General features: G+C 31.6%; 7 protein-coding genes across 12 annotated transcripts; 4 read left to right on the forward strand and 3 right to left on the reverse strand.

The window, feature by feature from the left end:
• Nucleotides 1-24,031: 24,031 nt before the first annotated feature.
• Nucleotides 24,032-47,824, forward strand: LOC134725584 (protein FAM234B-like). The gene is made up of 16 exons (XM_063589527.1): nt 24,032-24,192; nt 28,148-28,597; nt 29,788-29,928; nt 30,464-30,655; nt 30,940-31,082; nt 31,843-32,023; nt 32,846-32,999; nt 33,389-33,553; nt 34,199-34,292; nt 36,097-36,291; nt 36,707-36,745; nt 37,237-37,305; nt 37,582-37,657; nt 38,443-38,589; nt 40,057-40,137; nt 41,815-47,824. The coding sequence occupies exons 1-16, from the start codon at nt 24,171-24,173 to the stop codon at nt 42,117-42,119; spliced, it is 2,454 nt and encodes an 817-aa protein (XP_063445597.1). The 5' UTR covers nt 24,032-24,170; the 3' UTR covers nt 42,120-47,824.
• Nucleotides 47,825-49,713: 1,889 nt separating this feature from the next.
• Nucleotides 49,714-52,117, reverse strand: LOC134725586 (uncharacterized). Its single transcript, XM_063589529.1, has 2 exons — nt 51,941-52,117; nt 49,714-50,861 (listed from the first exon to the last, which is right to left on the reverse strand). The coding sequence occupies exons 1-2, from the start codon at nt 52,078-52,080 to the stop codon at nt 50,567-50,569; spliced, it is 435 nt and encodes a 144-aa protein (XP_063445599.1). The 5' UTR covers nt 52,081-52,117; the 3' UTR covers nt 49,714-50,566.
• Nucleotides 52,118-52,298: 181 nt separating this feature from the next.
• Nucleotides 52,299-77,977, forward strand: LOC134725585 (tetraspanin-5-like). Its single transcript, XM_063589528.1, has 8 exons — nt 52,299-52,553; nt 57,655-57,849; nt 67,573-67,647; nt 68,338-68,436; nt 69,700-69,819; nt 70,862-70,912; nt 71,629-71,745; nt 72,607-77,977. The coding sequence occupies exons 1-8, from the start codon at nt 52,446-52,448 to the stop codon at nt 72,691-72,693; spliced, it is 852 nt and encodes a 283-aa protein (XP_063445598.1). The 5' UTR covers nt 52,299-52,445; the 3' UTR covers nt 72,694-77,977.
• A 4,498-nt stretch (nt 77,978-82,475) lies between these two features.
• Nucleotides 82,476-96,736, forward strand: LOC134725587 (glutamate dehydrogenase, mitochondrial-like). Its single transcript, XM_063589530.1, has 12 exons — nt 82,476-83,022; nt 84,993-85,193; nt 85,582-85,668; nt 87,126-87,214; nt 89,085-89,183; nt 89,739-89,876; nt 90,481-90,618; nt 91,342-91,422; nt 91,928-92,051; nt 92,618-92,709; nt 93,472-93,534; nt 94,037-96,736. Exons 1-12 carry the CDS (start codon nt 82,626-82,628, stop codon nt 94,154-94,156), a joined length of 1,629 nt encoding a protein of 542 aa, XP_063445600.1. The 5' UTR covers nt 82,476-82,625; the 3' UTR covers nt 94,157-96,736.
• A 3,223-nt stretch (nt 96,737-99,959) lies between these two features.
• On the reverse strand, nt 99,960-110,230 carry LOC134725589 (large ribosomal subunit protein uL1-like). The gene is made up of 9 exons (XM_063589538.1): nt 110,070-110,230; nt 107,110-107,365; nt 106,520-106,715; nt 105,620-105,709; nt 104,880-104,951; nt 104,318-104,438; nt 102,806-102,918; nt 102,038-102,122; nt 99,960-100,534 (listed from the first exon to the last, which is right to left on the reverse strand). Exons 1-9 carry the CDS (start codon nt 110,083-110,085, stop codon nt 100,377-100,379), a joined length of 1,107 nt encoding a protein of 368 aa, XP_063445608.1. The 5' UTR covers nt 110,086-110,230; the 3' UTR covers nt 99,960-100,376.
• Nucleotides 110,231-110,259: 29 nt separating this feature from the next.
• LOC134725588 (CCR4-NOT transcription complex subunit 6-like) lies at nt 110,260-193,289 on the forward strand. Of its 6 annotated transcripts, XM_063589535.1 has the most exons (13): nt 110,260-110,370; nt 115,112-115,243; nt 118,004-118,267; nt 118,679-118,777; nt 122,150-122,164; nt 145,296-145,325; nt 167,242-167,310; nt 171,431-171,588; nt 179,217-179,371; nt 181,458-181,609; nt 185,541-185,765; nt 188,667-188,841; nt 189,690-193,289. In XM_063589535.1, exons 2-13 carry the CDS (start codon nt 115,120-115,122, stop codon nt 189,913-189,915), a joined length of 1,692 nt encoding a protein of 563 aa, XP_063445605.1. In that variant the 5' UTR covers nt 110,260-110,370; nt 115,112-115,119; the 3' UTR covers nt 189,916-193,289. The 6 variants fall into 6 exon arrangements, with proteins under 6 accessions (XP_063445605.1, XP_063445606.1, XP_063445607.1 ...); XM_063589536.1 differs by lacking the exon at nt 145,296-145,325; XM_063589537.1 differs by lacking the exons at nt 122,150-122,164; nt 145,296-145,325.
• Nucleotides 193,290-225,033: 31,744 nt separating this feature from the next.
• LOC134725590 (uncharacterized) lies at nt 225,034-236,360 on the reverse strand. Its single transcript, XM_063589539.1, has 6 exons — nt 236,178-236,360; nt 234,601-234,661; nt 233,915-233,986; nt 233,056-233,192; nt 232,127-232,229; nt 225,034-231,349 (listed from the first exon to the last, which is right to left on the reverse strand). The coding sequence occupies exons 1-6, from the start codon at nt 236,263-236,265 to the stop codon at nt 231,244-231,246; spliced, it is 567 nt and encodes a 188-aa protein (XP_063445609.1). The 5' UTR covers nt 236,266-236,360; the 3' UTR covers nt 225,034-231,243.
• Nucleotides 236,361-240,386: the final 4,026 nt, after the last annotated feature.

The raw sequence follows: 240,386 nt of genomic DNA on the forward strand, positions 1-240,386 counted from the left end.
GTTAGTGTAGGTTTGATTTATTTGTTTTTTGAATAATAAGGTCCTCATTTTCATGTCGAAATTGCTGCATGTTTTCAATTTCGGGGCTTTTATTGCTCACTGTGTATGCTTTCGGATTGTCTAATTGTTGAGTAGCTCTATGGGGACATATAATTGCTTACCAGTTCATCATATGAACCCTTTTGTGTACCTACTTGATTGACAATCAAACCTTATTTCCCTGAAGATTTTCTATTTCATATCTAACATCTGCTTTTAATCATACTCACTTATTCAGTTCGAGACAAGTTTAAGAAAAAGAACATACCCCATAAGCTCGAAATGCCGTATATCATAGTATACCTAAAACAAAAAGGTAAGTGACAGATTAATACACTCTGGTTCAATATAAAACATTACATCGGAAACTGATATGTTGTCACACTGATCCGTTTATTGCACACTGATAACTTATATATAATGTCTTCCATTCCTTAAGAATAAACGGTTTTGTCTTTAATATGATAATTAAAAACTGATATAATAGATGCCAGTATGGATCCTATTATTACACAACATCTATATTTCTGTGCTGGTTATGACTTTTAAGATTATATTGTTCGCGGGTTACTGTCTTTATTGTAACTAGTGATGTTGGTGTTATTGTGCTTTAGCATTACGTTTGCCGCTGCAATTAAATATTCATTTGTTCAACCAATATTGTATTTCTTAATGCCAGCCCACAGGCACTTGTCTCAGAACTGAGGGGCACTGTGTTGTCCGATCTATGCGTCCTTCCATCTCCTATCAGGTTAACGTTATCGCCATGAAGTCTTGGTCAAATCAATTTGAAACGTGGTTCCTTGGTTCATTGTGATGTTTTCTTCTTACTTTGTGTGCCTTAAAGGATTTCGGAGTCCCTGACAAGTTATCTAACACATATGAATGCGCTTTACAATTGTTTAGATATGAGCATTGTATCTGTATTTTACCATAAGATTGTTGAAATAAAACTTAAATATTACCTCCCTTCGAAATCAAACATCTTTATTACTTATTCGTAAGTTTAAAAAACATGTTATGGATTTTCCATATGATATGGTTTGTTTGGGTTCGAATTCTAATTTTGTTCGGTCAAGGAAAATATTACATACTTAGTCATAAGCATAGCATGATCATGGCTTGGTAGTCCAGGTGATGTGTTTATCCAAGTAGAGAAGTTACTTAGAGCTGTTTGAGAGTTTACTTGGCCATATGAGTTCACAATTGCTTCTGTCCACGGTGAGTCGCCAATAGTCTGAAAAGGAGAGGTAATGCTAATAAAAAAAAGTGGGAAATAAAATTCCAAAAACCATCATGTTCACAAAAATAATTCAGTACGAATACGTATGTTTCGTGTATAACACGTATTATGAAACAAAGGTAAGACTTCAACTCTGACCTGATTTAGGATTTCAAGTCTGATTATAATATTAATTCTTCCAATCTTTGTGAAATATATTTATTTTTTATTTTAATCATAATGATAGTAATGGCAGTCTTTAGAAGTCACATATTCTGTATGCTTATGTCTCTGGGTTTTTGTGTTAAGAATGTGTTGATCCTGCAAGTCAGTGGAATATGTCCAATATATTTCTTGCTTGCTTATATTTTGACAATTTAGCGCTTGCCTTATGAGATGAGAATTAACACCTCTTGGTGTTTCTTTTAATAAACTTGTATAGGTTGCTGGGTAAATAGTATCTAAAGTGCACAGTTATCTCATATTTTTCAGGTTATTACTTTTAAGAAAGACTCTAAGAGTCTATTTATGAACGTATTTTAATTATAAAACATTCACAGAGCTATATAATAGGCCATTTTGTTTATATTCACTCAGTATGTATTCTTTTGTTACCTACCTGTGTAATGATAATAGCCGACAACTTCATGTTTATGGTATAGTCCATTGTCTGAATATTCTTGTAAATTGCATCCATCTATTAAGGTATTAAATATTTCATAATCTTCATTTATAACTGTTAACTTGATCCAAAAATGATAATAAAAAGTAAAAATCATCAATGAGCAAAACTTATCAAAAGCAATTATGTGTCGCTTGTTTATTGGAAGATGCATTGCTAAGCTGTTGATAAAGCAAAAACAAATTACTCAAAAGATTTCTCTTCATCCTTTTGTTATCAGTTCCGTGAATCGAACATAATACATGAACGAATAAAATGGCTTTTAATCTGTGACCTTGAAATCATTCTACGATTATGGTTGGGGTAGTGTTTCTCTGTCTTCAGTTTTCGGAAAATAAATCCACATTCCTTATCTTAAATAATAAATTTGAGCTAAACTACAAATTGTCTTCTTCTATTGTTTGTTATAGACAGTCTTAAAAGCTTTCAAGCACGATTTGTAACAATATCTTGTATCTAAATGTATTTTCAGGACATTTCCCTTCGACAAATATACACTACAACATTCAATCAAAACAAATTTGTTGTAAAACTAAAGATGTAAATGGTACGATAAACATCCTCACAAAAAAGGGCATGCATGTGGTCAACGTTGTTATCAAAATATATGAAAATATTAGTAAAACACAATTGTAAAGTTATTATGACATACTATTATTACTGTTAACTTGATCCAAAAATGAAAATAAAAAGTAAAAATCATCAATGAGCTTTTAACCCCGCCACATTATTTATATATGTGCCTGTCCCAAGTCAGGAGCCTGTAATTCAGTGGTTGTCGTTTGTTTATGTGTTACATATTTGTTTTTCGTTTTTTTTTTACATAAATAAGGCCGTTAGTTTTCTCGTTTGAATTGTTTAACATTGTCTTATCGGGGCCTTTTATAGCTAACTATATGCGGTATGGGTTTTGCTTATTGTTGAAGGCCGTAAGATGACCTATAATTGTTAATGTTTGGGTCATTTTGATCTTCTGTGGATAGTTGTCATTGGTAATCATACCCCATCTTCTTTTTTTATAGTAATTGCTGTATTGATTTTGTTTTCTTTATATGTTATTAAGAAGGACTATCATCAAATATTAAAAACTTTATCACTTAAGTAAATACTTTTTTAGAATTTCAGGGCTATTATAAACCATTTGTGAACCCACGCCTATGTCTCGACATCTTACCCCATTTAGTTGAAAAGAATAATACTGCTTTACTGCTTCAATCGCATCTTCTTCTTTTTCTTCATCTGTTGTCTTCGTACTTTTTAATTTCCAGCTTAGAAAACAAAAATATATTTTTTCAGGAAAAAAAAACCGAGAATAGACCAATTTTAAATTCCGGCTTGCCATTTATTTCATTATAATTTAATTTTGGATGTAACGCGTCTTCTGATTGGCTGACGTTATTTTGTTATGAGGCCATAGACATAATTTAGTCATGTGACCGTGACGTCATCAACGTCTTTTCATGGTTTTCTACGGTTTAAAATGGAATTTAAGAAATGACTGTAATATTTTTTCTGTCTTTTCAAAATAACATAAAAAGATTATGTGGTGCACACTGTTAAAAAAACCCGCTATGCACGTTATTCATTGTGCACCAATGTTATTTCTTCATAGACAGAAAAAATGTTACAGGCATTCCTTAAATAGTATGAGAAGGTTTTGTCCGAACGTTCGTTCACCTTATTCTTTTATGTTTGAACTTTTTCTTGGATGGACATTTAACGTTAGTCGTAAAGATCGTAAGGGTTGCTGATAATATTACACAATCATTTCGAATAAACAAACAGAAAGAGCATTTTGTGGAAAAAGAATAACGGTTAAAACATTTGTGTTTATAATACATAAAGAGACTAAATGTACTCAGTTGACAGCTCGTTTTTTTTTCACGTTCGAGTTATGTCATTGACACAGTCGTTAATATACATAATGTTCATTTCTTGATATTTTTTGTAATCTATTGGTATTGAAAAAGAAAGATTGGGGTTTACGTTAATGAGACAGCAAGTTTTCGACACCAATGATAAGAAAAAATCTAATATTTGTTTACGGTCTATTCATAGAAATAAAATAATAACATCTTATCACTTTTTTAACACTCCCCGTTACGTTTTGTCAGATTGGAATAATCAAACACACACTTCAATGTGCAGTTTAACTCAGTTTAAATGGAGTCAGAATCTGATGTTAAAAATATAGTAGCAAAATGGATTGAAATTTGGCTTTTGTTATCAATTCCTGGACAATATCATAGGTTCACAGTTTTATAAGTATCAATTATTACTTTATAAATTTTTTTAACCATTTAAAAAAAAACTCTAGTCTTAATTAAAAAACAAAATCAGTTTTATAAACACTTTTTATTCATCTTATAAGTGATGTGTTTCCCTCGATTTTAATGTGTAATCAAGATTTGTTTCCTCTCAATCAATTGCCTTTAAAACAGCGGTATGCTACTCTTGTCTTTGTCGACACCAAGCAATAAATTCCAGTAATATTGGTCTCTTGATCTTGCAGTGGGATGTGAGTGTATGTTCTGTGTTTAAAGACATTGTTACTACTGTAAGATAAGGTATAGTAAAAAAAGCCTTGTTCTTTTGCTTTTCTTTTATCACATTAATTGAATATAAAATACCAATATAGTATACATATATATATATATATTAAGAAGATAATTATGCCTCATATGAACAAAAAGACTGTCATCAGAAACATAACTTGAAAGGAAAAGTGATTGTGTTTTCAACATACCTTCAAAACTTAATATTATATTTTTTTTGTAAATTCACAACTTTGATAAGAATGGTTATACGTAACAACTAAGACATCAAAGCTAAAAATCAAAAGAAATGTATTCAAATAAGCTCACTTACTAGTTAAATATACTGTAATCTGTGACGATAAGTAATTCAATATTGTGTTCATCCGTTGCCCTTTTTCTTCTCTTTGAAGACTTCTTATTTAGAAATGTTTGACTATGATCTAAAATTATAATTTAATGTAAAATTTTCAAATTGAAATATTTAGATCTAGTCTACAAATATTTGTAACTAACTCTTCGGTGCGTGTGCTATCTTATATCTACTGCGAGATCAGTTACACTGAATTGTAAAAGGCAGTACAAAAAACCTTTCCTAAGTAATGCTATAAATGGATAACCCTCAAGCAGTCCAAATAACTCGATTGTATGGCAGGTCAGATTACAAACTATTCGTTATTGCAATTGAGCTTATTGAGTATTTGAATTCTTCTTTAACATCCCAATTTGAATGTTTGATACAGGTATCAGAATAATCAAGTTTCGAGAAAAAGCTTCAAAAAAAGAAAAATGAAATGATTTAATAAATATTGGATTGTATTTTTAATTGGGTAAATATTAACCAAGCAAGAATACCATGCTCTCACTATTACATTTCACGTTCAGTGGATCATGAAGTATGGGTAACATTTTTTAGTTAGCATACATATTTCAACAGGGTACTTCAGTACATGTTTAATGTGTTATAAGGAAATATGACCGAAAACAAACCATGTTTAACATATTATTATGGACTTTCCGAATTGATTTTCCTCTGGGTTCAGTATTTTTGTGATTTTACTTTTTACCCCCACCATATGCTGTATGTATGTGCCTGTCACAAGCCAGGAGCCAGTGGTTGTCGTTTGTATATATGTTAGTTACATATCGTTTTTTTTGTACATATGTTAGACCGTTATTTTTTTCGTTTGAATTGTTTAACATTTGTCATTTCAAAGCATTTTATAGCTGACTATGCGGTATTGGCAGTTCTAATTGTTGACGGTTACATATAGTTGTAAACTGCTGTGCCATTTGGTCTCTTGTGGAGGGTTGTCTCATTGGATATTATACCAAGTCTTCTCTTTTTTATATAACAAAATCTTTAACCTGATACTAGACGGGAGGACGGACGAAAGGAGAGGCAGACCGGGAAAACAACGATCCTCTACATTCGTAGGTGGGACCTATAATCTATAATTTATTCAATACATGTGATAATAATATGCAGATAACAACATACGGTTGTGAATAACTTCATCAAATATTTCCTCTGTTGCTTGTTTATAAATCTCAAAAGTCATATTTCTGCTAACTGCAATATCTTCATCTTTGGTATCCACAGACTGCATTATATATCGTTCACTTTCCTCTTGGAATACTCCTATCTTTAAAATTGGCGAACAAAAAAAAACAATGCACGTTTACAGAATACAGACTTTCAAATGCAATTATCTTCTTGTTTATTACGATTTACGTTTTTCGTCGACAAAGTATCTTAAGAATCATTAAATAATTTTTAAAAAGACAATTTGATTGAAAATTGAAAATGAAATATTTTAAAACCATTTTGTTGAAGAAAAAAATAATGTAACACATTCAAACATACCATGGAGTTTCCGCTTTCTTGGTCATTTTGTAACATTAGCACTGCAGATTGTTTAATATCTTGATAGAAGGCATAGTGCTAAAACCAAAAAATATTAATAATTGAAAACCAATTGTTCAAAGAACCATTGATGGTCTTTCCACCAGTAAGGATTTTTTTATATGAAAATATTAAAATTTGGTTTCAAATGTCAGTTATAGCGTCAAATGACAGCTTGTTGAACGCTGATTCTAAAAATTTATGGTTTCTATGGAAAAGATATAGATAAGGGAGATAATTGTTTACTTCCTGTTCAAATGATGTTATTTCCGGTATAGTTTGATAGTTTAATTGACACTGATTCCACTGAAAAATATATGGTTCTACATACTTTTACATTAATAAGAACACAAAATAGCTATCTCCGGTAAACAAAAGGTCACTTCCGGTTGGCTTTTACAAGTTCACATTGCTTGCAACCTATCGCAAAAAGTCCTATGTCTTTATCATGTATACATATGAAGTAAAAGCAAAGGTCAAAATCTAGAACGTTAATTTTGTCTATGACCTTGAGCTCAATTTCAAGGTTAACAACCAAGGACCTAAAATCAAAAGACCCCAGGCCTTTACTTTATATTGTTAATGAGTTATATTACCATACAACTAATATAAGATATAAAAGGGGGGAAAAGTCGCATCAAATATTTACATACCCTTTAAACTTAAATTTAGGTGTTACGCCGTGTCGCAACACACATTGTGTGAAAATATTTTGTCGATATCTTATATGATTTCTGAAAATAAGAGATAACAAACCAAAATCATATTTTTGAACATGACCTTGACCTTTGACCTTGACCTCATTTTCATTTTTTGGGACCAAGGATCTCAAATCAAAAGACCCTAGGCCTCTATCACTTATGGTTTTCCAGTAACAAATTTATTTCATTTTTTTCAATACAAAAGGGGAAATAACTCTCGTATGGAGTCTTCGTAAAGCTTCGGTGAAAATGAAACGTAACATTCTGAGGATATAACGAGCAATTTGGAAAAATTAATTTGTCGCTTTCTTTTACGGTTGCGGAGGAGATCTGATAACAAGAAAAACAGTGTTTGGGGAGATAACTCTTACAAAGAAAAGTGTACGGTTAAACAGGGTCAGTTTCAAAAGCGTATAGACTGTATGATATCATATACAAAAAAACTAAGCAACATCTTTTGAAACATTTTTACACCGCAAGAAAAAAATAAGTCGGAAGAAAAAAAAATTAATCAGAACAAATTTAATAGGTTTCTTACCTAATCGTTCCCCACCAAATAGCATTAAATTGGTGCAAATGTAAACGAAATTCATGATTTCTTCTGAATTAAGGAAGCCAATTAGTGCTTTATTTGGCCTTTAAATATTTTTTATTCGAGTGCCACTGATGAGTCTTTTGTAGACGAAACGAGCGTCTGCTTTAAATTCAAAATTTTAATCCTGGTACATATGATGAGTTTATTGCCATTTGATTAGGGAATTTCCGTTTTGAATTTTCTCTGAGTTTAGTTAGTTTTTGATTTTACACCCACTGGGTCGATGCCACTGTTGGTGAAATGTTTGTTCCCCAAGGGTATCCCAAGCCAAGAAGTAAGCACTTCTGTGTTGACATGGTTTATTATTTTTATGGTCATAATTATAAATTAGCTGTTCACAAAAGTTTTAATTTTTTTTAAATACTAAGGCTTTTCTACCACAGGAATAGTTAACCTTAAGAGCTGTATATGTCAAAACGTTTGGGAATTTTTGGTGTTTCTCCTTTAGAGCGTTACAGCATTTACTTCGTACCTAAAATAGCTGCGACCTTTCTTCTTGTTGTGGTAACGTAAAATAAACATTTGAGATAGCTCAATGTTTACTTATGTCAAAGAGCAACGGATAAACGAATATTTTGTCTCATTTCTGAGGAAAATTTACTTACTCCTTGATTCTGAGATTTCATTTGCTTCAGCTTCGAATTCTTTAGGCTCAAAACTGGCACTGATTCTATGTCAAATTTGTCATTTCTCTGGAATTTCAACTCTAATGTACTGTTTAAAGTTGATAACTTCATCCCATATGAGCTTGGATTACCCATATCACCAGTGGTTTTGGCATTTTTACCAAGGGAAACCTCTACCTCTACCTCGGTCGTTTCTGAAAGAAAATATGGACAAATATTTTAAATTTTTATTATTCAAAGTTTTTATAATCTTGTATTGATTACCAATTCTTAATACTGAGTACGTAAAATGTTTTGAAAAGATAATACTAAATAGTAATCATCGAAGCACATGAAAAAGGAACTAGTCTGCATGCATCGCTAAGATTCCAGCATACTTAGGTTTGAATAGATGTTTGTTGAAATCTTTAGGTGGAATTTTTTAAAAGAAGATAACCCAAAAGCATTTTGGCTGAGTTGATTTAAAAGTACTTTTCAATAGTGTCTTATACAAGCACACACACTAAAGAAGTGTTTTGTAACTCTTTCTTGCAATAGCCGAGTTGTTAAAGTCTCGCAGAATCGAAAGTGTCAACGAGTGCTACTTTTGGAGAGTAAGAATTGATTTATCTTCCGAAGCACCCGAGTTCAACACGTTTTTTTTATCGGTTTGTGTTGTACATTCTTTTTTTTTTGTATTTAGTGATGTGTGGATTGCACTGTTTCTTTGTCAGTTTTCATCACATCATGATGTTTCTTCATCTTGCACTTTTTAATGGTCCCTATATCAGGGAATGACATTGATAATGGAAATGGGGACTGAATCGAAGAAACAACAACCCCACCAAAGAGCAAAATATGTTCGTTGATGGAATGATGCATAGGTGCAGAACATTCTGTCCCTACGTATCCAACATTCCCGATCGTCATCCCAGTTCATCCACTATGAACTTTGTTTAAGGGCCACAAAATAAGAAATCCAGACAGTCGTGCCATTGATTCCTATAAGGAAAATATTTTAGTATGGATGAGTTTTCTCAGCATACAATTTTGAATTCAAAGTATCCAAGAAGTTTTCAAAGCATTTAACGCCAAGAAGTAGGACCATGGTAGTATCTACAAGTATTTCCTTGGAATCATTATACAAACCAATCCACCAAAGTTTGTTCAAAAGAAGCCAAAAAATGTCCACTGAATTGAAGAATGTGAATGAAATGTGGCATCAATAAGCGTTAAATGATGAAAAATTAAAAAAAAACAATACCATTGTTACTAAAGTTGAACAATTATTGCGAAAAAGGAATCAACAGAAAAATAAAAAATAGTCAAATTTAAAGAAATGATTTTATTTCATGCTTTTTTTTAAATAATAAACTAGTAAAAACACTTGTAAAGACTTTTAAACGTTTCAAGATTTTGTTTTCTTTATGATAAAGTTTTTCCAATTTAAGCAAATGATATCTTAGAGAATATCAAAATATACTTTAGATGGTTTAGTAATGAATTTAATTGTTAATATATTTTTATTTACCTTGATATTCTAGAGGGGTGTCTTTTTGTATCCTTAACAAACTCTCCACAGGTCCAACGATAAGACAAAGCAATAATATAATGTAAGATTTAGTGCACATCTTTGAATTAACGGGTATAAAGTTTGTTATGAATAAGGTCTCTTTATATATACATTGATCCTTGCCACCGTAGCTATGGTAAAAAAAACTTCCTGATTCAGTTTGAATTGTTTGGAAATTTTACCAAACTAGGTTTACCTAGAATTCGATGTCAGATCGGGTATTCATTTTATTTTGTCACTATGTTATCTTTTAAATTAGTACAACAATTGTGTATTTGTCTTTTATTGCCAAAAAAGTTAGAACCTTGGCTCATTATCTGTTTTACTCACAGAATAAAAATCAGAAAGTTGGTAAATAGTTATATCCTTTCAAATTCCTGGACTTTATTTTTCTGAAAGATGATTAAGCCCATCTTGTTATTGTACTTTCAACTTGTTTAAGGGTTGACAATTGGTGAGTGACATTTTCCACCCACAAGTGCTAATTGAGGTCGGGCCAATTTCCCCAGTAATTTTTTCACAAAAAGTGTTGAGACTGGCTAGAGGCAGACAGGCTATATTAAACAAGCAACAGACATGTCATATAAGAGCGACATTACCACTCGTAGACTTTGGGTGATTTAAAAAAAATATAGTACGTCCTCGTGAAACCTGCAAGGTGCGTTGTTTCTATAAAACAAAAATGAGATTGCCAATGATACAATTGTTTACTAGAGACACAGAAATTACCAACGTATGAGTTATTTTGGATCCTCAATGCTCTTCAACTTTGTATTTGTTTGGTTTATAACTATTTTGATATGAGCGTCACTGATGAGTCTTATGTAGACGAAACGCGCGTCTGGCGTACTAAATTATAATCCTGGTACCTTTGATAACTATAATCAAACCATGTATTCAGCTACAAAGGGAGCTTTTTGTTCTGCATGATTATTAGTTGTTTGTTTGTATTAATGCGGCCAATTTGACGAGACAAGTCATTTCCATACTATTTGTACAGTACTCTGTTGGTGCTGCACCACTATTTAAGGTTCAGGAACGCTCACATACATGTTAAACACATGAAACATTTAGTATTCATCTGTTCAAACCCAGGATCGTGTAGTTTTGTGGCCGTGTGAAGTTGCTGTTTGTCATATTATTTTTTCTTTTATTGTTCCTTCATAAATTCGGCTGCTGTTCTTTCAGTCGATTTTCTTTACATTTTGGTGATGTTGTGTCTTAGGTTATGCGACAATAAGGTATGAATTTCTCTGTGATGCAGGCCGTACAGTGATTTTAGTTGCTATATTCATTTGGACTATGTTAAATAGTTGTCATTTGCAGTCATATCTCTTACTCCACCATATTTTATGCTGTGTCATTTTGACCATGTCATGTCTTGTTTTTTGCTGATTCTTCCATCTTTTTCTATTTTTTTTAGTTCAAACGAATTTATTTACAGTGGATTGGGAAACAAGTTTTGCAACTTATATTAATCCCTTTTCACTTCGCGGATGCGAAAGCTGCCTTGTAGCGGCGTTAGCCTGTCCTTTCTCGAAATCTACAAGGGTGTCTTTAACGTGCAAGAGATATGGCTATCTCTTAACACGGGTCAGCCATTTATCGTCCCCTTCCGACGAACTATCATCGTTTCCTCAAGACCATACTCGAAAATGGTGTCAAGGGAGAGCCGAAAAGTTCAGTCCCTGAAATTTTCATCCAAGACGGGAACCGAACCAGGAACCTTTGTGTTAGTAGTCCAATGCACTAACCACTACACCACGACTCATTTTTTCTGGAAGGCTTGTGTTTATAGTAACGATCTGTTTAATTGTATTTAGTATTTCTGGTGATTACTTAACATTTTCTTTTATTAAACATGCCTTATTTGTGGTGTTTTGAATAAATAGGAATAACTGCAATATGAAACACACCTTTTTATATTCTTGATAAATAAACTCATCATAGATACCAGGACTAAATTTTAAATATACGCCAGACGCGCGTTTCGTCTACAAAAGACTCATCAGTGACGCTCGAATCCAAAAAGTTAAAAAGGCCAAATAAAGTACGAAGTTGAAGAGCATTTAGGACCAAAATTCCTACAAGTTTTGCCAAATACAGCTAAGGTAATCTATGCCTGAGGTAGAAAAGCCTTAGTATTTCAACAAATTCAATAATTTGTAAACAGTAAATTTTAATAAACAAGAGTGCACACGCTGAAATGTCTCGCCTTCTTTACTTATCATAGATATAAAAATATGTTGATAGACCAAATATAAAGCTTTATTACAACTCTCACATAAACTCAACATTAAAAAAGAAAACAAAACATTGATCAATGAACCATGAAATTGAGGTCAAGGTCAGATGAACCATGCCAGGCTGAAATGTACAGCTAACAATTCTTCAATACAAAAAATATAGTTGACTTATTGCTTATAAATTCAGAAAAACAGACCAAAACACAAGAACTTAACACTGAACAATAAGCTGTGAAAATGAGGTCAAGGTCAAATAAAACCTGCGTAACAGACAAATAGATCATAAATCATTTCCATACACTAAATATAGTTGACCTAATGCATAAAGTATTAGAAAAATAGACCAAAACTCAAAAATTTTACTTTGACCACTGAACCATGAAAATGAGGTCAAGGTCAGATGAAACCTGTCAGCTAGACATGTACACCTTACAATCATTCCATATACCAAATATAGTAGACCTATTGCATATAGTATAAGAAAAACAGACCAAAGCACAAAAACTTAACTATAACCACTGAACCATGAAAATGAGGTCGAGGCCAGATGACACCTGCCAGTTGGACATGTACACCTTACAGTCCTTCCATACACCAAATATACTAGACCGATTGCTTATAGTATCTGAGATATGGACTTGACCACCAAAACTTAACCTTGTTCACTGATCCATGAAATGAGGTCGAGGTCAAGTGAAAACTGTCTGACGGGCATGAGGACCTTGCAAGGTACGCACATACCAAATATAGTTATCCAATTACTTATAATAAGAGAGAATTTAACATTACAAAAAATCTTAACTTTTTTTTCAAGTAGTCACTGAACCATGAAAATGAGGTCAAGGACATTGGACATGTGACTGACGGAAAGTTCGTAACATGAAGCATCTATATACAAAGTATGAAGCATCCAGATCTTCTACCTTCTAAAATATAAAGCTTTTAAGAAGTGAGCTAACACCGCCGCCGGAACACTATCCCTATGTCGAGCTTTCTGCAACAAAAGTTGCAGGCTCGACAATAAAACCATATCAATGACATTTCATGTCAGCACAAAAAGTGCTGACTACTGGACTTGAACATCCTTAAAATATAATTGCACAGTTATCATTACTTATGAATAACCATTAATATTAGAATAATTACGTAAGTAGTATATTTGATATGTTACAAAAATCCCTACATAGATTGAATCTCATTCAGGTTGCATTTGCATATTTACGAATAACATTTAGGTTCACGTAGTACCTATAAATCCACAGAATGACAAAATCAATATTGAAATTGTTTTGATTATCAATAAAGCAATTGTGAAAAACACTGGATCCTTACCAGTTATTTAACTTATTGAACGATTCGTATTCAAATACTAGATTGACATTGTTATACAAAAAGATATGAAATACAAATTATGGTTATCGAACGATATTGATTTAAAACAAAATATTTAAAATTTGATTCTTAAGATAAAATTGTTTTATATCATGTATGAATACAATTCTGGTTAAACTATAGAATGGCAGAATAGCTTCCTGGTTCCATTGAAGACAACATATTTGTATAACAGTGCAATTTTAAAAATTATTTGGACTTACAAAAAGGGCATTCTACAACATACACACTTAGGAGAGAAACATTTGAGTGCTAGGATGTGTAATCGTTTTGCATTAGCTAATATTTCTGTTGCAATAAAACTTTATTTAAAAATATTCTAATTTTACTATTGTCTTCCTAATTCCAGCCTTTTTATCGAATGAACTTTTCATTCCAGGCTTTTATGATATACTTACGATATTAGTTTTACTCACTTTTGGGAGCAGAACCGGCTCCTTACGAACTCCAGCGTACGAAAAACGTTTACAGTCCAAAATGCATACCGTAATGTATCGATTCTGACTCTTAGTTCGTTAGTTTTCATCTTTCGAAATGGAAATACCAATGATAAACAGTTTGCATGACATGGACATAAGAATCTCATAAAATGATGTCTGTCTTGCCGAGGCGAATCTGGTCATGACTATGCTTCACAGACATCGTCTTACTGAGAGAGAAAAAATTAAGACATCAATTGTAATAAATAGAATTTGTTAAATGAACATTTTTATTAAGAAAGCATAAGCATGTCATTCAGAAATGGGGGCCATGTCTTAAATTGAGAAAATAATATGTTATTCACGACACAGATTGAGAAGGTTCAAATTGTCAAATAGTCATGGTTTATGAAATTTTGTTAACTTGATGAAAAAAAGTTACCTTTCTATTGTGTTAAGTGTTCATTTTGTTTATTTGATATGAGATGATAATGAAAAATTAAAATATGAGGAAATAATTCAATCATTTATTCGTTCTTTCGTTTGTGTGTTCTTTCGTTCAATCGCTCGTTTATGCGTTCGTTCGTTTGTTCGTCAGAATTAAATTTAAGAATAGACAACCCTAGTCAATTATTAATGGAGAACCAGAACCCCGCTCGTGCGGGTGCACTCGAAATAAGTTACCTCATCAATCAGAAGAGGCGATCATTTATGAAAGTTCAGATGAGGATACTTCAGTAATTGCAGATGGAATGTTGCCCGGCTTGCTCTGGAAATGTCTATTATATTATTTAAAAGCCATCACTCATTATGAAAAGGAAAAATACACCACTTTTGATACATTGAGGAAAGCTTTGATGTTTGCCAAGATGATCATGATTACTAGATTGGATAAACTTGAATAAAGCGGAAATCAACATCAGCAAATCAACACACACGGGCTTTTTTAGTGGGTTAGACGAGGATTTACTGTCAATGGCGATTAACCTTTTTTATATAGGATAGCGATCGCCATTGACCGTAAAACCTCGTCTGACCCACTAAACAAACCCCTGTGATCAACATAAGCAATAAGAACAGCAACCTAGTCCGTCAATACGGTGTATCATGGTTGAAATAGATGTTATACTGGTAACCAGAGCACACACGAGCCAAGTAGAACTATTTATTGCAGACGCTGTGGAGAGGAAAGTCACAAGGTTAGCGAATGTGTGATTAATATGCCAGACCAAAATAAGGTTTTAAACACCAACCAGTCTACTTCACGGGGCGGGTCGTGGACGAGAGTCCCTTCGGAACATCATAAAATAAAAATACCTGCTGGCCTTTGTGGAACACCAACAGAAGCCAAAGAAAGAATTGAAGGGATTGAAAACAAACAGCTCTCCTAGATACTAGATTAACTAACAATAAGTACCAATTCCTATCAGCAGTATTTATCAAACTTACCCATGAAACAACTTGATCAACTTTTAAAGATTGAATGTGCAGATGGAAAAGCTCTACCATACATTGGATACATAGAGACAGAGTTGATTATACTAGAATTACATCAGGATATACCATGTATATAACTTATCGTACCGGACAGCGTTTACAATAACAACGTATCACTCTTGTTAGGAACTAACACCCTTAGTCACAGCATTGAACTTTGTAAAGAACAACATGAACGCAAGTCTATTTGATTAGCCAGGCTTACAACACACACCATGGTACACCTCGTTTAAATGTATAACATTACGGAAAAAAGAATTAAACAGGATGATGACATATTAGCTGTAATCAAAAGCGCCGAGACAAAAACTATCCACCCAACAGCAACATACGAATACCAGGTTACGTCGACAAAGGATTACATCAATGTATTCGTAGATAGTAGATGTGTTTGTGTTCTGATAAATTGTTCCTTTTGACATTGTTATACGATGATGACTGATGTACCAATGTTTAGACTATTTTGTTTATTGTGTCTGTTTGTTTAACGCATCTATGTAAATAAACGGAACTTGACGAGACTGTCATTAAAGTGAGAGGGTTAGCGCTATAGAACCAGGTTTTCTACATTTGAAAATGCCTGTACCAAGTTAGGAACATGACAATTCTTGTCCATTCGTTTTTGTTGCGTTTTGTTATTTGATTTTTCCATGTGATTATGGACTTTCCGAATTGATTTTCCTCTAAGTTCAGTATTTTTGTGATTTTACTTCTTACCATACATCAGCGGCCATAGTACAATAAACTTCACATTCTGTCATGCCATCAGTTTTAGATATCACTTCATTTTTAGTAAAGTATCATCATGGAATTTACAACTTTATAGATGTCAACATCAGTAACGTAACTACTAGAACCGTCACAATTCCACCTACATGCATCATTAATTGCTGAAATACAACCTGTAACTATATAAGATCAGCCATGAAAGGATATAGATGACTTCACAACACCATTGTTAGATCAAGTTAAGATTGCTGAGCATTACTTGTCAACTGATGAACTACAGAGAGGAGAAGTTTTTATTACATCTTGTCGTGATATCTTCTCAAAAAGCAACATTGATGTTGGCCACACTCACAGGGTTAAACACCGAATAGATCTTGATGATTCAACACCATTTAAATAACGCTACAGAAGGATTTCGTAATTTATGTATGAGGAAATAACATCCACCAACTGCTTAGAGCTAGTATCATTAGGAAGTTACTTAGTCCATACTCATGAGACTATGTGTGGATTTTCGCTTCCAACATTAAGAAGAAAAAGATGCCTACGCTTTGCCTCGCATAGAAGATACTCGCACCTGCAAAGTGGAAAGGGATTAATATAAGTTGAAAAACTTGTTTCCCAATCCACTATAAATAAATATGTTTAAACTAAACTATAGAAGATATATTGCATTGTTTGGGAGGAAACAGATACTTTACAGTCATCGACATGATATCATCAGATTGAGATATTAGAAGAACACAAGGACACGGGTGTCATTCGGTTTATCGAGAGAAATGAGCGTGAAAGAATATCTAACGGCGGTCTAGTATTGAGCGACGATCGTGAAAGCTCTGGTAACGGATCGTGAAAGACATTTAATGGAAATTCTAGGTCAGAATCTTTTAAAAAATCGCTTAATTTTCAAAACGCGGAACAAATCCGAAAAAAAAAATATGTCTGTCAAAATGGTTTAACTTCCCAAACATTACTGTGAAAAAAGAAAGAGAAAATATGCAGTACTTTATGAAAAAACACAAAAGGCGCAATGCATATCTATGAAATTAATTACAAATAACAAGCTTTTTGTTACTATAATGGTCATGTTTCAGTTCATCGTGATATATTTGAAATTTAATCTTTGGTGTATCTGATAGTACAGTAAATTTAAGGTATGTTCTTCTCTTAAAAGCATAAATTTGTATATGAAAACCTTGAATTTGATGAATATCCATCAAACTTGATCGTGAAAGATCAGGCAACGCATTATTTTGATCGTGAAAGATAATGCGTGGCCAGAATTATTACTAGTAATCAGAAATCAGTATTTCTTTTACCATTTGATAAACCTGCAACTGGTTGAAGCCTGTAGATATATATTTTGATAAGGATGAACATTAAAGCTATTTTTTTTATTCAACGCTTTACCTCGAAAGTTAAAAGAACAACAACTTAAACATCTCTAAATAAGTTTGAAAGATTCAGCTCTAGGAATCGGTCAAGTGCAATTCAACCAGACTGACACTATTTACTAATAGCCAATAATATGGATATGCAACGTTTAAACCAAAATAATATCCATCAAACAAAAAATTACAGCAAAACAGCATCTTTCATGAGTAATATGAGATTGAACGATAACCAACATTTTGTGCAACAATACTTTCTTAAGTTCTGTATATACAACGCAGATGTGGATTGATTTAACTATAATTTTATTATACTACAGACTATAGAATACCAGATCGCAAATGCTGTAATGTCTCGTCTGCTTTACTTATGATAGTTAATTTTATTGAACGTCTATAATATCAAGGGTTTTACTAGAAGTGTCAAATGCGCTTAATGCGCTTAATGTATTTTTGTCCGTCTGATGAATTAAGCCTTTTCAATTGATTTTTATAGTTCGTTCTTATGTTGTACAGTTATACCACTGTCCCAGATTCGGGGGAGGGCTGGGATCCCGCTAACGTGTCTAACCCCGCCACATTGTTAATGTATATGTCTGTCCAAAGTCAGGAGCCTGTAATTCAGTGGTTGTTGATTGTTTATGCGTTACATATTTGGTTTTCGTTCATTTTTTTTATATACAAATAAGGCCGTTAGTTTTCTCGTTTGAATTATTTTACATTATCACTATGGGGGCCTTTTATAGCTGACTATGCGGTATGGGCTTTGCTCATTGTTGAAGGCCGTTCGGTGACCTATAGTTGTTAATGTCTGTGTCTCATTGGTCTCTTGTGGATAGTTGTCTCTTTGGCAATCATACCACATTTTTTTTTAAATTATTATTGTCAATGGTTAATAAAAAGAGTGCAAGGTCAGATGAACCGTGACATACAGATCTCTACAAATATCCCGTAGACCAAATAAATGTGTTACGATCCTTACAGCGCCTTAGACACTGACAAAATATAAAAGTTATGCTTGGCCAATTAATTCGAAACATAAGGTCAAAAGTATATGAACCCTGACCGACAGCGAGACATAGACATCTTACTATCATTCAATATATCAAATACATTTGACGTCATTATGGTCATTTATGAAACATGCAAACAGACATGTACACTTTACACGAAATACCATGGCGCTATAGCATACAGGTACAGTAGAGATCACTTCTAACCTCTCATTAGCACTGTCAGAATATCTGTCATAAAACTATTATAGCCTGTCCTAGAACAGTTCTACCTAGAACAGTTCTACCCTAGAACTGTTCTAAGTAGAACTGTCAGAATCAGTTCTATGCAGAACTGACTAAATCAGTTCTAGATAGAACTGTCAGGACCAGTTCTAGGGTAGAACTGTCTAAATCAGTTCTAGGGTAGAACTGTCTAAATCAGTTCTAGGTTGAACTGTCCAAATCAGTTCTAAGCGTAGAACTGTCAGCAGAACTGACTAAATCAGTCAGGACTGTAGAACAGTTCTAAATGACGTAACTGCAGTAAGGGCACTTTAGAATTTAGAAGAAATAAATCACTTCCAATTACTTTGCTATCTAATATCAGATTTTCTATATTTTTTAATGAATAGATATAACTTTACATGTACAAATATCTAAGTCGATGGAAGATTATCCAACTCATCGAAAGGTGGGGAGAATCGGAGACGGTAAGGGCTTGAATTATTCGAGTTATATTTTACCCAAGCCTTTATATTAAGTTCTTAAAACTTATAAATCAACTCTAGCATGTCTAGCTGTAGAATTTATAGATCAATGTAGCCGTAGAATTTATAAATTAATTCTGGCCGTAGAATTTATAAAAACTGTTCTAGAGTAGAACTGTTAGGATCAGTTTTAGGTAGAACTGTCCAAATCAGTTCTAGGTAGAACTGTCCAAATCAGTTCTAGGTAGAACTGTCCAAATCAGTTCTAGGTAGAGCTGACCAAATCAGTTCTAGTTAGAACAGTTCTAACCTAGAACTAACTAAAAGTTGTCTGGCTGACACTTCTACGTACTGTTCTAGAACAGTTCTCCTGACAGATTTAATGAGAGGTTAGAAGTGATCTCCACTGTATATATCCAACGGCTAGACAAAATAAAACGAGCATTGCCGAATGATGTATGACAATGGGTTCAATGTCAGTTGAAACCTTGCAGAAGTCGAAAATGTACACCTCACAATCATAACAACAGACACTTGTCCTAAAGCTTAACGAATCCGCGATACGGACTTGACCACAAAAATGAATCTTCATCCATGAAATAAGGCAAATTCGGGGTCAGGTGAATCCTCTCTAGCGGACATGTAGTTTATAGGATCCAATATACCAAATGTGGGTATCCTATAACTCGTGATAAGTGAGTACTTCACATGACAATAAAAAGCTTCATCCTACAATCATCCAATTATTTTACATTTCATTTTCTGAAAATATTTATACTTTGAAAAGCTAAACCTATTGAGGATGTTGAACTATATAGCTTTTCTCAATACCAATAACAAATATTAACTATGATATAATTGAAGACTAATTTGAACGTCTTTGTAGCATCGGATCTTTCGCGATCCTTTTCACGATCTTCAAAAATACGGTACGTGATCTTTCACGATCCAAAAAAATCCATTTTTGTGTAAATAGTTCTTTATTTACCAAGTTTCAGATTATGTTTATGCAAAATAACTATAAGAACCATTTGATTAATTCAAATAGAATGCCCTTATTCGTATTAAACTAGGTTTTCTAGTCGAATTTGTGAAAAAAATCATGTTTGTTTACATTTTTTATGTCATTGAAATGTCGAGAAGCAATCTGTCTTTTGTTGTTTTGTAATAACTATGTACTTTTAAAACTCGATATTCTCACATACTAATCATAATGTTGAACCATTTTGACAGACAGTTTTATTTTGTCGTAATTTTGTCTGTGTAATTAATTAAATTATAATATGTATTGACTTTTCATATGTCTTCTCGATTAAATGTCTTTCACGATCCGTTACCAGAACTTTCACGATCGTCGCTCAATACTTGACCGCCGTTAGATATTCTTTCACGCTCATTTCTCTCGATAAACCGAATGACACCCGTGAAGGAGAGGAAAGCCTTTTCAGTTGTTCATTATGATTATATGAGTATAACCGCATGCCATTCGTTCTCACCAAAGTCTCCAGCAAGCTACTGACGGTTGATGAAAGACTATCTCTGTGATTTACACATGAACATCTGCTTCTTATTTATAGATGATGTCATATTTTTTTCAAAGACATATAACAACCCGCTTACATATGTATAGACCACCGCAAAGTTAGATTCAACAGGACACAGATGGTTATCATCGTTAGCTGGGTCATCCTTGACGTGATCGCACTAGCTCTTTAGTGCGCGACATATTGTACTGTCCATCTATATCTAAAGACAGACGAGTGGATACAACATTGCGACCTGTGTCTAAAAAGAAAGAAAAAACTGAAGAACATCACTTCGAAGCAACCTTCTCATTAACTAATATTCCTGGATTTTCTTAATTTGGAACCATAAATGGGAGGAATACAGAATATCCTATTGTGAAACAGACCATTTCTCTCGCTATGTGTAAGCAGTGCCTATATATACAAGGAATTCGACCAAACAGCTAGAACAACAGCTGTAGCATTGGTGAATATCTTTGTTGTTCATTATGGAATATCAAGAAGACTATACTCAAACCAAGGTGCAAATTTTGAAAGTAAGGTGATAAAGGAGCTATTGCAAATCTTGGGAACGCAGAAATCCAGAACAACTTTATATCATCCTATGGGATATGGAATGACCGAGCGATTCCACTAGGTAACCGCGTACTTGTCAAGATTGTAGCATATGATGGTAAACACAAGATAGCTGACAGATGGCAGGAGGATGCGCATTTCACCATCATAGATCAACCAAATTTGGAGCTAGCTGTATTTACTGTGCAGAAGGAGAGTTGTGAAGGCAGGAACAGCACTTTGCATAGAAACCTTCTACTCCAAAAGTGGCTTGGTACTTTAATGGCTTCGTTGTGTCAAGAAAAATATCCTTTGTTTGACTAAAATTTAATAAATGTTCATTTATATTTGGCTGATGAACAATTATCTAAAATATTCAATAAAAAGAATTTTTTTAAAGATCTTTCTCTTATATATTCAAGCAATTGCCAACAAAATTAATTATGAATTTTGTCCTGTCAAATTTGTGACTTTATGTCCTGTGACTTTATGTCCTGTGACTTTTTGTCCGTTTACTACGATAACAGATAATTGAGTTGAAAAATTACGAAAACCGATGGAAAAGAACAATAATTTTCATATGACGTTCTTCTTTAGCTTTAAATACAAAACTTCCAATTGAACAACAACGGATATCAAAATGGACAGTTTTTGTTGGTGTTGCACGCTAGCAAATGAAATAAAAACATTCTAAAAGTAAGTTTAAATATTTGCTTACGATCAGTATTAAGATATTGACAAATATAATGCCTATCCAAGTTAAAATGAGCATAGGGTATGGTCAAAAGCATGGTAAAAAGCTTCTTAGAGCTTGTGTTGTTTATTTGTACTTTCATGCCGAATCCAAATAAAGTTTTCTTATGGCATGAAAGAATTATTTCTAAATCAATACATAAATTAATAAATAATTCTTTCATGCCATGTTCTATGCTCATTTCTTCTTCTTCTATATAATTCAGCACTCCATCAACATACTGATGATAACGTGCCGGGCATTGATTTTACTATTTTAACTCCCGTGCGAGCGTGGGATCTAATTTTTATTTACAGTGAATAGTATACAAAAAATGAAAATGAAAATTTCAACATAATTTCTTTTTCTTCTGTTTTTGTACTATACATTTTGGTTAAAACTATATACATTTTGGTTAAAACTATATACATTGTAGAATATATTAGATGTTTAGATGTTTATTGAGAAAAGATATTGGAATCTGTTCTCGGAAGCTTTCAAGAGTAGTACATTGAACTGCAGCTACTGGGAGAAGGTTCCATTGTAAGATTGTTCTTGGGAAGAATGAGTACTTTATGAGTCTTTAGTGGTTTGTTTGGGTCGGGAAGAATAGATATGAGAATGTTGTCATGTCCTTGTATCAGATTGTGTAAGTAGGTCTATCGGATATATGGCAACAAGATGATGTATAATTTTGTAGAGGAAAATTATGCAGGTTCTAATTCGCCCTTTCTCAAGTGTTGCCCAATTTAGTGTTTGTAGCATTTCAGTGACTGAGCTGGTGTTATGGTATCTGTTGCATGTGTACCTTGCTGCTCTGCGCTGGACCATCTCAAGTTGGTGTGTTTGCCACGGTGATTTGGTATGTGGGTCCCAGACGCAGCTGCTGTATTATAGCTTTGGTCTTACTAGTGCATTTGTATGCTTTTGTTTTAACTGTTTTTGAATTATCTTTTATATTTCTTTAAATAAAATTCAGCTTTTGTGTGGCTGCAGCTGTGATATTGTTTACATGTTTGTTCCATTTTAGATCAGTTTGTTTAGTTATTCCCAGATATTTTGTGGATGTTTCTTTTGTAGTACATGTTGGTGGAGAGTATAGTCAAATTTTAATGGGTTTTTCTTGGTTTTTATCTGAAGGACTGAACACTTGTCTGGATGGAATGACATGAGCCAGTCCTTTTCCCATTTTGCTGCCGATATGAGATCTTCTTGCAGTTTTGGGTCTCACTAATTAGCGACAAGAAGCGTTTTTTGTGTGTCTTCTTTGTTTCGTATTGTTTTATAAATTATGCTATCATCTGCAAATAATCTGAGGGTACTGTATTTGATGTATTCGTTAAAGACATTAATATATACAAGGAACATGATCGGACCCAAAGCTGTACATTGGTGAACACCAGATGTTACGTTAGTTTAAACAATATTTTATTTCAAAAAGTGCACAAAATATAATTATACAATATGAAATACAGGGATTCGGAAACAAGATGTTACGTTAATTTTGTCGGACTGAACACCATCAATAATGACTGTTTGTGTGTGGGATGTGAGAAAATCTTCTGTCCATTTTAGAGTCACGGTTGTGATCAATGTCCTAATGTTTCAGTTTGTAGAGAAGTCTTTTGTGAGGAACTTTGTCAAAGGCTTTGGTAAAGTTCATCAAAATTATTTCAGTTTGGATGTTATTGTTGTTCTTTTTTGCTAGTTCTTGGATGAAGGATGGATACTAGTTCCCCCCCCCCCCCCCCCCCCCTCGAAAACCGTGTTGAACATAGGTAGGCATTACATTTAATACTGAGAGTTTGCGAGGTATTAAATGTTGACAAATATAATGCCTATCCATGTTAAAATGAGCATAGAGCATTGCATGATAGAATTATTTCGATTCTGATAGGAACTTTTGAAAAGGGGCGAAAAATTATTAGGGCGAACGGACCAAGATTTACGACATTGGGTTATCGTTCATAACCTCCTTCGTTTGGGTGGAGGTAATATAACACAAATACAACAAGTAGTAAAACTATTTAACTTCCCAGTGGTTTTAATGTTTCAATTTTGGCTACCTCAACGTAAACTGTACCAGTCTTTATTTAATCAACATTTTCCAGTATTGTAATAGTATGGGAAACGCTCTGAAAAAAGGTAATTTACTTTGATTTATTATCAATTCACAGTCAAATAATTCATGTAATTTTTATACATGTAAAATGTAATATTTGACTGTTTGTTTGTATATAAGGATTTGTATCCTTGGTATACATGTATTTTAATATGGTTTTGTCGATTTTTTAGAAGATTTATAATCAGCTCTTTATATACAGTTTTGGAAAGATCCTCATAATCATGTCGCCTTATCAGGTCAGGAATAACTAGTTCAAATAATTATGACGTCTAGCAAGGCTATTTAAATTTTTTCTGGGACGCCTTCCTAAAAGGCGTCCCAGAAAGAAAAAAAGATAGCCTTGCCAGACGTCATAATTATTTGGACAAAGGAATAACCACCAATTGGTAGATTATACCTCAATTGACGTATAATCCACCAATTGACGTATGATGGTATAGACCAATTGGTGTATAATTCTTAGATATATGATAATTCTTTGTTTTTCAAAACAAATTATTCTACCAACATGGAGCATTGTTTTCTTAAAACCATATTATGGTATGAAAACTTGTCAAATATTCCTAGTTTAGTATAGTGACATAACATATTGCATTTATAATCAATAATTGTATTTGCAGTTTCTTCTATTGTTATGTTGTCAATTCTTGATTAGCAAATTTACCTGTAAATTAATCACCTGTCAATGGACATCATTACTGTCTGCAGTCATGTGATCATGAGTACAACTCATCAAGTGAATGGAGCTCTTTGTTAATACTTGACTTTTATTATCAAAAGTCAATCATGGTCAATAGTACAAATGTTTCAACAAAAGAATTGTTGTACTCATGCATTCTCAAGAGATGCAACAGGCTTTGACAAAACTAAAACTTTTGGAGGACTCAATAAGGGTCATAAAATAGGTTGCAAGATGCAAAATCATGCTCCTATCTCACACTAGCATTTTATTACCAAAAAAATTGCATTATACAATGTACGTCAAATGGTCTATACCAATATACCTCAGTTGGTGGATTATACATCAATGAGGTATAATCCACCAATTGATGGTTATTCCTGACCTGCTTATACCTGATCATAATCAGGTCACCTTAGACCTTAATTCAGCGGAATAGACATATTTACACTTGCATAAATGCATGCAAATCTGCCATTACCTACAATCACCAGCTTTACATATACTTTGACATCATAATTTTAAAATTTTGACGTCACAATTAAAAAGTTATTGTTGTTTGACGTCAGCAGGTTATTCAAAGTTTAAAGATTTACCGTTTAAATTTTAAAGAATTTGTTCAAGTATGTATTGAAACCTTGCAATAGGTTAATTTGTTGACAAATAACTATTGCCAATCAATAAATCACATATTCAAAACAGTGATTAACTGGAAACCACAAAGTTTACCAAAACAAGTGAACTACATGTACATGTAGTCAAGCTGGAGTTTGCCGACTTGAGACAAGTACTGTACAGCCAATGTAATTACTTGCTGTTTGAATACTTTACAATACTTTATGCGCCACCAATTCAATGTGATATCAGTGCTGGCTAACGAAAACTGCTGATCTAAATTAAAGATCGTCTTTTTAAAAAAATTGATGAAAAACAGTGACAAATCTATTTTGACTACAGAAAAAGGAAAATCAGCAACAAATTAAATACTCTGTGTGACTTAACCATTTCATTTCCTCAGAGACTTGCCAAGAAACCATGTCAAACAAAAAGACCAATACATGACCTACTCACTCAGGGTTGCCTGAACACAGCTGTAATTTTAATTATTTGTGTCTGATTATTGCTACATGTATATAATGATCATGAAATGTAATGTAAATAACTATTTTCCGTTTGAATGGTTTTACACTAGTAATTTTGGGGCCCTTTATAGCTTGTTGTTTGGTGTGAGCCAAGGCTCCCTGTAGAAGACCATACATTGACCTATAATGGTTTACTTTTTTTTTAAATTGTTAGTTGGATGGAGCGTTGTCTCATTGGCACTCACACCACATCTTCCTATATCTATGTATATACAATGTATATCTACATTTTGTACATGTATACTTTTAAACGAGAAGACCTCATTTTGTGTGTTGCTCTTCCTTCTGCAATAAACTAATCATCATGCCTTTGTGTAAAAAAAAACCAAATGTACACAATGTACATGTACCATGCATAGTCAGATTTGTCATCCATTCTTATGATTATTCTGTTATGGTTATTTTGGGAGAAAAACAAAAATAAAGGCGGGCATCCAGATATTGTTACTGTCATCAGACCGACTTTTAAATTGGACATGACTACTGGTATCAACTTTAATACACAGATTTTCATAAATACTCCGGGACAGAACAACTATTTTCACGTTTATCTGCATGCATACTTCTGAATTCATTTTGAAAAAAACATGAATAAGCTTCAATTAATATTAGTATTAATCTTTAAAAATCTTGTTGTTAAAACAGTTAAACATTTGATCCTCAGATAACACTTAAATCAGTTATGTTATTTGACACATATCTAGCTGTTCGTTGATTTTCGGCAATATCAAAGAAAAACCAGCATGTGTCAAAACAATGTTCAATAACTCTTTTGTTTGCGATGATATTTCTTTAAATTTGAAATTTATGCATCTATTTACCATAACATGAAAAGAAATTACATGTAACAGCACCTCATCTTGTCCTTAGTGTCATATCATGAGTTCTTAGTGCACTACTATTTGTAAGGACCCCTTAGCAGTGTTTAGACGCAACCCTGATCTTGACATCCATTTGGTACATGTACATGTTTGTGTAGTTCATCACTTTCTGTCATGTTATTAAGGTCTTTTTCTCAGATACTGATTGTATATATAAAGCAATGCAGTAAACCTCAACTCTATTTGGTGTACTGAATTATTGTTACATGTATGTGTATATGTCAATCTGACATGGTTCATCTGACCTCTTTTTAAGGTTCAGTGGTCAGCATTTAGTTTTAAGTGTTATAATTGCCAATGAGACACTATCAACCAAAGTCTGACTTATATTTGTATGTAGATTTAGGCAGATATAAATGATCTGCCTTCAACAATGACCAAGTTAAACCATTCCATTGACCTAGCCATGACAATATGTTTAACAATTTAAAAAAAAGAATAAATGGCCTGACTTATTATAAATCAATAAGAGTAAAACAAATAAGGTAGACTGCACTGCAGCCAGTAACAAGTACTGACTTACATGTTCTTGACTTAAGACAGGCTCTTTTTCTGATTCTAAAACATTAATTAGCAATAGGTTATTTACATGTATATTTGAGGTATAGTCTTGAGTCTCTTTACCTTATTTATATTACCGTGAATCTTGATCATGAAGTGTTAAGTTTTGGACATCTGTAATACATGTATTACAGTAATCTTTAAGACACTCGTCATACAATTCATTCATGATCAGGCCTTGTGTTCAACAACATTTTAAGAACCCTTCAATTAATATCATACACATTTGATTGCTTGCATGGATAAGTTTTTTATAAAGTTTCATATGTCTGATATTCTTAAAGTTTTAAATAGCTTATATCACAAAATAAATCAAGATAATGTCAAACCAGATTTTTTCAAGAAGTTCCTATCAATCACTGAAGAAAAATTCTCTGAAGATTAAGACATGGTAGAGGGAAACTGCACCTTCCTTGTTGGAAGTTTTAAAAACAGATTAAATAAAATAAAAAGTTTTTCCTGCCTGCCTACCCTTTAATATTTTCTTGTGTTAGGGGAAACCAGCTTTAAAGTTTCAAAGGCCTGAATAAAGTTTTTGAACAAGAGCCCTATAAAGCCTGTGCTGTGATTATATCAATGAATGATGGCTTTTCATTGTATTTATTTAGTATCTTGAGTATATAAATTAAAAATGTAGTACATGTTTAAACAAATGACCTGAGTTTGACCTGAGTTTTTCACATTTTGCATTTAAGAATGAATTTTTTTTCAGGAAATTATTCTTATGAATTGGATCAATATTCCAAAGTTCCTTTAACATCTCTGAGTGATGACTCTGATGATGAGGATGTAATTTATGGACATAAAGTGGACAATGGGAAAATAGAACTTCAACTGATTCCTCCACAAAATGGGAAACCACCCAAACACCAACCAAAAGTTATACAGCCAGATCCTAAAAACTGGACTGTATTTTGTTGGGTGACTTGTATATTGATAACATGTATAGTAATAGCAGCAGTTGGAGCACTTAAATTATCAGCTTATAATAATACTGACCATCAAAATGTTAATTCAACTGGAATCTTGAACAACCATACAAACAATGTGATATCTCCTCAGCAATCTAAACCTAGCATAATATCTGTGATTAAACCACCAATAAAAGGAAATATAAAACATCCAAATGGCAAAGATTGGAAGAAAAAAATGGAAAATTATGGTATGTTAAAAAGCAGTATTGAATTTAAGAGTTAGCTATCACTCCTTTTCATCATTTAAAAAAAATCCTTTTTTTGTAGTTTTTACTTTTATGTTATTTCCCTGTATGATTTTGGACTTAATTTCTTAATGAAGGTGTGTGTTTATTTTTTCTCAGGAAAGTTGTGAATCAATATATGTTTTGTTAGTACCTATTAAAAATTCCTGATTACTTATTAATTTGGTTAGAAAAAAATTTAATTTGGTTAGAAAAAAAAATCAAGATTTAGTGGTCAAAAATTTAAAGCAGATTTAAAACAAATTCAACTTTTTTTTAGCCACTTCTATGTTTTATTCATACTTAAAAGTACAACACTTCTTTTTTGTATAAAATAATTATGTATTGGTTATACATGTAGTCATGTACATGAACCACATGTAAAAGTATTTCAGACAATGACAATCAACATGATCAAGCTGTAATACTATTTTTATAGGGTACTTGATCGTTTAAGAATAAACATTAATGATTTTAAGAAAATCCATTTAAACATCTACTAGAAGACTTTATTTGCATATCTTAGTAGTACATTGTTGTTCAATAAAGAGTGGTTTCATACATGTATGTGTCATTTTGATCTTAACCATTTTTCAAACATGCTCTTCATTGCAGGTGTTGATTTTTTCCGTTTATCAATAAGTTATTAATGTACCGGTACATGTACAAAATGTAGATTGCTTATAAAAACTTTTTAATTAAAAAAAAATAGTAAACAATCATGGTTTAAATAAATACTTTTACAAACAAAATCAACATTAAGATATCAGAAGAATCCACAACATTTTTAGTGAGACTTAAAATTGTAAATGTGTTATATAATATTTATAGCTCCCAAAAGATATCTGAAAGATGTTGATGTTATCTTTTTCCTTGTTTTAAAAATTCCAATAGGGAACATACATTTTTTGTATTTTACATTATTGTAGTAATAAACCAACGTTTCTACCACTGGCCTTTTTCAGTTTCGTTATTTTTCTTCTCAACTACATGGCTGACATTTTTACTTTTACAATCATAAAGATGATATAGATCTATTAGATATAATTCCTATATTTTTTTTTTGGTAAGAATGTTCATATATGATATTACCAAAGAAAGCAGTTCATTTTTCACAGTTGTTTTATAATGAATTTTGAATAATATTTTTTTAGGGTCTGAATCCTGTGTTAGACTTATAGACGTTGATAATGATGGTGTGTTAGACATTATATTTGGTGCATCACTATCAGAGAATATTGGCGAAGGTTTACAAAAACTACATACATCTGCTGAGGAAATTTGTAAAATGAAACGTAAGTTCAGTTTACATCAGTTCTTTATCTAGTTGTTTGGAATCTACATGTTCTTAACTTCTATGCATTCAACTGTAGCATCTTTTTATAAATGAATCAAATAAAATACAAATAAGAAATTTGGTAAAGTCCTTGGGAACAGGAATATTAGAACTCAATTTGAATTAGAAAAGATGATGGGCAACCTATATCCAGCTATTGTGTAAGATTCAAGTTCACTAGAATACAGATTCAATGAGGTTAAATTATTCACTTGCAAGTGAATAATTCGTAAGCAATGTTTTTCAGATTATTATGACAAAATGGGACCAAACAAGCTGATGAAAGCAAATTATTATTTTACTTTTTCACTTTCATAAGGGATTGAACAAAAAATATTTTTTTGATGTATTTATGAAATATGCATTAAATCTTTGTTTTTAAATTATGTTTTAATGCACATTATGAATTTTTTTATTAATGCTTTTATATTTTTTGAATCATTAATCAGATCAAGGTTTACAATTTGTTTTTTTCTTTCTTTCCAATTTAACAGATATGTCTTACCCCTGCCTAGGACATTTGTTTGCTATAAGAGGTACTGACGGTGAAGTTTTATGGAAAACATTTACTAAATCAGCAGTTATATTTATAAATTGTGAAGATTTTGATGTGAACAAGGATGGGCAGAAAGACTGCATAGTTACTGGAAGGCGGGCAACTCTTCAGGCAGTAAACCCAAAGAATGGTATGTTTGAGTATCTTTTTATAATGTTTTGGTACAAGAATGTAATTTATTTTATTTACTATGATTGTTTTTATGATTGTTTTTTAAACAAAATATGAATAAAAGGATTTTCAACATGTTCTAGGATAAATTAGTACTTGTACTACAATTTGATATCTTAATTTAAGTGATTTATGCATATGAGACCTGCACCTGCCATTGTAAAGTAAATTTGAAAATAACAGATCACAGTAAGAAAAGTAGAAAATTATAGCATATCAAAGTTCACATTTGTTAAATTTCAGGGAAAATATTATGGCTTGGTGATAATAATTTGATAAAACCAACATGGAATACTTACCAAGTACTGGCTTTACCTGACTTTGATCAGGACGGGGTACCAGAAGTATTGGTTACCAATGGAGGGGACCCAGATAAAGATCCAGAGGTAAAATATGTTTCTTGATCAATTAAGTTTCTCAGATGATGATGAATAGGTTGTCTATATTTGGTCAATATATATTTATGGCAAGTTCAACATGTCTGTCTGATGAAATATCTGACCTGACTTAATTTGCCAGGACTGTGGCTCATATTAAAATAAGTTTTCATAGGTTTATTTTTTAGTTGACCTTGTTTTTATTAGAACCATTTATTTCTTAACGTTATCTTATTTAAGTGGTACATTGGTTCAGATTTATAAGGTTTCATGTTAAGTCAGCTTCTCACTATTTTTATTAAAAGTTTGACTATTTTTTTTATAAAAAAGATAGATTTATTTGAAAGGTTACATTTTTGTGTGGCAAGGGTCAACTGACATAAAGTTTATTTTCATGTTTGAAATTATAAGGTATTAATAGGTAAATTATATTTGGTCTGTAGAATAAATCTTTGATGAACCTGATTATACACTTTGCTTCTAAATATGAATAAAAGGACATGTGGAATATATGTGTCAACAAGAAAGCAATACAATGTCAAAAACAAACAAAAATCATAAAGTTGTGTTACATTATTGTAATATCTCTTAACAAACAGCTTTTTTATATTTGTATTGAATATCTAAAACAATTTAAAAAATGTAAAAGCCAATGAAATTCTAAAAATGTTTGTAGTTCTGCAATCTTAGTAAAATTAACTATGACTTTTTTTTTGTGGATAAGTTATTGTCACAAATACATTTTCAAACCAAGAATTGTTTTATATAGGAACATAATCGTCATTCCGGCCGACTCCTTGTTCTGTCTGGTGCTACTGGGAAAGTTTTTGGCATCAGGTATTTAGCTGCACCAAATAAAAAAGAGATCTACATGTCACCAGTTATGTATACAACTACTAAAGATGGCTCCCAGTATATTTTATTTGGCACTGGTGGAGAAACTATACCAGGTAATTTACTCAATTAATTCTATGGAAAACATCTTGTTTGGAGATTCCTATGATTTCATTAGAAAAACAAATCACATGGTAATTCTTGTAAGGTAAAGGGTTTAAAGAGAATCAAATCTTTGTTTTACTACATGTACCACCCTAAACATGTATACTCATATTGTAACCAAAATAAAACAACATTGTAAAGATGATATTTTTTCATGTTGGCATAACAATGTACTGTGATTTTCTCAATGTTGCAGCAAACCTCTTACACAGTCAAATACACTCTGGCAGCATTAAATGGGTCACTGTTACATTTTTTATCCTATGGCCAGGTCATCTGAAATGTTATCTTAGCTAATGATTGATACATATTTTAGCAGTTTCAATAGCTTTTGTAAAAGCATTTGAAACATTGATAATTTAAATTCTAAAGTAGGTTCAAAATATAATGAGAATAAATCTTGTTTTAGATAATAAACATTTTTTCGAGTTGACAGATGTAAAAATAAGGAGATTTGGTATAATTGACAATGAGAAACTATCCATTGTTTTCAAATATAGTGGAGCTAAGGAATTACAGGCAACCTTACAACCTTCAATAATGAGAAAAAAACATACTGTATAGTCAGCTTGTCTTTAAAAATGAAAAGCAATTTTAACAAGGAAACCAACATTCTTATTTATAACAAAACATGTATGAACAATTAAATATGACAGACATGAACCAATGAAAACCACTGTACTACAAAATTTGTACAGACATGCTCGTGTCCTACATTATAAAACATTATTTTGTCCTTGGGATAGAACTAATTAGAATGTTTGTTATTTCAGGAGATCTTCTTATGATATCTGTACCAGATTTGTACCATTATGTAACAGATACAGACCATAATTCTGTAGTACCAGGAATAAACGGAGAAAGTAGTTATGACTATTGGCAGAGTCGTATAAAAGATGATGTCACTGGATTAATCACAGTTGTTAGGTCAGACTTAATGGACTTTTCAATTTCATTCATATCTCACGTAAATAGTTAATTAGAAATTTTTTCTAGGATCAGCTAATACTAGTACTTTTAAAATTATTTAAGACTGCCATAACATCAAGAAACTCTTTCAAAACCCTAAAGTATATTGACCAAACATTGACAGCAAAGATTCTTAAAATAAATAAAAGATCATTAAAGGTATCAACATTTTGTTGCTATTTACACAGATTTACATTTTTCTCAAAATAAATTTTGAGTTACCAGTAGGTAATAATTGCATTGGTATAAAATGCCAAGTAGTATATATGTACTATTACGGATTGTTTCACCACTTACTCCTTATGTACAGTACAGGAAATGAACTTTTGTATATTTTTATATTTCAGAGGTAAAAACAAAGGATACATGGTCCCTCCTGTCATTGCAGATGTGAACAAAGATGGTGTAGATGATATTTTAGCATCAGGTTATGATGGTACAATAACTCTCATTGATGGACAAGATCTCACTGTGATGTGGTCAGCTCACTTTCCTGGGATGGAGTCTTATACGTAATTATTCAACATGACTATGTCTTGTAACATTTTCTAAGTCAAGACAATGATACTGTAGATAAGCTTTGATAATTGAAAATGCGTAGATGGCAACCTCGAAAGCCACATTAAAATAGATTTATCGCTGTTTTGTGTATTTTTCCTTTTATTCTTTTTTTGTGATAATTTTTCATATCATGCTACAGGCTTGAGATAGAAAAAATGTCATAAGAAACTACGGGCACATGTGCCATTGTCAATGTAAACATCAATGTCATCAAAGACAAAATAACAGAATTTGATAATCTTTCAAACTTAAGGATCTTTCCTCTGTCACATTTGAACTCAGGGTTATCTCCCTTCCATGAGATTGTAGCTGAGAAACACCCTTGCGTTTGAAAAACAATCTATAACCTATAAATATCCTTTTTTCTTCATGCAATTTGTTTTGTACTATTAAACAGAACATTTTCTTGTAAATTTATAATTTATAGTTTAGAAAAGATAAGGTAATTTCCCAACTGAAGAATATGAAATGAATGCTTTATTTGTTTAATAATCTTGATGCCATCAGTGGACAATGTACTGCTTAAGCATAACTCACAGAAGTTTAGCTTTCTACTAAATTTTATTTGATATGGTATTCTCTTATTATATTTACAGATCACCTTCCCCTGGATATTTTAATGATGATGAAACGTTAGATTTTATAGTTCATTGGAGCGTAGGTGCTTGGCCTCAGTACACACTTACACAGGTAATAATTACTTAGTAATAGCTCACTCATTTAGTTCTCACCATTTTCAAAAGAATATTTTGATTTGAGAGTCAACGATTATAACAATGTTATAATTTCTTTTGTTTAAAGTTAAAAACAAGTCTCGGTTATTGTATAGAAAGGTATATACTATGAAAATTAGAGGGCGGGGCTTTGCCCCAAGCTTTTATTTTCATAGTATATACCTTTCTATACATTATCCAATTTAGCACATATTTACAATTTGCGTAATCCTGTAATTAGTCTATTGGTTTGTTTTGGCTGACTAGCTGTAGCTCATTTACATAGTTTTGTAAATCTACTCACTATCATCATTGTAAGATATTGACTTCAGAATGAAAGATTGTAGTTGCTGGTGTAAGTATGTTTATTGGTATTTTACTATACATGGTATATTTCAAAACATATAGCTAGTTCGCAGTGGCAGATCCCAATGCAAAAGATGGTGGTGGAAAAGGTTTATTTGGGGGATGTTCAATGCTTTGACTAAGAACATACATTTGAACCCATCCCCTTCATTTTGGGTTGGAACCCCTTTAAAAATGAATGGATCTGCCCCTGTGGTATGTACCCATAAGTAATCTAGTGAATAATTTACATGTATGAAAAATCTGTCACTGGACATTAAGCGTCCATTCATGACGAAATATATCAAATTTCTTCTATTTCCCTTTACAAGGTTTCATGGTTCACGCTATTTTTGTGTACAAAGTAATTACATGGAAGATAATATAAATGATTTCAATTTTAGATGGCATTGTACTCTAATCAAGTTATAATGAACTACAATGTATATTTGTTACTCTTTATTTAATTGAAAGAAACTTTTAATTGTCAAAAACATTTTTTGATCCAAAGATTAAAGAGTGGGATGTTTAAAAATTAATTTGAAAACTAATAACAAACTATTTAGTTTAATTTGGAACACAACATTTTTTTCAAAATAGCCAGTAGCAATTTGTATTTCAATATCTTGATTACGATACAATGAAATCTTACCCTTGTGGTTATTCATGCGTAGTTACTTAGTACACGAAAAAGTATGTACTATGAAAGTTAGAAGACAAATTCAAGCATTTTGATTGGACGAAAAGTTGTAAGTATGTGCTAAATTTATTTTCAATATAGACATGCTTAAAATAGTCATTTGTAAACAGTAAAACAAAGATTTATGTCTTTCAAAATAAATGCAACACTGTTATTTCCTTCTTTTGCATTACAAGGCAAATAAATAACTGGATTTTGTTTTGATTATTACCTTTAGCACCAGACCACCCCAAACCCACCTCAGCATATAGAAAATTTTATTTCTGTTACTTCTATTACATTTTTTTTTTAATTCCTCCTTGAGTACATGTTCCCTGCAATGACCACTCTAAAATCAACCACTATTCATATCAGACACTTTTTCTTTTATTCTTTATTCCACCCCCTTCATTTGACAAAACCTGATAAAATTTTGTGTCAGATAACAGCATGAAGAAAATGTTTTCTAGTGATTTGTTGAAATTGTAGAAATCAGAGATACAATTAAATATAACAAGAAAGAAATTAATTCAGCAATTCAAAGTTATATAGATCCTAGGTGTAATGGAAATGTCAAAATAATTATGTCAGGGAATAAAATAAATATTTTAGGTAGCCATTTATTCAGATAAAAATCAATCCTTTTATCAGTTTGTTTTCAGGTATGGGAAAATACCTATTAAGATTAATTTGTTAAGCTCTATTTTATGATACATGGGTGAAAATTATAACTTTACTGAATTGTTTTCTTTTTCAGAATTATATTATAGATGGCAGAGATGGATCTAGACTACTTACTATGAACAGTTCACAATACCAGATGTCTTCTGACCTCACTCTACATACAACACAGAACAACAGAGATTTGTTTATCTTCAAAGTACGAGGTAGAGGGAGCCACATAACCATGGACAGGGAAAGTGGTTTACATGGTTTGGATAGAATAGATAAGGTAACTGTCAAATTTGACATTATAGAAGAATGAGATTTTTAAGTGAAAGTTTCACATTTGTTTGAAACAGTAGAACAAAATTCTTCTAATAACTTTTTTCTCTTCATTTCCACAAACACTTCAAACTAAAAAATGTATAAGCAAGTAATTTGGTGAAAATAAGAATATTTTTTTTTAACATAAATGAAACATAAACGTTTGAAAATGCATTTTGACATTAGACACATTTTGTTAACATCACAGAAGCACCGGATGCAGTTAGTGACTGAATGTCAGTTAAAACACACAAATATGAGTGATTGAAGTGTTCAACATTTGTGTTACGAAATAGAAAAATGTTGATTGAAAAATGAAAGGATCCATAAACAGAAGTTGTATGAAGTAATTTAGAGTGCCTTCCTATATATATTTTCAGGGACCACCTCCAGCTCATATCCTGGATGCACACCCTAAGGTAGGTTATAAAAAAATATTATACAGTAACAACAATCAAGTAAACTGATCATAGATATATCAGGACTAAAATTTTACACTTACGCCAGACACACATTTCGTCTACAAAAGACTCATCAGTGACGCTCAAAAGTGTAACTACTTACTATCAGGCCATAGCTCTGGCTTTTAAATAATCCACAATCCAAAATTGAATGGAGCAAAACTTTTGACTGTAAAGGATCTTATTGTATTTGAGATTTCAAAAATAAATGTTTGGCTTCCCAAAAATATGCCTTATTTTAAGTGATAAAGATTTTTTAAGAAACATGTGCCATCATCATTGCCATTTTATGTGCACTGAATTTGGACTTTTTGAGATGTAGTTAAAAAAAATAATTAAAAATTGCACTAATTATTTATAATAAAAGCTATTCCACATATTTTTCTCAGGCAAAATGTTAATTTCCTGTATACAAATCATTTAGGTTTTAATTTTTCTTCTCATTTTAGTCAGGAAGTAATGTTCTTGGTAATGGGGACCATGGTCCAATAGGAAATCCTCCTAAAGATCGACCAGGGGTAATGTATTTAACGTACTACTATTTTTGCATTTTTCAATATCTATTCTCATTCGTTATAAAAAAAAACCCAGGAAAATATTTTTTTTTTATATCTGTTGCATAACATGGTGTCTCTTTAGTATTAGCACTCCATGTAAAATTTTGTAGAAATTCATGGACATTAGATTTTAAGAAATATGACATTAAAACTAAACTTCAATGTAGTATAGTGTATGATATAAAACTTGGTTTTACCGTGATTGTGAACTTGTTTTATGCAACTTTATTAATACAGAGAACCAAAAGACATGGACCTGAAGAACAACAACACAGAGCCCAAGAAGAACACCACTATTTAAATGAAAAAGCGTGTAAGCAAAAACTTGTTTTCATTTATAAATGTTGAAGACGGTACTTTGAACTATAATGGTTTACTTTTATAAATTGTGACTGTGTCTCATTGGCGCTCATGCCACATCTTTCTATATCTATAATGAACATTTTAAATTTTACTGTGTCATGATTATTAGTGGTGTAAAAATTGGAATTCCTGGACAAAATATTTTGCATGATAAATTGAAAGTTTTAAAAAGGCAATGCTTAATTGAGATCATGTAACAGTAACATGTATCTTGTGCTAAAAAATTTTTTTTTTTTTAAATCAATGTAAACAGATTAAACTACAAAGTTGTTTGTACAACATTACATTAATATTCATGGTCAATATTGATTTCGAAATGACAGCTATCCTCCCAAGTAACACGGAGTAAGAAAGCTGAATATCAAGCTGAAACTTTATAAGGGAGATAATTAGGACTGTATACAGATTTTAGCTACGGGCTATTCAAGAAAAAAAATGTAGAGGGGGGGGGGGGGGGGGGTTTGGAAGTCACATTGTATTGATAATACGTGGGTGGTGGGTATCAGAGCAACTTTTCACACTATAATGCACTATTATTCTCAATTACAATTGTCTGTATAATAGCCCTAACTTCAAAACACAAATATCCTTCAAAACACAAATATCCTTCAAAATTCACAAATGTACAATTTTTCCTCAATATATAAAAGTTTTTTAACCAAGAAGATATATAATGAAACCATAGTAGTTAATTTATGAAAATAACTCTGACATGAAGGTCATTTTTCCTTTTAGTGAAATTAGTATTCAGTGATTACAGCAGTCGACACTTCCTTTGTTCTGATGATGTGGATATCAAGAGTGAAATCTTACTGATAGACAGAACAACAATAAACAATCCTTATAGGATTATAGAAACAGGAACAGAAAACTATAATTACTGTAAGTTATTATAACCCTTTTTTATGCTTTTTGATCAGTGTCAATCTGTTCTGCTCCATGTTCAAGTTTTTGGTCATGGAATTTTTTGATGAAGTTGAAGTCCAATCAAGTTTAATATGAAATGATATGATCATTTCCTAATTTTATACGCAAAATTAAGAGTTTTTACCCCAATTTCATGGTTCACTGAACATGGAAAAGGATGGTGCAAGTGGGCATCTATATTCTATGGACATGTTCTTTTTTGCTACTAGTATTAGAATTACAGCTTTCTTCTAGTACAATCTGCATTTCTTTAATTAAATACATAAAGGCATCAACTCCCATAGCTGTCACATGATATTATTTGCTAATATTTATTTGTGCTACCACATTATGGAGTTCTCAAGACAATCTTTGAAATATTCAAAATATTGTTAAAAAAGTCCTTTTCCGAAATTTAAAAACAATTGAACTTAAAATAGGAGTAAAATACAGCTTCCTTGTTGTATAAGTTAAATAATTACAAAGTAATTGTATTGCTGTTTGGTGTCAGTCTCTGTAGAGTTCTGTATTCCTTAGACCTTGATGAGTTGCTCTTTGATGAACATTTGTAGTTGTCAGCTTTATATTATTTACCACTTTACTCTGGTTTCAATTTATTTTTGTCTCACCTTGACAGAGTAAAAAATGTAGACATGTATGCTATTTCTGGCAGTAGGGGTGTTGGTCGTAGGGTCAACATTGTATTAGTTTGTGATAATGTCAGTTTATGGGGAGCCACTTGTGGTAGGTCAATGATATTTGGTATTCAGTTGTACTAGTATTGGTACATCTCATTTCTATGGATATTGTTTGGTCCTGTACCTTCAGTCATTTAGAGAGCCGTGGTGTAGTGGTAAGTGCATCAGACTACTAACACAAAGGTCCCTGGTTCGATTCCCGTTTGGGATGAAAATTTCAGGAACTCAATTTTGGGCTCTCTCTTGACACCATTTGCGAGTATGGTCTTGAGGAAACGATGATAGTCCGTCGGACGGGGACAATAAATGGCTGACCCGTGTTAAGAGAGAGCCATATCTCTTGCACGTGAAAGACACCCTTGTAGATTTCGAAAAAGAGAAGGCTAATGCCGCTACAAGGCAGCACTCGCACCCGCAAAGTGGAAAGGGATTAATATAAGTTGCAAAACTTGTTTCCCAATCCACTATAAATAAATATGTTTAAACTAGTCATTTACATACCTTTCATAACTTACATGTAAAGTATTGCAATTCTAATTTCAACAATTGTATTTAACTACCAAAATAACAAAAAGGTGAAACATATATCTTTGTTGGCATATATTCTTTTCATCTTCTTGTAAATGTGCAACGAAAGTTTTCATATTTCACATTAGAAAAAAAAACAGATATTCTAAAATGTGACTTCTGTATGAAAATTCAGAAGCTGGTTTAAAAATTCATTCCTTGTGTTGTTTTTTTACAGCTGTACCAAGACATGCTAATGAAACAGATACAGCTAATATAACTATGTGTATAGTAATCCTGCCAGATGACAGAACTACAGGTATGTGGCCCTTTTATAAAATGGCACTGGCTAGGGTTACATGGAAATGTAACAATAATAAAAATATTATTGTTACATTGGAGACTAATTGCCGAAATGCATGTTTGGGTAAGGCCCCTTTATAAATTTTGTTTCTTCTAAAGGTACTGTAAGTTCAGAAATTATTGCCTGCATTTATTATTGCTATTCTGTCATTTTACACTAAAATGTGATTTTATATTTTGCGATATTGAAAAAATCCTGTTTAATGCTTACAAAAAATTTTGAAATGCAAGTTTAAATTATTGCAATTAACTGACCTCAGATATTTTTAAGACCTTTAAAATTTTGTTGTGTATTATTGATTTTGTTAGTTGATTATTGAATATTTAAGGTCTACCATAGGTATGTTTAGGTTTCCTGATAATAAAATTGAAATATTTGAAATTATTTGAATGAATTGAAATAGGTGTTCGACATCATCAACAAATAATTGATTAACAATTATTTTACTTGATATTTTTGTCGAGCCTGCAACTTTTGTCGCAGAAAGCTCGACATAAGGATAGAGTTCTGGTGGCGGCGATGGCAGCTACGGCGGCGGTGTTAGCTCACTTCTTAAAAGCCTTATATTTTAGAAGGTGGAAGACCTGGATGCTTCATACTTTGTATGTGGGTGCCTCATGTTACGAAGTTTCCGTCAGTCACATGTCCAATGTCCTTGACCTCATTGTCACGGTTCAGTGACTACTTGAAAAAAAAGTTAATATTTTTTGTAATGTTAAATTCTCTCTTATTATAATTAATAGGATAACTATATTTGATATGTGCGTATCTTGCAAGGTCCTCATACCCGTCAGACAGTTTTCACTTGACCTTGACCTCATTTCATGGATCAGTGAACAAGGTTAAGTTTTGGTGGTCAAGTCCAAATCTCAGATACTATAAAAGCAATAGGTCTAGTATATTCGGTGTATGGAAGCATTGTAAGGTGTACATGTCCAACTGGCAGGTGTCATCTGACCTTCACATCATTTTCATGGTTCAGTGGTTATAGTTAAGTTTTTGTGTTTTGGTCTGTTTTTCTTATTCTGTATTCAATAGGTCTACTATATTTGATGTATGAAATGATTGTAAGGTGTACATGTCTAGCTGGCAGGTGTCATCTGACCTTGACCTCATTTTCATGGTTGAATGGTCAAAGTTAAGTTTTTGAGTTTTGGTCTTTTTTTCTAATACTATATGCAATATGTCAACCATATTTGGTGTATGGAAATAATTTATGATCTATATGTCAGTCGCGCAGGTTTCATTTGACCTTGACCTCATTTTCACGGTTCATTGCTTTGAATTAAGTTTTTGTGTTTTAATCTGTTTTTCTTAAACTATAAGCAATAGGTCAACTATATTTGTTGTTTGGAAGAATTGTTAGCTGTACATGTCTGCCTGTCATGGTTCATTTGACCTTGACCTCATTTTCATGGTTCAAAGGTCAATGTTTAGTTTGCTTGGTTTATGTGACAGTTGTAATAAAGTTTTATATTTAGGACTTTCAACATAATATCAATGATTAGTAAAGAAGGCGAGACATTTCAGTGTGTGCACTCTTGTTACTTTAAAATTATATATATTGATTGTTGCTTGCCTATAGTTTTAAATAAAATATTTTGCTAACATATGTATATTTTCATTATGTAGCTGCCGTAGGAGATGTGGATGGGGATGGTTTACTTGACATCGTATCTTTGGTTGGTATGAGTGGAGAAACAGTGGATAGTGGCTACAGTTATAGAAGTTCTGTGTACTGGACATATGTTAAAAAGGTCACCTTGAGTAACATCATTGCAGACAAGAGTCACAGGGTTCCAGCAACAATTAGGTCTACTGTTACCCCTAACCCACAAGATAAAGATATGGCTGATATTGATATTTTACCACTCAGTCAACAAAAGTGGACCCAGTACATGGGGTCAAAGGGCAATAGTTATTATGGGAGGAGTTAAATGAGGAAAGATACATTTCAGCTTAAATAATTTAGTAAAATTCTGCCAAGTAATTTTCTGTTTTTGTATATATAATATGAATTATGCAATTGGATGTTGAATTTAAAAAAAAAAAAGGAAAGATTAAATGTCAAAGATTTATAGATTATAATTTTGGTAAAGTAATGATTATAGTACTGTATGATTATTTACATATAAGTGTTATCTTCTATCAGCAAAATGTTCAGATTTTGGCAATTAATCAAAAGAAAAAAAACCTGGTTGTATTGTAAGGATAACATGTCAGGAAGAAAAATGTTATATTGCTTCATCTCAGTTTCACATTTAAGCGTTCAAGTAATAGAATTAAATCTTATAAACACCTCATCATAACGCTATTTGAAACTAAACATGACAGGTAAACGATATTTATCTGCAATATGTGTAGCGTTAGGTTCATTTTAGAATCAGATATTACAGAGAAATAGTAAACAGGGAAAATAAAAATATATATGCAAATATAATTATGGATCTAAAAGAATATTTATCTGATCATGATTCAAGTGATGATATGATTGGTTTTAACATGTTTTAAAAAAACATTTTATTTATTTATTTATGTTTTGTTTTGATTATTTCTGTTTTATGTGGGAATTTTATTGTTTTCTTTGTGTAGTATAGTAATTTAACTTGTTTATTTTTTATGTATATTTATTTATATTTCTATATTATAAGCTTCACTTATAACCCTTGAAATCCAAATCTCTCTGTTTAAAACATTGAGTTCTATTTACACCATTGTTGAATGTTAATGAAGTGGGATGAGATCTGTTGTTGGTTTTTTTTTTATATATATATGCATATTATTTACTTTTATAAAGTTATATCTTTTATATTATCATGGTAAATAATTAATCATAAACAGATCTGTTGAACTGTTGTGGTAGTATTCTTTAGAAGATTTTTACCTTTTCATTCAAATGACCGTCCATTCATTACCAAATTAGTCCCTACAAAGTAGCCATTCTCATTTTCCAGACGTTCTGTCTCTGTTTTTCAACTTCTTACTTACATGTATGAAATCTTAACTGTATTTAGATGAAAATCTTCTCCTCTGAAACTACTGGGCCAAATACTTCCAAACTTCATCTGAATGTTCCTTAGGGTATCTAGTTTATAAATTGTATCCGAGGCTTTGATTTATCAACAAACATGGTCGCCATTGCTAAAAATAGAACATAGGAGTCAAATGCAGATTTTGACTTATAACTCAAAAACCAAAGCATTTAGAGCAAATCTGACATGGGGTAATATTGTTTATCAGGTCAAGATCTATCTGCCCTGAAATTTTCAGATGAATCAGACAGACCGTTGTTGGGTTGCTGCCCCTGAATTGGTAATTTTAAGGAAATTTTGATGTTTTTGGTTATTATCTTGAATATTATTATAGATAGAGATAAACTGTAAACAGCAATAATGTTCAGCAAAGTAAGATTTACAAATAAGTCAACAGGACCGAAATGGTCAGTTGACCCCTTTAGGAGTTATTGCCCTTTATAGTCAATTTTTAACCATTTTTCGTAAATCTTAGTTATCTTTTACAAAAATCTTCTCCTCTGAAACTACTGGGCCAAATACTTCCAAACTTAACTGAATGTTCCTTAGGGTATCTAGTTTATAAATTGTATCTGAAGTTTTGATCTATCAACAAACATGGTCGCCATTACTAAAAATAGAACATAGGGGTCAAATGCAGTTTTTGGCTTATAACTCAAAAACCAAAGCGTTTAGAGCAAATCTGACATGGGGTTATATTGTTAATCAGGTCAAGATCTATCTGCCCTGAAATTTTCAGATGAATCAGACAACCTGTTGTTGGGTTGCTGCCCCTGAATTGATAATTTTAAGGAAATTTTGCTGTTTTTGGATATTATCTTGAATATTATTATAGATAGAGATATACTGTAAATAGCAATAATGTTCAGCAGCAAAGTAAGATTTACAAATAAGTCAACATGACCGAAATGGTCAGTTGACCCCTTTAGGAGTTATTGCCCTTTATAGTCAATTTTTAACCATTTTTCGTAAATCTTAGTTATCTTTTACAAAAATCTTCTCCTCTGAAACTACTGGGCCAAATACTTCCAAACTTTAACTGAATGTTCCTTAGGGTATTTAGTTTATAAATTGTATCTGAAGTTTTGATTTATCAACAAACATGGTCGCCATTGCTAAAAATAGAACATAGGAGTCAAATGCAGTTTTTGACTTATAGCTCAAAAACCAAAGCATTTAGAGCATATCTGACATGGGGTAATATTGTTTATCAGGTCAAGATTTATCTGCCCTGAAATTTTCAGATGAATCAGACAACCTGTTGTTGGGTTACTGCCCCTGAATTGATAATCTTAAGGAAATTTTGCTGTTTTTGGTTATTATCTTGAATATTATTATAGATAGAGATAAACTGTAAATTGAGCAATAATGTTCAGCAAAGTAAGATCTACAAATAAGTCTATCTGACCAAAGTTGTCAATTGACCCCTTAAGGAGTTATTGCCCTTTAAAGTCTTTTTTCACAATTTGTTTATCATGTTGACTTACTTTAAAAAATCTTCTCCTTTGAAACTGCTGTATCAATTTCAGCCAAACTTAGGTAAATGAATTTCATAGTATCTAGTATAAATTTTATATTTTATTTCCTTGTATGTCAAGAAACATAGCTTCTATGGCTAAAATAGAACATAGGAGAAAATGATTTTTTTTTTTGCTTTTGAAGAAAATAGGTTGATCCAAAAACATTTAAATAAATTGAAAAGCCAAAATAATCATTGATGAGAGATTTAACCAAAAGAATTAAGGTGAGCGATTCAGGCTCTTGAGAGCCTCTTGTTTTTGAAGCAATCTTTAATTTTCATATTTGGTAATAAATAATAAAACTTACTAAAATGAGTAGTATTTTGAACCCAAGAATATTAGTCATTTGTACACAAAAAGGAATAATAAGTTATAAAATTAGTGTCTTCGGTTTTGATAGCCAGTTAGAAGATGTTATTTATAAGAGTAGCCACAAAATGGGTGGCTAACAAACAATGGTAAATATTTGAAAATTCATAAAACAAGTTAATTTCATGGGATAGTATTATTAAATATTCATAAAATGAAACCATTTATTAAAGGTAATGCATTTTATCATGTAAATAAAAAAAAAATAACATTCCACAATTTATTCAAAGGAAACAATTTTTATATGATTCACATTTGTAAATATGTATTTGTATTGCATTATAATTTCTATATGTGATTATTTTTATTGTCTATGCAGATTTGAGGTTGATTCCTTTTTAGTTTACTTCACTCTTGGTCCAAACCATGAGGAACAGTGATACTGAATAATCTGTACTATACTTTTGTATTAAAGCTTTATAATTATAAAGTTCTCAGTATTGATTTTAAAATATTTATGCTTTGATTTTGAATCATATGTACATTTTGTATATGTAAATGTGTAGTGATTTGCATTTTGCTAATTTCTATTTTATTGATCTTCTATGCAAGAAACTAACTGTGATAATTATTGTGTTACAAAATTGGAGAAACCAATTTAAATTCAGTTTAAAAACTGTTTTGAATTATAAGATATAGTTGTTTTGAATTATAAGATATAGTTCAGCTAGATAGTTAAAGATATTTCCTCAATCATAGTTGCAGAACTTACAAGCTATGATTGTTAAACGATAAAAGCAATTAAAACGTTTAGAGGCAGTTTTTGATATGCCAATTCATGCCATGACATGATTAGCAACTACTTTCTCAAGTACAACGAATAACTAATATGGGGGACCCATACTATCAGTGAGACAGCAACCAAACTACATATCAGAACCAAAGAAAAAGACAGTGTGAGAAGTACTTTTACTCTCATTTTCAAACCTTCTTGTTTTTGCATTAACCATCCATCTGGCCTTGCAGTCATAAAACTTTCGAGCATGATTTTTTGTACTCAGACTCAAGAATCAACCAATCAAAATACAGGATTTCATGTTTCAAGCATGATTTTTGTACTCCAAGCACTGAGCAAAGTTTTATGACTTCAACCCAAGATAGTCATCAAAAATAATCTCTCATTATATTGACTTTAAACACATTCCATTATATTGAAATTTCCTGATTTTTTTAGCAAAATATATCTGTTAATACATACTTCATGCCAACCTTTTTCATTAACTTCTAGGAAAGAGCAATTACTCAAACTAAAAAGTTTACTTTATTACTTTTGGTTTATTATAAAATTTTATCTAAACTTATGTTTTAGGTAGAATGTTTGAAAGTCCATATGTGAAAATATTTGGTCTACAAAAAGATACTGTAAACCAACTACTTTCATGACTTGTGTGATGTTTCAATATATCAAGCTTTGACCTTCTCTGGAAGTTTACACTAAAAGTGTTAAACAAAAATTGTGAAATTTGCTACAAAAAGCTAAATGCCAAGAAGGAAGGTATGAAAATATGTTTGCTTATAGAGATAAATAGACATTGTTATATTGTACCTTCAAATTTCAAACAAGTGTACTGTAGCATAAAAAACCTTTCAACTTTAGGGAAACACTCTTTAATGATTTAGTATAATTTTTTGAGATAAAACATACATATCATGTTAACCTGTTTCATTTCTTTAATTTATTGACTATTTCATTAAAGTTTTTTTTTAATTCTTGAGATATCTTCAGATATATGACAATTTACTTTGACATACTAAAGGGGGATAATTATCTTATATTTTATGAAATATTAACCTGTACAAATAATAAAATAAGCATAATAATGATACTGGTTTTAGATATTTGAAAGTCTATAAAGAAAAATTGTGAACTGATTTTTTTGTAATCTTTCATTACTTTTAAGCATAATAATGATACTGATATTTATTATTCAGATAATTTTATGTGATAATTTTAATGAGAATTTGTGTATTGCTTTTAATGCGAAATGTTGCGTAGCTTTATATATTGAATCAAACATGATTGTTTAGTGTTATATATGTTTATTTTATAATATCTATGTCAAGAACATAAGTCTTCTCTAAGTTTGACATACCTTACATAGATTACAGTGCATGTTTCTTGACTGCAGATGTTAAAAATTGAAATATATTGTATTTCATGTATATGTACCAAGTTGTACTTTACAATTAAAATATCTATCTAAAGGTTAAGTACTTTTTGGTAGCTTTTACATGACAAAATGTGATATATTTTAGAAAAATGAAAAGTCAACAAGAAAAAGAGTAAAATTTAATTAATAAAAGCAGATTTATGCTTAAAATTCCTGTAAAAGTAAAATGTTGAAAATTTAGATTTTTGTTTTTATATATTTTTGTAAATGAAGTTAAAATTTTCATTACTTCATTTTTTCTGTGTGTGAATTTGAACCTTTACTTGTAAACATATTCCTAAATCTAATACTATTGCTGTTTATACAGGTCATTTGAAAGAATTATAAGTAAGAATACAGGTATAAGCATTGATGCTTAATTTTCAGTTGACTATGTATGTTTTTAAACTTTAATATGAAATCCATTTTAATAGCCTAATTTAACTTCGGTGGAATATGTTTCTGTTGGCTGGACCAACAAAATGTGTATTTATACACTTTAAGTTAAGATATGACTTTTTCTAATTTGTAGCTATCTATGTTTATGTTTCAATAAAATGGTCAATCAAAATGGCTTTTGATTTTTCCTATGATTTAAAATGTAATGTTGTAAGCAGCAGTGCAATTATTTTTCAGATGAGATATTTGATGTAATATAAGTCAAATGACTGATTTTTCTTAAGAATGTTTCCCGATTTCAGGTATTAAGAGTCTAAATAGGGTCAATAGATGGCTTAAGATTAAGTCTTACAAAATTGTTAAGAAGACAAGTGATCAGCTGTTGCTACACAACTTTATGTCAAAGGGTTTTAAAAAATAGACCACAACTTCATGGATCAGTGATTAAGGTTAAAGTTGTATGCATTCTATATGGTGTATGGAATGATTGTTTGGTGTACATGTCTGTCTTGCAAGTTTCATCTGACCTTGACCTCATTTTTATGGTTCATAGGTTAATGTTGATTTAATATGGTTGTTTGGTCATTTCTCAGATGATATAAGCATACAATCAACTGTATTTGGAATACATATGTATGCAATCATTATAAAGTGTATACTTCCGTCTGACAGTGGTCATCTGACTTTGACCTCATTTTCATGGTTCATTAGTCAATGTTATTTTTTGTGGTTGATCTCGATTTCAGAGACTAAGAACTATTTGTCAATTATATTTGGAGTATGGAATGATTTAATGTGTATTTCTGTACTTTTATCTTATTATATTATTTTTCATGGTTCATTGATGAAAGTTCTGTTTTCTTTCCAAGATCAAGGGGTACAATCAAAATCACGTGATGGATATACACACACCAGAAGTAACAGTCGAGCAGACCGCTTGAAAGTTAAGTAGTCGTATTTACTTGTTTATATCAATAAAATTTAATAAATAAGGTAGTGCACCGAATGACGGATACTATCTAGTTTAGAAATACACAATTATTCTTGCTGGAAAGCGTGCAGTTAATGCTAACACTTCGACACAGTTCCAAAATTTCACCAGATAACTGTGTCGAAGTGTTTGCAATAACTACACGCTTTCTAGCAAAAACAATAGTGCATTTTAAAACTACATACTATCTGACATTCGGTGTGCCAACTTATTAATCAAAATTTAATTGATATTAACAAGTAAATGCAACTGCTAACCTTTCAAGCGTTGAGTTCGACTGTAACTTCCGGTGTGTGTATATCCATCACGTGATTTTGATTGTACCCCTTGAAGATGTCTTCATCAGTTACTTTGAATGTGGAATGATTGAATGCAGGTCTTTTTGAGTGTTCTATTGACCTTGACCTAATTTTCATGATGAAATTATCAAGGTTAAGTTTTCTTTATCAATATGTCTATTTCATAGATATTATAAGCAAGAGATTGTGAATTAGAACTCACTTTTTGCAATTTTGTAATGCAATATGGCTGTCGTCAGGCTATAGATTGAATACCAGCTGCTTCCCTTTGAATTTAAAGCCAATCTAATCAAAGTTTGCAGACATAATGTATGGTAAACCTACTAGGGTGTAGTTGATTTTTGAGACCATAAATTTACTAGACTCGCTATTGTGAGTATTACACAATTTTCATGTTTAAAGCTGAAACACAGAATAGCAAGCATGGTCTGTATGAGTATATCTCTAATTCTTGTACTTCAGTGGTTGTCATTTGTTGCTGTAATGTTAATATATTTTGTTTATTGTTTTGTATATTTCTCAGATATAACTTTTCTAATTTGAATTTTTTACATTCATCATGTGGGGGCATTTTATAGCTTGCAATGCAGAATTTGTATTGCTCATTGGTGAAGGAAAATGGTGACAAGTTTCTTATGACATTTCATCTCTGGTGAAAAGTTGTCTCATAGGTAGTCATATATGATATCCATCATCTATTTTTTTCAAAGCTACTTTAATATGACTAAGAAGGCAAACAGAAAAAGTATAATTAAATTATCAAAATTCTTTCTTTCTAATGTTTATTAGAATAAATGTCTATAAAATTCAAACAATTACAAAATTCTGTAATTCAATTTGATGGTCATCAACATTAGTTACTGAATGAACCTAAAACAGTTGTTAGAAAAATATCACAGAACAAATGCATCACAGATAGATGTCATAAAATTGAGAATGGAAATGGGGAATGTGTCAAAGGGACAACAACCCGACCAAATAAAAAAACAACAGCAGAAGGTCACCAACAGGTCTTCAATGTAGCGAGAAATTCCTGCACCCGGAGCCTCCTTCAGCTGGCCCCTAAACAAATATATACTAGTTCAGTGATAATGAACACCATACTAATTTCCAAATTGTACACAAGAAACTAAAATTAAAATAATACAAGACTAACAAAGGCCAGAGGCTCCTGACTTGGGACAGGCGCAAAAATGCGGCGGGGTTAAACATGTTTGTGAGATCTCAACCCTCCCCCTATACCTCTAACCAATGTAGAAAAGTAAACGCATAACAATACGCACATTAAAATTCAGTTCAAGAGAAGTCCAAGTCTGATGTCAGAAGCATATTTCAGCAGTTTAAAATTATCCTTCAGAAAAAAAATGTAGTTTTGTGGTACATGCAAAAAACTCTATAGAATTATGTAGATACAAGTAAATTGGTTCATTTTGTTATTTAAAATTTTTGTTTTTTATGACATACAGGTAACATAAATTAATACAAAACTGCTGTAGTACGATTTTAATACTGGTTATTTTTTGTAAGATGGTCAATAAAAATATCAATCATTAAATTTGAGAAATCTATCTAATCCACATCAACTAGGAAATAATCATCAAACAAATTTAGCATGGTCTAGTCATCATAATGAATTGAGGTGCTCTAAGTATCTTTTGCCTACATATAACAATCCAGCTCCAGATGCAAGTCCTAATAAAGTCCTAAACACTGGCACATCTGGTACAACATGTTTGGCAGTCGCCCATAATAATACTGATCCAAAGTTGAATATACATGTTCCAAATACAGAATACATTATTCTATCCCTATTTGATAATGCTTGAAGATGTTTCTGGTTGTACATGTACAGTCCTAGTCCTATGTGAGCATTGAACCAAATAGAATTGGCCAATGCAATATCTTTATCACCAACCACACTGAAAATATAAATTGGTGAGAGTTAGAATTAAAATAAAACTTTTAAGCAGAGATCTGACTTCCTGTTATATAAATGCAGTCAAATTTGATTTGATTGGAATAGTTATCAATGTATATTGGGGTGGATATATATCACTTATTAAAATACATTTCAAGTCTTTCTAAAACAGGTATTTTACATTCATTTGATTATGCCTTGAATTAGGCTTCACATTTCTTTTAAAAATAGTGTTTTAGATTCTTTTATAATCATGATAATTCAACTGTGATATAATTAAGTACTTCATCTTTTTTAGATATCAATCCACATAAATAAAAGTAAATTTATTGAAGCCTTATCCAATAAATTAAAGAAAGACATCAAGTCATTGACTTTCATGAAATTGCAATCCACCATCTTTAGTCATGTTCAATGTCAAATACAAATTTCATACAACAATTTTAAAATGTTTTCGTAAATACAACCCCTATACTACCTTAAAATGATCTTTCATGGTTGGTCCTCTTGCGTTTAAATTTATATTAAACAATATATATAATACATCTCTGATCAGTTCTTAATATGTTAGTAATAAGTTCTTTTTTTGTGGTCAGCCTGTTTCTACTTTTACATCACTTTTTAAAAAAAAATGACAACAAAAACACTTTTCGTTACATAATTTCTAGGAAAATAAAATCAAAACATATTACTTCAAAAACATAAATCTGATAAATGAAAATATTTTGTTTTGAAGAAGGATAATTAGCTTATTTGAAGGAAAAAAATGCTCTTCGAAGGATTTGATTGGGATAGTTTTCAAAATATATTGCCTGATTGGTGTTCAATATTGTAGCAGCTACATATATTTACATCATGTAAATACAGCCATGTAGATTTTTGACTACTGAAGTATAGCTAGCCTAGCTACTAAATATATCTAGATAGCCATACGTTCAGTAATCAAAAATATATGTAGCCCTGTGTAGCTACTAAGATATTGAAAGCAACCCTTTACTTTTCTTAACGTCCAGTGGCAAGCATTTCATACACAAAAAGAAAGTCTATGTCTTGATCTTTTACAATCATCTTTCAACTCACTTTGAGAATTCTCTAGGGTTCATGATATTCAAAGAAAATATTTCATAGCTAACAGCTCCTGCTATAGGCAAATATTTAAAAGCAATGTCTTCTTTGGACAAGGACATTTTCGTGTCCTTGCTATCATCTGTAGTTTCCATTGCTGGTGCTCGATAAAGCGCTGAAGAGACAAAGATCCTATGTGTTTACCTGAGATTTGTGGTCTTTTGTTGTGCATTAAAGATTTTGTTTCGAAAAAGTAATAGAAAATTTGAAACATTTAGAAAATTTTGAAATTTATGTTGTGTAGTTTTCTATGTGACATTAAATTTTTCTAGTTATTAAATGGTTTCAAATTAAGATCGTCTGTTCAAGCGTCCCGAATACGACGACCAATATCACTTCCGGATAAAATGTAAATAACCAATCTGCAATGCAGCTGATGAATCTTCATCCTTTGTTTACCTTATCTTCAACCAAATAGAAACACATGGATTTGTGTTGATACTGGCTTGCATATAAAAATATGGAGCGCAACAAACAAATGGTTGTGTCAAGGAAAACTCGGAAAGATAAGACAGAAGTTAGCTGTGTTATCAAATACTTGATGTTTGGGTTCAATGTCCTATTTTGGGTAAGAATTCTTTATTCATATGTATTGTCATTCATTCAGTCTTTTATTTCATAAGATAGTAAGTTTTTGAACAATTTTCAAGTCCATTATATAATGAAATGTACATCAGCAACCAACTCAAACTATTTTTATTGTTACTCATTGACATTTTTTAACTGTTTAATGAAGTTTACTTCGAGAGCTCTACTGTGATCGTTGAGTTTGGTATATTTGGACCGTTATTGCTAGGATTTCAAAATCCTGTGGTTAAAAGTGAGACAAAAGATGCCAAACGGACATTCAAACTCTTCAAAGTTGAAAATAAACGTACAATGCCATGGTTAAAATATAGATCATGTAGATGGAAGACAAACAACAGTATTTGAAACACAACATGGAAAACTAAAGACTGAGCAACAGGAACGTAAACCTTGTCAAAAGCCAGTGTTGATCACAGACCTATGCTCTGGAAGGGTAAGCATATTCTGCTTTACACCAGAAGCTAGCTGATTTTAATGCATTTGTTAAATCAAAAAGAAATAAGTAAACAGTATTCAAACTCTTGCAAGCTTCATTATGAAATATGAAGTATAACAGTACAAATAAAAGGTTTATGGGAATGGAATATTAAACTGTGTAAAAGTTTGCAGTTACATGTAGATACCTGTAAAAAATAAAATTCTTACTAAAATGAGTTGACATAGTACATGTAGTAGTAGGTTGTAATAAATGGTACAAGTTAAATATTCATAACTTTAATTTCTCCATGGTCATGATGGTGTGCTCCCTACAGTATTTGGTGCATGTTGAATTTATTAATCAACAGATGTACATGTACTAAGTTTCATTTAGAATCTTCTATCTCCCTACCTGTATGTTCCTCATACATGTAGTTTGTATCATACATGTGTATGTCCCACTGTCATCAGAGGATTGTTAGGTCACTTAGTGTCACCTTTGTCTATTGGTTCTTACACTCAAAAATAGTTTTTCTCTAATTTTAGTGTGCCTCAACCTAATGTTTTGTAAACTTAAACACAATGCATATTACCAAAAAAAATGCAGATCAAGTTTGAAATTGCAAGCAGGAGCATAATGTCTGTGCACTGTGCACACCTTATCCTTTTATTTGATAAAAATTACATGAATGATGAACATTAATGGAGATTCATGGTTTCTTGAAGTTGAGTGACTTCCTCAGAAGTCTTTCACCAGTTTCATGAAATATCTGCATCTTTTTTATTCTTTTTAGTAAAATCTCGGGAAAGAAAGAAATCTTTTTTCAGTTAAATTAATCATTCATGTCAACCTAGGATTTTGTTCCTCTTCTGAAATGGTTCATCCGACATTTGACAAATCATAAAATAAATGATATCAGACAAGAAAATCAAGATAAAAAAACACACAATGTTTTTTGCATGTTTAGATACGTCATGTAAATGTACCAAAAAAATCCCCACATAAAACTGTTACAATATACAGTATGTGAATTCTACATAGTATTTATAAAAAATGAGATGTGGTATCATGCATGCCAACATGTTCATGAACATATACATGTACTAGTATATGAATGGAACAACTTTCCACAATGGTCAAAGGTCAAGGATGTGAATGACTATAGACATTATACATGTACATGAAGGTCACCATACAACCTTCAAAAATTTATGAGGGGGGGCAAGGGGGGTCCCAATAACAGCAAAACAGCAAATTGATTTGGCTCATAACAGATAACAAGGAATTAAAATGGACAATAACAGATAACAGTAAATGAAATATTAAAATAATTCGGTCTTTGACAAATCAGTATTTCTTATTACGGATATATAATCCTTTGTAATGCATTCAATTTTCTATGACTTTGGTTTTAGTATTAATTTATGTATCTAGAATGTGTTTAAATTACTACTCAATAAATTATAATATTTTTTATACGCTCGTTTGCGGTATACTGTTGTCCGTCTGTTGTCAACAAGTCGGACATTAACTCAAAAACTCTTTAACCAATTTGCATTAAACTTTGGGAAATTGTTTATATCTATTGACGTGAGCTCCCTTTTTTTTTTTTTTTTTTTTTTTTTTTATAAATATTTGATTTTAAGTTTCTGGGTAATGGGTTTTTATTCAATAAAATTGGTGTTTTTTTTCAGTTTTCTGATAATATCTCAAAAATGCTTTTACAAAGCAGGAACATATAGATATACTGTTCCCAGCACAAGGCAAGTAATTTTGGTGAAATGTTTATATCTCTTAACATGAAGTCACTTTCAATTTTTATGAATTTTAGATTTTACATTTCCGAGTAATCAGGTTTATTTTATTAAAAAGGAGGGATTTTCCTGTTTCCCCACATTAACACAAAAATGTTTACAGCAGTTCTCATGAAACTTTGCTGAAATGTTTATATCTATTGTTAACTCCCTTTCGAATTTTTTAAATTTTAGATTTTATGTTATTGAGTTAAGGGATTTTATTCATTAGAAAAAAGGAGATATTTTCTAGTTTTCAAAAATAACTCAAAAATGCTTTCAGCAGTTCTCATGAAACGTTGGTATATAGTATATATATATTGACTGAAGCTCCTTTTGTTGCTAATAAAAAAACAAATGACCTAAAAGAGTTTGAATATTCCGACTTTTTCTAAGGTGTGTGAATTTTTCTTAATAAGACTATGAGGCAAAGTGGTATATACATGTAGGGTAGAAAAATCAAAAGCACCAATTATAAGCATGCAATTTATCAAGTACTTTGAACGAATTTTGACACTCCAAAAGCAATTTATTCCACTATTTTCAAAGGCCTTATTTGAACAATTTTTTTATCAGCTGAGGTTTTTGATCGTACCAATTCTACTAGTAAGTAGAATACATAGTTTAGTAGGGGGAAAATGGCTTGAAACGAAATAAATCTTTGTTTGTAATGAGTTATGTGTAGCTTCCGACCCAAGTACATGGTTGGAACTTTCATTGTACAATGCATTTGGTTCTGCTTTGAAAATAATCACAGAGCTGAGTATATGTACCATATTATATAAAAGGTTAAAGTGGTTGTTTAATAGGACCTACTCCTTAATTGAGATCCTTGTCAGATATTCCTGGCCATATGTTTTCCTTTTTGTCATATTAAGAATTGTTTTAATTTAATATGTTCGTACGGGAAACAAGGAACATTATTCTCATACAAAACATTCAGATAATAAATACATATTCATAAAAAAAAATTGGAATTCATTACAAAGGATAATCATCAGATATACTTGAATTGTCCTGGACTTCACTTCTGTGATGAGTAGATAATGGAATCCTTCTCTGAATACGGGACAAACATATTAGTAGACTAGTGGTAGACCCCAATGTCCAATGATCTTCAATTTATACTGAATATTGACTGTCAAAAAAAGGCTAACATTCCAATTTTCAATAACAGTTAACAACAAATACATTATCACAATAACAGATAACAAAACAAATAAAAGCCCAATAACAGCTAACAAAGAATAAGACAATAACAGCTAACAGCAAATATATTTTCAAAATAACAGATAACAAAGAATTAAAATACCCCATAACAGCATAACAGTTAAACCCCTTGTCCCCCCTCATTTATGCTAACTGCACATAGTGTGTAAAAAGATATAAAAAATACTACAATGACGAAATGTCAAATAATTTAAAAGAGAAAACAATTGCCTGATTTTTACTAAAACAATAAATGAAACAAAATACCAGTAAATGGAGACTTAAACAAAAAACAACCAATGCTGGTTAATAAAAAGGGGCATATAGGAACAGGCAAATGTAAGATTAGATTATTGTACATGTACAATAAGATTATCATATGAAGATTTCAGGTTTGTATTTAATGAGGTTTAAGCAAGTCTTATTTTTAAATACAAAACCAGATACATATTAAACATGTACAACATTTACAAACATGGATTCAAATTTACGAACTTTTTATTCTATTTTGATGTTGTGTGTACATTTTTAGATGGTGACGTTCCCTTGTCACCATCTTATGGTGTTTATATATCTCAGCTTGTACGATTCGCTCGTGTATGTAACAACGTATTAGATTTTAGCGAGAGAAATTTATGTATTACTGAAAAATTATTACACCAGGGTTTTCGATATCACAAACTGGTCAAAACATTTACTAAATTTTATCACCGGTATAAGGAAATAATTCGTAAATATAACTCAACATGCAGACATCTTATACGTTCAGGTATTTCACATTCAAAATTTTTCTTATACGTTCAGGTATTTCACATTCAAAATTTTATGGAAATATTCTTTATAAAGCACAAAAATGTCAGTATTCTCCTCAGAAACTAACAAAACCTTTAAATAGACTTATTAAAAGAGGATATAGTTACGATACTGTTGTCAGGTCATTAAAGATTGCATATTTTGGCTTTAACATTGATTCACTGATAGGGTCTTTGCATCGTAACTAAACACATTTATTTCTAAAAAAAACAGTTGTTGGCATGACACGGGTTATGTTCTTCTCATATATTTTATGATAGTATGATACTAAACCCCTAACGGGAGGGATTGTACCTGATATTCATATGATGAAGACATAATCTTTCAATCAGTTTAATAGAGGTCTAGAGCTGGCATGTCAGTTAACTGCTAGTAGTCTGTTGTTATTTATGTATTATTGTAATTTTATTTTATTTTTTTTGTTTCATCTTTTGACATCGGACTCGGACTTCTCTTGAACTGAATTTTAATGTGCGTATTGTTATTCTTTTACTTTTTTACATTTTTAGTATGACGTCCATTATCACTGTACTATTATGCATATTTAAGGGGCCAGCTGACGGACACCTACGGGTGCGGGAATTCTCGCTACATTCAAGGCCCATTGGTTGCCTTCGGCTGTTGTTTGCTCTATGGTCGGGTGGTTGTCGCTTTGACATATTCACCATTTCCTTTCTCAATTTTACATTTTGTACATGTAGCTTGAATGAAATAATGTTCAGTAAAGTGATTATGTTGTAATACAACTGTTTATATTTGTTTTAAATATAGTCTACACTTAAAAGTACAAAAATGTATCAGTGTTCTGAAAAATGATTAAAGCAATTGTATTTTATTTGTATTTTCAGCTTGTTGGTGCAGTATGTTTGGCAATAGGATTATGGGCATGGGCAGAAAAAGATATGTTTAACAACATTGGTAAACTTACCAAAATATCATTTGATCCTGCATTGTTTTTCATCATTACGGGAGCAGTTATTTTTATTATCTGCTTTGCTGGGTGTATTGGTGCACTAAGAGAAAATACAGGACTTTTGTTATTTGTAAGTATAAATGTATTGTAAATTATACTTTTCAGGCCAAAAAAAAAAAGAATGTTTGTTTGTCCTTATCCTGCCTAACCAGAAAAAAGCTGCCTACTCAAAATATTTTAACATCCTGATGTGAAAAAGTTTTTTTTAATCTGATAGGCATTTTTGAGCACCATGAAGACTAAAAAAACATCTGAAACTTCAAATTCTCTTTTCCCCCTAAAAAGAATGAAAATGTCTACCTACCCAGGTGCGGATTCAGAGGGGGGGTTGGAACCCACCCTTTTTTTGGACGATCAATGCATTTGAATGGGGACATGTAATTGGAACCGCTCCCCCCTTTTTAAAATGGCTGGATTCGCCCCTAGCTACCTACCCATTGTCTCAACCTTTGGTAGGATTTTGGATAACCAAATTAGTTTAAAATGTGACCTGATAAATTTTATTTATTGTAAAGCACCTGCAGCTGTAGACATCTGATGGTTTATTCAGGTTACATGTACTAGTATACATGTACCTTCAAGCTGCTTTGGCTTCATTTACAATGTATGTCCTTTTTTGTTTTTGATAAGTACATGTATGACTGTGCAACTGTTACAGTTAATGGACATATTTTGATGATGTTCATTGATACATTAAGATACAAGTACATTCTGAAATGTTGGATTTTTAAATGAAAATTTATTATTGGACATATATAATCATGATAATTTAATAAGTGATTCAGTGAAACATTGGTGCAATATGATATAAATAAAAGAAATTTATGTGTTTTTTCACATTTATGGAAGATCTTTTTCCTGAAATCTTCATTGTAATTTGTTTGGTTAATCTTAATTAATACATTGTTTTAGCTTTTAAACTTTCCTCATGATTACAGTGAGATTAAAAATGGGGGTGACTCTTTATAAAATAAATTCGGCCAAATTTTTGCTGAATGGTCAGGTTTGATAATTACCTAAATTGGCCCCTGTTTCTAGTTTCTCCAATTTCAAAAGTCTTGTTGATGAAAATTTACATAACTTTAGTTCTTTTCATAATACATTGTAATACCACAAAATGAGATAACAAAAAAATCAATGAAAATGGGTAAATTAACATTATTTTTTTTGAAATATATTTTAATATTTGGTCTACATCTTCATGTTCTTTACATTTAAAATCTTGAATTTAAGTAGAAGTGCTGGTTGACTGTTACCATGCAATAGCCATTTTATAATGCCACCTGAATTGTTGTAATGCCTAAAATTGTGTCTGCTCACTTTGAATTTTGTCATCCAGCAACTTGATAGCTCTTTTTTGTATATATATGTTGATCTGAATCTGATCTTTGTCGGCATTTACATACATGGAAAATCATTTTTACTTTATTCTTGGAAAATGTTTGCAATAAAAACATTTTACCATCTAAAAAAAGACAATTAAACATACAAACTGAACATACAATCAATAATGTTTTTCAATGAAAGCATTTCTACTAGTACTGATTTATGTACTTCTATATAAAAGTTGTTGATGTAGGCCAATTGTGACTTGCTCATGATATACATGATCTTATTGGGGAATTGATAAATTCAACCTTTTGAATTGACATTTTAGTTAAATTCCCATTAAAATTTGATTATACATAAACTGTAGGTAAAATTGACAGAGATCATATGAATTAATCATTGAATCACCAAGGTGATAAATTAATGTTGTTCTTGTATTGATTTATATGGTTATTTTTAATAATTTTTTGTGTAAGTAATTATTAGTGCATTACAAAGGGCATTCAAACAAAAAATCTAGTTTTCTTTTATTAATTCTTGTTCCTTGTTCCTCTGTCCATTTCTGCAATAAAAAATGTTGTCCCACTTTCCTTAGGAACTGATAAATTCATTATTTCAATATGTTGTCAAACATATATGCAAAACTACTTAACAGAATCATTTCTTATTTGGTCACTAGCTCAGCTGTGATGAGATGTAATGTATGTGTGTGTGTTCAGATCCATCAGATGTCTATTGTAACTTTTTCTTTTTTACGACGGCAAACAGATTTTGTGGTCCTATTTTGATATCACATCGTCATTTTTGTTGTCCAAAGACATTTGGTTTCCAGACAATAACTTTAGTATGAGATAACAGAAATCTATGAAATTTGAACACAAGGTTAATGACCACAAAAAAGATGTTGGGATTGATTTTGAAGGTTATGGTCCAAACAGATTAGGAATTTAGTGGCCAAATAGGTGTCAAAACAAGCATTTTTTTTAGTTTCCAGACAATAACTTGTGGAACGTGGCATGGATCTCTCTGAAATTATACCACAAGTTTCTATACCACAAAGAGATGTTAAAATTGGCTTAGGGGGTTATGGCTCAAACCTCATATGAAATAGGGGCAAAAAAGGGGAAAAAACAGGGTTTCCTGGTAAATCGACAATTACCTAAGTACAAAACATAATTTAAAAGCAGTGTAAGGGAGGTAATTCAAACACATTGACAATATTGTGTTTAAATTAGCTCCCTTAAATTATATATAAAGAAATGTTCTATTGTTTTGAGGTGATTAGCTGTCAATTTATTTTTAGAAGAAAATATTTTAACAATTCTGATGAAAGTAATTTAATTATAGCCATTATTATGTATACATGTTATTTTCTATTTTAAGACTTTTATGATTTATTTAAATGGGTTATTATGGTTGTAAACTCTATTGGAAATTTGAACTGAGATTATGACCACATCTTGAGGGAAAGATTTTTTTTTTAAAAAAAATTGGGATGGGAGGTGGGGATAATTTGTTCTCAAGATTTCAGAAATTAAAATGAAAATTTCAAAAAAAAAAAATGTATTTGCAAATAAAAAAGGGGTGGGGTAAAAGTCACCAAGACTGTTGCCCAAGAGTAGAAAAATATCTGAACATTTTATATTGAGACTATCAAAGATTTGCTATTAATATCAAATTGTTTAAAGGACAGAAACTATTATACAAATATATATATATTGAATTGATTTTCTGCACCATGAACCATATATAATTTATTAATCTGATATTTACCCTAAATTGAATAATTCATTTAATCATTTAATTTACAAGTGTACAATTAAGTGTTGTAAGCATAGTTGTATCATAATGACCTGGATAAATTTTATAACCATTATTCAATGGCGTTATCAAATCTATTTTGCTGAACTTTTTATACGACCGCAAATTTTGAAAAAAATTTCGTCGTATATTGCTATCACGTTGTCGTCGTCGTTGTCGTTGTCGTCGTCCGAATACTTTTAGTTTTCGCACTCTAACTTTAGTTAAAGTGAATAGAAATCTATGAAATTTTAACACAAGGTTTATGACCATAAAAGGAAGGTTTGTATTGATTTTGGGAGTTTTGGTTTCAACAGTTTAGGAATTAGGGGCCAAAAAAGGGCCCAAATAAGCATTATTCTTGGTTTTCGCACTATAACTTTAGTTTAAGTTAATAGAAATCTATGAAATTTTGTCACAAGGTTGATGACCACAAAAGAAAGGTTGGGATTGATTTTGGGAGTTTTGGTTTCAACAGTTTAGGAATTAGGGGCCAAAAAAGGGCCCAAATAAGCATTATTCTTGGTTTTCGCACAATAACTTAAGTTTAAGTAAATAGAAATCAATGAAATTTAAACACAATGTTAATGACCACAAAAGGAAGATTGGTATTGATTTTGGGAGTTTAGGTCCCAACAGTTTAGGAATTAGGGGCCAAAAAGGGACCCAAATAAGCATTTTTCTTGGTTTTCGCACCATAACGTTAGTATAAGTGAATAGAAATCTATGAAATTTAAACACAAGGTTAATGACCATAAAAGGAAGGTTGGTATTGATTTTGGGAGTTTTAGTCCCAACAGTTTAGGAAAAAGGGGCCCAAAGGGTCAAAAATTAAACTTAGTAGATTCTTAACTTTTGGTCATGTTTTCAAATTGGTCTACATTAAGGTCCAAAGGGTCCAAAATTAAACTTAGTTTGATTTTGACAAAAAATGAATCAGTTGGGTTCTTTGATATGTTGAATCTAAAAATGTACTTAGATTCTTGATTTTTGGCCCAGTTTTCAAGTTGGTCCAAATCTGGGTCCAAAATTAAACTTTTTTGATTTCATCAAAAATTGAATAAATGGGGTTCTTTGATATGCCAAATCTAACTGTGTATGTAGATTCTTCATTTTTGGTCCCGTTTTCAATTTGGCCTACATTAAGGTCCAAAGGGTCCAAAATTAAACTAAGTTTGATTTTAACAAAAATTAAATTCTTGGGCCTCTTTAATATGCTGAATCTAAACATGTACTTAGATTTTTGATTATGGGCCCAGTTTTCAAGTTGGCCCAAATCAGGATCTAAATTATTATATTAAGTATTGTGCAATAGCAAGTCTTTTCAATTGCACAGTATTGTGCAATGGCAAGAAATATCTAATTTCACAATATTGTGAAATAGCAAATTTTTTTTTAATTAGAGTTATCTTTCTTTGTCCAAAATAGTAAGCAAGAAATATCTTATTGCAAGAATTTTTTTTAATTGGAGTTATCTTTCTTTGTCCAGAATCAACTTAAATCTTTGTTATATACAATATACAATGTATATTCACTTTTTACTACCAACTGATAAATTTAAATAATCTTTACCATTCAGTGATAACAAGCAGTTTTTTTACATCTTAATATTTTATGATGTATTTAAATGAGTAGTTATTGTTGCAAACTCCATTAGAATATTTTAATTGAGATTAGTTTTGGAATAAGGGACAGGGGGATGTGATTTAAAAATTGGGTTCAATTTTTAAACGACCGCAAATTTTGAAAAAATTTTCGTCGTATATTGCTATCACGTTGGCGTCCTCGTCATCGTCGTCGTCGTCCGAATACTTTTAGTTTTCGCACTCTAACTTTAGTAAAAGTGAATAGAAATCTATGAAATTTTAACACAAGGTTTATGACCATAAAAGGAAGGCTGGTATTGATTTTGGGAGTTTTGGTCCCAACATTTTAGGAATTAGGGGCCAAAAAGGGCCCAAATAAGCATTTTCTTGGTTTTCGCACTATAACTTTAGTTTAAGTTAATAGAATTCTATGAAATTTTGACACAAGGTTTATGACCACAAAAGAAAGGTTGAGATTGATTTTGGGAGTTTTGGTTTCAACAGTTTAGGAATTAGGGGCTAAAAAAGGGCCCAAATAAGCATTATTCTTGGTTTTTCGCACAATAACTTTAGTTAAAGTAAATAGAAATCAATGAAATTTAAACACAATGTTTATGACCATAAAAGGAAGGTTGGTATTGATTTTGGGAGTTTAGGTCCCAACAGTTTAGGAATTAGGGGCCAAAAAGGGACCCAAATAAGCATTTTTCTTGGTTTTCACACCATAGCGTTAGTATAAGTAAATAGAAATCTATGAAATTTAAACACAAGGTTTATGACTATAAAAGGAAGGTTGGTATTGATTTTGGGAGTTTTGGTCCCAACAGTTAAGGAAAAAGGGGCCCAAAGGGTCCAAAATTAAACTTTGTTTGATTTCATCAAAATTGAATAATTGGGGTTCTTTAATATGCCAAATCTAACTGTGTATGTAGATTCTTAATTTTTGGTCCCGTTTTCAAATTTGTCTACATTAAGGTCCAAAGGGTCCAAAATTAAACTTAGTTTGATTTTAACAAAAATTGAAACCTTGGGGTTCTTTGATATGCTGAATCTGAAAATGTACTTAGATTTTTGATTATTGGCCCAGTTTTCAAGTTGGCCCAAATCGAGGTCCAAAATTAAACATTGTTTGATTTCATCAAAAATTGAATAATTGGGGTTCTTTGATATGCCAAATCTAACTGTGTATGTAGATTCTTAATTTTTGGTCCAGTTGTAAAATTGGTCTAAATTAAAGTGCAAAGGGTCCAAAATTAAACTAAGTTTGATTTTAACAAAAATTAAATTCTTGGGCCTCTTTGATATGCTGAATCTAAACATATACTTAGATTTTTGATTATGGGCCCAGTTTTCAAGTTGGTCGTATAAAGCTACGCCCTGCGGAGCATCTGGTTCTCATTTGAAATTTCATAAATAAAAAGAAAATTTCTTCAAACATTTTTTTGAGAGGATTAATATTGAACAGCAAAGTGAATTGCTCTAAGAGAAAACAAAAATTTTAAGTTCATTAGAACACATTCATTCTGTGTCAGAAACCCATCTTGTTTCAACTATTTAATCACAATCCAAATTTAGAGCTGAATCCAGCTTGAATGTTGTGTCCATACTTGCCCCAACCCTTCAGGGTTCAACCTCTGCGGTCGTATAAAGCTACGCCCTGCGAAGCATCTGGTTGCTATTTCAACATGAACAACTTTTATTGTTATTTTTGTCTTAAGTCTATTATTTAAACTTAGCCCACCTTACAATTGAATATACATGACATACCGGAACTTTATATATATCCTTACAATCAGGTATCAAGGTAAGGTCAGCAGTTCCTGTCTGATTGCATTGGTAAGAGATTCGAGATTTAATTTTATTTTCTAAAAAAAGTCACAAAAGGTAGTCAAAGAGAACCTTTTAGCTCTTTTTTCCTAATTGTAAGAGATTTTCTAATCCCTTTAGATTCTGAGTCTAATGAAATTTTAAGATTTGGCTGCACAAAGTAGACGGTTTCTGCACTGTATTTTGGTATTTTTTGTAATTTTTTTTAGCTCACCTGGCTCGAAGGGCTGAGTGAGCTTTTCTCATCTTTGCGTCCGTCGTTGTCGTCTGTTAACTTTTACAAAAATCTTCTCCTCTGAAACTACTGGGTCAAATTTAACCAAACTTGACAACAATCATCATTGGGGTATCTAGTTAAAAAAATGTATCTGGTGACCCGGCCAACCAACCAAGATGGCCTTTATGGCTAAAAATAAAACATAGGGGTAAAATGTAGATATTGGCTTATATCTCTGAAACCAAAGCATTTAGAGCAAATCTGACATGGGTAAAATTGTTTATCAGGAAAAGATCTAACTGCCCTGAAATTTTCTGATGAATCGAAGAACCTGTTGTTGGGTTGTCATTAAATTGGTAATTTTAAGAAAAAAATTCTGTTTTTAGTTATAATTTTGAATATTATGATAGGTAGAGATAAACTGTAAACATCATAATGTTCAGCAAAGTATGATCTACAAATAAGTCATCACTACCAAAATGTTCAGTTGAACCCTTAAGGAGTTATTGCCCTTTATAGTAATTTTTAACCAATTTTTTTGTAAATTTTTGTAATTTTCTACAAAAAAATCTTCTCCTCTGAAACTATTGTACCAAATTTGTTCAAACTAAGCCACAGTCATTATTAGGGTATTTAGTTTAAAAAATGTGTGCAGTAACCCAGCCAACCAACCAAGATGGCCACCATGGCTAAAAATAGAACATAGGGGGTAAAATGTAGATTTTGGCTTATAACTTTGAAAGCAAAGCAACTCAAGCAAATCTGACAAGCAGTTAAATTGTTTATCAAGTTAATATCTATCTGACCTGAAATTTTCAGATGAATTGAACAACTGGTTGTTGGGTTGCTGTCCCCCTAATTGGTAATTTTTAAAGAAATTTTGCCATTTTTGGTTATTATCTTGAATATTATTATAGATAGAGATGAGCTGTGAACAGCAATAATGTTAAGCAAAGTAAGATCTACAAATAAGTCAACATGACCAAAATGGTCAGTTGACCCCTTAAGGAGTTATTGCCTTTTATAGTCAATGTTAAACAATGTTGATTAATTAGGTAAATTTTTGTAAATTTTTACAAAATATTTTCCACTGTAACGAAAGGGTCAAGTTTATTATAGATAGAGAAAATTGCAAGCAGCAAAAAATTCACATCACCATCACCAAAACACAATGTTGTCATGAATCCATCTGTAATTTGTTTAATATGCACATAGAGGGAGGTGAGCAACACAGCCTCTAGTTTAATTCCTTTCAAACCAGGATAGAAATACCAATCTTCGGTACCAAGAAATTTACTATTCATTGAGTATTCTGTTTTCATATTGTTTCTTAGCTTTATCAAAACATTGTAATGATAATTGTTACCAGTGTGTCTGTAGTGCATAAAAGTAGCTTAAGCCATTCAAATGAAAACCATGTGATTTATCTTCTGTTAATATCATTTTCATTATTTTCATATGGTGATTAAAATCCATTATTGATACACTCTCTGATCATATAAAATGATTTTCCGTTCAATTCCATTTATTATTTATTAAATTGATATTTACCAATAATCTCTTGAGCCAATTTCCAAGTTTATTATTATATCAAAGCAATTAAGAATAGATTAGGAGTGATTACATCATATTGTTTGGACAAAAAAAAGCTATGTTTATATTTCATGTTCATAATAATTCTCTATAATTGCAGAAGTGTTTCACTCTGTCAGTTAAATTTCTTTTATAACGTCAATAAACATATAAACTTCATTATACAGATATGGAAACATGTACTGTCTAAACCTGTAGGACATCTTTTTAAAATGTAATAATTTAACTTACTTCTTAAAACTGATCAAGTAAAAAGGACATGAATTAAAACATTTTATACATTGTATGGCTGTGTGATAATGAAGATGCTCAAGATGATAAATGTACAATTTGTCTTAATGTCAAAGCAAGGTGTTTTTTTATTATTGAGATTTTCTTCCTCCATTAAAAGCAAGCCAATCTACAGCTTAAGTGCAAAACTCTTGTGCCTTTTTTATGATTTAAAGTTTAATGCACTCAGTGATAAATGACTTTCAACTGTTTTATTCTATTACAAACTCCTAAAGGAAAAGTTGCAGCCTATGATTTGTTGAATCTCGTAAAAAGATAGTGAGTCATTTAGAGGCATCATATTTCAAGATTGTTTCCTATACACTGGCCGTTTGTATTTCAAATCAGTCTTAATTGAGTTATTGAACCTTATAAAAAACATCAGACTGTAATTGGAAAACACAATATGACACATATAGGTTCTCACATGGATATCTTAGGAATATATGAATGAATCATCATTGGGAGAGAGGGGAATGAGTAGAAACTGGCTATAATCAATGGAATTATACTTTTAAATATTGCTCTTGTGATGAATAAATGTTTTTATTATTTTAATTTTTTTTATGTATAAAGGATTTTCCTCTTCACACATATAATTGATATCTGCAGCAAGTGTTTTTATATAAATTGATTAAGTTGATTAAGAAGAAATTATATAAATAATTGTATCTAAACATAGATATGTCAATTTCCTATATACCTGGTCAACAATAACAACAAGAAGTCCAAAATAGTGACCTCATATAAAAGGGTTCTATTGTATGTATCAATGAATAGAAATAAAAGATTTTTTTAAAAGGCAAAAGGATTACCTTTGATAAGGGGTCACTGAACTGGAAGAAGTGGGAGAAACACTATCCCTCCGATCAGCCAAGTATTCCTTTATCCATTCTTAATTTTACTTTATGCTCCTGGAGTAGTCAGTTCACTGACTCCTTATAGATATTAAAATCTAAGAAATAAGGCTAATTCTGTTATTCTGTATAATAAGATAGGGTAAAACATTTACATTCGTATATATAGCAAAAACTATCGGAACATTTTATAAACAATAAATGTATTTTTTTTGGTATTAATTAGCATTGTTTTCAATATTTGATACTTTCAAAAAAATTTCACTTTTTATTCACCTATTTGAATACTGAGATTATTTTTTATTTATTTCTAGTATTGTTTATTAGTTGGATTAATATTTGCTGGACAGCTGATTGTTGGTGTGTTAGCCTTTATTTATAAAGATTGGGTAAGTTAACACTTGAACCAGGTAAGAAAATTACAAAAACGTAGTTTAAGAAATCAATTATTCTAATATGTACAATCATTTGTAAAAAATATGAAAACAGCATGTTTAATAATTTCTTGCGTCCGTAGCACTTTTCTGAATTTACCTTCATCAGGAATGCTCAAAGCCAAACATTTGAAATCCGAAGATGTATAAGTACCGAAACCGTTGAAGAGCTATTTGACAAAAATACCTAAAATAAATAACCAAATTCATCTAAAGTTCTGTAATCTTTATAGGTTTACCAAATGTATTATCAAATTTTGACAGTTTGAGTAGCAATGCAATGTACAGTAAACACTGTTTTATAAAAGTTTCCAGATGTTGGTATGAGTGTCAATGAGACAATTTTGTATGAAAAACCGAATAACATAAAAGTTAGCAATGATAGGTAAATGTACAGCCTTCAACAATGGGTGAAACACCTACGACTTAATTAAAAAGACTAATGTAAAACAATTCGAATGATAAAACTAATGGCCTATAATACAATAAACAGACCTTCAGGAATGCCTGAAATTATCATCAATGAATGTGTCAGGATGCAATTAAAAACAAGGGAAAAAGTGTTTCAATTATGCATAGAAATTTCAAGAAATGTAATACACTGTTTATTATATGTAAATACAGAAGTTTTCTTATAAAATGTAGGTGAAAGACCAAATACAGACACAAGTAAAGAATATGATAGTTAATTACAGAGAAGATGTAGATCTACAAAACTTAATTGACTGGGTTCAAGAAGATTGGGTAATTGATAATTATTATACATGTAATAGCAATTTAAAAATTAATAGATATGGGGTATTAATCAATGTGACAGCAACCCAAAGACAGAAAAAGGTCAATTTACATTACATAAATGAAAAATAAAAAGTTATGATATTATTGATTGAAAGTTAGGAAATTTACTAAGGATTGAAGTTAACAAAATTTTACTTAGTGCTCAGAGTTCAAAAGGAGTAGGTTCAGTAAGACCCCCTTTTGGCCCCAAAATATAGCAGTTTTACAAAATTGTTTAAATGTAAACTTTTAGTTATTTTTTGGAAGGTATAATGCCTCTGCTACACAAATATGGGCTTATTTTGGCATTACAACGAACATATAATGGGTATTTGCATCATAAAGTCATGCTTTATTACTGAAATCCTCACAATTTCAGCATTTTAGATAAATTTTAGACGGTTTCCGTCTTTAAAAATGAAAGTGGCCACATTTGTGTTCATTCTTGATATTGAAATGTAAGTTGTGTTTAATGATAATACATAACATATATAAAGGTCGAGGATGAATACGGATGCGGCCACTTTCATTTTTGACAAAAACCAAATGAAAAGTGACAGTTTTTGTCATATTTGATAGATTTTTCATATTTAAGCTTGAATCGCAGCGTTTTAAATGATTGAATCACTTCAAATCTTTCACAAAAAATAATTGAATCAATTAAAATAGACATTTAAGGTGGTACCCAACACTTTCACTAAAATTAATTTGGCTCGTTTAATTTTCATAAAATTTTGACAAAGTATTTACTTTGACTCTTTAACAAAAATTTAAAAAATTCAAAAAAATTGAACCAAGCGTTTTATCAGCAGAATTACACTGGTTATTTAGCAGTTTCACAAACACTTATTTTGATCATTGAGAAGCATTATATTGCCTTCACAACACAAAGTAATTAAAACTTTTCGCTGATATTACAGAGTTATCTCCCTGGAGTGTTAGGTACCACCTTAAGTGTTTAAAAAGTATCCGAAATCTTTCGTCAGATGAACTTGAAATTTGACGCCAAAACCGGCCCTTACTGGACCTTTTCCTTTGTGCTTGAAACACTAAATCTTTTTATTAGTATTTTATTTGGTTGATTTCTGAGTGAGTACAATAACTATGTTCGAAATTTTCTTTACAGGAAGACTGAAAATATGTTGATCGTATATCTACAATTGCACAATGTAAATTATCTGTGTACAAAATTAATCATCAAATTTGATATTATGTTTTTATTTATTTCAGTTATTTTGTTGCGGTGTAGATTCTTATAAAGATTGGGAATTAAACATGTATTTTAATTGCTCATCTCCTGGTATAGAAACTTGTGGTGTACCATCGTCATGCTGTATCAAGAAGGATGGGGTAGGTAGAAACAACACTAGTTGTGGGTGAATTGTTGTATTTACCAAACAGATGTTTAAATATCAGAACAAACTTTACATTCAAAGGCTTATATCATCACAAGCATATTTTAAACTTGTGAAGGTATTTAAAACAAGTGAAGTTCTGACACCTCACTCAGTAAGCTATAATCTTTATATTTTAACCGTAGAAGTTTATTTTATCAAACTTGGAAAATATTTTTTCCATATGATGTTTGTTACTTTCAAGTCATAAAGTAACTTGTCTTACACAGTAACACAGTTTAAAAAAGCTTTCATTATAAATTTGAGACAGGCACATACAGAATGTAGCCAGATAAATTGGATCTCATTTGGTCTAAGTGTGAGGTGGGATTGGCTTATTTTTGTTACAATGACTCCTAAAAGTTGAACAGGACACATGAAATTACAAGTGTAATTATAACAGTGATAAGCAGGATAAAGGAATCTCCAACAAAGCAATATTCAAGATTGGAACTCAACCCCACCCCCTTCTCTAAATAAGACCTCCGTTAAAAATGATTCAATGTGTGTGTCAGACCTCCCCTAACCTGGGACAGTGGAAACATGCAAAAGCAGAACAAAATATAAAAATCAGTTGAAAACTCACCATATAGATACAAAGTACAAAAACCTTATTTAATTATATAATTTATTTAAGGAATGACTGTAATATTTTTTCTGTCTATTCGAAATAACATGAAAAATTTGGTGCACACTGGATAACGTGCGTAGCGGGTTATTTAACAGTGTGCACCAAATTTTTTATGTTATTTCGAATAGACAGAAAAAATATTACAGTCATTTCTTATAATTTAATTCTAAATTCCATTTTAAACCGTAGAAAACCATGAAAAAATGTTGATGCATCACAGTCACATGACTAAATTATGTCTATGGGCTCATAACAAAATTACGTCAGCCAATCAGAAGACGTGTTACATCCAAAATTAAATTATTGACATTTAAAAAAAATGTGACATGGAACATATATTTGTTATGAAATTTGATATTTGTTTCAGAAATCATTTGTCAATACTCAATGTGGTCATGATATGATGCTAAAGAAACATGTAAGTATTATATATATACATCCTATTTACATTTTTTTGTCAATTTTTAAAAACAACATTTTAAGTACACTATTTTACCTTTCCTTTTAAAATTACATTGAAATTTTGATTCCAGCTTAAAGGTTGTTCTAATGACCAAAATTTATGAAGACAATTGCCCTACATACTGTTAAGAGTTATTTATGGAGAACCCATGATATGAGGTGACATTTTGTTTTCCATGCATTGTTACAACATTTAAAGCTAGCACATGGTATTTTGTTTTCAGTGTTTTAACAAAATATGTAAAGGGGACAAGCGACAGACAAAACTTCCAAAAAACTTTTTTGTAATATACAGTTTTTGACTTATTCATAAATCAAAGAATTTCTGCAATTTTGCAATGGGAGATAACTTTTAACGTTTCTAACTCAGATTGTGATGAATAATGGGAAATAAAAGAGGGAATCAAGTAGATTTACACTATTGTGTAAAATAGCTGAAATGGTTTTTTCTTTCCTGTAGGTGCTTAATCTAAATAAATTCTTCAAAAATTATTACATTGTATACATACATTTGTATAGACTACCCTAATCGATATAAATGGTTCAATTTTGAACTCATTATACAACAAGTTAAGTACTATAAACTCTAACTTTTGAATTGATTTTTAATTTTATATGAATTGAACTCTGTATTAAAAAAATATTGAAATCTTTCATGCATATTTTTTTCAGGATTTTGACAGAACAACATATATATACACAACTGGTTGTATACCGGAAGGACAGAAATGGTTACAAAGTAATCTCATAGTTGTTGCCTCAGTAGCTGTTGGTATTGCAGTTGTACAGGTAATGGATGAAAATATTGCTTAACATAAGAAAATGTGAAAGCCATTTAGAAAATTTAGAAAAACATCTTTAGAAAAGGTGTTATAGCCATAGAATTGTGAACTCTTGTCAGTCTATGTATGTCTCCAGAGTGGTTTCTTTTCTCTAACTTAAGTTTGTCTTGACCAAATTATACACAATTATTTTTGCCATATACTGATCAATTTATAATTTGGGTGGCATCACTTGATGCATATCTTTTTCATAACTAAATGGATAGTTTTCATTATAAAACATATATATATATATTTTTTATGAAGAAAAATTCCATTATTTGTCTACATTTAAAAGCAGTTTACTTTTATTAATTGCTTGCTTCCAGGAAGCATTCGCTGCAGTATTTTCTGTAACCCTTTTTGTAAAAATTGGTTGATTGCAATACACAATGATCGTTGAAATAAACTATTGTTTGATTGTACGTTATACACATGCTTAATATCCATGCTTCTTTTGTTACTATAATGTGACAATCGGTAAACTACGGCTTCAAAACACTGCAATTAATTAGCTGCCATATTTGTAAAATCATATCAGACAAAAACAAAAAAACCTGACAATTATACGATATTGTTGCGTAAGAAGTGATAAAATTGTGCACAGCAGACTAGGTTTAAGATATATTCATGCGTTGGTTAAGAATTGGATAAACATAATGTTTCACCAGTCACTTGTTTCATATGACTTAAATTCAGTTTCTACCCCACAACGATCTTTTTTTTAATGCAGTTTCTGGTAAGATTGTTGTCCAATTTGAAATATTTATTTTATCATTCATGAAATACTGTCAAAACATTTAGTGATGATCTCTATTATTTCTTTCAGATTCTTTTATTGTGTTTTGCACACAATTTACGAAGTGACATTAAAGCCCAGTTAGCTAAATGGAGGTATAATAGAGGAGCTCTTTGATCTCAGGAAATGTATTTCTTATTGAATAGTGCTTATAACAGATGATCTGATAGATTTCTTACATCAAGACCTTAGGCTCATCTATAGTTTAAGTGATGTAGAATTAAAGAAGTTTTTTCAGATGAACAAAGCTGTGAGAATCTGTTTCGATTGTGCATTTGTATGTGTGCTATATGTTAGCAACAATAAACTGAAGATGTTGATTATTTCTGTTATTTCTAAGAATATTTTAAACTGCAGGTATCTTTGGGAATTTTAAATGACACCAAAATTTTATTTTTTTTATTCTATAATGGTACGATGTTGTCTTCGCCGTTTGCGTCGTCGGGAGACACATGTGGTGTCAGGACAATTACTTTAGTTTTTAAGTTAATGGACCTCATATTATTTTTTTTTATTTTTCAAGAAGAATCTTTAATTTCAAAGTATTGGGCAATAGATTTGTAACATCTTGACATTTATTTTGTAGTCAGAAACCTATACTATGTCAAAAATTTAATCACAATCCAAATTCAGACAGAATAAAGCTTGAATATTGTGTCCAAATTTACCACAATTGTTCAAGGTTCAACCTCTGCGTTTGTATCAGGCTGAGCTCAGCAAAGCATTTTATTTCAATTTAAAATTTTAATTTTGTGCTGGGTTCTAATCTGTGACCATAACTTTTGTAATGCAGCAGTTAGTTCTTGCTTGGTTTTTTGATAGACTTATGCTACATTTATGTATATGTATACGAAATCCATTTTGAAATATATACTTGCAGTAATATGTGTATGAAATATATAAGATGCAAAGATTAAATTCAATTGATTGAGATTGTAATGTCATGCTTTAGCATAAGATGGCAAACAATTGTACTTTGATTGTAAGTAATTTTGCTTGTGATTTTGAAATTTTATCCTGGCATTCATAAAAGACATTGAAAGATTTTATAATTCTTTAGATGTTTAAGAGGTTTTCCAGCTCTCCAGAATTATATGAGTGCCTATATTTTGATAAAAGATATTAATATGAAGTTCATCAAATCCCCCATTACAGTACATTTTACAGTTACTTGTAAATAATAGAATTTCAGTGTAAGTTACTATGATGGTCATACTGTCTCATTTTCCTCATTTTTAAAGACATTAGATAATTTTACGAAGTTTTAGTAGTTGCATTAAGAGATATTATGACTTTTTTGGGCATTATATTTTGTTATATGAGATTTGTTATGTTGTAAATCTTGTTATGAATATTGTATTTTTCCTATAAAATGTAGCTAAACCTGTGTTAGTTTGTATGGAGGAAATGTTCCCTGTAAACCAACTCATTATGTTACAAACTGTTGATTGTGATATTTACTTAATCAAAAATACTGTTTCACAGATCTACAAGTTTTTGAAAAAAGATTTCAAATCAAGTCCATGAAACAGGTTAGATTTCTAACGTAAATATCTAATAACCTTTAAAAATTTTGTTCAATTAAGGGGGAGTAACCCTTTCTTATTAAGGTACTTTCACAAATTCCTTTGTATATGTCATGTTGATGTACACCATTCTGACAAGGTGTGAGATAGAGCCCTTTAAAACTAATCATAAAACTTTTAGTATGATACAAAGTAGAGATTGAACTGAGAAATACAGTATGTGTTTAGCCTTATTAATAAAGATTTGATTTAAAAATTTTATGTATATATCATGTATGTCAGCAAAGTGTGTTTTTTTTTCAAATATATTTGATTTAGTCTATGTTTATGGAATACATTCCTGAGGTTGTTTTTATTTTTTATTTTACATTTCACAAGGCAGATACCTCAAGGATTTATTTTGATATTTAATGCAAGTCATATAAACTAGTTACTGATGTTCCCTAAAATGTAAACTGATTTTGTACTATGATTGTAATACAAAGGACTTTTTGTACAATTTATCACAGACATGCCTTACCATTGTAAAATGTTACATAGAGGTGTATTACTTTTTTTCATGTATTCTGCATATTGAAGAAATTACCGGTATGTACATCTGAAATATGTTTTATTTTTTATGTTGTCAGTGTATATTGAAAAAAATCATACATTTAAAATAAGTTTCAAAATGCATCTTAAAAACTTTCATGGCCTAAATGAATTAATACATAACAGATGAAAATTATATTGAAGCTTTATATTATTGATGAAAAGAAATGTTCAGAATGAATATTACAAGTTGTAGCTAAAGATTTTACTATCATTACTGTAACATTTGTTCATAAAAATTATTGACATGAATATATATAATATCCAAGCCATTGAACTTTTTCACCTATTTTTTAACTGGACATATACTTTTCAAAAAATTTGTGCGAAAGTTATACAGCAAACATTATGTCTTCATTCAAATGCATTAATCCTCCAGAAAACGGGGGATTCCAACCGTAGGAACCCTCCCCATGGATACGCCTCTGATAATAGTAAATACCAGAATGAAATTTTAAAAAAATGTTTGACTTAGGAAGTATCATAGTTTATGAATTGTGACAGATATCACTGCAATGCACTGAATCCAGTCATTAAACATTTTTCAGCTTTTCAGCAGTTTTGCTGCAGACTATTTTCCTGTATTTATTTACAAATTATTATTTAAAATATTGATAAATATTTGTATATATTAGGATATTATAGATAGTGCAATATTTTGCTGTTTTCAGTGAAGCAAGCCTGCCATAGTATATTATAGAATTTTGCGTCATTTAGGTTGATTTTTGATTGCATGCTGTTTACATGGAAATAACCAATTATGATAAAAAATAGATATAGGAAGATGTGGTGTGAGTGCCAATGAGACAACTCTCCATCCAAATAATATACTCTTTCTGTCTCATCTGGGAAGTCTTAGATGTAAAACTAAGGCTTGCTGTTTAACCTGTGTGTCATTAACAATCGTTCAGCTTAGTGATTATGTCACACAGAGAGAAATATGTCTCTCTGCTAACACTTTATTATTTGTATTCACAGATGAAAGAATAAATGCAGCAAACATGTTCATATGTCAAAAAAATATTCATTATTATAAACAGGTACATGTACAGTGCTCTGTAAATTTTGACATTATCTCAGATTACATTTATTTTTTTAACTTATTCAGATTTGTGTTAACAAATTGAAAACTTTACTTTCAATATCTTTTTAAAAAGGTACTTTATGCAACTTTACATAGAAAGATTATTTTGTATGTTAGAAATTTTTGTATACATTCAAAACTTTTCATTTAGTTAATTTCCAGATGTTTGAAATGAATTGATGCTTGATAGATTAGATATTTGCCCCAAAGTCATATGACTTATACCTATTGGTGTCATTTGGTCAGACACAAGGGCAAATAACTCTATCCCTTATTAATTTATTTTCTCACAAGAAATCTTGTCTGTATCATTTGATGTAAACCAATCACAAGAAAAGCTGTATGTATAAATAGTGATCTCTGATTACAATGTATTTGCATTCTAATGCAATTTATATCTCATGTTAGTTTTATTTTATTTTGCTGTGTTTTATCTTATTAAAATTTGTATACTCAAAGTTCTCAGAGGAGTTAGAATCTTTTTTAATCATCATTTTCATCTTTACGCTATTTTGAAGTTGTATTTGTATTTAACCATCATCAACTTTTTATTGCTTTTTTTTATTGTGAAAGTATTGCATTTTATATTTTAAATACATGTATTCATCATTCTAGTCTGTAAGAAGTAGTACATGTACTTAATTCATTTGGTTGATAAATTAGAGAGATAAGGTATTTGAACCAAATTGTTGAGACAGCCATAGCTGAGAATGTCCTTAACTTTGAAAATCATCATTATAAGGTAAATTTTGGCCAGATAGTGACAATATACTCAAGTCAACTTATCAGAAACTGTTTCTGACAAGAGCCGAAGATTACTAAAGTAATGAATGATTTTAATGCCTTAAACCAATAACTGATCAGAGCAGAAAAGGATTTTAGTTCAATGTTGTTTTTTTTTAAATTCATTGTCAAATTTTATGAGATTAAATTTATTATCTACTTGGTTAAACCTGCCAGAATATTATATGCTCACACAGACAATATTTTGACACACCTATGAAGCATTTACTGACAAACTGTATACAGCATACATTGTATGAGATTAGAAATAAGAATATTGTAATACTATCTTTATATGTCTAAGATTTTTAGTCATATATAAAACTATAATTTTGATAGTGTGTTATGAATTCATCATTTAGAACCTTATTCAAGCACATAATTGTTGTTCTGTTTTTACTCAGTAGGATTACAATTATACAATGAGCTATAATTTAATCTCCAAATTAGAAATTTATTGAAATGCTGCATACATTAAATTGTTTTAGCATCCTTTTGTTTATTTTTTTTCCCTCATGCATTGTAACCAATATTAAGAATACTCATGTATATTTTTAAGTTAGATACTGTGAATTCATTTTATTTTGTGGACATTTTTTGTTTGTCCCCCTCAACAATAAACAAGGAGAATGAATTGCATGTCCTCTGCACTTGCTTGGACCAAATAACTAATTTTTAAAACCTACAATTGAAATGCTTTAAATATCACATGCATTTGAGCTTGTTATGGTTTCAAAAATGATGAGCTTGTTTATCCTTTGTTTTAAAAAACTTAACAAAATTTCATAATTCCCTGTTAAAAAATTCAATGGTTTATAAATTTAGGAATATGTTGTTCCTAAAGAGATGTCTTTTCCCTTTTTGTATGGTGCATCATTCCTTGTTATCAGATTTAATGAGAGTACTGTGAATTCATTTATTTTCGTGGGTACCAATTCTCATGGATTAAGGAAAACTTGCATGATTGTGGATATTTAATTTCGTAGTTTTGACAAAATCTGTATACAATCCTATATAATATTTGTTATTCGTTGAACATTTAATTTCGTGGTTCATCTGTACCCACGAAAGCCACGAAAATTGGTATCCAACAAATAATAATGAATCCACAGTAGATGTATTATTAACATAACAGGTGTAGCCTTTGAGACTTTCAGCCTTAGTTCACAATACATATTGGTTTGAACAAATGTTTCTGTAAACCTACTTATAGATAGTTATTTTCATGTTCATGTTTTTACTCTTCAGTCTAACTTTTAAGCAACCATTCCTATTTTTCCTGTGTTTTTCCTCAATTTATTCATTTAATTTAATCCACCTTAAAAATATTGAATTTGCAGTATCTAATGGCTTTTACATACATTTATTTTATTTCTAAATCATTGTTTTTGAATGACAAATAAAATGATATATTGTATAGTTTTATTTACTTACTACATTTTATTTGTACTTACTAGAAAGATGCAATGATGTGCATGATATAGCACTGGTAACTTTGTTCAACTATTCAACTTAATTGAAAATAAAACACTCTATAAAAGTAGTGAGTACAGAGAGTATGGACACAATTTCCAGAACACCAAATTTGCTAATAGATATAAGGTAGCACTCCACAGTTAGGTGTGTAGTTTCGCATTTTGGCCCCTGTGGATTTTTTAAATATGAGAGCTAGTGTGCAATAAAATTCATTTTTGGATAGCTGAGTATTAAAATAGCCTTTGTATTGGGTTTATATGAACATCAAGGTTATGTAATGTATGTAATATAGGCTGTTTTCTGTATGACAGTCCGTATTTGCATGTCCATACCATACATTGGTCCGGCAATTATTATAATGTTTTTTTCCAACTTTTTATCGCACGAACTTTGTGATTGGATTTTACGAAAAAATGAGGCGAAAGACACCCATTTTTTATTTGATCATTAGGAAGATTTAAGAAAGCAGTTTCTAAAAAGGTATCACTCAAAGGCATTGAAATTCTAGTTTGATCCAAATTTTGGGGGGATATATGACATGTTCACCCCCCTTTTTGCAATATTTTATGGTAAATAAATGCTGAATGTTGCCATGGATACACATAAAAGGAATTAATTTTCACCCTTTTAACTTTGGAAAATTGAATCTATGGAAGATACTGATTACATACATATGCACATGTACAACACAAACAGTTAGGTTAATGTATTAGAAATCCAGGAAAAGGAGATGATAAATCATTTTGGGGCTCATTTTTAATTTTATTTTCTGACTGTGGAGTGCTACCTTATGGCACATCAGAAAGCACAGAAATGCACTTTTAAAGTTAAAATTGACCACAAATCTTTAGTCTTTTATGTTCTTGTTTTAGTTCTGAAGGTAAAAAAACTGCTAGGAATGCAATTTATGTTAATTTTATTGTTTACTGTCCTTAGCAACCAAATATACACATTTTGACACTTAGACATGTTGCGGTCTTAAATTTGTACCCCGTTAGCTTTGCCCTTGTAACCAAAGATTGCGCTTTATATGATAATCTCAGAATGTATCGCTTTATATTTTTGAATGCGAATAAGTCAAATAAACATTTTTAGCAGGATTTTATATCATAATTTGGCATTAATTAAATTTAATGATGCCAGTACTGTTAGAAATTTATACCCTGCTTGAGAGCTTCTAAACCAAGGTAAGGTATGCTATTTACAGCAAAAATTACCTATAAGTGCTTTCAAACACCTAAAACTTGTACAATTTGTCCTCTTTTAAGGTAATTTTATAATTTCAAATAAAAAAAAGGGAAAAGTTTTAGAAATTTACCCTAAAAATGAGACAGACTTGAAGTTTTTCACTATGATCCAGCATTTATTTTAAAATCACTTTTTGTCGCGTTTCAACACCAACTGCTAACCTTCATAAAATCTTTATTACTGAACCAATTTTAAAAACTAAGGTACCATTTTCATCGTAACAACTAGTAGAACACAGAAAACATAAAAAAAAGTTGAGGCAGGAGGGGAAAAATTTCACCTTAAGGTAGCACTCCACAGTTAGGTGTGTAGTTTCGCATTTTGGCCCCTGTGGATTTTTTAAATATGAGAGCTAGTGTGCAATAAAATTCATTTTTGGATAGCTGAGTATTAAAATAGCCTTTGTATTGGGTTTATATGAACATCAAGGTTATGTAATGTATGTAATATAGGCTGTTTTCTGTATGACAGTCCGTATTTGCATGTCCATACCATACATTGGTCCGGCAATTATTATAATGTTTTTTTCCAACTTTTTATCGCACGAACTTTGTGATTGGATTTTACGAAAAAATGAGGCGAAAGACACCCATTTTTTATTTGATCATTAGGAAGATTTAAGAAAGCAGTTTCTAAAAAGGTATCACTCAAAGGCATTGAAATTCTAGTTTGATCCAAATTTTGGGGGGATATATGACATGTTCACCCCCCTTTTTGCAATATTTTATGGTAAATAAATGCTGAATGTTGCCATGGATACACATAAAAGGAATTAATTTTCACCCTTTTAACTTTGGAAAATTGAATCTATGGAAGATACTGATTACATACATATGCACATGTACAACACAAACAGTTAGGTTAATGTATTAGAAATCCAGGAAAAGGAGATGATAAATCATTTTGGGGCTCATTTTTAATTTTATTTTCTAACTGTGGAGTGCTACCTAAGATGTGGTATGAGTGCCAATGAAACAACTCTCCAAACTTAAACCTCACTTCCTATACTTATTCTGTTTGTATGGTGTTTATAAAACCAGTACAGAATTAAGCAAAGTGACAAGTACAGGGCATCAATCAAACTATTTGTTGTTTACCTTTTTATGCTATATATATTTCCTAAAAATCACATTTAAAAGAAATACAGAAGAGCTTATATTGTTGGATAATAATTTTTACAAATCAGATGATAAAGGACACAGAATTGTATAGTATATTAGTTAGTAAATTGCATTGTCATAGTTCTGTTGTCTACTGTTTTAGTTTTCTCGGGTAAAAACACAATCATTATACGTTTGTTTATTTTCGTATGAAAATGAAAACGCTTAACAAGAAAAATATAACCAAAAAAAACAACTAATGTGTGACAATTCTACTCCTGTAGGTAACAAATCAATATAAACGACATTTGAATCCTTATATCAGTCTGTGCCATCCGCATAGCACAATGATTATACTGTCATTGCCATCCGCATAGCACAATAATTATTGTCATTGCCATCCACATAGCACGATGATTACTTCATTGCCATCCACATAGCACGATGATTACTGTCATTGCCATCCACATAGCACGATGATTACTGTCATTGCCATCCACATAGCACAATGAATCGATTACTGTCATTGCCATCCACATAGCACGATGATTACTGTCATTGCCATCTACACTGCATGATGATCTATTAACACATTGATGACTTTACATGTGAGCATCACACTCGTACAAACACTATGAAAGAAAAGTAATCCTTTTAAAAATGCAATCAACAAAATAAAGTTTTTGGCATAGTAAGATTAAGCACATTTACATATTAAAAAACTGAATTAGATGCTTAAAATTGTTTGATTTTGAATACTGTAATTTGTAATCAATATGTTTAGCTTATTTTGTCTCTCAACTTTTGATGTATAGCATCAAGTTTTAATACCAGATTTTTTAAGTCCTGTAGAGGATTTTAAAGGGGACTTGAGGATTGCAGTCTGTCTGTCTGTCCATCCATCAGTCTAGCAAATCAGTTTTCCACACTTTTTCCTTCATGCTTAAAGATATTGATTTGATATTTGGTACGTAGTTTGATCATGACCAGTTACAGATCTATCAAGTTTTCATTTGTAATTGAAGTTTTAATTTTGTTACGGTCTGTTGAATTTATACATAGTCATGGACTTGTGGTCCATGGACTACAAAAATCTATGACAATATTTATAATTTGTGTGGTTCGAATGATTATTTTGCAGAGTAATGATACTTGTTATTTATTTGAATGTGGACATATAGTTGGAACCCCTCCGTTATCCTGGGACCCCATCCCCCTCCTCATTTCTAAAAATGGCTGAATAATAATACTACATTTCATAAAGAAATTCTTGGTCATAAACATATAAATTGGGTGTTTCAAAGCACCATTATTTTTTTATTTTGTTGTTTTAATAGATTTTTTTCGAAACTTGAGGTTATATGTTTACTGAAAGCTTGTACACAGGTAAAGAAAAAGGATGAACATATGATTGGTTAACTTCCTGGATCCAGTAATGGTTATTTTCTTATATGCAATGAAATGTTATGTGATATTATGTCTATAGTACTGGACAGGATAAAACTTTACTCATGCCAAGTATTTCTTTATTTAAAACAAAGACTGTGCAATTTTTATTGAAAGTGCAAATTTAACAAAGACTAGTATAAAAAGGGGTAAATCAATGATGGTATTTAATACATTAGACGTGGGCGAGATATCGCAGGTCTCTCAACCATCAAGTCTGGCAAACTAAACCTTTGGTAAAAAAAAGCTATGTGGGTGAATTTTTCATCGAGGAGTCGCACGTTAGATTTAAACTGGTCCCTATTTTTATTAATTATAATTTAACAAAAATTAAATTCTTTGGGTTCTGAATCTATAGGCATATAAAATTTGAAAAGAATTAAAGAATATTTTAACCATTTTTCAAATAGTTTCTAATGGGGTTAAATTTTACTCTATTTCAACTCTTTGAAAGTTATTTTTTATATTAACCTTTTCCAAAAAAAAAATTGTTTTTTTTTATATATATCTATCTTAATATTTTTTGAAGTTTTATCTCAAAAGAAACAATTTGACACTGGACGTTTATAAGCAAACAACAAATCAATCAATCAATCTCAATTGAAAACAATGATGCAATGTAAACTTATTTCTGATTGGTTATTCGATATCACGAGACGCACACACCTCCGGAAACTTGATCCAAGGTCATTTTTAACTATAAAAATATCGATAACAACAAGCAGTCAATTCGAATATTGTAGATTGCAAGGTTTTTTAGAGGAAATCAAGCCACATACTTTACTAGAAATCAAGATGCTGCGTTCTGTTTCAACAGAAATGCTCCGCACAGTCCCTAGATTTGATCTGAAAGCAACTTTTTCGAAGTCGAAAGGTATCTTGTCAGCAAGTCGTCCGTTTTCAACTGGAGAACTACCAGTCCAAGATGGAGACAACTTGACCTTCTCACAGACTGTTGATAAGTTTTACGACAAGGCAGCGACACTCCTTGAAGAAAAACTGGTGGACAACATGAAAGGCAAAATGTCAAAGGAAGATAAAAGAAAGAAAGTGAGGGGAATCTTGAAAATTATCAAACCTTGCAATCACATGGTAGAAATCAGTTTTCCTCTTCGCCGTGACAATGGAGAATATGAGATGATAGAGGCTTGGAGAGCTCAACACAGTCAGCACAGAACACCTTGCAAAGGAGGTAATATGTGTTTCATACCTTAGTGGGGGTGAAGAGGTCCTGATCTCGAAATTCCAGGCTTAAAAACATGGAATCCAGTAGTCCTGAAATTAAAGAAATGTAAAAGAATTCCCAGATCCTGTATGGATCAAACCTGAAATCCCAAGCTTAAAAACTCTCAATCATGGAGTCCTGATAAAGGTCCTACCCCTACCTTATTGCGTGTTATTTTTCACGGATACAACATAATCGTCAAAATAAATCATGCCAATCTAAAATAAAATTGAGAAAGGAAATGGGGTATGTGTCAAAGCGACAACAACCTGACCACAGAGCAGAAAACAGCCGAAGGCCAACAATGGGTCTTTAATGTAGCGAGAAACTCCCGCTCCAGTAGGCGTCCTTCAACTGGCCCCTTTCATGACTAGTACAGTATTAATACAAGACTAATAAAGGCCAGAAGCTCCTGACTTGGGATAGGCCCAAAAGTGCAGGGTTAAACATGTTTATGAGATCTCAACCCTCCCCCTATACCTTGAGCAAATGTAGAAAATTAAACGCATAAAAATATGACATTAAAATTCAGTTCAAAAGAAGCTCGAGTCCGATGTCAGAAGATGTAACAAAAGAAAATAAATAACAACGGACTATTAGCAGTCAGTGATATTGTTTGCCTTAAATTAGTGGAGAATACAGGCTTTTTCCCCTGGAGAAGAATCCCAATTTGAAAAAAAAAATGGCTTAAAATTATTCCTCAAAAGACAACTTTTTTCCCAAACAGTGCAGTCTTAGTAGAAATTGTGCTTGAATACAATTTAAAAACACATTTAAACAATTTTCTTGCCTAAAATGACTGTATGTGTTCATTTGAGGTTTTTTTTATGTATCATCACTGATAAAATGGGATCTTATTTTAAAACAGGGTTTGACTCTTGAAAATGGGTCTGTACATTGAAGTTTCAGACAAATTCATGGTTTATTTTAAATTTCCCAATTTGAGGAAAATGATGCATGTTTTCCCAATAATAAAGGGTAGAGGTAGTTTTGAAAATAGCCAACAATATTACTGGCAGTTAACTGACATGCCAGCTCCAGACCTCAATAAAACTACAATGTAATTGAAAGATTATGTTTTCATCATATGAATTATCAGGCACAATCCCTCCTGTAAGGGGTTTAGTATTGATCATACTATTATAAAATATATAAGAAGAACATACATGTACATGTAATCCGTGTCATACCAACAACTGTTTTTTTTTTTTTTTTAAATAAATGTGTTTAGTTCCGATGCAAAGACCCTATAAGTGAATCAATATTAAAGCCAAAATATGCAATCTTTAATGACCTGACAACAGTATTGTAAGGCCAAAATAAAATATGACTGTTTCCTGCTGCCAAGGGAAATAAATCGGGGTCGATAGGTCAGAATTTTCTTTTTTTTTCTTCTTTTTTTTGCACTCCCTGTGAGTCCCTCTGTATGTATCGAAAAATGTTGGTCCCTTCTTGACATTGTCTGAAAATATCTGTTTCAAAAACAGAAATGAAATGCATATAGAACTAGATACCACAAAAGCATTGACTATATATATTGCACTGACATTTCATAAATTAGTATTAATTTTCCATGCAGCTGCTAGGGCCTACAAATGAAATTTTATATTGAACTTTTTTTGGTAGATTTTTTAAATAGCTTAACCATGTTCACTTTCATTGTAAATTTTTAACAGCAGTTCACATTCACAAGTGACAGAGTAGTCAACTTGATGGCGGTGGTCACTAACAGGTAGAAATAGGAGATTCAGAACTTTGTAAACAAAGTTTCTAGATTGGAAAGGACATAATGAAAAGAATGGTCATGTTTGATAAACTTGACATGTTACCATGGTTACATTTGCACATTGTAGTTTAGAATTAGTCAATAGCTTGCATAGGTGATAAGAAAATAAGAAAATGAATTCATGGTATTTTCTTTTCCTTTTTTTCAAAAGGTATCAGATACAGCCCTCTAGTAAATGAAGATGAAGTGAAGGCCTTAGCTGCATTGATGACCTATAAATGTGCTGTAGTTGATGTACCTTTTGGTGGTGCTAAAGCAGGAGTTAAAATCAATCCAAGTGAATATTCTGAGAAAGAGCTGGAAAAGATTACTCGTAGGTTGACTGTGGAACTAGCAAAGAAAGGATTTATAGGTATGATTATGCTATAAAAAAAATAAAAAGTTGGTGTGATACTTTAGGTAACAGACTTTCAATATCAACTAAATTATAAGTCAAACAGACATGCCATTTCAGCATGTGCATGCTTGTTAACTTTTGATTGCATGACAGGCATTTTAAGCCAAGAAGCAAATGATTTTTTTTTTTAAATTCAACTATATCCATACAGGATTTTGAACGTTCAGTAAGTAATACAGTAAATCTGTTATAGAAATAAGTGATAATTGTATGTCATGTACAGATATATGTGTTAAGCATCTCCTGATTTTTTTTACCAGATCAACACTTAAATGGCATTTGGTGAAAACAGTATTACCGGTATCTATCCGATGTTTTCATGTCTAGATATTTTGTTATTTAGGCCCAGGCATTGACGTACCTGCACCAGACATGGGGACAGGAGAACGGGAGATGAGTTGGATTGCTGATACCTACTCTAATACATTAGGTTAGTCTCCATTGAATATAAAAACAAAATCTACGTGGGTTTTTTTTCTTTAAACATTTCTCATTTTTAATACCATATGCACAATGTGGAAAATTGTTTTAACCAAAAAATATAATGTGTATCAATGTATTTCTGTTATTTCTGCCCGAATTATTGTGTTGCCAAAATTTTTAGAAATAAGGATAAATCCTCCTACAGTGAACCATAAACCTGTGTGTTTTCATGCTCAAGTTTGTGCATTTTAAGATAGCACTTTGCATTAGCGGGTGCATCATTTGTGTTCCCCATGCCAGACATAATAATATCTCAAAGAAAGTCTCACATTGGCTTTGTTATAATACAGTTACTTTAGCATGTTCTATATTAGAGGGCAGCATATTGGCATTTGGTATAATATTCCAGTTAATACAAAACCACCTTTTGCCTTGATGGGTGGGGAAAGCTTACTTGATTATTCAAGAAATTGGCAAAATATTATCAAATAACCCTAATTTGACTTTATATGAAATTTCTTCAGAGAAATTCTTATTTCAACATGATCAACTGATTTCAATTTTTCCGAAAGTGTTTAATTTCTTTAAAATAAAATCTAAGATATGTTAATAGCGTAAAGTTGTCTTTGACAAACCAGAATTAAATTTCAGATTGTATTCATCTAAAAGTCAGAAAGAACATACAAGAAAGAAGTACATATTTTAAACAAAATAGTTCCCCAGCATAGCTGTATCTTTGTCTATAGTTGAAATATTTGGATAGTTTTGGTATCAAATGAAATCTTGGGGACTTGTGACCACTGTAAAAAAAATGTTGAAAGTTTCTTTTGAATGATAAAAAAATTAAATAAAATAATTATAAGAGGGCTCATTTACCCTGTTAAGATAAGAAGTACCTGTTTTTGTTCTATTCAAGAACCAGTATTCCCTAATATGCAATTAAAGGTATGATAAATTTTTCAGAAAAAGAGATGATAAGGTATAGTTTTAAGATGAAATAACTTTTACTTTATTTAAACTTAAGACAAAGCAGCCATTAATGCTTGAAATTGAAGAATTTAACATAAAATGCAATGGGCTATGAATAACTGGTTTCATACCTTAAATGTGAAAATTGCTTTTTTTCTAAAATATAATAAAAACTATTGCTGCAGATTCTTTCAAGAACATGTTACATTTAGCCATCTTAATGACTTCGGGAAATGCTTGCACAGTATACTGAAAAGATTTATTACTTGAACTTAATCTTACTCTTATACATTTAGCTTTAACCTATTACAGGTTCGAATAATATTAATGCTCAAGCATGTGTAACTGGAAAACCAATCAGTCAAGGAGGAATCCATGGTAGGATTTCTGCTACTGGGAGGGTAGGTTTATATTATATTTGATGTTTTTCAGGTTATTTATATGAATTCATCAGCACTGGGAGGGTAGGTTTATATTACACTTGATGTTTTTCAGGTTATAACGATATGAATTCGTCAGCATGTGTAACAGGTAAACCAATTACACAGGGAGGAATACACGGCCGTACATCAGCAACAGGAAGGGTAGGATGTTCATAAAGTATTGCATGCCTGTCATTATATCATGTTAAAGTGATGATTTTAAATTAATTACAAAAATAAGTTTTCACACCATATTTTTTTTGGTGATTTACACCAAAATAATAAAATACTTTCATCATGTCATTGGGTTGCTTATCTCATTGATTTGTATTTTATTTTCCACATCTCTTTGTAGTCTTATGTTGAAATTATATCAGTATTTTTCTGTTTTCAAAACAACAAGATTAGTAAACATGTATATATGGTACAACAAAATGTAAAAGAACAGAATAAATGTTGAAATAACAATTTAATGGACCAGTAAAGGCATAATAAAGTCTTATAGACATGCTTAATAGATTTTTTGTTAATTTGAAATCATCACTTTGATTTTCCCGGCTTTTTACTGTTATACAACAAAAGGAAGATATATAAAACTATAAACTATAACCTGGTATTGCCATGTCTGTAATTACTGTCACATAACTTAGTATTAGTAACACCATAAAAGGAGCCTTTTTTTTAAATACAGTTGCAATTAAATTTAAGTCATATGAAATGATGAAACTTCAAATTTAAAAAAAAAATGAACATGTTTAAAAATACTTGAATGGCTAAGTTTTTCTCTTAAAGAAACAAACATGATTTTTTTTCAACAGAAAATCCTTTTTATTATCAAAATCTTCTTAAATCTACCAATATTGAATTCCCAATGGTTCAAAATTTTTCATAACATTAAAATTTCAAGAAACTTGTTTCATATGACTTCGATTAAGCTTGAAATGGTTCAAAGTATTTTCAGCATTGCTGCAAGTTATAGAAATATATCTTCTTTTTAGAAAATACATTGTTCTTGTCTGCCTTCTTGTTCTGTTACAGTAATTCTTGTATTTTCTTATTGATGTATTTTCTACAATTATCTCTCAGCAGAGGATGTGTTCTTCATTTATTCTAAATATATATATATGTTGAGAAGGAAAAGTATATATCTTATGTGTATTGAAAGCTAACAGAAAAATAAAAGCAATCATCCAATTGAATATGCTTTACTTGAAAATTAATTCAATGTAAAAACTTCCAAAAAAATCCAAAATGTTAAAAAGTTGCAGGATGCAAGACACAGGAATGCTAATTCAGCAGCAGTGTGATTGTGAAAAACTTTTAGTAAGGAATGTGCCTCTTCATAAAATTGCTTTTTATAGTAAAGCACTATACCAAATTTTATTCTTTTTCTATTTGTTCTGTACGAAATTATATATTATAATAATCTCAATTAAAGTTTAAAAATAGTTCTTTATCTAGATTTATACTAGTTATTAATGAAATGAATGTGCATGCAGGTATTTTATATTAGATAAACTAGTCTGCTTATATTTATTTATGAATCTGCAACACTTGCACTATTGAGGCCATACAACAATCACTTTTGCGTTGTGTTGTCAGAAATTTTCTATTGTAAGTCTGTGACCTTTAGGTATTATGGGAACCATTGAGATATCTAGTAATGGCAAAAAAAACCAATAAGGTGTATTTTATTTAAAAAAAAATGTTACAGTGTATTTAAAAAACAAGGGTAAGGTGAATTTCAACATGGAAAAGTTAGATTGTAATAGGAGGTTATGGAAATATTGGTAATTGTAATTTTTAAATTATGTTTTATTATAATGGATATATCTTAATATGTTTATATTTGATTCTTAGTCAAAGATTGGTTCTTAATTCTTAATTTTTTGTATTTTTAATTATTGAATATTCAAATGTAAAATAAAAAGACTGTTAATTTGCATAGGATTCAACTTTATTTCAATAAGATTGTCTATTTTTTATACAAGTAGATTTATTTTAATTTGATTGTGTATACATTATCTAACAGGGTGTTTTCCATGGTATTGAGAACTTCATTATGGAGGCTAGCTATACCAGTATGATTGGATTGACTCCAGGATTCAATGACAAAACCTTCATCATTCAGGTAAGCTGCATTACAATAATAATAAGATTTCTGCATTTCTATTATAGTTGCCTCAATATGCAAATTGAAAGATTATATCCACTTTCTCTAATTTCTTGATTTACCCTTTTCCTGACCCCTTGGTTACACTTTTTCAATCTGCCTGTGGTTTATTGTAACATACATGTAGTTCTTAATTGGTCAAAATTCTATAGAACTTCAAATTCTCTTGCTCTCCTCTGAAATTCCCATTGTAACGTCATGAAAAAGCGCAAAATGTCTGATAAAATGTCTCATGGAAAGACACATCTTTTTGCAGATCATTCATAAAAAAGGAATAAATTTGATTGCAAATTGTCTAAAAATTAGTAGAGTAACAGATTTTCATGCAATACAATATTTATCCACTCTCTACAGATAAATTCAAAATGCTCTGCAAGTTTTGCATTTTAAATTTGAAAATTTATATACTGTCTCAAGTGGATAGATATATGTATTCACATAAGAAGAAAATTAATGAATCAAAGCTACTTTATTGAAAGTGTGCAGTGAGGATTTTATTTTTATATTCTTCAGGGATTTGGAAATGTAGGACTTCATAGTATGAGATATCTCCACAGAGCTGGTGCTAAATGTGTTGGAGTTAAGGAAATTGATTGCAGTATATATAACCTAGATGGTATTAATCCAAGGGATTTGGAAGATTACAAAATTGTAAGTATACAGTCAAACCTGCCTTAATGGTCACTTCATTGAATTCATATGGTACTCAACTGATTACTTTACTTGCCTTTTGTTACTAAGTCTTAAGGGATTAAAATCTGGATAAGACAAAAATGTCCAGTTGGCTCAAATATTTTTTGGAAGCCCTGGTCAGAATCAGAATGTATTTGAACCTCATTTCAAAGGTCACCTCTCTTAATCCAACACTTGATACTTCCTAAGAGTGACTGCTTAATACAGGTTTCACCATATGTATTACATTATTTGCTCCATTAAAGTTATTTAAATACAGTAAAAATGTTAGTTAAAATAAAACAAAAGTTTTGTTCAATTCACATAGTAAGTTTATACAATTAGCTAGACTTGCATTTATAATATTTCTGTTTACTGTACCATTACTATACCTTGAAAAATTTGCCAATTTCTTTGAAATTAGAAATTATTTTTCACAAATGTTACTTTATGGTAATCACAATCTTATTTTTAAAACTAAAAGGATGAATTCAATAGATCTTTTTGAAATATAAACCAGTATTATAATTTAAACATTATTGATGGTTTCTTATCTTTATTGTTCCTTTTTGTTCTGTTATAGGAACATGGAACAGTTAAAGGGTTCCCCGGTGCTCAAGAGTATGATGGTGACTTGTTGCTGGAGAAATGTGATATACTTGTTCCTGCCGCTAGTGAAAGACAGCTTACCAAAGAAAATGCTCATCTTGTTCAGGCTAAAGTAAGTAGCCTATTGAAGAAAATATGATTTTTCAGGCTTAAGTATCTTATTGAGGAAAAGACTCATCTGGTTCAGACTGAAGTACTGAAAATTAAGAAATTATTGCATGCATTTATGATTGCGATTTTGCCATTAAAGAGTAAATTACAATTTTAAGTTTTGCAATATTGAAAACAATCCTGTTTAATTCATATGAAATATTTCAAAATACAAGTTTAAATTATTGTGATTATAATTTATAACCCTGTCACATTTTTCACAATAATAAAAACATCACAATAATTTCTAAATTTATAGTAATTTACAGCTAATTTCCTAATGCATGTAAAGCAAAACTTGGTTGGCTTGCTTGCTTCGTTTGTATAATTGTTTATACAAGCTTTGTTAATAAGATTTACATCTTTAAAAAAAATATATATGCATAGTTTAACCTGTTTATATAATATTTGAATTTAATTGGGTGTTATCCTAATGATTGTACAATATAAAAACAAAGCAAGCAAGCTAACTAAAGTCTTGCTCTACATGCTTTAGGAAATTAGCTGTAACATTTTGAAGAATTTGCTTGTTTAGATTATGAATTAGCTTTTTGAACAAAATGCATTAAAAAATTCCATCAGGCATGTTTTGCATGTTTTGTTTTTAAGATGTGAAGGAATATATTACAAAATGTAATAGTTTTGAAATATGATAACATTTAAAACTGACTGGTTTTTTTTTCAGATAATTGCTGAAGGTGCTAATGGACCCACTACAATGGGAGCAGACAAGATTTTCCATGAAAGAAATATCCTGGTTATTCCTGTAAGTTTTTATTAATGAATTAGGAAAACAAAAATTCAGGACATATTCTAAAAGAGATCTTGATTTGTTACAATGTATAATACTTATTAATAGTATCAATGACAGTGTGTGAAATTTGTTTTGTCTATTGTGTAAATTATGACATTTTATCTGATTTCAAAAAGGTTTCAGAAACATAGATTTATATCGTTGATCATTTCAACGAGATTGATTTTCTCGCTTGAGCCAGTACGATGAAAATCTGTTCATCACTATTTAACCTATGACGACTTTGGCAATAACATAAGCAATGCCACGTGCCTCCTTAGTTTCTAGCGATAATTTTCATATCACTCGACTCTGCTGAGAAAGGAAGTTATCAGTCAGCAAGATCAAAGGAAATTTTTGTAAAATAGCCATAATGTATGATACCCTTGAAGTAAAAGGAAGATACTTTATAAGGAGTCTGTTACAAATGACCTGCATATATGATTAATCTAACAGAATAAATCATTTTATTTTTCAGGATCTGTACATCAATGCTGGTGGTGTGACTGTATCTTACTTCGAGTGGCTCAAGAATTTGAACCATGTCAGTTATGGCAGACTCACATTTAAATATGAAAAGGACTCCAATTATTATTTGCTTGGTGAGGTTACAATTCATCTTACTCAATTTTCTTGAGCTTTAATTGTCTGTTATGCCAAAAAAAAGTAAAAGATCTTGGTTAACTCAGTGTTTGATGACACTAATATTTAGTGTATCACCTTACAGATCATACTAGCTGACTGTTTTGGTCATAGAAACATCTTCATGTAAATTCAGTAGCTTACTCTTCTTATTATAAGGTCATGCGTAATGAATTATTTAGTTCTAAGGTCAAGATGCATATTTATTTTGGATCCAGTATTGCAAATGTGTAGTGCCATTCCTTCAGAAAAGGTATCATCAAGGAATGGTCGGTATTGGAGCTATACAATTCCTTTCACAAAATTTGTCATTCAGCCCATCTAATTAGAGTTTCTAGATAAACTAAATGGGTTCACTATCTGTTAAGTTATAAACCATATTATTGACCATTATAACAATTTTTCCCCAGTAAAATTGATCAGTCACCAATTCAATTTTAATCATTCTTAAAAGACCACAATTTGCAGTTTGTTTAATACTTACTGTAACATTTTATGTATCTTTTTATTTGATTTATTTTCACAGAAAGTGTACAGCGATCACTAGAGAGGAAGTTTGGTAAACAAGGTGGAACTATACCTATCCAGGCATCTGACGAGTTCGAAAAAAGAATATCTGTAAGTTATCTAGTTGTGAAAGATAAATTAAGAACAAAATACATCATGAAGAGTAATGTCTGATCGGAAGTAGTCAGGCAATTTAGCACATCTGTTTCATGCCTAAACAAAATATGGTGACTTAGACCAATAATTCAAGTGCATTTTCTGTGAATTGATAATTAGAAAACATTCTAACTGCATAAATGAAATTCTGCAGAAACAAAAGTAATTTCAAGATAGTGTTTACAGAGTGAATTTACAGAAATAGACTCGTGGAAGTATTTATTTTAATTGATTATTATTTTATTTTGCGTCCAAACTCAAAGATCAAATCAATAATAAAAGTTTTAGGTCAAATATTAGTTTCTACTGATCATACATGCTAAGCAGTATTTTATAGAACCACTGACAATAGTAGATGACATTATGTATTCCGATGTGTGTCTGTCAGTCTCTTTAATTTTCATCGAAATCCCATATCAAGTTCATGTTTTGGTTTGTGGTAGTTTACCAGGAAGTTGTTGACACATTAAATTGAATTTATTACTCATGTTCTGTATGATGTGAAATTATAAATTTGATATATATACCAGATAAGGGTGTCGACGTAGGATAATAAACACGGTAAGGTCATAGTGTGAGTAAGAAAGACATTGACACATAATTTGGTTTTATCTTGCCCCTAAAAAATATTCAGTTGATGCTTGCATTTTTTTAGCAGTAAATGAATTTAATCATTGAAAAGATTACACTTTTATTATCTTGATCTTCATTTTTTAGGGTGCTTCTGAAAAGGACATAGTGCATTCAGGTTTAGAATACACAATGGAAAGATCTGCAAGGGTAAGTGATGTATAGGTTCAAAGTGTTTTAACATGTATTTTTAAGTGAGGAATAGGTTCAAAGTTTTGTTTGAATAAACTGTCACAAATGTATATTATAGTAAACATTGTAGATACATTTATATCTAGACATCAACATTGGTGCAACTTAAAAGAAGTGTAAATTAGTCGTGCTGATGATTCTTTAAAGATCTGTAATATTCTAATAAATTTGAATACATGTGTAGTAATAATTATGGACAGTCATATCCATTTCCATTTTCATGCTCTTAACCTTCTCATGCCATGCTATTTTATGAAATTTTAAAATATGTGTATAAAAGTTGATACTTAATTGCTTTTACAATGTACCTATATTTTACATTTACCAACATTATATTAAATCATTTGTAATTTGATGAGTTAAATTCACGTTTTATGCCATAATTAATTTCAACATGTTCAGTTTTGCTTTCTTGAAAAAATTTGTTACAATTATATTGATATATATTTTAATTTTCCAGAACATCATGAGGACAGCAATGACCTACAATCTCGGTTTAGATCTACGAACAGCAGCATTTATTACCTCCGTGGAAAAGATCTTCAAAGTTTACGAAGAAGCTGGACTTACATTTACATAAACAACACTTTTAGCAGCTTTAAGATATGAAGTCAATTGTTGGGGGCAATATGTGATGAAAAGGTTTTTAGTTCTTTATGCAATAAAAATTACATTAAATCCAGTTCATAGAAACCATTGTTTTAAATAAATGTAATAAAACCAAAGAAAGTCGTACTTTTCTATACTTTTGGTAGTTAATCAGTTATAATTATTAAAGAGAAAATTATAGGTATGTTTTATGTATATGAATCTCATCTCAGTGATGTATTCAAAAGCAGCTTTTTTAAAAAGATGGTTGTTATTCAATGTTGGAACAGGTTTCAGCATGTTTAGTAGGCTGGTAATTTTAAAAGAACGAAAAATCAAAATCTTTAGGACTCTACAATACACGTATAATCTTTATTAGTTCAAAATGCATATGATATTACTCTGCCTCAAAAATTTACATATAATGAAAATGCTTTTATCTTATCCATATAATCTGTCAATTGGTTATTTCAATTAAAATTTTGATAGAGCTATTAGATAAGTGATCCCTATTTAGAATAAGATTGTACATCACACTCATTTTGGAATTAGAATTTGACATAAACTGATCTAAAAAAACAATTAGAAAAAAACTTTTTAAGTATGAAGTTGGTAGAAGAGTCAGGTACAGGAAGTTGTCTCTTAATTTACCAATTTAGTTTGGACCTAATGTTACTGCACTGTTTCTAAGGAATCAGGAGGGAAACATTTTTTGTGTAATTATAATCAAGTATGGGGTCTAGATGAAACAAAATAGTTGAAATAGTTTTAAATTCGAATTTATAATTAAATTGACCAGTTGAAAGAAACATCTTAAAAAGCTTGAGTACTATATAGCCTTGTAGTGTTTTGTTGTTTTGCTATGATTTTATTTGTTTTTATCAGTCAAAAATTGTTTCTTGTTACAATTCTTATCTGCCTCTGATTGTTAAAGGTTTGTTAAAATATTGTCTTTTAATTTTGTTATTTGGTGTTGTGATAGACCAAAGTGTGATACAAGTATAATTTGAATTTAAGTCAACTTTGTATATAGAGTGCATGTTTATTTTAAGTAATGAATACTGAAAGGTGTGTCTGTTTGGAAAATGTTTATTCAGTGGTTTTTTTTATTTGAATTGAGTGTGAAAAGAACAGAAGCTTATTTTACTTGTCAACATAAAACTTATATTGTTTCTGTAATTATATTATTCAAGAAAACATAAAACCTATTTACAAGAAATTTTAAAATATTAAGGGGAACCAGTAACCAATATGTACAAAGTATGACTTGACCAAAAAATACTTGATATCCATTAGAATCTGTAAAAGTAAAATTTATTCAGTAAAAAAACATACAATATATTAAACAGAACTTGCATAAAATAATCTGTACGCAATCTGGACTAATATAATGAAATAAAAAAATAATTTCTTCTCGATGTCAAACTACATGTGATCCAAGTTTTTAGTTTTTATATTTATATAATATTACAGTGTGAAAGTTTGTATGAATGTAATTTTACATATGTAACTTGGACTCATTTTGCAGCAATTAAAAGTGTGTAGTTTAGTTCTGTATATGTAATATGGAATACATTATATATAATTCCAAGCCTCGTTAAATGAATTTGGTGATGACAATTATGGATGAATTTTTATTTTTATGTTGTATTTTAATACCGGTATACATATTTTTTGAAATCTTGTTAATATTTATGAATTTATATAACCATCTTTCCATATAACAGTTAGTTTGATGAATTCAGTAATCTCTAAGTCTCCGTGGTTTTATTTTTACAATTTTCTCCATTATAATAAGCATTTTTGGAAAACTGCCAATAGTCTGAGCTAAATATGGGCATTAGTAACTGATATTTGTCATACAAAGTTCAGAGATTAAGACCTAGAAAATTAATATGATATTTTTAATTCCATCAATTTAATATATATTTGAATATCCAAGGGCTCACTTGTAATTAGAAACAACCACTGCACTTTTTATACAAAAGTGACAGGGACCAATAAAAACCAATAAACTTATATGGTCATTATTATCTATAAGAATATGAAGTATGGTGTAAAAAAAGTGATTGCTTGAACAGCTCTGATTTATATAAAATTTGTTGTCAGATTCCATTTGTTACTGAGGTTCTTGGCTGATATAATTAAATACTTCTATGTTAGCATGAATCTGTCAAAATAAGGTACACAGTTTGCTATAATGAAGTTATACTTTTTTCTGTCAATTTAGCTTCATTGCAATCACAATATGACTTAATATAAAATATCTCGATGAGGCCAGTTTCATATATCATTGAAAAATGTGTGGTGTGTAAGTGTGGGGAACTGCTTGTACGATATATGTAGAACTTGCATTACTTTATTTTTAAGAATGTTAGCCCAAAATATTATATATATTCGTTTAGTAAGTTTATCTGACAGTTTTATTTGCACAATTTTGTAGTGAGTTATGCACACATAGAATAACATGTATATGAAAGTAACCACCATATTATCATAAAGCTTATTGAATCTTAAAAGTTTACTCCTCAATCCTCATTTTTTATTTATAATAAAAGGTATTATCAGTAAATTGGTTTGTTTTCCTCAGCCAGTGTTTATAATGTTGTCAATGTGCTTTGGTTCAGAATAAGAAACTTAAACAATACCTGATTATACCGTTTAATAGATAAGTGTCTTTCTTATCCTGTGAGGCAGGAACCTAGTTTCACAAAGATTTTCATATGTTTCAAAAGATACCCCCCAAATTTCATTTTATCCAGCTGCTATGGCCTTAAACTTGGATCTGTTGTCCCAAAAAAAATGGATCTTTTAGGCCATTGCCCATTATCATTATCAAGCTATGATTGGTTAAAACATTATGTTTAGTTCAAAAGATCTTGACTAGAAACTTTGCGACTTTTCTGACTGAACATCCAAGACAGCCCTACCCCCTGGATGTGCAGAGTGCTTTCATCATATAAGCTGAGTCACCTGCATTGTAATTTGGCAGAAATTCAGTGGTTGATAATAGTGTCACTGAAAAATAGACATGGAAAAGGTCATATCTTGTGGCAATCTAGCACGAAATGGTTATTGTAGCACACATTAACAGTGGAAATTTGTCTTGACTTGCATTTCCTTGTTTAAGTTATTAGTTATGTTGCATAACTTGCATAGTACAAGTGACTTTTTATTTGTGACCTGTTCAAAAGCAGACTTTTAAGGTCTTATTTGAAAATAGTTTGTTTGCATGAACAGATAAAGTGGCATTTAAGGATGTCTGCTGGTCATGTTTTTGAATTCTTGTCATATTTTCGATTTTCTCAGGTTTTATCCATCCAAATGTATTAAATTTTTTTTTACACGACACCCCACTTTTGTCTTCATAAATCTGTTCAATAGATCATTTCAGATTTAGTGATCTGGCGGCATGAAATCCTTGTTATCTTTTCTTGGTTTAAAGGGTAAAAAACAATTCCAATGTTAACAAATAGTAAAGTCTGAAGAAAACCCTTTTCCCGCCATTTTCTAAATGTCTCGTATTTTGAAAACTACACACAAGACTAATGATTTTATTACTTTATTTTGTTTAAATATCAAAGTTGTTTTCATTTTAAGCAAGCACATGAAATCCTTGTTATTTTAAATTAGAGCAGCAGACATCCTTAAATCCAGAAAAATGTTACCTGTCAATACAAATCTGGAAAGGTTTAATAAGAAACACTTTTTGCTAAGATTTGTTCCATTTGTGTCAATTGTATCTGAGAAACCCTTGAAATACAAAAAAATGACCAGAGACCAACTCATGACGTCAAGTGAAGAAAAGATGCATGAAAAATCATTTGATATGAGAGTACAGCAGGATTGTTATGTTCCAAATCATGGTTGCTTTGTTTCAATATGTTATAAACTATTTGTATAAAGCTTTATATTTCAGAAGGTTAAAGACTTTGATGCTTCCTACCTTGTATTCAGATATTTTATCTACATAGTTTCTATCTGTCATTTGTCGTGTCCTTGTCAATGACCTCATTTTCATAATTCATCAACTGCTTTAAAAAAAAGTTGTAGGTTTTTGTCATGTGAATTTCTCACATATTATTATACTTTAGTATATGAGTTCCTTTGAACGCCAAATGTCAACATGTTCATTATGCAGGATTCATCATTTCATTGATCAGTGATCAATGTTAAAGATATGTGGCTAGGTTGGTTTCTTGATTATAATAGGCAGTAGGTCAACTATAAATTGATTGTAAGGGGTATATGTCAGTCTGGTAGGTTTCATCTGATCTTTACCACATTTTCATGGTTTATTGGTTATAAATGTTAAGTTTTGTGTTTTTTTTCAAACTGAAAATCCGTTGATTACAGTAATAATTACTTAGACCACTCAGCTACCCAGGCCTCCATCTGACCTTGAGAGATTTCATTGTGTGCACTCTCATCTAAATCAAACAAAATAGGCAAAAAAAACCCACACTATCATGAAATCATTACAAAGCTAACCCATCTGCTTTACTAAATAGGTGATCTGTGTAATTGTACCAGTTCATTCACATCTTTGGTCATTGATTTGTATATTGATAGCAATAAAAATTAAAGAACCTTAGTGAGCACGCTCACATACCCCACGTACCCACATTGTCATTGGAGAAATTAAGTGTAAGAAAAAAAATTGTATAAGAAAAATTAATTTCCTGCCAATATGCACATCTAAATAGTATGTCCTTATTATCTACAAAATTTCATGAAATTCTGTTGTGTGGTTTCAGAGGAGTTGAGATGACAAACTGTTGCAGAAGTACATTGAAGCAAATAAGTTCAAAGGGGCGTAACTCCTAGAAAAAAAATTGAATTGCAATTTCCTGTTGATATGCACAACTACATAGTATGTCCTTATTATCTGAAAAGGTTTCGTGAAATTCTGTTGTGTGGTTTGAGAGGAGTTGCGATGACAAACTGTTGCGATAGTACATTGAAGTAAATAAGTTCAAAGGGGCGTAACTCCTAGAAAAAAAGTTGAATCACAATTTCCCGGCGATATGCACAACTAAATAGTATGTCCTTATTATCTGAAAAGGTTTCGTGAAATTCTGTTGTGTGGTTTGAGAGGAGTTGCGATGACAAACTGTTGCGGTAGTACGTAAAAGTAAAAAGGTTCAAGGGGCGTAACTCCTAGAAAAAAATTGAATCGCAATTTCCCGGCGATATGCACAACTAAATAGTATGTCCTTATTATCTGAAAAGATTTCGTGAAATTCTGTTGTGTGGTTTGAGAGGAGTTGCGATGACAAACTGTTGCGGTAGTACATTAAAGTAAATAAGTTCAAAGGGGCGTAACTCCTAGAAAAAAAATTAAATCGCAATTTCCTGTCGATATGCACAACTACATAGTATGTCCTTATTATCTGAAAAGGTTTCGTAAAATTCTGTTGTGTGGTTTAAGAGGAGTTGCGATGACAAGAAACAGGACTGACGGACGGACTGACGGACGGACTGACGGACGGACAGACGGACGGACGATCAAAAACATTATACCCTCCGCAACTCGTTGCGTGGGGTATAAATACAATCAAATAGTTCTTCTGCAAAAGCAATAGTCTTGAAATATTGATTAAATATAAAAAAGAAGATGTGGTATGATTGTCAATGAGACAACTATCCACAAATGACCAAAATGACACACACATTAACAACTATAGGTATATCAAACAGAAAAGTGTTTTTCGATTTAATTTACTTCCGAATTTCACCAATTGTTTAACTAGGAAAACATGTAAATTCATCCATATATAACAAGCAATAAAACATTCAAGTTATCTTTTAATAGCAAACATATCAACACCATTCATCAACAAGCATTCATAAAACTAAAATTTAAATCTCCATTACAATCATTGTATAACAAAAATTGTCCTGTACACTCAAAAAGGTCTTGCAGTTGGTTTCTTATTTCAGTACTGACTATTTAGAAAACCATATATGTATGACAGTAAATTTAAAAATACATAATCATTTTCTATGTATCAAGAAAGTGCTGACTGTCACTATTATTGCATTGATGTTTCCTTTTCAAATTTCCAATTAACCTATTAGTAAACTGAAAATTCTTAGTGTAAAAAGATTGTAATACATTTCAATCACTCAAACCATATCACAGTAATATTGTCATAATCTATAAAGATTTTCCTCAAAGTTGATTTATACATAATTTCTCATAATTTTCATCATGCCATCTGCATAACTTTCTCATCATCTACTGGTAGGGGGTCTACAGGTAATTCCTTCTTTACTTTCTTTTTCACTACTGAATATTCATCAAGGTTTAGAATAAAACGTTCAGGTGAAGGTGGCGCTACTATCGTCATGTATGAGATGAATTTACCTATGGATATAAGATAAATAATTAATATTCATAATCTTGCAAAAAGCTAGAAATTTTGAGAGTCTGTATATGTCATCTGGATAAATTCTTGTTTTGAGTAATGTACACTCTATTTATATTACACTTTGCAAGTTAAGAAGCAATTAGAGAATTCTTATACCCCAATTTTTGGTTGGGTTTGTGTTGTTTAGTCTTAAGTTTTCTATGTTGTGTCTTCTGTACTGTTATTTGTGTTTGTCTTTTTATTTTTTAGCCATGGCGTTGATAGTTCATTTTCAATCTATAAGTTTGACGGTCTCTCTGGTATCTTTCACCCCTCTTTCATGTCATTGCAAAATTTAGAAGAATTAAAGTTTACTCCATGCTATAAAAGAGAGAGTGCCAAGTGTTTACACTGTATTGTATAAAGTGGTAATCTGGTTTTCAGTTTAATAGCAATTGGTACTTCATATGATTTTCAAGAAAAGGTTTCTTTTAGGTTCAAATGAAATTTTCTTGTTTGAGTTGGGAAAAAAACCCAATGCTGTTTGAAGGTGGCCTGGGTCAAAACCCAGTATTCTCTATGAGAAATAACCAGTCTTTAAGTAATAAGACCTGCACATATTGTTTTAGTATCATTGTTTGTCAAATTTCATGTTTTTTTCCAAAGAATTGGTGTTCATTTTGAAGACCTGTAGTTACAAGGTCAGCCATTGTTTAAGGCAGTTTGGATCATTAATCATATTTCTGAAATAAATACATTATAACATATAACTAATATTGGTAGCAAAAGCCAGAGTAATAGCTAGTGTTTGATCAAAAGCTATATCAAACAACAGTAATGATATGATTAATTTAATTAATGTCTAGAGAAAGATTCAAACAAAACTTGGTTCCCATTAAAACCTAGAATACATTGAAGTAACAAGAATGTGTCCACAGTACATGGATGCCCCACTCACACTAACATTCCTTTGTTCAGTGGACCGTGAAATTGGGGTCAAAACTCTTTTTGGCATTAAATTAGAAAGATCATATCATAAGGAACATGTGTACTAAGTTTCAAGTTGATTGGACTTCAACTTTATCAAAAACTACCTTGATCAAAAACTTTAACCTGAAGTGGGACGAACAGACATACAGGCAAATAGACAGACGGATGTACAGACCAGAAAACATAATGCCCCTCTACTATCGTAGGTGGGGCGTAAAAACATGTATGTAAAGCTATTGTTACTGTTCCTACTTAACTCCAGATGAGTTCATGATCAATTTATCATATTGATTTGAAATTTAATTATTGTATCAATGAATCTTTATTGCAATAGCAAAAAGAAAATCCTGAAGCAAATGAACAAGGCATAATAAAAAATGACAAAATACGGAGTTGAGTTATAACAAATGCAAAATATCAACTGATAGGTGTAATACCAGAGTTGATTTCCCAAATTAGTCTTTGTTAAATTTGCACTTTAAAAAAATAGTGTTTACACTTTAAAAAGATTTAAAAAAAATGATACATACCTGAAGAACCTCCTGGTTTCCTCTTATTTATATCATCAATCAGAAAAAGGAAATTTTCTGTCAACTGCTCACTTGTCATTGCCAACTGAAACAAAAAGACAAAAATTCTGAAACTTCCAGTTGGCCTGTTATTTTAATAAATATAACAATTTAAAAATATGGCACAACCCAAAGTGCTTTCCTAGATTTACCTTCATAAAATATCATTGAAAGCTAATAATGTATGGATACTTGAGGCACTGTATGACCAAAATTGACCTTAAAAGATCTACAGATTTCTTTGTTTGAAGGAGTTGGGACCTTAGTGTCTTACTAATACATGTACTACAATAACACATGCCATTATTTGAATTATTTTAAATTTAAAAATCTTCTTCCAATAAAGTATTTGGAATAGATATTGATAATATATCTTAATCAAGTGTCAGCATGCAATGAAGAAACAAATAAAATAGAACAAAATATGATGTTGAGTAACTATCCTTTAGACCATAACAAGTATAAAAAGATCAATTTCATGACAGTGCAACCAACCCCTGATTTGGACAAACCCCTCTGAAAGTGAAGACTTTTAAAGACTATTAAAGTAGAGATTCAGATTTTAAATTTAAAGTCAAAGCATCCATAACCTGAAATAACCTCCCTTAAACACACATCCTAGATATGGTCCTTTATTATAGTTGCAGTCGTACAAGCACAAAAGAAAATGCCAGAAAACTCCTAAAGCTTTTTACAGAGACATTTTATACAGAATAAACTATTGTTTACCTGACCAAATGGAACCTGTACTTTTGCCAGAGATTGTGAAGTCTTGACTGTTTCATAGGTAAGTCCATGTAAATATAACTTGACCATCTGTTCTATATCTTTACTTATTGTTCCTAAAATACAATTAAACAACTGTTAATCTACATTACAGTATATAAATTGAGGCGAAATCAAAACTATAATTTAATAGTACTCTGGATTCATCATTTTGTGTGTGGTACCAATTTTACGTTGATTCTTTGGATATATAAAACCGCAAATTTAGCTATTCAATTAATTATAAATTTTCTGAAGGTTTGTATACAAACTTTTGCAAACCAAGAAATCATATATGTATAAAAAATCTATTTTTCCTCAACCAACTGAAATTGGTACCAACAAAAATAAATGAATCCACAGTAAATATTTTTTTCATATAAACAATGAATACCATGTACTTTTAGAGGTCACTTTATATAAAACAGGCTAATAATAGATTGCTTAAACATTTTTTATTCAGTTTACAGGGGCGGATGCAGGAATTTTCGAAAGGGGGGGTGCTAACCCAGGGCAAAGGGGGGGTGCAAAACATATGTCCCGATACAAATGCATTGATCGGCAAAAATAAAGGGGGGGTGCGCACCCCCGGAACCCCCCCTCTGGATCCGCCACTGAGTTTATAACGATGTTAAACCTCACTATCATTCTCCATGCAATCAGTTAATAGAATAAAGGTTAAGAATGCACCCTTGGTGGACATGCACATATGCAAATATGTATGTTCCATTCAAACCATTTGTTTCATTTAATAATATAAAATAAACTGTCAATGGATCAATTAATTGCATTTAGAAGTAAAGAATTACATACTACCCCGGTACCACAGCTTTAAAAGAAGTAAACATATGTGTCAAGTTGTTGTAAATTATCAAATTGCTGTGCTCAGATTTTCAAAGAGGGACGAAAGATACCAAAGGGACAGTCAAACTCATAAATCTAAAACAAACTGACAACGCCATGGCTAAAAATGAAAAAGACAAACAGACAAACAATAGTACACATGACACAACATAGAAAACCAAAGAATAAAAAACACAAACCCCACCAAAAATTCTTGCATTAATATGAAAAAATTATATAGACGGAACATTAAGAGAATATCTAACATTGAAAAACCTTAAATTACATACATACAGCTGAATAAAACATGGTCATAGACATTAGGTTTTTTTTTAAAGGATTTTTAGAGATTTTTACATCCAGAATCCTAGTTTTAATATTGTTTTCCAGTCAACCCACAGGAGAGAACATGTTGAGGATGCTAACCTCTTTATAATTTTACCGTTTTATCTGTAGTGATAAGAAAGAGGTTAATGATGCTTAAAACTATTCAAAGTATGATCTAACCAAGAAGATTTTTAGAAAACGTTTTTTAGAAAAATGGTATAAAATCAAAATACCGAATCATTTCAGCTGGTTTTTAAAAACCACCATAAGTTAACAGATGACAATATTGATGTATGTATACAATACCTCTGCCGATTGATGGAGCAGCATTCCCAAACGAGCCTTGTAATTGATTCCACTCCTTTTCATACCCTGGCACAGACAATAGATAGTCAAAGTCAGATCTTTTTATGGTACCTCTTAGTAACTGAAGCAGTAAATAAATTAAACGGGTTAAAATGCAGAATGATGTTTTTTCTATAAAATTTCATGTCACCACAAAAGCAATTCAAGAACCAAACTAGGTGTTGTGGTTTAAGATTTCATAAATGTTTTCTAAAATATTTTCAATTATGCTAGCGACGAGGAGTAAAAACAAATTCATGAAATAACCTCTTGCATCAACAATCTGTTTATAAGGTTAAGAGCTAGCAGTATATTTCATGAAACATCAAAAATACAAAAATTTGTAAAGTCCTCTACATTAAACATGTTGAATGCATACAGAGTAAAATAAAAAGAAATGCAAAAGATGAAAACTTTTATTATAAACTTCCTATAGTTGTTAATGTTTGTGTCATTTTGGTCTTTTGTGGATAGTTGTCTCATTGGCAATAATACCACATCTTCTTTTTTATATATTACTTACCATTTTCACTATATCATCTCCCCCAGCTTGATAAGCTCCGAGTTTCAGAGCAAGATTTATTTGGTCTTTTTCCTAAAATAAAAAAAGTTTGTTTTTATATTGAGAAGACAAAGAACCAGTTTTTGTTTATCAGAAACCTGATTTTCAGTGTGACACTTTTGTGCAATAACAGTAACCCTTTTGGACTTCTACTTTTCTAGATCAAATATGTTTTCTTCTATAAATTAGTTAGTGAAATGACAATTGCAGGGTTTGTTAGCCACAAGTTTGATTTACAAAATAGGATTTTCCAGAAACTATTTTATTTCTTGAACTGAGTTTTTTAACATTTTTATATTTTGTATTTATTTAAATACTAACTTTAAAAAAAATCAAATGTTCTTTCTTGACAGTTTAAATATTATAGTATCTTTGATTTCCATCAGTTAAAACTGTGACAGAAAAAAATCACCCCCTGCCGCCAGGCAAAGGGCATTAGGGTTTATCCTTGCAATTGTCTTTCGTTATGTCTGCATGTCCGTCTGTATGTTTGTCTGTAGGTTTCCAAACTGGTTACAGTTCTCTAACTTTAGTTTGCCTCAACCAAATATTATGAAAGTTATACAAAATGTTTATTACCACTAAACACAGATCAAATTCGAAATTTCGGTGGAATCCCTTTCACTGTTCTCGAATTATGTCCCTTTATAAATGGAAAAATTCTGAATAGTTCTAATGAAATAAATGATATAGAATCTTACATTGCAAACAACAATAATCTTCTTTTTTACTCCAATGTCAAACAGGTGTGGTGGTACTAGAGTAGATTTAAAAGGTGATAAAAACTTTGTCTGAAAAAAAAATATTGAGATTTAATGGTACAACCCAATTATTAATGGTTTGTAGAAGATTCAAAACTATTTTAAATGGCAGTGCATAATAAATCCTTCAATATCGTAAAAACACAAATACTGGTAATCTGTAATAATATTGCAACACAACAAAAAACAAAATTGTTCTGACATTTCTCAACACCTAAATGAAAACTGCTAGCAACATTCATGTTATAGTCTAACAAACTCCTCAACTTTTGCTTGGTACAGAAAAGAATTAGCATACAGTGTCTTACAGAACCAATGAATATTGTGTTTTAATTTTCTGCTTTGTTACAGATTGAATATCATGGATTAAAGGAGATTTGCAGTAGACAACAAGATACCAAATGATAAAGAAGTTAACTACTATATATGTATGTCACTGTACGGCCTTTATCAATGAGCAAAACCCATACCAGTCAGCTATAATATTTCTTTATTCTGTTTTAAATTCCACATAAAGAAGACTTAGTGATGATTAAGGTTATACATTTTGTATTTTAATAGTCACATATGGCTAAAAATTTTGGAGAAATAAATGACAGACTGACACCAGCTGGTGGCGGTAAAAAACACATTTGCTTAGTAAAACAAGTAAGCTAAAAAGGAGTTTCACAGGAAACTTCAATATTGTTAGGTTTTATAACTGCAATACTTCCATGTATATATATAAAAGTGTTGATGCAAAAACAACAGCATAAATTTCAGAATATACATGTACTATATTCATTTGAAATGAATCATGCCAATTTGATTTGAATATGTAATACGTTTGTGTGTATTTACCTTTTTACTTGTTCTGAGACTAATTTCCATATCAGCATAGATTCTTGAATCCAGTTGGTTAAACATAGCAGGTTGTGCATATTCCTTATGTCTTTTGAGTATCTCCCCTAATGAATATTCAGGTACTGGATAGTGGGTACTTATCCATACATCATCTAACGGCTTTTCACCATAATAATTTTGTACTATAATTGGTCTGAAAAAGAAAATGGTCCAAACTAATACCCTAGCAATACAAAGATCCTTCATTTCAACATTATCTTTTCTAATTCAATTCTCTTTCAACCTCAAACATGTCAAACAAGATATCGTTTTTTTAGATAGTATATTTTTTCACAGATACAAAGTATATGTTGCCTTTTTTGCCTTGTGTTCTGTTCCCAATATTTTCATACTGGAGCTATAAAAATTAAAACTAGCAGCTAAAACTTCAAATGGATTTTACCATTTTATATAAAGAAAAAAGTCAATTAATGAATTTTGAAGCAAGCAAAAGTCATATTTTCCCCCAAATTTTAAATTTATTATATTACTTTGTTTATAACATAGTTAAATCTACAGAAACCCACTCAATAAGTTTTAAAACCTACTGTTTCTTCTTTTTTCCTTTTCCTTTGCTCGCAATAGAGGCTGTAGATCCTTCAATGCTTGGAACCAGGCTGATTTCTGGAAACAGAACTTTTTGAGATCCTGAACCACCCCCTGTCTTTGAACCAGAGTCATCTGTTTTCATTTTCAGTTTCTGTTTATTACCCTTGAACCTTTTCTGGATAACCATCAATGGGAAGACTCCTCTTCTTTCCATGCATTTCACAACAACCATTGCTGTATTCATCTTTGATGATACTATAACAAAATATGCAAAACTTTTACCCTAACGCCAATCAAATACAATGTTATCATGTTTAAAATCTTATAATGTACCTGTATAAATAGTTAAACTGATTATTTTTACCTTCATATATATGATCTATTTTTGTGATAATTTTCATATCATGCTACTCGATTGAGATGGAAAAATTATCACAAGAAACTAAGCAGGCACGTGGCGTTGCTAACGAAATTGACATGAAATTGACAACGTCGTCATGGGTAAAATAGCGATAAATAGATTATCATTGGTCATCTCAACTTGATTGCGTTTCTCGCATTCGCCGTCCCGGCTGAAGCGAGAAAATTAATCTCAATGAGATGATCAACGATAATCTATAAAAACATACATGTAGATACATTGTATAACTTGCCTGTTGGCAGAAAATTCAGAAAAAAGACATTCTGATTTACAGCAACGTCTCTAATTGATTCGAAGTCTGGACAATGAACTAGGGGTAAGGGTATATCAATAATTATTAACCAAATATGTACTGACATGACTGAAAGAAAGGCAGCTTTACACATGTTATAGAAAATATAATTGATCTATCACAAGCAGTTTCTATCAAACTGACTACAACAGTTGAATGAAAATCACTGCAGGAACGAAAAAAAAAGATTTTATCTTACTGATATGCAAAATACATTTGAATTTCATATATGTATCGAATCGTATGCCTAAAAGCTCTTCAAACTGCACAGGTAAGTCTATACACAGAGTGATTAATAAGGTGATAATACGGCCATAATTGTCCATTTGTTATAATGAACCATTGGTTGCCGTTTGTTAATATGTTACATATTTGTTTTTCATTCATTTTTTTTACATAAAAAAGGCTGTTAAAATTGTTTTACATTGTCATATCAGGGCCTTTTATAGCTGACTATGCGGTATGGGCTTTGGTCATTGTTGAAGGCTGTATGTTGACCTATAGTTGTAAATGTCTGTGACATTTTGGTCTCTTGTGGACAGTTGTCCCATTGGCAATCATACCGCATTTTATACTTAACAGTAGTTTCTGGTGCAAGTCAATTAAATGTACACTTTCATTTAGATAAAAAATGAACTAATTTCGACAAAAAATATTGATAACATTAATTTTTCTGAGACCTCCAACTAAGCTTGATAATTTTATTTAACCAATACGGTGATATCAGTAGCCAAAAGGTTGATGCCCGACAAGAAAGGGCATTCCTATCCTCTATTCAGAAATTAATGTGACGTCACATTTTCCATTTACAAGAGTGCACACACTGAAATGTCTCGCCTTCAATACTTATCATTGATATTATGTGGATAGTCCTAAGTATAAAGCTTTATTAAAAACCGTCACATAATCTTAACATTAACCAAGATAACTAAAGAAAGACCAATTAACCATGAAAATAAGGTCAAGGTCAGATGAACCATGCCAAGCAGACATGTACAGCTTACAATGCTTCCATACAACAAATATAGTTGACCTATTACTTATTATAGTTTAAGAAAAATAGACCAAAACACGAAAACTTAAAACTGAGCAATGAACCTTGAAAATGAGGTCGAGGTCAAATATAACCTGCGCGACTGACATATCGATCATAAAATATTTCCATAAACCAAATGTAGTTGACCTTATGCATAAAGTATTAGAAAAATAGACGAAAACTCAAAAACTTATAGTTGACTTATAGCATTTATAATGTAAATAGTATTAGATAAAAAGACCAAAACTCAAAAACTTAACTTTGACCACATTGAACCATGAAAATGAGGTCAAGGTCAGATGACATCTGCCCGCTAGACATGTACACCTTACAATCATCCCATACAACAAATATAGTAGATCTATTGCATAAAGTATGAGAAAAACAGAAAAACACAAAAACTAAACTATAACCACTGAACAACAAAATTGAGCTCAAGGTCAGATGACATCTGCCAGTTGGACATGTACATCTTATAACAGTCCTACCATACACCGAATATAAGCCCTATTGCTTATAGTATCTGAGATATGAACTTAAACACCAAAACTTATCCATGTTCACTGATCCATGCAATGAGGTCAAGGTCAAGTGAAAACTGTCTGACAGGCATGAGAACTTTGTAGGATACGCACATACCAAATATAAATTAATTATCCTATTATTAATAATAAGAGATTTTAACATTACAAAAAATCTGAACTTTTTTTTCAAGTGGTCACTGAACCATGAAAATGAGGTCAAGGACATTTGACATGTGACTGACGAAAACTTCGTAACATGAGGCATCTATATTCAAAGTATGAAGCATCCAGGTCTTCCACCTTCTAAAATATAAAGTTTTTAAAAAGTTAGCTAACGACGCCACCCGATCATTATCCCAATGTCGAGCTTTCTGCAACAAAAGTTGCAGGCTTGACAAAACTGTATACATTGAACGAATTCATATGAACTAGAAAAACACAGGACCTGAATACAAGTTTTGGTATTTATTTGTTTTAGAGTAGTCTCAGTTTGTATGAACAAAAAAGTGGCTATATATTTTTGATTGTTGCTCCCCACATAGGTGTCACTTTTAAGACAAACAAGTTTTTAGCAGACAGATTGAAGATTCTTGAAAAAGTTGCAAACTGAAATAAAGGATTTGTGTAGCATTAAGAATGAAAGTTTGCTGAAAGGTAAAAAGGTCAACATTATTATATTTTCTTACTTATGGACGCAGCCATGTTGACGCTGCACAGTAAATATTAACTTCTTTTAATTAAAAAATGTAATAAAAAAATATTGTTTTTTGTTTTTCAATTATTTAACTAATTAACAATATTAAACAAAGGTAAATAGTTTAAAATTTAAAAGTTTTATATTTATTTTAATTTATTAACCAATCAGAAAAGACGTAACAAATGCAGTTTGGATAAATCGGAAGCCATCTTGCTTGGATTTTCGAGAAAATTTGTCAGCTGTGAAACAGAAAAACAATTTTCCTTTAGTTCTTGAATGTTTCAATGAAGGTGTGACAATTATAAACTGTCAATTCTCTTTTCTAATGTTAAGATTTATACTCTTCATACATAACACTTTAAAAATTGCTGTAATTACATGATATTTCACTAGATACTCAGATCACAGTTGAGTGTTATCCTGATAAACTGTCTTCAAATATTTAATCAAGACAAGATCTTGAACTCACTGGGTTCCCAATTTTTATTGGAAAATGACGCAGTCATTGTTCCATTACTGCCGACCTGAACTTCATTACATTTCTCCGCCTACCGCGCTTGGTTTTGTATTTACTATTTCCCATACAAACTGGAATCTGCTTGTGTTATCATTATGCATGATCATTGTCTAGTAATCAGCCAGGAACCAGTTTACACTCGGTTTCATATTTACTATTTTACAAACCAACTGGTTTCTGCTTGTATTCCACTACACTTGAACAAAGTGTTTTAGTTTGACGGGAACCAGTTTAGAATTTGTAAACTACAAAACGTGATCGGTTATTGTTCATTCCGTTTTGGTGTTTCATACCGACTTATATGGTTTGAATAAGCTTAAGACCCTTCAAACATTAATGTGATAGGTATATTAAAGACTGTTAAAAACCTTATGTACACATCACTTGTCCGTCCGGTCGTCGAATACTCTTCCCCTGTCTGGGATCCATACAAAAAACAACACATCACTCAGGTTGAGCAGGAACAGCGTAAGGCAGCCAGGTTTGTCTTCAATGATTATAAAGATAGATCACCTGGAGCAGTTTCAAATTTAATAAAATCATTGGAATGGGAAAATTTAGAATTAAGAAGGAAAAAGGCTAGATTAACTATGCTGTATAAAATAAATTGGGGGTTAGTTGAAGTTCCTAAGGACAACTTAACAATTTCTGATAGACGCACTAGGGGGAAACATAAATTTAGGCAAATATCCACAAATAAAGATTTCTATAAATTTTCATTTTATCCTCGCACTATTTCGGACTAGAACTCATTACCTGAAGCAATAGGTAAGTCTGACACCCTGGAATCCTTCAAAAGTGGCATATCCACTCTAACACTTGAAGGATCCACAGCAACTTATTAAACTTTGAAGCCACTGTACATAATGTATATATGTTATTGATAATGATTTTTCTTTGTCATATTATTTTTAAATTAAGTCCATATGTACATAGCACACAAGTTCCGGGAAGTTTTACACTCCTACCTAGGAGTCTACTCCCGTATTCGGAAGAAGAAGAAGTTTTACAAAAGGATTGAACTGTTAAACTTTCAAAGTCATACTATAGTGATATCTGTCATGTACGATTTCCACTCTCACCAGGTAATTTCTTCTTTTACACATGCTTTTGAAACTTCCTGTTTAAACATCGCAAGTTTTAAAATTGCTTTTTGAGTGAATTAAACTTATTTTAACAATCATGAAGCGTTCCAGAATCATTTTAAAGCAGTTTCTTCTTCTCTTTGAGGATGGAAAATAGGTTTTCTCAAGAAAATACTGCAAACGATCGCAGAGGAATTGAAACATACAAGTCAAGTCGGCACCTGGTTAAATTGGCATCTACTCAAATCGGCACCTATTTGACGTCGATTCGGCATCCAATAATATTTGTTATAATATTTTCTATTCAATTAATTAATTACTGTTACCAAGTACAAAGTGAATATGTTGTTGTGTATTTAGGTAAACAACGAAACGAAAGTGAATATGTTGTTGTGTCTAACGGTAAAAAACGAAGCCCTTACCAAAGCTGTTGTTTTAACAATAAGACAATTATTAAAATAAAATGGAAAACTATGAGTCCCTTTCAATAAATCAAACTTTCATGCCAAATAATTATCAAATTTAAGGTGTTTTTTTTCAGTAAAGTTTAAACAGCATTAAACCAACAATCCTGTAAAATGCTCAACTGGTTAAAATAATGCAGAAAAATATCCAATATCTCATGTATTAGTCCAAATAATTATGACGTCTGGCAAGGCTATTTTAAATTTTTTTCTGGGACATTCGTAGGAAGGCGTCCCAGCAGGGTTTCCCCTGGGTCAATTATTTTTTTTGCCACCTCTTTCGCCAAAGCAATATATTTTTGCCACTCTATTATTTTTTTCGCCAAGTAACACAAATATTTATCTTTTAAAATTTTCCTTTTTTTTCCAGCCCCCCCCTCAATAAGAAGTGTTTTTTTACAACAAAACGAAGCATCTTATCACTTAGTCCAAATAATTATGATGTCTTGAAAGGCTATTATATTTTTTTTCTTTGACGCCTTACATGTACTTCAACAGTCGAAGTCTGGTCGAAGTTAGGCGTCAAAGAAAAAAATTATAATAGCCTTTCAAGACGTCATAATTATTTGGACTACTTATCATTTAGAATTGATCCCTCGTGTAAGGTGTAGTCATTACATAGAAGGGTTACTCTCGTGCCAACCTTTTGAATAGATTTCTTCATAAGAACAGTTTTCTTTTCTAGACCATCGTAAATAACTAAGTAAAACTATATGCTTGAAACTCGTGTGTAACTGAAACTACTATGAAGTACCCACTCAAATCAATGATCTGTATGAAAGTTAAATAATAAAGGTTTAAATCAGAGACCTTTCTTGCTTTTGAAAATTTTTCGTCATAACAACAGTTTTCTTTCTGGACTATCATTAAAAGAGGGAGAGGAAGCGTAAAATTTTTGCTTCAAACACGTGTGTCGCAAAGTGGTTAATTAATCCCTTTTGTGACATGTAACAGAAGCCATTTAACAATATCATTTTGTCATATCATACAATCAACACCTTTATTAATTAGTCCTTTGATGTCGATAGCTATGAATGCAATCAGCTGATTATTGATTTTCTGTCAAAATCGTAACGAGTTCAAGGTGAATTCCATGTTTTGTCTGAACGGTAAAGTCAGAGAAACCGAAAAAAGTAAATAAACAAGATGGCTGAAAATAAATTGTTATATATTTCTTTCGCCAAATTCTTTTGCCAATGACGAATTTTAATCGCCACAATTATTATTTTTTTCGCAAATTGCGAAAATGGCAACCGCCAGCGGAAACCCTGCGTCCCAGAAAAAAATTAACATAGCCTTGCGGTCATAGGAAGGTGTTCCAGAATAAAATTTAAAAAGCCTTGCCAGACGTCATAATTATTTGGACTACTCATATATATATTTATCATTAAAATTACACCAAAAAAGTCATTTAGTTGAGAAAAATAAATATATACAAAATGTACATGAACACCCAGAAATGTGAAAGTTAGTATTTAACTCTTTTTGCTTAAATACTGAAAAAAATTCTGGCAACCCCTTTCTTATCTTTTTGCTTAAAAAACTGTTAAAAATATATTTTTACATGGGTGACGAATTGACTATATCAGGTGTCGATTTTAACCAGGTGCTGATTTGTCCAGGTGCCAATTTAACTAGGTGCCGGTTTGACTTGAATTCTTTATAATAATATAATAATAATAACTCTTTATTTAAAGAGGGTTACACAGTTAGCTATAAAGCTAATCTTCCCTGAGGCCCTCATGAAATACAATGAAATATAACAAACAATTACAAAATATCAAACAGACACACATACATGAAAAATGAAATAAAAAATTGTCATGAAGTATACAATTTTCACAACAGGTAAAATTACAAATTCACATATGACATATATTTATAGTAATAACATCAACAATAACAAGTTTGAGTAAGTGTGTGAAAATAATTATGCATATAAAAAACACAGCTTCTTAATGTTCCAACCAGTAATTTTTAAAATCTTTTTTGAATGAGCTTGTACTTGATGTTGATTTTTTCAGGGATATTGGTAAATTATTCCATAAAATAGATCCTGAATATATAAAAGATCTTTTATAAAGCTCTGTTTTGGCTTTTGGAATTTGTAAATTTTTGCAAGAGGCATTTCTCAAACAATATTGCTTTATTTCTGGCATTTCTTTAAATTTTTCGGTGAGATATACAGGGGCTTCATTTTTACGGCATTTCTGCATCAACACTGATTTGTGGTATGAGATTCTGTTCACTACTGTCATCCATCCAAGCTGTTTAACATTATAATTGATTTCAAATAGTCAGCAGATATACACATTGTGTTATAGAAAGCCCTTAGATTTACCTATGGCTATTGTTTGTTTTTAACAACACAAAATACACTTAAAAGAGTCATTAAACAACTTCATGTTTTACAATGTAATTATATATGCTTCATTCTTGCATAACTTGAGAATCTTAAAAGCGCCAACCCTACTATTCCCAACACTTGTTTGAGTTCTCATTTCATTCATAATACTTGTGTTGCATACCATCGCATTTGCATAATTTTATGGGGACTACAAACCATGGCTTAGAAAGCATAATTAATTTGTAGTTGGTAGTCCAACTGAATAGAGAATTTCTTCATGATTTTATAACTGTTTACCGAAAAATAGGTTCCTTAAGTAGCAATTGCATGTAGAACTGTCGATGCCAATCTAAGAATTTGAAAAATTATGTACAATTCTTTATACATGTTCACACATTCACATGATATAAGCTAATTATAACACTTGCATATATATGAAGTTCACATCACAAGAAGGTTTCAGAACAAATAAAATTTTACAAAATAAAATCCTCCCACCTGCCCCATTTTTTTCAAAACTTTGGATGAAAATCTACTAATTAATTTTAGTTGGCCTAATATGAAAGTAATTTTTTTATATTATACATGTATTATAGTTCTTAATTTTTCTGTTTTCAGGTGTTCAAATGCAAAAAAAGGATAAATATGATAAACATGACTCACCAGTTCCTAACCGTGCCAATACATTCATGTCAGCTGAGGATTTAGCATCTGGTAAAAAGTCAGTATGGTACGAGTTAGAGATAAATGGTAAGTTAGGGTTTTAAAAATCTTAGTAAATTGAAGTAAAAATTATGAAATTGAGTAAGTGATAAATGGTTAGTTAAGGTTGTTTTTTTTAAGTTTTAAAGGTTGAAATAGCAAGACTAATGCATGCTGTTTCCTACATCAGCATCAACAATATAAGCAGTGATTTTGCTAGCGCTCGTCACTTTCGTATTTTACGAAAAGGTTTTCGAAATGACGAAAATATTTCATATCAATTTCGTCGCTTAAATTTGGAAAGTGTAAAAATATTTACACATCAAATTACTTGAATTCTACCTGTCTTTATGTTTCTGACAAGTTTATGACCCTCAGGTAATTAACGTTTACCAAAGGTGTTAAAAGTTGTGATGACAAGTAATCCGTCTATCGCCAATCAGATGGGTCACTAATCCCTTAATTATCATTATAAAACCTCATAAATGACCATCATAATAATCTATTTAAGTTAAATCAGTCAGTCAGCATTTCATTTTAATCATTTCTCACAGTTCAGTCGTATTTTTGTCATTTGAACAAAATTGATAAACTTCCCGGGCATTTCAACTTTATTTTTATTTCAATATTTTCCTTACGATCATAACTTGCAGTTTGCTTGTCGTAGTTTCGTCATTTCAACGTATTTTCGTCATACTTTATATAAATGTTCATCAAAAACTTTCGACAACTTCGATTAAAAAGAATGAACTTTATTCAAAACGTAAATATTTTCACTTGCAAACAGGTGCTTCCTGTTCTATGCATTGCGCATGCGTAAAAGTTTGTAGATGAATCCGGTTTTATTCTGAAATTATTATTCAATTGTCACTTTCCGTTTTCATTTCATTTCGTTTTAAAATCGAAAGTAAACGTGCTCTACAGTCTACAGTCATTAGAATAGTCACATTAAGTATAGATGCAGATCCTTCTATCCAATAATAAAGAAATTGATTCCAAATAGATATTAAAACGTATTTTCAAGGATATAAATGATTGTGAAGTGAAAAAGTCGTTACAAGTTCATTTGTGCAGTGGTTAAAAAATAGAGGCACCCAACTTTTGTTGATAAGGGGTGTGCCCTGAAAATAACTGAAGTGAAGTTTTGACCATATTACCAGATCCCTGTTCTTATCTTCATATCTTAGCATCACATCAGTCAATTCATTCAATATTGCCAATAACTGCCTACATTAGCAATCCTAAAGTCTTCAAAGATCCTAGACTAGTCCTTGAAGGACTTGGACATATATGTATAGCTAGTTTGATAAACATCCTAGATCCCTTGCTTTATAAAAAAATTAGGCTGATTTTTATCACGTGCAAAAGTGACTAAAGCCCTCAAAATCCTAGCTGAAACCCTGAATATAAGTTTGTGATTAGTTAAGTCTATAGTAATTATATTAGGTATTGGTATACAGTTGTGTATGCATTGGCACCTGTCATTCCATTGGCAACAATTCTGCATCTCAGGATTCCCTCAGTTATGGTCTATAGAAATTGAAATGTAGCATAATTACATGTTAAAGTAAAAGTTGGTATGCAAATGTATTGTGTTTGCAAATCACGTTACCATGAATATTATTTAGTTTCATTATCTCATGGTTTGTGCATTGATTTTGAAAAGTTTACAAGTAGTAGCTAGTTTGTATTTAGGTTTGTTTAAAAGGAGCAATTTATGATTAGTCAATGGTATTTGGTATGCAGTTTATAAGAATTAAATTAAATAAAAAAAGTTATAAAATTTGTGTTTTCATGATCATAGCTAAAAAATGTAATTATAAGTATCGAACGCTTCTTTTTGTAACTTCGTAGGGTTGTAAAAGCTTTGACCGTGCACACATTTTAGAATGAAGTGCTTCTGCACTTCATACAAAATGTACTTCAGTCAACACTTTTACACCCTAATGAAGTTACAAAAAGAAGCATTCAATTCTTAATTGACTTTGAATGATTTGAATCACATTTGCATTATACTATCAAAGTTATAATTCGTGAAACACATCTTTGTGTCAACAGTTTATATTTTACAAAGGTAAACATATCTCAGACTCTGTGTTAACCATGTTAACAGTTTATTTAATATATTTTTGCAATTTGAATATTTATTATTAAGTTATTTGTAGCAAATTTTGATTTTGATTGTTTCACACATATATATAAAGTATACATGTATCTTATTTATTCATTTACTTTGTTTAACACAGTCAGAGTACATGTATTATTGTGTTAAAATGGTCCAGCTACTTTGAACCCATTTGAACATAATTTAGCACATGCAATTATGTTCACTTTTCTTATTAAACATAATGAAACATGTGCACCAACACAATGTTTGGGTACTGAATTGCAAAATTTTAAATAAAAATATCTCCTCAGCTTCAAAGCCAAGCTAAAAGATAAAGTTCCTTTTAACACAAAAGAAACTGCATGGTAGAATCCTGCAAGTGTTCTATAACAAAACAATCTATGAAATAAAAAAAAAAGTGTTTAAGATACTAAAAATAATTTGAAAACAAAACTTCATACATATTTTTTTGTAAAATAAAAATTAAATGTTTAAAACGTGTCCAGGTGTAGACACTATACCCAATCCTCAATTACTTGAAACTTGTGCAGTTATCCAGTTACCTTATATACCAACTCTCTGTTATAAAAACATCGCACAATCTTTGAAACTCACTCTGCATAATACATTTCCAATTGTGATCTATTACAACTGTCTATTACAATTAATGCTTCTCAAAATGTTTCTATTTCATTTTTAAGGTGTAGTCAGAAATTTAAGTCCAGACTTATTCAAGTTGAGTCATCTGACATCATTATACCTCAATGGCAACAGTTTGTCTAGGATCCCGTGTGAGGTTAATAAGCTGGTCCATCTTGCCTACCTAGATCTGTCACACAACAAGCTACGCAGCCTGCCATCAGAATTGGGAGATTTAACGATGCTTAGAGAACTTCTACTGGACTACAATGCACTGCGTGTTCTTCCATATGAGTTGGGAAAGCTATTCAATTTACAGAATCTTGGTGAGTTTGAATGCCTTGCCTTGATAGAAGAGAGAGGTTGATTGTGTTCTTGTTAGTGAGTTCGTCCACATCCAGTTCAAGTTTGTTTTAAAGTAGATTTCTATGAAGTTGTAGTCATGTTAACTTAATTCATGTTAGATTGTAGTGTAAATTTAAAAAAATAAATAATGCAAGTTAGAAGAGAGGCAAAGTTTATTTCAAAGGGACATTAAAATCGTATGTCAAAAGTAAAACTGACAATGCCATGTCTAAAAAAAACAAAAAACAACAGACTAACAACAAAACAACAATACATATAGCACATCATAGAAAAATAAAGACCAAGCAAATTAAGATTTTGATTTTGATTTTTTGTTTACTTAATTCAGTAAAAGTGAGAATTTGTAGTTATTCATGTTTGTATACTTTCAGGACTGAGTTACAACCCTTTATCACCAGAGATAATGAGCATTTTCAACTCATCTAATGGCACACAGAAATTGCTTAGCTATATGTTGGACAATTTGGCTGGTAAATAATATAAATGATCATACATTATCTAGCTTGACAAATATTTGGATTACACTGTATATTTGACATCTTTCATTCAAACTCTGCAAAGCCACAATGAATCTGTCATTAAATGGTACAGTTCGGTTGAAATCCTTTGTCCATTTTCTAACAGTTGTGCTTGATCAAAGAGGTTGTTTAGATACAATCTTCAAGTCTTAACTAAGGGGCACAAACCCAGAACTTTAACCCTTTCAAACAGCTGGATAGTACCTCTGAAATGTGACCATTAGAAAGAATTTCATTTGAATAAAAAGGACCTGTCGTTATAAGAGGCACTTAATCCTCTAAATGATACACTAAAAGTCCATATAAAAGACTGTGAAAACGCTGAGTGATGAAACAAATTGCTTTCAATCTAAAATATTAATGGTAGGGCGACTGTCATATTGATTTGTTTGATTATAAACATGAATTATTTCCCTTAACATTACAATCACATAGAAACACTACATTTCCGGATTCCACTTCATAATTGTTACTATGAATTGTATATCAAAGATATTTTTAACTGTCGCAAACCAAAACATCCCAAATCTTATCATACAGCAAGGATTGATTTTTTCCATTAACTCAAAGATCTCAACATCAATTTAATGTATGATTTCAAACAAATCTTGTCAACTGATGGTTTATAATGATGTCCCTCAGTAAGACTAGTTGACTGCTAAGTCCCTATATATACCTTTATATGTCTGGAAGTACGTTTTAAAAGTGGTTTCTGTTCTCAAACTTGAATTTGCCTCAACCAAATATTATGAAACTTATGCACATTGCTTATTACCACAAATCTCGATTCATCAGTATTTTGATGGTGTCACTTTTGGAGCCTTGCCCTCTTAAAACATTACATGCAAGTGGGGGCATCACCTGTGTCATGTAGGCACATTCTTCATATATTTCCAAACGGAATCTTAAATACAGATTTGTTTTGCTGAAGTGCAAAATAGAATTAGTCAAATATACAGTATATAACCATAGATAAATAATTATGCTTTGATGGATTATTTATAAGCATGCAATTTAATTTTATTTAATGGCCTCCATTGTAAATGTCAAGCTAGATGTAATGAATTTATAGTTTCTTTGTTCAGTGTTAAAAATTGTTTATTGAAATTTTGGCTTACTTTTATTTTATGTTTTATATTATTTGCTCATTTATGTTCTAAGATTAACAAAGTCTTCATTCTCATAAAAAAAAATGATGCGGACACGAACAGCTCTAAAGTAGGACTAAATTTTCAGGCATGCTCCAGAATTATTTTTTTTCAAGTTTGAAATAAAAGAAAAATTGACAAAATTCAAATGAATGCAATACTAAGGATGTAGAAAAAAATCCTTACATATTAGGTTGTTAGGAACATTTCCATTGAAAAGAACTTTGTATTGGTCATTTATTTTTATGCCTTTCTGAGACTTTTTAGTCTAAGATCTTGAAATTACTTAATACGAAGTTTCATTGGTTGTAGACATGTCAGTGTTCTTCCCATCCTAATTTATCACAGTGCTACAGCATTTGTATGTTGTGCTATTGGGCAGACATCAGGGCTATATAATTACAGAAATTTAACAAGAAATTATTTTGAAGATTTTTAGAAAGATTTTCACTCTTTCTGCATGTTCTGACATGTTATTGTCTGAGTCTCAACTGTCAAAAGGCAGTAGTAAAGTATTATTTAAAGTCAATATTAACAAAGGATTGCACAAATTTTAAATAGCATTTAATGATTTTTAGAAACAGCAGTAGTGTCAACATATAAATAGAAGTAGTTGAAGGGAGATAATTTTCATAGGACTAAAGCCAACAATGTTAAATCTTACATTTATATATGTACTATTTTTGGTTGCAATAATTCAATAATATTGCAAGTTATCTCACATAATCAGAACTATCTTTTAAATTTTCAATTTGCAACAAAAAGACTTTATTTATAACCTACTTTCATGACTAGAAATGAATAAGGAAAATCGTTATTCTGTAAAAAAAAAAAAAAAAAAAAAATAGACAAGAAGAAACATTGAATATTTGTTACCATTGATATGAATGTGTCTCTAATAGCATACATATATTTTTGATGGAAAGGGTAATTATTTTTCCTTTGACATAAAATAATTAATATTCATTGTTCATGTAAATTGTAATTTGAAAGATGTATAATAATCTCTTTAAAATGGAAAAATAAAGAAAAAATATTAAATTTGTCATTTAAGTCTGCTATGTGTCAGTTTATTATGAATTTGTAAATTAAATGTATAATTACTTTTTTTACACAAATAGAAATGTATATGCATTTTAATTGTAGATACTAAATTTAACGAAAATTTCAATTATTTCAATTTTAATATGTTAATTTATATGTATAAGATGCCGTTCTCCTTGAATTTATTTTAATATAACCAAAAAGACAGTACAAATCTTTCATCACGTCGTAACTGTGAAAGGTGAATCAGTCTTATATCCCACATTTACCACAGCGCTATAAAAAAAACCTTGGGGAGAACACTGATTGTGTCAAGGAGAAGATTTGTTAAATGCACATCTATTCTGACATTTTTTTCTGAATAAACCTGCCTCTTTAAAGTGCCTCTAACATCCAAATTGGAGGTGAGTAATCCTGAAGATGTTATCTGACTATTTTATCCCTGGAATATTGTTCTGGAAAGGCATGAAAATAAATAGATATATGTTACAAATGTTACTCATTCATTAAACACTACTCTACAACACCCTTACTTACACATGGTTCATGTTGGCCAATTTTAATGTTTAAAAAAAAAAAAAACTTTTAAACACTTAGTGTTGCCTGAAGGCATCTCATTGGTTTAATTATAAATGAAGTTTTTAGAAAATAACTACCACAGCTCATATTTGTATGCTTTTCCATTTGATGTGTGTATGGACTTTACACTTTTAATACATTTCTCCCAAGTTAAATTTTTATTTTTCTTATGAACAGGATAGTCAGCATCTCTTACAGTTACTTAAATTAAAAGTTTATTTATCTGTTCAAATCTTACATACATTTTTGTATCTCTAAAATATTTTTAAAAAACCCAGACTTATTTGTTCTGTAGATTTTTTGAAACAATATGTCACCAACTTCTTATGTTTCTGTAGAACAAAACAGTAATGCATTGGCGACATATTGTTTCAAAAAATCTTTGCTGAAATTAGTGGTATGTACAGTACATGCATTATTATAGTATACATCTTGCAATATAGTTAAACTTTTATGGGTTGTGTGAATGTACACTATTGGTAGAGTTTTGTAGAGTAGTGTTTCTATTTTTCATGTTCATTATACCAATATTTTCCTTCCATTTTCCTTACAGTATCCAACACATCATGTAAGTACAACCATTGTCACAGATTAGCAAGCGAGTATACATTTTATTTTATACTTCACAAACATCCAATCTATGTTGTTTAATATGAAATGTGGGGTTATGGTATTGCTAGTGTAGTCACACATGTTCACTTCAAAAGCAATTTATAAAAACAATTGTAGTTTGTTGTGTTTTCACATTTGAATTATAAAACCAAGCGAATATTATAGCTGTATATAAGATGGTTCAAAGGAGTTTAGAATGATTTATATTTTATGTTGTTTACTGAAATTGGCAGGTTTTTGTTGAAGAAAAAAGAAGATTTACAGAGGTAACTCTCTGGAACAGAAAACTGATCAAATATGAGAGGTGACTTTTTGATTCAGGCCCGAAATGCATATGTATTATTACTATAGTGGGACAAAATGAGGGTGACTCAATAAGACAAGTTTTTCGCCTGATAGCAAGTTTAACTTTATCTGATTATTTTTTAGAAAGTGTAAATAATAATTCTCTAAAAAGATATATGATCATAATTTCATTAGTTTAATACATTACTTTATCACCCATAATTTTCCTTGAGACTTTTGTTTTAACCGAGTGTAATGGTCTACAGTGTATACACATGATGATAATATGTAGAGTTATTTCATTAATTAATCTCTCTTCATTTTAAAAATTATTAAGTCATTTTGCTAGTATATAACTTAAGAAATGGACTGCAGATTTAAATGATACCTTAAATTTATGTCTTCAGGCTTCATTGGGCCATTGCATGCATATTACTTCCTGCTGAAAATCACTCTGTCTCTGGGTATCAAGGTTCTTTTGATTAGAATGATAATTATGAACTTGTAGAAAACATTGCTTATAAAATAAAGTAATTAAAGAATGTATAACAGACAGACAGACATTAGAGCCTTTGGCTTGTAGTTCTGTTGGTTATTTATTGATTATGATACTAAAATGTTGTAGTATTATACATGGGAAGATCTGCAATCAGTTCAAGCAGGGGACATAATTCATGTTGCCTTGAAGAAGTATAGAAGATTAGCTCTAGTTATATTTTACAATAGTTGGTTGAAAAAAATTTAACAGAATAATTGTGTAAAGATACTTTAATAGTTGAAAAAATTTACAGTAGTTTGTAAATCAAAACAAAATTACCTACGGTTAAATAAATATTGATGTTAAAGTTTTCTAATTTTTTGTTATTTATATTAAAGGTTTGTAAATGATGAAACATAATATTGCTTGTTTACAGTAAAGATAAAATCATAAGTAGCTTAAGTCCAACTTTCAATTGCAGTAATTTTAAAATAAATTTCCTTATAAATATTGACTTATGAATACAAATATGACATACTATATGATTTTTATGACCTATTTCTTTTCCAAAGTTTATGGGATATCAAGAGGGAGACAATCTTCTTGATTTATGGTGGGTTTCTGTTCTCTAACTTAAGTTTGCCTCAACCAAATGATATGAAACTCATATAAAACACTTATGACCATAATATGCAGATCAAGTTAGTATTTTGGTGGTGTCACTTTCACTGTTCCTTTACATATGGTAAAATTGCAGAATTTTGGTTTCCGTTCTCTAACTTAAGTTTGCTTCAACCAAATGTTAACATCTTGTACATAATACTTTTTACCACAAAACTCAGCTCGAGTACAAATTTGGGTAGCAGCGATATCACTTTTACCATTTCTCAGTTATGTCCCTTTATAACTTTACATGATTACAAGGTGGGGGCATCATCTGTGCCCCATGGAAACATTGAATGATTCCCTTTATATTTGTTCTCTAAGACATGACCTTGGTCTTTTTCTGTGATTAGGTAAATTGGTGATCCTTCATTTTTGGTGCTCCCTTTCTAGGCACTTTCTTTTATACTGTACATAGACCTGACCGAATTGCTTTGTTATGAAAGACGCAAAGGTCATTGGAGATGGACAAGAAAAAAATAAGAAAAATGATGCATACATATTTGTTAAAATAGTAACGGAGAAAATAAGGTTGTTTACACATTGAGTTGAAACATTGTTTTTTTATGTGTTTATTACAGAAAGATTTATAAATATGATGTTGTAATTGATGAAAAATGTGACATTGAACTGTAGGAACTTGACTATGTTATCCCCTGGGGCTGAAGTTATAAGTACATATAAATGTCCAGCGGTATAATACTGTTTACCTGTCAGACGATGTGTCGCTGGTCATTAGACTTAAGGTCAATTGGGATGCTATGGTTGATGATAACCAAGGATGCATTTATACAATTGCTTAGTATAATTGATATGTAGTTTGGATGATCCAATTCTGGCAAATGTCACATGATGGGTGTTTCGTTTCATTGTCAACATTTAAATGAGTGTAATTAGATGTCTGGAAGGGACTTGTGTAATTCATTTGACAAATTTTTTTATTGAACATAATAGCTGTTTTTATCTACAGTTTTCTTGTCTGTTTTCACTTACATTTTGTTACTTCATGAAAGTGATTAAAACTAAGTACAAGTTTTTTTTTAATATTTTTTTCGATTTTTTTTTTTTCTGTTATAATTAGCTTTTAAGAAATAAGTAATCAGGATCATCAACCATACAACTTTAACCTTTGAAAGTTAATTTATGACCAGTAATAACCCAAGAACCAGATGACTGACTGCGAAGCTATTGGTCAATTGATTACAATTTATCATAATAATGCTTGGGGCCCACTGAAACCATTTTCCAATGAACTTTTGAATTATTTTTTCTTCAAAAAAACATTTCTCGACATTAGCCTTTAGGAAATTAGATACCAGAATCTTCAACTATACAACTCTCAACCTTTAAAGTATTAATTTATGACCAGTGATTACCTAAGAACAAGATGTCTGACTGCAAAAACTGAAACCATTTTCCAATGAACTTTTGAATTATTTTTTTCTTCAGAAAAACATTTCTCGACATTAGCCTTTAGGAAATTAGATACCAGAATCTTCAACTATACAACTCTTAACCTTTAAAGTATTAATTTATGACCAGTGATTACCTAAGAACAAGATGTCTGACTGCAAAAACTTTCATTGATTGATTGATTACATTTTATTCCTACTAAATGTTAGTGACCAATTGAAACCTATTTTCCAATGAACTTGGTGATTTTTTATAATCAACATTTTTTTATATAAGTCTTTAAGGAATAAGATGTCTGGATCATTCACCAGATAACTAACCTTTAGAATATAAATGTATGACCAGTAGGTATCATATTACATGAACAAGATGACTGACTGTCAAGGCAATGGTTGATGGTTACATTTCCCCCCTGTTTAATGTTAGTGACCATCTGAAACCTTTTTCCAATGAACTTGGATTTTTTGGTTTAAAAAAAGTCTGGACATTATCCTTAGGGAATTAAGATGTCAGGGTCCTCCACCATACAACTTAAACCTTTGAAATATAAATTGATGACCAGTAGATACCCAAGTACGAGATGTCTGACTGCCAAGGCATTATTTGATCGATTACAGTTTTTACGAACTTATTGTAAGTGACCCTCTTGTTTCCATTGAACTTGGATGGGTTGTTTTTTTGTGAAAATATTTCTGGACATTTATCCTTAGGGAATTGAGATGTTAGGATCCTCCACCATACAAATTCAACCTTTGAAATATAAATGTATGACCAGTAGGTATATTATAACCAATGAACTTGTTGAATTTTTTTTTGTAAAAACATTACTGGACATTATCCTTAGGGAAGTATGGTGTCAGGGTCTTCCACCATATAACTTCAACCTTAAAGATATATATTTTTGCCATTAGTTACCCTAGTACAAGATGACCGTGTTCATGTATGGCTGTAGTTGCATTTATCTCTGTGTCAACAGTTGACAATGGACCCTTTTACTACATCTAGGAAGTTTAATTTTGGTCTGATTGACTTACAGATCTGAAGTTCAGGCCCTTGATTTTCCCAGGAATTTCAGATTAATAGTTGTGTAGGTAGCAATACGTTACAAGAAATGTCATTTCTTTGATTAAGACAGCATGTGTATATACCAAAAAATCCCTATCAACTATATATTATAAAATTGTGTCTTAAATTAAGACAAAATTGTAATTAAATTTATTTGTTGAAATTAAATGATCAATCATGCTGTCCATTTTCTGGAATGTGAAATCAACAAATATCTACTAAATCAAACATTTATAGTGCTTTTCTGTGGTTTAACCACAAATACATCCTAAAAGAATTTCATAACTACGTAAAAAGCATTTTTGAATCCAGTAAGACTAGTAGTTATTAAATGCTATTAAAATTGTCTAATACTCCACTAGCAACCCCTTCAAAGTTATGGAGACAATAACCAACGTCTCTTTTCACGAAAAGTCTAATGATCACTTATGATCAAATTGAGTAAGTTATACTGAAATGTGTGATGACTTACAAGCAAATTCACTCTTGAAAAGATTTTTTGTGAAAAGAGCAGTTTTTATACGACCGCAAATTTTGAAAAAATTTTAGTCGTATATTGCTATCACGTTGGCGTCGTCGTCGTCGTCGTCGTCCGAATACTTTTAGTTTTCGCACTCTAACTTTAGTAAAAGTGAATAGAAATCTATGAAATTTTAACACAAGGTTTATGACCATAAAAGGAAGGCTGGTATTGATTTTGGGAGTTTTGGTCCCAACATTTTAGGAATTAAGGGCCAAAAAGGGCCCAAATAAGCATTTTCTTGGTTTTCGCACTATAACTTTAGTTTAAGTGAATAGAAATCTATGAAATTTTGACACAAGGTTTATGAACACAAAAGAAAGGTTGGGATTGATTTTGGGAGTTTTGGTTTCAACAGTTTAGGAATTAGGGGCCAAAAAAGGGCCCAAATAAGCATTATTCTTGGTTTTCGCACAATAACTTTAGTTAAAGGTAGCAATAAACAGTTAGGAAAAAATACTAAAATTTGCCTTTATGAATTTTACCATCCCCTTTTTAATGCTTTCTTGCAATATCAAGCTTACTGTTTGTGTCATATATGGGAATATGTATGTAATCAGAACCTTCCATAGATTTTATTTCCAGTATATAAAATGGCAAAATATAATTTCTTTTTGGTGTATCCATGGCAACAATCTGCATTTCTTTGTTATAAAATATTGCAAAAAGGGGGGAAAAGATGTCACATATTCCCCCAAAATTTGGCTAAAAGTCGAATTTCAATCGCTTGAAGTAATACCTTTTCTGAAACTGTGTACCTATATCATTCAGCAAATCCAATGAAAATCATATGTCTTTCATCTCATTTTTTTGTAAAATTGCGTCAAAAACTTCGTGTAGAAAAAGAGTGTTTGTAAACAGTACAATAATATCTTAATATTTTATGATGTATTTAAATGAGTAGTAATTGTTGCAAACTCCATTAGAATATTTTAATTGAAATTAGTTTTGGAATAAGGGAAAGGGGGATGTGATTAAAAAATTGGGTTCAATTTTTCTCATTTGAAATTTCATAAATAAAAAGAAAATTTCTTCAAACATTTTTTTGAGAGGATTAATATTCAACAGCATAGTGAATTGCTCTAAGAGAAAACAAAAATTTTAAGTTCATTTGAATACATTCATTCTGTGTCAGAAACCTATGCTGTGTCAACTATTTAATCACAATCCAAATTAAGAGTGGAATCCAGCTTGAATGTTGTGTCCATACTTGCCCCAACCGTTCAGGTTTCAACCTCTGCGGTCGTATAAAGCTACGCCCTGCGGAGCATCTGGTTTTCATACTATTGTGTTGTGAAAAATTGTCTACAAGCTCTTTACTTATATTTGAGTAGAAACACTTATATTTGATGCAAAAATTGCACTTTAACTTTTAGAATATACTTACTTGTCAATTGTTTACCTTCTCTGATAGAGATTCTGTTTTGTTTTTTTATTTCTACTGGACATCAGCCTGCTCAGATACTATAAGCAATAGCAATATGTAACTCTATTTGGTGCAAATTTTAGTATTTTTTCCTAACTGTTTATTGCTACCTTATGGCATACTTACCAAGCTCAGAATTGTATAATTTAAGACTTTTCATGCCACAAATCTATTGATATTTAGATTCAAAATCAACTTCTGAGTAAATTAAGTGTTTAAGAATGACAATATGTGTCAATTTTATTGTTTACAGTCCTTAGCAACCAAAATTAGACATTTTGACACTAGGCGTATATTTGTACTCTATCGACTTAACTCTTGCTTCTGATGGATTGGGCTGCATGTAGTAACCTAAGTATTGAACGCATTGATTTTTTTCTTGGGAATATATCAAATTATTGTTTTTATCAAGATTTCATGTTACATTTTGGCATATATTAAATGTATATTTAAATCAGATGTAAGAAATTGATTCCCTATCACCAAGTTTTTTAATCAAGTCTTTGGTATGCAATAAGCATAAAGATTAACCTTTTTATGCTTGAAATTGCTAAATGTTGTACAATGTTGCATCATCAGAGATCTTATTATGATATTCAACATTAAAAAACCTACAAAAGAGGTACAGTTTTTAAGATTTGGCTAAAAGTTGAGGTAGAGACAAGATTTTACACTTTGACTTGGCACCGTTCTTAAAAATCTGTTTTTGTCGCGTTTCAGTGTCAACTGCTAACCTTCATAAAATATTCATTACTCAACCAATTTTCAAAAATAAAAGGCCATTTTACTCGTAATAGCTAGCAGAACTCAGAAAATAAGTTAAAAGGGAGAATTTGAAAAAAATATTTACTATTAAAAGGTAGCAATACACAGTTAGGAGTTTAGTTTCGCATTATGGCCCCTGTGGATTTTTTAAATAGGAAAGTTATTGTGTAATAAAATTCATTTTTAGACAGATGAGTGCTAATTTAGCCTTCAAAGATGGTTTATAAGAGCATTAAGACTATTTTTTACATGTTTTATGGGCTGTTTTCTGTTTGACAGTCCGTATTTTCATAGCTTGACCGGTTATCGGTCCAGAAATTAATGTACTGTTTACAAACACTCTTTTTCTACACGAAGTTTTTGACGCAATTTTACAAAAAAATGAGATGAAAGACATATGATTTTCATTGGATTTGCTGAATGATATAGGTACACAGTTTCAGAAAAGGTATTACTTCAAGCGATTGAAATTCGACTTTTAGCCAAATTTTGGGGGAATATGTGACATCTTTTCCCCCCTTTTTGCAATATTTTATAACAAAGAAATGCAGATTGTTGCCATGGATACACCAAAAAGAAATTATATTTTGCCATTTTATATACTGGAAATAAAATCTATGGAAGGTTCTGATTACATACATATTCCCATATATGACACAAACAGTAAGCTTGATATTGCAAGAAAGCATTAAAAAGGGGATGGTAAAATTCATAAAGGCAAATTTTAGTATTTTTTCCTAACTGTTTATTGCTACCTTTAACTAAAGTTATTGTGCGAAAACCAAGAATAATGCTTATTTGGGCCCTTTTTTGGCCCCTAATTCCTAAACTGTTGAAACCAAAACTCCCAAAATCAATCCCAACCTTTCTTTTGTGTTCATAAACCTTGTGTCAAAATTTCATAGATTTCTATTCACTTAAACTAAAGTTATAGTGCGAAAACCAAGAAAATGCTTATTTGGGCCCTTTTTGGCCCTTAATTCCTAAAATGTTGGGACCAAAACTCCCAAAATCAATACCAGCCTTCCTTTTATGGTCATAAACACTTAATTTACTCAGAAGTTGATTTTGAATCTAAATATCAATAGATTTGTGGCATGAAAAGTCTTAAATTATACAATTCTGAGCTTGGTAAGTATGCCATAAGGTAGCAATAAACAGTTAGGAAAAAATACTAAAATTTGCCTTTATGAATTTTACCATCCCCTTTTTAATGCTTTCTTGCAATATCAAGCTTACTGTTTGTGTCATATATGGGAATATGTATGTAAGGCCACACCAATTTGATTCCTTGTTCGACGGACCCGCCCGCACCTATTTTTTTCAAAACAGATTTTTTTTATTTTTATTATATTCCCGCTTCCCGCATCCGGAAATGAAATCATGTCCATTTCCCGCACCGTTTTTTTGTAAATATTATATAAAGATCTCAACATTTGTTTTTTTAAAATCACAGTCTAGCCTTTATATAACGATTTTATACCTATCAGCACACCACAACACTGTAAATATCTGCGAGAATATTTGTTTCAGCATGAAACCAATTTAATCCAAGCGGGAGTGCTCCGATATAAATAGAAATACCAGTACAGAACAAAACGTTGGTTTCTTTCCCCCTAACTTATATTCCCTTTAAATAAATGTTCGTTGTTAAAATAAAGTACACAGAACTTCTGAAGGATTTGCCTTCAACTGCAATTATAATGTATCATGGTAACGGTCATATCCGCTGCAGGTTTGTGCACCTGTCATTGTTGATTCACGGTTCAGCAGTTATCGTTTGTTGATGTGGTTCATTGGTATTTTCCCGTTTGGAAATATAATTTAGATCGTTGGGTTTCCTGTTCGAATTGTGTACAATACTAAGTTGTGGTCCCTTATAGCTTGATGGTTGGTCTTGATCAAAGTTCTGTGTAAAAGGCCGTACTTTGACCTATGTTTGTTATTATCAGGTTGGGACCAACCCTCCCTCAGACAAGAACCTTGAAGGGGTCATTTTACCATGTTTACTGTTGTAGAAAAGAAAATAGAAATACTAAGGATTTGTACAGTGCTACTATACAAAACCTTTGACAACTTAGAATTTTTTACCCTAAAAGAGGAGAAATACATTATATTTTAAACAACTTTTCTAAAGGAGGGATGGGTCCACTTATTTTGTATAATATTAAACTGTTAAAGTAAATGTGTTAACATGGATAAAGTCCAGGAATATTACAAAATTCTTGGACATGTTTTGACCATTTAATACCAAATATTATAGTTTTTTGGGAAAATAAAAGCCCTTTTGTACTTGAAGTGTTTTTACAAAAAAAAAATATTATAACTTATTTTGACCCCTCATAAAAGGGATATTCATAACAGGGATATTCATAACATTAAGGGGTTGTTCTGAACCTGATTATGACTTGGATGGAGAATTGTCTCATTGTCAGTCACACATACATACAGACCAGATTTAATTATTCAATTATTTTCTTGTTGAACAGGGAAAAAAATGTCAAGGTACAAGTGATAAATCAAGTTTTAATATAGTCAAAACCTACTATTTTATGTTTACAAAAAAAAAATATAATCGCTCGCCTTTACTTTTTAAGCTTCGCCTCAAAAATTTGCAAATTAAATATTTTTTTATTAAAATTTTCAAATCGCTCGCTCGCCCCAATTTTTGGAGTCCAAAAATCCGTAGAACAAGAAATTAAATTGGTGTGGCCTAATCAGAACCTTCCATAGATTTTATTTCCAGTATATAAAATGGCAAAATATAATTTCTTTTTGGTGTATCCATGGCAACAATCTGCATTTCTTTGTTATAAAATATTGCAAAAAGGGGGGAAAAGATGTCACATATTCCCCCAAAATTTGGCTAAAAGTCGAATTTCAATCGCTTGAAGTAATACCTTTTCTGAAACTGTGTACCTATATCATTCAGCAAATCCAATGAAAATCATATGTCTTTCATCTCATTTTTTTGTAAAATTGCGTCAAAAACTTCGTGTAGAAAAAGAGTGTTTGTAAACAGTACATTAATTTCTGGACCGATAACCGGTCAAGCTATGAAAATACGGACTGTCAAACAGAAAACAGCCCATAAAACATGTAAAAAATAGTCTTAATGCTCTTATAAACCATCTTTGAAGGCTAAATTAGCACTCATCTGTCTAAAAATGAATTTTATTACACAATAACTTTCCTATTTAAAAAATCCACAGGGGCCATAATGCGAAACTAAACTCCTAACTGTGTATTGCTACCAAAGTATATAGAAATCAATGAAATTTAAACACAATGTTTATGACCACAAAAGGAAGGTTGGTATTGATTTTGGGAGTTTCGGTCCCAACAGTTTAGGAATTAGGGGCCAAAAAGGGACCCAAATAAGCATTTTTCTTGGTTTTCGCACTATAGCGTTAGTATAAGTAAATAGAAATCTATGAAATTTAAACACAAGGTTTATGACTATTAAAGGAAGGTTGGTATTGATTTTGGGAGTTTTGGTCCCAACAGTTAAGGAAAAAGGGGCCCAAAGGGTCCAAAATTAAATTTTGTTTGATTTCATCCAAATTGAATAATTGGGGTTCTTTAATATGCCGAATCTAACTGTGTATGTAGATTCTTAATTTTTGGTCCCGTTTTCAAATTGGTCTACATTAAGGTCCAAAGGGTCCAAAATTAAACTTAGTTTGATTTTAACAAAAATTGAAACCTTTGGGTTCTTTGATATGCTGAATCTAAAAATGTACTTAGATTTTTGATTATTGGCCCAGTTTTCAAGTTGGCCCAAATCGAGGTCCAAAATTAAACATTGTTTGATTTCATCAAAAATTGAATAATTGGGGTTCTTTGATATGCCAAATCTAACTGTGTTGTGTATGTAGATTCTTAATTTTTGGTCCACTTTTAAAATTGGTCTAAATTAAAGTGCAAAGGGTCCAAAATTAAACTAAGTTTGATTTTAACAAAAATTAAATTCTTGGGCATCTTTGATATGCTGAATCTAAACATGTACTTAGATTTTTGATTATGGGCCCAGTTTTCAAGTTGGTCCAAATCAGGATCTAAAATTATTATATCAAGTATTGTGCAATAGCAAGTCTTTTCAATTGCACAGTATTGTGCAATGGCAAGAAATATCTAATTTCACAATATTGTGAAATAGCAAATTTTTTTTAAATTAAGAGTTATCTTTCTTTGTCCAGTATAGTAAGCAAGAAATATCTGCAAGAATTTTTTTTAATTGGAGTTATCTTTCTTTGTCCAGAATCAACTTAAATCTTTGTTATATACAATATACAATGTATATTCACTATTTTTACTACCAACTGATAAATTTAAATAATCTTTACCATTCAGTGATAACAAGCAGTTTTTTTACATCTTAATATTTTATGATGTATTTAAATGAGTAGTAATTGTTGCAAACTCCATTAGAATATTTTAATTGAAATTAGTTTTGGAATAAGGGAAAGGGGGATGTGATTAAAAAATTGGGTTCAATTTTTCTCATTTGAAATTTCATAAATAAAAAGAAAATTTCTTCAAACATTTTTTTGAGAGGATTAATATTCAACAGCATAGTGAATTGCTCTAAGAGAAAACAAAAATTTTAAGTTCATTTGAATACATTCATTCTGTGTCAGAAACCTATGCTGTGTCAACTATTTAATCACAATCCAAATTAAGAGTGGAATCCAGCTTGAATGTTGTGTCCATACTTGCCCCAACCGTTCAGGTTTCAACCTCTGCGGTCGTATAAAGCTACGCCCTGCGGAGCATCTGGTTTTCATACTATTGTGTTGTGAAAAATTGTCTACAAGCTCTTTACTTATATTTGAGTAGAAACACTTATATTTGATGCAAAAATTGCACTTTAACTTTTAGAATATACTTACTTGTCAATTGTTTACCTTCTCTGATAGAGATTCTGTTTTGTTTTTTTATTTCTACTGGACATCAGCCTGCTCAGATACTATAAGCAATAGCAATATGTAACTCTATTTGGTGTATGGAAATCAAAGATGGTAAGGAATATGTTTGCCTTACAAGGTTCATCTGACCTTGACCTCATTGGTTTAGGTTAAGTTTTGGTATATTTGTCCTTTTTTCAATTCTTCAATCAATGGTAAATTGTGTTTGATGTATAGATATTGATGTAGTACAGTATTCATGTCTGCCTGGCAGTGTTCATCTGGTCCGAGTACACAGTTATCGTCCTTTGATTTTCGTTGTTCACGAATATAGTCCTTAATGTGGACAGTGTGTTACTTGCCAATTTTTGTTATACCCCTTCCAAATTTAATTCTCCATGTTTTATGCCTCATATAGCAAGTTGGGGGGTGAAATGACACTGTAAAAAAATTTGGGTCATAAATATTTAGGTAAAGTAGTGATTAGGTCCAGCTGAAAAAGGTCAAAAATTAGCACTTCGGAAGCCTGTCAAAAGATTTCAAGACCCCCTTAACACAAAATTGTCCATATTTTGAGTTAGAGCTGATGAAGTTTTCTATAATTTTGATATAATTTGTCCCAAAAGTAGTACAACACACTGTAAAAATGTTATTGAGAAAGCGCAGGTGGGATTTTTTTTATTTACATTTATTGTCTAAAAGAAATGCACTACGAAATAACTGTGTACTCGGACCTAAGAGGTGAAATCAGGAAATATAGAATCTGTACTTTGGCAACTTCCCTGAATGATTTGATGGTGTCAATTTGTCAAATAGCATAAAACTAAAGGATTTAAACTTTTATTTGATAGAATTTCTGCAAAAATGACCAATTTTGGCATTATATGGTCAAAATAAGCATTTCATAGCTTTTTCAATTTTGATGCATAAGTGGCATTTTGACTTTCTAACTGACATGTTTTCATGTGTCAATTTTGGTGTTTCTATGATTTAATCCAGTTGTATAACTCATTTGTGAACTCTGAATTTACAGAAAAGAAGATTATCTCAGACAATATGAGCAAAGTGTGTTATATAAATGACCCTCATCTAACGCCCTGTTTGGATCAAGTTAAATGTGAGGAGCATGGTACATAAAAGTTGAAGTCCATAATAAAGACCTCACTAAATTTGTATAAAAAGCACTTATCAATGTCTTTTGTACCTGTTTCATTTCACATAATATCTTTCTTTACCTCTGTAGGATACCATGTGGTTCAAATATAAGCCTGTTGAGACTAAAATTGCATGCAAGTATTTCACTAAAAAGTGAAAAATCTTTGTATCAGACCATACTGTCTGCTCAAAAAGTTGAATGTAAGAGGCTTTTTGTGCTCAGATTCATTGTATCATGTCACTTGAGTATAGAAATGATAGAAAAGACACAATTTTTTATTCCCTATAGCTTCAATATGCATTTTTAAATGTAAATATGTGCTACGACCTAAATTGACCCTAAATTATTTTTAGTCATACTTGGCCTAAGACCCTTTTAAACTAATATGATATGTTATTTGTAAGTTTTCTTTCCATTTAAAGTACATTAAGTACATATGTAAGGATCATTTATAATCAAAAAGCTTCACAAATTTAAAATTGCTGGAAAATATTACATCTTCATGTAAGGCTCCCCTTCATTGGAAAATCTTCATTTTTAGGCACAGGCTCATATAAATTTGACTTTTGAAAAATTATGCTAAGTCTGATATATAAAATGAGTACTCTATTGCTTTAAATACATGATGTATTATATATTAAGGCATTGTAAAAGTATTTTTTTGCAATATTTTAATTTTAAAAGCCCCAAATGTTGATAGTTGAAATTTCTCAATTTTAACGTCCAAATTTAACACGTAAAGTTGAATATAGAATTAATCATAGTGTCTATAATATATATCCTATTGCTATGAAACTTTGTAAGCAGTCTTATAATATATTAGGCTTGTGTCATACCAAGTTTTATAAAGATTGGTCAACTTTTTCTATCCTATTCGGTCTGAGTACACAGTTATCGTCCTTTGATTTTCGTTGTTCACGAATATAGTCCTTAATGTGGACAGTGTGTTACTTGCCAATTTTTGTTATACCCCTTCCAAATTTAATTCTCCATGTTTTATGCCTCATATAGCAAGTTGGGGGGTGAAATGACACTGTAAAAAAATTTGGGTCATAAATATTTAGGTAAAGTAGTGATTAGGTCCAGCTGAAAAAGGTCAAAAATTAGCACTTCGGAAGCTGTCAAAAGATTTCAAGACCCCCTTAACACAAAATTGTCCATATTTTGAGTTAGAGCTGATGAAGTTTTCTATAATTTTGATATAATTTGTCCCAAAAGTAGTACAACACACTGTAAAAATGTTATTGAGAAAGCGCAGGTGGGATTTTTTTTATTTACATTTATTGTCTAAAAGAAATGCACTACGAAATAACTGTGTACTCGGACCATCTGACAACTTTATTTAGATGGAATATTGTATTTTGTTTTATTTAGTCATGTTTTGAATTTAGGAATGACCATTTATATTTTGGAATTTTGTTATGTTACACAAATGTATTATAAATGAAAATATGTATCTTATTTTCAAGGCCAGTTTTTATACGACCGCAAATTTTGAAAAAATTTTCGTCGTATATTGCTATCACGTTGGCGTCGTCGTCGTCGTCGTCCGAATACTTTTAGTTTTCGCACTCTAACTTTAGTAAAAGTGAATAGAAATCTATGAAATTTCAACACAAGGTTTATGACCATAAAAGGAAGGCTGGTATTGATTTTGGGAGTTTTGGTCCCAAGATTTTAGGAATTAGGGGCCAAAAAGGGCCAAAATAAGCATTTTCTTGGTTTTCGCACTATAACTTTAGTTTAAGTTAATAGAAATCTATGAAATTTTGACACAAGGTTTATGACCACAAAAGAAAGGTTGGGATTGATTTTGGGAGTTTTGGTTTCAACAGTTTAGGAATTGGGGGCCAAAAAAGGGCCCAAATAAGCATTATTCTTGGTTTTCGCACAATAACTTTAGTTTAAGGTAATAGAAATCAATGAAATTTAAACACAATGTTTATGACCACAAAAGGAAGGTTGGTATTGATTTTGGGAGTTTCGGTCCCAACAGTTTAGGAATAAGGGGCCAAAAAGGGACCCAAATAAGCATTTTTCTTGGTTTTCGCACCATAGCGTTAGTATAAGTAAATAGAAATCTATGAAATTTAAACTCAAGGTTTATGACTATAAAAGGAAGGTTGGTATTGATTTTGGGAGTTTTGGTCCCAACAGTAAAGGAAAAAGGGGCCCAAAGGGTCCAAAATTAAACTTTGTTTGATTTCATCAAAATTGAATAATTGGGGTTCTTTAATATGCCGAATCTAACTGTGTATGTAGATTCTTAATTTTTGGTCCCGTTTTCAAATTGGTCTACATTAAGGTCCAAAGGGTCCAAAATTAAACTTAGTTTGATTTTAACAAAACTTGAAACCTTGGGGTTCTTTGATATGCTGAATCTAAAAATGTACTTATATTTTTGATTATTGGCCCAGTTTTCAAGTTGGCCCAAATCGAGGTCCAAAATTAAACATTGTTTGATTTCATCAAAAATTGAATAATTGGGGTTCTTTGATATGCCAAATCTAACTGTGTATGTAGATTCTTAATTTTTGGTCCAGTTTTAAAATTGGTCTAAATTAAAGTGCAAAGGGTCCAAAATTAAACTAAGTTTGATTTTAACAAAAATTAAATTCTTGGGCCTCTTTGATATGCTGAATCTAAACATGTACTTAGATTTTTGATTATGGGCCCAGTTTTCAAGTTGGTCCAAATCAGGATCTAAAATTATTATATTAAGTATTGTGCAATAGCAAGTCTTTTCAATTGCACAGTATTGTGCAATGGCAAGAAATATCTAATTTCACAATATTGTGAAATAGCAAATTTTTTTTTAATTAAGAGTTATCTTTCTTTGTCCAGTATAGTAAGCAAGAAATATCTGCAAGAATTTTTTTTAATTGGAGTTATCTTTCTTTGTCCAGAATCAACTTAAATCTTTGTTATATACAATATACAATGTATATTCACTTTTTACTACCAACTGATAAATTTAAATAATCTTTACCATTCAGTGATAACAAGCAGTTTTTTTACATCTTAATATTTTATGATGTATTTAAATGAGTAGTAATTGTTGCAAACTCCATTAGAATATTTTAATTGAAATTAGTTTTGGAATAAGGGAAAGGGGGATGTGATTAAAAAATTTGGTTCAATTTTTCTCATTTGAAATTTCATAAATAAAAAGAAAATTTCTTCAAACATTTTTTTGAGAGGATTAATATTCAACAGCATAGTGAATTGCTCTAAGAGAAAACAAAAATTTTAAGTTCATTTGAATACATTCATTCTGTGTCAGAAACCTATGCTGTGTCAACTATTTAATCACAATCCAAATTTAGAGAGGAATCCAGCTTGAATGTTGTGTCCATACTTGCCCCAACCGTTCAGGGTTCAACCTCTGCGGTCGTATAAAGCTACGCCCTGCGGAGCATCTGGTTAGAGTCATGTTCTGCTAATTTTTAAGCAGTAAAGTGGTTTAATGTTATTTTCCTGTTAGTTCAGTGTTTGAAGTACCTAAAAAGTGATATCCAATCCTATAGTCATGCAGTAAATGTACAATGGAAGTTAATCTAACTGCAGGCAAACACTACCTCATTGTTCATATTGTAATCAAAACAAATAATTTGTTTTAATAAGCCAGGTTTGATTTGAGTTGTACTAGTTATGTTTGAAAACCTGCAAAATTTCATCTTTTAAACCAGGTATGGGCTTTGCTCATTGTGAAAGCCGTACAGTGACCTATAGTTGTTAATGTTTGTGTCATTTTGGTCTTTTGTGGATAGTTGTCTCATTGGCAATCAGACCACATCTTTTTTATATTTACAATTAGATACATGAGGAAGATTAATCAATTGTCTGTGTCATTTTTTTACAAATAGATTTCAATTCATATAACTTCACAGTTTAATTAACAAGTTATTGGTATAAATTTGAGAATAGAGCTTCAGATTCCTTGCTAAAAGTTACATCATCCTTTACATTCAAATTTGTGAAAAGAGCCCCAGAAGTCTTGCTGATGGTGAATATCCTTGATATTATACTTGTGTTTAAGAGCCCTAGAAATCTGACTAAAGGTAATGCTATCCTTGATATTATACTTATGCAGTCTGCATGTTTAGCCACTAGTCTGATGCCCCAGACTAATAAAATTTCTTTCAGACTAGTAAGTTTTTAAAAAACTTTGTTTGAACCAAATAAGAAAAATGTCAGAATATTGGTCTTTGGACTAGTAGTTGAAAAAGTTTTTTGTGCAGACTGCTTATGATATAGTGATAAAGCGCCCTAGAAATAATATTAAACTTGTGTTAAAGCACCCTAGAATCCTGGCTAAAGATAATATAAAGATAATATTATACTTGTGTTAAAGAGCCCCAGAAATATTGCTAAAGGTTATATAAACTTTGATATTATACTTTGTGAAAAAAGTGCCAGAAATTTTTCTAAAGGTAATATTTTTCTTGATATAATTTCAGTGTCTACAGGTTTTTGTAAGTACTTGGTTTTGTTATTTGTTGTAACGTAAAACCCTAATATTTGTCCTTGTAAACATACATGTACGCGATGATGATGATCATTGGCAGGTTATAATAGAACGTACATTGTTACCCTTATATTTGTCCTTGTAAACGTACATGTAAATCCTTTGCAGATTATACTGTAACGTAAAACCCTAATAATTGACCTTGTACTTGTACATCCTTTGCAGAATATACTGTAAAATAAAACCTGATCTTATGTGTAGTAAAGAAGTATTTTATTTCAATATACATTACCATACCTTTGTACAAACAAAACATAAAAAGCTTATGAAAAAAGTGTCGTCAGAAAACAGATTAGTTATATGAAATCCTCAATACACTTAACAAATATATTGTTGTGGTCAAGGTCAACCTTTTGTCAAAGTCATCTATTTGTTGTCATAAATCATGTAAGATGGAGCTTGTTTTCAAATAGTATCTTCATTTAATAAGCTTTGTCCTTGTTAAGAGGAAAGCCCCATTTGATTTTTAGGTAACTTCATCAGAGTCCTAGGATATGGCACCAGCCATCTTGAAAGAAGGAGATATAAAGAAAATTTTCCAGATGATATCTTTTGAATCTTTATCATATCTTCACACAACTTAAATTTTTTTTCTGTCCCAGATTTTAGGACATTACCTAAATGTTATATTTCAAGGTCACAGAATTAAAAAAAACATGTGAAGGGAGTATGTTACAACTATCATGACTATGAACCAGTATGCTTTTGATTTAAGTATTGTAATTCACCTTTTTTTGCTGATTCTTTCATTCATGTTTAGCCCATTTCAACTCAATTCAAGGGAAACTTCTTTTTCACTGTTTATTCATGTTATTGATGTATTTATATAAGGAGCCCCATGTTTAACATGTTCACTTTATTTTTCTACTCTTGGAACTAAATGGCTCATGAAACTTATATGGTTTATAGTAATGGAAGAGTAAAAATAGATATAACGATGAATAAGTCTAGTGATATGAAATTTTATTTTAAGCCTTTGATACTAGACTACCGACAATGACTGTAGTTCATTTAGTATCATCCTTTTCACAGGGCTTATATCTTTTTTCAGATATTACATAATATAACAGTTGTCCACAAAAATTTTGTAATGCTGCAGCTTTTGACCAGAATTTCTTGTATTTGCATGATGACAAGTTACAAATCAAATTTGCACTTTGATACAGAATTTAGTCTCTTGAACAATGGAAATTGTACTTGGCAGCACATTGTTTTAGTTTACCAGACCCAAAGCTAGTTGGAACCTAGTATGGGGTCCACATGGCATCTAACTTCTGTCACAGACTTAATCAAAATTTGACCCCAAAGTCAAGCCACTTTGCAGGACCTATGTTTATCTGTAGGATTTATTTTTTATTTGTTCTAATCCTGGATATATATGGGAAATTATTCACACTGGACATGAAGCTAACATTTATCATTATAAAATCTTTTCCTCTAAAAGATAATGGTTTAACTTAAGCATCAAGCTTAGGATGTTGAAATTACTATAGTTGTTGTTAATTTTTATCAAATTTAAACAAATGATATATTTATGATCTTATTTTAGAATCAATGTTGATATTCGGAAATTCCTGAAACATGACGTAGACTTCTAAAAAAAGTACAAAATTTTACCCATAACATGGAAATTGTAATTTTTATGGCTGTTTGAAATATATATATGAATATTGAGGTAATATTTGGCAAACAAATATTCCAGACTACACATCCCTATCAACTTGCATCTTTGGCAGCATTTTGACCTAAAGATGTTTTATATATAATTATGTCTTGAATGCTAATGAATTCACATAATTTTCAATCAGGGCTTTGCAATTTGAACATCTGAGGCTGTCCTTGTTTTAACCTAGTGTTAATCTATTAAAGTACAGATGTTCAAATTGCAAAATATCATGATGAATTTTGTTTCAAATAGAGATTACTTTTGCATGGGATCAAATGTTTGCAAATGATAAATGTATTTGTAAATTTCATGCTATCTGCCTGTATTTCTTTGATATCATATTAGAAATGTCATGCTTACCATGGACGATATTTGTTTTTAAAGGATCACTTGTCAATATTTTTTTAGCGGGAAGCATAAAATAGAAGCTCAAATAGAAGGTGAATATTGTTTTCTGATTTCCAGTCAGTCCCATATCAGTTTAAGTTTAGGTTTAAGTTTAAACTCAGTGAATATGTTCTGCATGATCTGAATTTAAAAATCTTTTTTGGGCATAATTAGGGTTTTGGTCTTTACCTCGATTTCGTAGTTCACTGAACATGGAAATGTAAGTGGGAGCAGTTCTATGGACACATATTTTTGTTCTTTAACAGTTCAGAGATAGAATTCACTTCATTTTTAGTATCTTTCATTTTGAAACTTATACAAGTGCCTTATTTGTGGTGTTTATAGATTTCAAATGCATGATTACTGACAAGTCCTTTTTGAAGTCTTCAAGAAAGATACCAATATGCATATACTTATCATTTTGTCATCCCAATAAATATTAATCCTATTTATGGTAAATACAGACAATATTATAATAAAAATTTTCATTTTGGTTGACCTGAAATTGTTCAAATAATAACCTGTGTCCACTTCTGACTCTCTGTGAACACTTTTGTTTCAAACCAATATCTAAACATAATGTTGCAATAAACAATGGATTGGGTATTCATAGAAATGTCAGTGGCCGAAAAACACCTTTTTTGCTAATTCTATAGTTTGTGTGACATTGCTGTCAGCTAGTTACAATTAAAAGCAGACGTCATCAATGACATTATATATTAGGTCAATGTACCTAAGTCCTATGCCTGCAAGTGGAAAACAAAAAGAAAAAGATTAGAATATTGATTAGAACATTTGATTAGCTATCATCTTAGATTCAAGCTGTATGAGAAATGTAGTAAGAAGATTCCCTATTTTAAGCAGTGGTGTAAACACACATGATCAGATGGGCAAACTTTGCTTTGAGCAGGGTTAATGACCATCTAAATCCATGTGATCAATAAAGATGCACTCAAAACATAAATGCTTCATTCCCAAAAGTCTTAATTCAGTTGCCCTTTAGGAGATTCTCTTGTTACAAATTCATAACTCCATTTATTTTAAGGACATTACCATCAAGGTGGTTGCCCTTTCTCAGTATAATTGGAAGATTATTGTATGGGTTAAAAATGTTACTAAAAGAAAATTACATCTTTCATTTTTGTCAAATGTCCAAAAGCAACTGATTTTATTTGGTAAAAACCTTTCAAGAGGTTATGTTTGTCATGTTTGTACTGTTTATATGATAAAAATATTTAAACTGAATCAAAATAAAACCTTTGTATTTGTTTGTAAAATCTTCTGTCATTCACAAAGGAACTAGACTATACTTGACATAATTACCTCTCGTAGGTTATGGGACTAGTTTACTTGACATAATAACTTCATGCAGGAATACTTAACAAAATACAGGAATGGGTCTATACTTGACATGATTACTTCATACAGGAGCAGTGGCGGATCCAGAGGGGGGGTTCCGGGGGGGCGCACCCCCCCTTTATTTTGGCCGATCAATGCATTTGAATCGGGACATATGTTTTGCACCCCTCCCCCCCCCCTTTGCCCTGGGCTAGCACCCCCCTTTCGAAAATTCCTGCATCCGCCACTGAGGAGTGGGTCTATACTTGACATAATAACTTCACACAGGAGTGGGTCTATACTTGACATAATGACTTCACACAGTAGTGGGTGTATACTTGACATAATAACTTCACACAGGAGTGGGTCTATACTTGACATAATGACTTCACACAGGAGTTGGACTATACTTGACATGATTACTTCACACAGGAGTGGGTCTATACTTGACATGATTACTTCACACAAGAGTGGGTCTATACTTGACATGACTACTTCACACAGGAGTGGGTGTATACTTGACATGATTACTTCACACAGGAATGGGTCTATACTTGACATGATTACTTCACACAGGAGTGGTTCTATACTTGACATGATCACTTCACACAGGAGTGGGACTAGACTTGACATAATGAATTCACACAGGAGTGGGACTATACTTGACATGATTACTTCACACAGGAATGAACCTATACTTGACATAATTACTTCATACAGGAATGGGACTATACTAGACATAATGACTTCACACAGGAGTGGGACTATACTTGACATGATTACTTCATACAGGATGGGACTATACTTGACATGCTTACTTCATACAGGAATGGGACTATACTTGACATGATTACTTCATACAAGATGGGACTATACTTGACATAATACAGGAATGGGTCTATACTTGACATGATTACTTCATACAGGTGTGGGTCTATACTTGACATGATTACTTCATACAGAAATGGGACTATACTTGACATAATTACTTCATATAAAAATGGGTCTATACTTGACAGGATTACTTCATTGAAAAGAGAATATACTGACATAATTACTTAATATAGAAATGGGACTATACTTGACAGAATGACCTCACATAGGGTTTGGTCAATTTTTGACAAAATTACTACATAGAAAATGGACTAAACTTGCCATAATTAATTCATAGACAAGGGACTATACTTGACATCATTTCTTCAAATAGAAATTGGACTATACTTTCAGAAGAACAGGGCTATACTTGACAGAATTATTTCACATAGGCGTGGGACTATACTTTACATAATTACTTTACATATAGAAATGGGACTATACTTGTCAGAATGAGTTTATTCAAACAAAGCAATAATGTAATAGCTAATTAAACAATGTATAAAACAATTCATGTATAAAATGTCATTATGATGAAAAGTTATTCTAGTCAAACTATTATTAACCAGTGTTCCTTATGGTCTCATCTCAAGAGTATGCAGAGATGAGACTAATGCATGCTGTTTTTTTAGGGGCCAGCTGAAGGACACATGCGGGTGTGGGAATTCTCGCTACATTGAAGACCCATTGGTGGCCTTCAGCTGTTGTCTGCTCTATGGTCGGGTTGTTGTCACTTTGACACATTCACCATTTCCTTTCTAAATTTTATGTTTTCAGTTGTGGCAGTTTACTTTGTGATGAAGTTAGTTTAAGGGGGAACCTCTCCTGGTTTGTCAAGATTTTTGACATGCAGTTATCACAACATTGGCACAACTAATTTCCATGGAAGTTATTTGACCCTGCTTTCTGAGTCATGGTCTATTGACTAAAACTTATGCTCAGTTTATATGATCAAGTTTGTGATATATCAGTTTAAGGGAAACAACTAATGGTTTGTCAATTATATTTGGTATGCAGTTGTTTTAGCATTTGCACATCTCATATTTATATATACAAATATATTTTGGTCTTGTCTCCTTAGTATTGTTTTTATGAAACTTTTGCATCATTTACATGTTAAAGTAAATGTTTAGGCTACTTTTAAGATGATTATGACCAGCCAATGGTATTTGATATGCAATTGTCTTAATATTAGCATCTCCATTGAGTTTTTGTGGCCCCTGTCCCCTCAGTCATGTTGCAATGAGTTTGAAACTGTTGCATATATTTTACATGTTAAAGTAGATGTTTAGGTCTATTTAAAGATGATTATATGTTTAGTCAATATTATTTGGTATGCTTTGTAATAGTATTGACATTTCTCATTTCTACAAAGAAAATCTTTGCCCTGCACTTTCAGTCAAGTTTAATTGACTTTGTATGCTTTGCACAGTTTACATAATAAAGTGTTTGATTTTGGTAATTTTAAGATGAGCTCCTATTGGTTAGTCAATGATATGGGGTATGCTATGCATTATCATTAACTTCTTTTTCCATGGAGATTATAATATGGCCCATACCCTTCAGCTATGGTCTATTGAATTTTTGAACTTTTACATACTATTTTCATATTTCAAGACACAGACACGCAATCACAAGAATTGGATGGTAAGAATATTTTTTGTTACTTTGCACTTGCTTCATACTAACAACCTTTCACGTAGGCAATGAGCTAAAATGCTTTACCAGTTGATCAATTTGTAGAGATGAATTAAAAGTACAATTGGCAAAAACATTTTAGTGATGTTGTGAAAGGACAAGCCTTTTGAATATGCACAGAATTAAATGTTTTTTCACAAGGAGGGGAGGACAAATTCAAAATCAATTTAGGAAATAATTTGTAACGTTTATGTGTAAAAACACAGTACATTTATTGCGTATATTCTTGCAAAGACAAGTAGAAAAGGAACAAGATATGAAAATGAGAGCTGGAAATTGGACTTTTGGTGAGCTAACAGATGTATTGGTGTTGTTGTCCTTTCTGTTGACTACTAATCTGATACCTATGAGAATTACAAGTTGTTTCAAGTACAGTGTACTAACATGTTTATATATGTCTAACGGTAAAATACACCATCTTGTTTGTTGAAGGCAAAATTATTATTTTTTTATGATATATTACTACTAGGTCACTGTTTTCATAATTACCAAAGGTGACTACATGGTAAATAAGTTCTTGTGAACTCCAAGCTTGCCAGCGATACATGTTATATATTGTATGGTAATTTTTAGCATGTCATTATACAATATTTAACCTTTTTTTTCATCACTGAAGTTAAGATTCAACCAAGTAAAATTACTTCCCAGTTAAAAGATCAACCTAGTAAAATGACTTCTATAGTTTGAAGTTCAACTAAGTAAAAATGACCTCTATAGTTAGCAGGAGTAGTAAGCTTAAATCACCAAAATTGTTAAAATCAAATTGACTTGTGAGAACAGCAGTTGAAATCCCCTAAATCTTGATGTTGACATGCCTTCATATACGACAGTTGTTTGCATAACCTAAACTGGACTTCAAAACATAATTGAAAAATAACAAATAAGGGCATTGACCATGTTTATATACTATGACATTCAATAGTAATTTAAATATTTGTGAGTAAATTGATTCTTTCATAGCAGATAATGTATCAGAATTAAATTTTGTTTTCTGTGAATTAGTTTAATTTGCTCAGCTGATTGTACTTACTAACTGCTAGGAAATAACTTGATCTTCTTATGAATAAGCTAGCAATTCATTTCAGTTTTGTTGGGTTTTTTTTTACTAGGTTACCAACATATATATGTACAAATATTTCAGCACAAATTTTAAATATTGTAAGAAAAAGCTGGGGTTATAATGTTTAATTTATAGGTAAAATATGTCACTTGAACTTTTTTTTAGCATTTCTCAAGGTCCATTCTTACATGTAACATGACATTAAAGCCCTGATTTTCACATTCAAATTTCCCAATAAGGCATTAATAAACCCCAATATCCATTTGTGCATATCTTAAAAAACTGTCTACAAGCCATTCTAAATATTTGGTTTATAGTACAAGAAAAACAATATTTTTTAAAGAAAATTAAGTTCTCACATGTTGTCTAGACAAAAGGCATTACTAACTGTTTTAGCTTTTTTTCCATTATTTAAATCTGTAAGTTTTGGCTCATAGGGAGTTTTCCATAGCTAAATATAAAGGCTGTATGCTGACCTGACCCGTACACTCTGGGTCTTTTGTTCAAATTTGTATGCTGTTATGTTGCAGTCTATTGTTCAACCCACATTTCTTTACCATAAATCTTCATGTATCTTTCTGAAACATATTTTTTTTTTATTCTTCTTTGCAAATCATAACAGAAATACTTGCAACCCTCAAAATGTTCATTTAAAAAAAAATGGAATACTGCAAGAAAAGTATCTACCCAAGATAAGGATTCAAATTATTAAGTTAATTGGTCATGTAGCCAGGACCTTTTATGATATTATAATATAAGTACAAGAAATCTTGGAATCAATCTAAATAAAACAACTCATGTTTAATGTCAAGGCCTGCGCTCTGTCCCAGAGACTTCACAATAAATGGCTGATACAAAACATAAAGGTCTTTAGTTTTACCTTGATTTTTTTGTCTTATTTTTTATGAAAAAAATATCTGCACCTTTTCAACCAGACTACATGTTTCTCTATAAAGATTGCACCACAGTTCAGCTCCCCACCACCGTACTGAATAATCTAATGAAACAAAAAATTGGAAGGATCACAGAACAATATATTTTGCCTAGATCAACAGGATAAAAAATGGAAATTATGCAATACATTAGATTATTTACATACCATATACTTAGTATATATTACAAATGAAATATCTCGAGTCATCATAAAGGATATATACATGTTACTTAGAGTTGTATATGATAATAAGATACAGCATTCTAAACTAACTGCACCAAAAACTAATGACACAACACTATTTATATATGCACTAAAATCGGTACTTTATCAGAAGAGGGCAAAACATATATGACCCCTTTCAGATCCATAGAGAGTTAGTAAAATTTATAGGGGTGAGGCAATTAGTACTAGGATGTTCCAACAACAGAGAAGGTAACATTTTAAAAAAAAGTATTTACTCCTGTAGTCTAAAGTCAGAAATATGAAAAAAGTCTATTAACGGTAAATAGTTCTTTAGTTAACACAACAACAATTTTTAGCCAATAACCAAAAACACTAAAGAAAATTTCAATTAAAAAACCTGTAGAGAGGAGAAATGAGTGCTTACAGTACAAATTTTTAGCCAATAATCAAAAACACAAAAGAAAATTTCAAACAGTAGAGAGAAACGAGTACTTACAGTGCAAATAAATAATTGTAATGTTGGTGACAGATGCAGTGTATTTTTTTATTTTTACCTCAAATAAAAAAGTGTACATTTTATTACGAAAATCCATACTTAAAGAATTAGTTCGGATTCATTATTATTAATTTTATAACGATCTTCGTGTATTTTGCTTGTGTTCACCATAATATATATTTTATGAAGGCTTGAATGGAGACTTTTCCAACCTGAGAAATCAAATACCTGCATCCATAAAAAAAAGTAATTTCCCATAATCCAATGAAGTTGGTTCCCACAAAAATAGATGCATTTATAATAATGTGAGAACTGTGTCTGTAACTTTGTGAAGATCTGTGTGTTTAAGTAACAGTTTGTTATATTTTCCATACATTGATACAAAGAAGCCTCCAAGAAAAAATAGACAAGTTTTATTTACAATGATTAGGTCAAGGGCTGCTGTTAGCATTACAGACTTGAATAGACCAAGGTTTTCACGTAAAATGAAGAATTGGTAAATCCAGAAATATTACAGCATTTATGTGTTTGAAATTTGAAAGTAGAATAATATGGAAATAAGTTAAATGAGTGCCAATGTGAGACAGCCAGCTTGTCTTTTGTTTTAAATAAATCAATATAAAAAGTTCTGCAGACTGCCTGTAGAAAAATATGAAATGTAATATATATGTAATTGTATAATATTTTTAAAAAAAAATTTGATGACAGTGGTAAACTGTCATTTCTTTGTTCTAAAGAAATCTGGGCCAATATATATGTACTCTGATACCTCAGAATGACATATTTTATTAGTACTATAATATGTTAATCAATTTCAATCTCCATACTTGATGACTTTCACTCTTCAGTGCATTTTAATTGAGAAATTTTGCTAATTATCAATAATATTGTGGTTAAAAACACCAGCTATGAAACAAGTTATTCATTGTAAAAATGAGTAGAAATGTAACAATTGCAGTATTATCATTGATCATAACGTGTAAATTAGTAATGGTCATAATTTCTATGGTACTTTTTGTGGTCCTGAGCATGAAGAAAATGAAATATGCACACAGAATTACTGTAGTTTATCAGTTAGTCACTAAAGCCCTAATTTTAATACTTCTGATATAATAGAACTTCTGTCAGTCTCAAATTTACTTTATTTTATGAACCGTTAAGTATAAAGTTATAGGGTATTTATAAGAATCATTTTGTGTCCATCTGTCCTGGCAAACTATTCTTTGTTCAGGACTTTTGACAGAACTGTTGCATAATGATGATACATATTATTATAAGCACCTCTGGTGTGTTGCATTGCCCGTCTGCAAGTGATAGTTCATTAGATTTGAATGTCAAGCACAAACTCAACAGAATATTTCTAAAAGAATTTGTATCTTGGGATAAATGGAAAGATAAGAGGATCATTTTATGAGTGTTTCACGCACCACACCTTTAAAATCATTTATCTAGTCCAGTTTCAATTATTAATTTTTTTAGAAAAATCTTGGTAATATTTCCCTTTTCAATGAAAATATTATGTCCCAAATTGCCTTATGATAAGAAGAGCATGAGAATAATATTTCTCAAAGCATTATCTATCAGTTTTCCAGGAATTAATACTTTGATAAATTATACCACCCTCCATGGTTGATTAGGGGGAGTGGTATATTTCATTCACACTATCTGTTTCTTTGTTTCTCAAACATACTTTTTGTCACACTTTTCTCGGGTATAAGGGAACAGAATGGCTTCATGTTTGGTCAGCAGATAGACATTGATGAGTTATTTAAAACTTGTGAGTGCTATGTCTGTTGGACATGTGTTTCCTGCTTTTAGATACTTTTAATTGCTTGGGGGATGATGCTTAAGCTTCTTGCCAAATCTGACTTTGTTGTATGTCCTAAACAAAGTGAAATTCAATTGCTTCTAGAAAAGAAAAAGGAGGGATACCTCAAATGTTTCTGCATATCATGATATTTATCACAATGCATCAATTATTCTTGACTTAAGGGACGACATCAAAAGTTCAATGAAGGATAAAAAACTTAATTCACATAGTTTTTTCACTGACCCCCACACCCCTCTCTTAAATTAATTTGGGGGAAATTGATTGACCAATAGGGATATATGTAAAATCGATTTTAGATTAACAAAACTTGTAGTAATGTTGACCCCCACCCCCAAACTATTTGATTTAAGTTTTTTTATCCTACATCGATCTTTTGATGTCGTCCCTAACAATGATGAGAATATTTGTAGTAAACTGATACACTTGTGGTTTCATGTTGATGAAAAAATCTTTTTGGTAAAAATGTGTAAACCAAAGTCATTAACCATTGCATATTTGTGGTTTATAAAGAATGTTAAAGATTTACTACATTTGTATATTTGTATGTTTGCCAAGCAGGGGCCCTGATAAAAAAAACGTACACACTTTAAAGGCATGGCAAACAATCCTATAGCGATCATTCCAGACGGAAATGTTTTTTAAGATTTTTGCAGCGTAATCAAGAGTTCAAACAAATCATATTCTACAAGATTAAAATACTGAAAAAAACGTGTGAGAAAATCAGTGCACTTTTTCATTCATGCGGTATATTTAGCATTTTCATGATTGGGAGTTGCGTATGTTAAAAGGCACGTGCCAACTGATGACGCAAAAATGCATCAAAGATATTTGATGATGATTTTTTGGTGTGTTGTTGATTAAATAAAAGAATGTTGTGGGTGTATACGAGTGATGTAACAACTTGCTGATTTTGTCTTATCTTAAAATTACATTTATCACAAATTCTTTATCATTAGTATTCGATCCCTGCAGTAATTTCTATATAACTCTATCTAACAAGTGATCAAAAATTTACATGGTAATCTAAATTGCATTTTAAACTATTCATTTCCTGAAGGCATAAAAGATATAATGTAACTTTTTTAAGTGAATGTAATGATCTCACGTTATTCTTACACCTACATGTCTATTTTTACAAACACTTTGATCAGATCAAGAACAGCATGAGGTGCAAACTGTTTAATTTTGATTCTTTGATTTTTAAATACAAATTTACAAGAGCTATAATACTATAATCTAATACTTATGCTGACAAAATTGTAATAAAAGATATGTCAAACATGCATACATTAATGTATATAGTCTGTGATATGACAAGTTAATTCATAGTAACTTAGAAATCATATTAGAGTTATGATATGGCTATAGCTTGTTAATTTTGAGTTCATTAGAGTCATATAAGGTATAGAGAATAGAAGTTTATATTCAATTGGGTTGTTCCCCTTTGTCCTGTAAGGTTGTGTCTCAGAGAACAGGTAGTCCCAGGACTCTTATAGTCTTGGTACGTGTATATGTGATTTTAAATTGGACCAACAATTAGATACAACATAATAATATTTCTGTCATTGCAGTATTATTATTACCCGTAGATGTTTTTCTCTCCAAACTTTGATTTTTCATGGGGCCATTATAACTTGAGCCATTGACTTCCTGACTTTAAGACTCTAAGTCTGTTAATCTTTGTAGAGGTCAATATTTCATTGATATTGAAGTAAATCTTTGCCAAGATAAAATGTCTAGCTATTAATATAAATAGCATGTGTATCTTGGAAATGTACATATTTATCATACATGTCATTTAGAAGGTCATCTCAGGTGAACATTATATACTACAGACAGGACCTGTATACAAAACACAATTATTTATTGAAACACATGGAAAAAGAAACATTGATGATTATAAAATGATTATAAAATAGATATAAAGTAGATTCTGAAAGAATTATAATATGTGTTATTATTATTCATCATTTAATTGGCCATTTTATGTAAATTTCTGGTGAGGATGATAAAATATATGTGTCATTTATGGGTCTTAATAATAATAATAATCCTCATGCATAAAGACTTTGCTATGGGTCAAAACAGAAAAATAAGTTCAAAAGAACTTGTATATTATTTCTATGATATGCACAACTTATGATATATTCCTAGAAGATTATGTGTCAGATACTGTAAAACCAATATCATCCCAACCCCATTTCCTCTTTATTTTTTTAGAAAAATACTTTTTTTTTTATATATAGTATCGATTTCAAATAGTTCCTGAGAGCTACAATCTCTATTACTTGATGTGTAGCATTTAAAAAGAATTAAATAAAGTAGTTATTTAGTGTTCATTAATATTAGTATTGCAATGGTATGGTATTGTTATTTGGTCCTATATTTAAGATAAGGGTTATGGTCATTCAAGAGTATTGTCCTTCGAAGGTTATCACATATTCTGGTAAAGACAGTATTCATTAATATTTTTGCAATATTACATAGGTTTGCATAATATTTAGGATATAGTGAGATACACACTGTCAATTGGAAGAGTATCAGAGATTAACATTTGTTGTGGAAAACAATCCTATTTGATATGGCCATTTATGACCTGCGAATCCATAACTTGTTTGTTACATAATAATTGATAAATTGTGCAGTATAGATAAGATAATTAGCCTTGATCCTCTGTGTGTCTGTGTAGTAGTAGGCTCACTGCCTGTCTATCAAACTATATTACAGTTCAATAATATTCACCGAGAAGTCACATGACTACTGATGCCTTATTAACATCGATGATGTCAAGAAGTTCAGGTGGATTCCTTGTATGACAGCTTCTAGGATTAGAGTCCAGTGCCATCTATAAAAACATGAGGATATTAGTGTGCATTCAAATAATACCTCAGGGTTAGAGAGAGAATATTGATCTTTAGCTCAGGTATATATATACAACAACATATCTTAATGAGTATATCAACATAAATAAATCGGTGGGAATGTCATCATAGATTTCTACAATATACTTCACCTCGGCAAAAAGGAAAAGATGTAAACATTTCGTGAATTTCTTCTGTTATTATTGATTGTTTCGTAGAGAAGATATATATTTTTTAAGAAAGACAAGAGTCCATAAAGGCTGTCCTAAATGTCAAGGAAATTGTCAATTATTGTCAGGACATGTTTCATTACTGTGTAATTGTTTACTGATGACCATTTTATTGTTAACACCTTAAATCAGGAATAAACCGTCAAAACGAGGGAGAATTATCACTATAGTAAATTCTTGGATGCAAGATTATTACTGAGTGAGTATTTTGAGGAGGTGTTAATACTTAGCATATTTCCTTGATAAGAAAATAAGGTGGGCTTGTTTAAACAGTTGAGATTTCACTTCAAAGTTCATTCACAAAATTTGTCAGTACTATTTTGACCTATTGAGATAAGATAAATTTTACTACAACTCTTTTACTACTGTACCGGTAAGCTCTCAGACATTTTAGCTTATTTTATATTATTTTTAAAAAATCCTTTTAAAGAAGCGGAGATTTTAATCACATGTCTATTCTTGTATTAATATTTAACCTTATTATTAAATACACACTATGAACTTTATATTTTTATCCTTGACTAACTTTGAATAGGTTTGGTTTAGCTTTATGTATAAAGTTAAGTCCCAAGCAGTCTTTGTCATCAATATGTTTTAAAGTCCTAGATTACTTTACACAATCCTACAGACTTGTCATTAGACACAGCATGGTTCACTTGTTAATTTTTGCCTAGAGGGAAAGGAGTTGAAGTTAATTTTATTATTGAACAACTATTTTACCTGCAGGTAGTGAAATAGATAATTAGAAGTGTGAGGTCAATTCAATGGACTACATCTGAGATTCTTTGTTTGGACACAGGACAAAGGACAGGAAGTCAAGCTTGCACACTTACAACATGTGCTCAAGGAAGACCAGGTGAACAGATCACTGTGTGAATACCTCTTGAATCAAAAGGTAGAATCAAATCATTTCATTCATGATCATACACCAATGTGGGAGCATCAGAGATAGTAGTCTATTAGGTGTGGTGGACATTTTAATATAATTGACGTGATAAGTTGTTGTTTATACACACTTACGACAATAAGATTGTTTTCTTATGAAGGATTATATTTATCGTATGAAGGACACATTGGTGGTTTTTATGTAATACCACACTTCCTATTGTTTCAGGTGTGTTCGTGACACATTTTGTTTTCTCGTTTATGTCAAAGACGCATAATTTAATTTAGTGAACAATGGAGGAAGAAGTAGTCGTTCAATCCATCGGAGCAAAAAGGGAAGTAGTTAGCATAAGTAACGCTGTAAGTTTTGATTTAAAACATTTTTATCCTTCATATACTGCAACTGTTTCTTCATGTAAAAGATGTTTAAAAGAACGTTCTAAAGGGAACAATAGATGGAGACAAAAGCCAAAGAAGAGAGAAAAATTTAACAAATCTAATACACCAATTGTTATTCCTTTGAAAGACACTTTGAAAGCTGCTCTGAACAGAAAACAGCGATCTCTTGCTGACACTTTGCTCAGGGCTAAGAAGGACACAACTGATACTGACAGTAAAAGTTCAGAGAGTGATGCTCAAGAAGAAATAATTAGTCCCAAAGAAATTAAAACAAAGAAAGACGTTAAAAATCTTAGTGCCTTGATCTCAGTCTTAGAAAAATCTCATCAGAAAGACACTTATAGTGCTACTACAAATAAAAATTCCAAAAAATCCTATTCAAAATTTGTTGCAAATTATGTGTTGAATAATTCGTATATATTGCCAGAGAGTAATGATAAGCCTCGTAGTATTGGGGAGTGTGACAATGTTGACGTGATATGCAATGATTTGAATTCAAGTGAGAAAAGTTCAATTACTGAGGAATCAGAGAGTGACAATGGTTCTGTTGTTTCTAGTTCTGAAATCCAGTCTGACTCTGATTTGTCAAGTACTCATCAGGAAACAACAGAATCAGAATTTACAAAAGATGAGCTTGAACAGCTGGCTAGATATACTACAGGTTGTCCGTTGATCCGTTATGATTGTCCCCCTGCCGACTGTCCACAATGTCAGTCTGATCTCTACCAACTACAGTACTATTGTAATACATTAGAGGAAGACCCCAAGTCTAAGGAGGTTCATCAAGTTAAAACAACAGAGATTTCACAAGATGTACAGGAACAGGCTGAATGCAGTGCCGAAATCACTGTTTCAAATACTAGTACTCCAGAAATCCAAGGCAACTCCACCGATAGTGCCCTCTCTCGCAAGCGAAATCCACCGAATGATAACACTCTATCAAAAGACAAGAATGCACAAACCAAGAAACAACTTCTTGATATTGACATTGCAAAGAAAGAAAACAAGTCTGGTACCTACTTGTATCCAGACAGTGTTTTCATAGATCTCACAGACACTGATGTTACTTTTACTGTCTATTACAATCATAACTATCCATTTGGTAACCAAACCAACGATTTTTCCTATGCAAATTCTCAATCTACATATCCATTAATGTCGTATTCAAGCACAACGATGTCCTACATGGCCATGTCACCATACTGGTACTGGCCATACATGTACCCACCCATGTACAACCTATCATCACCGCTCTACATGGCTACTGATACCAGCAGCATTCCTAAAACTTTGATGATTCCACCAGAAGAACTAAGTTCCTGTAAGTATCTGTATATCTGTTCTTCCTTTGTAAACTACAGAAAACAGAGGATAGGGGTTGAAAATGACTTGCTGCACACATGTTCAGGGCTTTGCAAAGGTTTTATTTATATTTTATTTTTTTTATTCTTCATATTCTTACATGTATAGGGAAAGCTCCTTAAAGAGGAAGAAATTACCTATAATAGTATATGCCCATTACCAAACTCTTACCATTTATCTTTTATTGACTGAATTATTCATAGATTAAAAAGTAGACTGAAATAATAGACAATACCACTATGTACACTTTCACAGCTTTGTCATGTTTGTACCAGAAATTGAGTACTTATGAATCCAATATAAATGGAACAAATATTATAAATTATAGGCTTATTACAGTATTTGTTGGTTAAACAAATATTTATACTTTAATTAATACTACTTCGTATGAGAGTAAATATTTTCTCTGGCCTTTTACTGTAATTAAGCATTGATCTTAGTTTTGGTGATTGGTTCTGGTTGTATATGGTATTACTTGCATTGTTCAACTGAGATGGATTTGGAGTATGTAGTATTGATTATCTTCTAAACCTGGTCATGGCATATATGGAACCTATTGTTTGATTCAGCTTTATGCAAACTTTGAAATTAATCAGCAATTTGTAAAACCATCAGTCCATTTGTTTTGAAAATGTTCTTTGTCTTAGAAACAAAGAATTCTGATAGATCATTGGAGACCTCATGGATTTTAGTTGAAACGTTTTTATGTACAAATAGACAATTAATGGAAAGTAAATATTTTTCTGTTTGAAATGTTTATGGTTTAATGGTGCTATTTCAAAGTAGAGATCCAAACTTTTAATGGTTTAAATTTTATGAATTTACTACTTTGTCAATATACCCAACATAAAAAATCCAACATTTTTGACAGTTGTCTCAAGAGTATATTAAAATACCGTTTTCAACTTGATAGCCTATGATTGTCCTTGATGTATATAGTTATATGTAGAAGAAAGTTAGGTTCAATTGTCAAATACAGAAAATATTGTTCCTTTTAAATTGTCTTTCTCTTATATAATCAAATCCAATCAAAAAATTTACAAATAGTCTCAAAAAAGGGGTTGACCTTTAAAATTTTGCTTTTTATTCATTTCACAAAAGTCAAACATCAAAAAACGTCATAGTTTTAATTATGTGTCATACGTAAACATTTATAAATTACACGTGTATATATAGTACTATGAACTGTGTAATGTGACCTTAGGTTGTCCCTGATATCTTAGATTACGTCATCTTATTGGACTATGCCTTTAGGTTACTAATGATACCTTAATCAAATATGTTGACATGTGGACAAATTTGTATGTTTGTTTTTCATGTAATTTGGCATGCTGATTAAATGCTACTAATTTTGAAATGACGCTAATGATGGCTTTTTGTTTTGACTGGGTCACTTGGTATTTGTCACCTTGAGCTGATTTTGGGCATTGATCATTCCATTCTAGGGTCCAAAAGTCAACAATACCTTCCGTGGTTTTGGTTTCCAAAATTGATAAGATTGTCTTTACCTTGAAGAGTGTACACTTGGCCCAGTTACACTAAACCATGGAAATGTACCTTACAAGGAACTATTTACACTTACATGTCTGCTAATCTTAAAATAGCATAGTTTAGACAAGCAGCTAAAAGTCCTTACATTTCTTATGATAAAAATAGAGGAAGGAATATGAAATATGTGTTAGATTACAATGATTGGCCTTATATTGCTATACATGTATATATTAGTAGGAGATATATTTATATTTCATGGTTAACTTAGATATTTCTCGATATGGTATCACAACTCAGCATTTTAGGATATATATATATGTAGTCTTCTTTTGATTGAAAAACACATTTATTTAAAAGTTAACAAATGAATTTATAAAAGATATACATTATATACAGCTGTACTTTATAAACAAATCATGAGGGACTACTGTTTATAATTGATGGACAAATTTGTTTTCTTGTTTACTGTTTTCTGTGATGCCATGATACAAAATGATGGATTTACTATCATATGTCAGTAGGTTCAATGTTTCATTCAATATGATGTCACCCTTTTAATTTAATCACCAAAGGAAGGGATAGGTACTGTTTTTTGCAATACTCAATTGAAATGATGTACTTGATTTTTGAGGGTTGAAACCACTTCCACTTCACTAATTTACATACCGTATAAAAATGAACTTGCATGTGCATTGGTGCACTGACTGGCCTTCAGTATTAAGTATATACAATCCTGTTCTTAGCATGATTAGGAAGTATTAATTAAAAAATTTAAGGTTGTGTAGAGGGACTTTTGAAATATTAAAATCTTAAGTACATGTAGCTTCAAAAGTGTACATACAGAGGTCTAAACTTGTCTGAGTTTTTAAATATAAATGAATAATTCATAAAACTATGAATATTTATAACGCTTGAAAACGGTCATCAGATATGTGGTTATGTTTAGGCCAGACTTTTTTTATTATCTATTTAACGAGATCCGCCGACTCCACATTGTCCGATTTCAGAATAAAAATAAAAGTAGTGCCTCCTACTTTTATTTTTATTTTTTCCGCCGACTGTAACGAAATCCTCAAAAAAAAAAAAAAAAAGTACGAGTTCGGGTCTGCGATTATTAATTTATCTCTTGTCGCATGGTCAAACAAAACGGCGACTTCCGGGAAGGGACCTTTTTTTTACATTAAACTTTAAGTCCGATCACTAGAGAGAAGTTCGTGTTCACTCAAATTTGTTAAGTGTAATAGAGATGAGGCAATCGGGGTCATGTTGTCCAATGAGTTACCGGAAGATATTGGCATCAGCCGCATTATAACCAACGAGGCAGATGTTGAACCTGACATGCCGGTCAACGTTTTGGAAGAGTTTGGGTTTATATTTTTCCTTTGAAGTAGTATCGTAGTATGCATATTAAAATATTATCAAAGATTTCAATTAAAATCAATAATGCTTTTGAATTTTGTGTATGGATGGGACCAAATCATTTGAAAAACCACTTTTTTTATTCACGTTCACCCCCTTTCACTTTCGCACCCTACAGAGGGGGATACCCTTCTCCCTTCTCCCACCCCATTTCTCCTTTCTCCTATCCCGTTCTCCTTTCTCCCATTAGAATAAAACATCTCCTTTTGATATTTTTTCTTGAAATATTAGATCATTTTTTAAAAGGAGATATATTTTATTTTTTTCTCCTTTCTTAAACTTTTTCTCCTTTCTCCCAGCCTTCCTCTCCTTTCTCTCACCCTCTTTCTCCTTTCTCCTACCCCCTTTCTCCCTGTCTCCCTTACCCCTGTCCTCCCCGTCCTACAGTACACGTTTGCACCCTACACCGGAATAAAACTTAGGAAACTCAAGCTGGTAGCCCAGACCAAATTATTCCTAAATGATGTTTGTATTTTGAACTAAATTTTATCAAAATTTTAGTATCCCAGCTCCCAAATCTAGAGGTCTGTTTTCTTCCATTGTTCTTGTATTTTGATAAATTCTTAAAAAAAAAAAAAAAAAAAAAAAAAAAGGTCACTTAGATTGGTTTTATTTTTATTTTTAGTGTCGACTGGACCAATTTTGCACTTTTTTTTTTTTTTTTTTTTTCGTCCCCTCGACCCTATTTTTTTACAAATTTTCTCGTTAAACAGATAATAAAAAAAGTCTGGCCTTAGACTCATATATTAAAATGATGTGGAGATTATATTGACTTTTATCCTGTACATTTTGGTTCTGTATAATAATAATGCACCTATTTTTGACCTACATAATATAATAAGGTGTTGATAAGAACTAAATAATGTTATAGTGAGGAAGTCTTTTATAAAAAATTAAAAAATACAAGGAAATGATTGTCTTTGAATAATTCAAGTAACAGAAGTCACTGGTATCATTCTTGGAAATGAAAAACAAACTCAAATGTAATTTGAACATTTTTGGGACTAAACGTCCGTAATATTTATTATGCTTCACATGTTTTTTCGGTTGAAAAAATAACAGATTAAAAAAAAAATTGACATGTGATTTCTTAGTTGTATAAGGAAAGAGGTCACCAAACTTTGGCCTAAAAAATAGAAGAAAGATTTGTATATCTATAGTTTAAACTAAAAATACAAGTTTTTTTGTGACATGTATGAATCATAATTTAGTAATATTCACGAGTTAAATGCCACATCATTGTTGACAAACTGTTCTCTCATGTGATTTAATGGCACCAGGTTTTACAGTTTATTCTCAGTTTCAGTAAAGCAACAGGTGTGATAAACTAGACATTAATGTACCTATCTTTTATAGATCAATGTATTAATATGGAATAGTAGTATATCGACTTTGTCATTAACTTTATTTTTGAATTGTATTATAAATAGATACCTATATCTATCTAGACTGAAGGAGATGGCATAGATCTGTCGAGAGTTCTTGAAGTAGTTTATACTTTTTGTATCACTTCTTGAGGTAAAGAACATTGATGTGATTGATTGTTGGTTGTTTATTGTCCAAATTGTTAGTACATGTTCAGGACAACAACAAATTTACAATCAAACAATAAGTAGATCCTATGATAGCAATGGTCCATCAGGATGACGGGCATGAACTTTTAATTGACACTGGAAAATAAGGAATTAGATAGGGCTCACATTTATCTGTGCAACAAGACCACCTACGGACCCCCTCTAAGAGTTGTGGCAAGGATTCTTAATATGCAGAGAGCATTGCACTCAAGAGACTCCTCACCACAAGGCATCAAATTAAACATCCCAAATCTGACTGGGCGTATCTGCAAATTTGTACATTCTGCAAAACCAAACAGACATGTCACTTTTGCAAAGGGTTTACTGCACTGTTGGAATAACCATATTTCTAATACCTTATTAGTCTACCTTGGAATAAAGAAAATTGAGAAAATTATTATGTATTGCAAAACAAATTGCATATTCAGATAATTCTATGGGGGAGGAAAAAACTAATTTTCAAATGAGTTAACTGATATTCTTAAGTCTGAAATATCTTTAAGTATCCATAAATCCTATAAATAGAAAACAATAGCACTAGCATGTGCTGTGATGATTACTTCTGTCAATAAACAGACAGACAGTAGTTGTATACTTTTAGGTTGGTTCATGCCTACATGATTTTGCCATGATCAATTAGTAAAGCTGTTGTCAGGTCTAATTGTCTTTCCCAAACATAAAGGTTTCCATCACTTTAATGATATGGGTAGTTTGTTTTGGGCAGTCACCATTACACTGTTGATTAATCCTACTAATGAGGGTTCGTTAGATGTATCCAATAAGTTATTGAATCTAATAAGATAAATGCTTGGATCACATTATGTGCAAGAAAATGTAAGTTTAAAAAAAAAAATGATATGAGCGAAGACAAAACTGGAATTTTTAGAAATTAGGTTATTGAAATCTTTCTCCGAAAAAAAATGTGATAAAAATCTTTGTTTGATAACTTAGAGGAAATAGATAATTCTAAGTAATCATAGTTTGCATAAACAGGAAAGAATATAAGCACAAGTAAAGTAACCTAGATGTTTGTGAACTATTATCATGTGATAGAAATGTCCTGTGCATGGCTCATTGGTCTTTTATTTAACTTTTAAAGTTAATTTCTTTTAAACAAACATTAAATTTGGTGTCAACATTTATAATTGAGCTCAATAAATGTATGGTTATACTGTTTAAAAGTCTTTTGAACTAGAAGTTATTTGCAAAATTGGTCAAGGTCCTTGAAGGCCAATAAACCTGTGCTTAACAAAATATTTTAATGTATTGAAAAACATTCATTATTTTAAAAGAGATAGGGTAGATTCCTCTCTAATATGTTGTATGTCCCTGTAGCAGGCATAGGGGTCCTAAAGGTATCCTTGTCCACCACTGTATGTTACTGACCAATATCTGTTCTGCAACATTAGTTTAAATAAACCATATGTTATGAATTTAACACAAATCTAGTTTGGTGCCATTACTTGATCATTTTAAAGTTGTGTCCCTTAATTATAAATGGAAAAATTACTAAATTTTCTGATTCTGCACTCTTACTTCACTTTGTCTTAACTTAATGTGTTATGCCCCTTTATTATTTCAGAGTGGCAAATTAAAGAAAACAGTATGATCATTAGGTTTTACATTTACTTCCATATAATTTACTTGGGGCCTCATGTTCCATATACACATTTGTCTTTTATATTTGAATGTTTCGCCCTAAATGACAAGTAAAACTAATGTTGTCATGCTCTATGTTAAGTTGCTGGATAAAGGTTAATGTCATTGTCATGAAATGGAATTTTTTCATGTTGCATTTAATTATCCCAATTTTCGTTCTTATTTGCCAAGTGCCATTGAATAGTAACACTAGTAACTTTAGCAAGGTGTCAGTTTATTTTTTTTTAGTAAAAGTCTTCCAAAGTTACCTTGAATTAATAGGTTCCATGATAGATTAATATCAACAAACTTATACATTTAAAAGACCCCCCTCAATTACCAACGTTTGCAGACCTAACAACACCTATAATAACTCCATACACAAAATGACAATTCAGGTTTAAACTGTGAAGGTAGAAGTAAAATATTTGCTATGTCAAAGAACATAAATTATGTTTGTCCAGACATGATAAAATGTTTTATGTCTAACGCTTTGCATAATTGATAATTTCTCAAAGGATGAAATTTCTATCATGCATTGAAACCTTATGAATTATAGATATTGAAAAGATCTTCAGAAATAGATTTATTGAATTTTATAAGATATGGACAAAAAAACATGCAGGTTCCAACCTGTAGGATAAAAGTTTTGAAAATGCTGTGCATGATATATCAGTTGGAAATTATTGAATGATATATTTTGTAAAATGGTATTGAGTTCTACATACAAGTATTTATCCTTGTAAATGAATTCAAAGGCAAGCTCAGTATTTAAAATCAAACGTTTAAAAAGGACATACTGAAGAGCCACTTATGGTTATAAAATGCTTTAAGATTTCCTTATTGTGAAAGGAAGTACGATGGTAAGAAAGCTATAATCAATGGAAGGAAGTATTATGTGGGCTGTGTAATGGTGTAGGTGTATTATCTAGCTACAGGAAACTGCAACTCTTTGCTGATGTGGTCATTATTTATTGGTCCACATTTAACCAAAAATAAATATCTAAAGTACCAGGGTTGGATCCAGATAATTTTAAAAGGGAGGTTCCAACCATGTCTCTGTTAAAAGCGTTGATCATCAAAAACAAGGGAGTTCTGACCCCTGGACACCCTCCTCCCTGGATCTGCCACTCAGCTTGTATTATATTCACACAGGGCACACAATTTTGAATCTAGAGGTATTTGGGGGGGGGGGATGGTGTGTGTTCGTGTTGTCTAAGAACATGTTTTTCTATAACTAAACGCCTTTTAAAGGAGTCATTTCTCATGACATCATTGAACTTAGTGTACCAAGGTGTGTGCCAGATAACAATGAACAATTTTAACTATTTCTTTTATATATGGTTGTTGGCCATCAGACAGGAAATAGTTAAATGTCCCAAGGGGAAAACGTTGGTCAACTGAGTCCAAATAAACATTAGAATGTTAAATAAAACTATCCTGTTTTGATAAAACCAACATGAATTTAATGATGAAGAAACAAGTCCTTTCTTTGTGAAAGGTAATCAGTGAACCATTGAATAACAAGGAGGGATTGTTTGGTGATCTGAATGTGGATAGATTTCAGTAGATCTGATGTAGATTTATTGATATAAGATGTCAGACAAAGGTTGAAGGATAATGTTTATATAGGTATACGTAGGTATACAGATGATTTAAATTTGATGATAGCAATAGGCCAAAGATGTAATGTTATAGATCAATTTGAGATTAAGTTTAGATGGGTGTCAGGGTTCTCATGTCTTTACCCAACAATACGTGTGTGTAATAGATAGGAAACCTTTGCAGACTGTGTCATATGGTACAATTTGAATAAGTATATAATGTCATAGGTATCACTCAGTTTTGTCATTTCTCCATATAAAGTTGCCAAAAAATCCTAAAGAGGTTCAGTGATATTGTGAAAAGTGATATTTTAAATTAGGAACATGATAACAAATAATAGCTTCCACTGTAAACTCAGGAGAACAAAATAGCTTACTTTAAGAATTTTTTCTATATTTGTCAAACAAAATTTCCTCTAAATTGTGTTACTACTTATTGTCCTGTAAACCAACTCATATAATACTCAGCTGAAGGTTAACAAATTGTTAAGGGCCGAACAGCAGAAACGCTTATTAATTCTTCAGGAATAAATATCTCAATGCAACTCTTTCCCAAAACCTGCTCTGAAAAGTGTCATTGTCCTCTGAACAAACAAAAGATTGACTTTAAGAAAGTGTGCGAGTCTTAACAGGTAAAATGCATAAATTGTACATGCCAATGAACATTTTAGGCTATACTTTTTCTGATCTAACATGGGAAGTCAACTGATTGAAACTTTGTAATTCAGTGATGCAACGAACAGAACGGGTACCAGTTATCTGAAGATCTGTCTAACATTTTTAACAGTCCAATTTCCAAATTTTTGGTCAATTAATAGGTCATCAATTATCTAAGAAAGTCAAATACATGGAACCAGTGTTCCAGCTAGGATTTCAAAAGGGAAGGGTGTCAATCCTGAAAAGGGAAATCAGAAGATAGTTGGAATAAAAAAGTTCCTTTATGGCTGTATTAGAACAACTTTTGAATCTGCAGTATCAATTATCATGTAACTCATGGCTTCAAAAATTAACTAAAACTTAACGGAAACAGCTTTTAATAAAAAGATATGAATTATAAGGCAAAGCTTTAATTGTTTTAATGAATTATTGATTTTTAACATTCTATTCATTTTTAGAAAAATTGCATAATTTTAAACATGTAATTACTTTTCTTTGTGACTTAAGCTGAAGTAAAAATTATTATGCAAAAATCCATAATGTATAAACAGTAGTAGTTTACCTTGAAGGATTATACCTGAGTTAAATACAATAGTGTTTACAAACATAATAGTGTTATATCTACAGAGGCCGTATATAAGGCCTGGGTTCATAGTAGGGGGTGTTGTATAATTATGGGCTAAATCACTAATAGCCTGTATCATAACATTTTTGATTTTGCTTTAATGCTTGATGGATTTTTCATATGGTCTAAATAGATAAGGATTGGAAAGGGGGACTTGTCATACTAAACCCGACATTATTTTATGCATATGCAAACATGCAATTATTTTATCGTATGTTTTTCTATGTTGTGATGTTATGCTATTGTTTCAGAAAAAGGGAGAAGGTTTGGATCCATTAAAACGTTTAATCCCGCTGCAAATGTTTGCACCTGTCCTAAGTCAGGAATCTGATGTACAGTAGTTGTCGTTTGTTTATGTAATATATACGTGTTTCTCGTTTCTCGTTTTGTTTATATAGATTAGACCGTTGGTTTTCCCGTTTGAATGGTTTTACACTAGTAATTTTGGGGCCCTTTATAGCTTGTTGTTCGGTGTGAGCCAAGGCTCCGTGTTAAAGGCCGTACTTTAACCTATAATGGTTTAATTTTTGAATTGTTATTTGGATGGAGAGTTGTCTCATTGGCACTCACACCACATCTTCCTATATCTAATTAGTTCAGTTCAAGTTATATTGATGGTTTGTTGACCATTGGGTGTTTTTGATATGCATTTAGTTTGTTTTCCATGAACTTTATTTGGAGTCTTGGGGCTTAGTCCTAAAAATCTGGTATTTTGATGTAATTCTGAGTGAGTATGAAAACTGTGCTCCAAAACTTATATGACCTCATTTATGCCTGATGATGGTGGTTTTAGGTCTGGTTGGTTGTACAAATGTCACTGTCAAACATTGCTCCTTTTATCGTATTTATGTCTCAGTGAATTCTTAGGACATTGTTACTATTTTGTGTCAATACTAAACATGTTACGACCTTCAAGCTAATGTGGTTACTGAAAAACATTAACAATGAATTTTCATTAACTGGTTATGGATTACTACAGTTATGATATAAGCTGAGGTAAAATTTGCTTGGATATGTTATTGTTTAATCAAAGATGAAAGCTTAACCGTATTTTTCTGTAACTTTGAATTTGATGTCTGCCTGGAGGAACATTGTCTTGTACAGCTGCCTTGTAAAATGTTAAACGATTAGAATTAATTAAATTGATTGTATATATTGTTCCTATGATCTCTCTGAAGATGATAGTGAAAATAATTGTTAAATGCAAATTAAAATGAAATTATATTTCTTATAACCCATCAAAGACATTTCAGGACATAAACCTTGCTTAATTTAAATCTTTTATCATACATCACATGCCATGTATAATATAAGAACTTGAAATAGGTCGATCTGATAATGAACAATAATGGTCATTAAATTCTAATGATTTGTTAGAGAACAATACAGTATTAACTGCTGTGGTTAGTACACCTAAAGTATTCACATTAAGACGGGATGTATCGATTGGTTGAATACAGAATTAGGTCACTCAGCCTTGAGATATTTCAATTTTCATATGTTTTACCTAAAAATCAATGCTTTATTTTACTGGTATGATTTGATTTGGACAAAGCATCTATAAAAATACGGGAACTGTCTATGGAATTGATAGGCTAATACCAGCATGTCTTTAAATGGTTGTAATCTCTATGTATATTTTTTATTGGGTTTTTTGCTTGTCAGATGCAACTTTGTTGACCCCAAAAGAGAAAGGAAAAAACCTTGTTATCCCTGTTACAACAGGCTGTTACTGAGTACAATACTTATATATTAAGGTTGAGTAAACTATTTAGAGATATGCAGTTGTCTGAATCAACTTTGAAAAGAAATGATGTGTAATGTAAAAGCCCATTGTCACTATCAAAGTTTTCTTGGTCAAAGTTTTTGATGGATTTTTTACAGTGAAAACTGCCAGAAAACTTTGAGGACTTGAATGGAAGAGAATCACAGCCTATTTTTCCTAAAACTTGGCAGAGTTTATCACATTTTGCAGTTTTTTCTGTGACCAAGTTTATGGGAGAGAAAAAAATATTTTGACAACTGACTGAAGTCTTGGATCAAGTATGCCTTGTCAAAGAAAACTTAAATAGTGACAACCAAGCTGGTTTAATAGTGCTTTTAGTTTTGCTTAAATTTACAAAATCCAAAGCAAAGGAATGGCTCCTTTTTTCTGTCAGATCTTCAAGTCACTGAGTGTAGCCGAAAGATTAAATTCTTAAATGGTTTTCCAAATTTTAAATTATAAAAATCAGAAATATGAGGTTTAAGTGAGTCTTGTGTATTTCCACTCTCCCTCCTTTATCCAGTCTTCTATTGGCTAATCAAAAGTAAATACATCACTTATAAATAATCATTCATTCATTAAAAATTATAATTTAATTCGTTGTCACATGGTTTCTTAGTGCAAATAGATCAAATGTCAGAATGACAATGTCACTCACCTAGTTTTTAGAGGGTAAAAAAGACTTCTAATAACTTTTTTAATATGCTTTCAAGTTTATACTTCAGAATCCACCTCATTGTTGCTTCTTCTAATGATTTTAAGGTTCTTAAGAAAAAATGATAAAATATTAAATATAATTCAGTAAAATAAAATTATAAACCAATTTATTTTCTGTTTTTCTATTGTAGTCAATAGCACAGCCCCACCAGAAAGGCAATGGATGTTCCTGTCACCTCCCGACAAGACCAAAGCAACAGGTGAGTCTACAGAGTTATGTCTCTTTCTGAAAGCAGGGCTTGTTTAATTTGATAGAAGTAATTTCCCTTCCCTGAAAGTAGAATTGGTTCAATGCAACAACAAGCAATGGCATGAAGTAGACATTTCGCTTCTGTGATATTGAAATTCCAAAAATTAGATTCAGAATGTGATTTGGAAAAGATCTGTCGTTCTGTATTTTAAAAATATGATGATGTTGTATGATCGCTAATGAGACAACTCTTCACCAGAGACCAGATGACATAGAAGATCCATTATTCCTCTGCAGTTACAGTTTTCATAACTCTAAATGTGATAAGAAAAAAACATGCCATTATTTCTATTCAGACATTAGGCGAGATTAGTTCCGTGTACTTTTATGATCTTCGTTACATTTTAACATTTGCATGTTTTAATCTGGCTAATTGTTGAGGGAAGAGATAGTTATTACATTTTTTTTTTATCCTGTTCAGCAGCTATTTGAAAAGTTTTCCTTATTTACCATAATAGCAAAATAAAGGATGCATGACTATCTTCTTCAGATCTCAAAACTTTGATTTGTAAACATTGAATTTACTCACTCATAGGCTAAGGCTCAAATTTACATTTTTTTACTTATTAATACATAAATTACTAGCAGACTTAAATTTTAAGGATAGATATTATCAGATGTTGATAAAAAAAATATATATATTTAGTCATTGTTGCTTTACTTAGAAAGTTCTGCCTCATGGTTTAACTAATTTGATCAACAATTTTCTTAAAGTGGCTTTTATTTAATGACTCTTTATAGTACAAGTACTGTATACAATGTCTGATGACGCCTTACTTTTTTCTTCAAGTTTACTTACAAAGTTAAATGTGCAGATATAAATATAGTCATGATTGCTTTTTAATTGCCAAAAAATATATCTAGAAATAGAAACTTAAAAGTGGGTGGGTGAACTAGCGTGAAGTGGAGTCCTTAAATGATCCTGTGATAAAATAGAATATTGAGGTGTGCTTCAAGGTGTTGCCTCTTTGCATTCAATTGTTTTTGCAAACATTACAAATCTCTCTTAGTCGATGAACATTCATTACACCCCTGTACCAAAATGAAGGGGTACACTGGTTTGCCTCCGTCCATTTGACACTTCTCTATTGCTTTTAATTTCAAAGCTTCTTGATATTTGGTACTAAAATGTTCTATCATATTGGTCATTTATACTAACATTCTCGATCAGTGTCATATCTGAATCCTGTTTGCAACATACATACAGAATACACTTTACATTGATGCACATATATAGATGAGAAATTTTGATCCTATTTTTCTTTATAGCAATATTAATTCAGGCTTTTTATACATGTATATATATCTTGTCCACAGTTAAAACAATTTTGTTGTTATGATATTTTTCTCATGTTTTTCCTCAATGAAAGTCTGTCAAGTACTTTGAAGTAGTGGTAAACAAAAAGAATTAGTTTTATTACTTGTAAACAATTGTTTTTATTGTAAAATATAGAATACATGTAATTAGGCCATAAAATACATTGTTACTATACACTGGTGGAAATATAGAGATTTCTGTGAAGAAATTATATACACATGTGGTGTAAATGGGGGAGTAGTACATGTATGTAGGAGTAGTGATTAAATGCATGTAACATCTTTTGTAACAATAATAGGGTGTTAATATCTTATCAATTTTCTTTTAATGTGGTTGTGTAGGGGTACCTTATGTGTCCTTGAAGACTTACTATATGATAATCAAGTGTTGAATGTTATTAATGTGGTTGGCTATGTTAAGTGACATCCCCTTATAAAATCTACATGTTATTATTAATGCATTTTATTCCTTCTTTTGTGTTCATGTTTAAATAGTAATATGAAAGATGGTCAAAAACAAGTCTTTAGGACTAGTATTTTCAATTAAGTCTATAGAGCCAAAGACTGTTTACTCAGTGAGAATTAGGTTGACAAATCTGTCTTTGAACTTTTTGCCTTGTGATCATTGCGTCTTTCTAGCACAAAGCAAGGTATATTCTTATAATCATGAACAGTCTGCTCTCCTGGGTATATATGACCTTTTTTTACAATGGACGTTTAACAACCATAAAATAATAATGTGAGATTGTTTGTTTGTTTGGAAGCTTAATGGGCCAGATTTAATATTTTTGACCTACTATAGATGTACCATAAACATTTTTTTAACCTAAATTAATCATATGACTGGAATGCAATCTAAAATGCCTTCACATGACCATAAATTAGAATTAGTTACATAACTGTAAATTGATACAATTGTATGAATTTAATATAATTATATGTCATAACGGTACTTGTTATTACATGAATAATTTCTTCATTTATCATTGAACGTAATATATCATAAAACAACGCTTAAAAAACAAAAACATTACTATTACAAAATTACAAAATATTATGCGTTTTTCTCACGTTTCGACTATAAAGACATTAATTTAAAATGTTTGATTATATTTTAACTGTGAATTACATTGTCATGGACATTTTGAGGAAATAAAAAGGTCACAATAAAACAGTGACTTGATGTGTTAAACATTAGGCTTTCAAATGTACAAGGTAAAAAACATACATATCCTCTTTCCCACAAAACTCTGTACTCTTATAACAGTTACTAGCAAGTGTTTAATCACATATGTTAATAGTAAAAACTAGTAAAATTGAAATTAAAAAATTTAAAAAACTACAATGTCTTAAGACAAATGTTTCCGCAGTCAAACATGGTCTACGATAATACCCCACAGCATTATTGATTGCATGGATTACACTTTTTTTTAATTCAGCGAATTTAATAAAAAAGATAACCATAGGCTAGATAGGGGCTAGATTACCATAGGCTATATAGGGGCTAGATTACCAGAGGCAATATAGGGACTAGATTACCATAGGCTATATAGGGGCTACAGGGAAGAAAAGAAATATATTACCAGGATAGAACTAATGGATTAATTATTTCATAGAACTGGGAAAAAGGATAGTTAACATGTGATAATTTTTTCCTGCTTTTTTCCTGGAAATCCTTGTTACATGCATTATCCAACATTATGTATAAATTGTTGTTTAAAGGAAAACAAGAGAGGGACACGTGTTAAGTGAAAATTAGCACAAGACCTTGAATTTATTTGTTGTTGATTTTCAGGTGTTTTATTTCTTAGAAATTGACGTCCGAGAATATTTTTTTCTTTCCCACAACCACATCCTTGTAAAACATGATGTGACAAAGTTGTCCTGTAGGTAAATCCAAAAACAAAAACATGGAACATACAAGATGATAATTTGTATCTGTCATTAACAAATGTATTGATATGGGATTTTTTGTAACATTTATTAGAATTCAGCTAATTTAGGTCAATTGTACAAATTTTAACATTTTACTGTACTTTCCCTCTTATAGTTGTATGTAATTAATGAAATATCAGTCAATGTTTGTAATGGCTCTTAGCCATAGTCAAAATGATGACCATCAGAAATGCATACTGAATTTGCTTTGTATTATTAGTTTTCAATCCATGTTTCTGATCGAGAATAAAACTGCTATTCAGAATTTTTTTTAAATGTTTTGATATGTGGAATATGAAGAATTTTGTGCATGCAACACATATAAACATATAAATAATTGGCACTCACACCACATCTTCCTATATTTATATAAAATAAAGTTCATCAGACAAACAGTTTACAAAGTCAAAAATATAAAATGTTGAAAAGCAAAACAACAAAATGGATGTAACATAACAGCCAAAACATCATTTTTGCTAGCCAAGGGTTACGATCCACTCCCCTCCTCTCCACCCTTAGCAGAGTGAATCCTTACCCTTGGCTAGTGAAGATGCCAAAACATTAAGTCACCTTAAATTGATAACCAAACAAATTATAAACTTTTTCTTTTAAACAGGTAGCCATCAAATCAACTTTTAGTTATGTAATTATAAGTTCTTACATTATATTTTCCAGCTATGTTCACTGTGATGTGCTATTATGTCTTTTAGTTATGTAATGATAAGTTCTTACATTATATTTTCCAGCTATGTTCACTGTGATGTGCTATTATGTCTTTTAGTTATGTAATGATAAGTTCTTACATTATATTTTTTCAGCTACGTTCACTGTGATGTGCTATAATGTCTTGTGTGATAAGTATTGTACCAGACAACTGTACGGGTATTGTCCATCATGGGCCCTCAACTGGGATTTCCGTAAGAAAGGCATCATGGATGAGATCAAACACTATGGGGCTGACATCATATGTCTACAGGTAAATAAAGACAAAAAAACATACACAAACAACCTGAGAGTTATAATACACTATGACGGTTCAGACAATCTCAAAATAGTTGCTTGTAAATTCAGGAAAAAAAATCGTTGCATTTATGATTGTGATTTCTCAATCAGAAACAAAAATAGGACTTTAATTTTTGCGATTTCAGGAAATTCTAAACAAAAATAATGCTGTGAAAGTTTTAAAATGCAAAATTTTATAGGAGATTTAGAACATAGTTTGTAAAATGTTACAAATTCTAATATTTTTTTTGCATCGAATGCTTCAAACGACTGTAGTTTGCAAGGCTTGTTTAAATTCTCTATCAATTGTTTTTTTGGGGTATGGACTTTGTCATTTGTACATGAGATGAAGTTTGTGACTACAAATTCCGCCACAAATTATGAAAATTTAACTTGTTAGACAATACAAATTATCATTGAGGGTAAACATATAGTAATAGATAAAATTCAAATTTGTTTTCGCCATCAGCTAAAAAGAGAGAGAAAAACTGGTCCAAAGAAATTTATGTTCTTGTAACTACTTATCAAATAACATAAATCCGAAATAAAAATTAGGCACATAATGACATATGTAAAGTAGAATAAAATGAAATCACATTAACTGTGATTATAATACACAGGATTAATAAGGATTATACGGATCTTCACATCTTGTGGTAATCCCTTTAGGACTGATGTACTAAGTGGTATTAAAGATTAAATATGGATAAACAAAAGTGCAAAGTTGAAGGTGGTAAACATTATTATATTTACAAATAAGACCTGTCAATAAGTTGATACAACAAGAAATATATATTGCACTGTTTATAGTGTATGTATAGTTGATATTGTCCTAATGGGGAAATTACATTCTTAGGCCTGTAGCTTGCACTTGTTTACATGTACTACTTTCGGGGAGAAAAGTCATTTTTTTCATGGTCTTTAATTTTTATAGTTTGTGTAAATATTATTTATATGTTTTTTGTGGGTGGTTTTAGATTTTTGTATATTTTGAATAAGTGGAAAATTCACATTTTGTTACTCCCATACCGACCAGACCCTGACTCAAAAAAGAGGTTTATTTGGCTGTAAACTTGTTTATCAAACTTAGGTGAGGTTCAGAGTAACTAAAAATCATATAGAACTGGTATTTGGTTTGTGCAAAATATTAAGAGAAGTAACAAGTTTTCAGCAAAAATGTTATTAAATTTTTATGCTTAAATGAGGGTTTCAGTTTTATTTGTTGAGAAGAGGACAGATAAATTGACACTTCACAGAAGTTTTAATCACCCTTATAACCTACATTATAGAACTTACATGGGTGGAGGCCAAGTAAAATGAGACTGCAAGTTATTTAAGAATAATTCTGCAAAGCTGCACATTCTTTATTGTCTGTGGTAACTTAACATTTATTCTTGTATGACTACTCAGGTTTTGGGTAGAGGCCAATTAAAATGAAAAATTGATATTTTTTATAGTAAAACTGAACCTCCATATACTACTCTGGTTCAATTTTGTGTTGAGGTTCAGATCAAAGCATTAACAAATAATAGATTGATCACATCTGGAGATTGACAATAAGGCCAAAAAAAATACTGTATTTTTTTCTCGTCTGAAGAAGATAGGTGTAAAAAAAAAAAATTGTTTTAACAAAGACTTATAAGTGAAATATTCTGGACTTGAACTTAGCTTAAAACTAAGGATATCTGAATTTTTAACAGTGCTTAACAAGAAATGTCTGTAAAATGTATTGGGATAAGGCTTGAAAATTTAAGGAAGGCTGGGAGGCAGAAAACAAAAACTCTTATTTTTATTGGCCTTTTGGGATACCTGTCACCTTAAATTATGTTTTATATCTGAATGAGACTTGAAAAAATGAAAGATGAGATTTAAGTTACTACAAATCATAGTACAATGTACTAGACACGTGATTGATAATAACAAAAGGCACATACAAAAATAACTATATAGGTCTCTTTAACTGACATTTTACACATGAATGACTTACCATTGTCTAAATGAATTTTAACTTGCTATATATTCTTTGTTTGATATGATATTGGATGTAAATGAAAGTCAATACAAAAACTATATCATTGTTACCTAGATATCATGAATAAAATAAAGATATGGGGTATGTGTCAATTAGACAGCAACCCAATAACATAAATAGCCAAAGTAGGTGTCAACTTGCAGTCTACAACCATAAACAGGTGTCTATATTTCAACCTCTAAAATCATCAACATTCTAATCAAATTGTGAAAACATTTAACAAAGATACGCCTACAAAATTGGTATTACCCAAAACAAAGTCCATAATTAGACCTTTTATTATAAAGATCAATAAGAAAAATAACCCAATTATATATAGAATTTCAGATATCTTTCAAAAGATATGTTATTGTAACCTACAAGATTTAAGTTTTCGTTTTCATATTTAAATCTTTGATATTAGATTTTTAAATTTGATATCTGTTACAAGTAGTGATGGTCCAACTAAGATTTCACATTACATGGTAATGGGATTCAATAATTTTCACGGAAATTATATACTATGTAGATGTTTCCATAACAACTTCAGAATCTTAAGGAAAAAATGATATGATAAAAACAACACTACTAATCATTATTGATTTGTGCTCGTTATATGATCCCTGTAATTTTCTCTAATCAGATTTCTATAAAGTTTTCTTCAAGAAAGATAAATAAGGTAGAATTGATTTTTTATTAAAAGAAAAAAAATATAAAAAAATTGGGAAACCCAGGTGCATTTGCATTACAATTGTATATAAATCCTTATTAAATTGCTAAGAAGATTTCGAACCTGTGGTTTTATACATGACTTCATGGGAGCAAAAAGCCTCGACTTTTAGTCAGCACATGTTGAAACATTGTTTTCAAGCATGGATATGTTTGTTTCGACAAATTGACAGAAGTGATCAAAAATAATCAGGCTTTATTTTATAAGTGATTTTACTTATCCATGATTTAGACTTGTTTGATTGTAAACAATGACTTTGATTTTCGTGAGATATAATTTTAGTGAAATGTTAAATTGTTCAAATTATTTCTTTATTTCTTTTAAAAAAATCATTTCTCGTTATAATATATATATATATATTTTTTAAAAAGAAATAATGAATTCGATGTTTTTTAATTTTTCTTGTCAACTTTCATCTTAAAATAAATGTGAATAGTGTTAAAATTAATGTTTATAATATCTCTATATTTAAAATCTGCACTTTTTGCACCAGTTTTATTGTGAAGGCTTATAAAGACTCTTTATATACATGTATTTCATATTTAATATCTTTTATGAATGATTTGCTGGAAATGATTTCTTTACCACTAAAGATTTTTACTGGCCTGGGTTGTAGAACTTGTGGTAAAGACTGCTTTAGAAAGTCATTTCATTATGCAGTCCTTTAATATGGAAGATGAAATTTTCTGTCGACTTTATCAGGCTTACAAATATTTTACATAATATTATTCTGCAATAAATAATAAACGTATTATAGTGAAATTGTACATTATAAGGTCTCCTTATTTATGAAAATTTGCTGCCATTATATTACACGTTTTTTAGGGGGTTTTAATTTTTCTCGGTTACTTGACTGACCTTCAAAAGTTATTGAAATGTAAAATCGAGTTTTTTATTTGAGTGTTTGTATGTATGTATTCACTTTGAAGTATTTTGGAAAAGCCTGTAAACGATCTGACTTCCTGGATAAATAGTTATTAATATTAAGTAGGACTTAAAACATCCTGATCTTGTTTATTATCAAGTCAATTGGAGTTGGATAATCTAAATCAGGAAGAAATAGAGAGAACAAAGAAACAAAGGGAAAAAACAACCTGTTACGATATTTATGATCAACAGTTGTTCAGCCACTTTAAATCTTTTAACTGAATTCCTTTGTTTTGATAGTTGACATGAATTTATACAACATGTTTCCATTGTTTAATGGAAAGATTTTTTTTTTTTTTAAAAGAACAACAAAATAAATTGATATAGATGTATTCTTTATGCTATCTGCTCTATGGTGGGTTGTTTTCTCTTTGACATATTTCTAATTTACATTCAATTTTTTTTTAAAGACGGGGGACGGAAAATTAAAACTTGTAACTTAGATATGCTTAAAAAGACATATTAAAGATATGTGAAATGAAATTAAGATACAAGTAAAATGCTATTTTTGTAGACCAACCTCAAAAAAGTGTCACATTGATTGAGTAAAAGACAGCATGATTATTTTGTCATTTAGAAAATTAGAAAATCAGGAAATGAACGACAGATTATACCAAAAAAAAGAAGATATTTGCATGCCGAAAATCATGTCTAATTTATAATAAATTAAACTTGAAAGATACAGGAAACCACAAAAAAATGAGCAGAATATTTATTTAACTTTGAAGATAATTACATAATATTAAATAAGATTATGTTTATTTTGGTAGCTATAAATCTTATGCTAAAGATTTGGTAATTTTTCAATGTCAGAGCAACCCAACAACAAATGTTGACTTAAAAAAAGACAGAAAGGCTTCCTAGATATACATTATTTGGTCTTAGACAATATAAATATTAAAAAAAAATGGAGATACCAAGTTGTCAATCTAATACCACCATTGCAACATAACAAAAACAAAAATATGAACATCAGCCCACAAAACACTACACCTTGTATTGCTAGTGACTGAGGGTGTTAAGTCAGGCCCTAAACAAGGAAAGTAGGTAAAATGGAAAAGACTGCAAAAATATGTCAGATGTGTACCTTTGTTAGCTGTTATATATTTATTAAAGAATTCAGAGAATGTTAAACTGATACATATCATTCTATTTTGTGACTGATAGGCCAGACTTTTGACCTAGTGCAGAAAAAATTTCAGCTATACACAAATCATGTTTATTCTCAAAACAATCCATAATTGAAGTTTGTTATCACTTTTAACTGAGACAAGTCTGTAAGAAACATATTGTAACCTGGTTTGGTTATGGGGTTCGTTGACCTAGTGGTCACTAACTTTATAAGAAATTAAATGGCATAAAATACTCCATATGTAGGCTTTAATGATATGATCAGTTCTTTGTCAATAATGGCAAAAATGATATAACAAATTATCCAACAAATATTGATTAACCATACAAAATGACATTAGAATATGAAAAATCATGTTGATTTATATTATAAATTTAATAGACCATTAATTAATTCTTTAAAGACAAAGGAATATTGATGAGAAAGCTTTTGCCAGATGACATCTTCATTAACCCACTTTATTTTAAATTTATATCTTTTTATATTTAATGATTAATTAAACATAGCTGTCACAAAGGATATGAAATAAGAATTGTGTTCAAATGTCTGCACAAAAAACCTTGAATAATGATAACATATATAGATAAGTACAGACACAATGAATAATACTATGTTAATAGAAGTATTATTTAAAAGTTGGCTTTTATGACTGGTGACCTAGTAGATTATTCCTTAGTAATGAATATATTATAACATGTTCTCTAAAAAAGTGGTGACCTGAGGTAATTTACTGTAAAAGGCAAATTAATACTAACTTCTCAGGGATAAGGTGTACCATTTCTGGTTTATTGTCCTCAGATATGGTGTGCTGTTTTTGAAGTTTGGGTCTATTTTAGTATTTGCTGTTACTCGAACAGTCAAAAGATTAGAATTATTTAGAAAAATGACGAACATACTATTTTAATATTAAATATTATGAATAAATTGCAATATTATGAATGAAGTGAGAAATATCCACAAAATAGAGATTTATAGGCTTCATAATGACTGAGATTTGGATATTGCTAATTTTAAACCCCAGTTGTTTAACTTCAAAGTAAACAAGTCTTTGGCAAGTTTTTTTTTTGATGAAATTTTGTAATATTGAGAGTATATCAACCAATATCTATTCTTACAAGATGTTTAACCTATTTCTATTACGATTAAAATTATCTGGCCATAGCCAATTTTTTTTTATGGCAATGGTTAAAATTATCACAACTTATTTCTTTTATGGTCAAACTTATCTGGCCACAAATAAAAGAGACTATGTAATTAAAGAATTACTCAAAACCTTTTTCTTTGTTATAAGTCATACATATACATAAACCTCATACTATTTTCTGCTATTTTAAGATATCATATATAATGTTTTTCTTGTAAAACATGGAATGGCAAGCTGTTACTGTATACCAGTTGTAGTATGTCACATATGTTCAATCATTGTAGATTCAATCTTACTGAAAATCAAAATATCACGAAAAAATTGTAAAAATTAGATTTTTATAGTAAAAACGTACACAACTGTTTCATTAAAGGAAAATTATACAACTATAACAAAAGTCTTCAACAAAGTCAATTTTATCCATTGTAGTATTCTTATGAAAAGGTCATGACAAGTCTATATTATAAACAAATTAAAGACTTTTTACAAACATTCAACAATTTCAAGACCCAAATGTACTTTTTGCGTAGAGTTTGGATTAATGTTCATATCAATATTTTATTTTTTCATTGTGGGAATAAATGACTTTATTAGGACCTTAATATCAAACATGTACATTTTTAATGCAGTGTTATTTTTGACTTAATTAGAAATATGATTACATGTGGCATGGCATGACTTTTCCTACTCCATTCTCATGACAAAGAATCACACATTGTATTAGATGTATATTTAACTTTCTGCTGTAATAGATCATTAACGTATTTTGTTGTTAACGTACATGCAATATCGTGAGACAAATGGTCGTTAACGTACATGTCACTTCCATGTATATGCACGCTATAAGAGAATTAGTTGTTTTCCCATAACCTTCAGATAGAATACACACACACAGGTATTAAAATAAAGATACATGTATATGGGGTGTTAGGGTGGGAAATTCACTCATCTCTTAAACTTGCCTTACAATCAAGGCAGAAAAGGAGCAAAAGCCTTATAGATATCCCACTTCTTCCAGTTTTAATTAAGTGAAGTTTTTTTTATTGAATAAACAGTCAAAATTGTCTAAATTGGATTATATAACAAAAAATTAAAAAGTCCAGAACATGAGCAGATTGATGAAAAAAAAACACTATAGGAGATAAATAAATAGCTTATTATAGAATAAATATGTCAGTAGCACATGTCAACCAATTTCATTTATACTGATTTGACACGTAAGACCTGTTCTGCATTTGGGCAGATGTGATTTTTTTTTATTTTGGACACAATGTTACATGTACATGTATATGTCTAAAGCAGATGTTTTAGAAAGGTCAGATAAAAGTTAATTCCATAAATTGTCGTGAGTTTAGCTTTACTAATGTAGAACAATAGATGTAAATGTTAAAAAAAAAAGTTACATTTTTTACCTGGTTCATTTGGTAAGATTCAGTGTCTCTTCAATCCTTCTAGCTTTAAATCACCCTGAGTCTAGAAAATCTGTGTTTTTTTTATGATAATGAAATGTACGGGCATTATCAGATTATGTCATCTGTCTGGGTTAGCTATAACATTCATATTTCAAAGTTTTATAAGGTTTAGTGTTATGAATGTCTGTTTCTGTATAAATTGCTGTATAAAGTCAAAGTCTTGCAATATTATGCTTTCTTTTCCAGGAAGTAGAGACAGATCAGTTCTACAACTTCTTCCTTCCAGATCTCAAAGCCATTGGATATGATGGAATATTCTCAGCAAAGTCTAGAGCCAGAACCATGACAGAATCAGAGAGAAAACATGTTGATGGATGTGCCATATTCTACAGAACTAACAAGTAGGTTTTAGTACCCCTGATTTATGTCTGATGTAGACATGAACATATAACAGAAATCCAGTGGAGATTATGGATTTTTAGAAAAAATACTTTTAGACAGGATCCAGTGGTCTTTTCATAGAAGTTATTATGGTTAAAGTTGATTCAGTTTAATACTAAAATGTACAAGACTTATGAGTGTATCTGCTCTTTAGAATTTTTGTTGAAAGAGTCAGATCTGTATCACCCGGCCTTCATTAACATCAGTTGTCTTTTGTTTCTGATAGTAAAATTGATAAATTGTCACAAATTTAAAAGGACAATCTTAAGTCTATCAAAAATGAGAAACTATTCATTATAAAACTGAGAAAAAGGTGTGTCCTTTGTTATTGTAAAACATTGCTGTATGCTCATATTTGTAAATTGACCAAGATATGAAGATGTTCTTTTCTGGTCTCTTAGCTTTAGTCTATATATGTCTCATTGACTTCTTTCCACATGTCCCTTTTATATTCTTACCAATTTTTGACTGAGACACCAAAAACAGGTACTGCCCTTTTCCGGCATTGACTCCCTATAACATATGAGACATCAAAAGAGAATATACATTGAATAGACATCAACCCAGCAAAAAAGGGAAAGTATTGATAAGTATAGATTATCGGGTTTTCTACACATTGATATCGTAAAATATTAGCCGCGAGCCACAATGTGAACCTTTTTGGCGAGTGAGCGTAGCGAACGAGCTAAAAAGTTTCACATTGTGTCGAGCGGCTGATATTTTACGATATCTATACGTAGAAAACACGATTATCTGTTTATCGTTCTATTAATTGTCGTTTTCTCTCTCCCTAGGACAGTTTTACGCTTGACGAAAGCAAGCTTGATAACTTCTCCTCTCGCATTGTGACGTCGCTGATAACTTCTCCTCTCACATTGTGACGTCGCTGATAATGCCTGGTCTCGTTTTGAAGTCTTGATACGTGAATTACTGAGCGACAGAGCAGGGTGATATAGGCGTAGGGAAGGACGATAAAGGTCAACATCATATAAGAATAAGCTTTAGGATAACAGACATCCATCAAAATCACAACTTTACCTGTAACTTATTATAAATGCCATGCCATCAGTGTTTGTATGGTATTTAATTGAAATCAAAAACTGCAAAAGTAATTACAATTTTCATTACTGATTTTGACAAGACAAATAGGGTTTTTACATCTTTTAATTTAAACCTGTTACATACTATCAGTCAAGTGTGTCTGGTATTGTTTTTATAGAATAGGAGAAATTGGAAAACTGCATTTTCTCTGTAATTACCATTATACAAATGGATATTACAATTATAGAAAAGAATTGGATCTAGTAATACATGTACCCGTCAAATATTTCACGTAATTGAAATATAATCCAAATTAAATTGTAGCCAAATATTTTTTAAGGAATTGTCAGAAACCTATTATGAATTGGTATGTTTGTCTATCTGATTCTAAATGAGATTATGCAAGTTAATGAGCTTTTGAAATGAGATTGAAGAAAAGCAAGATAACTTGGCATGTGAATTTCATAAGCATGGCAAATTGTATTTCCTAACATAGCACTTCTTATTTTAATCCATTACATGCTGAATTCATTAATTAAATGATAAGACTAACTTATATGAAATGAAATATTGTTAGTCAGGAACACAATTTGTTTCAAAAGTAACTTGTTATTTATGTTAATGTTAAAACAGGATTTGACGAAGTTTAAAAAGGCGTTAACATATTTAGGTATGAAATGTCATACTTAACATTAATCTTATCACCAAAATCATCTGAAGATGTACTAGTTCCTTGTTCATTAAAATTTATACTATTACATGGATTTCCTTGATTTTTTGTGAATCCTTGTGAATAATGATATGATTCAAGCCAAAATTGATGGGTTTCTGTATTATTTCTATTTCCAACAACTGAAAGTTGTACCATAGCTGTAATGATATATAAGCAGATCTGAAATTTACATGAATTTGTTGGATTTGACAGATTGTTTTTTACTCTTACAAAGTCTTTTAATAAAATATTATATAGGCATCAAAATTAATCGCTCTGACATTTCTTTGCAGATTTACACTGGTCAAAGAACATTTGATAGAATTTAACAAGTTAGCAATGGCAAACGCTGAAGGTTCGGATGACATGTTGAATCGTGTAATGACAAAGGATAACATTGGCCTGGCAGCACTGTTAGAAACCAAGGAAGGAGCTTATGAGAATGGTAATTTTAAACCTCATATTACAGCAGCTAATATCCTCAAGTTCTGCTCAGTGTGACAGTTTGCATCTCTGATTAAAAACCCACATAGTCTATAACACTGGGGCGTTAAAAGTAGGGTTTACTTATTGACATTTTGACGTGTTGTAACACTCACCAGTTTGATATTAATCAAATGTGATTCCATGCTGTCAATGTATCAATCCATATTAAATTCTTCTGGAGAAGAAGATTAACCAAAGATTTTCAACCATTTTTTACGCAGCTTTAATGTAAAAACAATGACTTCATCTGTCATGATCACCCTATTTTCCTAATTTCACAATAGTAAAATTGGGTTAAGCCAGAAAATTGAACATTATAATTGAAATTGACCAACTAAAAACTGAGATCAAACCACATCTTGATCATAAAAAATAATCAACTGTTTTGGAAAGTGTAAATAAGCTAAATAATTTCTCTACTGTTTTAGAAAGTGTAAATTAGCTAAAACTTAGAGAAAAGTAATAAAAGGTAAATGTTCATCCCCTATATATTAAGCAATATGATAATGTTACAATAACAGCTTTAAACTATGGTACAAAATAGTCAGACAGAACACAAGTACCTGTCAGCCTCTCTTACCCTTGTGTGACATTAAAACCCTTGTGTGACATTAAAACAACTATTTTCTTTGGATGTTACGCTAGCCTGTATGATATTTGAGAAGATGTCATCATCTTGATATTATTTCTTAAAATACAAATGAAAGTATAGGATTATGCCATAAACTATATATGTCGTGTCACGATTCTAAAATAATAACTATCTATTGAGACTGTAATACCATATTCAGTCATACATCGTGCTTTGTTAAAATGACATTAGAAATTAATTCATATTTAGGACAGGAACTGGTTAAGAAGACTTGTATCATTTTATAACTACTATATCAATATCATGTTTATTTTTTAAGAAATAATTCATGGAAGCCATAGATTTGTTGAATTGCCTGGGCCGTGATTTTCAAATTTTATTGGGATTGTTACTGAGGGATAAAATTAACTTTTGTTTGTTATTGGAAATGATTAGAATGAAAATTGACAGACTATGTTGTACCAGTTGGTGTCTCCGATGGTCTTTTTAATAAATAACTCTTTAAACACTGATAAGGTATTCATTTCCCAGAATGCGACTATTAAAATGACAAAAATCTAAATATAATCTTTTCTTTGATAACAATTTTACATTTCCTTAAAGGGATTCCAACTATGTTTCCTGTTGTATTGACACTTTTGTCAAAGATAGATAAACAACCGTTGTTATGATAGTTTACCCTTGTGTAATACAAAACACATATCTCTATTGAATTACCTTATAATTATAAACTTTAAATATTTATACAAGTCCATTAAAAGGCATAAGGCGAAACCAAATATATCATTTAAAAATAATAACATTGAGAAGGCAAATTATCTGTTTTACTCAAGAGAATACGGGAAAAACCAATGGATGTGAAACTAGGTCATGTGGCACACAATTTCTATGATCATTAAGCATTTTCAATGATTAAATATTGATGAAACGAGAATCAACATATTCATGGGCTCACCACGAGGTATATTGATTGACAAAACTAATGTATCGGCTGTTTGTCTTCAGCTGTTTGTTATGAAGAAAATAAATATTGATGAGATCCCCATCATGGTTTAAATATCTGAAGAAGTTATTGTGAAGGAACATTGTCATTGTAAAAGAATATTGTCATTGAGAATTAATTATAGCAATGGGATGAGCACTAATGACTATTTCATATTTATGCCACTACTAATGTTCTTAAAAGTTCTCATTGCTATACAGCCTTTGTCTAATTCAATGAAGTATTACAACGTATCTCCAACAACATTATAAATCAGTCCATACGCTTCATAAACCATCTATGTATAAAACTCTTTAATGTTTGTTTCTCTCAGATCAATTAGGTTTTGATCTATTGTATAAATAAAGGCTAATAACTTCGTTTTGTTATAAAATGAGCTTGTTTGAGTAAATTACTAGTCTGTATACAATACATTGAATGGAATGGATTTTCATAGTTGACTAAATATTAAACTTCTTTCTGCATTAAAACATTTACTGAGTATTCAACATCATCAACATGAAAATGATGTTTGAAGTAGGCTGGCTTCATCATTTTAGCAGGTTGCATTGCATTGAAGCCAATATTAACCTATTACATAGTTGATCAGTGGCGTATCCAGAATTTTTATAAGGGGGGATCAGAGATTCCTTATTTAATCAACCATCGGGAACCAGAGCCCCCTAGATCAGCAAATGTTGACTAATTTAGTTGATTGTTTAACAGTAAAACTATTTCTCAGTGTGAAAACAGATACAAAGTTTTTAATTAAAGATTGAAGAAATTAACAGAGATCCAGTAAACTTTTCCAGATATACAAAGGAATTGATCAGATTATATGAAGCTGGTGATACCAGTGAAAGAGGACCATGTCTGTTTCATGAACTTTATTTTTATTATTAGGAACACCTTATAGTAGGAAAATGTATGTCACACTGAGGCAGCCTCTGTCAACAGGGGTATTGTATGTCACACTGAGGCAGCCTCTGTCAACAGGGGTATTGTATGTCACACTGAGGCAGCCTCTGTCAACAGGGGTATTGTATGTCACACCGGGGCAGCCTCTGTCAACAGGGGCATTGTATGTCACACCGAGGCAGCCTCTGTCAACAGGGGTATTGTATGTCACACCGAGGCAGCCTCTGTCAACAGGGGTATTGTATGTCACACCGAGGCAGCCTCTGTCAACAGGGGTATTGTATGTCACACCGAGGCAGCCTCTGTCAACAGGGGTATTGTATGTCACACCGAGGCAGCCTCTGTCAACAGGGGTATTGTATGTCACACCGAGGCAGCCTCTGTCAACAGGGGTATTGTATGTCACACCGAGGCAGCCTCTGTCAACAGGGGTATTGTATGTCACACCGAGGCAGCCTCTGTCAACAGGGGTATTGTATGTCACACCGAGGCAGCCTCTGTCAACAGGGGTATTGTATGTCACACCGAGGCAGCCTCTGTCAACAGGGGTATTGTATGTCACACTGAGGCAGCCTCTGTCAACAGGGGTATTGTATGTCACACCGAGGCAGCCTCTGTCAACAGGGGTATTGTATATCACACTGAGGCAGCCTCTGTCAACAGGGGTATTGTATGTCACACTGAGGCAGCCTCTGTCAACAGGGGTATTGTATGTCACACCTCTGTCAACAGGGGTATTGTATTATTGTATGTCACACTGAGGCAGCCTCTGTCAACAGGGGTATTGTATGTCACACTGAGGCAGCCTCTGTCAACAGGGGTATTGTATGTCACACCGAGGCAGCCTCTGTCAACAGGGGTATTGTATGTCACACTGAGGCAGCCTCTGTCAACAGGGGTATTGTATGTCACACTGAGGCAGCCTCTGTCAACAGGGGTATTGTATGTCACACTGAGGCAGCCTCTGTCAACAGGGGTATTGTATGTCACACTGAGGCAGCCTCTGTCAACAGGGGTATTGTATGTCACACTGAGGCAGCCTCTGTCAACAGGGATATTGTATGTCACACTGAGGCAGCCTCTGTCAACAGGGGTATTGTATGTCACACCGAGGCAGCCTCTGTCAACAGGGGTATTGTATGTCACACCGAGGCAGCCTCTGTCAACAGGGGTATTGTATGTCACACCGAGGCAGCCTCTGTCAACAGGGGAATTGTATGTCACACCGAGGCAGCCTCTGTCAACAGGGGAATTGTATATCACACTGAGGCAGCCTCTGTCAACAGGGGTAATAAGACACTACAACTGCTTCATTAAAAACTGGAATCACTTCAGTAAATTTCTTATAGTTTGTTTTAAAATTTATCTGCCATATTAACCTAACTGTTTTCATTACAGTACACCCTCAAGAGAACCAGATACGTCAGCCAGTAATGGTATCTACTGCTCATATTCACTGGGATCCAGAATTCTCAGATGTCAAACTCATACAGACAATGATGTTAGTCAATGAACTGAAGAAGATCACAGAAGAAACAATCCAAAGCTACAAACTGGGAACTACAGATGTCAATACTATACCACTCATTATGTGTGGTGATCTCAACTCTCTCCCTGACTCAGGTATATATTCAAGTCACAATACTATACCACTCATTATGTGTGGTGATCTCAATTCTCTCCCTGACACAGGTATATATTCAAGACACAATACTATACCACTCATTATGTGTGGTGATCTCAACTCTCTCCCTGACTCAGGTATATATTCAAGACACAATACTATACCACTCATTATGTGTTGTGATCTCAACTCTCTCCCTGACTCAGGTATATATTCAAGACACAATACTATACCACTCATTATGTGTGGTGATCTCAACTCTCTCCCTGACGCAGGTATATATTCAAGACACAATACTATACCACTCATTATGTGTGGTGATCTCAACTCTCTCCCTGACTCAGGTATATAATCAAGACACAATACTATACCACTCATTATGTGTGGTGATCTCAATTCTCTCCCTGACGCAGGTATATATTCAAGACACAATACTATACCACTCATTATGTGTGGTGATCTCAACTCCCTCCCTGACTCAGGTATATATTCAAGACACAATACTATACCACTCATTATGTGTGGTGATCTCAACTCTCTCCCTGACTCAGGTATATATTCAAGACACAATACTATACCACTCATTATGTGTGGTGATCTCAACTCTCTCCCTGACTCAGGTATATATTCAAGACACAATACTATACCACTCATTATGTGTGGTGATCTCAGCTCTCTCCCTGACTCAGGTATATAGTCAAGACACAATACTATACCACTCATTATGTGTGGTGATCTCAACTCTCTCCCTGACTCAGGTATATATTCAAGACACAATACTATACCACTCATTATGTGTGGTGATCTCAACTCCCTCCCTGACTCAGGTATATATTCAAGACACAATACTATACCACTCATTATGTGTGGTGATCTCAGCTCTCTCCCTGACTCAGGTATATAGTCAAGACACAATACTATACCACTCATTATGTGTGGTGATCTCAACTCTCTCCCTGACTCAGGTATATATTCAAGACACAATACTATAGCACTCATTATGTGTGGTGATCTCAACTCTCTCCCTGACTCAGGTATATATACAAGACACAATACTATACCACTCATTATGTGTGGTGATCTCAACTCTCTCCCTGACTCAGGTATATAGTCAAGACACAATACTATACCACTCATTATGTGTGGTGATCTCAACTCTCTCCCTGACTCAGGTATATATTCAAGACACAATACTATAGCACTCATTATGTGTGGTGATCTCAACTCTCTCCCTGACTCAGGTATAAATACAAGACACAATACTATACCACTCATTATGTGTGGTGATCTCAACTCTCTCCCCGACTCAGGTATATATTCAAGACACAGTACTATACCACTCATTATGTGTGGTGATCTCAACTTTCTCCCTGACTCAGGTAAATAATCAAGACACAATACTATACCACTCATTATGTGTGGTGATCTCAACTCTCTCCCTGACTCAGGTATATATTCAAGACACAATGCTATACCACTCATTATGTGTGGTGATCTCAACTCTCTCCCTGACTCAGGTATATATTCAAGACACAATACTATACCACTCATTATGTGTGGTGATCTCAATTCTCTCCCTGACGCAGGTATATATTCAAGACACAATACTATACCACTCATTATGTGTGGTGATCTCAACTCTCTCCCTGACTCAGGTATATATTCAAGACACAATACTATACCACTCATTATGTGTGGTGATCTCAACTCTCTCCCTGACTCAGGTATATATTCAACACACAATACTATACCACTCATTATGTGTGGTGATCTCAACTCCCTCCCTGACTCAGGTATATATTCAAGACACAATACTATACCACTCATTATGTGTGGTGATCTCAACTCTCTCCCTGACTCAGGTAAATATTCAAGACAAGGATTACGTTTAAGTAGAAAGTTTTATACCTTTCAAAGTGAAAGTGAGAGTAAGCACATTGTGAAAATGTGCAAAGTTAAAGTTTGACGATATCAAATTGCTTTCACCATTATGTTATCAAATCCTTTGATGCTAAAAAATGTTTGCTTTTGGATAATTTCGTTATTATTATCATGACTAAGTATCTGACATAGATTGTATGGGTAGTGTTCAAAATGGTTAAATTTGCTTAAACATATAGGGTTCTGAATCGTGTCAAGTTTTAGTTAAAACAGATTTTATTGGGTTTTATACAAAGCAGGTTTGTAGGTCATTTGTATATAATTTCTTAGCCATTGTCATTTACCACAAATATTTAAACTTGTCCTTCAAATTGTATGCATTATAAAACCACGAGTACTTGTAACAGATTTTTTATAGGTTATCGACACTACAAATACATGTACATGCACTTAAATAGTATTGATATTAACCTTTACATAATGATACATTGAACTCGGTAACAAAACTGTCACATTTTTATCTGAGTTTTAAATAGTCTATACAAAATATATTATGGCATTGAACTATTTTATAAGACGGGACATACAATGGTTAACATTAGTCCATCTTTCATTCCCTCTACATTTCCTTTGTATGATGACTCAAATTGTTATAACTAATTCACATGCAATAGATAGAAGAAAGACTTTTACAATTTGAAATATGGTCATTCCAGAGTTATGGGAATTGATTCGTTGAGAATTTTACATTTTCTCAAATAAAGTACAAATCTGAACTTTGTTATGATACTTATTCCTTAAATTTAAATAGAGGTCCTAAAAAAAATCCCAATGTTACTTGCTTCACATTTCTATAATGAACTTATATATATTTGTAAATATGAATGCTTTTAATGCAGAATATGTTACTAATATTCAGTACATTGACCAAATGATGAAAATCTTTGTTTAAAACATAAGGGGATTTGAGTGTTTTATTATCAATTTCATTAAAATTATACATTCATTGTATTTTACAGGGGTAGTGGAATATCTAGTTTCTGGAAAAGTGGCAAACAATCATATTGATTTTAAAGAAATCAGCTATGAGGAAATTCTGCACAGAATATGTGTGAAAAATGAAAAAGATATTCTTTCTCATGATTTCCGCCTTAACAAAGCTTACGACGATATCATGCCTTTTACAAACTACACGTAAGTATTTTTATTTTCAACTGTAAACATAAAAAAAACATACCGAAACCTATGAACAGATTGATTGAACCCTTTATTTGCTCTATATTGAGTTCAGAAGACCACATATATAGACAAATGTTGAAATCTATATAATATAGTCAACTTTATAAATATTCATATTTTTTTTTAAATCAAATTTGATAATTGTTTTCCATGTGATATAAAGGAGACTGAAAAATAAGTTTGTGGCATTGAATGTCAACAATTCACAATCAAATATTTGATAAAATATAAGAGATATTGTAGATTGAAAGCAAAACACTATAAATCATTAAGTTTATTCGTCAAATGCCTTTATTGATACAAAAACAAACACAAACCACTTCCTTATTTATATTATTGTGAAATTATTGACACGTCAAATAACTCTGACATTTATTTTTTATAAGAATGATTGTTGATAAAACACATAAATATTGCTGTTTGTTTTAAGTTTATAGGATTCCATTGTTTTGATGTTTTTCCTCCTCTCTCTGATTATTTCTCCAATGTATAATTGGAATCTTTTGTATATATATCAGGCATGGTTATAGATAGGTGAAAAATTAATTAAATATTTATTAAAAAATTGTTATGAAACGTTTAGAAATATTATTATTGCTAGTAAATTTTGTAATTAGAACTGAACTTATGTCGGATAGGAGTCTATAAACTGAAAAAAAGTAGAATAAGTTTAATAATTATTTATTATTATTGTGAAACATTAAAACACTTTAATGGGTTTGTTTTCTGTAGATATATTACTGATATTGGTATATTAAATATGATGATGTTCGTTTATTTAATATAATTAATTTGTTTTGCAGGTACGACTTCAAGGGTGTCATTGACTATATTTTCTATTCACGGGAACACTTCAATCTGCTTGGAATGCTTGGTCCACTAGACGAGGGATGGTTCCGTCAGAACAAAGTTGTAGGGTGTCCACATCCACATATTCCATCGGATCATTTCTCATTGCTTGTGGATATTGAAATGTCGTTACCGTTTCCCAGTGGAAGGAGTGCGAATGGTCCAGCTAGCCATAGATAGTGCCTATAGATAACAACTCTAACAGTATCATTAGCCAAATTTGATTCATAACAGTCACGTTTTTCACATTTTTGTATCATACTGAATCAATTGTACAGAAATTTTTAAGAATCTATTTATGTAATTTATTTGGTCTCAATTTTTTTTATAAATTTCATCACATATTTGTGAAATTATTATAACAAATGTGATATCTTGATCAAGTTGATCAGAAATTTTAAGTCTACGAGCCAATAAAGCCTTCAGGGTATTCACATTACAGTACTATATGAGATCATGTTAAGATAGATGGAGAAAAGGTATTTTTATAACAACTTTTCCCGTACAATTTAGATCAAGGTGAATTTGATAACAAATCAAGTACATGAGATGACATTTCTTACAACTTCAAAAGGAAAATTGCAGCTTTGTAAAATTGAAATTCAGTTTGAACACTGCCACTACAGGATTTTGTTATGTAATAATGAATTTTACTATGTAAATTGATGTAATTAATTTTGTATTAACATAATGCTTACTTTCTCAAATGATTGATCTTGATATTTTTGGAAGCATTAGGGGTTATGGGAAATTTTTCCTAACTTTGTTTCCTTGGGGTTATATTTTAATGAGAGAGAGAGAGCATTTTTCCCATTATGGAATATTTTTTTGCTTTAAATCTTAAAAATTAGAGTTAATTTTGTTACATAAACTTATTTGCCTTAATTAGATGTATTATAGATTCTGTTTGTTGGATAATTCTAACACTAATATTATTTGCATATATTTCCTTGTTATCCTGTTATATTTCAACATTGAAAGAAATCGTGTAATTTACATAATTCATTGACAGGAATTTTTAAACTAGAACAACTTAAAATACGATAAATATTGAATAATGTAAAACATTTAGATAGGGCCATTGATAAAACGAGCATGAATGATTTTTTTTCTACGAAATAATGATATAAGGCATGAGGACCACCAGATAAAATAAAATTACCAAAAAACTTTTAAATTTATTATTCTGGGTGGCAGGTCCGCATTTGTTGTATTTGACCATCTAAAGATTGTACATAGAGGTTTCTTCATTTAATCATATACCGTTATCACATTATGGGCAGCTATCCCTCGTCACAAGGATTTCATGTTAATCTGTTTTCATTCTTGTGCTATCTCACGACTTTTGGCAAAAGTTAATTTTAATAATTTTCTGTTACCAAATCAAACCTTTTGGGAAATATCAATGTCTGTTTTAAATCTGAGTTATATTTACTGATTAATACATGCATAAGAAACTGGTTAAATTTATGTGATTTGAAATGTGTTTTATGGTTAACATATGTGAATAATTACAATAATTAAATATGCATGTATTGATATGAAATATGTTTAGTTATGACTATGTCTTTAATTTGTCAATTAAAAAAGCATATTAGTTTGAGCAATAGTTTTGTACAAAAACTGAATACTGTGGATTCATTATAATTCGTTGGATACCAATTTTCGTGGGTTTCATGGTTACAGGCGAACCATGAATTCAAAAATGTTCAACGAATTGCAGATTTTTTAAAAGCTTTGAATGCAGAGATTGGCAATAACCATGAAATCAATTATCCACAAATATACAAGTTTTCCTCAATCCACGAAAAATAAATGAATCCACAGTTGGAGATATATTAACTTATCCACCTGATAAGGATTTGTTTGTAATATCTATATATCAACATATTTAGGGTGTTCCTATATATTTAAAATTTGAAGTAAAAAAAAGTGAACTTAAATTATGTTGGTTTGAAGTGATTAAAATTTGGTTGTCAAGTAATTTCAGTATAACCATGTGTTTGTATTGGTGTAAATATTTTTGAAAAGGCTTAATTCTGTTTACCACAAAGTCCTTTTTTTTTTGCACTAGCAAAGTATGTCCAAAATACAGCAAAACAGGAAAGTGATTCTCCTATACAGTTGAAAGATATATTTTGTCAAAGTGAAGTCATGTATAAGCCTCACTTTCAGATGCTTGGCATTTTGGACCCATGAAAAAAACCTTGCTGTTAATTTTAACAAAAAGTTAATATTTTAAAGTCTCTTTATTTGACCAAATTTAGAAAAAAAACACAATATTGATAAAATTGGTATAAATCATTTAAAATGGTAACATTAATTAAATGTGTATATATTGACCTGTTTGAGTAAATATTCAATCTGCTTTTGAGAATTAAGCCTTTTTAAAAAGGTTGGCCAATAGCTTGTATTATATAGTGTGTATATTATTGTTGCTTCGCTTGATTGGTAAATTTTTTCAGTTTTATTATGTACGGGGCCAACTTATGATAAAATATAAGTTTTTTGAAAGTAAAAAATTGATAATTAGCACCAAGTTTATATGGAGAGTCTTCATTAAATCATGCTCTATGGATATGTGAGGTATGTTTTAACAACAAAGTATCATATGAAAAACATCATAAAAGATAATTTTATGAGAAAATCTATCATGAATCAAAGCTCATAAATAATGAACCAAAGCAGGGAATTATTGTACATTGTTGTATGTTTTGTGTTAAACACATATTTATTATGATCTGAGTTGTGCATGCTTTTTATGTTTGGTGTGTGGAAGTGCTTTTAATTTTGCAGTATTACCCATTTGATTCCATTTTACATCACCAAGTGACCTCATATACCTGTTTTATTAAGAGATTAAAAAAAAAAACAGTATATTAAAAGTGTTTTTATACAACTTGTGTCTTTTCAAATATCAGAAGAAAAAAAGATTTGAAAAAAACAATTCAATGAAAATTTTATATCTACCACATATCAGGAATACAAAAATAAATCAAATTCAAAAATTTTCGAGTACAGATTATGAGGTCACTACTACCACACAACAAAAACTATATATTTGTACTTTTCACAATCTTACTAAATGGCATTGAACTCTTGGTCAGTATTTATGCTTAATTTCATTCAGACAATATTTTATTGCTACTCACATTTTGTTACTGAAGAATATTGTTATTCAATCAATGGATACCTTGGCTTTTTTTATAAGAACATATGATATTTCATTTAAAAAAATCTGCAAAGTAAATAATTATTGTTTTCAATATTTTGACTAAAATTATCTTTTCCATGCTAAATCGAAGTTACAGATAGATCATAAGTTGTCTTGCCTTATTTCTTTTATAAAGAATTTAAATGACGAACCAGAATTTGTGTAGCAATAACACTTCCGAAGGTTGATGATAGTACGTCACCACTTTATATGTTGTCATTATTACATTCCTAAAGGAAACACATTTGGTAATACTCCTGTTGCATTTAGGATTAAATATGTCTTTTGTATATTGTGTTAAAATCTCAAGGAAATAAAATCTTTGTAATAAATATTTTAATATGTGTCTATTTTTTCCATGATTCTACAGTATAAAAGGGTCCTGGTTGCCATGTTGTCAGGCAAAACCTGGATCCCTATCAAATATTGTATTGTTTTCAAGTGCCAGTCCAAATTTCCAACCTTGCTAGACCAATTATATTAAGTGTTGAATGTTTCTCTTTGTGAATATGAATGGAACAATTGACACTAGACAATAAACAAGGAAATAAAAACAAACAGTACAGCACAAAACTAAACATTGCATGTACTATTTGATTAATTTCCTGTTTTAGCCTTGTGAAAATATAGAATGGAATAGGGCCTGCTTTACTGCTTTTACAATGATGCCATTCTTTACCCCTCCAGATAAAGATCTTTTTGGGTATAGATAAGCTCTTTATACACAATGCAATTGTCAATGTTGAAAGTTGGGATGCTGGCTTCTATTGCCATACAAAGAAAAATATTCCAAATATTGTGAACTCAAAAAAGTTTACAATATAAAATATTTCAATTGATTTAGTTTGAGGTGGTTGTTATTATTCCAGTCACAAAATTAGTAGAATGTAAGACACTGAGATGACTAACAGGCAGTGTAAACTTTGTATGAAGCTTTATATTTCAAAACTACAAGTGACCTAAATGCCATACCTTGTATGCACATGCACTTTGCTGCAGAGTTTCTGTCTGCCTCATTTTCATTGATCTTGACCTGTAATGGTTTACTTTTACAAACTGTGACTTGGATGGAGAGTTGTATCATTAGCACTCATACCACGTCATCATATCTATTAGCTGCTTGAAAAAAATGTAAAGTTTTATTATCATGTGAAATACTCATTAGTTATGAGTTACAGGAAAAACTATATTTGGTGTAAAGGATACTTGTGAGGAAAAAATCTACATATCCATCGACATTAACATGTCTGTCTGGCAGGGTTCATCTAAGATTGGCCTCATACCCATGGTTCATTGATCAAAACTAGAGTTTATTTGGTTTGGTGTTTCTCATATACTTTCTGCAAAATGGCCACAATAATTGGTCTATGGAATGTATTAGATGAACATGTTATTTTGGCAAGGTTCATCTGACCATGAGCTTGTTTACATAGTTCAGTAGTCAATGTTGTGTCTAATTCTCAGATAGTTTACGCAATAGACCTAAGTTTGCTTTGTTTATTATATGACTGTAAGGTTAACAGGTCTGTCTAGCAGGGTTCATCTGACCTTTCATTTACAAGGATAATTGATCATGTAAACTGTATGTGATACTTAAAAAATAAAACCCTTATATTACAGACTTTCAACAAATCAAATTGACCAGTTATATGAATAAAGGAAACAGTAGTATACTCCTGTTCGAAATTCATCAATTGATTGAGAAAGAAAAAAATCCGAGTTACAAACTAAAACTGAGGGAAACACATCAAATATAAGAGGAGAACAACGAAACAAAAGAAACACTAAAGTGCAACAAACAAACAAAAACGGCAATGCAACACGCACAGACACGAACTATAAAATAACAATAGCCATTTTCCTAAAAATTAGTACAGGACATTTTAAGAAAACAATGGTGGGTTGAACCTGGTTTTGTGGGTAGTCTTTATAGTAATGTTAAATATAACACTAAAATGACAACAATACATAACAGGACTACAATACAAATAAATAGAAGAGCATACAGAACAGAGAAACACACAAATAAACAATTGTACAAAACTTCGTATTTTTTAAAGGTGGACAGCCTTAAAAGAAAAATATGTTTTTCCTGTATGCCAGATGTCAGAAAACGTAAAATAATAAGTTTATCCTGACGTCATTATTCTCTCATCAATAACTTTATTGAAAAAAACAATGCTAATATTTGGGTGATGAGGTTTTCTAAAGATACTGGATGTTATAGGTCAAATTGCCTATAGTTCCTTACATCTACTTCAATTGGTCTGATACTCTTATGAACTCATTGTTAGTTGTTGCCTCATTGGCAATCACAATTCACATGTTATTTATATGAATTACTCAATTGACCAGATTGAAAGGCGTGTCTGTTGCTTGCAACCTGACAATGACTGTACCTTTTGTCGTTCAATGTGATAGTTTTAAACATGTATGAAATATTTGCTGCTGCACGTTAAGCAACCATTAAGCAATCATTGTTAAATGAATATTAGAAAGTTTTTGTAGTTAGGTTTGAGGTTTGGTGTCTTGTAAAAAAACTTAGGAATAAATGAGCCTTCAGGTGATCCCACAAACAGAAACATATCACTTGACATGGTTGAGATTTTTGCAAATAAGTCATTCATTGCTTCAATGAACATGACAATAACAGCAAATCTGAGGACTTACCTTGTTTGTATTGAATATATTAAACCTCTTAAAATTCCGTGCAAACAAAGGTAAATTGCCGCCTCATCTGCATGTTCTACAAAGGGATTGTCCATTAGATTGACAAAAAATATGTACGCAGTGAAAGAGGGTCTTCTGAAATACTGTGAAACTGTTTACTCGGGTAGTGGTGTTAACCAAATGTGGTTTCTAAAACAATCTTTATAACTTCTGGATAATTTTAAATTTTGATCGTTCTCTGAAATAAGTTCTCTCAGAACTTGATTTTTTAATCCTTTGTACCACCATTCCCCCATGTAAAATTGGAAAACAAATGTCTAAAAGAAATAATCCACAATGCTTTTCAATATAAAAATGGTAGCATACTCTATGCATTAATTTCTCCAGAATACCATACTCCATATTTTGTAAGGTGAACAGTATGCTAAAGTTTCTTATTGATAACATATTTGGTGAATATGTAAGTAGACCTTTTTCAATAAATTGACGGCATTCCCACGGGAACAAACTGTACGCAATTCCTTGCTGACCTCTACTCTTTTCATATGAGTCGGAATTCTTCAAGACACATGCCAAAACAACAAGATGAAAGACGACAGATCATTTATTTTCATTTGAGATATATTGATGTTGTTCTTTTCTTTAACAATCCAAAGTTTTATAATTTATACTTACGTTTAATAGTGTTCTGATATTTGTTTTTGTAAATTGTTCACCTTTATCGTTTAGTCCGTTTTTGGTAATGTGCTTTTGGCGTAAACTGTTACCATTGCATATATATTTAACACTATTTTTGACATTTTTACCTATGTTGGCGGTTAGTTTTGTTCACACATTGTTGTCAATGTAATTGGAATTGTATGCGACTGTCATACAAGTGAGATGCTTAGCTAGCTATAAAACCATATTTTGACCAGCATTTTCTGTATTCCTGTACCAAGTCAGAAATATGAGTTAACAGTTGTTTTCCATTCATTTAATACGTTTGAGCTTTTAAATTTCAAATTTGAATTTTCCTTTCAGTTCGGTATTTTTATTGTATTATATAGATCAATGTAGAGGACTTTTCTTATAAGATGATCTCCATTATGGCCAACCATAATTGACATGTAGCATTATTGACTTGGGTCCATGTTTCATTCAAGTTTTCCCAGGAATGAAATCTTTGTCAATATTTGATAATTTTGTTTTTAATAGATAGGATGAAAACATATACGAAGGGAGATAAGTCAATAATAACATTCAAGCTAGTTCCTTCTCTAAGTATGGACTTTTCAAGTACTAGTAGTACAGGTGAAAAGAACAAAAACGTTTGGTCGAATAAATGTTATTAAACCCAAAGCACAATAATTCCTTCATGAAATTCAATAATATTGAATCAGCCGATTCTGAGATTCAATAGAAATGCAGTTGTGGTCCAACAGAAAAAAATATTTGTTTTATATATAGACCCACTGTTCGATACAGAGAAACATTGGTAAATTACAACAAATTCTTTTTTGTTGATATTTTTGTTTTTGTCTTGCAGAGCTTTTGTTAAACGAAGCAATTGAAATGTGTTTGTAAGGACACCGGGAATCCAGTATAGTGAAATATCTTTGGATGAAACTTTATTGTATCATAGAACAGTACTATGATTGTTCAGGGTTGTGTCCGTTTGAAAATAGATGTGACATGAGTGTTCATTGACCCATACACCTGATCTCATATGGAAAGAGCAAATGTTGTCTTATTTTCATGTTAAGTCTATTGCATGGTTAATGTTGCACTTTAATGTTTCTATTGTTTCATTGTTTTTCTTTTGTAGTTGATGTGTTTCCCTCGGTTTTAGTTTGTAAACCGGATTTGTTTTCTCTCAATCGATTTATGACTTTCGAACCGCGGTATACTACTGTTTTTCCTTAATAATCAATGTGACACAATTTCATATATGTTATGATAACTATTTACACCACTGGGTTGATGCCACTGCTGGTTGACGTTTGGTCCCCGAGGGTGTCACCAGCCAAGTAGTCAACACTTCGGTGTTGACATGAATATCATTAATGTGCACGTGGTCATTTTATCAATTCTGTTTCTTATCCCAGGCATAGATTACCTTTGCCGTATTTGGCACAACTTTTTGGACTTTTGGATCCTCAATGCTCTTCAACTTTTTACTTGTTTGGCTTTATACATATTTTGATTTGAGCGTCACTGATGAGTCTTATGTAGACGAAACGCGCGTCTGGCGTACTAAATTATAATCCTGGTACCTTTGATAACTATTTACACCACTGGGTCGATGCCACTGCTGGTGGACGTTTCGTCCCCGAGGGTATCACCAGCCCAGTAGTCAACACTTTGGTGTTGACATGAATATCATTAATGTGCACGTGGTCATTTTATTAATTCCTGTTTACAAAACTTTTAATTTACCAAAAAACTAAGGATTTTCTTATCCCAGGCAAAGATTACCTTTGCTGTATTTGGCACAACTTTTTGGACTTTTGGATCCTTAATGCTCTTCAACTTTTTACTTGTTTGGCTTTATAAATATTTTGATATGAGCGTCACTGATGAGTCTTATGTAGACGAAACGCGCGTCTGGCATACTAAATTATAATTCTGGTACCTTTGATAACTAATGTCAATTTATTTATTATCATCATCATCATCGCCACTACTCCATGCCCTAGTGAGTATTTACAGACTGCCGTTGTTTACCATATAAATGTTCATTTTTTAAAGCCACTGTTATCTCATTTCTTGAGATTTGAACAAAAATGTGAAATTAACACTCGTTGCTTCAACAACTCGGACACTAACGAGACATGTAATCCATATTTTCTGAATCACTTTGTTCCAATCGCTTCCCTTTCTATCAGTGTGTGGTGTTATTTTGCGTGAAACTTTGCTGACAGACAATTGTCAATACAGATGCCTGTGTTCTACATGTACATTCCTTACTCCAATTGTCACATCTTTCGACATTGATTTAAAAATTTCTCGTCCAATTAAAGGCCTCAAATCATCCGGCCTCTGTTGACCTTGCATTGCCTGGTAAGGCCATTTCGTATGGGTAAAATGGACAAGCTTGTGGACTTTCTAATTAGCCCATCGTTTTACGAGTTGCAAATACAAACATATATGTCCTTAAAAAGCTTCATCAACAAAAGTCATAGTTGTTCATCCATTTTCGCATTATAAACGCTTCGGTTCAATTTGCATCATACTTTGAAATATGTACCTTCTGAAATAATGATTGTTTTCCCTCCTGCTTAAAGGAACCTCATTAATAATGTCCATTGCAAAACGTTCGAAAAAAAACGTTACTCTAACATTTGTTAAAGAGCTCGGATTCGGAACCGACAATTACAGCCGACATTTTTTGCTTAATATCAGCACAACGTTTGGCCAGTAATATTGTTTATGTTACTTAAATTAGCTGATTAAAGTTCCGTTTTCCTACAGGCTCAAAAAAAGAAAAAAAGAGGGACGTAAGATACCAGAGGAACAGTTAAACTTATAAATCGAAAACAAACTGACAAAAGCAGTTCTTTTCTTACGTTTTGGTTAACTTGCTTGTTGAATCAATATTCAGCTCTTTTCTAGTATACTAATTGTATTGCTAAATATCAAATTTAATCTTAGATTTGGATAAAAAAAATGGTGTAAAATATAGATTAAATTCAGGTACAGCTGCACCGTGCAAACTCAAAGATACTCTGGCAAAACAAGCTTATAAGAAGTTCATTGAATATTGAACAATTGCTTGACCAAATCGTCGACTTAGCAGAATTTTCCTTAACTCTGGTTTCTTGTTCAACTCTATTCTTTCCCGGAGCTTCTTCGTCCACATTTCTTTGCCTTACCACAAAAGCAAAAATGTTTGACTCCTCTAAACTAGTGGTTATTCTTATCATCAGAGGTATCTTTTCATCCTGTTTAATATTTGGCGTTGAGGGGTTGTCTCATGAATTTGAAACCATCTTGCTCCGATAGTTTCCAACACTATCTGTGTCCTTGTTTTGTTAAAATCCTATTCTCAAACACTATTGGTCTTTCTTTACAATCATTATCTCGTAATATTATAACTCACAGAGTTTCAATACTTGCATCTGTATCAAGTATGAGAATTTTAGAAGAGTCAGGCTAAGCCTGGATAAATACTATTTTGAAGACGAATCGTAGTATATCTACAGCATTCAAATGCCTCCTGTCATTGCTTATTTCTTTAAATAAAGGCAATAATATTATACCGCTTTTCGGAAGTCATAAATTGATTGGGGGGAAAAAAATTCGGGTTACAAACTAATACCGAAGAAAACACATCAAATATAAGGGGAAAACAACGAAACAAAAGAAAAAAAAAGTGAAACAAAAACCCAAACGACATTGTGACACACACAGAAACGAACTATAAGATAACAACTGCCATTTTCCTGACTTGGTACAGGACATTTTAAGAAAAATAATGTTGGGTATAACCTGGTTTTGTGGTTAACTAAACCTCGTGCTTTTATGGCAATGATAAATATTGCACTAAATAGACAACATTACATAACAGGACTACAGTACAAATAAATGCAAGAACATTCAGGACAGAGAAATTCACAAATAAACAATCCAATAATACATTTCGACATGCTAATAGTTATCAAAGGTAACATGCATATAACTTAATACGCCAGACGCGGTTTGATCTACATAAAACTCATCAGTGACGCTCAGATCAATATACTAGTAGTCAGTAAACCACCAAGTATAAAATTAAAGAGCATTGATGACCCAAAATTCCAAATTGTGTTTATCCTTTCTGTCAATTGATGAAAAAATAAAGGAAGGCAAGACATAAGCAATGCATTTTTAAGATACGTAACATGCATTAGTGTAGGTAATGTCCAGATTTTTTTAATTATGTCTTCAGATTAGAAGCTATCCCTACCGAAGAGATAACGTGTCGCAAATAGATAACTTGTTTTGAGAACAGTTCACACTTTTAGGCTTTAATTTTAATGACACACTTTACAGTCGATCAAACACTGTTTAAGGTTGGCACATGCACCATTATGTCGTCAATATGTAGAGATGAACATGTACGAGACAGATGTTCCTTTGTAAACCAATAACCACCGCCTCCATCAACATCTAAAGCGTAACCAGAGAACCCTTCAATCCAAAAGTCGTTACTTTGCAAAACTTGAACAGTCCGTTTTGTGAAAGCAGTTTAGGCTGATTATTAGGCTCACATCCTAACTACCAATATCCAAATGAAAGATCAAATATTGAAAAAAGGTGAGTCCAGATAAATGATAATAAAAAGATGCATTCCGTGGTAAAGAACATGTGTCATTAACTTGATCAATTTCATGTACGGTAATCTAGACAAAAGTGAAGTGTTCAGTCCCTCTTTCTCACAAAAACTAAAATTGCGACTAAATAACGATTTGGCCAAGCAATTGTTCAATATTCAATGAACTTTTTAGAAGCCTGTTTGCTAGAGTCTCTTGGAGTTTGCACGTTGATTGTTAGGTCGGTAAAGCCATACCTGAATTTAATCTATGTTTTACGCCATTTGTGTTATCCAAATCTAAGACTATATAGACAATGCTGTTTCAGTTTCAGACCCCATAAAAGTATATTCTTGGAGATTCATGTTTGATTGCAATTGTTCTATCCTTTGGAATTCCTGCAATCTTATCTAAGATCTTACCATATTTGATATGCTTGCTCATTTTCATCTCTCATGACTTCAATCGCACAGGATATGCACTCTGCTATTCTTCAGATTCTTGGTGAAACGATTTAAACTTCTCTATCTGATTTAGCTTATGAACATTCAACTACACCTCTTCCACTTTGCAAAAACCCATAGGCAGCATTTGCCATTTAGTTTAATAAAAAATATATTTATAAGATTGATACTTCGGAATGTTCACGTATCCCTTGATATTGAAGCGATGATATTATTTTCTTTTAGCAACTTCTTTGTGATTTATTATGATTAACAATAGCATCGACAACAATATATTGTCTTTGCTGAATATGCATATGAAAATGACTTTTACAAACGATCATGAGTTTGTCCTTATTCACAGCGAGGACTTCCTTTTTCGAACTTGCTCTATTTTGCCAAAGGTATCAAATTTCAAGTGTATAAATTGGTCTCTGAAACATTTGTTCCGTATCTCATATGTCTATCTACAAACTAGCTGATACTGTTTACTAGTATACAAACCAGTATCATCGGTTGCTATCGAGACATTATGTTACCATTTACACATTTTTTTATGCTTCGGTTTACCTCCTATCATGTGTGTTGTTCCTCTACCCATTTCTATCGTCCAAAGAATAAAAGTTGTCTTGATCGATGTGTGAACTGCTTTGGCGTTCGGTGAGTATTACCGGTTCAATTCTGGCTGCCGACTACTTTCCGTCTCTCTTTCCTAACATTATTTATGCCATACTGCAGTTCCTGTAGCTGCCGTTTTATCAATGTTAAGAGTTTTCATATTTGTCAATTTTTTTTTTAATTCTTTTCTTTTTTCTTTATTTATTTAAAGAGGATTGCCAACAGCCAGAGGCTACGCGTGGATCTCCTCAACATAGATATATACAGATTCACAATTATCCAATTTTTGAATACAAACATGTTAAACACAAGACAAGACAATATGTACAGGACAAGACATACAAATACTACACACCCATACAATCACTCGCTCATTCTTACTCACATGCACACGCATTAACAAACATGTATGATTCAGTAATATAAAATAGTGATTATGGAAAGACAATTTTGAGCACAATCAGGTCAAGAAAGTTTTGAAGCTATCGAGAAAATCTGTTCGAAGATTTAATAAATCGAAACACACACTCAAACAACTCTAAATTAGTATCATCAGACAAATCATCACTACCTTCTATTAATATTTTGCTCAGATAGTTGGGACATAGATCCCGCAACATTGCTATACTTATATCTGGACAAAGGAAATTGCGTGAGTAATAGTAATTAGTTAATTCACTGTTGAATCGTTTTTCTTAAAGCCCGAATTTTCACTGATGAGTAAGTCATTAAATTAACTGAACTCATAGATAGCCTTGTAGATGACTTTTTCAAGGATCTTGGACACAGATGATAGTAGAGCAATTGGTCGATAATTAGACATGATATTTTTATCGCCTTTATTTTTGTACACTGTTTACACATTAGATACTTTCCAGAGAGATGGATATACTCCAGAATGGAGTGAGAAATTAAAGAGTTTAGTGAGTGGTTTATACAGAGAATGAGCACAGTACTTTAGGATATGGTTTGATATACCATTTGGGCCGCATGACTTATGGGGGTTAGATTGACGTAAATATTTAAGAAAATCTTCTTCGACAGCTACTATCTCCTGAAGACGCTCTACTGTAAGAAAAGATAATGGCAGTAGAGCGGGCAAGTCATTTTCATGTTGACCCAAGTGCATCTGAGCAGAAAAATAACTATTAAGGAGTTCTGCTTTCTCAAGATCATCAGATATCAGATTCATGTTATCTTTTAAAGGGGGGATAGTTCTATCTGAATTGTAACCTAACACAGATTTTCAAAGGGACCAAAATTTCCTAGGATTAAGGTTTTCTCTAGAAAATGAGCGAGTGATATTAATTTCATATCTTTGCTTTGCGTCTCGTTTTAAGCGATTGACCTCTCTCCTAGCAACTATGTGATATAACTTGTCTTCGTCTCTTCGAGTCCGTTGATATTTTTTGAAGCAACGATCACGCTTGCGAATCGCTCGCCTAACCTCGTTACTCATCCATGGTTTATCCCTATGACGAATAGTTACTATTTTATTCGGTATGAATTCAGAACAAGCGGAGGTGATAAGATCACTCGTATAACTAGCAATGTCGTTTACATCGTCAAAAATTTCATATGCAGAATCAAAGGGAGCGTTTAATAATGCGGTATTCAGACTATTAAAATCAGCTGACTTGTAATCCCAAACACGACGCTGACAGACACGTGATTTACTTACTTTGAGGGATAGTTTACAGAAAATAATGCAATGGTCGAGATTAAGTAGGGGTGGGCTAACTCTGAAGTCCGATACACAACGTTCATTGTCAGTGAATATAAGGTCTAACAATGTCGCACTGCTATCCGTATACCTGGTCGGTTCATCAATTAATTGTGATAGGCCATACCTATGGGCCAGATTAAAAAGAGTTAGACCGAGCTCGCTGTGACTATGACTATCAAACCATGAAACACACCGGTCGTTGAAGTCCCCTAGAATCAGGCACATATCTGGGCTGTGTGATTTCATATTTTCAATGACTGCAGTAAAGCTATCAGTGAATTTTTTACGTTCATTTGCCGTTACATTCGGCGGTCGGTACCAAACACTAACAAGGATAGACTTATCCTTGGTTTTGACTTCAATGCATAAGAATTCGAGACCCTGTATTTCTAACTCCTGACGGCGCATAGAATATAGTCGGTCGGAAACATATATGGCAACACCACCGTAACCAAACCCGTCAGCCCTATCTCGCCTGTAAGTATTATAATTATCAATCTTAATATCTTCAAATGATATATCTGGTTTGAACCAAGTTTCACTTATACAGATCACATCATATTGGAGTTCGTTACACAGGACGAACTCAATTTCATCTAGCTTAGTTCGGTTGGACTTTAATACGGTATCAAAAGAATATAAACTTCGTGCATTTAAGTGACATACAGATAGATCCCCGGACGGACCCTGATTAGGATGAATAGTTCCCGATGTGACTAGTAATAAAAATATCATCATTGCTAGCTTGTGTAGTGAAACAGAAAATGAAAGAACAGTAATAACTGAACAAAAGACGTACACGTAACGAGAGTGTGACAAGTTGCTATTCAAAAAGTGAGAACTGTTTATTCGTAATTGCTTTGATACAATAGTATTATGAAATCGTCCGAAACACGCTCTATACTGATCAACCCCGATCATAGGTAAGCAAGTGGAATGTTGCTGGATTATGGATCACTGAACCAAACGTGTATATAAACAAACAATATAATACAAGTTGACAAAAAAATACAAACAGGGAAAACATAGCGAAAAAAAAAATCAAAAGAAATGAATACAGGCAAACGGATATCCAATGCACACAATAAACAATTAAGCATTATAAATTTGGCAACATACTTTATATGCCTTAAATAATTTGAGATTTGGTTATTATCAAGACTATAAAAAAGAGGATCATTAAAACTTAAACTAAAAAAGATCAGAAAAAAAATAAAAAAAATTAATAACACTGATAATTACAGATTAAGAGGTTTATTGCTGTAAACTTAACTATTGAAGAATGCAAAAGTGATATATTTAAAAAAAAAATAAAGAATCTGAAGTAAACCATGGGAATCTGTTGCTCATGAGATAAGTAAAATAATTTTACAATTAAGGATATATACTTATACAAATATAAAAATAATCGGTTACATGAATCAACATAAATAAGGTTATATGTATATATATTATAAAGAAAATGCTTTAACTCACGAGAAACAACAAGTTTTTCAGCAGTACTACATGTGATTTCAGTAAATAGATCAGCTTACGAAGACTCTACTAACATCAGCAATGTCAATTATTCTTTTGATATCATTGTTTTTGTGTTTAGCTAAGATTTTACCATTGTAAGACCAAGCTTGATCTATAAGCTCATGTTCCTGTAGACTTTTTAAAAGTTCAAAGTTTAGTTTAGTAAGTTCATCACTAATAGAAACTGTTTGGCCTTTAAGTTTACGACGGGATGCTATGACTTTGATTTTATCAGTTCAAAGGAGCATTTTGCAGATGATTGGTCTTCTGGTGTTAACATTTTCATCAGAATCTCTGACCGGACCTATTCTGTGTGCAATTTCGATGTCAATGTTATCAAGAGAGAGCTTTTCTTTCAATAGTTTTTGAACGACATCATGCGTATTTTCTTTCTCCTCTGTTTGTACAATTCCAAATATTCTCACGGTGTTTTTTCTTGTATATTGAGCAGTTTCATTTATTTGGAAACGATGTTGTTTTAAGTCTTAATGTACCATGTTCAGCTCTGAATGAAGTGTGGATATCTTCAATGTTTTAGCTTTATTGTCGTTTAGAAGTTCGACGAGATCTTTCGAAAGTTTACTATTCCATTCAAGTTGTTTATCGAAGTTCTTTTCTAAGTCAAAGATCCTGCTTTCTAAGATGTCAATTCTGTGACTAAAAATGGATTCGAGACCAGTTTGTATAGTTTTTTTGGCAGCTTGGTTAGCTGCTTCTGTAGCCACATTAACGGATTCTTCGATTATCCTCTGAATTTTGTCTTTTATTTGTTCTGAATCAAGATCAAGGACGAAAGAATCTGCAGAAGAATCCGAAGACAATGCTGCACGCTTTCGTTTCTGCTCATGGTGTGGTTTAATACTAGTAGATGAAGTTGCAATAGGTGTAGATGTAATAGGCTCTGGTTTACTGGACGTATTTTTGATTTTATCTTTTGAACCCGACATTGTTGTCGGTGTGGACTGAGTGGTAGATGACATAGTTTTAAATCTCTTTTTTGGCTTGCTTTTCTTTCTAGGCATATGTATGAAGATTGTTTACATATTTAAAAGTATTTTCCTATCTGGTTTATAATGTATATATAATGTAAACAGACTTACAGTTCATGAGTATTATTCACATTTGTAGAGATCCAAGACGAAATTCACTGAAATAACAATGTTTTTTTCACATGTTCTTGCAAAAAAGTCGTGCTTGTAACCATCAAAGTTAATATTTCACACTAATCATCAAAATCTTCATTTTGTGCATTGAAATATCCGAATTATTTAAGTTTTCATGATGAGCTCAAAATCGTCCAACCTTCCCACATGGGAGATAATTCCCAAATCAATTTTTGTCAATATAGATTTCCTTTCAGTGATCTGTGATTTGTTTGTAAATAGTTATCAAAGGTACCAGGATTATAATTTAGTACGCAAGACGCGCGTTTCATCTACATAAAACTCATCAGTGACACTCAAATCAAAATATTTATAAAGGTAAACAAGTACAAAGTTTGAAGACGGTCATTCTCTAAATTATTTTTCTTGTCCGTTTAATATTACGAGTTCAACTGCTTCTCTTATTGTATTATGTAAATCCTGAAACAAGGCATGTTTTATGCAGATTCTCATTTCCGAGTTTACCAAACTGTAAATAAAATATTGTTTAGCAATTGTGTCGTGTACTAAAAGTACATCTTTTGTAACTGTTGGATGACCAATATTAATTTCATCAATATTCGAACTAAGTGTCCTTGCTCTTGCAGGCTCTCTGAAAATTATAGTCACATCTGTTTCAGCTGTTTGCGATGAAGCCCGATTTGATTTCATGTAGATTTTACCCCCTAAAGTACAGTCTAACGCTTGATATTTGTGCTGTCAAGCGGTCAATCGTGTAAGATACCATGTGATTGATTTATTGATGCGACTGAATGTACTGCTGATCATTTATGCTTTTCAAGACAAAATGCAAATACTAAACTTTGTGTAAAAAATTCATCGTTTAATACTGGATTTCTTGATTGACAACATCTCTCTGTAACGTTTGGAGGACGTGTGTCTTAGAAAAAAACCAATTGGGATTCGTGTATTCCTATGCGAACTAACTGTGCTCCTCTTTCTGTCGATTTGTTTCTTTTAATCACATGAGTGTGATATCAAATAAGAGCCTCTATGGTGAATAAAAAAGATGACTTTGTTCTTTAATTTTACTTTCTGCTATATGCATTTTGTAGAGGATATCCTGTCACTAAATGATTGACAGTTTGGTGACTATTTTTAACTTTTATTGTATATTTCCAATCGAACATGAAATAAAGGATACATCAACTACAGTTAAGTCTGCCTCATATATTGACTTCATCCAGAAATTGACATTGATGGTCGATTGCGAACTACACTTTACGGCAATAGATAATTTCAGCTTCCTAATTGCGAACTTTCTATTTTTATTTAGGAACAAATCAGCAATATACCACCCAGTTGATACGATATTCCAGTTTGTATTTCCTATCATTATTTCCTTGATAAAATGTTGCTGCTCACAAGAAAGTTATAAAACGAAAATGGTCAAGTAGTGAGTTGGATTCATTCCGTCGAAAAAAAATGTCGTCATCACAAGTTGGAAACTGTTAAAGAATATGTACCTCACAATTATTTTATCATAAATACCAATATTAAATTTTGTATTTACAACAGACGCGCGTTTCGTCTACAAAAGACTCATCAGTGACGATCGAATCAAATACATATAATCCTACATATTCTTTTGGCATTATTTACAAAGAATGAAACTTTACAAAATGACTATTGACTATTAAAATTTCTATAGTAAAATATGGCCTTCAAAATTGGTGTGATGATATATATTTAACCAGTGGTGTTAATCAGATGAGGTCTTTTAAGATCTATGACCAACAGTTAAATGTCATATCACAATCTCGCAACATTAAACTTTTGATCGTTCTACGCTGTACACTACTATTTCCCATGTTCAATTAAAAGATCCTGTGTACAGTCGAAAATAAATGGGAGCTGTCCGTTGTTAATCTGTGGTTAACATGTTGTAATGTATTAAACATGTATTATTATTAAGGTATGTATCTGTCAGGAGTGTTCTTGCGTTTGTTTGTACTGTATTCCTGTCCTTTTAGCTGCATTTTTAACATTGCCATATCAGCAAGAGGTCAGACTAGCCATAACACCAGGTTTTACCCGCCATTAAAAATTCCATTTACCATTCTTTTTTAGTAGCAGTTCAGTTTTTCTTTTGTTCCGTCAAATATGATGTATTTCCATCGGTTTTGGTTTGTGATCCGGGTTCATCTTCCCTTGTTAGTTTTATGACTATTGAACAGCGGTATACCAGTGTTGCTGTTATATTTTTTTTTGTCGTTCACCCACTACCAACCTTTTTCCCTAGAATGTGACCTATCGAATTGCTGATCAACGGGTTGAGTCATACAATAGGCCCCTTGAAGGATTTTTGTTGCTAAGCTTTTTTTTTCTTTTTTTCTGTGCTCTGTTTAGTATACTGTTTTTTATCCCTTGGCGCTGCAAGTTGTTTTAGAATAATGGGTGGTCTTTAGTATCTACCGGCGGCTCTTCATATAAGAGGACTATAGGAGTCATCTGATCATTTTGATAGAAGCAGAAAGAATGCAGATCTATCTTAACATCTTAACATTCTACACCGTTTTTCGTTATAAGATTACCATATCTATTAAGTTTTGAGATATTTGACAATAAATGCAATTATCTCCATGTCCATTAGATAAACACTTGGATCACAGACATAAATATCACTTGATAAACATTTAACTTAAAGTCATAAGAAACCTCAAATCAAAAAAAAAATAATGCATATGTTTTTTATAACTCAATCGATAGTTTTCATTGTAAAACTTATGTACATATACTTTTTTCTGAAGAAAATTCTTTAATTTATTCATATTTAGAAGAAGTTTACTTTATTTGAATTGCTTCCTTCCAGCAAGCAATTCTCCCGATATATTTTCCGTATGCAAGGTGACCTCAGTGTGACCCATCTCGTAAAAATCCGGTGACCACAATACGCATGGATGTCCTTAAAATAAACTATTATCTGAATTTACATGTTAAACACGTGCTCAATTTCCATGCTTTTTTTTTTTTTTTTCGTCAATTGTTGCCAAACAGGTGACAATCGTTAAACTTCGGCTTCAAAACATGAACTTTAATTACCTGCCATATTTTCACAACAACACTGACCGATTGAAAAAAAATTGACGATAATACGAAGTTTACACGAAAAAAATTATAAACTCGAGCACAGAAGACTAAGTTTATGAAGTTTGTATGCATTGGTTTAAGAATTGGAAGAACATTATTTTTCACCGGTCACTCGTTTCTTATGACTTTAAGCTTAAAGACCATGAAAATGTCGACAGACTAACCCTTCATACTTGATAAAGAAATGGAGATACAGAGCAGCTATGGTAGCCTTTACAAATAGAGAAAAACAAATCACATATGATCATGCCTCCAAACAGGCAATAGCAATAAGCTTATAAATAGAAAACAAGGGCTTTCCGAGTATCAAATATAATAAAGAAGTTTTGGTATGATAGCCAATGAGACAAATCTCAAAAAGAGACCAAATGACACAGAAATTAACAACTATAGGTCACCGTACGGTTTTCAACAATGAGCAAATTAAGTATCAATTAAAATTTCAAAACAACAAGATAATCAAAACGTCTTAAAGATTGTTGATGAACTTTTTTAGAGAACTGAAATCAATGACATGTGTAATAAAATTAACGGTACCAATTTTCTTGCACCAGATGCGCATTTCGACAATACATGTCTCTTCAGTGATGCTCGTGGCCAAAAGATTTGAAATCCAAAGCTTATATAAAAGATGAAGAGCTATAATCCAAAAGGTCCAAAAAGTATAGCCAAATCAGTGAAAGGAATCAGAGCTTTGCATGAGGGAGATACATTCCTTAATTTAAAATAATTTCTAATATTTTGTAACAGCAAATTTTAATAACACAAAAAATCCGTATATCATGCCAGTACCGAAGTACTGGCTACTGGGCTGGTGATACCCTCGGGGACTAATAGTCCACCAGCAGAGGCATCGACCCAGTGGTAGTAATAAAATTAACGGTACCAATTTTCTTGCACCAGATGCGCATTTCGACAATACATGTCTCTTCAGTGATGCTCGTGGCCAAAAGATTTGAAATCCAAAGCTTATATAAAAGATGAAGAGCCATAATCCAAAAGGTCCAAAAAGTATAGCCAAATCAGTGAAAGGAATCAGAGCTTTGCATGAGGGAGATACATTCCTTAATTTAAAATAATTTCTAATATTTTGTAACAGCAAATTTTAATAACACAAAAAATCCGTATATCATGCCAGTACCGAAGTACTGGCTACTGGGCTGGTGATACCCTCGGGGACTAATAGTCCACCAGCAGAGGCATCGACCCAGTGGTAGTAATAAAATTAACGGTACCAATTTTCTTGCACCAGATGCGCATTTCGACAATACATGTCTCTTCAGTGATGCTCGTGGCCAAAAGATTTGAAATCCAAAGCTTATATAAAAGATGAAGAGCTATAATCCAAAAGGTCCAAAAAGTATAGCCAAATCAGTGAAAGGAATCAGAGCTTTGCATGAGGGAGATACATTCCTTAATTTAAAATAATTTCTAATATTTTGTAACAGCAAATTTTAATAACACAAAAAATCCGTATATCATGCCAGTACCGAAGTACTGGCTACTGGGCTGGTGATACCCTCGGGGACTAATAGTCCACCAGCAGAGGCATCGACCCAGTGGTAGTAATAAAATTAACGGTACCAATTTTCTTGCACCAGATGCGCATTTCGACAATACATGTCTCTTCAGTGATGCTCGTGGCCAAAAGATTTGAAATCCAAAGCTTATATAAAAGATGAAGAGCCATAATCCAAAAGGTCCAAAAAGTATAGCCAAATCAGTGAAAGGAATCAGAGCTTTGCATGAGGGAGATACATTCCTTAATTTAAAATAATTTCTAATATTTTGTAACAGCAAATTTTAATAACACAAAAAATCCGTATATCATGCCAGTACCGAAGTACTGGCTACTGGGCTGGTGATACCCTCGGGGACTAATAGTCCACCAGCAGAGGCATCGACCCAGTGGTAGTAATAAAATTAACGGTACCAATTTTCTTGCACCAGATGCGCATTTCGACAATACATGTCTCTTCAGTGATGCTCGTGGCCAAAAGATTTGAAATCCAAAGCTTATATAAAAGATGAAGAGCTATAATCCAAAAGGTCCAAAAAGTATAGCCAAATCAGTGAAAGGAATCAGAGCTTTGCATGAGGGAGATACATTCCTTAATTTAAAATAATTTCTAATATTTTGTAACAGCAAATTTTAATAACACAAAAAATCCGTATATCATGCCAGTACCGAAGTACTGGCTACTGGGCTGGTGATACCCTCGGGGACTAATAGTCCACCAGCAGAGGCATCGACCCAGTGGTAGTAATAAAATTAACGGTACCAATTTTCTTGCACCAGATGCGCATTTCGACAATACATGTCTCTTCAGTGATGCTCGTGGCCAAAAGATTTGAAATCCAAAGCTTATATAAAAGATGAAGAGCTATAATCCAAAAGGTCCAAAAAGTATAGCCAAATCAGTGAAAGGAATCAGAGCTTTGCATGAGGGAGATACATTCCTTAATTTAAAATAATTTCTAATATTTTGTAACAGCAAATTTTAATAACACAAAAAATCCGTATATCATGCCAGTACCGAAGTACTGGCTACTGGGCTGGTGATACCCTCGGGGACTAATAGTCCACCAGCAGAGGCATCGACCCAGTGGTAGTAATAAAATTAACGGTACCAATTTTCTTGCACCAGATGCGCATTTCGACAATACATGTCTCTTCAGTGATGCTCGTGGCCAAAAGATTTGAAATCCAAAGCTTATATAAAAGACGAAGAGCTATAATCCAAAAGGTCCAAGAAGTATAGCCAAATCAGTGAAAGGAAACAGAGCTTTGCATGAGGGAGATACATTCCTTAATTTAAAATAATTTCTAATATTTTGTAACAGCAAATTTTAATAACACAAAAAATCCGTATATCATGCCAGTACCGAAGTACTGGCTACTGGGCTGGTGATACCCTCGGGGACTAATAGTCCACCATCAGAGGCATCGACCCAGTGGTAGTAATAAAATTAACGGTACCAATTTTCTTGCACCAGATGCGCATTTCGACAATACATGTCTCTTCAGTGATGCTCGTGGCCAAAAGATTTGAAATCCAAAGCTTATATAAAAGATGAAGAGCTATAATCCAAAAGGTCCAAAAAGTATAGCCAAATCAGTGAAAGGAATCAGAGCTTTGCATGAGGGAGATACATTCCTTAATTTAAAATAATTTCTAATATTTTGTAACAGCAAATTTTAATAACACAAAAATCCGTATATCATGCCAGTACCGAAGTACTGGCTACTGGGCTGGTGATACCCTCGGGGACTAATAGTCCACCAGCAGAGGCATCGACCCAGTGGTAGTAATAAAATTAACGGTACCAATTTTCTTGCACCAGATGCGCATTTCGACAATACATGTCTCTTCAGTGATGCTCGTGGCCAAAAGATTTGAAATCCAAAGCTTATATAAAAGATGAAGAGCTATAATTCAAAAGGTCCAAAAAGTATAGCCAAATCAGTGAAAGGAATCAGAGCTTTGCATGAGGGAGATACATTCCTTAATTTAAAATAATTTCTAATATTTTGTAACAGCAAATTTTAATAACACAAAAAATCCGTATATCATGCCAGTACCGAAGTACTGGCTACTGGGCTGGTGATACCCTCGGGGACTAATAGTCCACCAGCAGAGGCATCGACCCAGTGGTAGTAATAAAATTAACGGTACCAATTTTCTTGCACCAGATGCGCATTTCGACAATACATGTCTCTTCAGTGATGCTCGTGGACAAAAGATTTGAAATCCAAAGCTTATATAAAAGATGAAGAGCTATAATCCAAAAGGTCCAAAAAGTATAGCCAAATCAGTGAAAGGAATCAGAGCTTTGCATGAGGGAGATACATTCCTTAATTTAAAATAATTTCTAATATTTTGTAACAGCAAATTTTAATAACACAAAAAATCCGTATATCATGCCAGTACCGAAGTACTGGCTACTGGGCTGGTGATACCCTCGGGGACTAATAGTCCACCAGCAGAGGCATCGACCCAGTGGTAGTAATAAAATTAACGGTACCAATTTTCTTGCACCAGATGCGCATTTCGACAATACATGTCTCTTCGGTGATGCTCGTGGACAAAAGATTTGAAATCCAAAGCTTATATAAAAGATGAAGAGCTATAATCCAAAAGGTCCAAAAAGTATAGCCAAATCAGTGAAAGGAATCAGAGCTTTGCATGAGGGAGATACATTCCTTAATTTAAAATAATTTCTAATATTTTGTAACAGCAAATTTTAATAACACAAAAAATCCGTATATCATGCCAGTACCGAAGTACTGGCTACTGGGCTGGTGATACCCTCGGGGACTAATAGTCCACCAGCAGAGGCATCGACCCAGTGGTAGTAATAAAATTAACGGTACCAATTTTCTTGCACCAGATGCGCATTTCGACAATACATGTCTCTTCAGTGATGCTCGTGGACAAAAGATTTGAAATCCAAAGCTTATATAAAAGATGAAGAGCTATAATCCAAAAGGTCCAAAAAGTATAGCCAAATCAGTGAAAGGAATCAGAGCTTTGCATGAGGGAGATACATTCCTTAATTTAAAATAATTTCTAATATTTTGTAACAGCAAATTTTAATAACACAAAAAATCCGTATATCATGCCAGTACCGAAGTACTGGCTACTGGGCTGGTGATACCCTCGGGGACTAATAGTCCACCAGCAGAGGCATCGACCCAGTGGTAGTAATAAAATTAACGGTACCAATTTTCTTGCACCAGATGCGCATTTCGACAATACATGTCTCTTCAGTGATGCTCGTGGCCAAAAGATTTGAAATCCAAAGCTTATATAAAAGATGAAGAGCTATAATCCAAAAGGTCCAAAAAGTATAGCCAAATCAGTGAAAGGAATCAGAGCTTTGCATGAGGGAGATACATTCCTTAATTTAAAATAATTTCTAATATTTTGTAACAGCAAATTTTAATAACACAAAAATCCGTATATCATGCCAGTACCGAAGTACTGGCTACTGGGCTGGTGATACCCTCGGGGACTAATAGTCCACCAGCAGAGGCATCGACCCAGTGGTAGTAATAAAATTAACGGTACCAATTTTCTTGCACCAGATGCGCATTTCGACAATACATGTCTCTTCAGTGATGCTCGTGGCCAAAAGATTTGAAATCCAAAGCTTATATAAAAGATGAAGAGCTATAATCCAAAAGGTCCAAAAAGTATAGCCAAATCAGTGAAAGGAATCAGAGCTTTGCATGAGGGAGATACATTCCTTAATTTAAAATAATTTCTAATATTTTGTAACAGCAAATTTTAATAACACAAAAAATCCGTATATCATGCCAGTACCGAAGTACTGGCTACTGGGCTGGTGATACCCTCGGGGACTAATAGTCCACCAGCAGAGGCATCGACCCAGTGGTAGTAATAAAATTAACGGTACCAATTTTCTTGCACCAGATGCGCATTTCGACAATACATGTCTCTTCAGTGATGCTCGTGGACAAAAGATTTGAAATCCAAAGCTTATATAAAAGATGAAGAGCTATAATCCAAAAGGTCCAAAAAGTATAGCCAAATCAGTGAAAGGAATCAGAGCTTTGCATGAGGGAGATACATTCCTTAATTTAAAATAATTTCTAATATTTTGTAACAGCAAATTTTAATAACACAAAAAATCCGTATATCATGCCAGTACCGAAGTACTGGCTACTGGGCTGGTGATACCCTCGGGGACTAATAGTCCACCAGCAGAGGCATCGACCCAGTGGTAGTAATAAAATTAACGGTACCAATTGTCTTGCACCAGATGCGCATTTCGACAATACATGTCTCTTCGGTGATGCTCGTGGACAAAAGATTTGAAATCCAAAGCTTATATAAAAGATGAAGAGCTATAATCCAAAAGGTCCAAAAAGTATAGCCAAATCAGTGAAAGGAATCAGAGCTTTGCATGAGGGAGATACATTCCTTAATTTAAAATAATTTCTAATATTTTGTAACAGCAAATTTTAATAACACAAAAATCCGTATATCATGCCAGTACCGAAGTACTGGCTACTGGGCTGGTGATACCCTCGGGGACTAATAGTCCACCAGCAGAGGCATCGACCCAGTGGTAGTAATAAAATTAACGGTACCAATTTTCTTGCACCAGATGCGCATTTCGACAATACATGTCTCTTCAGTGATGCTCGTGGCCAAAAGATTTGAAATCCAAAGCTTATATAAAAGATGAAGAGCTATAATTCAAAAGGTCCAAAAAGTATAGCCAAATCAGTGAAAGGAATCAGAGCTTTGCATGAGGGAGATACATTCCTTAATTTAAAATAATTTCTAATATTTTGTAACAGCAAATTTTAATAACACAAAAAATCCGTATATCATGCCAGTACCGAAGTACTGGCTACTGGGCTGGTGATACCCTCGGGGACTAATAGTCCACCAGCAGAGGCATCGACCCAGTGGTAGTAATAAAATTAACGGTACCAATTTTCTTGCACCAGATGCGCATTTCGACAATACATGTCTCTTCAGTGATGCTCGTGGACAAAAGATTTGAAATCCAAAGCTTATATAAAAGATGAAGAGCTATAATCCAAAAGGTCCAAAAAGTATAGCCAAATCAGTGAAAGGAATCAGAGCTTTGCATGAGGGAGATACATTCCTTAATTTAAAATAATTTCTAATATTTTGTAACAGCAAATTTTAATAACACAAAAAATCCGTATATCATGCCAGTACCGAAGTACTGGCTACTGGGCTGGTGATACCCTCGGGGACTAATAGTCCACCAGCAGAGGCATCGACCCAGTGGTAGTAATAAAATTAACGGTACCAATTGTCTTGCACCAGATGCGCATTTCGACAATACATGTCTCTTCGGTGATGCTCGTGGACAAAAGATTTGAAATCCAAAGCTTATATAAAAGATGAAGAGCTATAATCCAAAAGGTCCAAAAAGTATAGCCAAATCAGTGAAAGGAATCAGAGCTTTGCATGAGGGAGATACATTCCTTAATTTAAAATAATTTCTAATATTTTGTAACAGCAAATTTTAATAACACAAAAAATCCGTATATCATGCCAGTACCGAAGTACTGGCTACTGGGCTGGTGATACCCTCGGGGACTAATAGTCCACCAGCAGAGGCATCGACCCAGTGGTAGTAATAAAATTAACGGTACCAATTTTCTTGCACCAGATGCGCATTTCGACAATACATGTCTCTTCAGTGATGCTCGTGGCCAAAAGATTTGAAATCCAAAGCTTATATAAAAGATGAAGAGCTATAATTCAAAAGGTCCAAAAAGTATAGCCAAATCAGTGAAAGGAATCAGAGCTTTGCATGAGGGAGATACATTCCTTAATTTAAAATAATTTCTAATATTTTGTAACAGCAAATTTTAATAACACAAAAAATCCGTATATCATGCCAGTACCGAAGTACTGGCTACTGGGCTGGTGATACCCTCGGGGACTAATAGTCCACCAGCAGAGGCATCGACCCAGTGGTAGTAATAAAATTAACGGTACCAATTTTCTTGCACCAGATGCGCATTTCGACAATACATGTCTCTTCAGTGATGCTCGTGGACAAAAGATTTGAAATCCAAAGCTTATATAAAAGATGAAGAGCTATAATCCAAAAGGTCCAAAAAGTATAGCCAAATCAGTGAAAGGAATCAGAGCTTTGTATGAGGGAGATACATTCCTTAATTTAAAATAATTTCTAATATTTTGTAACAGCAAATTTTAATAACACAAAAAATCCGTATATCATGCCAGTACCGAAGTACTGGCTACTGGGCTGGTGATACCCTCGGGGACTAATAGTCCACCAGCAGAGGCATCGACCCAGTGGTAGTAATAAAATTAACGGTACCAATTTTCTTGCACCAGATGCGCATTACGACAATACATGTCTCTTCAGTGATGCTCGTGGCCAAAAGATTTGAAATCCAAAGCTTATATAAAAGATGAAGAGCTATAATCCAAAAGGTCCAAAAAGTATAGCCAAATCAGTGAAAGGAATCAGAGCTTTGCATAAGGGAGATACATTCCTTAATTTAAAATAATTTCTAATATTTTGTAACAGCAAATTTTAATAACACAAAACAAATCCGTATTTTCATGCCAGTACCGAAGTACTGGCTACTGGGCTGGTGATACCCTCGGGGACTAATAGTCCACCAGCAGAGGCATCGACCCAGTGGTAGTAATAAAATCAACGGTACCAATTTTCTTGCACCAGATGCGCATTTCGACAATACATGTCTCTTCAGTGATGCTCGTGGCCAAAAGATTTGAAATCCAAAGCTTATATAAAAGATGAAGAGCTATAATCCAAAAGGTCCAAAAAGTATAGCCAAATCAGTGAAAGGAATCAGAGCTTTGCATGAGGGAGATACATTCCTTAATTTAAAATAATTTCTAATATTTTGTAACAGCAAATTTTAATAACACAAAAATCCGTATATCATGCCAGTACCGAAGTACTGGCTACTGGGCTGGTGATACCCTCGGGGACTAATAGTCCACCAGCAGAGGCATCGACCCAGTGGTATTTATAAAATTAACGGTACCAATTTTCTTGCACCAGATGCGCATTTCGACAATACATGTCTCTTCAGTGATGCTCGTGGCCAAAAGATTTGAAATCCAAAGCTTATATAAAAGATGAAGAGCTATAATTCAAAAGGTCCAAAAAGTATAGCCAAATCAGTGAAAGGAATCAGAGCTTTGCATGAGGGAGATACATTCCTTAATTTAAAATAATTTCTAATATTTTGTAACAGCAAATTTTAATAACACAAAAAATCCGTATATCATGCCAGTACCGAAGTACTGGCTACTGGGCTGGTGATACCCTCGGGGACTAATAGTCCACCAGCAGAGGCATCGACCCAGTGGTAGTAATAAAATTAACGGTACCAATTTTCTTGCACCAGATGCGCATTTCGACAATACTTGTCTCTTCAGTGATGCTCGTGGCCAAAAGATTTGAAATCCAAAGCTTATATAAAAGATGAAGAGCTATAATCCAAAAGGTCCAAAAAGTATAGCCAAATCAGTGAAAGGAATCAGAGCTTTGCATGAGGGAGATACATTCCTTAATTTAAAATAATTTCTAATATTTTGTAACAGCAAATTTTAATAACACAAAAAATCCGTATATCATGCCAGTACCGAAGTACTGGCTACTGGGCTGGTGATACCCTCGGGGACTAATAGTCCACCAGCAGAGGCATCGACCCAGTGGTAGTAATAAAATTAACGGTACCAATTGTCTTGCACCAGATGCGCATTTCGACAATACATGTCTCTTCGGTGATGCTCGTGGACAAAAGATTTGAAATCCAAAGCTTATATAAAAGATGAAGAGCTATAATCCAAAAGGTCCAAAAAGTATAGCCAAATCAGTGAAAGGAATCAGAGCTTTGCATGAGGGAGATACATTCCTTAATTTAAAATAATTTCTAACATTTTGTAACAGCAAATTTTAATAACACAAAAAATCCGTATATCATGCCAGTACCGAAGTACTGGCTACTGGGCTGGTGATACCCTCGGGGACTAATAGTCCACCAGCAGAGGCATCGACCCAGTGGTAGTAATAAAATTAACGGTACCAATTTTCTTGCACCAGATGCGCATTTCGACAATACATGTCTCTTCAGTGATGCTCGTGGCCAAAAGATTTGAAATCCAAAGCTTATATAAAAGATGAAGAGCTATAATTCAAAAGGTCCAAAAAGTATAGCCAAATCAGTGAAAGGAATCAGAGCTTTGCATGAGGGAGATACATTCCTTAATTTAAAATAATTTCTAATATTTTGTAACAGCAAATTTTAATAACACAAAAAATCCGTATATCATGCCAGTACCGAAGTACTGGCTACTGGGCTGGTGATACCCTCGGGGACTAATAGTCCACCAGCAGAGGCATCGACCCAGTGGTAGTAATAAAATTAACGGTACCAATTTTCTTGCACCAGATGCGCATTTCGACAATACATGTCTCTTCAGTGATGCTCGTGGACAAAAGATTTGAAATCCAAAGCTTATATAAAAGATGAAGAGCTATAATCCAAAAGGTCCAAAAAGTATAGCCAAATCAGTGAAAGGAATCAGAGCTTTGTATGAGGGAGATACATTCCTTAATTTAAAATAATTTCTAATATTTTGTAACAGCAAATTTTAATAACACAAAAAATCCGTATATCATGCCAGTACCGAAGTACTGGCTACTGGGCTGGTGATACCCTCGGGGACTAATAGTCCACCAGCAGAGGCATCGACCCAGTGGTAGTAATAAAATTAACGGTACCAATTTTCTTGCACCAGATGCGCATTACGACAATACATGTCTCTTCAGTGATGCTCGTGGCCAAAAGATTTGAAATCCAAAGCTTATATAAAAGATGAAGAGCTATAATCCAAAAGGTCCAAAAAGTATAGCCAAATCAGTGAAAGGAATCAGAGCTTTGCATAAGGGAGATACATTCCTTAATTTAAAATAATTTCTAATATTTTGTAACAGCAAATTTTAATAACACAAAACAAATCCGTATTTTCATGCCAGTACCGAAGTACTGGCTACTGGGCTGGTGATACCCTCGGGGACTAATAGTCCACCAGCAGAGGCATCGACCCAGTGGTAGTAATAAAATCAACGGTACCAATTTTCTTGCACCAGATGCGCATTTCGACAATACATGTCTCTTCAATGATGCTCGTGGACAAAAGATTTGAAATCCAAAGCTTATATAAAAGATGAAGAGCTATAATCCAAAAGGTCCAAAAAGTATAGCCAAATCAGTGAAAGGAATCAGAGCTTTGCATGAGGGAGATACATTCCTTAATTTAAAATAATTTCTAATATTTTGTAACAGCAAATTTTAATAACACAAAAAATCCGTATATCATGCCAGTACCGAAGTACTGGCTACTGGGCTGGTGATACCCTCGGGGACTAATAGTCCACCAGCAGAGGCATCGACCCAGTGGTAGTAATAAAATTAACGGTACCAATTTTCTTGCACCAGATGCACATTTCGACAATACATGTCTCTTCAGTGATGCTCGTGGCCAAAAGATTTGAAATCCAAAGCTTACATAAAAGATGAAGAGCTATAATCCAAAAGGTCCAAAAAGTATAGCCAAATCAGTGAAAGGAATCAGAGCTTTGCATAAGGGAGATACATTCCTTAATTTAAAATAATTTCTAATATTTTGTAACAGCAAATTTTAATAACACAAAAAATCCGTATATCATGCCAGTACCGAAGTACTGGCTACTGGGCTGGTGATACCCTCGGGGACTAATAGTCCACCAGCAGAGGCATCGACCCAGTGGTAGTAATAAAATTAACGGTACCAATTTTCTTGCACCAGATGCGCATTTCGACAATACATGTCTCTTCAGTGATGCTCGTGGCCAAAAGATTTGAAATCCAAAGCTTATATAAAAGATGAAGAGCTATAATCCAAAAGGTCCAAAAAGTATAGCCAAATCAGTGAAAGGAATCAGAGCTTTGCATGAGGGAGATACATTCCTTAATTTAAAATAATTTCTAATATTTTGTAACAGCAAATTTTAATAACACAATACAAATCCGTATTTTCATGCCAGTACCGAAGTACTGGCTACTGGGCTGGTGATACCCTCGGGGACTAATAGTCCACCAGCAGAGGCATCGACCCAGTGGTAGTAATGAAATTAACGGTACCAATTTTCTTGCACCAGATGCGCATTTCGACAATACATGTTTCTTCAGTGATGCTCGTGGCCAAAAGATTTGAAATCCAAAGCTTATATAAAAGATGAAGAGCTATAATCCAAATGGTCCAAAAAGTATAGCCAAATCAGTGAAAGGAATCAGAGCTTTGCATGAGGGAGATACATTCCTTAATTTAAAATAATTTCTAATATTTTGTAACAGCAAATTTTAATAACACAAAAAATCCGTATATCATGCCAGTACCGAAGTACTGGCTACTGGGCTGGTGATACCCTCGGGGACTAATAGTCCACCAGCAGAGGCATCGACCCAGTGGTAGTAATAAAATTAACGGTACCAATGTTCTTGCATCAGATGCGCATTTCGACAATACATGTCTCTTCAGTGATGCTCGTGGCCAAAAGATTTGAAATCCAAAGCTTATATAAAAGATGAAGAGCTATAATCCAAAAGGTCCAAAAAGTATAGCCAAATCAGTGAAAGGAATCAGAGCTTTGCATGAGGGAGATACATTCCTTAATTTAAAATAATTTCTAATATTTTGTAACAGCAAATTTTAATAACACAAAAAAATTCCGTATATCATGCCAGGACCGAAGTACTGGCTACTGGGCTGGTGATACCCTCGGGGACTAATAGTCCACCAGCAGAGGCATCGACCCAGTGGTAGTAATAAAATTAACGGTACCAATTTTCTTGCACCAGATGCGCATTTCGACAATACATGTCTCTTCAGTGATGCTCGTGGCCAAAAGATTTGAAATCCAAAGCTTATATAAAAGATGAAGAGCTATAATCCAAAAGGTCCAAAAAGTATAGCCAAATCAGTGAAAGGAATCAGAGCTTTGCATGAGGGAGATACATTCCATAATTTAAAATAATTTCTAATATTTTGTAACAGCAAATTTTAATAACACAAAAAATCCGTATATCATGCCAGTACCGAAGTACTGGCTACTGGGCTGGTGATACCCTCGGGGACTAATAGTCCACCAGCAGAGGCATCGACCCAGTGGTAGTAATAAAATTAACGGTACCAATTTTCTTGCACCAGATGCGCATTTCGACAATACATGTCTCTTCAGTGATGCTCGTGGCCAAAAGATTTGAAATCCAAAGCTTATATAAAAGATGAAGAGCTATAATCCAAAAGGTCCAAAAAGTATAGCCAAATCAGTGAAAGGAATCAGAGCTTTGCATGAGGGAGATACATTCCTTAATTTAAAATAATTTCTAATATTTTGTAACAGCAAATTTTAATAACACAAAACAAATCCGTATTTTCATGCCAGTACCGAAGTACTGGCTACTGGGCTGGTGATACCCTCGGGGACTAATAGTCCACCAGCAGAGGCATCGACCCAGTGGTAGTAATAAAATAAACGGTACCAATTTTCTTGCACCAGATGCGCATTTCGACAATACATGTCTCTTCAGTGATGCTCGTGGCCAAAAGATTTGAAATCCAAAGCTTATATAAAAGATGAAGAGCTATAATCCGAAAGGTCCAAAAAGTATAGCCAAATCAGTGAAAGGAATCAGAGCTTTGCATGAGGGAGATACATTCCTTAATTTAAAATAATTTCTAATATTTTGTAACAGCAAATTTTAATAACACAAAAAAATCCGTATATCATGCCAGTACCGAAGTACTGGCTACTGGGCTGGTGATACCCTCGGGGACTAATAGTCCACCAGCAGTAACGTTCACATTCTGACGTAAAACACGCGATTCTACGTTAGTTAAAGCAATGTTGATCTGGCCATTCGGTCCCAATACTGAAAATCTTCCAATCCTTAATTGCTGGATTTAGCATACATAAATAAAATTCAAAAATAAAATAGCAATGAATGAGTATTTGAAATATGCCTTTTTGTGCTTTTTTGTTAAAGTCATAAGAAACGAGTGACCGGTGAAAAATAATGTTCTTCCAATTCTTAAACCTATGCATACAAACATCATAAACTTAGTCTTCTGTGCTCGAATTTATCATTTTTTTCGTGTAAATTTCGTATAATCGTCAATTTTTTTTTTAATCGGTCAGTGTTGTTGTGAAAATATGGCAGGTAATTAAAGTTCGTGTTTTTAAGCCGAAGTTTAACGATTGTCACCTGTTTGTCAACAATTGACGAAAAATAAACAAAAAAGCATGTTAATTGAGCACGTGTTTAACATGTAAATTCAGATAATAGTTTATTTTAAGGACATCCATGCGTATTGTGGTCACCGGATTTTTACGAGATGCGTCAGACTGAGGTCACCTTGCATACGGAAAATATGTCGGGGGAATTGCTTGCTGGAAGGAATCAATTCAAATAAAGTGAACTTCTTCTAAATATGAATACATTAAAGAATTTTCTTCAGAAAAAAGTATATGTACATAAGTTTTACAATGAAAACTATCCATTGAGTTATAAAAAACATATGCATTATTTTTTTTTGATTTGAGGTTTCTTATGACTTTAAATATTTGTTTGATTTATTGTTATGAAGATACTTGTGGTACATGTATATTATTAATATTTTCGTATTCTTGTCTTTCATTTTTGCTATGTACTTTGCCTACGTGTCTTTTTGTGACTGATATTACCTGCCTCTGTACTTATACATTCCGTCATTGTGCTGGGTTAATTTTGTGTAATCTTGACTAATTTTTGAGACGATTGGTCTTTGTGCTTCTTTGTTACATATTTGTATGTTTTTAAGTGAGTAAGATTATAACACACTGTTGACACTTTTACCTATTATATTTGTTTTTGTGTTCATACATCGTTGCCAATATAATGGAATTTGATGAGACTGTCATACAAGTGACAGTTTCAGCTAGCTATAAGACCAGGTTTAAGCCACCATTTTCTACATAAAAAATGCATGTAACAAGTCCGGATTTTGACAGTTGTTGTCCATTCGTTTGATCTTTTGATATTGCCATTTGATTAGGGACTTTCCGTTTTGAATTTTCCTCAGAGTTCTGTATTTTTGTGATTTTTCTTTTTAATCAAATACCTTAACCATGCAAAGGTTTCAATTTCAATAGACCTTGACTAAGGTGTTGGGGTCAAATACTCATCTTCTTTTTAAAACATAATAGTGCTATGACAACTGCATACCTAATACTATTCACTTGTTAGTAGCGTTTCTCTGTAAAATTACATGATCAAACTTTACCATGTGCATTCAAAAAGATTTAATCAATAAACAATAACAAAGGTCCAAATAAACCATCATAGATACCAGGATCAAAATGATCTACATAGATACGAGTTTTGCTTATGCTATGAAATCTGCATAACAAAACATTCACTTACCACTATTTGGTCCTCATCAACTGACTCAACCACAAACTTCAACAAATTACTGATGCTACAGAAAACAGCACCTAGGATCAAGTAAAAATCTTAAATCAATGGTTTTTTAATTCAGAAATAGAAAGGCCAAAATCAATCTGAGAATCTATTTTTGCTGCTTAAAATGTCTACAACAACGATAAAATCTAAAATCATGAAAATCGAACTTGACCTTTGTAAAGTCCAAGAAACAACATTTCTAAATTGAAAAAAATTCCTGAAAAGTTTTTCCAGTTAAAAAAAGCTAAAATGGAGAAAATCGATCTTAAAATTCCTCCAGTCACAGGAAACAGGGTGTCTAAATTTGACAAGATTTTGTTAAAGTGTTTTCAAGTTAATGCACAGACACTGTTTGCCCATTAATATTTTCCTTTGGAAATCAGGTTAGAAAGTCTTTGTAATATAATCCTGATGCTTAATTTTCATTGAAATCAGTAAAGATATAAATTACTAAATTCCAATACAGATAGTATAGCAATATCTAAATAGGCCAGGAAAACCCTAACTAATTGCTAACATAAACACATTTTTTTATTATAAATCTTGGTTGATAAATCAAACATAAAATCTCAAAAGAAGCACTTTAATCATTATCAACATAGGATACAGTGGCAAAGTTCATATAAAATAACTGATCAACACAAAACAAATCAAGCACTCTTCCTTATATAATTATTCTAACATATCATTGGTATACAAAACAGTAATGCAGTTAGGGGAAGTAACTACAATGTAAATATAAACTACCAATATAAATATTCAGCAACAGTACTCGAATTTCTATAAACAACCCAGAATTTAGTATATTTAAGGCATATGTATAAATTTTTAAACATATATTAATTTACCACCTTTTTTTTATTTTACGCACTTGAAATGTCTGTATAACCATAATAGCATGATGGTCTTACTTACATATATACAAATTTTTTAACTCCATTTATTCATTTTTAAGACTCGCTTTTAATGTAATATTTCTCAACTAATCTACGGATACACAACTTCTTTACCCTACAACTAGATCTATAATCTAGTTGTACAGTTGTCTAAGACAAGAATGATTTCGCTCATGGATTTGTGAAACAGGAATGGCTGTATTGAAACTACAAATCTAAATCGTGATTGTTTAACTCACAAGACAATCTAACTAGAAAACTCAACCCCAAAAACATTTATCTCAGTGTGTGATGGAAGTAGAAAACAATGATGATGCTTTAATATTATGGTAAAAAACAAAAGTGAAACGATCCTACAGAAATACAAGTTATTTAATGAGTTGATTCTCCACTAATGACATATGTAAAGAATGTACAGAAATTAATTTATTATTGTGACGGTTAAACATTGACAATTTCAGGAAATGCAAAAAATAAAACAAAGAATGCTTTAAATAAATTTAAAGCAAGGTTTGATTTTTGAGATGCCAATCCATTTGCAATTTTTGCCCCTGTAAAAACATGATTGAAAAAAAATTGATAATGCTTTCACATGCAAGATATTAAGAAATAATTTCAACTTCAATACATTGGATATGTATAACATTGTATACTAATTTTACTGCAAACTCAGAAAATGATGCAGCAATTATCATTTCAAAATACTGATAAAATGTGAGATCTAATTTATGCTATTTAAATAATTTGTTAAGGAATTCAGTACTGAAATTATATGTATTTATGTAATAACCCTTTTATTTGATTGAAAACTTTTTGAAAGTATGTCATATTTTCCTACATTGGTTTGTAGTGATATTGCACACTTAATTTTGGTACAATTCTACTGGAAAAATATGCTAGCATACATTATTTCTATTTTGTGCATTTTTCCTTTGATCTTTTTTGTGATAATTTTCATATCATGCTTCTTGCTTGATATGGAAAATTTATCGCTAAAAACTAAGGAGGCCACGTGGCTAATGAAATTGACATTGAAATTGACAATGTCGTCATAGGTAAAATAGCGATAAACAGATTATCATTGGTCATCTCAACTCGATTGCTTTTCTCACTTTCACTGTACCAGCTCAAGCGAGAAAATCAATCTCGTTGAGGTAATCAAAGATAATCTATAAATAATTAAAGATACTTTTTTATCAATATTTCGAAGATAAATGTCATTTATCATTATCAAATTCTTCAAATAACTTTTTTCAATGGTAGGCCAAAATTTTTATTAAAATTTGAAGGCAAAACACTATCATAAACTTAAAAATATATTTCCAAGACTTGCTTGTATATTTTCATTAACCCAATAAATCAGAACTATGATAAAAAAAAAAAACTGTTTCCTACAAACAGTAAGAAACCCATTTGATGCTAGTTTGATTGTCTTGGTTTTTGCATGGTGACTACTTCAGATTCTATTTTAAGACTGTTGATTATGTCTACCTAAAGATTTTTCTACGTATCTAAATGGAGAGGCTTTGATATGCAATAATGACAATTATTCATATACCTACCTATCTCTATGTTGGTATTGTCTCAATTTGTGAAAGAACAACGTATTATTGAATAGAAAATTAACTATCCACTATTTTAAATCATATTTGTTGATGCAAAAAAAGTGTAAATGTCAGAAAATAATTTAAAAACATGTTTGATAATCTCAAGGAAAAGATTTCTGAAAAAGGGTGAGAATCTGATTTTCTCTAAGATTATTTAATCATTCCACATGATAAAAAAGAAACCTATGAAGTTCATTATCATAATTTAGGTAAATGATTTTGTAAAAATAATGGTACTAAAACGTACATGCTATTTTAACACACAACATTCAAATAGAAAATTATTGAAATGTTGACAAAGGGAGATAAAATTCTGTCATTAGAGACAATATCATTAATTTAGGTTAAATCTATTTCTTAACATTCAATTCATACAAGCAGAAAAAATCATAACTGTACACACATTTCATTTCAAACACTAATAAATATATACATAAATTACATTGTAACAATAAAAACTGAATGACTTCATAACAGACTAGGAAGGAGCACAAGAGACAAAATATTTGTCAATATACAATAATTCAAGAAATTTAATTGATAATCAATGTACTTATCATGATCTTACTTTATAAAAGTACATGGATACCATGTAAAAAGGATACTTGGTAAAGTGGTGCATTAATTTACGATCTTACAGGCCCAATTTACAATTTATTGACCAGCAGAAGGGCCCATTTTTATGATTTATGCATGATCTGATGGGCCCAACTTATGATTTAAATTCTTAATTGCAATTATTCATATGTGGATTCATTTTGCTATGTTTAATCAAGACAATAAAACAAGCTGATGGTGCCCCACTTTAAGTAGAAAGGAATTTAATAAGCAACACATGTAAAAACATGTCCGAAAATACAGCATGGTTAAGGCTGGGATTCCTATTTCCTAAACTAAAATGTGAGGAAATTTCACACATGATAATAAAGTATTCTTTCAACAGAAGCCATTGAATTTGTAATGAATAATGTGTAACCACATCAGCCAATATGGTATGATAATATAAATATTTCTACTAAATTTAAGGAAATTGTGATTTGTAGTTTATGAGGAAATAAAATGAATGTTGCTTCAAACGGCTGAACACAGGTAAACAAGTACATCCCCTCCTTCAAAGCAGGGTAATAGATTGACTGTGTCCAATATGAGAGTAAATAGATATTAGTGTAGGTGTTATGAACATGTATCCACAATAGTTTTCTGGTTTATAAAAATGTTTTATAGCTGGTATCATGCATCAGTATTGGATTTCATTCCATAAACTTATAAATACCACTGTCAAGTTATGTTCTTCTCTTGGAAAGTTCATCAAGCGTCTTAGTGATCCTCATTATGCAGGATAAACTAGATGCTTTTTTTTTTGCTTAGGTACTTAATCACAATTCCCCAATGACAGCAGTGCTGATTATCAATCATAAAAAAATAATTTGCCAAATAATTTATGCAACATAGCTTCATATTTTTCAATTCATAGCTCAACATGGAAAGGAATAAAAGATGCCCCTAACACAGGAATAATGTTCAATTTAACAATATTTTTGACAGAAATGCAACAAGCTCCAAAGTGGTCTATTTCTTTTGCTTAACTTTTCACAGAGAAGACTGCTAATGAATGCAGCCATTGCTTATGTGGTAATGATGATGATTAACAATGATGTGATGTACCATTCAAATCAGGATTGTATCAAACTAAAAGTACCATTTAGATTTTAACTTGAGATCAGTCAGAATTCAAATGTACCAATCACATGGATTAACATGTAGATACAGGTATATAAGCCTTAGTTATATTTATTGTTTTGAAAATTTGATCAATAATGTACAAGCTATATAAATATAATAATAAATAATTCAACAAAACTGTTGTAAAACTGTAAAGCAAAGAAATCAAAAATGTTAATAAAAATTACATACAATATAAAATTAATATGGATCACAACTGAATTTAACATCTGACAAAACTAAAACAAAGCACAATCTTAGCTTATTGTAAAATTTCAATTAAACAGTTGATACAGCTTATATTGGAATTGAAAGAAAAAAACAGAAAAATTAAATGATATAAACAAAAGTACAAGGGTTTAATCAATATATTTAGTATTCATTTGTATAATGAAAAAATAACAAATGAGCCAATTAAACAGACTTAGATGTGCAAGAACATAAAGGCAAATGAAAGTGGAACAATTATTTATAAAATAGATGTTTTAAGACATTGTAAGACATTCTATTGTTTTACGTATAAATCAGTTCAAATTGTTTATATTCCATGAGATTCATTAACTTTCTTACTTATAGATATAAAACATTGAATATCATATTTTTTTGTTTTTCAATCAAAAATAAATATTATGCAAAAAATGGTGAGTTTTTAAAAGAAATAAGTTTTTCAGATCTATTGCATTTTAATCTCTTAGGAAGACATATCTATTCTTATTTGTGAATGACCATTTGGTGTCATTGAATAAAATAAATAACATTAATCTCAACGTCAGAAAAAAATAAAATAGCAGTAAATAAAAGTTTCACTTGACTTTTTTAGGTGAAGATCTTCTCTTAAGAAGCTCATTCCACGTATTGTTTAATCTTATTTATATTTTAAAATCATGTGCATAAAATCTGCAGTTTATTTTTTATTTCACTTCTTATAATAGTCAAGACAAACTGAAAACCCAGTTTTTTTGTTACACAACTTGAATAAGAAACAATAGAATTATTTTAAGAGTAATTCATTCGTCAAAATATATATTTATGCAAATATTTTTTTTCAATTCCCTACAAAGATGAGAGAATATCTGGTACAATGTATACTTGATCAGTGGCAGGTAAGTCCAATATTATATTTTCTAACATTTAAAATAGAAAAAAAGAAAACTGATTCAATTACTAATTAATACTTAGCAATGTCATATGACCTAAATAAGTTATCAAAAATCACAACCTAAAACTAACAAATAAATACCCTAAAGTAAACAAGAAACATTCAGCCTTTAACATGCCTTTCAAGTTATCAATATACATTTATTCACATAACAAGTGTTAAACACAAATAACATATATAATAACAGACACTTACCAAAATTCATTATAAAACTCTCCCATACCCTCCTACTCTCTATAGATATCTTCACAAGAATAAAACACTTACTTACAACATTTAATATAAAAATAAATTATAAACAATTTAAGGTGAACACTTAAAATGGGTGTGTTTTACAGAGTCAAATCTGATTGAATTTTGGTAATGTACATAATCATAATTTCATTATATTCATTTTATGACTTATGTTGAAATTCATTTCTAAGACAAAAAAATGTGGACTTGAATCACTGGATTCTCATCTCCAAGTGGGTCATAGGCCATCATTATTTTATATTCAAACTTAAAAGCTTATTTACATTTAAGATTTTTGTATGAAATCATTTGTTTTTGAGATGCTTTCTTTCAGACTTGTATCATCATTTTTAAATATAACATTAAGAATTCAATATATCATAATCACTGCTGCAAATTGTAACATTCTCGAGGTATATGTAAACATTAACCTATTTCATCATCCAATTATCAGTTTGGTATTGACAGACTCTGCTGCATCATAAAACAGATTCTAATAGAAGATTATCAGTGTTGTAAGCAACATTACACATATGCAAATATCAACCCTATACAGATTTATTAAGTACCATTTCAATCTGGAACAAGGCAGTTTGTGTCACATAGTGAAAATTCCTTAAGTATTTAATTTGAATAAGAAATATTTAGAACTTGAAAGAAAAACATCAGCTCAACAAAGGGAGATAACTTAATTATTTTCAATTCACTCAAAGTATTTTTCTATTGATTTTCCTCTTAATAATAGTTTTAAAATAGAATTTTCCTTATTATTCTTATATGATAATGCATATCATAAAATTGGCTAAAAAAATAAAATGTGTACAGCCATTCTCTTGTTTAGTAAATCCCACATATTTCCAAGATTGTAATGGGAATCATCTCCCCTCATTGAAAAATTCCCTAAGTTGACTTCAAATGAGTATGAGTAAATCAATTTGATTAATCATCACATGAAATAGGCTGCTTTATTGAGTTCAAGGGTGGCAACCTTTTCCTTTCATTCTTGAAACATAAATCGTCAAAAAGAATATGACTATTTAGCACTATTTCGCACTGACAGATCTGACAATGTAAAACATAAATATAAAACAAATTATTCTTAACATCATAATTCTAGAATTTCTTGCTGTTCAGCTAATGATATGCCCGTAGACTGATCTGTTGGGTTTAATATACAATCTTCTATGTCATCCTCTTGTAACTCGTCAAATCTACAACAAAATTTACAAATTAACAAATTTACAACACAATTATCAATTATCAAATTTACTACACAATTTATCAATTAGCAAATCTGCAACAGAATTTATCAATTATCAAATTTACAACACAATTATCAATTATCAAATTTGCAACACAATATATCAATTATCAAATTTACCTAACAATAAATTGATTATAAAATTTACATTCAATTTTTTTTTTATGAAGAATGTTTCAATGAGACACAGATCAATGCTGTTCCTGCTTGCATATCATATAAAGTAATAAAGGGACATAACTGGAGAACGGTAAAAGTGACACCACCCAAATTTGTACTTGATTTGAGTTTGGTTGTGATAAGTATTGTGTATTTTTCCATTTGTAAACAAGACCAACTCTAGAACAGTAACAGTGACGCTACCAAAATTAAACTTGATCAGTATTGTGTGGTTATAAGCATTGAGTATAAGTTTGTGTATAATGATCTTTTGAGAAGCCATAGCTTTGGTTACCTTCTGGTCTCTCCTTTATAAATTTTGCTGTAAATGTACTAACATCCTTATCAGAGCAATGTATTTGAACTATTTGCTTATAACTATAAACCAACTAATTTTCACTGGTAGAAAAAAATAATGTATATCTTATTGATTCAGTTTAACACAGATTTTCCTTATATAAATACATCCACAATAAAAACAAGAGTGAAAATAAATGGCAGCAAGTCAGCTAGGAAGCGCTTAGTGCAAAATAAGTTGGTTAACAGTATTGTATGATTTCTATCTTACCGATCATAAGAAGCATTCTGTGTAATTTTATCTAATTCATTTTCTTCTGTACTACCTTTGGTTTTTATCATATATAAAATGGCACTTATAATTAGCATAACACCTGAAAGGAAAACAAAATTTGTTAAATTTTTTTATTCGAAAACAGTCAACACAAAAAAAATTATTGATTAGGAATAGGAAATGTTTCAAAAGAACCCTTTGACTTTGTTAATATCATTAGAATTAAACATAAATGGAAGTGGATTCCTGTATTTGTCTGTTCCAAGTCAGGTGCCTGTAATTCAGTGGATGTTCTTTCTTGCTGTAAATCATATTTGTTAATCCTTCATTCTTTTGTTCACTAATCAGGTCACTAGTTTTCTCATTTGAATTGTTTAACATGTGACATCTCTGGGCCTTTTATAGCTTGCTTTGCCATATTTTTTTTTTCAGTTACTAAAAGTTGCTAATTGGTATGGCATAAGGTCTCTCTATTAACACCATATCCTTATTCTGAGTGCTATTTCCTGGTATGAAGCTCAGAAGCTGTGATCATTTCTAAATTGACTAATCAAGACTACCTTGATATATATCAATGATAAACAGGATTAATTTGCTACAGTGAAGTTTACATGTGATGATGGATTGCTGCCTTATACATTGTACCACACATGTACATCTCCCTAGATATTGATATTTATACATACAAGCATATTTAAACAAATTAAAAGGGTGGAACGACAATATAAACTGCACACATACCAAAAACTTACAAAAAGATCAATGTTGTCCAACAGAACGTTTGACAACAAAAAATAACACTTTCAATAAATTTTAGGTGTTTAGAGTTATTTTGGTTGTACTTTCTCTGTGACTCTGTCACTATGATACCAAGACAGATTATCAAAACATTTTTAGTTTTAAGAAGAAGACAAGCAAAATTTTACCTGATATTATACCAAGCCATACTGTAGAAGGCTGTATAAAACATGGCACAGAAAATAATATATACAAAATTCCTTTCTTCCAATTATCTACCATAACTATAGCATTCCATATATTCTTACAGCAACTTTCTTCGTCACTGAAAAATTAAATTAAAACAACGATTAAAGCTACAGTCATACATAGGTGTAGTTCGTTCATGAATTGATGTGTTGTTAGGTCATTTGTTAATTTTTTTTTTATATTTGAATTTGGATTAGTCATTTAACAATAATGAAAATCAATCAAACAACTAAAGTTGTTTATAGCCTTGTCCTTGGGTCTCATCCTTGAACTAGTTTCTGGACAGTATTTTTTTCTTTTTTTATATTATGTAACACTTAAATCTGATACCATGTTCTATTTACATGTATTTATAAATGGTACAAATGCATGACAATGAAGTGACAGAAACAGAAAAGTTTACCTTATAATAATGTGTTACTAAGAAAAGACTGAAGGAAAATCGCTGAATCAGCAATAATATAGTAAAGTTTGTGTAGCACTTCTCTCTCAAGTCTAGACCCTTATCTCTGTGAGATTCAAAAGGAGAAAACTACTTTACCTATGATTCTGACTTACTGTTAGTCCTGATTATATAATATATGTACATGTTATTTCCTATTTAATATCAAGTAATACTTTAATTTAACCTGCATATGCTTTGCCTTGATAATGATATTAATAATTTTTTTTAGTATAATATGATGCACTAAAATTTCCATCAGAAGCCAAATAAAATTATAGTAATTATTATTGTCAGATAACAGACTGCAGGATGGATAACCTTATTATGCAATAATTAAATATGTATATACTTACCCTTGACAAACAGCTACAATATAGTTCATAGCAAATACCAGCTCAAAGAAAGTCACAGCAAGACCAGCAAGACTGCAAATAAATAAATCAGTTTTTTGTGTATATTGGCAAAAAAAGATTGATCAATTTAGTGCATCTGAACATGAAATACTATAGCAGACTTAAATGGGATTCATCATCTCTTTCTGTCTCATTAAATATATCAAAATAAGGCTTGATTTTAAAACTACTAAATGTACCTTAAAACCACATAAAACCTTAAGTTTTAGTTTATTCTAATAATATAAAATAACAGCTTCTTAATGTCTAGGTAGTGGTAAATATTCTATGCATGTTCAAGACAAAAAATATCATATAAACATGAAACCTGCTTTATATTTGACAGACATGCCACCTAACACTCATAAGGTTAAAGGTTCACATGAAAATATGTAGCACCTGTACAAATAGTTCTGGTTTGATCATACAATGTTCTTAATGTAATAGGTTTCAATAACGCAGAAGCAGAAAATTTACATTTTTGAGTCTGATTTGGCAAGGCCAGGGATCTAAGTTTTTTTTAGAGGTGAACTCTGTGTACATGTATATGAATATTTACACTTACCAGAATCAAGAGTGCATTGTTTAACAAAATGACAAGGTCTTAAATGGGGTGAAATATGATTTATTAACACTTATAAGCTTACGTAATATAATATCCAAGGATATGTCCATAGTAAATAGCTTCTACACCAGTTCCCCATAAACCTGAAAAGCAAGTGATCAAGACATAAAATTTAATAGCATGACAAGAAGTTTAAGTTTCAGCCAAAATTTTCAAAGAATTACATGTACAATATACCACAAGTCTGATAGTTGTAAAGGTCAGAGCCTTGAGAACTGAAGGTGACCATACTACATAACATGATCGATCAAGCCTCTAGTTTTTTGTTTTTTTTCTCCATGGACATTTACAACAGGTAAGAAGATGAATATGGACATTAAAAGCCAAGGTCAAGAAAATACAAACAAACAACATTTTAAAGGCATTTAACAAAAAAAGAATGATTAACAACAAAAAGTCAGTTTCATAGATTTTTTCTAGCATTCTTCAGGGTGTGTTTTTAAAAGATTTATTCTTTAAAAAAAATTGTATACACTTCACAAACTTAATTATCATCTGAAACTTCATAAAAATGTCATATGAATACCATTCCTCAATAAGAACTCTGAGATGCAAAAAAAAAACCTTGATCAGAGATCAGAAAGGTAATAAATTATAATTACTTTTAACAATTTGTAAACATGGTAAAGAAGTGATCGAGTGACAATATATATAAACACACATGTATTTTGGATCATGTGATTACAAAATTTTATCAAATGTAGATGGTACCATAAGACATGTCAGATGAAACTGCTGCATGTATGTTTAGTTTTTCTAAATAAATATACATTGTTTATTTTAACTTGAATAAATATAAAATGTAAATTGGATCTGTACATGTCTAAATCATAGTCCATTTGATGGCTTTACATTCACACAATTTTAAAATTCACATTTAAGGGGGGGAAAATGTACTCTCCCTAATACATTATATTTTGAAGTCTCTTGAAATAAATTTTATAACCATTGGCTGGTTAATTGAGTTTGTGAAATTGTGAGTCGCTTCTATCAGTACTTTGGATTATAACAAAGGGGACAAGCTAGCTAGATGCATTAAAACAATTATGAATATCAAATATTTATTTTGATCCTTATTACACTCATTCAAACTTTATTTATTAAAATAAAATCTGACCTTCGTTATTTTGAGCAAGGATTTGTAATTTGTATGTATACAAATCCTTGTTTTGAGTAATTGCCAAATGTTGTAAAGGTCTATTTTTTTGTAGCCAAAACATTTTCCTTGATGGCATCAGAAACACTATCATTATATATCTCCTGACACACTTGGAAAAGAATCAAAACCCCATGTAAATAGCCCAAAATAGGTCACTGACATGACTTTGATTCAATGTTAAAATAAAATAAGAAACACATGTTGTTGTCATTCATGGACCAATGGGTTTGTCAACATTGAACACACCTTCGAGTTTGACCAGTAACGGGAACAATTTAAAAATCAGTTTTAATTTCGGATATCTAATGAATTTAATTGTCTCCAAAATTAATTATTTACTCAAAAATTAACAAATATTATCATGGTGTTCTAAAAATAGAACACAGTGGCGTGATCTAGTTTGTCTAGCGACAGGCATGTTTCAACTGTTTTATACTCACTTAACGCTGTAATAATACCCCAAAATCTACAAAACCACATGAAAAAGTCCCATCCATAGTTGGAACAAGTTTCCCCACAACAAGTCATTTTTTTGCTTATATTATAAGATGTTAATCTAGAGAAAACAAAGCAACGTGCTCCGACAATCCATCGTACGATTCTCCGGAAGTTGTCTATTGCTCGGAAACCTTTGGGTGTTTCCACTAAAATCTGTAAAAGGCGCGCTTTTCAAAAAGTTTTTTTGTTTGTTTGTTTACAATATCTGAGTAATAATAATTGATTGTTTATTTTCAGGAAGTAAATCAGTTAGTTAACCAAATACGTATCCGCCATTAAATCTTTATGTAAGTGTCTAACGGAAAAGGGGAGTTTTTTTTTTATTTCTTTTATTTCTCAGTAGAATCTAGGGCTTTTTCATTTCGTATCATTTCTTAAAACAAGATCAAGACCCGAGGCCTCCTTTCAGTTTGTAATTGTATCTATAAACTAACACGCTTTGTACAGATTCTAATAAAATGATGATAGATAAAGTTTAATAAATACTAGATAATAGCAGCTATCATACTGAATTATTTTTAAGATCTTTATAGGCCGGCAAAAAAGAAAAAAAACTTGATCATGATCTATCTTTCATAATTTTTCAAGTAAGAGTACTATGTTAGACAAAATGAAAAAATTGAACAAAAATGCCATTAAAGCCTTTAGGGGCAAACTAAGAAATCGACTAACGGCTATTTTGGTAATCTTGACTTCTTTGTAGCTCTTGACTTGTATGGCTGCTATCTCTTGTTATTCAAAGTTTCTATCTGTGCCATCTATCTATTTTCACTTGAAGATATAAGGCGGCAAAAATGCCAGAAAATAGGGACGTGCAAATCGTCATTATTTAACAATGTAATAACCCAAACCCAAAAAGGAATCCACTATATATTTCGGTAATGCACTCTTTTTTGTAGATCTTGTCATGCATTTCATTTTTGATACTAATTAATATTTATTAATTTACGGTATATTTTTCAAGATCAAAAGAAAAAAACATAGTGAATCGTCATTGAAGGATCTTGAAGGGCAATACCGGTAAACGTTTAGTATGATGTCGACCGAAGATCTTTGTCATTGTAAATCTAGTCTTGCTGACCATTTTTGCTACAAAAAATAATTTTAATTGTAATTGTTTTTTTTTTTTTTTATAATTTTCGAGATATTATTAAAGAAAAATATGAAGAAAAAAATGAAATAACTGGGCCACATACCATCAAACTTTAACTGAATGTTTCTTGTTTATAAATTGATCCATCAACAAACATGGTCACAATGGCTAAGAATAGAACATCTATCAACCGGCCCTGACTTTCAGACGAATCGAACATTCCATTGTTGTTTTGCTGCCACGAAATTGTTTTTTTTAGGATATTTTGCAGTTGTTGGTTATTGTATTGAATATTATTCGAAATGAACATAAACTGTTAACAGAAAAATGCTTGTGGTATCTAGTTGACAAAGTTGTATGGCGAGGTTTTGATCCATCAACAAACATCCAAATAGAACATAGGGGTCAAATGCAGTTTTGGGTTTTTATCTCATAGCAGTTAACTATAGCAGTTGGAGCAAACGTGGCAGGCGGTAAAGAAGTGATTAACATTGTAGGGTAAAATCCAAGCTGGAGGAAGACACCTCAGCCACGATAATGAAGTTCAGCCGTTTTGTGAAGCTGTATAGCTTTGTTTGTTCTATTTTAGGCATGGTCAGCTTATATTGTTTTACCAAGACATCTTGTGGATGTTTCTTTTTTCAGTGCGTGTTGGTGAAGAGTCTAATCGAATTGTAATGGGGTTTCTTGGTTGTTATCTGAAGGACTGAGCACTCGTCTGGATGGAATGACACGAGCCACTTCTTCTCCCATGTCGCTGCTGGTGTATGATCTTCTTGCAGTATTTGGGTGTCTTCTTTGTTTCTCCTTTTGTTTTGTATATTATTCTGTCATCTGCAAATAACACAAGAGTGCTGAGTTTGGTGCATTCTTTACGTCGTTTATATATACATGTACACGTACAAGGAACAGGAAAGGGCCAAAACTGTCAATTGGGGAACACTAGATGTTCAATTTATTTTGTCTTATTGAACACCATGTTTGAGTGCCGGGTGTGGGGAATTCTCTTATATGGTCTTTGCATCCGAACTAAACACATTTTTTTATTTTAAAACCAGTTGTTGATCCCCTAACGGGAGGGATTGTGCCTGATTTTCATACGATGAAGACATAATCTTTCAACCAGTGTCATTGAATTCTGGAGCTGACATGTCAGATAACTGCTAGCCGTCTGTTGTTATTTATGTATTATTGTCATTTTGTTCATTTTCTTTTGTTACATCTTCTGACATGTCATCAGACTCGGACTTCTCTTGGACTAAAATTTAATGTGCGTATTGTTATGCGTTTACTTTCCTACATTGGCTAGAGGTATAGGGAGAGGGTTGAGATCTCATAAACTGTTAACCCCGCCGCATTTTTGCACCTGTACCAGGTCAGATGCCTTTGTTAGTCTTGTATAATTTTTAATTTTAGTTTCTTGTGTACAATTTGGAGTTAAGTTTTAAGTGGTGTATTCAATACCATAATATTTTAGTTTGGAGTGGAATTTTGTTTAGGTACTTTGTCAAATGCTTTTGCAAAGACCATCACAATTATGTCAGTTTGGATGTTATTGTTACTCATTGAATGCTGTATCTTTTAAAATCATTACTGTATCGTATTTTCATATAAATTGGCCGCTGTTTGCAAAATCCCCAATTATGTGAAAGTTCAATCGGTAGGTCTTTTCACCACCGAACACCACCGCACACCGCCGAACACCACCGAACACCCCAAAAGTTTATTATTTTGTCTTTTATCGTTATCAATGTGAATTAAATATAATATTCAAGTTATTAATTCAACAAATCAGAAGATTTAAAGTCCAAATATCTACAGAAAACAGAAAGGAAGAGTCTTATAACACCACACTTTTTGAACTCCGCTGACCCTCATGGACACATTAAGGTACAGTATTCGACAATCGATTGATTCGACAAGAGTTGATTTTTCCTTCAGGTTTTAATTCAATTCAATTCAATGCATACCTGTTATGACGAAGACTCGATCGTAACGATCGATACGATCGATAACGATTGAACGTCATATGTCGAATCAATCAACTCAATGTATTTTGATGAAGAAGTCACTCGATCGTTACGATCGATATCGATTGAACGTCAAATGTCGAATCAACCAACTCAATGTATTTTGATGAAGACGTCACTCGATCGTAACGATCGATACGATCGATATCGATTGAACATTATATGTCGAATCAATCAACTCAATGTGTTTCATGAAGACTCGATTGAACGCCATATATGGAATCAATCGACTTAATTTGTTAATGGTATAAACTACTTAATAAATTTTATTAATAAAGATTTAACAAAATAAGTTGTATTACTGTATTTCCCACTTCAGCACTGATGGAGATAAACTCTATGAAAATAATATATGACAGATTGGGTACGGAGATATTAGTATAGTGAACATAGAATGTACACACAATTGAAACAGATACAAAAGTTGAAGCATAGGAATTTGCTGTTTCAAAGACTTTTTACACTGATAAAACATTTTTAACATTAATCCAAGTTTGAAGAAGGTTCATAGCAACAGTTTCAGGAGAGAAAAATACGAATGTCACAAAAATGTGTATTGTAGTAGCCAGTTTATGAGAGTAGTATATATAGATCATTAAAATGAAGAAACTGAAGTGAGTAAACAAACATGAAAATTATTATCAAATGAATATTAGAGGAAAGATCGTTCAATGTGCCTGCTTGTGCTGTAGTATGTAAATATATGCTGGCTTAATTGCGCATATACAATTTTTTTTATAGCTGTATTAAATATAAGCCATCTGGAGTCGTAGACTGTGTTTATGTGCCTTTTAGCGCAGTAGGCTGTGTCAATTTATCGCTTAGCACCGAAGTCTATGTTGTTGTGTCAGACTCCGGTTAGGGTTGGAGCAAGAACATATATATTACTGTATACTGTTCCCAGGTTGAAGTTCGGGTGACAGTAAGACTGCATATGACTACTAGCGCCGTAGGCTGTGTCAATATGCCTATTAGCGCCGTAGGCTATGTTATTGTATCAGACGTAGTTTATGGTTAAAGTTAGAGTA

The sequence above is a fragment of the Mytilus trossulus genome, chromosome 7 (genome assembly GCF_036588685.1).
Source record: "Mytilus trossulus isolate FHL-02 chromosome 7, PNRI_Mtr1.1.1.hap1, whole genome shotgun sequence".
Taxonomy (NCBI): Eukaryota; Metazoa; Mollusca; class Bivalvia; order Mytilida; family Mytilidae; genus Mytilus; species Mytilus trossulus.

Coding starts and splice junctions, on each gene's coding strand:
- LOC134725588 (XM_063589532.1), top strand. CDS start 154,154: ATGGAGGAAGAAGTAGTCGTTCAATCCATCGGAGCAAAAAGGGAAGTA. Junction 181,610..185,540: donor GGAAGGAGCTTATGAGAATG/GTAATTTTAAAC, acceptor TTTTCATTACAG/TACACCCTCAAGAGAACCAG. Junction 185,766..188,666: donor CAACTCTCTCCCTGACTCAG/GTATATATTCAA, acceptor TGTATTTTACAG/GGGTAGTGGAATATCTAGTT.
- LOC134725584 (XM_063589527.1), top strand. CDS start 24,171: ATGGGAAACGCTCTGAAAAAAG. Junction 36,292..36,706: donor GTTTGGATAGAATAGATAAG/GTAACTGTCAAA, acceptor ATATATTTTCAG/GGACCACCTCCAGCTCATAT. Junction 38,590..40,056: donor AACAGAAAACTATAATTACT/GTAAGTTATTAT, acceptor GTTTTTTTACAG/CTGTACCAAGACATGCTAAT.
- LOC134725586 (XM_063589529.1), bottom strand. CDS start 52,080: ATGGAAACTACAGATGATAGCAAGGACACGAAAATGTCCTTGTCCAAA. Junction 50,862..51,940: donor AACCCTAGAGAATTCTCAAA/GTGAGTTGAAAG, acceptor TTATATTTTCAG/TGTGGTTGGTGATAAAGATA.
- LOC134725589 (XM_063589538.1), bottom strand. Junction 104,952..105,619: donor AGATTATTGTTGTTTGCAAT/GTAAGATTCTAT, acceptor TTTTTATTTTAG/GAAAAAGACCAAATAAATCT. Junction 100,535..102,037: donor GAAACCAGGAGGTTCTTCAG/GTATGTATCATT, acceptor TTATATCCATAG/GTAAATTCATCTCATACATG.
- LOC134725587 (XM_063589530.1), top strand. CDS start 82,626: ATGCTGCGTTCTGTTTCAACAGAAATGCTCCGCACAGTCCCTAGATTT. Junction 83,023..84,992: donor CAGAACACCTTGCAAAGGAG/GTAATATGTGTT, acceptor TTTTTTCAAAAG/GTATCAGATACAGCCCTCTA. Junction 93,535..94,036: donor CAATGGAAAGATCTGCAAGG/GTAAGTGATGTA, acceptor TTAATTTTCCAG/AACATCATGAGGACAGCAAT.
- LOC134725590 (XM_063589539.1), bottom strand. CDS start 236,265: ATGACTTGTTGTGGGGAAACTTGTTCCAACTATGGATGGGACTTTTTC. Junction 233,987..234,600: donor ATCCTTGGATATTATATTAC/GTAAGCTTATAA, acceptor ATTTATTTGCAG/TCTTGCTGGTCTTGCTGTGA. Junction 232,230..233,055: donor ATGGCTTGGTATAATATCAG/GTAAAATTTTGC, acceptor TTTTCCTTTCAG/GTGTTATGCTAATTATAAGT.
- LOC134725585 (XM_063589528.1), top strand. CDS start 52,446: ATGGAGCGCAACAAACAAATGGTTGTGTCAAGGAAAACTCGGAAAGAT. Junction 57,850..67,572: donor ATACAGGACTTTTGTTATTT/GTAAGTATAAAT, acceptor ATTTATTTCTAG/TATTGTTTATTAGTTGGATT. Junction 71,746..72,606: donor TTGGTATTGCAGTTGTACAG/GTAATGGATGAA, acceptor TATTTCTTTCAG/ATTCTTTTATTGTGTTTTGC.